Source organism: Antechinus flavipes, chromosome 2 (genome assembly GCF_016432865.1).
Source record: "Antechinus flavipes isolate AdamAnt ecotype Samford, QLD, Australia chromosome 2, AdamAnt_v2, whole genome shotgun sequence".
In the NCBI taxonomy this organism is placed as follows: domain Eukaryota; kingdom Metazoa; phylum Chordata; class Mammalia; order Dasyuromorphia; family Dasyuridae; genus Antechinus; species Antechinus flavipes.
This window is the reverse complement of record NC_067399.1, coordinates 545,064,096-545,352,453: the sequence shown is the minus strand read 5'-3', so window position 1 is coordinate 545,352,453 and position 288,358 is coordinate 545,064,096. Positions and strand designations below refer to the sequence as shown.

The window sequence follows — 288,358 nt, the reverse complement described above, 5'->3', positions numbered from 1 at the left end:
ATCCTGTGATCAATATGACCCCTGCAAAGGAGAGAGATCAAAGACTTTAAAGCTGTAACCCAGGTAGTCCAGCTCCCTCTTTGGCATCAATACAAAATCTCCTATTTGGCATTTAATGCTCTGCAAACCTGGCTCTAATCCACCTTTCTGGTCTTATTACGCATTACTCCCTTTCCAGAGTTCTAGGGTTCAGCCAAATTGGAGCTCTTACTCGCTTGGAACCTCATATTCAACATTTCATCTTTCATCCCCATTTCTTTGCCCAGGCGTAGAATTTATTCTCTTCTGACTGCTGTGTTTTAGAATCTCAAGCTTCTTTCAAAGTTCAGCTCAAATACCATCAGAGCTTTAATTATTCTCCCATTTACTAGGGCCTCTCCACTGAAATTATTGTGCATCTGCTATGTATGTACATATGTGTGTATGTTTGTATATTCAGACTTACTATCTCTACTTAAGTAGCTACATGTTGTTTTCCTTCATAGAATGGGAGTTCCTTGAAAACAGGGAATTTGATTTTGTGTTTTTGTATTCCCAGAGCCCAGTTATAGTGACCAGAACATAATTGGTACTTAATAATGGCTGACATTTATACTTAGATATTTAAGGAGTAGGAAAGGAGAAAGATATTCAAAAGGTGAATCGAAGGTTTTTCTTAGTGGCTCAAGGAAACATTAGACTTTTAAAGAAACTTTTGAACTCAACTTTTTTCCTTCCCCCTTCCTCTTACCCAGGTCTCTCAGCATTCCTTTGATTTATGCCAAGGAGGACCAAGCTATTTTCCAATAACTCTTTTCACTCTTAAAATATCTGACTAGAGAAGCAAGTCAGGTCCATTAATGGCAAAAGAGAGGGGACCTGGCTGCCATTTCCCCATCTTCTTAACTTCCCTAACATCCCCCTAGTGATGACTAGCACCAAGGCTCTGGCAACAAAAGGGTATTATCAGGAAATGAGGCAAGATATATTTCCTACTGCCTCAAGTATTTATGCTAATTTATCTTTTCCCCTCCAAGTGTTTCCACACTTTGGGCAAAAGCACCAAAGCAATTCACTCATGAAACATATTCTTCCCAAGTATTTTTAAAGTGATAGTAGTATATTTTAAACCTTAAAAAAGAGAGAGGGAGAAAGAAAGACAATCTTGTATCCAAGATATTCTAGCCTGAGCAGCAAAGACAGAATTTCATAATTAGGCAAGATGTTGTCATTTTTTGAATATTGCTGCACTTTTGAAACAAGGCATCAAATTTGGGATTGCTTATTTGATACACAACTGATTTGGAATTTCAAGTCAACTGCAGCAAAATAATGAGCCGGTTCATTGTTCAATAGCAAGTAGTGACAATGAGATCCCTATGACAGGATTTAGACTGAACCCCAAGAGTTTATAAAGAGGAGCTAAAGACACCTTGATTGTAAAATATAGAAATAAATCTAGCTGCTTAACTTCTAACTGCAATAGTTTTCCCATTGTGTTTGTTACCAACATTTTTGCTGTAGAAGGGCACTTGTAAACCCACACTCTATTTTGAAGTACATAAGCATTTTAATCCCCAGTAGCCCAATGGAAGCCAATACAGTCAAGGAAATTCGCTACAATTTGCTTCCAATTGATTGATCCAAATATTTGATCCAAAGATGGCCTTATATAAATTGGAGTAGGCAACTAGCAATGCTTTGTGATTTCAGAGGTAGTAGAAAGACTCCTTTATTCCCTTTCTGATTGTTTTCAATTAGAGCTTCATTTCTTGAATGATTGCATCAGAGAACTAAAATGGATTTTACCATACAACCAAATGTCCAAATGCTCTCCCATTTCAGGAATCCCCTTTACCTGCCCCACAAATGGTCTGTGGAAGCATAGAGGTGAATTTGTAAAAACTTCTATACCCAGGTGTTTGTTAGTATCTATTCTTGGGATTCAAAAGTAAAAAATAGTCATTCTGCTCACATTTGAAGTAGGTCGTAAAGGATACATGAGAATTGTACAATCTCATCTTGTTTGAATCTTTCCATTGCTCCAACCTACTGAAGTATTTTTGGATCTTAATTTTGTCAACCCATATTAACTATGCTTCCCAATTTTGTGTCATCTGCAAATTTAATAAACATGTATTCTCTCTCTTTATCCAAGTTGTTGATAAGAATGATAAATAATACCAAGCCTTGTAGTCTTCCATTAGAATCTTCCATCCAAGTTGACATTAATCCATTAATCAATACTTCTGACATATTAATTAATACCTCTTCTGGCTCAAATAACTATGAATCTATATTGCCATGTGATTTTTCTAACTCACATTTCTATTTCTTGTCCATAAGGATACCATGAGACACTTTTTAAATGAATTGCTAAAATCCACAAACACTGTATCTATAGCATTCTCTTCTTCTAATTCTGTTATCTAAAAAGGAAATGAGATTAGTTAAACATGACATGTTCTTAGTGAATCCAGATCACTGCTTTATTGTCAGAGTATATAAACCATTTGCTTAAAAATGTTATAGGTTTTGTTATGTATATATTGCAAGCTCATTAACCCCTTATCCTTAGGACATTAGGGATTTTCTCCTCCTTTTTCAAAATGGAGACATTATTTCTTATTCCATTCTCCATGATTAAGTTTGTGGTTCCTTTTGGTCCTCCCATGATTAATCTAAGACTATCACCATATTTCTATGATAGTATCTGCCAAGTTCTTTTTAGTACTCTCTCATATAATTTGTCAGGGTCTGGAAATTCTAGAAAGAGGCAAAGAGACAGTCATGTCTAATCCTAGGTCCCTTCACCATTCAAAATCAGGATAATTTATACCACATAAAATAAAATAATCATAATAACAAAAATATCTCTAAGTACCCCAACTAGTCCTCATATAGTACAATTTTGAATCCCATTATCATTCTGATTGTTCTCCTCCAGATGTTCTCTCTACCTTAACAGTTTTCAAAGTATGGTCCAAAGAACACATTTGTTGTTATAGGTCAGTCATTTCAGTCATGTCCAACACTTTGTGATCTCCATTTAGGGTTTTCTTGGCAATGATAATGGAATGGTTTGCCATTTCCTTCTCCAGACCATTTACAGAAGGCAAACACAGTGAAGTGACTTGTCCAAGATCACACAGCTGGTAAGTGTCTAAAGCAAGATTTGAGATGTTGTCTTCCTGACTCTAAGCCTTTACTCTATCTACTATACCACCTAGATGTCCCAGGATCTCCAGCGATCAATAAAATCAAAATCATTATCATAAAAATATTAAGTTTTTTTGTCCTATAAAAAATGGTGAACAAGTTAATTATAGAAAGGTCTGGAAAGAGTTACATGAACTGATGCTAAGTAAAACAAGCAAAACCAGGAATACATTGTACACAGTAATAGCAAGAGTGTGTGATGAGCAACTATGAAAACCTTGGTTCTTCTCAGTGGTTCAGTAATCTGAAGCCATCCCAAAATGCTATCTGCATCCAGAAAAAGATCTAAGGAGAGTGAGGGTAAATCAATGCATGCTGTGTTTACTTTTTTTTCTGTTTTTTTTTTTTTTAATCTCTCCCCATGTTTTTTTTTCCCTTTTGCTCTGATTTTTTTTTTCCCAACATGATTCATAAAGCAATGTGTATGAAAAACAAATAAACTTACACAATAAAAAAGATGTTTTATTTTCTTATGTATCGATAAACATAATATCCATAAACAAAAATTCTTGGGAGATATTAAATAATATTAAGAATACAAAAGTATCTAATACATTGTTGCTAGAGTTGTGAACTGGCCCAATCATTTGAGAGAGCAATTTGGTAGTATGTCCAAAGGGCTATAAAACTATGCATACCCAGCAATACTACTATTAAGTGTGTATCCCAAAGAAATAAAAAGGGCATGTGGTGGGGGGAGGACCTATTTGTACAAAAAATATTTATAGCAGCTGTGGTGAAATGATTTGGAAATTGAGGGAATATCCATCAATTGGGGAATGGATAAATATGTTGTGATATATAATAGTAATGGAACGTTATTCTACTATAAGAAATGATGACAGGAAAACATGGAAAGACTTACATGATACAAAGTAAGCAGAACTAGGAGAACATTGTACACAGTAATAGCAATATTGTATGATGAATAACTATGAATGGCTTAGCTATTCTCAGCATGTATTAAAAATACTATCATGCTTCTGAGAAAGAACTGATTTTGTCTGAATATATGGTAAAGCAGGCTGTTTTCTTTCTTTCCGTTTTTCCTTTTTTACTTCTTTCTGTTTCTTTCTTTCCTTCCTTCTTTCCTTTCCTTTCTTTTTTTATTCATAGTGCTACCCTATCAGACTTTTATTTTTTTAAAAGAGATAATAGTTTATTGACATATTTCGTTCACAAATCTAATCACACCGAGTGACATGAAGGCTAGGTTTACTGCATTATTTGTAATTGCAAATTCACCTTTTTATTTTTTTATTTGGGAATTTTCCTTCTCTGCCCTCAAAGCATTGTGAACAAGTTAGTAACCCTCTTCCCTGGAACACTCTCCCTTTTGCTTGTAAGAAGCATTTTCTCCTTGGACATGACCTCAGCATTTTAGTTTTATAAGATGTAGCATAGCAAAACAAATACTATTCTTAGTGTTATTCCCAAAGCCTTTTCTCATGGTCATCTTCCAAAGTCTATGGCTTCAACTGGAATAAAGGATGAAACTACCATTTGAATCTTTTAGTTTCTCATCCAGAACTTAATAATCACTTAAGATGCAGTCCAGATTACTTCTGGAGCCATAATTTATTTCCATACATATTACTAAAAGTAGGTATGAGTCATTGCGTTAAGCAAGTTTTGGAGGACTGTCACATCATTTATATATACTCTGGGAAGTCAACATGCTTTCTAATTAGCCATATGAAATGTATATAGAGAACTACCTTCTTAACTCTCCGTAAGGAGATATCTATCACTACTATATGTCTCCCCTTCCAAAAAATAACAGGAATCCCTCAAACCTGTTAGGATCTGTGATTCCTCCTGGTTATTTCAAGGTACTTAAAAAACCTGTTTTTCATGTCAAAAAAAAAAAAACATTATTATTGATCTAGTTGAATTATATAATATTTTAAAGGCTTCTGAACCTCTCTTTCAAAATTCTATACAAAATGTCTGGGGTAATTGGAAGGAAGGAAACAAGCATTTTTATAGCACCTACTATGTGCCAGTCATATACACAAATATTATCTCATGGCTATTTGCAACAATCCAGGGAAGCACTTTTATTAACCTCATTTTACAGTTGAGGAAACTGAGTCAGACAGGTTAAGTGATTTGCTTGGAGTAACACAGCTAGTAATTATCTAGGGTTCAATTTAAACTTAGATCTTTCTAACTCCAGATCCAAATTTCTATTCACTGCTGCCTAATAAACTGGTGATTCAAGTCAAAAAACACTTTTGAACTCTACTGTTAAATATGTCTAACTGCTTCCTTCTCCTGGCTCTGAAGCTTTATTATTTAACCATGTATTTACTCCTTAAATTCCTATCATACTTCACCCCAAAGACCATTTATAGCAATAGTATAAATATTTCACTCACCTCTGCTGGTACCTATTTATTGGGATTTCTGGTCCTTTAAGATATTTTTAACTTATTGAAAGGCAAAAATCCCTAAAAGGACAGAACACTTTGAGATGTCATCAATCATATGCCCCTTATTGTAAGTGAGTTTTAGAACCTTCTCTGGGAACAAGCTTTGGCAAAAGGGAGGGAAAAGAATGAAATCATAGAATGCTTGAGAGAGGAGGCAACCCCAAGCACAGAAGTAAAGGATCCAAGCAGAAAAGCAGAAATCATCCAATGCCAACTTTGCCTACTTTAGAATTTTGCTTAGAGGTTAATCACATTCACACATTTTGGATTTAGCCTTACAGGCCAGAATACATTCTTGTTTTTATTACTGATTTTTGTCTTACCTTGGGCAGATAATCCTACCCCACTCTCCATCACGTGACTCCTTTTTCAAGAAGAGAATAATTATTAGTCTGTCTTTGCCCAAAGGAGTGAGATGAGTACCAATGTCTTATTCAAAAGGAAATCTATAAGCTACTTTGATCTCTGAGGCAGTAAATGATTTTTTTTGTTCCTAATATTTAAGGTCAGTACTGTGTATTGCAGAAACAAGAGCTTGGCTTCTGTTCAAGTTTTGAGGGCACAAGGCCAGTTCAAATTTATTCTAATTTCACTAGTTATTTATCTTTCTCAATCACCTTGCAGATACTCAAAAAAACATTCAGTGATAACAAATCATCCTCTGTATAAAGAATAACCTCTTGGTGCTGAATTCAGAACCTGTCTTCTCTTCTCTTTCATAAGAGAAAACACTTTCACTCTGAATGTCTTCAATATCCCTAGATTTCAGGGTCATATCCATCCATCCCTGGGGTACAGTGAATCAGGGAGATTGGCTCCTGTACATTTTGTGGGTCAGTGACTCAGGGAGGTAACAAAAAAAGAAGAGACCATGATTCAATCAGTTCCTGCTTAAAAAAAAAGAGAAAAGCCTCTCCACCCTAAGTGAGATCCCTCACCCTTCTTCAATGCACCCCTCAGACTTCCCTTTTGTGATTTTTTTCTTCCTTCCAGGTTGCCAGGTTAACCTGATTTCACTTGTATAAAAAATGTTGGGGAGGGTAAGAGGTGGTGTGGTGGTGGGGGTGGGGGGAGGAGATGTGGGGGTGTGTATTCCAGAGGTCTTCACTTTCCTACAAATGAGTGTATCTGGAGTTTTTTAAATTAAGTAGTATTCTCACCTGTCACTCAAAGACTGACTCTCCATCAAAATAAAAAAGATGAGGGGTATCCGGAAAAAAATAATCCAAGGAAGTAAAAAAAGTTCTGATCAACTGAGTTCAAATGGGAAGAGATTTTTTTCTAGAATAAATCATGGCATGTTAAAGCTGGAAGGGACCTTGGATAGCACCCAGTGCAATATATAAGTTTTACCAGTGAGGAATCTGAGACCCAGAGGAATAATCAAATATACCCAGATTAAAGACAGAGCCAGAATTATATAGAACCAAACCTGGGTTTATTTGTTTTTTACTTATTTTCCCACCATACCATGATTCCTCCACAATACAGAACTTTTTAAATGTAACAGCATCCTTAATTCTTTGGAAAAGTAAAGAACATTCCTAAGTACTAACAAGTGGGAGAAATCTTGTCCCAGTCCCAGAAGGAACAACTCATAGTAGTTGTAGAAATCTCCCTGCTGAAAGTTGTAATTTGTTATTTATAAGAAATAAAGGGATGTTTTGTCTCAAGATAATTCCCTGATTAGTCCTGATACAATCCCTGAAATTCCCAGGTCAATTACTTCTTTGACTTAAGGTATTGAAAGCTGCTATTAAACTTGAGTTCTTAGCAAGAATGCCCAATAATAAACAACCTAAACCAAACAAAATAATTTCTTAATTTCAATAGGTATGGAGGATAAGAAGTAGCTCCAGTTCTAATAGCTAGCAGAGGTTGTACTACATTAGGGTTTCAAGAAGTATTTATGTATGAAAAACAAATTTGTTTCTATTCTAGAGTTGAAAGTGAAGGTGTTAAAAGACTACCTCTCTGTTCTCCAGAATATTAAGGAGAATGAAGTGTTATCCAACAGGATGAAAGAAGAAATTGCATTTAGATCTTAATCTAAGATTTAGATCTTAAATTAAGATAAACTCCAAATCCCAGGAGAGGTTGAATATCTACCAAATCCATGTATAGAATAAAATTCATGGGCAAATATTAAAGTGGATTTTAGAAAACATAATGGATAATTTTTATTTCAAATTTTTTTAAGTTTTTGCACAAACAAATACAATAAAGCAAAGATTGAAAGGAAAATAATTAATTGGGGGGAAATCTTTATATTGATTTCTTTGATAAAATGCTCTCTTCTAAAATATATAAGGGACTGGTTCAAATTTATAAGAACAAAAGTCATTGTTCAATTAATAAATGGTCTAAGGAAAGGAGAAATTATTCTAAAGGGAGGAAACTGATGCTATCTCTACCCTTAGGAAAAAATGCTCCAAATCATTACTAACAAGAGAAATGCAATCAAAGAAAATTTGCAATTCTCTCTCATACTCATCATTTGCAAATAGGGCCCCCCCCACAAAACCCAAACAAACAAAAAATGGCAAATGTTAGAAGGACTGTAAAAAAACAAGCACACAGATATTTTTGTTGATGGATCTGTGAATGGGTGCAACCATTCTGGAAAGCAATTTGGAAAGCAATTCTTAGAAAAATGACTATATAAAACTTTAGCAAGTCCCTATAGACCTAAGTTTCTATCTCTGGAAATGGAGTTGAAATAGATGGTATAAAAGTACATTTCAACTACAGAAACCCAAGAATCTATATGCTAACATTTGTTAAGTGTTTTAAGTATGAACATCGCTCCCTTTAGTATAAAATTGTTAAAAATATGATAGAAGATAGGGAATGAATTTGTGATTTTATTGACAAGGGAAGTCACAGTAATTCTCTCTACCAACACAGGTTGTCATCTTATAATTTATAGTTTTAGAAATTTGCCTAAAATATTGACTAAGAAGTGACTGAAAAGTGTCTCATAAACAGTATGTCAGAAGCAGGACATATCTTGTTAGTGTTATGATTGTGTGTTTTTAAAATCTTATTTCTTTTAATATTAATCATCAATATATTTCATGCATTCAATTAACCAAAATATTTGATTGATTAAGCAATTCTTTGCCATCCAGAATAAAGGAGTTAACAGACATCTCCTGCTTGGTCATTACAACCATATGAATCACTATGGGCTATGGGCAGAAGAAAGGGATGATAATGATGATGCTTACTAAGTATTAGAAACTGTACTAAATGTTTTATAATTCTTCTCTCATTTGAACTTCCCAACAACTTTGGGAGATAGGTGCTATTAATAACCCCATTTTACCGATAAAGAAATGGAGATAGAGGTTAATTGACATGCCCAAAGTCACACAGTTAGTTTCTGAGGGTGTCTTTAAACTTCAGACCCACAGACCAGAATCTTCTAGAACATAAGTCCCTAGCCAGTTAATTGTAATGTCTTAGTAGATCTCTAAGGATACTTTTTCCTTTTCTCCCCATTGCCCTAAGGTTTGGGGGAAATTCAAAGTAACACATTCTCACAAAAAAGTGAAGAACCTTTGCTCTGGGATGCTCTTGAAAATGACTGAAAGCAGTTTCTTCCATGGATTAATTTAAACAATTCCCCTAAAATCCTGTTTTCAATATTCAATCATTTCTTTAGATGACTATATGTGAATTCTGCACCATTGTTTAAAAGGATAAAGAAGCTTAGAAACCCAAAGCTCTAAAGTAATACTATTTTTTAAAAAGCAAATTAGAAACTCAGATATTTGGATCCAGCTAAATATGCCCCACCCCCATTTCTACCCTTTGATTGCCTCTGAGAAAATCTACCAGATAGTCAAGATATGCATTCATGCTTCACATAGTCCTTACTAACCAGAAGAGCCCAGGAGTTTTATTACCCAGTGCATAATCAGTGCATATTTGTTGAAGATCAATTGTTGGCACAATCAGTGGGGCTGTTATACCCATAAGGCCAGGTTTACTTCCCTAAAATATAAAGACAGACAAAAGGGCATGAATGAGTTATTTGAGGAGAAAAAAGAAAGGAGTAGGAGAAAGGAAAGCAGAAAAATCCAGAAAGTCTCAGATCCAATAGGAACAATCCAAAAGGATGAGAAAAACATAATTCTGGCAGAGAGGATGCAAGATATATTACTTGAAGATGCCAAAAGGGCTGCTTCATATTATTTCGAGCTCATGGGCACAGGTCATCTATTAGGCATTTGCTACTTTGTGGTGAGCAGGTCAATGAATGGAATAATCAGGTTTAACTAAGGCCACCATACATTTTTAAAAGGAATATTTCTCTGCTGTTAATTTTTTTATCTTTTTGAGAATCCAAAGAATTCATCTTCCCCCAGTTCCCTGACTGAAATATTAATTGGCATTCAGGGGACAAAAATCCTTTTTCCTCCATTTTTCAATATTTCCCTGTAAATTCTAATATTCCATGTAAATTCTAAGCCTTTTAAAATTTTACCAAACTCTTTATTATTCCCTCTTTTCACTTCAACTATGTTTAACCCATCTATACAAAGAAACAAACAAAAAAAAAAAAAAAAAAAATGACCAAACAGGAATCTTGAGTCATTCTTCCACCCAGTGGCCAAAAACAAAATAACATATTTTTCAGCCCAGACAGAATCTATACCTTCATACAATGGAGTTTTAAGGCATATGCATTTTTAAAATAATCAATATAAATGGTCATTTCTTAGAAACCTAACTATAATTACTAATTAACGAAGAAGTGGCCTATTTTTATACAATTTGTATAAATATTATTTTGAATTAAGGCATAGTTATATTATCTTGGTGCTTTTCTCCAAGCAATCATATCACAGGAAACAAAGGCAGGAAATCATCTTGTCCCTCCTCCCGTTTCAATAAGCACTATTTTCAAAAACAAATGTTAAAATCATCTACATTTGACACTTTTATACATCTCTGCTGGTAATAAGCTGTAAAATATCTTATAAATCAAGTAGCCATATAGATTTTCCTTAATGCTTAATTCAAATTCCTACTATGGCAAATATTACTAAAATACACGTGATCCTTACTGATTTATACTATTTCAATAGAGACAAAAACAGAATTCTCACGTTTCTAATTTCTGATTTTGCTGATGATATGTTCTTGATGATGATCATCATCATCATCATGATGACAATGATTAACAAGATTCTTGGGAATCCACCAAGTAAAGCTCTATTCTTATTTTTTCCTCTGGGCTTCTACTTCTGCTGTTTTTCCATTTTTGAATGCCTCCAAAGCCAACGATCTTTCCATTGTACCACACTGCCTTCGTTCTTACTTTCTCAAATGCATCAAAATCTCCTTGCAGCAGAGACTATGAATGCTGCTTCCTTTGGGAGACTCTCTCCAATACAGCTACAAGTACAAAATATGTGCTTATGTAAACTTGTGGAATTAATTAATGGTAATGATAGCAATATTTTAGGGTGCTGATCTTGGTAATATTGTGAAAATAAGGAACTTAATGTCAAGGTTTTCTTCTAGGATTTAAGAGGGGAGGCTAAGAAAGTGATCAAAGGAAGAATTCTAGGGTCAACACTAATTGTCAGAACTTTGGCAATTCAAATTCAATTAAACATATATTAATTAAGCACCCATTGTATACTAAGCAGTTAGAGGCTCAGTGGATAGAGTGCCTGACCTAGAGTCAGGAAAAGTGAATTCAAATCTGGCCCTGAGATCTTTACAAGCCGGACAAATCATTTAACTCTGCCTGTTTTTATCTGTAGATATGAACTAGAGAAGGAAATAGCAAGCAACTCCAGCATCTTTGCCAAGAAAACTCCAAATAAAGTCACACTGAGTCAGATAAGACGGAAATAACTGAACAATGACAACACTTCACTAAGGTTAAGTGTCTTGCCCAGGGCCACCTGACAAAATGTATCACTGATAGGATTTGAACCCAGGTATTATTGCTTCCAAATTCAGTGTTTTGTCCACTAATCATACCAACCATAAAATTCACATGTGTGTGTGTTTGTGTATGTGTAAGTTAGCTGTGTCTTGAGGTTTGTTATATTTCAAATCACAGTACACATTTGAAACAACAGAAGCAAGGCTCTCCATAATTAAAGAAATGAAGATGGTGGCCTTGTGATTAGAGAGGAGGGGAGAGATACAAGGAATGCTGCTGATGTAGAACCAACTAAATTTGGCAACTAATTAAATATATAGAGGAAAGGAAAATGAGGATTCGAGGAAAATTCCAAAGTTACAAAAGTGAGTGACAAGAAGGATGATAGAGCCCTAAGAAAAAATAGAAATATTTGGATGAATTTGGGCATAAAGAAAATGAATTTGATTTTAGGTATATTAAGTTTGAGAAAGCTATGGGGTATTAAGTTTAAAATGCTCACTAGGCAGTTAGTAATGTAAGATGGGAATTCAGAAGAAAGATGAAGATCGGATATATAGATCTGAGAATCCTTTCCATAGAGATGATAATTAAACCCAGAGGTGCTGATGAAGCTGCAACACTAGAGTACAGAGTAAAGGGAATGCCTAGGACAGAGCCTTGAGGAATACTCACAGACAGGTGAATGGATCCGGCAAGGGGAGTGAAAGAGCTGCAAAGAGATACCAGGATAACAAGTGATCAGTCTCAACACAACCCAGAGAGAACAAAAGAAACATCTGAGAGATAAGGATAGTCAGTTGGGTCAAAGGGGACATGGAAAGTCAAGAAAGATGAGGATTAAGAAAAAGGTGATCAGTGCTAATTAAGAGATAATTGGCAAATGTGAAGAGAACAGTTTAATATGAAGACTTAAGGATAACAAGGAAAATCAGGGAGACTGGGAGGATGGTGGTACCCTTTCTAACTACAGGGAAGTTCAGAAGAGGTCTGGATTCGGAGGGAAATATAATATAATCTCAGCCTCAGCCATGACTACTCATTCTGGGCTACTCTTTCCCATATAAAAATGCAAAGTATGTGGGGAGGCAAGGAAGAGAGGAGATATGCATTCAACACTGTCCAGGAGGAGAAAATCCCTCCTTGGGGGATGCCTAGGAGATAACCAAAAGGTCAGAAAATTGGGAGAGAGCAGGTAATTTCTCCTACAAAGATCTTTCATAGTTTACTTAGCTTATAACTATACCGAGGGACTCACACCAAAAAGCAGCCAGCAGCAGGAAGGGACAGATTAGAAGGATAGTGTAAGAAAAGGCATTGTTGCATCCACGCAAGACCACCATTGACAATGATGTGGGGAAAGGTAGAAAAGAATCATCTTCCCATCGAGCAATTGAACACACACTCCTTGGGATCAAGTTATAACCTTGACAACTTCATTCCTTTCCCCCACAGGTCCCCTAGCCCACACTGGCTAACATCTCACTAAGCCTGTTTCATTGAAACAAATGGTAATTTGAAGGAGTGAAATTTAGTGGAGGCAGAACTAAGCACTGAAAAATGGAGTTTAGTGCAGGGGCTGACCTGAAGGCCATAGTCTGTAACATGCAAGCAAGAATGTTTTTTGTATTTTCCAAAAAAAAAAAAAAAAAGTCAGCGCAGTAGGCCACAGAAAATAAGGCAGCAGCAACGGGACCCTCTTTCGGAGGAATGTTTTTTTAAATAATTGAAGGAAATGCCAAATTTCAGAAGTTAGTGAAAATAAAGATGTATAATTTTCCCCTTCCTAGTTAATAGACCCCCAAATCTATCCGCAGACTCTTTTAGGGAGAGTGGGGAGTTCTCCAGGCTACAAACTACTCTGACCTATGCCCCTTTGATGTTGAGGTGCTCAGGGGAGGCTGGGTCCTTTCGGTCCCACCCTGAAAGTCTCTGGGCTTGAACGGAAGTGGCCTTGGAACTCTCGGGCCAGCCCCAGAATCAAGGTGGGCAGACTTGGGTCCTAGGCCTGAGACCCAGAATCTAAACCTGTTTCTGCTTGGTAGCTGGGAGCCAGGATGTCATGGGAAAAACCAATGGCCTATTTATGTTCTTTAACCACCCAGAGTACCGGGAACAAGCATGGTTGGTAGATGGTTGCCCTCTAGTGGAAAGAAAGGGAAAATGAAGGAACCGAATGTGGACACAGAAATTAGTTTCTAGTTAACAACCCTTTCCACAACAACCTGTAACTAGGACACCGGACTATTGAGATCCAGAGTCTCTTCTAATCCAGGGAATGTCCTCCAATTCATAACAAACCAGTTAAACCTAGACATTTTTTCTGAATTGTTAGCTGAGTGGCTATCTCCATTCCAAAAAATAATGAAGTCTGGGCTCTGAGAAGCATTTCTTCTACTGATTTCTTTGACACACAGTTCTGGCGGTGGAGGGAGACTAAAAATTCTAGGCAATAAAGCTTTGTAACAATCCCTTCAATGGAGAAGTCTAAAAATCAAGATAAGTAGTAATTATTCCAGCTTGAGACAACAGGTGTGTGATTCTGGGCACATCACTTAAGTTCTGTCTTAGTTTCCTCATCTATATAAAATGGGGATAATAATAGCATCCATTTCCCAGAATTGTTCTATCAAAAGAAGTAACAATTGTAAAATACTTGGCACTCCACTTGATATAAGTGTTATATACGTTATCTAGCATTATTATTTTTTTCCTTTTAAACTGTATATTTTCATGTACAAAGGAATTTCCCTTTTTATTAGTTTCTTAACTTAAAAGGGCATAAATGTGAAAATCCTATGAACTAAACTCCAACAGTAATCCAAGAAGTTATATTTATTCATATTTTCTGGACATATGTAATGCCAATGGGGGTTGGCATATTGTGCTTTAACACACACACACAAATATATTTCAAAACTTCTAAGAAAAGTATTATTATTAATTCATTAAAAGATGGTTACTAAAGTGCTCATTTATTCAAAGGGACCCAAGACTTAAAGTTGGAGAATTGTTTAGAAATTATCTACTCTAACCCCTAGTTTAACAAATAAAGGAGGCTAAAAAATCCAGAAAGGATAAAGTGATTTAATGCAAATTAAGCCCCAAAAATGAAGAACAGAAAGTTCACTGTGAAGTTTCTTCAGACTCTAGATGCTGATACATAACAAAAATGATCCTGGTAAGGGTGGGGGGAAGGAAATAAACATTTATAATGCACCTACTCTATGCCATAACTTTACAAATATCTCATTTGATCTTCACAACTCTGAGAGGAAGATGCTTCTATTATTCTCATTTTACAATTGAAAAAAATTGAGTCAGAGGTTAAATGGCTTGCTTACACATAGCTAATAAGTATCTGACATCAGATTTGAATTTAGAACTTCTTTAGGTGTCTTCCAGCTATATTTGAATATCTCACCTATATTTGGGGGCTCCTTAGATATGTATGGGCTCACACAGATATATATATGTGAAACCAAAAAGGTACCAGGATCAGAGGCCCAGAGTAAAATTCTCAGGAAATCTGAATAACAATTTGTATGCATTGTGAATAGGTTTGGCCCAGACAGTATCATATCTCTATATAAGGATTCAATATACATATAGGTATCAGCTATAAGATATATGGGCTCTCACTATAAAACATTGTGGTATGGGACAAGATTTATGTTAGCCACCACAGAAAATAAATAAAATGTAAAGGATTCATGAACAAATAGAAATATACATAAAACACTGAAATAATCTATTAGACTCTCTTTTAGCTAGCAAAGACTTCGTGTGGGACTGCTAAACAAATATTTCCTATTCACTTTGGGCCTGATATCCTCTTAGAAAAGACACAATTATCATGGAGCAATAATCATGATGAGATCTAGTTTCCCCTCTTTCCATGATGTGAATTTAGTCACTGAGTTACAATACAGTTCTTTTCTTTCTCCAAATTGAATGGGGGCAAAGCCAAGATAGCAGAGAGTTGACAGGTCTTTATCTGAGCTCTTCCTGGCTTCCCTCAGAATCAAGACCACATCAAACACTTGAACAGATTTTGGAATGACAAAACCCACAAATATTTGGAGTGTAACAAATTTCCAGCAGAAGACATTTTTAAAGAACTTCAGGAAAGGTCTGTCTCAATTGGGCAGAGGGGGAGGTGGCCAAGCACAAATGCAGCACAGCGAGGTCCATGGTAGAGAATTCTCTGTGCACAGAGGAAATCTACTGAGAGACTGTTAGCCAAAATCAGCAGCATTGGCAACTCTGTTCTGGTTCAGAAACCAGTGGATCAGCAGACGAGCTGTGAGACCTTCAACCCAACTTTAGAAAGCAAATAGTGAGCCCCTGAACCTCAACATAACAAGTGGGATTTGGCCATGCCCACTGGAAACCTACAACACTGGCCCCAGGGCAGTGTGAAGCCACTGTCACTTATAGAGGAAGCTTGGGACAATCTCCCTTTTGTCCTAAGAGCAGATCTCAACATTTAAAAATGAGTAAAAAAATCTCTTACCATAGATAGCTTTTATGGAGAAAGGAAAGAACAGACCTCCAATCCTGAGGATACTAAAGACAAAATGTCTCCAGATGAAACCTCAAAGGATGATATTAGTTTCTCTCCATTTCTCAAGACTCTCCTGGAAGAATTCAAAAAAGATCTTAAAAGAGAATTAGAAAAAAAGTGGGGAAAGAAAATGAAAGCTTTGGAAAAGGAAACACATAAGTTGTCTGAAGAAAATCACTCCTTTAAAAAAAATAGATTGGACAAAATGGAAAAAGAAAACAACTCCTTGAAAAACATAATCGGTGAAATGGAAAAAAAATCCAATGAACAAAACAACTCATTTAAAATTTCAATTGGCCAAAGACAAAAGGAGGTTAAAAAAAAGCTAATTGAAGAAAATAATTCAGTAAAAATTAAAATTGAACAAATGGAAGTAACTGACTCAATGAGACATCAAGGATCAGTCAAACAAAACAAAAAATTGAAAAAATAGAAGAAAATGTAAAATACCTTATTGCAAAAATAACTGACCTGGAAAATAGATCTAGGAGAGACAATCTAAGAATTATTAGACTACCTGAAAACCATGATGAAAAAAAAGAGCCTCGACAATATCTTTCAAGAAATCATCAAGGAACACTGCTCTGATTTCCTAAAACCAGAGGGTAAAAAAGACATTAGAAGAATCCAACAATCACTCCCTAGAAGAGACCCCAAAATGAAAATTCCAAGAAATATTGTAGCTAAATTCCAGAATTTGATAAAAAAGAAATAATTCAAATGTCAAGTAGCCACAATCAGGATTATCCAGGACATAGCAGCTTCCACTTTAAAGGATCAATGGACCTGAAATATGATATTCCAGATGGCAAAGGAACTTGGATTATAGCCAATAATTGACTATCTAGCAAAATTAAGCATTATCTTTCAGGGGAAAATATGGCCATTCAATGAAATAGGGGATTATCAATTATTTTTGATGAAAAAAATGAGAATTAAACAGAAAATTTGATCTCAAGTACAGAACTCAAGAGAAGGTAAAAAGGGAAGAAAAAGATTTTAAAGGTTAAAATGTTTACATCCCTATATGGAAAAATGATATGTTTAATTCTTGAGAACTGTATCTTTGTTAGAGGTATTCTTAGAAGGTATGGGTCTAATTTGATTTTATTGTGATGATATATATAAAAGAAACTAGCAGTGGGAAAGGGATTGCATGGAAGAAGAGGGAAGAAGAGGTAAAATGGGATAAATTACATCACATGAAGTGACAAAAAAGACCTATTACAGTTGAGGGAAAGAAGGGAGAGGGATGAGTATTGTTTGAACCTTAATCTCATTATATTTGTCTCAAAGAAAATATCAGACATATTTAGTTTGATTTAGAAACTTGTCTTACTCTATAGGAATGCGAAAGAGAAAACAGAAAGGAAAGGGGGAGGCTAATAGAAGGGAGAACAGAAGGAGAAGGAGAAAGGCATAAGGGGAAAAGGCTGAAAAAAGGCAGGGCAACTTGAGGGAGGTGGTGGTCAGAAACAAAACAGTAGTGAGGAAGAAAAGGGGGAAAGGAAAGAGAAAAGTATAATTTGGGGAAAATAAAATGGTGGAAAATACAGAATTAGTCATTTTAACTGTGAATTTGAATGGGATGAATTCTCCCATAAAACAGAAGTGAATAGCAGACTGGATTAAAAGCCAGAATCCTAAAATATGTTGTTTACAAGAAATACATTTAAAGCACAGTCATACATAGAATAAAGGTAAAAGGCTAGAGCAGAATCTATTATGATTCAATTGAAGTAAAAAATTTTAAAAATCACAAACAATGATCCTGATCTCAGATCAAGCAAAAGCAAAAATATATTTAATTAAAAGAGATAAGAATACTATAGATAATGAAGTAATATCAATACTAAACATATATGCACCAAGTGGCATAGCATCCAAATTCCTAGAGGAAAAGTTGAGAGAGCTGCAAAAAGAAATAGACAAAAACTATACTAGTGAGATATCTCAATCTTGCTTTCTCAGAACTAGATAAATCAAACAACAAAATAAACAAGAAGTTAAGGAGGTAAATAGATTTTTAGAAAAATTAGGTATGATAGACCTTTGTAGAAAATTGAATGGGGATAGGAAGGAATATACTTTTTTTTTCTCAGTGGTGCATGAAACCTACACAAAAATTGAGTATGTATTAGGACATAAAAAACCTCAAAATCAAATACAGAAATGCAGAAATAATAAATACATCTTTTTCAGATCATAATGCAATAAAAATTACATGTAATAAAGGGCGAGGGAAAAGTAAATCAAAAAATTAATTGGGAAACTAAATAATCTAATCCTAAAGAATGGGTAGGTGAAACAAGAAATCATATACATAATCGATAATTTCATCCAAAAGAATGACAATAATGACACAGCATACCAAAATTTATGGGATGTAGTCAAAGCAGTTCTTTGAGGAAATTTCATATTTCTGGATGTTTACTTGAATAAAATAGTGTAAGAGAAGAACTATGAATTAGGCATGCAACTAAAAAAGCTTTAAAAAAAAAAGAACAAATTAAAAATCCCCAATTAAATACCAAATTTGAAATTCTGAAAATAAAAGGAGAAATTAATAAAATGGAAAGTAATAAAATTATTGAGCTAAGAAACTGAAGATTAACAGATAAAATATCTTACCAGGAATTGATTACCCAACTCAATTTTTGAAATTTTCCTAACTAAAACTTGAGAGTCTCAAACTCAGTATCACCCCTTCCGGTATCTTCAACTCTGGAAAGGCCATTCTTGGGTATGTAGGCTCTGATCCAGACACAAAAAAAGGTAGCAGAAAAATTGGGGGCACAAAAATTCCTCTCAGACTCCTCAAAACAAGCACAGATTATTATGTGCTTCCTTTGCAAATCAATATTTTCTGCTCCTGGAAAGGCAACAGAGGGACAAATCCAGAAGACTACTAATAAATGTTTAACAACTTGCTATTAAGGGGGGAAATACACATACAGTACCCTTTTAAATTTAATCTACATTATTAACATTTCCCCATCACTTTCTTAAGTCTAGACAATCATCTTAACAATAAATCAAGCACTGATATGTAGAGTTAGACAATTTCTGAGATGTGAATGTTCACAATAAAAATTTAGCCAGGGAAAGAAAGTCCAAGGGAAAGGAAATACTGTGGAATTCATCAAACAAAGCTAAGATTCCCCTAGTTCTCCCTTTACAAATATACAAAGGATCTATGATTTTATCAATAGGTATTTCCAGTATGGAAACCCCCTCCATCAATGCAGAGTGTTGTTATTCCTCTGGCTTATCAAATATATCATAGGGAATTTGCTAAATTACTCAGAGGTTAAATAATTTGTCTAGGATCACAAAACCAATATCTATGAGAGTATTATTCTATATTGTCTCTTTAAATTTGAGTATTCCCTAAAAATTATGGGCCAAAAAAAAATCCAACCAGGTAAATCTGAAAAACAAAATATTAATCCTTGGACTTGTGAATTTCATAAATTCTGATAAAAACAAACATATTCTAAAAACAATCTAAGTAAGATGATGCAGTCCAAATGAATAAACTAAAATTTCAGCTCCAAAAGGTCAAACTAAAGGAACTGTTTGAAAGCAAGAGGAAATACTGTAAGCATTCAGTGGAAAGCTTTTGCACCAAGATGTCTTTTTTAAAAAGAACCATTCTTTTTACAAAATGTTTCCAAATCAAGCTCACATGAATATATTTTTGAGCCTTGAAATGTAAAATCAAAATGTATACAAAACAGTAGCAAGCACTCTCTAAAAGAATCAAAATACAAATTTACGCAACTGATGCTTACAAATAAGAGACTATGAAAACATATTGAAAACAACTTTGGGCTTCTTTGGAGAACTTGCTAAACATAATGAATAATTAAAGAAATAATTTCAAATGATTAATTAATCTTCAACTTCACCTTCTCTGAAATGAAATGTCTTCAGTTTTAAAGGCCTAGCTGGTCGATATGGAAGGAATTTAGTTAGCATTTTAAGCTGTCAGTGTAAATATCTTTTCAAGAGACACATATGATCATTTTTAATTCAAGGAGCCAATTCAGCGTTTATAAAAGGTAACAAAATCCATCAACATGCCCATCCATTTCTCTTTTTGCATTAATAAGACTGTGGTTTATAATTTAATTCTAAAATGTACAATTCCAGTGTTTAGATTAATAATAATTATGAATATATTAATACATAAATTTATTTATCACTCTGCTGGAAAATAACAGCAGGAAAACTTTGTCCATCTTCAAAATTTCAAGAGCAATGAAAATTATATAGCAAAATGATATCTTGGTGGCTCTTCCTTGGAGATTTCTTCTGTCTGGCCTGGGACCAGTTAATTCAGTTGGCTCACTGTTAATGAGGCTGAGGTTCCATCCTGGTTCATTTCATGAGGACAAAAGCTTTGTTCCCCACCCTCTAACCCAAATAGTTCTGTTATCATTGTAAGCCATTGTTTAAAAAGAGGCCCCAAGAAGAAAGTATTGTCTGTCAGCACCAATGGGGAAAATAAATAAACGAATGAATGAACAAGAACTCATTGCACACATCCCAGTGTAAAAGAGTCAGTAACAATAACTTCCTAAGAACTATTATGCTTTTTCTTATTTTTAAATCATCACCAGCCCCTCCACAATTGCCAACCAGAGATTTACTTTCTCTCTTTTAGAAAGTCTTGGATAGTTTAAGTTGATGAGATAAGATTGAACATAAACCAACAAATACACAGACAAAACTTTTATTTTGTTATTTGTAATTTGTTCTTGAATCAACTAGTCAGAGGCTTAGAGTTAGAAGGAGTCTTAGAGGAGCTTGAGTCCAATATGCTAATTTAAAGAATCAGAAATTAACTGTGGCCAAAAGATGTTAAATGACTTGCTGAGGATCTTTCAGGTAAATAAGAAAATAGATAAAAATACTCCCTGCTCCCCTTCCCCTGCCCTTTTCATCCTCTCTAGCAACTAGAGCAGAGTATCAGAAAAGATGCTCAAAAGCACAGTTTTAAGAATATCTACAAACATTAATTTAACTGTTATTCTAAATGTGAGATCTCTGCTAAACAACCATTGAGTTGGTCCATTATGGAAGGAACCAAGCCACATCTGTAGAGATACCATGCTGTAAATGAAGCCAAAAGACTTAATAATATCACACACATATGAAGGAGTGACTCACAGCTAATTCTCAGAGAAGCAAATAAAGAACTTGTTGAGTTGGGTTTATTGTATATCCAAGTACAATAGAACATCATTTTGTGGGATACTTGATTATTGGTTATTTCACTGTGCAAATATTTGCTCATGAGGAGCATAGTGAAGGAACTATCACAACAACTGTAATTTATAAGCCAATGTCTGTTGCAAAGATGGAACAGAGTAATTTTTGAAAGTATATAATAAGATGCTTCAAACTAAGTTATTTCAGTACACATTGCCCAAAGCCTAATACACTGAAGATGTCACAGTGCCCTTAAGCAATAAGGATATAAAATTTTAAAATGGCACAGCCCCTTCCCTCAAGTTTACATTTTTCTGGACAAAATGGGGAATGGATAGGATAATTTCAATGAATATTATGAAACCACTTTTATTTATTAAATACTTAATATATATCAAGCACTGTAATGAGAATTAAGAGTGCAAATAAAAATCAATAAACCTTTATTGAATAACTACAATGTACCAGACAATGTTCTACTTTACAATTATTTTTTCTTTTGATTCTTCCAATCTCAGAGGGAAGGAGATGCTATTGTTATCCCTATTTTACAGGTAAGGAAACTAAAACAAACAGAGGTTCTGATTTTTGTTCAGGGTCACACAACGGTCACACAACTGTCCACTGTCATATTTGAAGTCAGGTCCATTCTAACTCCAGGCCCAGTGCTCTGACTACTGTGCCAACTGGCTGAAGCTTCAAACAAAATGTTTGTTCTCAAGAAGTTTAATTGAAACAGGATAAAGAATACACATAATGAAATGTTGGCCAGGGAGGGACACTTTGGTCTTGAAAGTTGCAAGGATGGTTATTGACACATCTTACACAGGAACATTGGTATAATTCAGTGATTATGGTTCATGGTTCCAAAACTGGAAAGGGTTAAGGGGAGGGAACAAAGGATAAGAGGCAGAAAAATGGTTAGCAAGAAATTTTCAGAAGAAGAGACTAAAGAAGGTACTAAGGTGAAGACAGGCTGAAGATTTCAAGAAACAGAGGTCTGTGAGAGGGCAGTTACCAATCCAGAGAGCAGAGTACCAGATCTTTGAAAAATAAACTAATATTTAATTTGATACTAAAATAATATTAATTTAATTTGGTAGACTTCCAGAGGTTAAGATAAAAAATAAGGAAGTCACCCTTCCAAAGCTCTTCCAAATCCCCCTCCAAACAACTAGAAAAACATCTTAGAATTGATATAGGGTTAGTTTATTATAACGAGAAAGGTCTATCTCACTGTATAAAGGAGAGCAAGGTCCAAGAGCATCAGCAGTGACCAGCCTTGCCACAGGGTGACTATTGCAAGATCCTGCATTCCTGCACACCTAGGCCAGTCTATCCAGCTCAGCAAGACACCATCCCACCAACCCAACTTCTTTCATAAGCTATGAGGGAGTCCTTGACCCCAAGGCTGACCAGTAGTGAAGCCCCTCCTTGTGGCTGGCCAAGAGCAAGACCACACCCCAAAAATCTACCATCTGAGAGGTCTTGTTTCTGTAGCAATCCAGCAACCCAGCAACCCCAGCCCTGGAACAGACCAGCAGCTAAACCCTACACTCAGGGGAGGCTAATAGCGAGGTCCCCCTTCCCAGTACAAGCTAGAAGGAAGTCTACCCTCTAGAGAAAAAACCAACTAAGTGCTGAAGCCCAGTGAAACTTAGTAGTAAAATCCAAAACCCTAGCATAAAAAGCTTGAGACAATGTAGCATCAAAGCTCAACTTTCACATAAAAACAAGTCACAAAAAAATGCAGAAAAGTGAGCAAAAAATAGAAAAAAGAACTTGACTATAGAAAGTTGCTATGGTGATAGGGAGGATGAAGGCATAAATTTAGAAGAAGGCAATAGTATCAAAATGTGTCTCAGAAAAAAAAGTAATTTGGTCTCAGACCCAAAAAGAATTTCTGGAAGAACTTTAAAATGATTAAAAAAAACAAATTAGAGAAGTAGAAGAAAACTGGGAAAATAAATGAAAATGAAGCAAGAGAATCATAAAAACAAAAGTCAGTGGCATGGGGAAAAATGTGCAAAAATGTATTGAGGAAACTCCCTAAAAAAAACAATGGATTAAATGGAAAAGGAAATTAAAAAAGCTAACTGAAGAAAGTAATTTCTTAAAAAAAAAAAAAAAAAAAAAAAGAATTGATCAAATGAAAACTAATGACTCTATGAGACCAAGATATGAAAAAATAAAATAAAAATAGAAGAAAATGAGAAATTTCTCACTGGAAAAACAATTACCCTAAAAAAAAATAGATGTAAGAGAGAGAACAGAAGAATTAATGGATTACTTGGAACCTCATGATTAAAAAAATAAAGCCAATACAATATCTTTCAAGAAACTATCAAAGAAAACTAGCTTGACATATTAAAACTAGAAGGCAAAATTGAGATTGAAAGATTCAACTACCTGAAAGAGATCTCAAAATGATAACTCCCAGGAACATCATAGCCAAATTCCAGAGCTCACAGAACTGGAGGGTTTTAAGGAGTTAGGATTTACAAGCAAGAATCATCTACCCAGCAAAATTGAATATAGTCCTTCAGGAGGAAAATTGATATTTAGCAAAATAGAGGGCTTTCAAGCAGTTACAATGAAAAGACCAGAGCTGAATAAAAAATTTGGCCTCTAAATATAAAACTCAAGGGAAACATAAAAAGGTTAAAAAAGGAAATGAGAAAATATAAGAAATTTAATAAGATTAAATTGTTAATATTTCTATATGGAAAATATATGAAACTCTTAACAAGTTCATTACTGTAAGAGCAATTAGAAAGAAGTGTATGTAGTCAAAGGGTATGGATATATATTTCATGGCTTTGATGGGATGATACCCCCCCCCCAAAAAAAAAACAAAATAAAGAAGTGAAAAAGAAAATTCATTGGAAGGAGGGGGAGATTAAATGGAGTAAAGTATCCCCATATGAAAAAGTATTATAATGGGGGGGAAAGAAGGATAAAGGGAGGAAATCTTACTCTCATCAAAATTGGCTCAAAAAAGGAATAACATACACATTCAGTTGGATATAGAAAGCTATCTTACCCTATAAGGAAGTAAAAAACAAAACAAAACAGGGAAATAAAATGTAACGACTGTGCTAGCACCCAGGACAACCCAGAATTAGCCAGAGTCAGGATAACCTAAGATCCTTAATCTTTATTCCTGGTCTTAGACTCAGGATTGAACAGGATGGAAGCAGAATCTCCCCAACCGCCTTCGCCCTTGTCTACTGCGAGAGTGTGTCCCTGGCTATTTTTTCTCCACCTCCTAGTCCCTCCTACAATCCTCTATACACCAATCATTGAGCCAGTCCGGATAGTGGAAAGGACCATTTTTCAAGCATATATCCATAGAGTATCATCCAATCAGAAGGTAACCTCAAGCTCTCAGCAGTCCCGACCTCAGTGCATCAACCCAATAGTTTCAGCCCTCTACATCAGAAAGTGGCTAAATGGGGGCTGATAAAAAGTAAAGTATATTAGAGAAGGCAGTTAAAAGAAGTAAAATACTTCTGAGGAGGGAAAAGGTATGGGTAAAAGAAAGAGGGATAAACAAGCAAAAAATAGCAAGAAAGGAAATAAAGTCACTTAACTATAAATGTTAATGGAATGATTTCTTCCATAAAACAGAAGCAGAGAGCAGATTATATTAAAAATGTAATCCTACAACATGTTGTTTACAAGAAATACATCTGAAATACAAAGATACACACAAAGTAAAGGTAAGGGACTGGAACAGAATTTATTATACTTTAACAGAAGCATAGAAATAAAAGGTAACAATCATGATTTCACACAAAAGCAAATTAAATAAAAGAGATTAAAAAAGGAAACTATATCTTGCTGAAAGATACCATAAACAAAGAAGCCATATCAATACTCAATATATATGCACTAAATATCGTAGCATCAAAAAATATTGTAGCATCCAAATTTTTGAAGGACAAGTTGAATGAATTGCAGGAGAAAATAGATAATAAATCTATACTAGTGGGAGACTTCAACTTTCTCTTTTCAGAACTAGATAAATCTAAACTTTTACATACAAAAAGACAGGAAAAAATTAAGAAGGAGATTAATTAAATTCTGGAAATTTTAGATATGATAGATGTCTGCAGAAATTTGAATAGGAATAGAAAAAAACATACTTTTTTCTCAGCAGTAAATGGCACTTACACAAAAATTGACCATGAATTAGGGTATAAAAACCTTACAACCAAATGCAGAGAAGCAGAAATAATAAATGCATCATATTCAGATAATAATGCAATAAACACATATTCAGAAGTGGGATTAAAATAAGTAAAATAAAAAGAGGGATTAAAAATTAAATAATCTAACCATAAAGAAAAAGTGGGTCAAAGAAGAAATCTTAGATACAATAATTTCATGTAAGAAAATGATAACAATAGGACAACATACTCTTTATACAAATTTATGGGATGCAATCAAAGTGGTACTGAGGGGAAATTTTATATCTCTAATTGTTTGCATCAACAAAATAAAGAAAGAAGAAATTAATAAATTAGCCATGCAAGTAAAAAAAAAAACCTAGAAAAAGAATAAATTAAAAATTCTTAACATAAAATTGGAAATCCTGAAATTCAAAGGAAAGAGTAATAAAATTGAAATTAAGAAAACTATCAAACTAATAAATTATATAATGAATAAAATAGATAAACCTTTGCTTAATTTGATTTTAAAAAGAAAAAAAAAAGAAAGAAAATCAAATCATTAATATCAAAGATAAAAGAAGGGAACTCACCACAATAAGACAACTGTTAAGAACTATTGGCCCAATTACATGCAAATAAATGACAATCTAAATGAAACAGATGAATATCTATATAAATTACCCAGATTAACAGAAGAAACAAAATACCTAAATCACCTAATCTTACAAATAAGAAATTAAACAAGCCATCAGTGAACTTCCTTAGAAAAAAAATCCTCAGAACCAGATGGATTCTCAAGCAAATTCTACTAAATATTTAAACAACAATTAATTTCAATATTATACAAACTATTCAGGCAAAAAAGGAGTTCTCCAAAGTTCCTTTTATGACACAAATAGGTGCTGATACTCAAACCAGAAAGAACCAAAACAGAGAAAAAATTATATCAATTACCTTAATGAATATTGGTGCAAAAAACTTAAATGAAACATTAGCAAATAGATTACATTAATATACCACAAGAATCATATACTATGACCAGGTAGGATTTAAACTAAGAAAAAGATTTGATTCAATATTAGAAAAATTATCATCATAACTGACTATATCAATAACAAAACCAACAGAAATCATGTGATTACCTCAATAGAAACTGAAAAGGCCTTTTTTGAAATATAGCACCCATAAAGGAAAAATTTAGGACTAAAAAAGATATAGAAAACATTACAAAAAGTAAAATAGATAATTTTGATTATATTAAATTCAAAAGTTTTTACACAAACAAAACCAATGCAACCAAAATTATAAGGAAAAGAGAAAACTGGGTGGGGAGAAATTTTTATAGCAGTTATCTCTGATAAAAGCTTTATTTCTCAAATATATAGAGAACTGATCCAAATTTATAAAAACTACAAGTCATTCTCCTATTGATAAATGGTCAAAGGATATGAACAAGCACTTTTCAGACAAAGAAATCAAAGTTATCTATACTCATATGACAAAATTTTATAAATCACTATTAATTAGAGAAATACAAACTAAAATAACAATTTTGAAGTACTACCTCATACTTACTAGAGTGGGCTAATATGGCAAAAAAAGACAATGTTGTATGCTAAAGGGAATGTGGGATCATTAATGGAGTTTGTGAATTGATCTAACCATTCTGGAGAACAATTTGGAACTAAGTCCAAAGGCTTATAACATTGTGTGTTCACTTTGATCCAACAATACCAATGTTAAGCCTATTTTCCAAAGACATTCCCAAAAAGGGGAAAGAACCTATTTTTATTAAAGTTTTTTATTTTAAAACATATGCATTTTTTTTCATTTTTCATTGACCCTTACAAAATCTTGTGTTCCAAATTTTCTCCTCCTTCACCCATCCCCTCCTCAGATGACAAGTAATCCAATATATGTTAAACATGTTAAAATATATGCTAAATTCAATATATCCATACATATTTATACAATGGTCTTGCTGCATGAGAAAAGGAAAAGACCTATTTTTACAAAACATAATTGTGTTGTTTTTTTACAGTAGATAAGAATTGAAAATCAAAAGAATACTTATCAATTGAGGAATAGCTAAACAAGCTGTGGAATATAGTTGTAATCAATATTATTATACTATAAAAATGACAAGCAGGATTATTTCAGAAAAACCTGGAAAGACTTACATGAATTAATCCATAGTGAAGTGAACAAAACCAGGAGAACATTGAATATAGTAATAACAATACTGTTAAATGAAAAATTGAGGAAGACTATGTACTATTATCAGCAATATAATGATCCAAGACAATCTCAAAGTACTAATGATGAAGCACCTTTCAGAGAAAGAACTGATGCTAGTTGAATATAGACTAAAGTATGCTATTTTTTCACTTTCATTTTTCTTTTTTATTTGAGTCTTCTTGTACAAAAATGGCTAACATGGAAATGTTTTACATAATTGTACATGTACAACCTATATCTGATTATTTACTGTCTTGGGAAGAAGAAAAGTAGGAAGGGTTAGAATTTAGAACTTAAAACTAAATAGAAATATTTTAAAATTGGAAAATAAAGTAAAATATTCCAATAAATGTAAAAAAAAAAAAACTGTTGGCTTAACTATCCACATAAGAAGAGGCAAGTGGATAAAAAATATGGTAAATTTTCATATTAAACTGTATAGTTGGTTGGAGAAACTAATAATACTCATTCATCATTTTAGAAATATCTGGTGATTCATTGTATAATGTTGTACCTGGAATAGAAAAGACCTGAATTGAAATCCAATCTTAATCTCTTACTAGTTGTGTAAGACATGAACAAAGGACTGCTCTTGCATTCAGAAAGATGAAGTTCTTTCAAGACTTTTCCCTAATTACCCCCAACACTCTAACCCCAACACTCTAACATAACATTATTTGATCTGATCTGAATCAGAGGGGAGATTTTCTACTCCACAAAGATATAAAGATATAAAATCACAAATCTTCCTTCTTCTCAAACAAAATTGTTAGATTTCCTTATATCAAGCCTAAATATGTCTCTTTGCAACTTTTACCCACAATCCTCATTTTTTTCTAGGAATAGTCATATGAATTTGTTATAATTATTATATTAATTTTTAAATGGGAAAAAAGTCCTGAAGCTTTTTAGTATTCTTCTCATTAATAGACTAACCAACTACATTCAATAAATTAGTCAATAGGCCATTACTGAGTTTGAACTATTTCAAGTATGTTGCTAGATGCTCTAAGGGTAGAAAGTAAGTTATAATACATGGCTCTTATCCTCAAAAAAGTGGTTAGAAAAAACTTACATATATCATAAAAGTCAGAGAATAATTGCGTTAAAATATTTGGTGAAAATTAAAAATGTAAGAGCAGTTTAAAGAAGAATATATTATGAAGAACTGAATGTGGAGTTGGAGTGGGGGAGGGAGTTGGTATTTGATTCTGTTGCCTCATCTGTAAAATAAAATTATTGAACTGTTTGAACTTTTGAACTTATTGAACTATTTGAGGGACATTTCAAATCCTTTAATCCTAAATGTGGGTTGGAGCAGGCAATGAGGGCTTCATGGAAAAGGTGGGATTTATGCTGAGCCATAAGGAAGAATCAGAATTGAAAAAAAGAGATGTCAGTCCCCTTGAATTGGGAGGAGTCCTGTTTGTTGTTAAGGTAAGGAGGCAGTTTCCTTAAACTACTAAATACAGACCTTGACCAGTCCTTGCCTTCAATGTTCGGGGTTTTTGGCAGGCCACCAAGGTAGAAGTAGTACATTAAGAAGCAGGAGAAGGCCACCTCATAGTGGGGAGTACATACTTTTGAAAACAAGGAGAGTTTGGTGAGTTATTATAGGCCCTAGAGGAAGACGTCAGACTAGATAAACCATGGGAAGTGTCAGTGAGAAGATACAGTGTTTTCCCTAAATACTAGAGGAGATCCTGAAGGGTATTCTAAGGTGACAGAACTCCAAGGAGAGAAATTTCACTGGGTCCCCCTGGCTACCAGCGGCAAACCTGGCTCACTTCAGAAGGATTCTGATTTAGTGAGGCACATACAAATAGATCAGATGGGTTATTTTTTTTTTCTTTTACCAGATGTTATGAGAATTAAGAAAATGGTTTCCACATGTGGGACTGCTTCCTAACAGTATTTTCCAGAGGTGGCTTGGAAGTTTGATTGTTCTTTTTCCCCTCCTCTTGCCAACAATAGTATTAAATGACTATTTAATTGCATCCTCAAGTTCTCTTTTGCACAATTGGATTTCCAACAACGTATATGCTCCTTTAAGCTAAAAAATATTCTAGGCAACAAACTCTCAATTTTCCATTTTAAAAAAATGAAAGGCAGAGAGGCAGTGTGGATAGGAAACTGGCCTCAGAGTCAGGAAGACCTTGATTCACCTAGAAGTGATTGATCCAAAAAATAAGCGGAGTTTTGTTGCCAGAACCAAGCAGCAATTTTCTCATTGTCAACCGACCTCTGTCACATACTGGCTAGTTGTCCCTGGGCAAGTCACCTCAGGGACCTCTCTAAGTTTGTAATTGCTCAGCAGATGCCAATCTGCATTGGTAAAGAGTTTACTTCCTAGCAGTTCCCTAGGAACTCATAAAATCACCAGCCCACTGCAGCATCAAGAAGACAAATAATTTCAACCAGGAAGAGTGACTAGCATTTGGACAGGCAGGGGTGGAACAAGAAGGCAAGACATCATCAAGGGAGAGAAAAAGAAAAAAATGAGAGAATGAGAACAAAAGCACAGAAGGAGCAATGGGCTTGACACATTCATGGGATGCTCATGGTGTTTTTAATACAGTGCAAATCTTCTGAAACTCTGGGTAGTGTAATTGCATGTGTGGATCATGAAATTATAATTTATTATCTGTAAATGTTTGATTTGTATGCCTGGGATTGTATAAGAATTTCTCAGGCAAAAAAGGGTCATGAGTGGAAAAAGTTTAAGAAACCTAGTATAGTGGGAAATAGTGAAAAGCACTGTTGAAAAAGAAGGGTAAAATTAGATTAGAGAATCCAAAAAATGGAGACTGTCAGACTTACAAGGGACCTCAGTAGTCTTCTACGAAACCTACATATGAAAGAAATTCCACATATGAATTTCTACATAATAAATAAATTCCCAAAATAATATCCATTGAGGAGGAACACATTGCCTCCTAAGACAGTCTATTCCATTTTGGAATAGGTCTAATTGATAAGAGGTTTTTCTTGGCTTCAAACCTACATTTGTCATTTTACAACTTCCAGCTATTACTCCTGGTTCTGTCCCCTGAAGCAAAACAGAATAAATGTAAGCCTTTGAAGTACTTGAAGACAGTTAGCAAGTAACTCCTGAGTCTTCCTCAGGATAAACATCCCTAGCTCCCTCAACCGTTTCTGATATAGCGTTATCATGCTGGCTTCTTTCCTTTGGATGCTTTTCAGCCTCTCAGTGTCCTTAATCTGTGGCACCCATAAAGGACCATAGTACTCTAAATGAGATCCAGTCCTCCCTGGACCCATCCTACCTTACAATTATTGCCTATCTCTTCCTAGAAGTTATGCTTCTCTTAATGCATGTCACAATTGCATTTGTCCCATCACTCTTGCCGAATCATTTTGAGCTTACAGGCTGCAAATAAATAAATAAATCGATATCTTTTTTCCAGAACAATTGCTGTCTAACCATTCCTTCCCTATCTTGTACTTTTGAAGTTGATTATTTGTTCCCCACTGAATTTTATCTTATTAGATTCAGCCCAATGCTCTAGCCTGTCAAAAATCTTTTTTGGATCCTAACTTTATTATTCAGTGTCTTAGCTCTGTGTCATCTGCAAATTTGATGAGCCTGCCATCTATGCTTTTATCCAAGTCATTGATTAAAATGTTAAACAACATAAGGCCAAGCTCAGCTCCCTGACATGCTCCACTGGAGACCTCCTGCCATATTGATACTGAAGCATTAAAAACTACTTTTTAATATAGCCATCTAACCAGTCTAGAATTTGCCTAATTAAACTATTTATTATCTAGTACACTTTGCTACATCTTTTTCATAAGAATAATATGAGCTATTTTATTAAAGATAGTTAGGTGATACAGTGGATAGAGCACTGGACTTGGAATCTGAAAGATTCATCTTCATGAGTTCAAATCTGGCCTCTGACACTTATTATCTATGTGACACTGGGAAAGTCATTTAACCTGTTAGTCTCAGTTCCTCATCTGTAAAATGAGCTGGAGAAGGAAATGGCAAACCAGTCCAGTGTCATTGCCAAGAATGCCCAAATAAGGTCACAAAGAGTTGGACACAACTAAACAACAACTACATTTTTTTGTTTTGCTAAAAGCTAGATAAATTACATTTATAGTCTTCCTGTCATGTACTAGTTTAGTCATCCTGTGCCAAAAGGAAATGAGATTAGTCTGGCATGACCTATAATTAATGGAACTAATTCTTCAAAATCTTAGGCAGAGTTTTCATTTTATGAATGAGGAAATATATACTGGGCTAAAACAGAATGTATCTGCTATGGAAAATGCCAGTTACAGGGTGAACTTTTCCAACTCTTAGACAAGATTCTATCATAAAAGTTATAGAAAGAATTCCTGTCCAGGTGAGAGTTTGAATTAGATAACTCTAAAGTCCCTTCCAACTCTAAGACTCTAGGATTTGGTGCAATAAGCAGTAAATTTCTCTAACTCTCCTAAATCATAAACCTCCAAACAATCACAAAATAGCATCCCAAAACAAATCCTAGAACAGTAGAATTGGAAAAAAAAAAAAGATAGATGGAGACAATCTTTGAAACATGGAAGATGGCAGGAAAGATCAGTCTCACTTGGCAATGTAGTTCAAAACAAGAAGCATCCCAGCAAACCAGCAGGAGCCCCAGTGAGAAGGCTAATGTCAACACAAGATTGCCCCACATGTCTCTGCATAGTCAGAGGTCCACTCCAGAGACCCACTGTGTGCTTCAGCACAGTCCTGGGCAAACAGACTGTCTCCACACTTCCTCAACACACACCAGCACTAGGACCCTGATTCAGGATCAGATAAACTGCCAATCATTTATGGCATCCAGCAGTGTCAGCCACTCTCTACTCTTTCTTTCTCATCACAGCACTAGATACAAGGGTCTTCTACAATCTTCCGGGCAATATCAGTGCAGCACCAGGTAAACAGCCAGGGCTTGCTGATCCTGGAACAAGAAGCCTGAGACAGTGTCCTTTCCTCCACCCTCTATCCCCCCCCCCCCAAAAAAAAAAAAAACTTAAATTTTAAAGAAAGGAAAAAAAACAAAAATGATGAACAAAAAAACACCAAAAGAATGTAACCATAGAAAGTTATGGTGACAGGGATGGTCAAGACACAAACTCAGAAGAATAAAACAATGTAAAAACATTTATGGGTAAAACTCAAAAAAAAAAATAGAAAGTAGTCTCAAGTTAAAGTACTTGAAGAACTAAAAAGAAAAAGTTTAAAAATCATAAAAGAGAAGAATTAGAAAAAATGGCAAAAGAAATGAGAATGACCCAAGAAAATCATGGAAAAAGAGTCAGCAGCTTCGAAAAAGAAAACAACTGTTTAAAACAACAGCATCGTCATAAGTGTCCAAACCCTGAATTCCATCCTGGATGTCTTCTTCCTTCAGAAGAAGTGGACCCAATCTGTCATGTCCAGCAATATAGCTCTCTTTAAATGAACATGTCTTGTCCAGGTAACCTGCTCATAGTGCCTTGGCGACACAGCTGTCAGTAATTTTATCCCATGACTTCTTCACCCAAGTCACGACTTCTTGCAGACAGGGCTTCACAAAGTTTCCACGCTGATTTCTTTCCATTCTATTTTCAATGTAGTCATTGACTTCCATGCGCAAATAGTCCTTGAATGGCTTGTTTATTGCAATATCAAGGGTCTGGAGATAGGCAGTCATTCCTGCAGGAATCATTACTTGATCTATTCTTCTCTCTGCAAGGAAATTCTTCATTTCTTTAGCGCTGTGAGTGCTGGCTGAGTTCTTCTTTTATCCTCCATCATGCCCCCTCACTCCCACTTACATACCGGGTTTTTATGTTGTCCTGCCTCAGCTCTCCTCCGCGGCACTGCTCTCAGTGGCGCCAGCAAGCAAATCACTGGGGAAGAACAGGATGATGCACTCACTGCTGCAGCTCTGATTGGATGCAGCTCGGAGCACTTTCACCCGGGGGGGGGGGGGGGGGAAGGGAAAGGGGGGAAGGAGAGGGCGAGGGGAACGGTGCATACAGAGGGTACCATAATGTAGCGTGTAGCGCAGGGGATTACCTTCACTACAGTAGCAATCTCAATAGGGCTTATTTTCGGGGGAGGGCTTATTTTAGAGGAATCTTACACAGTAAGGGGAGGGCTTATTTTCAGGATAGGTTATTGGGGAAACACAGTACAACATGATGTTTATAAGAGCAGAGAGCAGAGAGACACAGAAAGTAAAGGTAATAGACTGGAGCAAAATACATGCTTCGGTGAAGTAAAAAAAAAAAAAAAAAAAAAAAAAAACAGGTGTACAAATCTTTCTCTCAGACAAAGTAAAAAACAAAAGTAGACCTAATTTTTTTAAAAAAGGAAGGAAACCACATCTTGCTAAAAAGTACCATAAAGAATGAAGCACTATCAATAAAGATTAAACATATAAGCACCACATTGTTTAGCATCCAAATTCTTAAGAAGTTATATGAGTTATAAGAAGAAATAGGCAGCAAAATTATACTACTGAAGAACCTCAACTTGCCCCTCCCAGAACTCAATAAATTCAACTAAAAATAAGTAAGAAAGTAATGAGGTAAATAAGATATTAGAAAAGTTAGGTATAATAAACTTTTGGAGAAAACTGAATGAGAATACAAAGGAATATGCCTTTTTCTTAACAGCACATGGTATCTACACAAAAACTGACCATGTATTAGGGCATAAAACCCTCAAAATCAAATGTAGAAAGGCAGAAATATCAAATATATCATTTTTGGATCATAATGCAATAAAAATTACATTGAACAAAGGACAAAGGGAAGATAGATTAAAATTAATTGAAAACTAAACAATCTAATCTTAAAGAATGAGTGGGTCAAAGAATAAATCATATGAACTATCAATTTCATTAAAGAGAATGACAAGAATGAGACAACACACCAAAATTTAAAGGTTGCAATCAAAAAGGAAAATTTATTTCTCTTAATTCTTTTATCAACAAAATAGAAAAAGAAAAGATCAATAAATAAGGTATGCAACTAAAAAAAAAAAACTGAAAGAACAAATTTAAGATCCCCAATTGAGCATCAAATGGGAAATCTTTAAAAATCTAAAGTGAGCTTAATAAAACTAAAAGTAAAAAAAAAAAAAAACTACTGAATTAATAAATATAGGAACTGGTATTATGAAAAAACTAATAAGATAGATGAGTCATTGACTAATTTTATTTTTTAAAAAAAGCAAATATCCATATGAAAAATAAAAATGGTGAAAAAGTACTAATGAAAAAGAAATTAAAACAATCCTTAGGAAATATTTTGCCCAATTATATGTCAATAATTCTAACAATCTCAGTCAAATTTATAAATAAAATTAACTTAACAGATCAGGAAATAGGATGCCTAAATAATGCTTTCTTAGAAAAAGAAATTGAACAAGCCATTAATAAATGCCTAAGAAAAAGGTCTCCAGGACCAGGTGGGTTCACAAATAAATTATATTTAATATTCAAACAATTAATTCCAATATTATATAAACTAGTTTGAAAACTAGGCCAAGAGACAGTTTTACTCAACTCTTTACTCAACTCATATTTTTGCCACAAATATGGTACTGATACCCAAAACAAGAAAAGTTAAACAGAGAAAGAAGATAATATACCACTTTCCTTGAAGAATACTTGTTATGAGTTCAAATGTGGAGTTCTTGTTCTTCTCAAAACACAGCCGGTTTAGAGGCTTAGAGCCCTCTGAATATCTCCAAATCCAAAGGTTCTGTCCTTCAGCCTCTGCCTCTGCTTTCTTCAGCCTCCAACCAACACAGAGATGGAATGTCTCTCTTGTATCCTTCTGGGGAGCCCAGGCACCAACTACAGTGGTGTGAGATGAGGATGAATCTGGTTGTCCACTGAACTCTCCACTCGTAGCTTCTTCCTCTATAAACTCTTCGTCTGCCACCAGCCAGCCAAGAGGAAAAAATGTATTCTGGAATGGCTGTCTTGCCTTATATGTGAACCTTCTGAGAGAATGGGATTATGGGTTTTCTCCCATAGTGCTCTCTGGCCCAAAGAGCTTTAAGGTGTGGACTCCCTTGAAGTTAGAAAGTGTACTTTGTGAAGCTAGCATACTTGTGGATTCCAGTGAGTAAAGGTGTGAACACAAGCCTTGTATTAATTAGTTCTACTTAATACCTTGTTTCAGGTTCTGGCCAAAATCTTCTTGTAAGATTAGATCAACTCTAATTAGTTAGCAGTTAGTAAGGATTCCAACATCTCCCCCTTTCTTTTGTTAGATGAAAACACCAAAGGAAATAGGAAATCTAATCAGATTAGTGGGTTTCTGAAGGGGTACTTATAAATCCATCAATATGGGCCAGAACTTTGTAACAGATATACATGGTATACATAAATCCATCAATATGGGAGGCATTATACATAATTTACAAAAGCACATAGCAATATAACACAGGCTAGTAGTAATGTAACAACATGAATCAACCTGAAAATTTACACATGTCCATAATTCCTAGAAATAGTCCATAAGGAATTCATTGTCCATTAGTTCATGTGCCAGGAATCCAATAGTTTCTGTAAGCCCTGAAGTACTGCAAAAGTCTCATCAACAATTTTTCATCTTAAGGAATCCAATGATTCTCGCTGGTTTTTCAAGAACTAAAACAGTTTCATATTGTGTTAGGAAATCCAATGATTCCTGAAGATTTAAAAGTCTTTTTAACAGTCTCCTTGTCAGCTATGCTCTTTCAATGGTGAGCACAATCAGCAACAGAACCACCCGATATTTCTTGGGTCTTCTCCTTTGTTTCAAGGGTCTGCTCCATCTCTCTGCGATGGACAAGGCGAATGCGGCTTGTAGGCACGCATCTGATTCCTTCTCCACCTGCAGAGATACAAGCAAATCCTCTCCCCCAAGCAGTTAGTCTATCTGGTCCCTTCCATTCACCACTTTCTGGGTCTCTCCACATCACCTGGCGATTATCTAAAGATAGTGGAGCTGCTCGCACTGGACACTGCTCTTCTGGTGGGTTATAAAACCTGTCTGCTGGAGCCAGTGCATCTTTATCAAAGATTAAAAAATTAATGGTATAGAGAACTAAATTTAGAAGTTCTCCCATGGCTCCCCCTTTCTTTTGTTTTTGGAGGAGTGTCTTAATGTCCCTGTTTCTTCTTTCTACTATTGCTTGACCTTGAGGATTAAAGGGTAGGCCAGTAGTATGTAAAATCTTATACTGTGCACAAAAGTGTTCAAAATGTTTGGAGGTATATGCCGGTCCATTATCTGTTTTTATTTCTTGTGGCACACCCATAATTGCGAATGCTTGAATGAGGAATTCAGTGACCACTTGGGCTGTCTCTTTTGCTGCTGGTATGGCAAAAGTGAATCCTGAAAAGGTGTCTACCACAACGTGGATAAAAGACAGACGACCAAAAGATTTATAATGGGTCACATCCATTTGCCAGATTTCATTGGGTCTCAAACTGCGAGGATTCTTCCCTGGAGGCAGTGTAGGAGAGTGGAAGGGAAGGCAAGCTGTACAGCTTTTTACTATGCTCCTAGCTTCCTCTTTTGTAATCCCAAATTGTAAATGCAAAGCTCGAGCAGCCTGATGGTACTTAGAATGGGATTCCTGGGCCTCCTGAAATAAAGGTGTACTGGCTAACATAGTTAAAAGGCTATCTGCCTTTGAATTCCCATCAAAAATAGGGCCTGGGAGTCCACTATGTGAGTGGACATGCAGGATATAAATCTTTCCTGGATGCTTTCTCACTTGCTCTTGAAGTTCCTTAAAGAGCTGATATATATTAGAAGCTGCAAATTTTATTTGGGCTGTGGCAATTCTTTGTACCACACCTACTGAATAGGCTGAATCAGATATTATATTTATGTTGCCTGGGTAATAAGTGAGAGCTAGCATGATCACATATAATTCGTTCTGCTGAGTGGACTGAAAAGGAGTTCTGACTACTCTTTTTACGGTTAAATCATGAGAGTATACAGCACAAATATTTTGTTTGGCTGCGTCTGTAAAAATAGTTGGTCCTTCAAGAGGAACCTTAGAAACCTTCTCCTCAAAAATCCATTGCCAATTATGCAGTAGTCTGGTTATCTTTAATGGAGATCCATGTGCAAAATTTGGAGACATGGCCAATAAAATTTGCCACTCTGGGATGGTTTCACAGCATACATTAATTTGTGCATTTGTATAAAAGGTGTATATCTTGTCAGGTCTTGTCCCAGATAATTGTACTGCTCGCTTAATGGCCTTTAAGAGAATCCTAGCCACAAGCACTGGGTAAGGCATAAGGCTTTGTTCTGGTTGTGCTGGGAGGTTCACCCACTCTATCACACTGTCTCCTTGATGAAGGACTGCTGTGGGTGCTTCTTTCGTAGCAAAAACTGATATTTCCAAGAGTTTTTGAGTTACTCTTTCAACTACATTGGATAAAGCCAGTTCAACTTCTCTCAAGGCCTCTTGAGCTTCTTTTGTAAGCCGGCGTGGTGAATTTAAAGCAGTGTCTCCCCTTAAAATGTCATATAGGGGTTGCAATTGATTGGTAGTTAAACCTAATACTGGACGCATCCATTGGATATCTCCTATTAATTTTTGGAAATCATTTAAGGTGTTCAACCTCTCTGTTCTTAAAGACAGTTTTTGTAGTGTAAGTGTCTTAGGATATATTTCATATCCTAAATATTGAAAAGGAGCATGCCTTTGAATTTTTTCTGTAGCGATATGAAGTTTGTAGTATCTTAGTGTTTCTATGGTTTTTTGTAAACATGCTTCTAGCATTTGTTCCTCAGGTGCACATCCCAATATATCATCCATATAATGTAATAGCATAACTTTTGGAAATGCTTTTCTTATTGGAACAAGAGCAGCAGCAACATACATTTGACACATAGTGGGGCTGTTCTTCATTCCCTGTAGCAAAACTGTCCATTCATATCTTTTATAAGGCTCAGCTAAGTTAACACTGGGCACTGAAAAGGCAAATCTCTTCATATCCTCCTTATCCAGAGGAATGGAATAGAAACAATCCTTGACGTCTATAACCCAAAGAGGCCATTCTCTAGGAAGCTGAGTAGGAGATGGAAGTCCAGGCTGAAGAGTTCCCATAGTTTCCATCTGTTCGTTCACTTTTCTTAAATCAGTGAGCATCCTCCATTTTCCCGATTTCTTTTTTACAATGAACACTGGTGAATTCCAAGGACTTAAAGAAGGTTGTAAATGCCCTTGTTCAAGCTGCTCCTGTACTATATCTAATAAGGCCTGAATTTTATCGCTACTTAAGGGCCACTGTTCTATCCACACTGGTGTATCACTTTTCCATTGGATAGGAACAGGTGAAAGTGTTGGCAGGCCTTCAACAGCAGCCCTGCTTAAAAAACCGAAGTACTCATTTTTAACCCCAATTGTTGTAAAACGTCTCTTCCCCACAGATTGATGGGGATTTTTTCAACTATAAAAGGAGTAAAAACTCCTGTTTTGTCTTCAAAAGTCCATCTCATAGGGGCAGCACTAACTTCAGCTGCTATTGATCCTCCTACTCCAGACATATAGGTATCTGCTTTAATCTTTGGCCAGTGACTGGGCCAACTGGCACCTCTAATAACTGTACGATCCGCACCTGTGTCTACCAATCCTTCCAATGGTAGGCCATTTATATAGATAGTGAGCATAGGTCGGTCAGCCGTTACTGCTGCTGTCCAGTATATTCCTGGATTTTGTGGTCTGGAGTCAGAACCTGGGTGACTATCACGAGGCTGCTTATCAGGATTCTGTATGAGTAAACCTGATGCTACAACGTCTCCTGGGTGATAAGTCACACATTGTCTACCTGTATTAGTGACTGGGATATTATCTACACATTCCCCAGTTTCCCACATCAGTGTGTGGATGGACACTGTTTTGTACATACAAGGAGGTGAAATGGTCAAGCCTACTGTGCCTGGAGGTAGGGGGATCCATAGGCTGGAGAGGAACAGATTTCACCTCTCCAGGGGGTATCTCAGTTGTCCCAGCTGCATACAGCTCTATTCTCCCCAATTGTAATTCCCTTCTGCCATCAGGTTGTTTCCTGGCTGGTTGACTGTGTAATCCCCTTCTCCCATCATATGGCTTTCTGGCTGATTGGTCATGTCTGGGTACTGGACTTCTAGGCACTCTCTGGGTGCACCATTGGCTGCCATCATGCCCCAAGTGTTTTTTGCCTTGGGCCCTGGGGCTGGGCCCCTCATCCCGTTTCCCTGAATCTGTCTGCATTCTGAGGCCCAATGGAAGCCTCTGTTGCATTTTGGACATGGGGTTTGGGGTCTTGTTCTCCCACCTTGTTTTCCCATTCTATCTCTATACCAACATTGAGCTTTCAGATGTCCTACTTTTCCACACTGAAAGCATCTGCGAATCTCTCTGGAAGTCCCTTGCCAAGAGGGATTCTGTCTTCTCATGTTTGGATTTTGGGAAGTCTGCATCATAGCCTGGCTATAAAAGGCACCTGTGCCCACTGTGGCACAGCGTCTTATGAGCTCCTCTAAAGGAGCATCCTTGCGCAGTCCTAGTATAATTCTTCTGCAAACCTCATTAGCATTTTCCTTAGCAAGTTGCCTTATCAAGATGTCTGTTATTGCATTTTCTCCATTTGTTCTTGTGATAGCTGTCTGCAAGCGTCCCACAAAGTCAGCGAAGGGTTCATTTGGCCCTTGTGTTATTTTTGTGAAGGCCCCCCCCCCCGTCGTCTTTATTGTGAAGAGAAGCCCACGCTTTGATAGCATTATCAGCAATTTGCTGATATGCTGCTACAGAATAACTAATTTGTGCTGCGACATCTGCATAAGGACCTGTACCTGTTAGTAGGTCACAGGTGATTGCAGCATGAACTCCACTTTGAATATTTTGTTGGGCTTGTATCCTACAGAGCTCACTATATTCAGAAAGCCACAAGTAGTTCTGTCCAGGTTCTAGGCATATTTTTGCTATAGATTTCCAGTCATTAGGGGTCAAGATTTCAAAAGACAAATTTTGTAATAGCATCTTAACATAAGCTGATGTAGCCCCATAAAGAGTGCAAGCTTTTTTCAGGTCTTTGAGGATTTCTATATCAAAAGGTGAGTATCTTCTACTTTCTTGACCTGAAGAATTAAACTGTTGAATTACAGGGAAAATGTGGTGTTGAAATTCTGATACATTTTTCCCTTCTTCTCTGGCCTTAATTAGTCCTTTTTGCAATCTGCTCATAGGAGCAACTGGATGCTGGGGGGGAGGTGCTGGATGCTGGGGGGGAGGTGCTGGATGCTGGGGAGGAGGTGCTGGTGCTGTCACTGCCCCTCCCCCACTACCCCTCCTCCCTCCATCCCGGAGGGTGGAGTTGATGGAGGAGAGTCAATTACCTGCTCCTCAGGTGGGGCTGAAGCTGCCTCAGATTCACCCCACCCTTGAGCCTCACTTAAGTCTCCCTGCCCTGTGGGGATATGGCCATTAATCTGTTCTCTGTCTTCCTCCTTTATCTCAGGCTTCCCCCTTTGGCTATTCCTAGAGTTTTTTCCTTTTCTCCTAGAACTAATACAATATTTTAAGGCCATCTGTATCGTATTGTATAAATAGAATACTTCAATGGAAACTGAACGAGGACCGTTTTCATTGTTATATGCAGAGATCTGTTGACCAACCAATGCCCAGTTTTTTAGAGAGATTTTCTCTTCCTCTAAGAACCAAGGGGAGGTGCGTTTTAATGTAGCCCGAAGTCTAGCTGCCTGTCCCCAAGTTACAAGTAGCCCTTGATCTTCTATCAGCTTAAGCAGGCTTTCTATAGCGCCACTCCTGGGTGGGGCTGGGGGTGGGAGGTTGGGGTGGGGGATGGAGAATCTTTAGCTAGGATCTGTCCCATTTCAGCCAAAAAAGGTTGTACTCACTCAGTTCCTGGTCACTGGAGACTTCTTCAGTGAAAGTAGGGTCCTTGGTTCCCACGCTTGGGCGCCAAATGTTATGAGTTCAAATGTTGGAGTTCTTGTTCTTCTCAAAGCACAGCCGGTTTAGAGGCTTGGAGCCCTTCGGATGTCTCCAAATCCAAAGGTTCTGTCCTTCAGCCTCTGCCTCTGCTTTCTTCAGCCTCCAACCAACACAGAGATGGAATGTCTCTCTTGTATCCTTCTGGGGAGCCCAGGCACCAACTACAGTGGTGTGAGATGAGGATGAATCTGGTTGTCCACTGAACTCTCCACTCGTAGCTTCTTCCTCTGTAAACTCTTCGTCTGCCACCAGCCAGCCAAGAGGAAAAAATGTATTCTGGAATGGCTGTCTCGCCTTATATGTGAACCTTCTGAGAGAATGGGATTATGGGTTTTCTCCCATAGTGCTCTCTGGCCCAAAGAGCTTTAAGGGAGGTGTGGACTCCCTTGAAGTTAGAAAGTGTACTTTGTGAAGCTAGCATACTTGTGGACTCCAATGAGTAAAGGTGTGAACACAAGCCTTGTATTAATTAGTTCTACTTAGTACCTTGTTTCAGGTTCTGGCCAAAATCTTCTTGTAAGATTAGATCAACTCTAATTAGTTAGCAGTTAGTAAGGATTCCAATAAATACTAGTGCAAAAATTTTAACAAAATACTAGCAAGGTGATTACAGCAAATAAATCACAAGAATTATATATTATGACCAGTTGGGATTTATGCCAAGAATGCAGGACTGATTCAATATTAGAAATACTATCAACATAATTGACCATATCAATAACAAAACTAACCAAAATTATATGATTATCTCAATGAATGCAAGAAGAGTTTGTGACAAAACATAATGCCCATTCCTATTTTAAAAATAGAGAGTTTAAGAATAAAGGGGGAGTTCCTTAAAATGATAAGCAGTATCTAAAACCATCAGCAATCATTATCTGTAATGGCAATTAGCTAGAAGCCTTCCCAATAGTTCAGGGGTGACGTTCGGCAAGAATGTCCTTATCACCACCATTAATAGAATAATAAAATATAATAATAAAAATATAATTAATAAATAATTGTGTTTAATAATATAATTTAATATAATGATTAATATAATAATAATTTTAATACTAGGATATTAGCTGTATAAATAAGAAAATAAAAAAATTGCAATAGGCAAGAAAGAAAGAAAATCATCACTCTTTGCAGATGATATGTTGATATATTTAAAGGACCCTAGAGAATCAACTAAAAATTTACTTGAAACAATTGTTAACTTTAGAAAAGTTGCAGGATCTAGGATAAACCCATATAAATGATCAGCATTTATTTATATGACCAACAAAGCCTAGCAGCAAAATATAAAAAGAGAAATCCCATTTTAAATAACTGCAAACAATATCAAATACTTGGGAGTCTACGTGCCAAGACAAACCTAGGAACTATATGAACACAATTACAAAACACTTTACACAAATAAAGTCATCTCTAAACAGCTGGGAAAATGCCAGTTACTCATGGCATATACTCAATATAATAAAAATGATAATCCTGCCTAAACTTATTCAGGTTAATACCAAATTAACAAAAATTATTTGGTAAGGCTAAGAAGAAAAAAAACAAATTTTACTTGGAAGACCAAAAAGTCAAGAAAACTAAGGGAATTAATAGAAAAAAAAAATTCAAAGGAAAATGGTCTAGCAAAACCAGATCTCAAACTATATTATAAAGTAGTAATCATCAAAACTATCTTGTACTAACTAAGAATTAGAGTGGTAGATCAATGGAATAGATTAAGTACATAAGACATGGTAGTAAATGAATATAGTAATCCACTGTTTGATAACCCGAAGGGTCTAGCTTGTGGAATAAGGATTCACTATTTACAAAAACTTCTAGGAAAACTGGAAAACAAAAGGACATAAACTAGGTATAGACGAACATCTCATCCTGTATACAAAGTAAGGTCAAAATGGGTACATGATTTAGACATAAAGGGTAAAACTATAAGCAAATTTGAAGTAGAAGAAATGGTCTACCTGTCAAGTTGATGGGGAAGTGAAGAATTCATGACCAAATAAGAAAGAGAGCATTATGAAATGTAAAATAGATAATTTTGACAAAAACCTTTTATACAAATAAAACCAATGCAACCAAGATTAAAAGGGAAAGAAGAAAGCTGGGAAACAATCTTTACAGCAAGTAAACACAAAAATACAGCAAGTGTTTCAGGTAAGAGCCTCATTTCTCAAAAATATAGAGACTGAGTCAAATTCATATGACTACAAGCCATTATCCAATTGATAAATAGTCAAAGAATATGAACTGGCAATTTCCAGATAAATAAATCCTCAGACACTTAACACTTCCTAGCTGTGTGGGCAAGTCATTTAACACCAATTGCCTCAGAAAAAAAAAAAAAAAAGAAAGAAAGAAAGAAAGAAAGAAAGAAAAGAAAAGAAAAAGAGAAATGCAAATTAAAATAACTCTGAGGTCCCACCTAATACTTAATAGATGCCTAATATGACAAAAAAAGAAGATGATAAATGTTGGAGGGGATGTGAAAAAATTGGCACATTAATGCATTATTGGTACAGTTATGAACTGATCCAGCCATTCTGGAAAGCAAACTATCTTTACATGGAATTGGGGAAAAATAAAATACTATTAAGTGAAAAAAAGCCATCTTTAAGGAAGGTTGGTCTGGCAGTTGGTTGGACTAGACAGAAAGAACTTGGATTTAAGGATTTTGGTTATCAGAACAATCCATACTTCAAAAAATGTAGTCCTGTGAAAGCTTAGTTTTGGAAATAGACAGAAAAAAAGATAGATTTGGTACTATTTTGGTTTTATAATCTCCTTAGTAATGCTCATTTTTATTTCATTTCTTTAAATATATCATTCATCTAGCAGAGGTCATTTCTAGATTTTGTATATTTTATCATCTTCATTGTTCTTAATGTTTTAGCTGATGACTCACTAATTTTGTAGTATTGTTAAACATTGCATTAATGTTACTCATTCTATCTTTGTTCTTATTTTTGACAAAAAGTTTGCTTTAGAATTATTTATACTTGAGTAAATTATTTTTCAATGAACAAAATGTTTATAATCATTCTTTTTGTCAAATTACAAGGAATTTAAAAATTAATTTGTTCTTCCCACCATCCTCACCTCCAAATAGAGCAATTAGGAAAAAACCTCCATATATAGTTCATCAAATCTAATTCCCACAATAGTTATGTCTTTCTATATCTGAAATTAATCACTTTTCTGTTAGAAGATGAGTGGCACGTTTCTTTTTTTTTCTAAATTTAATTACAATTTAGAATATTAGTCAGTACAAAATCTATTTTGTGCATTAAGTTACAAGCCATGGCAAAGAGAAGCATGAATTGTCAGATAGAAAAGATCTTTGGAGGGCATGTCAGTTTTTGTTTATAGTATAGTCCTGCTTTAACTTTACATATATGTCACTACACTATGTAAAATATTGCAATAAAAACACAAGCTTGTGGAGAAAATGCAGTTGGGGCATAACACTCAAAAATGACAGAGTGATACAAAAAATAAGAAATTAATTAAATTGTTAGCAGGGTTGTATGCATATTAAATGATTAAGAAATACATTAATACCACATTAAATAGTGGTGGAAGGGCAGTCTCAGCATACTGGTTAGCCAGCATCCCAATTTCCAAAGAGCAAATTTGAGCAGGCAAAGTGTGTCTCCTAGGGAAAGGGCAGCATTGATGTTCAGAGATGGGGAGGAAGGGTCTCTTCTTCCCCCCCCACCCACCCCCAGCCAAGGTAGAAGTTGGGCATGTGTAATATTCTTCTCTAAAATGTAATCTTCTCTGGGAGCATGTTTCTTGGGGGGCTTCTGGAGGCAGCCTTAGTTTCAATTCAGTGTAATCACCCCAAATGCAGCCAGGAATTAAAGCCCAAATTCTTTCTTGTCTTCTTCAAAATCTTATCTTCTTCACTTGGGGCTCAGCTAGTTTTTCTGGAGGCCTTCTATAGTCTTAGTTCCAAGAGCTTAAGCTGCCTTCTCTGGCTTGTGAATCTCCTCGACTGAATCCTGGCTCGGAATCTCCCCAACGCCAAAGGTTTCTGCTTCAGTCTCCAGCCAGCACAAAGGTGGAAGATGGAATGAATCTGTCTCCTCCTCCTCCGAGACTTTTTAGTGGGCTTCTCTTCTAGTGGGCTTGTCCTCCTTGGCCCTAAGAGCTCCTCCTTATACATGCTCTCTTAAAGGTGTGAATCTTGTGGAATTATAGTAAGTACTAAGTACATGCAAATTAAAGAATCATTATCTCATCAATTCCACTGACTTGGCACCTTGTAGTGCCAAGTAATAGGCATGGAACAGATAGATAGTTCCCCACATAGTGCTTCTAACTACATCAGAAGATATCCAATACACATAGCATTTTACCTTGAAAAAAAACCACAAATTTCCTGTGAAAGTGGCTGTTGGAAGGGTTGCAACCTGTAAACTATGAAATGGTGCTGCTTTATGCATTCTTGCTATTTCTTGCAGGTGAATTCACAAATAAGTAAATGAAAAGTTTTTGTTGTGCTCAAATTTCCCTCTAATACATCAATTATGTTGGAACAAATTCAAGGTTTCGAAAACAAGCAAGAACTGACTTTACATAGAAAAAAAAAAACAGTCATTGTGGGTTCACACCCAGGCAATAATTAAATTTGTGACAATTTCCTATTTCAGAAATATAACAAAATTCAGAAAAATGGAGAAAGGCTTTATCTGTTTTGTGGTTGTCTTTGTACAACTGGAGTAAAGGAAGGCAAAATATTGAAATAAGAAGTGACTATTCATTTAACATTCAAGCAGGAGCTTATTATAAGATGGCATTACTTATGTCAAGAAATAGGCAAAGCAAGTTCTCACACCCCTAAATGTCACATTACCTCTTCCAATGGTTCTCTCTCTCTCTCTCTCTCTCTCTCTCTCTGTTTCTCTCTTTCTCTCTCTCTCTGTCTCTCTCTTTCTCTCTCTCTATCTCTTTCTCTTTCTCGTTCTCTTTCTCTCTTTCTCATATTTCTTTCTTTCCCTCTCTCTCTGTCTCTTTCTCTCTCTGTCTCTCTCTCTTTTTCTCTCGTTCTCTCTCTTTCTCTCTCTTTCTCTGTCTCTCTTCCTTCCCTCTTCTATGTCTGTCTCTGTCTCTATCTCTTTCTCTTCCTTCCCTCTTTTTTCTATGTCTCTGTCTCCTCTGTCTCTCTCTCCCTATATACATATATATGCAACATGTGTGTCTTATGCAGCTAGAAAGTTATGAGTAGATAAGGTGGAAAGTTAGCAAGAATGTTTTGTGGATAGTGAGAAGACAAATGAAAGGCGCCATGGCTTGGAGACTATCGCCTTGCCTAGAATGTGAGGGAGGAAGAACTGAGGCAGTGTGATGTTCCTCAAATGACAACACTGAGAATTGGGGGATGGATACATGTGACCCTGGGCAAGTCACTTAACTCAACTTACTGCAGTTTCCTCATCTGTAAAAACAATCTGGAGAAGGAAATGGCAAACCATCTCAGTATCTTTGCCCAGAAAATTTCAAATGGAGTCACAGAGTCAGACATTATGAAAATGATGAACAAAAGCAACACTATGCACACATATAAATATGTGTTATACATATACATATTTTTTCAGGCAAGGGATTATGATACCCTTCAAATCACACCATGGAGAAAGCTATTAGTTTAGTCATAAGACTGACCTTACTAATTTAAGAATGAATTGACAAAGGACCATCAAATAATGAGAATATACCCTTAAGAAAAGGTAAATAACTTGTTTTCCAAAGCAATAATATGACTTCATCTATAGAATTCTAGTATCTTAGAAGGGATAGAACAGATCATCTCAGTCCAACTCTCTTAATTTGTTACTGAAACACTTCACTCTCCAGATTTTGCCATCATGTTTCAGCTGCCTTGTCCCTCTTCCCTATGGTCTTCATCTCCCATTGGTGATTTCCTCACAAAACTTCCATTTTGCGCCAAAGCCAAAGCCATCCATCCTTCATTTTCTAGACTTTGCCACCATTGCCTCTTTCCTTTTCAGCTCCCTTTTCCTTGTTGTTTTGCCCATTAAAATATAAGTTTCTGTTAAGTCAAAAAACTTAAACTCTATAATGAAAGACTTTTCAGAAAGTCTGAACACAAAAAATGAAATATCAATTGAAAGAATTCATAGAACTGTCACCCAAAGGGAAAAAATCTAAGGTTGCAAACTCTAATATATACATAATGGTTAAATTTAACAATTCAATTCAGAAACAAATTCTGCAAGTGACTAACAAGAAGACCTTCAAATACAAAGGAATGGTATAATACAAGACCATCAAAAATATAGAAGGGGAATGGAAAAATGGTTCTGCTGTTTGTTGCAGCTCAGAGTGATCTACTCTGCAAATCTGGACTTAAGCATAAATGATGAAGGATGAATGTTCATTACTAAAGAGGCATTCAAGACAGTCTTAGAAAGAAAGTCACATTTGAAGAGATCTTCACAAACAGACCAGACCCCAGAAATGCTGGAGAGATGGATGAATGCAGTAGCCAAGGATAGCAAAAGTAACAAAGTGATGGCAGAGACCATTAAAAGCCTTCTTTCTGATTGTATACAAGAAGGGGTGAAGGTTGAAGTTAGGTAGATGTAATAGAGGAGAGGCAAGCTTGAGCCATTGTGGGCAGAACATTGTGGCCCTATCAACAGGTAAATCAATGATGATTTTTCGTGGAATATAATAAGAGGGTACATGCAACAGGGAAGGAGAGCAGATAGACAGAACCATGTATGAACGATACTAGAGTTAGTAATGAGGAGATGACCTTTGTGAATTTTGAGGAAGCAGAGGAATGGGTGAGGAGGAGGAAAAGGATTAAAAAGATCTGCTTTGGTAGTAGCAGAGGCTTCTATTGATGGATGCTTTTATGTGTAAAGATAAATATTCTGTAAAGGGAGATGGGCACCTTGTGCTGGGTGTTGTGTGGGAGCATCAGATGTTCTTAACAAGACCACTTGGAAAGACCAAAGGAGGGGAGACTGGCATCCAGGGAAAACTTGACACCCAGGAAACTGGAAGAGTATGGAGCCAGGGAGGAGATACTGAGGCAGATGGAGAAAGAAGGTAACTGAAGAGGGGGTGAGTAAAGCTCAGTAGTGGGCTTGGATAGAGGATTTACATGGGGAAGTATCCTGTCACCTGAAGTAATTGGCATTTTTCTGGGAGTCACAATGGAAAGGGAGAATCTCTAGGGATCACTCCAAGGCAGTGGTAGAAAATGCCTAGAGGAAAGAGTCTAGAAGGGACATTTTCAAAGTTTTGATTACACAAAGCAGAGAATAGAGAGACTAGATAATTACAGAGGTTATATATATATCAAAGAATAAGTGTCTAGAGTAGACAGGATGGACAATGGAGACAGTGAGTGAAAGAAATTCCCTCCAGAAAAGGGCATAAAGAATGAAATTTTAAATACTAATAAATAGCATTAGCTGAAGGGAAGGAGAGAAAGAGGAAATCTCTTGCTATAAGGGGATGGGGGGAGTGGAGAAGAATTAGTCAGATGGTTAACTAATAGGAGATGGGGCAGGGAAAAATGAGGGAAAAGAGTCAGTGGGAATAGGGCTTCCTTAAAAAAAGATTAAATTAAAATAATTGAAAGAATATAGCACTATATGTAGGGGGGAAGCAAGAAGGGAGAAAATCATAACATTTCCAACAAAATGGAAGTCTTTCTTCTTCCTTATATTTGCATCCCCAGAATATCTGGAAAATAGTAAGTCCTTAATAAATGCTTGCTGACTTGAAACTGAGTGAGGAAAATTTAATGATTTGTCCAAGATCAGACAGGAAAGAAGTATCAAAATCATGATTTGAACCCAAGAATTTGGAGGAAGAATCGGTTTAGGAGAAAATACAACATGCTCCATTTTTAGATATGTCAAATTTGTGGTGCTCTCAAGATTGTGCACTCAAATGGGTGGTGGAAGCAAATAGGTAGTACAAAGACTAGAACATCAGGGTCAGGAAGACCTGAGTTTAAAATCCAGTCTCCACCTTTTACTGGCAAGCCGCTTTTCCATTCTTTTCATTAATATCTTCAATAGTAAAGTAAAAATCATCACAGCATCTTCCTCTCAGGGTTGTTATGAGGAGCAAATGAGAAAATATTTGTAAAAGCACTTAACACAGTCCCAGGCACACAGTTGGTGCTATATAAAACAGAAAGGAATAATTCTGTTTCCTGAGAGGAGTCATAAGCACAGAGGTGCTGGTTGAACCTGTGGGAGCTAATGAGATCACCAAAAGAGAGAGTATCAAGATAGGGGGGAAAAAAAAAAAGCTAAATGCCTAATGGATAAAGATAGAATCAAGTGACAAATCCAGTCACAATTTTGGTGAGAAGAAAAGGCCTAAGTGGAAGTCTCATACTATAATGATTCCAATTCCTACTGCACAATAATTCATAGATGGGAATTCAAGAAGGCAAGGAAGGAAGGAAGGTCCTAAAAAGAGACCTAGAAAACAGAGAGAGAGAAAATGAGGAATAAAACCTCCTAAATGCCAGGTTTTTATAGAAATGAAGGAAATGGCATAAACAAATGAACTATCAAGCTTAACCCTTTTTTAAAATGTATGCGTTTGAGAGCTTTTTCTATCATATCATTTCTTGATGTGTTTTCTTCACCTCCCTTGTAACAAAACAATCAAGCAAAACTACTGGCAAAATGATGTGCTTTGGGACAGTATATGCAACATTTAGCACCCGTAGTCTCCCACTTCTCCACTAATAGGTGGGGATGGATGTTTTATTGTATGTTCTCTGGCATCAAGACTGGATTAAACTTAGATTTTCTTTTGGTGTTTGTGTAACAAGGAATAGATTTGAAAAACAAAAGAAAAGAAAAGAAAACATTGCATTCTCTACAACTACCTGGACTTATGAACTACTTGAGGAACCATTTCAGTCTGTTTATTTATATGTCACCTTATGAAAATTAATTGAAAACATAGAAATTCTGTTTGCTATAGGTCCTGCTGAAATAAAGGATGAAATAAGAAATGATTAATTTTCCCCCAAAGTCATAATGATAACATTAATTAGGATGAATCTATTTGACATTAAATAAGCATTACAAGTGATTCTCCATGAGCTACACTGTAATTCAACATTAATTGACCGGGTCATTAATTTAAGGTAGCACTGGCAATATATTCTTATTCCCTGGTCTGAGTCATGGGTAATCAGTCTTTATGGCCTCTACAAAACACAGTGGATTCCGTGGAGTCCATTCACCATCTGGAATGGAAGAGCAGACATGCTAGAGTTCACTCCCTTACTGTGCAGCTTATTTTTTTTTAAAAGGGCCTCTCCCAGGTCCCTAAACTTGAACCACATGGACAAGGCACGTAAAAAGACGGTTTTTACATGTAAAAGGCCCCATGTGCAATTTGTTCACTCTCAGTAAGTCTAGATACATGTGCCCCAACATAAAGTCCAAGAGTCTACGGTTTAAAAGAAAATTGCTGGTGCTTGCAAGTATTCTAGATCCTACCTTAAATAAACGAGTCAGCTTTCTGCACCTGTGTACACCACGCATGGCAGTATTGAAAAGTAAACACTTAGTCCTTTCATAGTACATCTGGCTTTTTGTAGCCTTGAGATCATAGCATTACAGTGGAAGAAATCTTAAGACACCATTAAATCCCACTTTCTTTTTTCTAAAGATGAGGAAAAGAAGGCTGAAAGACGTTATATGACTTCTCCAGGATCACAGAATTAAAGGATCTGAGGCAAGATTCTAAGCCAGATCTTGGGGACACCAACATCATCATTCTTTTATATACATGACAAGGTGCTGCCTTTTGATAATGGGGAAATTCTGATGAATCTTCACTTGAAAGGTTATGGATTATAATGATTATAAGGTAATAAATTTGGAATCAGTTAGATCTGGGTTCAAGTACTTTCCAGCTGTGTGACTCTAGTCAAGTCACTTAACTGCTGCCTGCCTCAGTTTACTCATCTGTAAAATAGAAATAATAATAGCACTTACCTCACAGAGTTGTGGTGAAGATTAAATAAGGTAATATAAAATGCTTAAAGAGCTATGTAAAAGCTAGCTAATATTAAATAGGAGAATATTGGGAAAATCTGTTAATTACTGCCAGTTTCATAGTTTTTGAAAAAGTACACTCTCATTGTTGAATGATAGGAGGTAGATTGATCTTTGGAACACCAGTCTGGTACAGAATCTCATAAATCATGAGTGTAAACTCTCTTAATCCACTATACATAGCCGATCTCAAACTGTGCTTCACATCTCCATCCCCTGCAGTAGGAAACCAGAGACGACTGTTCTGCCTTCTGTCCTCTTTCCCATTCATTTTTTGCCTATTGCTGTAGAAATAGAAGTCAAATATGCTTCTGCAAAGACTGACAATTGATTTCCACTCACAATTCCTATTCCTCCCCAAATCTCCATTTAAAGAGGGTACCTGGGATATCCATCTGCTCATATTTCAGCTGGCTACTGAATTTCCTTACCACGACTCTCCTCACTTCCCTATAAACCTCTTTCAGGAATTTTCCCTTTCTATTTCCTTTTCCTTTGTTAGTTATCTTTTGTATGTTATCTTCCTCCATTAGATTATAAATGCTTTGAGAACAAGGACTAATTGCCTTTTTTGTAGTTTTATTCCCAGTTTAGCACAGCCAAGTTTGAATTACACTACCCTTTCATGTTCCAGGCTTTTTTTGCCTTAGTTGAGAAAAAAAGCTCCATTAGTTGTCAAATTTTTGCTCCCTGGATCAATTAATTCTCAAGAATGATTTTGCTAGCCTGGAAAGACTTACATGGACTGATGCTGAGTAAAGCAGAACCACGAGAACACTGTACACAGTAAGGGTAAGATTATGTGATGATCAATTATGACAGACTAATCTCTTCTTAGCAATGCAGTAATCCAAAATAATTCCAATAGACTTGAAATGGAAAATGCCAACTGCTTCCAGAAAGAGAACGTTGGAAATTGAATATGGATCGAAGCATAGTATTTTCAATACTATGTTTATTAGTTTCTTTCCTTCTCATGCTTTTTTTGGTCTGATTTTTCTTGAACAACATGATAAACATGAAAATATGTTTAGAAGGATTGTACATATTTAACCTATATCAGATTGTTTGCTGTCTTGGAGATGGGGTTGATCGGGGAAGGAAGGGAAAAAATTTGGAACACACACACACACACACACACACACAAAAACTATCTTTACATGTATTTGGAAAAATAAAACTCTGCTGAGCATAAAAAAAATGGTTTTGTGACTTTGGGGAGAGAAGGGAGGGGGGTCAACAGGCCTGACTTATAAGACAGTTGATATTGTTTCCTCCACAGCTAGAAAGGGAAAAGATGATGCAAAGAGAATAATCAGAAGGCTTTTATGACAAAGTAGGGACAGGATGGTGAAGTAGAGGGAGTATTCTAGCCAAACTCTCTCAACATTTCCCTCCTAACAACTTTAAAATAAAGTGTTGATTTGAATTCTAGAGTAACAAAGCCAACAAAAGGCAAGGAAGAGAAGTTCTTCCAACCTAAGACAACCTACAAAATCAGAAATAAAGGTTTGTGACTCTGGGGTGTGAGCCAGACAGGAGTGCAATGCAGAGTGGAGGTTGAAAGGGAGCAGATGCCCTGGTTCCAGTATGTTTCAGGTGGAAGAGAGGCATTAGGAGTCCCAAGGAAGCAGAGGCCATAGTTCCTGGCTGCAGTTTCAGGGTACATGGGACTCATGATCCCAAGAGCAGGGACCACACTTCTTTGGAAGCACCAGAAATTTGCAGATCCAAAGAACTTGCTGAGGGCAAAAAGTTTTAGCTTGGAACAGTGAGCACAACCCATCCAGGGAAACAGAAGCCAAATATAATATAATGTTCAGAGTCAAGAATTAGGTTGGGAAAATGATCAGAACACAACAAAAAGAACCTGACCTTAAAGATAGTTCCTTAAAAAAATTAGTGCCCAAGAACAATAAGAGTAAGGAACACTTGGGCAGAAAGAGATACTGGGGACCCCCATACTAGCAGTAGGACCAGGGACAGGTCATCTGGCAGCTGTTACTCCAGTATCTAGTTCTGGATCATAGTCAATTGGGGAACAGCTGAACAAGTTGTGAAATGTGATTGTGATAGAATACCATTGTCTTCTAAGAAATGACAAAGGAGGTAATTTCAGAAAAATCTGGGAAAACTTATATGAATTGATATAAGGGAAGGAAAATAAATGACATGGGAATGGTAATATTGTGAATATAGAAAGATTTAGCAACTGATAACTTACAATAATACACCACAGTTCCAAAAGATTCATGATGAAAAATGTTATCCACCTCCTCCAAATGGAGAATTGACATGTTTTGTCTTTTTTTTTTTAACTTTTTGTTACCCCACCTATTTCAGAATAGGACTAATTTGTGGGGGGGGGGGGTTTGCTATGATTTCATATTTATAATGGGCCTTTCAAAATGCCTTGTCTTCTCAATGGGTGGAAGGGGTAGGTGAGAATCTAGAACTAAAAACAAAAGACTGGATAAAAAAAGACACTAAAAAAAAAGATGGTAAAAGTGTATAGACAATAACACCTAATAAAACTTGAAAGAGAACTGGAAGGAAAAAACAGTTCAAAGAAAACTTGGTGAGAAACTTAATAATCAACTAGAGAACACTTAAGCATGAAACTGGAAGATAATAAATAGATGAAAGATAGAAAAAACTCTGTAAGGATATTTCTAACAAACTCATTTTAGTATCAAGAAGAGAAGAACAATAGCATTTGGATTTTCTTTTTGATGATTTTTAAAATCCAATATTTTATTCAGAAGAGCAAAATGCTGCCTTAAAGACCCTGCACCATCAAAAGTATCTTGCCTAAGTGACAAAATCATATGAGAACTCATGAAAGATAGAACAAAAGAAGTAACTTTGTTTGAAACTCTTTAAATAAGTAATGTCAAATGAACTTCCTAATAAGACAGAGAGATGTTCCCTAAAGATGTTTATTGTGGTCATGGAGGAGACACAGCACAGAGTCAAAATTGAAGAGAGATCCAATAAATTGGGAGAACTTTCAGATACTCCCATTCATAAATGCTATTGAGTTTACTGTACCAAATCATAACAAACAGCATTACTAAACATCCATATTCTCTCAAAAGTTTGGTTTAACAATCTATACAAGAAATTAAGTAAATGAGAAATTACTATTTTCCAATCAAGGGACTGTCAAAGTAATTGACATATTACTGTGACATTACATATTATAGTATATAGCTGTATAAACTCTAGAACTCATCCATTAGGATTTCTTATCTTAGAAATACACAACAAAAGATGAGTGGGGAATAGAATTTTAAAGGAAACTGGGCTAAATAATGAGAATTCTGTGTTAAGTTTTATTCAGACTTGTAGTTTTAAAAAACATTGTTTTTTAATTCTGTGGGTTTAAATCCAAAAAACTACATGCACATACACAGCAGAACAAAGCGAAGGTTGTATATGAATATGTGAATTTGTTAAAACGTACATAATAAATGCAATAGGGTACTTTCAAACCTGCCCTGCTTGTCTGTAATTCCATCCAAACTTATGGATTTTTTTCTATATATGCTATATTAAAAATGTTTCAAAGGCTCTTTCCCCCTTCTATCATTAAGACTAACTCTATCCAAACTCCTTTTCCATTTAAAAAAATGAAAGAAAAAAGTCCTATGCAACAAGTATAGTCAGACAAAATGAATCCACACAATGGCCATATTCTAATTACACTCCAACTAAAGGTCAATTTTAAGCCATCCACCAACAGATCAATTTGCTTAGCCATTTCACAGAAGCTAAAAATCATCATAAGGTTTCTAAAACTGTTTTCTTCCCAGAGTTGTCATAAATTTTGATTATGTATAACGATGTGGCAACATTCCAGTTGACTACATGTAGACATCAATTACTTTGAACATTTTATCAAAACAACTATCTGCTGGCATAACTGTAAAATAAACATTGGCAAAGATGGAAGAGTGGGGAGAAAAAATGCACCGTTCTTGAAGTTATTCTCCTGTAATGGATGTAGGATTGGTAACTTTTCTAGGATTTGGAAAGCATTTATCAAATTGAGGATATTTAGAGCATTTTAAAGTAAAAAACAATCAGGTTCTTTGCTGAGGAATGGAGTCTTATACTAATTAAGGGGATTTAACTAAATTTTGTAAACAACGACTACTTGAGGTGATGTATATTAAAAATGTTAAGGCTCAAAATCTAGGTATGAGAGCAAATAAAAGGATTTTGGGGGGTAGAGAAGGGGATAATTCCCTATTCTACTCTCCTGCCAGGTTGTTTTCTACAATTTAGAAGCAGTGTTAACTCTGTTGTTAAAGGTACTATTATTATTACCACTACTATTTATAATGATTACACCGTGCTTTATGATTCAGTAAGTACTTATCTAAGAATCACTATGAAAGTTCAAGTATTAGAGTCCTTTTAAAGAAAAGAATAGCAGGATTTGGAGGTAAAAGGTACTTTAGAGGTCATTTAGTCCAATTCCCTCATTTTACAATGGAGGATAATTTAGAGACTAAATGACTTAATCAAGTTCACAAAGACAGAAGTGACAGATGAAGGATTTGAACTATACATCTGGCTTTTATAGAAAGCTTTCTGAAGCTCTGAGAGGATGTCACTAGCCAATAAATGACAGACAGAGATAGGATATTAAAATTATCTATCAGACCCAGGATTATTGCTCTTCAATAGGTGAAAGAAAAGAGAAGTTATTGTTTTTTTTCTCTTTTAATTTGGTTTCTAGAGCTGTTGGAATAAAGGAAGGGAGAAGCTATAACAGTCTGGTGGGGACATATCGCAGTTTCCTCAATATCAAAAGCTACTAGGTAGCATCTTTGAGGACCTCTATTTTTCCTAACCATTTGATTTCTTATTGTTAAGAGTTGGAAGAGATATGGTTAAAGGAGGCAAAACCAAGATGCAGAAGAAAAGGAAGTAATGTAATTTGAGTTTGCCCATATGACTCTTCTTAATATACCTAGAAAACGCACCAGATTAAATCCTAGTAATACAGTAAATACAGAAAAAGCTATTAATATTAGGGTCTTTGCCAAAGCCAGGTTGGCAGAAGAAGACAGGAGATGCTGACACCCAGGCCAGGCCAGAAGCATGCTGCACACAGAGTACTGTCAAGTCTGCCCTGAGTTACTGCGATGGAGACAGGGGCCAACTGACAAGTTTTGTCCCCCACTACCAAATTCCTAGTGGGAGCCCCCAGGCAGATGGAGGACACCTCCCATGTGCAGGGACATTCCCAGCAGGGAGAACACACTGGGCAGGGCACTGAGAGAGAAGGCGGTTCAGAAGCCAGCAGCAACAGTGGCCCCGCAGAAAGGCTCAGGCTGCAGAGGGGCTCAGGCTGCAGAGGGGCTCAGGTCACAGAGTGCCTTAAGCTGCAGGGTCTCACTTCCATCAGCGAGCCTGTAGAGAGCAAGGGCTACAGTTTCATCACTTTAAGTAACAAAAGTTTTCAGTTGGTTAACAGGGGCAGAGTCCCATAGACATCTACTCTTGCTCAGATGCAAACGCAGGTCAGACTTGAAGAGCTCAGATTAAAGAGTGAGCAATTAGTCTCAGCCTTGGATTATCCACTTTGGAAGTACTGAAAGCTCACAGGTCCCCAGCCTGTCCCTAAGATCCCAAAACAACACTCAAGAAAGCAGAAATGGGATCAGTCCAGACCTTCCCTCCAGAAGTGCCACAAAGTCAGAAAGTAGGCTCAAAAAAGTGGACAACAAAAAACCAAAAAACCCCAACCCATTATAATGAGGTACTATGGTAGCAATCAAAATACAAAGAAGGAAGAAATAACTATGAAACTCAGAGGAAAAATACAGCGTGCCCACAAACTCAACTAGAGTTCCTGTAGGTAAGAGTTAAAATGCGTTTTATAAATGGAATGAGTATTTGAGGGGAAAAAATTAGAAAATGAGATGTAAGGTAAGAAAGAATTGGAAAAGACATTAAAAACTTGACACGAGAGGTACAAAGCCTCATCTAAGCAATAAATTACTAAATATCATAATGGACCAAAGAGAAACCAATGACTCCATAACTCAACAAAAAAAATATAAAGGCTGAAAAAAAGGGAAGAAAATGTAAAGTACTTCACAGAAAAAAATAACAACACTGACCTGGAGAACAGATTGGGGTGATCATGACCAAAACAAAAACATACTGTTTCAAAAAAATCTGAAAACAAATCATATCCTTTAGACCTCAAGGGCAAAAGTGGAAATTTGGTGGAATCTACCAAGTATTTCATGAAAAAAACCCAAGAACAAAGAAACCCAGGGGACATCACTGTCCAAAGCTTCCAGATCAAAGAAAAAATACTGTAAGCACCCACAAAGAATGAATTCAAGTACTGAGGAATCAGTCAGTGACTTAGAAATCACCATTATGAAGGGGAAGAAAATTTGGAATGACATTCCAGAAGTCAAAAGATATAGGCTCACAGCCAAAAGTAACTTACACAGCAAAACTAAATATGGGAGGGAAAGTGGGGGTGAAAATAAAATTGAAGACTTCTGAGCTGTGGATAAACATTAACGTATAAGAAGTGAAGAGAGATATAAAACAATTCTTTGGTGGTTTGATTGGTATGACTGAATAAGCCAATTACTTTAGATAGAATTATCATTTTTATTATATTAACTCACCTTTCCCATGAGCAAGCAATTTTTTCAATTGTTTAGATCTGTATGAGAAAAATATTTTTAATTTTGTAAATATTTTGTAATATTTTGTGTTCATACAGTACCCAGGTGTATCCCAGTACAGATTCCAAAGTACTTTATATTGTCTGCAGTTATTTTAAATAGAATTTCTCTATTTCTTTTTGCTGGATTTTGTTAGTAATAGAAACCCTGTTTTTGTTTTTGTTTTTATGTAGTTTTATCGCTTTAACTAGTTTCTTTTATTCTCTAAGATTCTTTAAAATGCCATCATACCATCTATAGAGAATGAATTTTCTTTCCTCATTGCCTACATTTATTCTTTCAATTTCTTTTTTTCTTGTCAGTGTTAGAGCTAGCATTTCTAGTGTAACACTGAATAATAGTATAGTGATAATGAACAACCTTTCACCTATTATCTTTCAGAAACAAACAAAAAAAAAGATTACATTAAAAAACAGGGATATGATACATGTGCACCCTCTGACCCTGATCATTATTAAGGTTTGGAGTGAATCTAATTAGATAAGGCCAGGGAGTGGTTCTATTATACCTTGAGAATAGTGGTTCTATTATATCTGAAAGAGGGAAAGAGCAATAGACTGGGAGGGAAGAGGGGGTTCAGGAAAGATAGATTAGTGAAAATTATTTCATGTAATTAGGATTTTTAGTAGATATCTATATAAACAAGGAGGATGGGGGGAGGGGAATGGTTGACACCAGAACCTCATTCTCATATGAACTGGATACACACATACAAATACAGCTGAGCACAGATATATTTCACTCAGCAGTGAAATAGGAGAGAAAAGAAAAAAAGGGAAATCAGAGGGAAGACAAATTAAGACAAGTGTAAGCAAAACAAATTAAGTAGTACAAAAAAATTGATATTTTTGAGGTAGCAAAGGATAAAAATCTGAGGGGTTCCATAAATTAAGCAATGAATAAACAAACTATAGTATGTAAATGTGGTGGAATACTACTGGGCTAAATTCTTGTCAATGTAACAACCAACAGTATTCCAAGGGACAAATGATGGAATATGCTATCCCCACCTCCTAATGGACTAAGAAGAATGTGAGAATATTTTTTTTAGGAAATGGCAAATGCAGAAATTTATTCTGAATAATGTGTGTGTGTAAAATAAGTTTTGGTTTTCTTATGTCCTAAATGAGGGTTTGGGAAGAGTTGGGAAGGCAGGGGTTATTTATTATTTTGTCTTTGTATTTTTAGCATCTAGATTATGGCCTTGGATATTATAGGAATTAATAAGATACTTTTATATCAGATTGAATCATGTCTGTAAATAATATCACGACAAACACATCGAGTATTTTATTTCTTTGAAAAGTTTACATACAGTTACTGGCAGTCAATGTAATATAAAAAGTGCAGAGCAAAACATTCATCAATGATGAAAAAAGGATCAATTCAAAGCAGTTTTACAATAAAACTTAAAAAAAAATTTAAGGCAAGAGTACTGGTGAATTGATGAATAGAAACCTGATTTTTGCATAGTTTAACATTACACCCATGTCATTTTAGAATAAATCATTAGTTCAATAACTCAAAAATGAGCTATTCCTAAGATAAATACAGATAGATATCCTATAGATAAAATAATATGGTATCTTAAAGTCATAATTAAGAATTTTTTAAAGAAGAAGACGGATTGTATACTTTTTTGCAATGTTTCTTTATGCCTTTAGAAAAAGTATCTTTATTCATTAGTACAGAAAATTTGTTCAAAGATGCACATTAAGTGATAATTTTCTTCATAGGAAAGAAATGACAGAAAGACATATAATAACATAAAAATTGGTATTGCTTATTTTCTATTTCAGAAACAAATAGTGGTTAAACTCAATTTTTGAGGACTCATAAATAGTACTATTGGAGTGATCCATGTAAAACCTACTTGATGACAGGACAATGTAAACTTTTAAATTTCCATTACTTATGAACAAAAACAAAATATTATCAAATTCTGTACATTAGTTCCATTTTATTTCATTATTTTATGAGGCAGGTGACTGATAATAAATCCTTTAAATGGAATGGTTGTATTCCAATTAAATTAAGAAAGCTCAATTATCTTTTTTTTTTTTTTTTTTTTTGGAAGACTTAATAAACAGTGTACTCCAGTCAGTTAGCCAGATCAGGCTGAAATAAAAGAATGTTGTATTGACATGATCACTTCTTCAAAGAATACTATTCTTTCTGATACATATGTATGGATTTAATAGCTCCTCTTAATGAGCATTTCAAAAATACTTCTGATCATGTGATTCTTATCGTTCATACTGCCTTAAAATCCTTTATAATTTGTTAAATAATCATCTTTGGGATATTGATAGACATTCAATGTGTTTTATAAAAACATTTCATATCTCTAAGCCATAAAACAAGTTAAAGTGCAATATTTTCATATACTAATACTTTTTCTGGGACAGGCATATATACGGTTTTCCTTAATGTATGAATTATATTCAACATGGAAAAGAAAATATAGACCACTCTAGAAGTTAATGCTGCAATTTATCCCATACTCATTATATTACAAAGAGAAAAAATACATATCAAAAGAAAAACACAGGTAATAAAATGTGATTTTCTTAAGAAATAGGAAAAAATTCTTGTCAATTTTCATTTCACAGATGATTTTTGTTCACCATAACATAATGTACTTGAAATTTATTTCACTCAATTATTTAGAATGACCAAACAAAATTATCAATATCAAACATTTATCTGTTGTTTAAAACCATTAAAGAAAGCAACAATCATTTATAAAGTTCTTTTCTCAAGTCTCAAACAGGATTACAATTTACAACCAGACCTGTTGTTCTTTGTCAATTTGAATTTATTCCTCCCATTCCAAAAATGGAAAAATCTTAAAATAACAGACACATCTCAAGGCTTTTAATGTACTACTCAATATTCAATAAAGAAGTATCTGTATATGTGCATGTGTGTATGTATAGTATCTGCATTTATATATAGATATATATAAAATGTGGGTATGTATATGTAAATACACATACCTGAATATATACATATATATATAATGCCACTGCTTAAAAATTAATTTAGTCCTTGAGAAAAAAATAATCTGCCAAGTTCAATCAAAAGGTTTCTTACATGAAAGATTATCTTGCTTACATTCTTCCAGAGCATGATAAAAATTCTGACTTCTCTACAAGACAGTCATGACATCCAATTCATTTCCAACAAGATCAAGATGATAATGGAAGAAGAACATCAACCCAGTATCTGGGAGAATAATTAAGGTAGCATTTACTGCTTAACTAATTTCAACGATGATTGCTTCACTAGTTTTTGCTGGTGTCTTGTTGACTGGGCATTATCAATGGCATTACATGCTCTCTGTAAAAAAGAATATTATAAATTAGAAAAATAATCATAAATTGTAGAAATAAAGACTAAGGGAAGTGAAAGAGAAGAGAATTAACAGAAGAAATTGGCCATATTATATTTGACAAGGTTTTAATACTAATTTTCCTACCAAAAAGACATCTATACTTCAAAGGGCAATGACTAGTGAGTATGGTAGGATCTAATCAAAGTTTTTTAAAAATGGGAGAAACCGGGACTTCTCTTTAGAAATGAAAGAATCTTGGTAGAGAGCAATTTTAGAGGAGACAGATTAAGGTTACATGTAGACAAGGAATCTTTGCTAAGGCAACAGCCACCTCTTCATCACAGATTGGAGTGATGAACATAATAAGTGTATCAAGAGACATGTGAAATGAGAAGAAAGGAAAAAGAGGCAGTTTATGGTATGGTATACAGCCTCAGTTTTTCAATAAAGTATGAAGTGAAATCCTCAGCTGAAAGATGGAAAGAAAAGCCTGTGGGATTTGAGCAAAGAAAAAAAGATCTAGGTATCTTGGTACTTGGTGCAATGGTATATAGGGTAAAGAATTGATTAGAGAGGAACAGAAGGATTACTTTATGACAATGGGAGCCCAAGTGAGATTATGTAATTGTAGTGGATCAAGGAAGCACTGTCTTCTTACTTCCTATGGTACCAATTTGGTTGTGGACGAAAATCCCATACCTTTACTTAAGAGATAATGTTGGCAACCAAACCATATCATTTCTGCATTCAGCAGTGGAGAAGGATTTGTTCTCACCTATCAGAATTATCAGTTTATATTGCTTTTTATCACATATGTTTCTCATTCTTGTCAAAATTTGTTACAGCAGAAATATAATACACTCTTTTCTTAAAAGAGAAAAGTCTCAATTCCATTCAAAAAATATTAATTTCTGGAGGAAAAAAAATTCGACTCAAAATAAAATCTTCCAATCTTTAAATAAATTTTAAATATGTGGAGATCAAAATGTAATTTACATACAATTTTAAGATATACTCCTATCAAGATACAGTATCGATCTTTTAACAAATAACCTTGTTGTTCAAATCTGTCAACATTACCATGACAATCATAAAATCTGAACTCATGGTCAAACTGAGATAATGAAGACACAGATAAGGAGATATATAGAATCCTCAGACTCTAGCATTTTCCTCATTCTATGTGTTTCAGCTGTCCTCTCAAGACCAAATTATAAGTCATTTAAAGGCCAGAAACCCTGTCTTAAATAACTTTCTGTTCCTATATTATATAATACTCAGAACATGGTCATACATTGATACAACAAATATTTAATTGTCTGCTATATGTATGACATTAACATCAAACAAATAATGAGCATTATATGGGCTGAAGCAAATCTAGGATGACTTGTCCCCAAGTAATACTGCTGGAAGTCAAAATCTGAACAGATAGGCAAGCTAGAAAGTGGAAAAATTGGAAAGAGTGTTTCAATTGCACACTTGAAATCATTCCTAGACTTCTTATTCCTCGTGAGTTCCAAATCTAGTTGGCAAAAAGTCATGCAAGGATAATTCTGAATTTACCTACCAAAATTCTAACAGAAAGCATTATTGTTCCTTCAAGTTAAAGAATAAAAATTCACTAACTGAACAGCACTAATACATTTCTTCTCTTTACTTTTCACGTATAAAATCTTTAAATGATTTACCATTGCTATTGTTGGATTTTGAAGATAAACTTTTCGTAGACAAACTTGATTGACGTTGTCCTTTTTGTGGAACAAGCCATGATCCTGTTTCAAAAGAAATGAAAGAAGAGGAACAATTTTGGCTAGGCACAATAAAAGAGAAAACAACCCACAACTTTTAAATGGATGTTTAAATGACAACTCTACTTTCTACTATGCTTTCAGTTCTCCAGAATATTAATAATTTGGAAATCTCACTATTCTGCAAAACAATCTTCTTGGTCCTCACATATCATTTGCACCTTCTGCTGTTCTGGTTGGATCTTATGACTGGAGGCCATTAATTATAGGGTCCTACTTACAAAAGGAAGCCGAGTTTTTTCCATCAGTTACTCTGTGTTTGGACTTTTATATCTTGTCTCCCACACCAGGTACCTTTGCTCCTTTCTTCCTGCTTTTCAGTTTTGTTTTATATGGTGTCTCTTCTCTCATTAGCTTATTTACTTACCTTAACTGAGATTTTTAGGAGATTTTTATCAACACTTGGAGGTAATACAAAATCTTCAAAAGGGTGCTGCCATTCTACAGACATGTGACCTAAGATCTCCACTTCCTTCACAAAGAGTACTCGCCTATTCATAAAGTTAAGTAGAAAAAAGTGATTAACAAAATTAATCTTTCTCCTCATACAAGCTATGTTGAAAAATAGTATAGTCAACCGGTCACTCACCAGTAAAATATATATTGCAGTAGAGATTAAAGAAAACTGATATTAAAGAAAACTAAGATAAAAATAACCTAACACTTTCGAACTTTACTCCTTGCCATTTTTGCAGTAATTGGAAAGGTGCAATGTTTTATGGAGCTACACAAAAACTAACAAGTATAATATTTTAGACAAAAGGAGTTTCCAGTTTCAACTGCCTTATTCTGAAAAAATATGTACATATGTCATTACTGGCAGCACTATGGCTAGAAAAATCAGATGGGCAGAAGCCTTTTTTTACCTGGAAAACTTTTTATTTTTTTTGGTTCTTTGATTTTGGGAGGTTTTGTTTTGTTTTTGGTGAGACAATTGAAGTTAACTTGCCCAGAGTCACAAAGTTAATAAGTGTCAAGTAATCTAAGGCCGCATTTAAAATCATGTTCTCTTGATGTATTCTATCCATAGAGTTACTTAGTTACCCCCCAAATTGTGTCTTAATAGCATTCATATAAGAAAGAGTATGCTTTCTAGTCAAGAAAGAACATGTAAAATGTCAAATATTAAATATGATTAGATTTTGATGTCTTAACATTTACTACAAGAAAACAAAAATCCATCAAGTTCAAGAAAAATACTGTATAGGAAATGGCCTTTAATGTAAACTTTCCATGGTACAAATATGGAAGAATGCAAGAATCCCTAAAAGACCAGGGAACAAAATGAACCTAAGAATAAGCTAATGAGTTTAGACATCCTCACCAAATTTTCATCAAAAGTGGTATCTGGAATCTAATGCAACTTTTGTCTTCTATACCTATAAAATATTATCTAGAAAATTTTAAAGACATAAAGAAAATTCTCCCAAGTTAGATAAGGGAATTAATCTTAGGGAGAAAAAACAATGATTCTCTGTCCATTTATTTCAGAAAAATGAAACTCTCACAAAAATTCTAGGACACAAATAAAAAGAAACAGAACTAATTCTAAACATAATCTTACATTTAAATGTGATGCTATAACTACTCATTTTATAAATGTTGAAAGTTAGGAGACCTAGGTTTCAGAATCAGTTCTGCCACTGATTAGTTATCTTAGATAAATTATTCAACTTGTCCAAGTTGTAATTTCTTTTTCAGTGAAATTATGGGATTGGGTTATATAATATCTAAAGGTGAATTCTGGTTCTAGAGTCTATGAAATTTTATTTAAATTTGATATTAATCAAATCTATCAATCATTAATTTACATTATTGTTCAATGTGTGATTTATTCATTAAATCATTTATTGTATTTATTTATTTATATTTTAATTCCATTTAAATTTTAAAATTCATTAAGCCAACTATTTATTCTTCCAAAATTTCCTTTCATGTACATAGTTACATTTGAAGAATGTCTTTTTACCTATTTGTAACCACAAGATTCGCCTTTTTGCATGTAGGAATGGCGCAGTGGTACCGGTAAGTTTCACCATCCAGCTTTTTTATGTGATTCTGAAAAGAAAAAAAAAATTCAAACACTAGACACCCATGTTTGCAGTCATCTCCATTTACTGAAAAGCAGATATTCTTATTACATTGCAAGTTCTAGATTAGAAACAGCAATTCCTACAAATGGAATATGAACTAATATTAGCATAGGAAGCTAGAGAAAAAAAAAATCCTTCCATGCCCCTTGCAAATTTTCCTTATTTGCTATACAAATAAATATTTACAAAAGGTTTACTAGCACCATTTCTACTAAAATGCATTTTCTTAAGTTTTAACAAATGACCAAATTGATTTTAAAGGATTAATTAAGCTCTGATTACAGAATACCAAAATTATGAAAAGGAAGCACAATAGTATTATATTAACAACCAACAGGAAAATGGGTATGTCTTGGAATTTCCTCATCCATAATGCAAAAGATAACATATTTCATTACTTTAATGTAACTATAAAATAAAAGATACATTTGTAGATTATATATAGACAGGATTATATTTACCTGTTTTTTTTTTTTATTTCAGATAAAAAGTACAATGACAATATTAATGACAATGACATAGAATTTCTAATACTTTAAAAGTTACCATAATTTTTTTGCTAAAAACAAATATAAACACAAGACAATCCAAATAGAAACAATAAATACAGAAGAAACATTCTTCTGGACTCTTTCAAAGTCACTATTACATGTAATATATGCACAGTCACATTAAAAACTGAGAAACTGGTCATTTCAATAATCAAATTATCACTTAGGGTTATTAATTGGTATTTAGATGTATATTATGAAAATAATGTGAGGTAACTAATTTCAAAATACATAGAATTTGCAATTAATAAGCAAATAACAGTTTAACAATTTGTAAACAAATAACACAAGTCAAATATCATAGAAACACACTATATAAACAGGCAGCAAGATTATTCTACTCATGTCATTTTCTAGTATCAATTCTTCAGATGCCTGGTCCAAGTTCATCCTTAGGCAATCCAAAACTCCAGGATGGAAGGAAGGAGATCCATTTTCAGAGAGAAGGTGAAGTCTTATTTCTCAGAATGGGTCTCAAATTAGGGTATAATTGTCATACCAAAAGTCTGTATTAGGAATTCACTTGAATATCAATTCTTGGATAAAATCATTTTATATTTGTGCTAATTTTTCTAACTAGAAAAGTTATTGTAATTTTCTAGATTTGAATTTCATTTTTGAAATATGAATTTAATATGTATGATACATTCAAATTAAAATGTATATTAAATTCTAACCATTTTCTATCTTGTACATATAAATATTAGCTTACTACTCTAATTTTTATGTTGGTAGTTGAGCTTAGCAAAAAAAACTTTTAAGTATAATTTTAAAGTATATGACATTATATTCAAAACAAAAACCAGTTTCTTTTTTGCTTTAATAAATTCCACTGGCCAATCTGAGAATTTAGGGCTTAACTATACATGTTTATTTCAAGGGTTTTTTGCTTTCCTTTTTTCTTTTCCAGTAAAGGGAAGGAGAGAGGAAATATTAGAAAGAGAAATAAATTAAATGGCTGTTAAATAGAAAAAGAAAATGCAACTAAAAAAATCCCACACAACTGTAGCATTTAGATATTTCAAATGAAGTTATTTAGACATGTTGTCCATGAATAGCTGGTAAGTTAGATTCTAGATCAACTGCTAAGTTACTAATATCCAAAATTTTTCTTACTTCCATTCCAGAAGAATAAGGAGTAGTTTGGAAGATTTTTTTCTTTTCAAAATGGATTAAAATATGTAACAAGATTTGATATCCATCAGTGTGAGAAAATCATTAATTATTCTCATTAAGCAAAAATAATATAATGAGAAAAAAAAAGATGTGAAAGTCATGAGAAATATCTAATAAATAGCTAGTAAACAACCTAATGAACTTGTGGTTAGTATCATACTGTTAAGAACTTAATTGTACTTTAGTTGCTTCATTAATGTTATTTTTACTTTATATAAAGACATATACATATATATGTGTGTGCATGTGTATATAATATACCATAAATTCCCTGAGGGCAGAGACCAGAGGGCAGTATTTCTTTTGTATCCCCTTCAGTATAAGATATATAGGTAGACACTCAATACTTGGTTACCTGATTGATTATTATAGAGTGAACAAAGGAGAAAATTCTAGTTTTCCTAGAGGACAAGCTTGAACAACTGTATTACAAAATTATCAAGTCCTCTCCCTATTTATATAATATAAGGGACTCTAGAGTATTCTGGATTTTATGATATTAGCAATATTACTTCTGAGTAAAAAACATATTACTAATGAGTAAAATTAACAAGTCCACTGATAAATCAAATAGGAATACATATTTATTTGCTTAGAACTTTTAAAAAAAGAAATGCCTCTTAATTATGTACTTTTTATAACTCACATAAAGAAGGGAAACACAAGATAATATGTATTAATATAAAAATTATTTAAAGTATTAAATAAATAATAAGGTAAAACACATGTAAGTAAAGGGATTTCTAAAGTTAAGTTCCATCAAAAGCTCAGTATACCCTAGGAAAAGAAAGTACCAGTTTTACCTTAAAATAGACAATTAATGGATGATTTAAGACTATAACTCAAATTTATATCCATCATTTTCATAGAAAATTATATGAATATACATATACACAGCTGTTTCCCAAGCTCTAAAGCATCTAAGAGAGTCTTTTATTTCCTCCCTGGGTAACAATTAAAAAAAAAAAAAAATACCCCGAACCAAGATTTGAGATCCTAATACTCATTCTACACAGGTACTACCTATCATATCAATGTTCATTTAAAATTTCAGTCTAACTTTTTTAATTTAGGAAAGCATTATAGACACTGGAGGTGACAATGCATCATTTTATAGACAGAGACAATGGGTACAGAAAATTGCAGTGTATTATGGTAAAGTCAGGTGGCTCAAAGACAACAGATTCTCTTCTAATAAAAATCATATATTAGATGAGATCATTTCAGATGAATATTAGGAAAAATACCATCACATTTCCCTGATCATGCTAATTTTCATAAGAGTTATATTATTCATGAATTGTTAACAACTGTATATGAGGCAAGAGAATAATTTCTCTAAAATCAAACTGGTCTTAAAAGTCCATAGCTGGTTTGTAAAGCACAGAAATTTGTGTATATAAAGATGCTTCTTAAATAATTCTCTTATGAGGAGTAATATATGGAGTTACAATCATCAAGACTAAATATTCTGTGCCTAGTTGAGACTATTTTGAAAAAGTTTGAGTGCAAAATAAAAAAAGTGGCCATATATAGAAAGTTCTAGAATGAGATTGGTGTTTACTTTGTCTCTTAGCTAATTGTCTTAAATCTTCAGTTCAATTTGATTTGCAATTCATCAGCTGTTAATAATTAAAACAGATGCCCAAGATGATACACCTATAACGCAACAAAAGCTAGGGCATTCTGAGAAATAAAAACTGTGTAACAAAAGTGTTAGGACCTCAGAGTTAACAGAAACAAAACAATGATTCTAGTTTTGTATTTTCTATATTGACGTTTCATAGTGTTCACATGAAGAGTATTAGAAAAGATGAAAATTCTAAACTTGAAAAGCAAAAGCCCATCATTTTGGAAGCTCAATAAGGCTTTTCCCCTACCTAACTAAAGAATATAATTTTTTTTTAACTACATCTTTCTGTGCTTCAAATCAGTTGTACTAATACTTTTATTTGGTGTGTCAAATGCCTATAGACTAATACTTAAAAGTTCAACTGAAATTAAGGGTCTAGAGAACATTTCATTGAAATTGACCCTCAATCTAAGTACTCCACAAGCAGTAAATTAATACCACAATATTTTTTTTAAGGATGAGACCAAGTAGTAGTATGGGAAATATTTACTCCTCTATTTCCAGTTCTTGCTGTGTAGGCAGAAAAAAAAGAAAGATAGAAAATAAAGTTAGAAGCATGCAAAAAAATAAAAGCACAGTAACTTACAATTAAAAAAAAAAAAAACTAAAGGCTAATAACATTACAGATTTCACTTTCTTTTGAGGACAAAGTTGGTAGCATTTGCAAGACAGTCATACTTAACACATAACAAAGATAAAGCTTGAAAGTCAGAAAAATAATTTAAAATATGTTTTAAGAATCAAAAATACTCTATGCTATATGAGCTTTCATCTATGTCATTCTACCAGAATTAATTAGTATTTATATAAAAGTCTCAATAAAGCAATTAAAGAGAAAGAAAAGCTGTGGAATACAGAAAGAAAAGCTGTGGAATTCAAAATGCCCAAGTGAAATATAAGAATGTGATACCTAAAAAGCATGAAACACAAATGAACACTCATTAACTGAAGAGTTTGCCCGCTCTAAAAGTGTTTCATATTCCATGGCTTTTTAAAAACATTCTTATTTTTCTCTGTCCAAGCTAAGTTTTTCCAAGTAGACAATTGCCTATAGCTCCCATTCATAGTGCTGAGTTAAATCAATACCCCCCAAAAAATCCAATAATCAGTAGTCAACTATAAGGACAGCCCAAAGAATATAGTATAACAAACTTCTTTGAAATCTAAAAATATAAACATAATTTTACATGACCAAAAAACATAACAATTACCTCAAATAAATCATGACCTTCAGATTCACTTCTGTCATATGGTCTTATGATCCCATCTTCATGAATCAAGCGAGGAGGGCGAAGACTAGATACATCTTCAGTTGATTCTGCTGCCCTATATGAACAGAGAAGTAAGAATAAAACAAACTTGATGTGATGAATTTAAAGTCTGGAGGACTAACAGGTACATCCCACTCTGGGATGTGTGACCTGGGTAAGTCACAGTGCCTGGTGCATAATAAGCACTTAGTAAATGCTTACTGACTGACTCTAATTCAGCTGCTTCACAGGAGCAATGGACTCAAGAATCTCTAAGGTTTCTTTCAGCTCTAAACCTATGATCTATGATTAACATCCTCTTCTAAACACCAATAGTCTTTAGAAATGAAATGAAAACATAACAGCAGTTTTAAAGGGAATGGATAAAGAACTGCAGAAAAGATGATCAAGGATAGAATGATGAATACATATAGATTCCAGCATATTAAAAAAAAAAATTCTGAAAGACATGTACTTTCAACAGACCAATAAAAATGTCAGAACTAATCCAGAAGGAAAAAAAAAAACAAAACATCAATTAGGTATTGAGCTTTGTATGTGTTCTCTTCCAAAAGATTATTTTTATTGAATTTTAATCTAGTTTGTATTGCTACTGGCTACAACACACTTAGAAGTTCCCCTTTAATTATCACAGTAAAACTGGATCAGAAGTACCTAAAGTACCTCACTCTCACCTCAAAACAATATACTCTACAAAGATATAGAATAGATAAACTAGTAAAATACTATACAATCTTCGTGCACCACCATGGTAAGCAACTTGACAGGGTGAACAAAGAACTGGTCTTTTAACCTGAAAGACTTGAATTCAAACTATGCCTTTCAAACCAACTACCTTTATGACCATGGCTACCTCATCCAACATTGAGTGTTTAGAGTAACTCTTAGACTTAAGTTGCAGAATCAACTAGGCCTGCATTGGTAAAAAGATTTTCCTCATGAAGGAGCTCCACATACTAATAAAATCAGAAGCCCAGCCAGGTCTACCATGAAAATTACAATAATAGTTTTAATCTGCATTTTTTCACATATATTAAAATGTTCAAGCATCAGGATAAAATCGTGCTTGTTAATATATTTAAATACTTGTTATAAAAGCAAAAATTTTTATGCATTAGATATTTGTAAACTCGGGACTTTATTTAACTGTACTCCTATTGGCTAATAACTACAAATCTGAAAAAAAAAAAGTGGTTCATGACTTTAGTCTTCTTTGCTTCATTTTTAAACACATGAGCCAATAAAAAATAAAAAAAAATTTTTGCTCTATATGACCTATGTCTACACAACTACATACAATCAATCATTTTTAAAGCCTTATTAAGAGATCACACTCTCCTTTAAAACTTTTTTTTTTTACCTCTGAATTCCTTGGAAGGTACTACTGGCCATATCAATGATGCCACCAGTTGGACGAGCAACAGCACCCACGAGCCCTTTTCCAATTCCTTTAAAGAATCCAGCTGCTCCTTCCTTTTTGGCCCCTTCAGATCACAAGAAAACATTAAGATCCATTTTACTTACTCAATTCTAAACTAGTTCAAAAATACAATATAAGTCTGTATCCAGAAAATGCAGAATAATGAATTCATTAATTAAGCAAACTTTTAGAAATGAACTTTCTGAGATATACATTTAGTCCCATTAGGCGATAAAGTCTAAGAATCCAGCTCAGAGTGAAATATTTAAGAAGACATAGGAAATCTGCCTCTTTAGGCCTCAAAGTAGAAGAATGGGCAACCCGTTCTAACTTTCCCTCCTTTTTAAAAGAAATGGAAATAAATGATTCAGAGAAGAATTATCAAAGTTCTGGACATTACCATACTTATTTTAGTAGCTAACGCAGCAACAATATAGATAATCAGAATTAATTACTACTGTATGCTCACAGAATTTCTAGCTCATGGCATGAGAATAATATTCAAAATTTTCTGTGTGGAACTAGCTTCAGTCAATAATTCAAACACATGAAAATGAAATTTGTTTTGTTCATAGGATGCAAAGGTGTTTCTAATATGGTTTGTGAAAAAAATATTTTCATCCTACCTTCCATAGGCTTGGTAATTATTCCAGTCACACCCCCTACAACTCCCTGAAAGAAAAAACAGTAATATAGTCAATTAGAGATGTCTTAACTTCAAATGACCACTAGAGGTCTCTGTTGACATATTAAATTCGTTTTTAAGTATTTATTTTATTAACAAGTTTTATTTGGCTATAACTCCTAATATTTAAGTAAAGTTACTTGGTGTTACAGAGCATATCTCCAATAAAAATGAAACCTTTGATATTTGATGTTTAACATCAAACTGTAAGATTTTGTAATAAAGTATAACAATTGAATATTTCTTAAAAAATTAACAAATCTATTTTTATTCCATAGTATTTCTCACTTTACTGGAAAAAATGAAAAATAAATTTCTTATAATAAATATTCATAATCAAACAAAACAAATACCTCAATGTACTGTGATTATTATAAATTATATATAACATATAGACTAAAATGTTCATTTATCAGTTTGAGACTTAAATTTATCATTTACTATAACGCTCCTATTTTCTCACAGTTCCTCCCCATCTTTTTTTTTTTTTTTTTTTTTTTGGTATTCTTTGCTATTCTGAGACAGAATCTCAAAATTGTTTAATTTGTCTCTAATTATTAGTGGTGTGGAGTATTTTCTCATTTAGCTGTATAGTCTGGGTTTCTTTCCTTGAGAACTGTGTATATTCTTAGACTATTTGTCGAGTGGGGAATGGCTTTTATCTTATGAATTTGAACGAATTCCACATATCTTTTGGAAATGAGACTTTTATCAAAAGCATTTGCTGCAAAGATTTTCCCCATATATTTCTTTTTTCACCTTAACTTTATTATATTTGCTTATGTAAAAAACTTTGTTTTTTTAATTTTATGTACTTAAAATTATCCATTTTATCTTCTGTGAGTCTCTCTAAAACTTTTTTTGATGATGGCCTTTTTCTCTAATTTGTTCTATCTAAAATACATACCCATTTGGTGCTTGTCTATATGAGTTTTATATTTTACAAATACATTAAGATTCTTATTCACTTGATCACGGCTTCTTTTCTGTTTGTTATCTGGTACCATCATAGCATCAAATCACTGCCACCACTATCATCAAAATCTTATCTGCCACAGTACTGTCATATAAATGTAACTTAATTTAATGAAAAGAGCTAAAATAAATCATTAATTTCTGAGACAACCTTTTCTATCTATGAGCAAATGTAAAAATTAAGCCGCCATGTGCCTCCCAAGGGTTTGCTTCTAATAATTTCTTAACAGTAGCTTTAGTTCTATACTTTGGAGTCTTGCCTGATAAGCCTGATGCCTCACTTTTTTTGCTAGGCCATCACAGGCTGAGATCTGTGCAAAGTGCTTCAAGTGATTGCTTCTCATAAGAAACCTATGAATACTAAAACATCCCCATTTTACAGAGGAAACAGTGAGGAGTAGAAGGAGCGTGACCAGCCTGAGCTGTTATATAAGCCCAGGCATCACCTGCTCCTACAACAAGCCCTTGCCCATCAATAATTTCACGTAGTAACTCAAAATAAACTTGATTTTCATTAAGTCCTTCCACTCTATAAAAACCGTAAGTAAAATTGTTGACCACTGTAACAAACCACACACTTAGTCTGAACCTAAGCAAATTAAAAGGACACATTAACTTAAAGTAAAAGGTATACTGGTTATGGATATGCACTTAAACTTAACTCTAAAATTTAATTATTTTAGCAAAGCCCATTTCAAGAACATAAACACTCAGAACTCACCGTGAGAAGTGACTAACAAGTTAGTAGACACAATACAAGTTCTTTAGCAAGTTCAGCCTTATTTCCTAACACAAACTCTAGATTAATTTATTAAATTCATTTACAAAATGAGGATTTCTATTGCTATCTTCATATTATTAAATAAATAGCAGGAAGCAAATTCAATAGTGATCCAAAATAAACATAATACCCTCAGGAAGCCCTTTCCTCCTTTGGCCAGACTGTCCCCAAAATCTTTAGGCTGACGGCCCATCTCTTCTCGTCGTTTTTGCTGATATTCCTTGTCCATTGTAATTGCAGCCAAACCTTTCCCAACAGAACCTGTTATTCGGGACACAACCCCTGCTGCTCCTCCTAGTATAAACAAAATGAAGTTTGGTTATTTTAAAAAATTATACACATAAAAAAGTCATAGTCCTTAAATGATAATATATAACCTAATTTGAAAATGGTCTTCCCATCTCATGTTTAGCAATATGCAAAATTAATTATTTGGAAAACAGATTCATTAGGAAGAAAAATAATCTAAAACATTATCAGAGATAATCATTATTTTTAAATTTTCCGTTTTATGGCATATAACTATGCAAAATAGTTTCTGATAATTTTTTGTTTCTGCTCTGTTGTGATTTCATTTTGTTATTCTTTATTTTGGTAATTTGGGGTTTTTGTCTTGTTCTTTTTTCCAATCATTTTACCTATAAACTTAATCTTGTTAATTAAAAAATAGCTTTTAGTTTTGATTATCCTATAGTTTATTTTACATTTTATTTTCTACTTTAATTTTCAAGATTTCTATTACCCTCATTTTAGATTTATTTTTTTACTTTCTACTTTTACAGTTTCACATTTAATTTTTAAAATATATACTCAAGTATTTATTTTATTTTAAATATATGAAAATTATTTTTTATTTTTATTTTAGCTACATTTTAGAAATTTTAGTAGGCTATCCATCTTTATTATTCTTACATAAAGCTATTAGTTTTTGCTTTGTCCTTTGACCTATTATTCAGCATGTTACCACTGTCCCCATTTATGTCTGTCTTTTGATCATATACCCTATTAGTCACCAATTTTTGTCATTGTTTGTATGTGATTAGATATACAAAGAACATGTTTAAGATTTCTGCTTTTCAACTTTCACTTAAAATTTCTCTGGCCTAGAAATATATATTTTTTAAATTAAAGTACTATATGACACTAACAACAAGCATTATTTTTGTTATTGTTTCCATTCAGAAGATGCCATAGGTTTTTCAGCTCAAAATTCTCCAGTAGTTTCATTTAGTTCATATTTTAATTTAACCTTCTGAGAATTACCTAGCACTCCACAAAATACTTAAGTCTACTACATGCTACACTCTCTCTTTTCGACTGACAATTTTCATTCATGAATTTAAGTGATATTCTCTATATTTATTGCTTTTGGTACAATCTATGTTCTCTGAGCAGCATAATGAAACAACTTTGATTTTCTTTTGACTTTATCAATTTTTTGTCAACTTGTTTCATAGACTGATTTTAACTTTTTTTTTTTGGACTAAATTGATACAGAGTAAATTCTATGACTGCCCTTCTCCCTCCTTTTCTCCCTCTTTCCCTCCCTCCCTCCCTCCCTCCCTCTCTCTCTCTCTCAACATTATTTACAATGTGTAACAGACTGTTTGATATTATCCATTCTGCCATTTTCTTTGGTTTTATTAAACTATATATTCAATTCATACTTAAAAGTATGATTAAACACATGTATCCTTTCTAAAACCAGCTTCATCATTTTTTATAGAATAATAATATTCATTATATTCATATACAACAGCTTATTCAGCCATTTCCCAATTGCTGGACATCCACTCCCTTTTCCGATTCTTTGCTACCATACAAAGAGCTGCTTCAAACATTTTTGCACATGTGGGTCCTTTTCCCTCCTTTATGAGTTCTTGAGGTACAGATCCAGTAATGGCACTACTGGTATGCATAGTTTTGTAGTCCTTTGGGCATAGTTCCAGATTGTTCTCCATAATGGTTGGATCATTTCACAACTCCAACAACATTGTATTAATGTCCCAGTTTTCCCACATCTCAATATTTATCATTATCTTTTCTTGTCATCCTAGCCAACCTGAGAAGTGTGAGGTGGTAACTCAGAGTTTAATTTGCATTTCTCTAATCAATAGTGATTTCTGGGACAGGGTAGAGTAGTGGAAAGGAGAAAGGATATAGAAGATCAGACTCATGAGCCCCTTTAATCCAGATGATGGTATCTTCCCTGCTAGTCTGTGAATATGAGAATCAAATATGGCTCTTCTTCTGTGGTTGAATCCTCCTTTTTTTCCTCACTTTTCTACCAAATGGTTGGGGAAAACTAGTGTCTGTTTTTTTCTTGCATGACTGCTGCCATGAAGGATTCATACAGCTGCATTTTCAATACTAGACTAAGCTTATTTGGGGTCACTGAGATAGGTGCTTGGAGTTGGTTGGAGGTAGAAACACTAAATGAAAGTGTCTAAGTATTTATTAATGAGCATTTAACCTTGCATAAGCTATTATGCCTAATTGTCTTGCTGATTCAGCTGAAACTACTTTATACTTGGGTTGACAATAATCATAATAGTAAAATTACTATTAAAAGCTAGCATATCTTATATATGTTAACTTAGATGATTAATGTAATTCAATTATTTTGAGGTTTTGATTTAGAAAAGTTTGTATTAAGTAACTATTTGGCTATCTTGCTGGTCATATAAAATCTCTCTAAAAGGGATCACACAGGAATAGTGATAAGAACCACAGGCTGCTGTCTTAAAACTATCATTCATTTAAAGGCAAGAGAATAACTATTTTTTACCCAGAGGTACTAGAAGAAAAGAGATCCTCATTTGAGTAAATATGAAAATTTTATCATAAGATAGAATTTAGTGACTTTTAAGAATAAATGAAATAACACATACCTACAGTGTGTCCAAAGAGACTTCTTACTCCAATTACTAACCCTTCAGCAAATTCTTCAGGCCCTTGAACAGCTCCCTGATTTAAAAAATTAAAATTTTAATTTCTTACACTTTGATTTAACAGCGTCTATTAATACTTTTAGGACTAATAAAAATATACATATTTTTCCAGCGATAACCTTCAAAAAAATCTTGAAATTCCATTCAACACCATACTTTAACATTCTTTTCATTTTCCCTCTCAAGAAAAAAAATTTATTGAGTATACGTTATGATCATAGCATCCTAATCGCTAAGAGAATTTTGTCAAACTCTGTGAAAGAACTAAAAATATAAAACAGCAGAGTCAAACGTTTTAACGTCATATACTTTAAGCATACTCCAAAGAAGAAAGCATAAGAGATACAATTCTTGCCTGAAAAAGCCATTTAAAGTTAGATTTTTAAAGAGAGAGACATGGGAAAGTTGAAGCAACATAGTACTTATATGAAGACTCAGAATGTAAACTCAAATCTGATATAGCAAAAATTCATTTTCTCCAACTATCTTCTCTAACCCTATGCTTTCTTACAATCTTTAGAATGGGATTCTTAGCGTACAGCCCACGAACTTGGTGCTTTAATATTCTAAGAACTGCATTTCAAAACAACTGAATTCCTTTGTAATCCTACATATTTTATTTTATACATTTAAAAGCATTATTTTTAGAGGAGATACATAGACTTTACCACATTGACAAAGAGGAGCATAATACAAAAAGGGTTTAAGAATAGTACTTCTTAATTAAAAGAATAGTACTTAAGTAAAAAGAGATAAGTACTAATAACTCCTTTAAAGAACCCGGGGATTGGTGAAAGCAAATTTAAATCTCTTTAACCCTTTGAATGCTTCAATAATTCGTTAAACTTAAATGTTCAATTTGAGAAAAAGATAAAGTAGAAATTCAATTCCCTATTTTGGGAGTCAAAACAAATAGAATGAAATACCTGAAAAGGTTCATAGAAGAGTGCTTCAACACCTTCAGATAGACCTCTAATTAATCCAAATGGATTTCCAAGTACATCTAAGCCCAATACTAGGACATACATCTGCTTCAAAAACTAAAAAAAAAGAGTTAATAAAGGCTCTATGGTTATTTATTTGTTCAACATTAAGATAACAGTAACACTTTTAAAACAACAGTATTAGTTAAGTCAAATATTATAGTTGAAGGGAAAAGTAAGATGTGCAATATTTGCAAATCAGAACAAAAAGGAAATGGAATGGCAATACTACAAATAAATGATATCTTAATATTACCTTCAGTATTGAAATAGTACCTAAGAGGCCCTAAATAGTTACTATGTGCTCTTGAGCACAGACTTAAAACTAGAATAACCTAAGTATGCCTCAGTCTTCTATTTTATTTTTGGTACTGATTTAGAAGGATTCCTCTCTTATAACATATCTAGGTACTATTTCTATACTGATTATAATATATAGACTCTCTTCAGGTTCATACTATTGCCAAGAGGCTTCCCTTTTTGATTCTCTAGAACCTTAAGAGTCTGAGGTAACCAGCTTCTACCTACTACAAAAAAAATATATTTTATTGAAAAGAAAGAAGAAAAAGTTAAGTAAGGAAATGCATTTTCATTATTTAAGCTAAGTACTTGGTACTTAGTAATAAGTAAATAAGGGTACTAAGTAAATAATTAAGTGATCACCTAGCCTACTAAGCAAGAAAAATGGGGAAGTTTGTTCTTCTCTTGAGTCAAAAATTACCTGTTCACTATAGTGCCTGACAACACTCCACATGAGTTGATCTCTCTTGTAGAACTGATACTGAATTTCATAATATGCCAGTCTGAAAAGTAGAAGTACATGAGAACTGTCATCCTTAGTAACTGATACTTAATTTAAATACAACTGAAATCTTGAACATTTAGAAATTATAATTAGTTTTGCATCCTGGCCATACAAATTTGACAGTTTCCTACAGTATACATTTATGCATTTCTATAAATTACCATATTAGTATCTCATTCTTATAAAAATTTTAGGAGACAAAGCAGCCAATAACTTTAATAATCTAGTATTTGATAAACCTAAAAACCCCTATTTTTGGGATAAGAACCCATTATTTGACAAAAATTGCTGGGAAAATTGGAAATTAATATGGCAGAAACTAGGCATTGACCCACACTTAACACCGTACACCAAGATAAGGTCAAAATGGGTTCATGACCTAGGCATAAAGAATGAGATTATAAATAAATTGGAAGGGCATAGGATAGTTTACCTCTCAGACCTGTGGAAGAGGAAGGAATTTATGACCAAAGAAGAATCAGAGATCACTACTGACCACAAAATAGAAAATTTTGATTATATCAAATTGAAAAGTTTTGTACAAACAAAACTAATGCAGACAAGATTAAAAGGGAAACAATAAACTGGGAAAACATTTTCACAGTCAAAAATTCTGATAAAGGCCTCATTTCCAAAATATATAGAGAATTGACTCTAATTTATAAGAAATCAAGCCATTCTCCAACTGATAAATGGTCAAAGGATATTAACAGACAATTCTCAGATGAAGAAATTGAAACTATTTATAGCCATATGAAAATACACTCCAAGTCATTAATAATCAGAGAAATGCAAATTAAGACAACTCTGAGATACCACTACACACCTGTCAGATTGGCTAGAATGACAGGGAAAGATAATGGGGAATGTTGGAGGGGATGTGGGAAAACGGGGCTACTGATACATTGTTGGTGGAGTTATGAGCACATCTAAATAATGTGTTCTGGAGAGCAATTTGGAACTATGCTCAAAAAGTTATCAAACTGTGCATACCCTTTGATCCAGCAGCGTTACTACTGGGCATATATCCCAAAGAGATACTAAAGGGAAAGGGACCTATATGTGCCAAAATGTTTGTGGCAGCCCTGTTTGTAGTGGCTAGAAGCTGGAAAATGAATGAATGCCCATCAATTGGAGAATGGTTGAGTAAATCATGGTATATGAACGCTATGGAATATTATTGTTCTGTAAGAAATGACCAGCAGGATGAACACAGAGAGGACTGGCGAGACTTACATGAACTGATGCTAAGTGAAATGAGCAGAACCAGGAGATCATTATACCTCAACAAAGATACTGTATGAGGATGTATTCTGATGGAAGTGGATTTCTTTGACAAAGAGAAGATCTAACTCAGTTTCAATCGATCAAGGATGGACAGAAGCAGCTACACTCAAAGAAAGAACACTGGGAAATGAATGTGAACTGTTTGCATTTTTGTTTTTCTTCCCAGGTTATTTCTACCTTCTGAATCCAATTCTCCCTGTGCAACAAGAGAACTATTCGGTTCTGCACACATATATTGTATCTAGGATATACTGTAACCTATTTAATATGTAAAGGACTGCTTGCCATCTGGGGGAGGGGGTGGAGGGAGGAAGGAGAAAAATCAGAACAGAAGGGAGTGCAAGGGATAATGATGTAAAAAATTACCTTGGCATGGATTCTGTCAGTAAAAAGTTATTTAAAAAACAAAACAAAAAAAATTTTTAGGAGAGAGATAAAATCTGATCTAGAGCCTAAGAAGCACTATAGCTAGAGAATATTTATCTTCACTAATAAACACATTCTGGACTAACTTTTTAGGGAAATTTCATCTTTACTATATTAATCTAGCATTTAAGATAATTTAAGCAGAAACTAAGTTAATCTTTGTTGAATGACCTTCTTCATAGAAAGACCTTATGATCTTAAGAAAATATTATTTACAAGCACTCAAATCATTTAAGAAATGCTTACTTAAATGAAAACTATGGATCTGCTAAATACAAATATTCTTATCTTCCAAAAATGACTTTTAGGAAATTTTCCCTCTCATCTGGCTCTAAAATAACTTTTTCTAGGCTTTATTTACACTATTTAGTTTCATGTATTTTATGCCCTAGCCAAACTACTGCATTCATTGTTGCAAAATTCCCACCTATTCTCTGTTGTTACATATTTGTCTACTTCATCCTCCATGTCTGAAAAACTTTTCTCATATGTTTGCTTTCTGAAAATCCTTCTTACCTTCAAGACCAGACCATGGAAGATGCCTATATCCTCCCACAGCCAAATGAGAAGTTATTAATTTCTCTAGGAAATTATAACAACAATGCCAATATTTAAGTTTTAAATGCTTCATAAGTACTTCAACAACCCCCAGCCATTTTATCCAATTACCATAACTCTGAAGCAGAAAACAATCATGGAAGTCTCAACCCTTTTATGACTGCTCTAAGGAATAATTGCTTAATAGTGTTTCAATAACCCACTATATCTAGGACCAGCTCTACCTAGATTGCATTTCATTTCTGGGTTCCTGACAACTGGACTCCTCATTCCCTATCCAACTATATCCTACTGCACTTTGAGTTCCAGAACCATAATCAAATCAACTTTGTAACTGTTTTTGAAAAGGGTGAATCACTCCATTTCCCTATGGCACCACTGACCAGTCCTTTAACTTTAGAGTAAAATCATCTTAAATAAGAGTATGATGACAAAGGGAATGAAATATCTATACATGATAACAACAGTTAATATTCCTGTGTTCCCAGTTTATTTGAGAATAATGCTTACTTGAATATGAGGTCATCCACATCAGTCAGTGTAGCACCTATGCTTTTCAATAGGAGGTTGACAGAATGAAGTGCAATCATTTCCTGTTTTTCTTTGTCTGATTCTTCACCACCAGAACCCAAGGAAAGACTTAAATGTAACTAAAAGTATTTTTTAAGAAAGACAGATAAAAAAGCTATTAGAAACAGCTTATACAAATAACCAATTTTTTCTTTCTAAAAAAATTTGCTTTACAATACACCAATAAAAATTATCAACCCACAAATTGCTTAGTAATTCATTTAAAATATAAAACTTTAAACTTATCCATCTAATAAGTTTGGATTGTTGAGAGTCTTAACATTTTACCACTACATCTAGTCTTTCATTAAAAGATTACAAAGAATGCAAGCAAAATAGATATAAAATTATCTGAAATAATATGGTGAATTAGCTACAAGTCATCCATGTTTAATGCCTAATGTGTTACTTTCACCCACTTAACTAGAAATTTATTTGTTGTAATATGAACTATTGAATGCACTGGCAATCTCCTTTTTAGAAAAATCAGGTATATGGTCAACTCTAATATTTTGATGTCTCTCCTATTCTCTGTGACTTCTCAAAAATTATTGATAATTACCTTACATTGTTATCAAAAACTGTGAATTACTAATGCAAAAAGTCACAGTGAATAGAATGTTTGACCCAAGTTTAAATATGGCCTCAGATATTTACTAGCTGTGTGACTCTGGATAAATCATTTTTACCTGTCTGCCTAAATTTCCTGCCCACTAAAATGGAGATATAGTACCTATTTCACAGGATTCTGGTGAGAATAAAATGAGATAACCTATGTAAATAGCTTTACTAATTTTAAAGCACCTTATAAATCACAGCTATTATTATTGGCATTATTAATAATAATTGACACTTTGATAAATATGTCATGAATAATCCATATCACTGATTTCTTTCTTTCTGATGATCCTGGAAAACCTAGAAAATGATTATCAGTTCTCAGTTTAACATAGTAAAAGAACCCCAAATTCTACATGGTTCCTATATCTCCACATATGTATTATAAGAAAATTAAAATCAAATTTTTGTTCAAAACCCAAATATCCATTCATTCTTTTATCACATTGAGCAATTACTACAGACTATAAGATAGACACTACTATTATGGAAAAATAAGATACAAAAAGTAAATAAATACAAAATATGTTAAGAGAAAATACAGATTAATGTCCTCAAGGTTGAAGAGAGATACATATCAACTAGGGAGCAAAAGGGGAGAATCAGGAAAGGTTTCAAATAAGCCATAATATCTAAAGAATCTATGAGACAGGAGTAAAAGGAAAAACATTTGAAGGACAGGGGACAGCTTAGGCAAAGTCATAAAGGTAGGAGATGGAAACAATTTATTAAGATGAAGCACTATGTATATATTTGGGATATAATTTCAAATTTTCCTTAATGACATAAAAATGGAAAAGGAAGAAGTGCTCAAAAGGTTTCCATTCTCTGCTTTATAATTCAAAGTATTTAAAATCTGCTTAGTTTGTTAACATAAATATTTTTGATCATATTATGGAATATTATAAAAGGGTATGGTAGTAAAAATTGTAAAAGAAACCCAAATCAAGAGATGTTCAGATCAATTTCTTGTCAATAATCTTCATTCAACTTTATACATAATTTTTAGGCCATCTTCAAAAATTTCCTTAAATTCTGTGATAATATACTAGTAAAACATTATAATTATTGAGATATAATAACTACTTGAATAATTCTGTATTATTGAAAGTGAATGCTGAGTTGGAACAACTTCAGAACAAACACACATACACCAATACACACACACACACACACACACACACACATACACACACACGCTCGCATGCACACGTATGACCATAAATAGATAAAATGGACCCTTACACAAATCGAAGGGCTTCTGCACAAATAGAAACAATGCAGTTACAATCAGATGGGAATCAAAAAGTATCTTTCTAAGAAATATTTCTGATAAAGTTTTGATATCTAAGATATATAGGTGTATATATACACACATATAAATATCACATATTATATTTATATGAATAAAAACCTAGCAGATCAAAATGTACAAACAAGCAGTTTTCAAAAAAAAAAAAAGTAAGCTATCAATGTCTATGATACCCATAAGAATATTCCATCAGAGTAGTAAAGATAATTCTCTCCAAAATTAAAACTAACAATTGTTGAAAGTACAATGATTGCACAGATATACATGTACTATTTGTGGAGCTGTGAATTGCTCTAACCATTTTAGAAAATAAATTGGCACTAAATGCTTCAAAGTTATTAAACTGCTTTCGGACCCATTGACTACTACTACACATATACTGCAAAGACGTCCAAGATAGATGGGAAAGACCCATGTATACAAAAACATTCACAGGAAAAGCCTTTTAAAAAAGTCAAGAAATGAAAATATAGCAGATCCCAATTAATTGGGGAATTGTTCAACAAATTATGGTATATAAATTTGCATACAGATTACTAATAGAAAATCAGTCATGTAAATAAATGACAGAAAGAAAGGTTGTAGAGAAACTTTTAAGATTTGCATTCATCAATGCAGTCAAATGAGAAGAACCAGAAGTGACTACTATAATGTAAAGGAAAATAAGTTATAAAGACTTAAGAATTCTAATCAATGCAATGAGCAGTCATGATTCAGAAAAATAATGATGAAGCATGCCGCCTCCCATTTCTTGACTAACAGAATTAAAGGTTTGGATAAGATTTACATTTTCAGGCACAGCCAATGTGTAAAATTTGCTTTGTTTGATTATACTTACTTATAACAAGGGAAGGTTTTTGTTTTGTTTGGGGTGAGGAGAAGATAAAGAAGGAGTAAATGACTATTAATACAATGAGAAGAAAAAAATATATACAGACAAAAGTAGAAAGAAGTTTAGAAAGAGATACAGATAGGCAGGGCAATGTCATTACTGTCTTTTTAACATGCTTTTTAAAATGTGGCATGTAACAAAAATTTATAGTATTATATTATATAAAAATCCTTTGATACTGAAATGTTCATGTTTCGTACCATTTGTTAAGTTGATTAAAAAGGAAAAAAGTGAATGCTGAAATGTTTTATGTGTCTTTATTATCAAATATTAGCTAGTATGCATGTTTATCTTAGACCCAATTCATCATGCTATTTCAGATAGTTGATTAGAACTTCTTGTATTATTAGCTATCTTTTAATGATGCAGAAAAATATAAAAATTTTTTTAAAAAAATGCATACTGTTCTATAGCTGTGAAATGCTTATTGAAATATACAAGGTTTTTAGATTTTTTAAATATCTTAAATGCTTAGTTCTTCTGTGTATAATCTTCCATTTTAATTTTATAAAAAGACAGGCACAAAAAATTTTCCAACATAAGAGTAAATATATAAATGCAATAAACAAGTTTTCCTTTATCATTTGGTCATTTTCTATAATGTTGTTCTCTAAAGTAAATGTTCTCTGTGAGCAGATTTCTTGGGGAGCTTCTGAAAGCAGCCTTAGTTTCAGTTCAGTTCAATAATCACCTCAAATGCAGCCAGGAATTAAAAGTCTAAATCCTTTACCGTCTCTTTCCAAATCTTATCTCCTTCACTTCAGGCTCAACTAGTTTTCTAGAGGCCTTCTGGATCTTGGTTTCAGTATTCTCCACAGGACAGCCTGCCACCACTTCTCTGTCTTCCTTCGTTCTGCCTGACTTGTGAATCTCCTCGACTGAATCCTGGCTCTGAATCTCCCAAAGTGCACTCCTAGTTTATATATGCTCTCTTAAAGGTGTGAATCTTGCAGAACTCTACTAATTACATAATCATTGTCTCTATCAATTCCAGTGACTTAGCACCTTGTAAGAATTCTAACAATTTTCTAAATATTTTAAAGAAGAGTTGAGGGAAGACTACTTGGGAAAGGATGCTAGAAAGGCAAAAGGATGATACTTTTTTGTTCATTTTTAACATATGCATTTATCTACCTCCAATATGGCTGTGAGATATCACATTCACAATATTGTCTGAGTATTTTATAGTTAATGTGCAAGAAATGGCTTTAGTAATGTGGTTCAAAGATAAATACATAGCACCTATAATTTTTATATCTCCTTCAGGATAGAGCCCTTCTGAAATAAAGGGGGAGAATTATGACTCATCCTTTTTACATTCACAATTCCCAATGTGCTTTAAAATAAGTAAATTTCTACCATATCTTATAATGTCCAGGCTAGCTCGCTGGAGGGCCTCAGGATCAGTCAGAGTCAGGATAAATCAAAGTTCTTGGTCTTTAGAGGGAGAAGTGAAGGAGGCAGGGAAGCTGCCATGTAGTTTGCCAAAGATGTATCCTGGATTTTGGAATCTGGGTTCTCCAGCCTCTCTTCTCCTCTTCCTGCCACCAAGTGACTCTGACTTCTCTCCCCTAGTCCTCTAATCCTTGCCTATGATTACCTCACTATCACCCATTCAGCAGGAACCAATCATAAGGAAAACCATCACATTACCATATCACCTAAGTATATGCTTATAGAGCCATTATTTCACATCCAATAGATAAATATCCTTAAGTGCTCTGCTGTCTGATTCAAGTACACCTTTTCGGAGTTGCAGCCCTCTACAATATCTAACAAAATATCTGATTTTCTTCCTTAGAAAATCTACTCTACTTAGGTCCTTGAAATAAAATCTTCACCTGATACAATATTTTTTCCAAATTTCAAAATAAATACTTGATTTGTTTCCCACATTCCCAAAATAGTTACAGCATACCTTAATGGGAGAAATATGGAAATGTTCAAAGAAACTGAGGCTTGATATGTCTGTCATGGATGTTTCCAGTAATTCAGTGTTTAGAGTATCAATATCTTGCTGTATTAATTTAGTCTAGAAGAAATGAAATCATTAAAAGAAATTTTTAATCATGTTTTCTTTTTTAAAAAACCCATTCAATAAAAACATCAAATTTTAATTACTTCACACTCATGTTTTTCTAAGAGACAGAAGTGAAACTCTATGAGACACACAATGAAAAAGTATGATTACCCTTTTCCTTTCAGCTTCAGGGTCAGTAGCTGGTGTGAAGAGTGCAAGAACTGCACCTAAGAATCCTTGGTCAATTTTCAAAGCCATTTCTTGGATAAGAACCATAAAATACCTAGAAAAAAATAACACATAGTAACAGTAAATAATGCTTTTTCTATATATACAATAATTTCATTACCATATTTTCAGCAATATTTAAAGAGAACTAGAATTATAAATCAACATTAATAGAGCATAGCATGCTTTATTTCATTCCCTTATTTGATTTTCACAATAATCCTGTAACTCAGGTACTGGATATATCTCTAGATGTAGATATAATCTATGTGAGAAACTGAAGCCCAGAAAAGGAAAGTGATTTAAAAAGTCCTAAATCAGTGATTTCCTATTTTTGGCCAAAGGCCACAGCAGAAGATTTCTACTTCATCTGCTAAGAGCTCTTTCATCAGGAAAATAATGAGATCTATCCATAGGTGGAATGATCTATTATGAAAACCACCTCTAAATACTTAAGCCATTACTCAATTAATTATAAAAATCAGCTCTAGATGGCTGACAAATGCCATATACTCATTTCCTACCAGGAATAAAAATACAAACAAAAACAAGCTTCTCTCCTCAAGAAATTTACATTCTAAGGAAAGAAAACAATTTATAAAAAGAAAAGTAAGTAGAGAGAAGGTACCTACATGAAAGCAAAGAGCAGGGAATGATCAAGCAAAAATGGTCTAGGCCCTTGCTCAAAAGGAAGAGAAAATAAGAGATGACCAGCCTTTAGGTGTCCTGGATTAAAGGCCAGGCTCTGACACAGATTAGTTCTATGAATATGGAACTTTTTTCAGTGCTCTAAAGCACTCTAAAGTTGCTCTAAAGCAACTCTCTAAAATTAAAAATTATAGACAATGTATCAATTTGTTTCAGCAGACAATTTCCATGCTACAGGTTTCCCATATCAATGAAAGCAAAGGTTCAAAACTAAAAATAGTAATCATCATTATAAAATAGATTACCACACTCAAACAAGAGGAAATAAAAAAAAATTATATTACAAATTAGTATTTCAAAAGTTTACCCTGACTTTATCAGAATGCTAGTGGCAAATATCAGTGTAACTTCCTGTTAAAACTTTCTTAGTTTACTTACTTGAATTGCAGCACTTTACTATACTCATTAAATCTTGTGATGATGCTAATATCAATAAATGGCCTGGGCTCTGAAAGGTAAAAAAGAGAAAATAATTGATCTCTACAGAAAAAAATGTTAATATTTATTACCTTTAATAAACAGGTATGTTCCAAATTAACTTTTACTTTTTCTTTACCTGAATCCAAAGCAATGGACTTTGGAGGGGCTACAGGATGAAATGCAACTGGGAACATTGAACCTGGTAACTGGTTATCAACCTAGAAGAAAAGACAAAAAGGATGCATATATTTTTAATTTTTTTAAATTTTATACATATGTATGCACATATGCACATACATATACACACATACACATACTCCCCAATTATCTCTGTGCTCTTTAAGGTTTCTTCTACTTTTATTTTATCTTATAATTTTTTTTTTATTCTTATCTTCTATCTTTATAACTACTTATTTTTCTTTTCCCCTCCAATTTTTATTTTCCAATATAATCTTTTTTTCTCTCTCCCAACTAGAGAAAGATCCCACATTCCACAAAGGAAGTGGAGGCAAAAAATATGAGGTTCTGGAAAACATAATTAGAGCAAAAAGATATAGGAAATTGTATGCAATTACACAAGCAATGTGAAGAATTTATACACTAAGTCATTAATGCAAATCTTTGTAGCTATATACCAGATAGGCCATGCTAAAAGTAATTAATATATGGTCTTATAAATAATAGCTTATGGTAGAAACTGGTGTAATATTAAACAGGAAATATTAAGGAAAAAATTGACTTATTTTCAGAGACAATGACGAAAATTTCTCATTATAAGTTAAAAAACAAATGGGAAATCGAAACTCAACTTGTTCAGTATAGTAATAAGCCATAAAATGCATACACATGTAACTGAAGATTTCCCTGATCAAATGAGAGTAAGTCATGTAAACACTGCCTCTCTATCTGGGAGTAATTTCATGTGCCAAAGAACTGCCATTGCTTTTAAAACACAGTGCTAAATAAAAAGTCCTTAAATACTATGTTTTCAAAAAGTCTGATTTCTACTATAAACGATTAAGAAAATATTAAAATGTCTTATTCCAAAATAATTTATGAGAGATTTCAAACTCAACAGATTTTATATTATCATATAAAACATGTTCTTTTTGAATTGCATATATTTAACCTAAATCAGATTACTTGCGGGCTTGAAGGAGGAGGTAGGTAAGAGAAGGAGGGAGAAAAATTTGGAACATAAAGTCTTACAAAAATGAATGCTGAAAACTATCTTTATGTGTATTTGGAAAAACAAAATACTATTGAAAATTTAAAAGGAAAAAAACACTTTTTTTTTTTGACAAGCTGGATATTCTTACCAAAAGGAAGACTTCTACTTCTGCATTAAGATGTATAAGTCAAGAAGTATATAGATAAAATACATTATTAAACTGACTGGAAAACGTTCTCTAACAATACTGAAGAACTGAAAAAAATGTAGACACACAATGATAAATCCTAGTTAAAATTTATAATCCCATTCTTAAAAATTTACTAATGACTTTTTTGAAAATGAAGATAAAGGAAGTTATTTAGAAGATGCAGTGGATAGAATACCAGCCCTGGAATTAGGAGGACCCGAATTTAAATCCAGCTTCAGATACTTAACACTTCCAAGCTGTGGGATCCTGGGCAAGTCATTTAATTCCAACTGCAAAGGAAGAAAGAGAGGGAGGGAAGAAGAAAGAGAGAAAGGGAAAGAGGAAGAAAGGGAGGGAGGGGTTAAGGGAGGAAAGGAAAGAAGGAGGAAGGAAGAAAGGGAGAGAGGGAGAAAGGGAAGGAGAGAGAAAGAAAAGGAAAAAGAGAGGAAAGGAGGGGAGGAAGGAGGGAGGGAAAAAGGAAGGAAAGAAGGAAGAGAGGGAGGGAGGGACGGAAAATGAAGATAAAGGAATATTACCTGAATCCAGTACAATTGGGCCCGTAAACTTCTTTGGTGAGGAGACTGCTTAAACTCAACATGGATACCTGGTAAGAAGTCTCTCTTAATATGACACCGAAATGGGACTCGCATTTCCATAGGGGATCGACTAAAATTTACCTAAAATAGAAAAAGGTTATCTATATCTAAGTAGTATTTTTCAGTTCCAAGTAAAAGTTATATAAAATATTCTATAATAAGGGCAAAAGGAATCATTTAAGGAATACATAGTACCACAGTAACATTAGATATTTAGTATTTTTGTTGAATCAATGGGAAATATCTCTTATATGTATGCACACACACACACACACACACACACACACACACACACATATCTCAAAATTGGTAATATTAAATTTTTTGTAATTTTTTGTTGTTGTCCTCTATCTATGCTGACCTTAAGGCCAACAATTTCATTTTTTTTTAAGTATAGCATTTTTCCATTAAACACAAGAGAAAGACAATTGGCAGGCTTAAGGAAAGCATTTATATTTGGTTATACATATATGCATATATCAATGAGAACTAAATCTTCTAGTGTTCAACATGTATATATATATATTACATATATATGTATATATATTTCAATTTAACTGTGTCTACTGAAATAACAGTATAGTTTGCAATAACTTGCAAAAAAAATCAATTCAAAAAACACTAAGCACTTGGGGTAGATAAGTGGTACAGTGGATAGAATTCCAGGCTTGAAATCAGGAAGACTCATTCTCCTATGAAATTCTGTCTTAGATCTACTAGCTAGGTAACCCTGGGCAAGTAATTTAATCCTGTCTACCTCAGTTTCCTAATCTGTAAAATAAGCTGGAAAAGGAAATAGCAAACCACTCTAATATCTTTGTCCAGAAAACTCCATACAAAGTTGAAATGTTAGATACAACTGAAAGGAATAAACAACAATTACATTCCTACTGTAGGTAAATCAGTTTCAGGCTAGAAATAAAAACATCTATTATCTCTCCTCAAGGAGCTCATAATGACTCTCATGAGAGAGGAGTGATGACATATACAATTAACGATGATGAAAAGCATAATGCCATAAATTAAAGAGTCAATGTTTTAGAAAAAACATGAGAACAGAGAAATAGATGTGAGAATCATCTGAAAAAAAAAAAAAAAAAAGAAAGAGAGAACTAAAAGCCTGGATATAGGTAAGCATGCCAAAGGAGAGAGCAGAGAAATCAGAAGAAGCATTTTGACTCAGCTTTGGGAAAAAGGAACTATATCTAATAAGGGCAAAAATTTGGTAGAAATAAACTATATAGAGAGAGCAATCAGTTCTGCTTGCCCGACCTAAATTCTCACTTTTGGCTATAAATAAAACAGCAGAAACTGAAATTTCTTATTCAATCAAAGAATAAGTCAAAAATTGTGTTCATGTAATTGAGCATTTCCCTGATCAAATGGCAGTAGGTTATATGAACACTACATCTCTGTCTCAAAATATTTTGTATGTACCAAAGAATCTTGCTGATTATAGACACCATGCTCTAGCTACTGAGCAACCCAGCTGCCTCTGGATAAAGGAACTAGATGGCTCAGTGGACAGAGTCCCAGACTTGCAGTCAGGAAGACATCTTCCTGAGCTCAAATTTAGTCTCAGATACTAGCTACATGACCCCAAGCAAGGCACTTAAATGTGTTTGCCTCAGTTTACTCATTTGAAAAAAATAGAGAAGGAAATGGTAAATCATTCCAGTACCTTTGCAAAGAAAACCTCAAAAGGAGTCACAAACAGCTGAAGACAACTGAAAAAGGCCTAAACAACAACGTTAATTAATGCTAGAAGACTAAGGGGTAGTTGTCTATGTAAGATGTATTTATGTAATAAAGCCATATCTGATCGATGCATTAGAAACCAATATATCTAAGAGATGGAGTGTGTATTCCAGAATACAATACAAACCTTCCAAAAGTACGGAATCAAGAAATGGAAAGAAAAGAATTATAGGAATTATAGGAAAATTCCTATAGGAAGAAAGTCAGTTTGGCTAGAATGAAATGCACAAAGTGGAAAGATGCTAGAATTAGGTCCATTTGGCTAGAATGTAATGCACATAGTGGAAAGATGCTAGAATTAAGTCATGAAGAGTTTTAGATGACAAAGAAAGGAGTTTGTAGTTGATAGTAGAAGAATCAGGAGCCACTAAAGCTCAATTAATAGGGAAATAACCTGATCAGACTTGTGATTTAGGAATATCTTTATAGCAACTGTCATAGATTGAAGAGAGATGAGATGTGAGGCACGGAGACCAAGTAGGAGTTTATTACAGTAGACCGGGCAGAGGTGGCTCCAAGAAGGACTCACCCTGGCAAACCTCTCAGCAGACAGGATAAACAAGGTTAAGAGTAACTGACATCAGTGAGTTAGATGATATCTACAAGCGGGAAGATTTTCCCTAGACAAACAGGTGGATGAGAACAGTTTATTCATTGGAACAAAGCTGTGAAACTGCCTGAAATGGGAGCTGTGGAGTCTTAGAGCTTGGTAAGGCACTGAAGACACAGGGTCATCTATGGTATCCTGGGCCATTGTCAATCATCTCAATTTTTGTCCTGTCACTGGATTTTGATGACTTAGGAAGACAAAAAGGCTGATGACTTTGTGAAATTCTCCCTCAGTTAAATTTAATTCATATACATGTAAAGACATCACTCCGTAATGTTATCAGTCCTCTTCAAAAATAAAGGATGAACAATAATCTAGATGAATTACTGCTTTCAAAAACAAAGTGCCAAAAATAAAATATTTTGAAAGAAAAGTTTATTAGATTATTAAAAAGTAAAGTTATACAGACACGATTAGTCAAAGAAATGGGGGAACTAGGGAAGAATACTCTATTCTACATGAATTTACAGATTTTATCATTTTAAAGAATAATTAGTATATATGCTGCAAAAAAACACTCAAAAATTTAGAAAACCATCTCCTTAACTTTTAATGAGACAAATATAATTCTAATATCTAAACAAGAAAAGGATAAAGCAAAAAAAGAAAAATGTAGGTTAATATTTATGAATATTAATTTGAAACTGTAATTTTTAAATTAAAATTAAGCAAAAAAAGACCATAACAAAAGACCTTTTTTAAAACTATGACCAAATCAGAGTAAAAACAATTCAATACTAGGAAAATAATTAGCATGATTAATCATACAAAAAAACAAACAAACAAACAAACCTACTCCTAAATCACATGGTTTTATTAATAGATGAGGAAAAAAATCTTTGGCAAATTAAAAGACCAACATATGCTTTAAAAAACCTATGAAGCACCAGCTCAGTAATGTTTTATTTTAATACAAAAAAGTAAATATGTGAAATACACATTTTATACTTGACATTTATAGCACGTATATGTAAGAAACAGTATAGATACCATGAGTAATTTCAATTTCTAAAATTATATGCTTTTCAATTTAGAAAGGATTTTAAGTCTTTTTGAACAGGTTCCTCATTTTACAGTTGAAGAACCTAAGTAGCAGCAGTCAAGTGACTTGCCCAAAGTAGTTATATGGCAGAGTCAATGTTTGAACTCAGGTTCTTTAACTTCAGATTTAGTGCTCTCTCTTATTACTTCACCAAAATCTTAAAAATTTTTGAAAATACCCATGAAAACACAACATAAAAGAACATTGTTACAGCTAAAATATTTCATTAAAATAAAAGAAAAAATGTAAAAATTTGTTAATTTTTTAATGAAATTGTTTCATACATACATATATATCAAACATTGTAATTCTTGCTTAGCGATATCTTGATTCTTATAAAGCCTACTGGAAAAGTACATGCCATTTGATATTAATATCACAAAATAAAATTAATAATACCTCAAAATTGCTGTCTAGTTTAATCCATTCATGCTCATTTGACTGAAGATACTTCTGATAGGCTTGTTCCAAAATAATTATGTTCTTTTGACTAAAAGGTTTCCATTTCCGTTTTGGTTTCATCTCCCAAACAACATCAGAACTAGAATAATTCAATAATAAAATTTACTTCAATAATCTACATATTTTTAAATGATACAAAATTTTTATTCATCTCTAGATTCACATTTATATTAAATATGTAAATTTTAATGATTTCACAAAATATTAAAGATTGTTTCTAACACAATTAACTACTTTTCAAAGAATACAAAAAAAGCCCCCCCAAATTGCTCTAAAACAGGGTATTTAAGACTTATTAAGAGCAATCTTATGAAGCCTATAGAATTTTTTCACTGATATTTTCAAATGTGCAAAATAAAATGCATATGGTATTTTGATAACTATATTAAGATATAGTTATCAAAATAGTGAAACAAATCACTGATTGAAGCTTAAGAACTTTTGCACTAAAACATTTGCCAACTATTTAATACAGGAAGGATGCTGATTACATGTATAAAGGCACATAAGAAAAAAAATTAGATTTTACTTGTATAACTGATAGGCATTTAATTACTCAAAGAGCTTAACAAGGTTCTAAACTAGGAATATTTAGGGAACAATTCAATGAAGAGAGAATTTATTTTTCTTTAGTATAAAAACAATAAGAAAAATTACCTCTATAGACTATATCACAATCAATTTTTAAATATTGCCTTTCCATCCTGCATATTTTCTTATGAAAGACCAAAAAGTAATTTTTTGCATAGACTGCACATTGGCAGTCATTTCAGATTGAGCTTCTGCTAAAGTACTAAGTGGGTTGGGGGAAATTGGCTTTAAAAGCAAAAGGTCTTTACAAGCCAAAATCTTTATTAAATGTATGGCATGAACAGAACTTTGATTTTTGTAATGTCTAAATTCTTGCAATTATATAAAATATCTTACTATATCCAGTAAAAGAATCAATATGGTTGATTACATTTTATGTTTTTTTCAATAGCAACTCACTCCTAAAATAGTTTACTAAATTAAAGCAGGTTTAAAAAAATAATAAAACTATTTGGGGGGGGGGGAGAGATGAGAGGGAATCTCACACAATGTAAAGTGGGGCTTAAAATTTGGAGGCGTTGGGTTGAATTCACACCTCTGACACAAATTAACTGTGTAAATAACCCTGCTCATAGAATTGCGTCTTTCATGTTTTTAGCAACTTTGAACTGTAGAAAAAATGCTGTTTTGCCTTGGTACCAGTAGTCTTTTCATCTAGAAGTTCTCTATGATATGAAATCTTAAATTTAGTCTCTTTGTTCCAACCTTTTCTTTGTGCAGCTACTGACTTAAGAGATCTAAAAGAAGTAACCACTATTATAAATTTCTCAAGAATTACAAGAAAGGAATTTAAAATTCAGGAAAAAAGTGTCTCAAAATGTAACTGAAATATTTCCTACTCAATAACTTTTAATAATGTGTTCTCCTTCTTCCATACCTAGTTATCCCAATATATGATATTTCCTGTTTATTTTCATTGTTAACCAGTGAAAGTCCAAGACTATGAAGTGACACATTTATCTCTTGATCAGCCTGTTCCATTTCTTCTGCTTGTCGTGCTTTGGAAACCAATGCCACATCATCAGTAAAAAGCAGTACTCTTTGGCGTCCATCCAGGAATGATACCCAGTGTATTTGAATATTTGCATCATATGGAAATTGTCCACATTCATCCTAAGAGAAAAGAAAAAAATAAGCAAAGGAGGAACGGCAATAATAACTGATATCAGTATAGTGCTTTAAGCTTTGTCAAACAACTTTAGATGCATTACTATTTTAGATCATCAAAAATAATCCAATGCAGTAAATATTATTAAACACGTATTGCAGATTAGCAAACATTAGCTCAGTAGTAGTCCCTTAATTTTCACTTAACTAATTAATTTAAGAAGCAAGATTTGAACTTAGGTCTTTCCTGACCTCAAGTACTGCACTTTTTCCCATGTATCACATTTCTACCCATTTTAAAAGGAGAAAGTATGATTATGAGAAACTTCCATTCTAATGGAAGAAATTAAGCTAATGACATCAGATTTTCTATAAAATGCCACTTTATAGAAATATAGTGTTTTACTAATCAAAACACTTTGATATTCATTTTTTTAAGCACCATAAAAACCAAGTAAAACAGAGGAAAAAAAGCAATATTATCTCCCTTTTATGGAGAAGAAAATTTAAACAAAATTATCTAGTCACTTAGTGATAAAAACATAAAATGAGGAGCACAAACTGATGTGAACTCCAATAGGACACAAGACAAAAGATTTTGTACCCTGTTTTTATTCTAATATTTACATTCCTAAGGTAATGGTCACATACTGGGATATTAATGTAATAAACCATTTCAAAAATAACTTCATTCTAATCTATTATGGTTCATATTTCTTTTAAGCATTCTGCTATAATTTTAGATGATAAACTTAACCTAACTAACTAAACTTAAAACCATTCTAATGCTATGCACAAAAATTTTGTTTTAATTTCTGTGTAAGTTTCAAAATAAAGTTTAAAAGGTAGTACTTTAATACTATAAAAAAGAAATTAAATCACATCAGACCACATTTCAAATACTGTATTCAATTCTAGACCCATTTTAAGAAATACTTTAACAAACTAGAGTAAATGGCAGAAGAGGGAAATCAGGATGATAAGGGATCTCAATCATAAGAAGGTAGAAATGTTGAAGGAACTGGGATATTTAATATGAGGCAAAAGAAATAAGCATTTATTAAATACCCACTACACATCAAGTATTGTACTTAGTGTTTTACAAATATAATTTCATTTGATCCTTACATAACAATTCTGGGAAATAAGTACTATCATTATTCCTATTTTACACTTAAGAAAACTGATGTAGAAGTTAAATGACTTGCCTAGTCTCCTAAAATTAGGCTAGATTTCAATTCAGATTTTCCTGACCCAGGCCTAGGTTTCTATCTGCTGTATTACCTATCTGTTTCTTAGTTACTAGAAAAGAAGAAACATTAGGAAAAAAGACATAAGAAGTGTCTTCAACTATCTGAAGGGCTGTTGGGTGTGAGAGGAATTAACTATTGCTCTATAGAGAAAAAATATTTCAACAACAAGTTCAGCAAAGAAATGGGCTGCCTAGAAGTAGGAACACTTACTCCCATTACTACAAACATTTAAGCATAAATTGGATGACCAATTTTGAGGGATTTTGTAGATGGGATTCTTATATTAGTTGAAGGATTGAACAATGACTTAATTGTTAAGGTTCTTATCAACCTGAGAAATATATGAAAAACTTTGGCTTTTTTTAAATGAATGTTTCAAATGCAAGTTATTAGAAACATATATAATACTTATGATGAAAGAATTCTAAAAATAAAACAACACCAACAAAAAACAATGTGGCAATGTGATGCAGTTTCAACTGTGTTGGATTTGAAGGCAGGAGACTTGGATTCAAATACTGAGGTACTCAAGACCTATGTAAATTCAGAAAAGTCACTTAATCTTCGTAGGGAGAGAGGGGAGGGAAGAGAGAAGGGGGAAAAGGGGAAAGAAAGGAAAAGGAAAAGGAAAAGGAAGAAGAAAAGGAAAAGGAAAGGAAAAAAGCACTGGTCAAAGTGACTTTTAAGCTACCGAACTTAGGCTGTTTTGATCATGTGAACCTTAAACACACACTGATTGTGTATGGGCTAAAGTTTTGACTCAGCTCAGCAACTCTGGTATATAGATCTGAAACCAGAAATGAAACAAGGCACCTGCTTAATAATTAACATAAGGAGATTTACTAAGCCATTGAAAGGGAAAGGCATTCAGAAAGAATATGCATCCAGGATATAGTCTTTTTTTTTTTTTTTTTAAATAATTATAACTTTTTATTGACAGAACCCATGCCTCGGTAATTTTTTATAACATTATCCCTTGCACTCATTTCTGTTCTGATTTTTTCCCCTCCCTCCCTCCACTCCTTCCCCCAAATGGCAAGCAGTTCTATACATGTTAAATATGTCACAGTATATCCTAGATACAATGTATGTGTGCAGAACTGAACAGTTCTCTTGTTGCACAGGGAGAATTGGATTCAGAAGGTAAAAATAACCTGGGAAGAAAAACAAAAATGCAAGCAGTTTATATTCATTTCCCAGTGTTCTTTCTGAGTGTAGCTGCTTCTGTCCATCATTGATCAATTGAAACTGAGTTAGATCTTCTCTTTGTCAAAGAAATACACTTCCATCAGAACACATCCTCAAACAGTATCGTTGTTGAAGTATATAATGATCTCCTGGTTCTGCTCATTTCTCTTAGCATAAGTTCATGTAGGTCTCTCCAAGCCTCTCTGTATTCATGCTGCTGGTCATTTCTTACAGAACAATAATATTCTATAACATTCATGTACCACAATTTACTCAGCCATTCTCCAATTGATGGGCATCCATTCATTTTCCAGCTTCTAGCCACTACAAACAGGGCTGCCACAAACATTTTGGCACATACAGGTCCCTTTCCCTTCTTTAGTATCTCTTTGTGGTATAAGGCCAGTAGTAGCACTGCTGGATCAAAGGGTATGCACAGTTTGATAACGTTTTGGGTATAATTCCAGATTGCTCTCCAGAATGGTTGGATTCATTCACAACTCTACCAACAATGTATCCATGTCCCAGTTTTCCCACATCCCCTCCAACATTCATCATTATTTTTTCCTGTCATCTTAGCCAATCTGACAGGTGTGTAGTAGTATCTCAGAGTTGTCTTAATTTGCATTTCTCTGATTAATAATGACTTGGAGCATATTTTCATATGGCTAGAAATAAGTTTCAATTTCTTCATCTGAAAATTGTCTGTTCATATCTTTTGACCAATTATCAATGGAGAATGGCTTGATTTCTTATAAATTAAGAGTCAATTGTCTATATATTTTGGAAATGAGGCCTTTATCAGAACCTTTAACAGTGAAAATGTTTTCCCAGTTTGTTGCTTCCCTTCTAATTTTGTTTGCATTACTTTTGTTTGTACAAAGGCTTTTTAATTTGATATAATCAAAATTTTCTATTTTGTGATCAATAATGAATGATCTCTAGTTCATCTTTGGTCACAAATTCCTTCCTCCTCCACAAGTCTGAGAGGTAAATTATCCTATGTTCCTCTAATTTATTTATAATCTCGTTCTTTATGCCTAAATCATGGACCTATTTTGATCTTATCTTGGTACAGTGTTAAGTGTGGGTCCATACCTAATTTCTGCCATACTAATTTCCAGTTTTCCCAGCAATTTTTGAAATATTTCCCAGCAGTTCCCAAATAATGAATTCTTATCCTAAAAGTTGGGATTCTTTGAGTTTGTCAAACACTAGATTGCTATAGTTATTGATTATTTTGTCTTGTGAACCTAACCTTTCCACTGATCCACTAATCTATTTCTTAGTTTATACCAAATGGTACTGGTGACTACTGCTTTATAATATTGTTTTAGATCAGGTACAGCTAGGCCACCTTCATTTGATTTTTTTTTTCATTAATTCCCTTGAGATTCTCGACCTTTAGTTCTTCCATATGAATTTTGTTGTTATTTTTTCCAGGTCATTAAAATAGTTTCTTGGAAGTCTGATTGGTGTAGCATTAAATAAATAGATTAGTTTAGGAAGTATTGTCATCTTTATTATATTCACTCGGCCTATCCAAGAGCACTTAATATTTTTCCAATTATTTAAATCTGACTTTATTTTGTGGAAAGTGTTTTATAATTTTGCTCATATAATTCCTGACTTTCCTTTGGTAGATAGATTCCCAAATATTTTATGCTATTGACGGTTATTTTGAATGGAATTTCTCTTTGTATCTCTTGCTGTTGGATTTTGTTGGTGACGTATAAAATTGCTGAGGATTTATGTGGATTTATTTTATATCCTGAAACTTTGCTAAAGTTATGAATTATTTCTAATAGCTTTTTAGTAGAATCTCTGGGGTTCTCTAAGTATACCATGATATCATCTGCAAAGAGTGATAGTTTGGTTTCCTCATTACCTACTCTAATTCCTTTAATCTCTTTTTCCACTCATTGCTGAGGCTAGCATTTCTATACAATATTGAATAATAATGGTGATAACGGGCAACCTTGTCTTACTCCTGTTCTTACTGGGAAAGGTTCCAGTTTTTCCCCATTGCATATGATGCTTACTGACGGTTTTAAATATATGCTCCTAACTATTTTAAGGAAAAGTCTATTTATTCCTATGCTCTCAAGTGTTTTTATTAGGAATGGATGTTGGATTTTATCAAATGCTTTTTCTGCATCTATTGAGATGATCATATAGTTTTTATTAATTTGATTATTGATATCAATTATGCTAATAGTTTTCCTAATATTGAACCAGCCCTGCATTCCTGGTATAAAATCTACTTGGTGATAGTGTATTATCCTGGGGATGATTTTCTGTAATCTTTTTTCTAATATTTTATTTAAGATTTTAGCATCAATATTCATTAGGGAGATTGGGCTATAATTTTCTTTCTCTGTTTTCAATCTACCTGGTTTAGGTACTAGTACCATGTCTGTGTCATAAAAGGAATTTGGTAGGACTTCTTCAATCCCTATTTTTTCAAATAGTTTATATAGCATTGGAGTTAATTGTTCTTTAAATGTTTGGTAGAATTCACATGTAAATCCATCTGGTCCTAGGGATTTTTTCTTAGGGAGTTGGTTAATAGCTTGTTCTATTTCTTTTTCTAAAATGGGACTATTTAGTCTATTTATTTCTACCTCTGTTAATCTGGGCAAGCTATATTTTTGAAGGTATTATTCCATTTCATTTAAATTATCCAATTTATGGGCATAAAGCTGGGCAAAGTAACTCCTTAATTATTGCTCTAATTTCCTCTTCATTAGTGGCGAATTTTCCCTTTTCATTTTAAGGACTAACAATTTGATTTTTCTCTTACCTTTTTTTAATCAGATTTACTAAGGGTTTGTCTATTTTGTTAGTTTTTTCATAGAACCAACTCTTAGTTTTATTAATTAACTCAATAGTTTTTTTTTTTACTTTCGATTTTATTGATCTCTCCTTTTATTTTTAGAATTTCAAGTTTAGTGTTTGACTGGGGGCTTTTAATTTGTTCCTTTTCTAGCATTTTTAGTTGCAAGTCCAATTCACTGACGTTCTCTTTCTCTATTTTATGCAAATAGGCCTCTAGAGATATGAAATTTCCCCTTATTACCGCTTTGGCTGTATCCCACACATTTTGGTATGACACCTCATTATTGTCATTTTCTTGGGTGAAGTTATTAATTATGTCTATGATTTGCTGTTTCATCCAATCATTTTTTTAGTATGAGATTATTTAGTTTTCAATTATTTTTTGGTTTATTTTCCCCTGGCTTTTTATTGAATGTAATTTTCATTGTATCGTGATCTGAAAAGGATGCATTTACTATTTCTGCCTTACTCCATTTGAGTTTGAGGTTTTTAATGTCCTAATATATGGTCAGTTTTTGTATAGGTTCCATGAACTGCTAAGAAAGTGTACTCCTTTCTGTCTCCATTTAGTTTTCTTCAGAGAGCTATCATATCTAACTTTTCTAGTATTCTATTTACCTCTTTGACTTCTTTCTTATTTTGTGGTTTGATTTATCTAATTCTGAGAGTGCAAGGTTGAGATCTCCCACTATTATAGTTTTGCTGTCTATTTCTTCTTGCAGCTCTCTTAATTTCTCTTCTAAGAATTTAAATACTACACCACTTGGTGCATATATGTTTAATATTGATATTGCTTCATTATCTATGCTACCCTTTAGCAAGTGCCCTTCCTTATCTCTTTTAATTAGAGCAATTTTTGCTTTTCCTTGATCTGAGATCAGGATGGCTACCCCTGCTTTTTTGACTTCACCTGAAGCATAGTAAATTCTGTTCTAATCTTTTACCTTTACTCTGTTTTTCTCCCTGCTTCAGGTGTGTTTCCTGTAAACAACATATTGTAGGATTCTGGCTTTTAGTCCATTCTGCTAACTGCTTCTTCTTTATGGGGGAGTTTACCCTATTCACATTTATGGTTAAAATTGCCAATTCTATATTACTTGCCATCTTGTTAACCCCTGTTTATGCTTTTCTCCCTTCCTTCTCCCTTACCCTCCTCCCCAGTATTAAACTTGTAAGCACCACTTGCTTCTCACAGACCTCCCTTTTTAGTATCCCTCCCCCCACCTTAGAGTTTTTAGCCTTATTTTTCTCCTTTTCCTCACAATTTCTGTATTTCCTTTTGCTTAGCTTATTCCTTCCCTTTTCACTTTTCCCCTCCCACTTTTCAATGAGGTAGGAGAAGTTTCACCATAAATCAAATATGTCTAATATTTTTCTCTTTAAGCCAATTCTGATGGCAATAAGATACACACTATGTTCATCTCTCTCCATTCTTTCTCACAGATATAATAGGTTTCCTTTGCCTCTTTGTGAGATGTAGTATCCCTACTTTTCCCTTTTCGGGGTACAATTTCCTTTCCACCTTTAGTTTCTAGAACAAAGTATACATGTATTCTTCATATATCTTTATAGCACAAATATAGTTCCCAAGATTTCTTTTTATCTTTTTAGGTTTCTCTTGAGTTCTATATTTGTAGATCAAACTTTTTGTTTGGTTCTGGTTTTTTCATCAAAAATAGGTGAAATTCACTTATTTCAATGAATGTCCATCTTCTCCCCTGGAAAAAGATGCTCATTTTGGCTGGGTAAGTTATTTTGGCTGCATACCAAGTTCCTTAGCCTTTCGGAATATCATATTCCAGGCCCTTCGATCCTTTAATGTGGACACTGTTAGATCCTGGGTAATCCTTATTGTGGCTCCTCTATATTTGAATTGATTTTTTCTAGCAGCTTGCAGTATTTTTTCCTTCGTCTGATAGTTCTGGACTTTGGCCACTATATTTCTTGGTGTTTTGATTTTAGAGTTCCTTCAGTAGGTGATCGATAAATCCTTTCAATTTCTATTTTACCCTCTGTTTCTATAACTTCTGGGCAATTCTCTTTAATAATTTCCTGGAAAATAGTGTCCAGGCTCTTTTTTTTATCATTTTTTCAGGGATTCCAATAATTCTCAGAAATTATTGTCTCTCCTAGATCTATTTTCCAGGTCTATTGTTTTCCCAAGAAGGCATTTGACATTTTTTCCCATTGTTTCATTTTTTTAGTTTTGCTTGACTGAGTCTTGGTGTCTCCTTGAGTCATTTAATTCCATTTGTTCGATTCTGATTTTCAGTGAAGTATTTTCTTTACTTGCTTTTTTTTGTATCTTTTTCTAATTGTTCAATTGAGTTTTTAAGTGAGTTACTTTGTTCTATGGAATTTTTTTCCATTTCACTAATTTTATTTTTTAGAGAGCTATTTTCTTTTTCCAGTTCACTAATTCTGTTTTTCAAGAATTTGATTTCTTTATCCACTCTATCTTTAAGTGAGTGGGATGACTTATCCAGACTTTCTTGCCAATCTTCCTTTTCCTTTTCCCACTTTTCTTCTAGCTCTCTTGTAAAAGTCTTTTTAATTTCTTTTATGAGAGTCTTCTGTGTTGAGGACCAGATCATATCCTCCTTGGGGATTCATCTGGAGACAGTCTGTTTTTAGTTTCCTCAGGGTTTAAAGTCTGCTCTCTATCCATGTAGAAGCTATCAATGGTTAGGGTCTGTTTAAATTTTTTTGGTCATTTTGTCAGAGAAGAATCAAAGAAAACAAACTTGCAAAAAAAATAAATGCAGTCTGCTTTTTTTTGGGGGGTGGGGTGGGGAGGGGAGGTGGTGGATAGTATTATGGAGCTTCCTCTACAGACTTGGGGGGGAGGGAGAAAAGGGAAGGGCAGCAGCGAGGCACTAGCAGGACAGCAATGGCTGTGCTGCATCTGTGCTCTGAAACTCTGAGACTCCGAGAGCGTGCTGAGACACTCTGGGTGGGTGTGGCCAAGTCCCAAGACACCCTAGCTTTTCGGGATTATAGTCTTCATCCCCTGTGCTTTTAGCTTCTCTGCTTGTCTACTGGCTTGCTACAAGGGCAAAGTATCCAATACTGTAGGAAAGCTCTCCCTGCAGAGATGGCTGAGATCACACCCCAGCCCCTTCAGGTCTGCTCAGCTGATGCTGCCTGCCTCTAGCCTGTGCCTGATCTAAAACCCTCCCTGCCCTCGAGTAAAAACCTTTTCTGGTGAATTTTAAGGACGTCTTCTCTTGGTAATTATTTGTGGGTTTTTGCTTTTGTTTTTGTTTTCAGTAAAGCATTAATTCCGAGGCTTGTCATGAAATAAATTCTGAGGGGAAACCGTGGCGCTTAAGTAGATGTGTGCCTCCTCTCTGACATCTTGGCTGGAAGTCTTGGATATAGTCTTGAGTAAACTAAAGTTTTCCTTTGTTGTTGGTCACTGTCAACTGCCTAAGCCTTAGACTCTTAAACTAATTCAATTTTGAAGGCAGTTTCAAGACGTTTTAAGAATTCATGCAAAGGAAATGGAAGAGCCTTTGGAATATACTTATATCACACATCTTTATATTTCACCAAATTTTCTTTTCACTTAGTCTTAAAAGTATCTCTAATCTACCACTCCACCTCAAATTTCTCTTAATCTTAATCTGTAGACATAAAACTAAAAGGCTAAACTATCATTTTTTCCCTTCTATTTCCAATACACTGTTAACCTTAGTATACAATGAAATGCTTGTGAATAGACTAAACTTTTAGTCCAAATGGAAATCTCCTTCATATAAACTAGTCATTCACATAGTATCAAATGGCAAGTATAGTATTTTTTTGTATAGTCATCCTATTCAATGTCCTCACATCCAAAAATGGTTACATTTAATAGAATACATATCTTTTAAAGTCATACCTTTAACAGGTCATGTTCTCCCACATTTTCTGCATATCTCCATGTTAGTTTTTTGGTGCCAGTAGGATCTGCCCAAGCAAAGAGTCGTACTTGTCTGGGTAGTAAAACCATTTCTTCCTGTGATCCACTAAAGTACAAATGACAGAGCAAAAAGGAAAAATGATAAAATGAAAATGGAGAAACATATAAAATGTATACTATTAATTCAAATAATTCCCCATTTTAAGGCTTTTTGATAATTCCTATTATATCATTTATTTAGTATTATCATTCCACCTGATATCAGATATTACAAGAATATAAATTCTCACTATGTTTGCTCAACAGATAATGAAAGAAAAGGAAGAGAAATGTTTAAATGAATAGACTAAATTTGTAAAAGGAAATATATATATATATATAGCTATAAGAAATGTGTACTTCCCATTAATTCTTTACATACTTTTGTTTATATTGAAGAATGTCCCACGGTGTTTGGTTAATGATTAGGGCAGGTGCAGATCCTTCATGATAATCAGAAAAGGTTATCACAGTTGAATGCTCAGCAATGTTTACATCTACCAAGATACCTCCATTCTATTATTGGGATGGAAAGAATGAGAAATGATTAAAATTAATCCAAAAATTAAATTTAAAAATTCAAAAAAAGTTTTCAAGGAAAAACTGTTTACCATTTGCTCTGAAATAAAAATTTCCTTTTCCCAAACACTTGTCAGATTCTAATTTATCCACCATTATTCCATGAGATTTTCATAAAATGAATACAAGTAAATTTTTTAAAGTAGCACACTAGATTATCTTTAAAGAAATTTTTAAAATGATGACAGTCTGACAATAACTCAAAACTTACCAGTTCTTCTAAGCTCAATAAAGTGCCATTATCTTGTTGATTATAAAAGAATGGTTTGGAGGATCCTTCACAGCCCACCACACGCACACAAAGTTTGCCTGACAAATTTTCAGGCCAAAATGGAAGACACTGAAAATATAAAAGATGCCTATTAGCCTGTACACCTGACATTTTAGTCTTTAAAAAGCTGTTAGTTTTCTAAAACTTTGTATATCTCTAAAATCACAAGTGAACCAAAATAAAACTAGATGTCTTGAGGGATTTTACTTTATTATATATCTTTAAACAAAGGATTCCTAATTCAAGGTCCACAAATATCTTGATAAATGAATTTTGATATATTTCCTTTACACTTTTATGTACTTCTATCTATGTATTTATTTTATTCATTTAGAAACCTGATTCTGAGAAATAATCCATAATTTTGGTCCATGACATAAAAAAGTAAAGATCTGCTGTAAAGAAAAGGTATACTACACACCTCGATTGGCTAAGATGACAGGAAAAGATAATGACAAATGTTGAAGGGGATGCAGGAAAACTGGGATACTGATACATTGTTGGTGGAACTGTGAACTGATCCAACTATATTAGAGAGCAGTTTGGAACTATACTAAAAAACTTGTAAACTGTGCATACCCTTTCACCTAGCAGTGTTTCTATTGGACTTATATCCCAAAGAGACCTTAAAGGAATGAAAGGGACTTATATGTGCAAAAATGTTTGTGGCAGCGCTCTCTTTGTAGTGGCAAGAAACTGGAAACTGAGTAAATGCCCATCAATTGGAGAATGAATAAATAAATTGTGGTATATGAATGTTATGGAATATTATTGCCCTGTAAGAAATGAACAGCAGGATGAATACAGAGAGTCTTGGAGAGACTTACATAAAGTGATGCTGAGTGAAATGAGCACAACCAGGAGATCAATGCACAGAGCAACAACAAGATTATATGACAATCAATTCTGATGGATGTGGCTCTCTTCAACAATGAGATGATTCAAACCAGTTCCACTTGTTCAGTGATGAAGAGAGCCATCTATACCCAGAGAGTGGACCGTGGGAACAGAGTGTGGAACACAACATAACATTCTCTCTTTCTGTTGTTGTTTGCTTGCATTTTATTTTGCTTCTCTTTTTTCTCTTGTGCAACATGATAATTGTATAAATATGTATGCATATATTGGAATTAACCTATATTGGACTACTTGCTATCTAGGAGAAGGCGTGGGGGAAAGGGGGGAATTGGAACATAGGGTTTTACAAGGGCTAATGTGATGAATTGTCCATGTATATGTTTTGAAAAATAAAAAATTTTAATTAAAAAAAAAGAAAAAAAAAGAAAAGATATGATAATTTTTGGATAATAATTTAGAGAGGAATTCTTGCATCACTAGATAGTCCCTGAAATTCTAAGGCTAATTTATCTTATTTCCTTGCCAAAGCCAAGCTTTCTGTACATATCTTGATTTCCATCTTCAGCAGATCATGCTACTATTATCACTACTGTCTGTTTTATCTTAAATCTCCATCAACTAGCTCCTAACCCACTACATACAAATACACCCATATGTCTACATATCCTTAAAAAAATCCTCATTTGATCAAAACAACCACCACTCTACTAGCTGTCACTTGAGATCTCTCCACCCAATCTTAAAACACCTAAAGAAAGCAATCTACATTTGATGCCTCTGTTTCTTCTCTTACTTTCTTCTAAACCCTCTAAAAGCTCATGATTTAAAAAGAAAATTATTTTTCCAAAGTTATCAATCATATATTATTTGAACATGCAATGTCCTTATTTTAATTCTAATCTATTTTGAACTCCATGAAGCATCTGACACTTTTAATATGTTCCCCTCCCCCCCGGACTTTCTCTTTTAATAGACTTTTTTTGTGACACTCCTACTTCTCCTCCCTATCAAGATCTTTTGCTAAATCTTTATCTGTGTCATGTCCACTAAATCTGAATGTCTTCAAGGTACTGTCATTGATCCTCTTTTATTTTCTGTCTATTTATTCTATGTCACTTAATGATCTTATCAACTCACTGCAGATGATTCTTAGATATCTCTCTCCAAATTCCAGCTAACTAGAGATCACCATGTCATCAAAACACCTATTGGACATCTCAAATGGTATGTCCCAGAGACATCTCAAATTCAACATGTCCCAAATAGAGTTCATTATCTTTTCCAAAAAATATAATATTTTTGTTCATTTTATTTTTAAGTTATGGAATAAAATAAGCATTTCTATAACACGGCATAATAAAAAAAAAAGATGATTACACATGAAATTGCAAATCTATTATTAATGAGCTGCTATCCCTTTTAGTAACAAGGTTATCACATAAAACTTTTTTTCTTCTTTCTCCTCCCTATGTAAATGTTTCTTAATGTTGACTTATTTTTCCTGAAAAACCAAGGCCGACACTAATTCTTAGCTTTGTTTTCCCTAATATTCAAACAACACAAACTATTACTTTTATCTCCAAATCCTCCTCTCCTCCTTCCAGGTTCAGGTCAAGGTCTCCCTTTTTCCAGCCATTGCAACCCATAGTGATTTTTTTCCTCCTTTGAATTCCACTGAACTTTATTATTCTTGATGAGTTTCTTTATTTCTCTGAGTTTCAGAGTTTCTGCAAAATAAGAGGGCCTAGAATGCTCTGACCATTTTATACTTCATATCTTAATAGTTTTTATAGCATTATTGTACTGCTAAGATGTTTCATGTGTGGAAGTCTTACCACCTTAATGGGAATGCAGACATGAATTCTTCTACTGCAACTATAGAGTGCAGAAAGTGTTCAATATTTGTTCCTTCAATAGCTGGTTAAGTTGTGTTGTGAGATAATATTATCAATATGTCTTATGTATGAATAATATACATTTTTATAATATAAAGAGAAAAAAAAACCTTTTCAAAGCTGTTGGACTTTATATAGAAATCTGTAAAGACAATGCCACTGTGGTTCTCAGAAGGACAAAGAGAAAGGTATTTCCTAAGTACAAATGCATTTCCTACATACATACCATCATTTATTAGAAAAATCATTTATAATAATATTAATGAAATATTTTACCTCAGAAGAGGCTATATAGTTCCATTTATTTGTTGGTAATGAGCCATCAGGTGCAATTTCTCCAACTTCCAATTCCATTGAAGACTTATTGGCAATAGTAAAGAAAGGAGTCAGTGTAACTATCCTTGTTAGATTAAAACTGCTCATTTTGATGCTAACTCCAACCTAGGAAAGGAAAACAGGTTAGTACTATGCTTCATCCACCTATTTTAGTTAAATACCAACAAAAAAAAGACACCTAAGAATTCAAATTAAAATTATTTAAAATTTTTCATGGCTATTATCATTTTAATGCTGCAAATATTTTTAAATTAAGTATTAAATTAAGCATTTAAATTGAACATCCAAAATATTGTCCTTTGTCTCTGACATCACTGGCAGTCAATGCAAAAAGTATAATTTCCCTAATTCATCAATAGCAAACGAGTGCATAAGTATAGATATAAATAATTCCTGAATTATTATTCCTTAATTTTAAATATAAAAATTCAAACATAATTTAAATATAAATAAAAATATATTATTTTAAATATAAATTAAAATAATTTTAAAATATATTAAATATAATTTAAATATTTTAAATATATTTAAATTATATATTTAAAATAAACATATATAATTTTTGAATATTTATAAAAACCATGACACATGACAATATATTACCATTTTTAATTATGAAATTTCAATATAATATCAAAATAGTTGCTAATTTTGATACATTTTGTCTATACAGCCAACTCTGTGAATAAATTTAGTAAAAATTAAAGATAGTATTTGCCTTTTCTAACACCATATCACTATAGCAAAAAAATTGAAGGAATTTCAAACATTAAATAAAAATCAGTTTAAATGAGCATAAGAACAGTTCAATCACAATATTCTAAAAATTGACCAGTGTAGCCAATGATTTGGAGACAAAGACATGTCCAGAGAATAACGTAATCCACATAAAATACTGATTATCCAGATATCAAGTTTGAAAAATACTATCGAGTACAGTGGATTACTACCATTTTTTTGTAAATGTGAAGAGAAGATAAAACTAATAAAAACATGTAGCATCTTACCAGATATTCCATATTATTGGCAGGACACTTTACACAACCATAACTTCCTACTGTGTCCAATGAAAAACTACTGGACCAGATGCTAGTTGAAATTCTTAATTGTACCTGCACCAGAGAATATATATTATATTATTTTAAAATTGGTTGATATTGCATCAGTTTTAGTTGGTGAAATATTATTAAGCATTTTCCTTCTTACCCCAGAATTCTGTGAAGTTATGGAACTGGGACATATAGAAAAATAGACAAAAGAATCAAATAACCTTTGGCAGTGGGAAATTCTCTAACTCAGAAAAATAATAGAAAACTTCCAAACTTCAATTTCCTCATCTATAAATGATGTAAATGATGATATAAAAAATGATATAAATTTAACTGATAACTAGAATCTACTTATAAGGCTGGCATGATGATAAAAGTCAAAACATGTTAAATGTTCTGAAAACCTCGTGCCACTTAACTACACCCAAAGTCAGTTGGCATAAAGACCAAGGTTGGTGAACCATGAGTTGTCCACCATGGGAGGAATCTGAGATGCAGATCCTTAGGAAAGCACAATCAGAGGGGAAGGAGTCAGGAAGCAAATGATGAGGAAAAGAAGAAATTGGTGAAAATGGGGGGAGTGACTGAAATTACCAAAAATTTCAGGGAAAAGTAATCTCAAGGCCTTAAAAGTAGATAAGTTCTCTGGAAAAATAGTGACAACAGAAGGAAATATAACTTCCAGATGTAGTAAACAAATTCAGGCCTTTATGAAAAGTGTAAAATGAAGGAAAAGAAGTAAACATTTGATGAGACAAGAGAACTCTGGAATTTGTGGAGAATGTGGAACAATACTACACATTATTTTAAGCAGTTTGAAAGAGAAATGAAAATTATGAGAGCAGAATTTATGTCCTGTACAGCAAAAATAATGAACAGAATAGAAAAACATGTTTTAAAAAAGGAGAAAAAGAAAGAAGGCCTCATTTGAGAGTTAAGACAGGGTTCAACTAATGAATACTATGAATGAAGGGAAATGAGGATCTTAAAAATGAATAAGACAGGAGATTTGGATAGCTAAAAAATCTGAAAAACTGAAAAAATATTTCTTGAGAAAGGAGGAGTTGGAACCGCTGGGGAGCAACTGGTACCTCAAGGAGGCGAACACAAACACAGTAAGATTCCCAAGCAAAGGTAAGGGGGAAATCAATTAGGGAGAGCGTAGATCAATGTCTGGGAGAGAGAAGAACTCTACCATGGAGCCATATCTCCTCTGACACTTGGAATAACTGACACTTCTGACAGTGAGGCACAATGGAAAAGTGGAATTCATAAGGGAAATCCAACAAAGCAGTGGCATGTAAGAAGGACAGAGCCTAGAATGAATATCTTGGACACTTTGATTATATAAAGAATAAAGAATACAGAGAAAAGAAAAGAGGCCAGATGATTGTAAGAATCATGAATCTAACAATGGAGTGAGGGTACAAAGTAAACAGAAAGAAAAAATGAACAATGAAGAATGTGAAAGAGATACTTCTAAGGAAGGGGTGAAAAAAATAAAAAATTCTAAAAAGCTAATGAATAGTACTATCTGAAACAAATGAAAGGAAGGGGTACTCTACCTGACTGAGAAGATAAGAGAGAGGGAAAATCTATAACCAAAAAACAGCAGAAAAAGGAACAAATAAACAAAGCCCTGAAAAAAAAAATGATAACAAAAAGAGGGGATCAGAGTAGAAAAAGAAAACCAGTGCGAACAGGGTTACCTTTTAAAAAATTAAAGAAGAAACGTACTATTGTGTTTACAATGGAAGAAAAAAAACTTAGGGAAAAAATAATTTTAGAGACAGATGGGGAAAAACACACCAAATTTATGACTTTCAATGAAAAATGTATTTAAAAATCCAATAAAATTAAAGAGTGACAGATTAGATAATAAAATCTCTACAAGAAACATTAAAAAAAAAAAACAAACACAAAATTAGTCAAGAAAAAACAAAAAGGTCATTAATACAAACATATTATAAGCATTAATATTATTATAATTATAAGGGACTAAAGGATAAACTACCAACATTCAAATATGGGGAAATGTTACATAAGTCCATTCTGAACATTATTATTGGGATCAAAGAGAAAGTCTAATTAGATGAAGTATGGGAGTGGTTCTATTATGTCTTTATGATCTTAGAAGAAGAATGGAAAAATAGGGAAAGAGGAAGACCTTGGGACATAGGCCAGGGAGTAGGAAGAAGAGGGAGTGATTTTAGGGAAAATAATATAACACAGATGATGTAAACAAGGGTGAGACAGGAAGGGCGGTATTAGCATTAGCCTAATTCTCATCTGAAATGGCCAAAGGAAATGCACATGTACACATGTGAGCCGGAATATGCATGTGTGTGCACACTTGCACCCGTGTGCGCATACATACAACATGCACAGAGCCAGATACAAAGAGAATAGGAGGAAAGAGACAATTGAAGAAAGGTCAGATTAATGTAGGACTTAATCCTAATTTAAAAAAAAATCCTCTAAACATGGCAAAAATATCCACTTTTTAGAAGTGACAAAGAAAATGAATTTGAGATTTTGTTACAAAATGAGTAATAATTTAACAAGTTCAGCATCTAAGTCATACTATGAAAAAAAACTGTAAAAGAATGTTTTCAATGAGATGTGAAAAAACTTGTATGAAATGAGGCAAAGTGAAGGGAAAAGAACCAGGAGAACAATTTATAGTGACACAACATGGTAAAGACAAACAACTTTCAAAGAATTAAAGATTATGATCAGCCTATATCCAAACATAGTTTGCAGGACTAATGAGTAAATATGATATCTGACAGACACAACAAACTTGGAGTGAAAAATAAAAGATTTTTTTTTGGACATGGTCACTGCTTGACTACACATATTTGCAACAGGGACGGGGGAAGGAAGCTTGGAATGAAAGGGAAGAATGGCAGAATTTTGCCAAAAGAAAAAAAATAATAATAATTGTAAATAAAAAGAAAAAAGTAGACCCTCAAACTATCCTCAGAATTTATAAGACTAATGATCATACCATCAAGACCAAGTTTTCAGATTTGTACATGTCAAATTTGGGGGCAGGAGAACAGTTCCTGGAGGGAGGGTGTAAAGGGCTTAAACTCTGAGTTGATTGCATTGAGGTCAGATAACCGAGCACTTAAGGTTAACTACCAATTGGACAATACTCTATGGGTATATGCTTGGGAAATGGCCTTTCCCACTATTCTGTGCTGGTTCGATCTTTTGATGTATACAAAGAATTGTAGAAGGGATTAAGGGGTGGAATAAGACAAGCCAGAGTCACTTTGGCGGTAGAGGAGAAGAAGGAAGGTCGTGGAGATCCCGTGTCTATTCCCTTCACTTCTACCCCTAAAGACCAAGAATGAAGACCAAGAACTTTTGCTTATCCTGACTCTGACTGATTGTAAGGTATCCAGAGTGCTAACTCAGTTTTCACAGGAGGGTCCTACACTCAACTTTAGATGGTTTGACCAAGGTCTTTCCAAGGTATCAGACTTGTTCTGGTGGACAAGATGGAAAGATGTGGATTATAGTAATGAAATGGATTTGGAATTGGTTGAATGGCTGGATCACAAAGAATATTTATTAATAATCTGGTGCCTACTTTGAAGAAAGTTACAAAGGGAGTACACAAAGATCTATAATTGGCTATCTGCTATTTAAAATTTCAAATAATGACCCACATTTAACACCATACACCAAGATAAGGTCAAAATGAGTCCATCATCTGGGCATAAAGAATGAGATTATAAATAAATTAGAAGAACATAGGACAATTTAACTCTCAGACCTGTGAAGGAGGAAGGAATTTGTGACCAAAGAAGAACTAGAGATCATTATTGATCACAAAATAGAAATTTTTGATTATATCAAGTTAAAAAGTTTTTGTATAAACAAAACTAATGCAGACGAGATTAGAAGGGAAACAATAAACTGGGAAAACATTTTTACAGTCAAAGGTTCTGATAAAGACCTCATTTCCAAAATCTAGAGAATTGACTCTAATGTATAAGAAATCAAGCCATTCTCCAATTGATAAATGGTCAAAGGATACGAACAGACAATTCTCAGACAAAGAAATTGAAACTATTTCTAGCCATATGAAAAGATGCTCCAAGTCATTATTAATCAGAAAAATGCAAATTAAGACAACTCTGAGATACTACTACACACCTGTCAGACTGGCTAGAATGACAGGGAAAGATAATGCGGAATGTTGGAGGGGATGTGGGAAACACTGATACATTGTTGGTGGAGTTGTGAACAAATTCAATCATTCTGGAGAACAATTTGGAACTATGTTCAAAAAGTTAGCAAACTGTGCAAACCCTTTGATCCTGCAGTGTTACTACTGGGCTTATACCCCAAAGAGATACTAAAGAAGGGAAAGGGACCTGTATGTGCCAAAATGTTTGTGGCAGCCCTGTTTGTAGTAGCTAGAAACTGGAAATTGAATGGATGCCCATCAATTGGAGAATGGCTGAATAAACTATGTATATGAATGTTATGGAATATTATTGTTCTGTAAGAAATGACCAGCAGGATGATTTCAGAAAGGCCTAGAGAGACTTACATAAACTGATGCTGAGTGAAATGAGCAGGACCAGATCATTATATACTTCAACAACAATATTATATGATGATCAGTTCTGATGGAAGTCGCTCTTTTCAACAATGAGATGATTCAAATCAGTTCCAATGTTTCAGTAATGAAGAGAACCAGCTACACCCAGAGAGAGAACTATGGGAAATGAGTGTAGACCACAACATAGTATTTCCACTCTATCTGTTATTGTTTGCTTGCATTTTTATTTTCCTTTATAGGTTATTTTTACCTTCTTTCTAAATCCAATTTTTCTTGTGCAGCAAGATAACTGTATAAATATGTGTGTGTATATATATATATACACACACATATATATATTAATTAACATATACTTTAACATATTTAACATATATTGGACTGCCTGCTAATCTGGGGGTTGGAAGGAGAGGAAAAGTTAGAACAGAAAGTTTCACATGGGTCAATGATGAAAAATTACCCATGCATATGTTTTGTAAATAAAAAGCTATAATAAAAATAAATAAGTGAGCAAGCAAATTAATTAATTAATTAATAATGTTTTGGATAAAAGAATAGAAAGTATACTTTTGCAGATGACACAAATCTCAAAAACATAGTTAATGCATTGGAGAAGAGGATCCAAAAAGACATTGATTGACTATATCATTGTGCCAATTCAAATTCACTAATACAATATGGGACAATATAACTAGATGGAAAATTCAAAAAAAAAAAAATCAGGGTTTTAGTAGGCTACAATCTCAATATCAATTGATATTATGATATGAGAGTCAAAAAAGTTAATGACATTTTATATTGCATTATAAGAGAAGTACAGACCAGAAAGGCTAAATTCTGCCCTGGCAAATTCATATCTGGAACATTACATTTGGTTACTAATATATTTTGAGAACCTGATAACTCTAAGAGTGCCTACCTAGAAAAGGATCTTGACATCTTTTACATGGATTAAATGAAGGGACTAGAAAAGAGAAGACCTGTGGAAAATACCAAAGATATGTCCTATTAAAAAGGGAAAAGATTTGCTTTGCTTGGTCTTAGGCAGTCCAATCAATGATATTATTAGCAGACACTATACAAACAGCATCCAGGCAATCTTTCTGAAATCCTCATCTTTCCCATAAACATTCCTTTCTATTTTTAATTTCTTGATCTAGGAATGATAATCCACTTAGCACTCTCATAATCATCCTATGGTTCTAGTCATCAAACCTGTGACTTTTTTTTATTCAATCATTTATTTATTGTATAATTTTTTATTATTATTATAGCCTTTTATTTGCAAGATATATGCACGGGTAATTTTTCAGCACTGACAACTGCAAAACCTTCTATTCTAATTTTTCCCCTTCTTCTCCCCACCCTCTCCCCCAGATAGCAGGTAGACCAATATCTGTTAAATATATTAAAGTATATGTTAAATACAATATATGTATACATGTCCATACAGTTATTTTGCTCCACTAGGAGAACTGGACTTTGAAATAATGTACACTTAACCTGTGAAGGAAATCAAAAATGCAGGTGGACAAAAATAGAGGGATTGGAAATGCTATGTAGTGGATCACACTCATTTCTCAGAGTTCTTTCGCTGGGTGTAACTGGTTTTATTCATTATTGAACAAATGGAACTGATTTGGTTCATATCTTTGTTGAAGAGAGCCACGTCCATCAGAATTGATCACCATATAGTATTGTTGCTGAAGTACATAATGATCTCCTAGCCCTGCTCATTTCACTCAGCTTAAGTTCATGTAAGTCTCTCCAGGCCTTTCTGAAATCATCCTGCTGGTCATTTCTTACAGAACAATAATATTCCATAACATTCATATACCACAATTTATTCAGCCATTCTCCAATTGATGGGCACCCATTCATTTTCCAGTTTCTAGCCACTATAAACAGGGCTGCCACAAACATTTTGACACATACAGGTCCTTTTCCCTCCTTTAAGATCTCTTTGGGATATAAGCCCAGTAGAAACACTGCTGGATCAAAGGATATGCACAGTTTGATAACTTTTTGAGCATAGTTCCAAACTGCTCTCCAGAATGGCTGGATGTGTTCACAATTCCACCGACAATTTATCACATCCCCTCCAGCATTCTGCATTATCTTGCCCTGTCATTCTAGCCAATCTGACAGGTGTGTAGTGATATCTGTGAGGTATCTTAATTTGCATTTCTCTGATTAATAATGACTTGGAGCATCTTTTCATATGGCTAGAAATAGTTTCAATTTCTTCAACTGAAATTTGTTCATATCCTTTGACCATTTATCAATTGGAGAATGGCTTGATTTCTTATTAGAGTCAATTCTTTATATATTTTGGAAATGAGGCCTTTATCAGAACCTTTGACTGTAAAAATGTTTTCCCAGTTTATTGTTTCCCTTCTAATCTTGTCTGCATTAGTTTTGTTTGTATAAAAGCTTTTCAATTTGATATAATCAAAAATTTCTATTTTGTGATCAATAATGATCTCTAGTTCATCTTTGGTCACAAATTCCTTCCTCCTCCACAGGTCTGAGAGGTAAACTATCCTATGTTCTTCTAATTTAGTTATAACCTCATTCTTTATATCTAGGTCAAGAACTCATTTTGACCTTATCTTGGTGTATGGTGTTAAGTGTGGGTCAATGCCTAGTTTCTGCCATACTAATTTCCAATTTTCCTAGTAGTTTTTGTCAAACAATGAATTCTTATCCCAAAAGCTGGGGTCTTTGGGTTTGTCAAACACTAGATTATTAAAATTATTGACTATTTTGTCCTTTGAACCTAACCTATTCCACTGATCAACCAGTCTATTTCTTAGCCAGTACCAAATGGTTTTGGTAACTGCTGCTTTATAATATAGTTTTAGATCTGGTACAGCTAATCTCTGTGACTTCTTAAACCAAAATACTTTAACCTTGGAAGCTCTGTGGGATATTGAATTAAAAAAAAAAAAAAAAGCTTCCCTGACAGTCTATGTTAGCTCTTAATGGTATGATTCCCAGTTTACTATGGGGTACAGACCCACTGGTAAGCATAAGATTGAGAGGCTAAGTAATTCTCTAAATCTCTATGTTATAACTGAGTATGTAACTATTATAATCTCTAACATCAATGAAAACATACCTTATTTTTACTAAAAATGTTCTTCTTCTTGAAAGAAAATAAAATAATGTCCCTATAGTCAGCTGGATGCTTCACATGTATATCCTCTGCACGATACTGAAGAACACGAGAAGTTTTATTGATGAGCCAGTAGGGACTAAAAACAGACAGTATCATACGGCTGCCAATTCTCCTAACATGTATTGATAAGTCTACTGTCATCACTTCTGTGGAATCCGATGTAAAACACACAAGAAAGAATTCAGGCAGTGTATCTTGTATACGAAAATGTCCATTCCAGTTTTTGCCCTGGTACTTCATCAAAACTAATTCCATAATTTCTCCATTTATTCTTGAATAAAGAACATCGGCAGTACTACCTTCTGATAGTTCATGAGTATCTGCAGTTCCCTAAAAAGAAAACAGTTTTGGCTAATTATATACTAAGCAGTGCATGCCAAGTATTGTTGACCCTTAGCTATTTTGCTAAAGGAAGAATAATAAGCAGACAGAAAGAATAAAGAACTGATAATAAGGTAGTTAAGTTGTAATTCTCTTTCCCTAACTACAATAAATGTATAACTTAAGATATATCATTTTATCTAACACCACCTTAGTTTTCTATTTTACCAAAGAGTTATTATAATAATAACTCTATTAACTTTATTATATCTAGGATAAAATGAGATAATAAATAAGTTGGTCCTCTAAAACTTAAAATGCAATTAAAAAAACCTAAGGCCACAGTATAGTGAACTGTACAGGTTTTGTATATAAAACACGTATAAACATTTATATACACACATAAAAATAATAACAATAATAATAGCTGCTAAAATTTCTATAGTGCCTACTATGTGCCAGACACTGGGCTGAGAATTTTACACACATTATCTCATTTGATCCTCACAACAACCTTGGGGAATGGGAAGGGGCAGAAGGGTTTAATGCGATTATTATCCCCATTTCATAGCTGAGAAAATTGAGGGAAAAACAAGAGGTTAAATGACTTACCTAAGTCACACAACTAGTAAATACCTGATGATGGATTTTAAAGTTTTCCTAAATCCAAACCTAGCATTTTATCAGCTGTACTACCTAGCTGCCGAGTGTGTGTGTGTGTGTGTGTGTGTGTGTGTGTGTGTGTGTATACATATATGTGTGTACATATATGTGTTTACACATACACACTTTCACATACATATACACAAATATTATGGAAAGATCATTCTCTTCTCTTCTACCTTCCAATGAGCTAAGAAAAACATCAAGAAAAGAGGGCCATAAGTAACTGAAGAAGTATGGATTTAGAGGAGTATCAACTGAACTTAGTAGCAGTTAAATCCTAAAAAGTCTTCAAAAAATAAAAACATTGCATTGTTATTTTCTATGTATTGTATGCATATAGATAAGTAGGTAAATAGATAGGAATAGATCAGTAGAGTGATAGATTGCTAGATGATTATATTATGTTAATAACTTATGGCAATGTATGCTTACATACTTATATACTACTGCTATTTAAAATTGATTTCATCTACACGTAACAATATTAGCCAAACAATATATCATACCTCAAGTAAATATCTTAGAGAATATGGAAGCAGATTCCTTAAAATTAGGGATGGATAAAGATGAATAATGTATGCTGGATTCCAATCTTCCCCATGAGTAGAAATATAACTTAATTCATCAGGAACAGCAACTGTGTTTACTATCAATGGTAGGAAGTTGCTTTCAGTTGATGGGCACTGCAGAATGCACCTGACTTCATTGCTTCTATGAAGTTCTTCCTTCCAAGAAATATAGGTTGTTGACTCTTTAAACTGACCCTTCAAAATTCCAGTTGGCTGAATAAATAGTTGACATCTGTGGAAAAGTTAATAGGGAAAAAACTTTAAAGAAATCAGAAACAAAAGATGTATCTTCTTAAATGTTAACAGTATTAAAATGAGATGCAAACAAATGCATAATCAATAAAAATAAGTCTTAAAGTCAAATTTTAAAACTGCATTCCCAGTTGGAAGAAATTAACTTTAAAAAATCATGAAATTCAAAACATAAATTTTAAATTTCTATATATTAAGTTGAAATCTACCTATATGAATCTAAAGGAACATGGAATTCCTCTTCAGGTTTGGCTGTTCCAATGGGTTCCAGTAACTTAGCAGTCTTAACAAATTTATAGACAGTAAATGGAATAGAGAAATGGTTCTTGATCTATGAAACAAAAAGACATATGCATTATTAAATGAAATATCACCCTCAAAATTTAATGTGTCTACTGTTGCTTTCAAAATTTCTACTGGGGATAAAACACTTTTTTTGAAATTGAAAGCATTAATATAAAGGAAATAAAATTAAACTACTCAAAACATCTCTGAAACCAGTGTTTGAGGACAGACTGTGTTACCTTTCAAGTATTTATCCATTTTAAGTAATCATTAATATTCAAGAAAAATGATTTCTTGTTTCAAATATCTTTACAGGCTTCACCCTCCCCACCCCTTTTCTATTGGTTAAGAAGTTACTAAAACTACCTGGAAAGAGTTATTGAGAGTCATGATTAAAGTGGCTGCAATGGGAGTGGAAAGAAAGGGTATGAATCTGAGTGCAAAAACAAAATTAATAATACTTAGCAAGTGACTGAATGGCAGTAGGGGTAATGAAGAAGGGAAAAGAGAAATATGAACACTGCCTGGGTTACCAGGATGATGATGCTTTTCATGAAAAGAAATAATGGATGGGAAGATGAAACAGTTTTCAAGGAAGATTTTGCATATGCCCAATTTAAAGTACAAGAAATAAAGATGTATAGACAATTACAGATCAATAAATCAACATTTAGTTAAGTGCCTATAATAGAGGAGGAGGAGAGAAGGGGGGAGAGAGAGAGAGAGAGAGAAGGAGGGAGAGACACTGATTTGACAGACACAGACTATTAAAGGGTACGGAAGGATGATGAACAGTAGAGAATGAGGAGAGGAAGAAGAGACAAAACTGCCTGGATTTCTAAAACACAAAGTGGTATAACTTTATATTTAAATTTTATTACCTTTATATACTAAGAGGCCACATTAGGATCATTATTTTACATCTTTTCAAAAGAAAATGCTTACTTATAATAATGCATAATGAATACCATGAATAATTTAGGAAATGAAACAATAAACATTACTATAAATTGCACTGAATAACACGAATTTGTTAGAGATTCATAAATTTTAAATGTGAAAGACTACCAAAGAAAACATTAACACTAAGATTTTGGTTTTACTACTAGAAGGTGAAAAGACATTGGTATTACCTCAAGTGTCATGTCAGCAGTAGCAGCCATTAGAGAAGACCAATTTTTAAAAGTTCCTGAAAATGTAGACTCTATCAATAATAATGGTATAGTTCGATGTCCCAAGCCACATTCAAAAGTGACTTGAACAGATTTTACAACCATAACAAAATTCTCCTTTATTGATAGATGTTCAAAATCTTTGAAGGTTTCTGTTATTTCTGTTGCCATATCAACTCCAAGAAACCAAGCATTACAGTCATCAATAGACTTGATGGCCCAGAGGTTTTCAGTACTACTTGATGTACTTTTTGAATCATCCTCTTTTTTCTTTCGTGACATAGCAGCCATGATTGTCATTACAGTATTGAGAATTATTGGTGAAACCTTTAAAAAAAAGCACAAGAAATAAATTAAAAGCTGTCCCGTATGACAATAGCATAGTAAGGAAAAAAAAAAATTATCTTAGCCAAAAACATAACATTCTCAAATTTATATGTGAAATTAAAAACAAAAGCAACAAAGTTATATTTCATACAAAAAAGACCCAGTCCCTTCTTTTCCATCCCTATTCTAATTCATATTCTAACTGTCTCACATCTGTACTGTGCAAAACTTTACCATCTTTTCAAAATAATTTTAAACACTACCACAAGATTAATACTTTTCAAACAGCACTATAATCACGGGATATTTCCTTTCCCAATTAAAATATCTTCATTTCTTCTACTTTAGTGTCAAAAATCTAGTCTTAAAACTATTACCCTTTAGAAATCTTTCATTCCAGGGAAAGTAGTGGATATTCTTATATGCCAAACATGATCTGAGCCTGCCAATTTCTACACCTTTGACTGCGAAGTTCCTTACTCTATTATACCTAAACAAATCTTATCTGACTTTTAAAGTTCAGTTCAAATCCTCCTTCCTATCCCAGCATCTAGTAGGTGAAATCCCCATTTTCCATTCAATCATTTGCCAACTCCTCCATAATATCTCATCTTTTTCACTGAACTCTAAGGATTCATTGTCTTATTCCTAAGGTCTACTTCCAAACTAGTGACTTTTTTCTTCTCTCAGATTCTCTACTTTCCTGAATGCTGTCAAATTAGAGCTATACTGTAAGAAGATTAATCACATTATTCCTCCTCTCAAAAGCTTATATATGTATGTATATCTTGTATATATCTTAAATATATATCTCATATATATCTTAAATATATATATCTTATATATCTCATATATATCTTAAATATATATATCTTATATATCTTAAATATCTATTTATATGATATATATACATCTAAATCTATGTGTAAATCTAAACATATCAGGGTTGGGGTTCTTTTGTTCTTGGTTTGTTTTTTTTTTTTGGGTGGGGGGGAATTTTGTTCCCTCTCTGTTTCTCTTCCCAAACTGGGATACATGCTCTCACAATCTGTCCATTGAAATCCTACTGCATGTTCCAGACCAAGTTCAAATAAAGTATCCTCTCAGTTTTGGGAGTTTTTTCCCAATGATACAGGACAGGACAGTCCCCTCATTTCTGACATATACTAAAGTGCTTTGGACTTCTTAAAATAGTCATATTCTACTTTATTTTGCCCTGAAGGAGATAAAAAAATAAATAAGACAAAATTCCTGCCCTCAGTGAGCTGATAATCACTTCATTAATATACTTCTGTGGACGCTGGAGCTCAATTATCCATCAGCTCATTCAGAATCATAATGAAAACTATTTTAGGATAGGAACAGTCTCATTCTCACACAATATATAAATATATTTCATCCAATAAGTATTCAATTTACTATATCTTAATAAAGGCAGATAACCACAAATGAATGTATAATCCTGCTCCAAACGACTACCACATACAAAAATCTTAAATGTACCAATTTTCTGAAGAAACTATATCACAATCTTTAAAGGGAAAAAGAATCAAGTATTTTATAATTTGGAAAAATAATTTAATTCAATTGAACAAATATTTATCAGGTGTCTATGTGCTAGATTTTGCGTCAGATAAAAAACAAAACATGTGGTTCTTAATTTTTAAGGATCTACAATCTCTATGTAGAAAAACTTAATTTTCACCAATAATAACCTTAATTATAAATTCTTCAACTAAGAGTTCTATATTTTGTTCTCCGGAAACATGCTCACGTTTTTCCATAAGTAAAGAGCAAGGCTGTAAAACCTAAAGCAAAAGAAACAGAATTCATATTTTAAAAATTATTTGAGTACTGCACAGTGCTTTTCAGAATTCAAAATGTTAAATAACTAAATCATATCAAATAAAAATAGTTTCTTTCATAGTAGCTAAAATCTTTTAAAACACCCTTGTTCTTATTCAGAGAACACATTTTAAACCTTTAAAATTTATATCAGTATAAATTTAAAACTCTTCTACTATATTAATTTATACCAAATGCTTGGTCCATGACAGATGTGTCAACCAACCTCCTCTCTCACAGACCCCAAAATGTACATTCCTTCAAGTTATAATTTTAACACACTTCAAAAGTTTTATGAGTAGTTAAACATAAAATTTACAGCTATTAAACATTAATTTAACAAAAAACTGTTCAAAATATGTTTACAATTTTTCAAAATCGACAAATAATATACTAAAGACATTAATTAAATTTGATTATAATATACTACAGGGAAAGTTTATAAGCTAATAATGTAGTCAAATTAGGAAAAACAACATAAACTTGATCAATTTTTACTTATGCTATCAATTCAGTGGTTAAAAAGCAATCATTTGCTGTCTCAATAAGAAAAAAATTATTCTTTCTAGACTATTATGTTATCTAAAATTCAGAGTTGCTAAATTGAGGACTAGATTCCTTTTTCACACATCAATCTACACATCAAAAAATTATTAGTTTTAACATCACAATTTTAGAATTCTCCTTTCAAATAGTTCTATATTAAGCATGTCAAATAAATAGAGCAATAAATATGACAACTTTTTTTATGTATTCATACTTTTTCAAATAATTTGCATTTTAAACAGATAGGTATACCTTTGATAAGTTGTTGAAAACTGTGAGGCAGCATTTAGATATTGTTATGTTCATTGTATCTTTTGAAGAAATGTGAATTGCTGTTTGTGGTTCAGGAAGAAAAATAAAATCATCTCCTGGCATCAAGCTTTTATCCTGGACTGGATTATTCTTTAACTGAAAGGGAAAATATAAATAATAATAATCAATTTCATAAAATCTAGGAATTTTCACTTTATTTGATATGAATACAAATATTTTATTTTTGCATTGGTACAAATTGGTCTTCTTTAATCATTGTTAATAAAAAGGAAAATCTTTCATAGTGTGTCATAGAAGCACCAAGATTATTTTTTCAAAATCAGATAAACAACTTCTCTTTAAACACTCTGGAGTACAGCTATTTCCTTAGTGTTACCTGATTAATTGGTAATAATGTCTTAATGAGCAATCCAATGGGCAAGGTTAATTCAAAGGACCAAAATGATTTTTTTAAGAATGTGCTAATATGGATTATATTTCTACTTTTCCCACATTTTTATCAGTTATACCTATAAATAAATGAAACAATAATTTTTTTCCCTTAGTCTTCATTTTCCAACAGTTTGGTATCAAAAAAATTTTAAATGCTCATAAAGTACTTCACAATTACTCATAGCTCTTCAGTAACCAAGAGAGACAGGTATAATATTCATTTCTTTTTAGTGAAAGTTAAATTTCATCTCTGAAAGCCAATTTCAATATATAATTTTTGAAGATGTGCTGCCTCACAAAAACATATTATGAAAATAAATTTTGCAATAGTTTACAATTACAGCAATAAAAAAGGATCTGTCATTAGTTTTAAAATTTTCCTAAGTGCTTTTAAGTGATAATAGAATATAGTTCCCACAGTAGAATATGTTGAACAACAAATACTCAGACTTTTTAAAGATTAGAACAAAAAATACATTATGATTTCTTACTTCAAGCTTTAAATTCCATTGTCTGTTTCCTTCTACTCTCTCAATCAAAGGTTCCCAGACAGCATGTATTTCATTATAATAGTGAATCTGCAGGGGAAAAAAAGGGATTTAATTTCAAACAAGAAAAGTATTTCAGTATCAACTACTGAACGTGGCTTCTGTAGCAAGGATAAAAAAAATCCTGCAGGTCATTAGAACATATCAAGTCCATTTAAAGTTATTTACACCATTGTACAAATGTACCCAATTTGGATACATTGATCCCCTCTTTTCTTCTACTTTGTTCTTGTACTAAATAGCTCATTTCTAAAAACAATCTGTTTTAGAAAATGAAACAATAAACATTACTATAAATTGCACTGAATAACACGAATTTGTTAGAGATTCATAAATTTAAATGTGAAAGACTACCAAAGAAAACATTAACACTAAGATTTTGGTTTTACTACTAGAAGGTGAAAAGACATTGGTATTACCTCAAGTGTCATGTCAGCAGTAGCAGCCATTAGAGAAGACCAATTTTTAAAAGTTCCTGAAAATGTAGACTCTATCAATAATAATGGTATAGTTCGATGTCCCAAGCCACATTCAAAAGTGACTTGAACAGATTTTACAACCATAACAAAATTCTCCTTTATTGATAGATGTTCAAAATCTTTGAAGGTTTCTGTTATTTCTGTTGCCATATCAACTCCAAGAAACCAAGCATTACAGTCATCAATAGACTTGATGGCCCAGAGGTTTTCAGTACTACTTGATGTACTTTTTGAATCATCCTCTTTTTTCTTTCGTGACATAGCAGCCATGATTGTCATTACAGTATTGAGAATTATTGGTGAAACCTTTAAAAAAAAGCACAAGAAATAAATTAAAAGCTGTCCCGTATGACAATAGCATAGTAAGGAAAAAAAAACAGGAAGAAACAATGCCTAAGACATAAAAACACTAAAAGAATCCCATTAACAATAATGTTGTTAAGCAGATAAGAATATCACAAAGTTACCAATTATTTAGAAAAGATTAAATACACCAAAAAACCTTCCTTTCAAGTTCTTCACATAATTATTGGCCTGTTCAAGCATTTGGGAATAAAAGAACAAGGCACACAAAGAAAATTTTTCATTGATATTATTAGTTGGTAGTTGTTTAATTTTACTTTTCCAAGTAATTTTAATTTGGTGAAATTCAGCAAATATTTTATTTAATGTTTGTTATGGACAACTGGACTAGTGGGTAGACAATTAACATTTAATTAGAACAGAAGACATGTCATCAATAAAAGAAGAGATCATTAGGTAAGGCTCATGGCAAATATACTTTCAGACAAAAAATGCTAAAATCTACTTTTTATTTTCTTTAAAAATTATTTCTCATAAACAATTCAGTTCAGTCACTTTTCTATGTCTGATTGTTCTGTACACAAAATTTGCAGGAAAAATATATAAATTACAGATGACAGTGTGTTTTTGTGGCTATTTAAAGAAATATTTAAGCTTGGAGAAACAGTTTATCTGGAAAAATTAATTACCTGGTGAGTGATTTTAAAAGTTTATTATTTTCTTGAGATATAATAAAACTCTAAAACCACAGCTGTAGATATCCAGAACAAAGGCTTTGGAAATAGCATAACCTGATTCTTTTATTTTAAACAGGAAACTAAGGCCTACTAAGGCTTAAGACTTGTCCCACAAATCTTAAATCTCACCCCTTTCCAATATACAACTCTATTAAGGAATTTCTAATTAGTAAATTTTTTTTGAAATGATATGCTCACATTTTAAAGTCTAATCTGTTTGTCCATAATTTTCCTTTTCTTTTTTTTTTTTTTCTTCTGATAAAAGAAGTCATACCAACCTCTCTCTGGTTTGGTTTTTGCTGAAGTAGTTTGTCTTAATGAAATCTGTGTGGTTTTTTCAGTTGAAGGTGTTGAACTTTGGGGAATAGCTTTGATAAAAAAAATCTGCCACAGTCATTAGAAATTCCACACTGGCACATATAAAGAGCTTGTCAAGAACAGCATCTATTTGACTTCCATTTTTGTCTTGCTTGTAATTTATATTAATCATTGAATTTTTATCTTGACCATTCTTCTTGTCAATCATTCTGAAAAATATTAAAATTAAATATTTTAGTATATTTCTAAATGATTAATTTTTCACCTCTTCTTCAACTTGTCAAAATTAGGTTCAGATCAGCATGAACTGAAAGGCGGTTAAATAACTAAACAACATATAGACTGCAATAACTGTAGTGTGAGGTATGTTAAGCAACTATAGAATTGTATGAAATTGTACATGTATGAAAATAAGTTAACAAATCAGTATCTGTGGGAGAAACTCAGTCATTTTAAAGAATACATTAATCTAGTTCTATTAACTTTAAGAGACTGAAATTCCTTTATCTTACTTTAAAGAACAAAACTTTCCTTAAAGGCTTATATTTTGTCACCTTCCTTTACAACCTGAAGGACTAAGCAATTTATTTTGATTCAATTCAACAAATATTTACTAAATGTTTGTTATGGACAACTGGACTAGTGACAGTCATTTAATATTTTGATTAGAACAAAAAACATGTCACCAATAAAAGAAGAGAGCATTAAGTAAGGCTTATGACAAATGTAAATGGCATAAAACTTTCAGACTAAGGATGATGCTAAAATCTACTTTTTATTTTCTTTAAAAATTATTTATCATAAACATTCAGTTCAGTCATTTTTCTATATCTGATTCTTTATGACCTTATTTTGGGTTTTCTTGGCAAAGATACTGAAGTGCTTTGCCATTTTCTTCTCCAATTCATGTTACAGATGAGGAAACTGAGATGAATACGGTAAAATGACTTGCCAAGGTTCACACAGCTAGAAAGTGTCTGAGCCAGGATTTGAATTCAGAACAATGAGTCTTCCTGACTCCAAGCCTGGCATTCTATCTAGTTTACCACCTAGATGCCCATTACAAACAATAATAAACATCAATATAACTAATCAAATTTACTTTTTAAAAAACAGGTTTTTATTTAAAAAATAAAATCTTTTGTTTTTGTATTGTCAACATTTCTCATTGCACCCTTTCCTGTCCCCTTTCAAAGAGAGCCATCTTTTTATAATAAAGAGAAAAGGAGAAAAACAGATCAACAAAACTAAATAACATGTCAAAAAAAAAGTCTAATACTGCATTCAGCAAAAATCTCCTACGCAGGAAAGAAGTGATGAAAGGTTAAAAGTTACTTCTAAAAAATTAGTTAAATCCTAAGTTTTTCATTAAATATAAAGACAAGATATATGTACAGGATGTGTTCAATAAATTTCAAAATTAAACAGGTTATTATTTATTTTTCCCCTTTAGGTACTTCTTATAACTTATAACTTTCCAGTTATAAATTGAGGGAAAGCTTAAGAATGTTATTAAAATAAAGGCTCTTTTAAAGTTTGCTTGAAATTCTCATTATTATTAGACATTAATGAAAGTAGTGCCTATAAAAGATGTTTGCCCCCCCAAAAAAAATTAAGCAAAGGAAATACAACCTCTAAAATTTTAAGGAAAATAGACTGTTTTTGATATAAATAATTTAGCAAAAGTTTATCAAAAGAAGCATTCAGCATTAAAGCCAAGAAAACCCAAGTTCAGTTTTGATCTCTGACACACACTGGCTACTGTAGTCCCATCAAGTCACTTCACCTCTCAATGACTGAGGAAATTCTCTGAGAACATAGAATAGAGAAAGTGCCAACTTACATTAGTAGAAAAAGTTTCCTCACCCAGGAGCTTCTCAGACTAGTGAAAAAATTGTTCTAATCTTTAATCCTGTCCCTAGTTTATCAAAAGGATCTTCTTCCACCCCAATAATTATTTCAATATTATTTTTATTTCCATCCTAAGTCTTAATGTCTTTTTTTTATCATTGCAATTTCCTTAAAAAGAAAATGATCCATTTTGCTGGTTTACTTTTAAAGTCCCTTATATCAGGAGTACTGTTTCCTAGTTGTGATGAAAAATATGATTATGTAAGGCTCAGCCAAATAATAAGTCTCAAATGAGAAAACACTGAAAATTTTAATTATTGAAAATTTAAGTACATTTTTAAATCTCAAATATGTAATTCATCCAAAACATAGCATTAACAAACCTTGATGTAGCTTTTTCAACACCTTCTCTAAGATCATCAAGTGTACATGTTTGCAGTTTAAGGTAGATATTTAATGAACCATCATTGAACATCTGTCCCTCTGAAGTCATAAGATGGAGCCTGAATTCACCAAGACGTAAATGGTCACTGTGAAATGAAAGTGTAGAACCCTATGGCACATTTTTGAAGAGAAAGATAATAAAACCAATTGGTAATTAAATAATATCACAGAATCACAGAATTAAACATTTAATTGGCTTAACAACTCGATACAATATCAAACAACTGTTCACTAAAACCTGTTCATATCCCTTGATCATTTATCAATTAGGGAATGTAAAATTTATTTGAGAATGAAGCCTTTATCAAAGAAAGTATTTTTTTTTTTTAGTATTCACAATGCTATCCATTCATTAATTCATTTATTCAAGAAATATCTAAGTGCTTTTTATATATGAGGCACAATTATTCCAAAAGTATGTTAGAAATCACCTTAATTTCACAAAGTTAGAATCCTTTTTTACAAATAAACGTATATTCTACTTTGTTCAACTGCATTTCCTACTGTAGAAATATTACATTACCTGATTTATATCATTGTTGTAGAGGACAAGTGAGAGAGACTCAAAGTGGAAATCAAATTGAAGACTAACATTTTGAATGTCAGAAGGCTTCAGAGTTTTCATGTCTTGTTCAGGAGTATCAAAATCTGAACCTGAAAAAAAATTTTTAGCAATTTTTTATTTATAAATACAGGAAAATCTAATGACAACTCCCATTACTAGAATATTTTTCAAAGTTCTACATGTTAAAAGATTTGATGGAAAAGAGGATCTTTTCTAAATTAACCTAACAGCAAAGTGGCACTGACAAAATTTGTCACTCCTATAAAGAGCAAATACAACTTCTGTTGATCTTGACCAAGTCTTTTAATATCTCTGTAAAAAGCAGTATTTTTATGTCTTTGTAAAATGGGGATTATAAACTACTTTGTAGATTTTATTTGAAAGTAGAAGGTACTATCATTACAAAAGGACTGTTAGGATGCATTTTGTACTACATTTTCACATATATACATGGAACTTAAAGACTTCAAGAGATCATCTAGTTTATTCTCTAACTTTTAGGTGGAACCACAACTAAATCTATCTTTTTATACATACACGCATGTATTTATAGTTACCAAGAAGTCTTCATCCAACTCAAAAACATTTTTTTCATTTACTTTCCCTACCACTTCTATCAGTATCCCTCCATTAGTAATAATGGCAATCTGCCTAGATGATGCAATAGCATCTTATCTTTTTATTCTTCTAGCCAAACATCCCTGTGTCTGTCAAAAGCACTACCATTCTTTCTGGCTACCAAGCTTGTAATTCCGGCACTTTCTTTAATTCCCACCTCTCCTTCACACTGTATGTACATACATAGGTATAACGAGTTGCCAAATCTTGTAGTTCCTACTTCTTCAATATCTCTTACACCTGACTCTTTCTCTCTGCTCAAATATCCACCAAAACGTTTTAGGCCCTCATCATTTCTGAGTTGGATTACTACAATGGCCTGAACAATCTATTTCAAGTCTCTCCCCAAGCCAATCCATCTTCCACACTACAGCCAAAGTGATTTTCTGCAAGGACAAATAGGATCATGGTACTCCCTTACTTCCTAAATTCTAGTATTACTTCTATAATACACTATTAACTTCTTTTCTGGAATTTAGAGCTCTTCACCATGTGGTCTCAACCTGCCTTTCCAGTTTCTTTCTCTATTACATTATTTCCCCTACTAAATGCTGTAATCCAGCTAACTTGCCTTCTCTTTACTTGGCAATATCTAGGCAGACCAAAAGAAGGTAATAATTTCCAGTGCTGAGATATTAAATATAAAGAAAACTGAATTGTTATACAGCAGAAATTATCAAACAAAATCATGGAACTACTTTCCCTGGAGAGCTTTCAATTATATTAAGTATTTACTATATTACAGGAATGATGTTAGGAGTTAAAGAAAGAAATACAAAAAATGAAACCCTATTCAAGGAACTTACATTCTAATTGTGTAAACAGAAAAAATACAAGTAAATAAACAGAAAAAATACACAAAACAATTTAGCATAGAGAACGCTAACAACCGAGGAGTGAAGGAAGAGCCGAAAAGATGTAATGTAAAAAGTAGTACTTGAGCTGTACCCTGGAGAAAGAGAGGAATTGAGACATTGGTGAGGAGAGAGTGCATCTGAGGCATGTGGGAAGGTCACTGAAAAGGTACAGAGACAGGAACAGAGTGCACGAACATGAATGAAAAGATAGTAAGTTTTATTCAAGAGTTATTGAACTTGAGATATCTGCAGGATTTCTAATTTGAAAAATCCAGACAATTAATGATATGAAGCAGAAGCTCAGGAGAGAGAAGAGGGCTGGACAAACAAATGTGTGAGGCACCTGCCTGATAAATGTAGCGACTGTGGAGAGAGAAGAGCCTTGGAGACACCCACACTTAGAAAGTGGGATATGGAAGGAAGGCAGAAGCAAGAAAACATGTTAAGAGCATCCACAGTATCACAAATTCAGAGTTGGAGGGAGCCTAAGAGTCCATTTAGTGGATAATAATAAAGAGAACAAGAATCCCAAAAGTTAAGTGACAAAGTTATTAGATATAAAAGGAAAGATCTGAATTCATATCTTGCTGAATTCAAGGTCAGCATCTATCTATAATCATCTTGCCAGGAATTCTTGAAACATAAAAAGAGTTCAACTATACTCTGTACAACCAATATAATATAATTTAGAAAGATGTCCATAAAAACGTTGCATTATTTTATAACAAGAAGCATTACTTATCTGAGAAAATAGCTTATTTTCCCCAGATACCAGATAAACGAAGTGTTATTTTCTTCCACATTTCGTGGTTATTTTTAGTTCATTATCTAAGTATATGTGACTAAGATTTTTCTTTCTTCCTGTATTTGTACAATTTTTTTCTATTCTAGGTAACTAAATATATTGCACCTAAAATCAATTGGAACAATTAATTAAAACCAATGCTGCCAAATTATTTTTAAATATAATTTAAAAAATTTCCCCCATTTAGATTAGCAAAAATCTTTAATTTTTACCTCTCACATGATCGGCATCATCCTGAGATTTTCCTTTTTTCACTCTTGAATCCTCTGGAGAAACTGGTTGTATAGAAGTCGGCTGTAAAGCTCCCTCTCCAAGATTTTCCATTAAGATTTTCATTAGAATGGTTAAATCTTCTTCACTAAGGGCAATCTTAAAACACCAACAAGTTACATGTAAAAAATATTAGAATCACAAAATTATAAAATAAAAAATCTTTCATTCACAAAGTTATTAAATCATCAGTTATTTACATATTTATATATTAACATATGAAAAAGGAATATAGTTCAGCAATAAACAAAGGGCATTACAAATGATATTTTCAAGATAATCTAGTAGTATTCAAAGAAGACTTCCTTGTTCTTTTAATTATAACCTACTTAAATCTGTTGCAAGGGGGGAAAATAGAGAAGTGTTATCAAATATGGCACCATTTACAATTAATTTATTGTCTTTTTTTAGATATCACCACTTTGAATATATGTTACTATGAGATATGTCATAATGATAAATGTATTATGCTGATTTCTATAGTATTTTTCTCCATACTCACCTGCATTGGTTTCAGATTCCCTTTTATTTTCATCCCTGGAATTTCTGTATACCACTCTGCTGCTAAGTTTCTTTGGATGGACCAACACATATTCACTGGCTGTAAAATTTCAATGTCAGGTATTGAAGATCCAACCTGCAAAATAATTCTGATAAGAGAACAAAATTTTTAGAAATATAAAAAAGCTACCTGAAATTGATTACAGTGGAAAAGTTTCACTATTATTTGTTCATGAACAGAAATTAATATTTGTATTCTTATAGACAACTTTCACAAGGAAAGAGTTTTCTTTAAGTTTTTTGACTCTACAAGTTGATTACCCTTATTTTTCAACAGACAATCATATTAACACTAATTTAGATTCCCCAGTGTTCTATCATCCTTGTATAAATATATTACTTGAAAAAGCTAATAGTAAAAAGATACAATAGCACAGAAAAGATTCTATCACTGTAGAAAAACACTGCTGAAGCTGAAGGACAAAAAATGTTAATCCACAGTCTATTCCAAATATCATCAAACTGGAAGGAAATATATATCAAATCTTAAAGACTTGTCATGCAGAGTGAGTAATGTTATATTATCTGTCTTACAGCCATTGGCTATGGTACAGCAGTAATGAGTGATACCACATTTTTATTTTAACTGAGCCTCCTCCTTACTTTGTCTATCTCTCCAAACAAAAATGTTTATTGCATTCCACAGAATTTAAAAAAAAAAGTTTTCAGCAATATTTGAACCATTTCCATAATATATTCTCAATTTAAAAGTATTGGAAACAAAAATTAAAACTATTACCATTGGTAAATATATTATCATCAAAAGCTATATAAAAACAGCAAAATTAACCAAGATCAGATTTCTTTAAATTGTACTAAGATTGTTGAGATCAATTTTGTGGAGTGTTCAGTTGCTTGAAGAGCTAAAATAAGCAAATATGTCCAGAGAAGAAAATTCATTAATTTGCATCTGTCACTGTGGAAGAAGTATATTTGGGATTAAAAGAAAAACATTCACATTCTGGCTCTTGTTTGCCCACGAAACAAGTCACTACATCTCTGTAGGCCTCAATTTTTTCATCTATCCAATGAGAAAGTTTAACTAAATGACCATTACAAACAATAATAAACATCAATATAACTAATCAAATTTACTTTTTAAAAAACAGGTTTTTATTTAAAAAATAAAATCTTTTGTTTTTGTATTGTCAACATTTCTCATTGCACCCTTTCCTGTCCCCTTTCAAAGAGAGCCATCTTTTTATAATAAAGAGAAAAGGAGAAAAACAGATCAACAAAACTAAATAACATGTCAAAAAAAAAGTCTAATACTGCATTCAGCAAAAATCTCCTACGCAGGAAAGAAGTGATGAAAGGTTAAAAGTTACTTCTAAAAAATTAGTTAAATCCTAAGTTTTTCATTAAATATAAAGACAAGATATATGTACAGGATGTGTTCAATAAATTTCAAAATTAAACAGGTTATTATTTATTTTTCCCCTTTAGGTACTTCTTATAACTTATAACTTTCCAGTTATAAATTGAGGGAAAGCTTAAGAATGTTATTAAAATAAAGGCTCTTTTAAAGTTTGCTTGAAATTCTCATTATTATTAGACATTAATGAAAGTAGTGCCTATAAAAGATGTTTGCCCCCCCAAAAAAAATTAAGCAAAGGAAATACAACCTCTAAAATTTTAAGGAAAATAGACTGTTTTTGATATAAATAATTTAGCAAAAGTTTATCAAAAGAAGCATTCAGCATTAAAGCCAAGAAAACCCAAGTTCAGTTTTGATCTCTGACACACACTGGCTACTGTAGTCCCATCAAGTCACTTCACCTCTCAATGACTGAGGAAATTCTCTGAGAACATAGAATAGAGAAAGTGCCAACTTACATTAGTAGAAAAAGTTTCCTCACCCAGGAGCTTCTCAGACTAGTGAAAAAATTGTTCTAATCTTTAATCCTGTCCCTAGTTTATCAAAAGGATCTTCTTCCACCCCAATAATTATTTCAATATTATTTTTATTTCCATCCTAAGTCTTAATGTCTTTTTTTTATCATTGCAATTTCCTTAAAAAGAAAATGATCCATTTTGCTGGTTTACTTTTAAAGTCCCTTATATCAGGAGTACTGTTTCCTAGTTGTGATGAAAAATATGATTATGTAAGGCTCAGCCAAATAATAAGTCTCAAATGAGAAAACACTGAAAATTTTAATTATTGAAAATTTAAGTACATTTTTAAATCTCAAATATGTAATTCATCCAAAACATAGCATTAACAAACCTTGATGTAGCTTTTTCAACACCTTCTCTAAGATCATCAAGTGTACATGTTTGCAGTTTAAGGTAGATATTTAATGAACCATCATTGAACATCTGTCCCTCTGAAGTCATAAGATGGAGCCTGAATTCACCAAGACGTAAATGGTCACTGTGAAATGAAAGTGTAGAACCCTATGGCACATTTTTGAAGAGAAAGATAATAAAACCAATTGGTAATTAAATAATATCACAGAATCACAGAATTAAACATTTAATTGGCTTAACAACTCGATACAATATCAAACAACTGTTCACTAAAACCTGTTCATATCCCTTGATCATTTATCAATTAGGGAATGTAAAATTTATTTGAGAATGAAGCCTTTATCAAAGAAAGTATTTTTTTTTTTTTTAGTATTCACAATGCTATCCATTCATTAATTCATTTATTCAAGAAATATCTAAGTGCTTTTTATATATGAGGCACAATTATTCCAAAAGTATGTTAGAAATCACCTTAATTTCACAAAGTTAGAATCCTTTTTTACAAATAAACGTATATTCTACTTTGTTCAACTGCATTTCCTACTGTAGAAATATTACATTACCTGATTTATATCATTGTTGTAGAGGACAAGTGAGAGAGACTCAAAGTGGAAATCAAATTGAAGACTAACATTTTGAATGTCAGAAGGCTTCAGAGTTTTCATGTCTTGTTCAGGAGTATCAAAATCTGAACCTGAAAAAAAATTTTTAGCAATTTTTTATTTATAAATACAGGAAAATCTAATGACAACTCCCATTACTAGAATATTTTTCAAAGTTCTACATGTTAAAAGATTTGATGGAAAAGAGGATCTTTTCTAAATTAACCTAACAGCAAAGTGGCACTGACAAAATTTGTCACTCCTATAAAGAGCAAATACAACTTCTGTTGATCTTGACCAAGTCTTTTAATATCTCTGTAAAAAGCAGTATTTTTATGTCTTTGTAAAATGGGGATTATAAACTACTTTGTAGATTTTATTTGAAAGTAGAAGGTACTATCATTACAAAAGGACTGTTAGGATGCATTTTGTACTACATTTTCACATATATACATGGAACTTAAAGACTTCAAGAGATCATCTAGTTTATTCTCTAACTTTTAGGTGGAACCACAACTAAATCTATCTTTTTATACATACACGCATGTATTTATAGTTACCAAGAAGTCTTCATCCAACTCAAAAACATTTTTTTCATTTACTTTCCCTACCACTTCTATCAGTATCCCTCCATTAGTAATAATGGCAATCTGCCTAGATGATGCAATAGCATCTTATCTTTTTATTCTTCTAGCCAAACATCCCTGTGTCTGTCAAAAGCACTACCATTCTTTCTGGCTACCAAGCTTGTAATTCCGGCACTTTCTTTAATTCCCACCTCTCCTTCACACTGTATGTACATACATAGGTATAACGAGTTGCCAAATCTTGTAGTTCCTACTTCTTCAATATCTCTTACACCTGACTCTTTCTCTCTGCTCAAATATCCACCAAAACGTTTTAGGCCCTCATCATTTCTGAGTTGGATTACTACAATGGCCTGAACAATCTATTTCAAGTCTCTCCCCAAGCCAATCCATCTTCCACACTACAGCCAAAGTGATTTTCTGCAAGGACAAATAGGATCATGGTACTCCCTTACTTCCTAAATTCTAGTATTACTTCTATAATACACTATTAACTTCTTTTCTGGAATTTAGAGCTCTTCACCATGTGGTCTCAACCTGCCTTTCCAGTTTCTTTCTCTATTACATTATTTCCCCTACTAAATGCTGTAATCCAGCTAACTTGCCTTCTCTTTACTTGGCAATATCTAGGCAGACCAAAAGAAGGTAATAATTTCCAGTGCTGAGATATTAAATATAAAGAAAACTGAATTGTTATACAGCAGAAATTATCAAACAAAATCATGGAACTACTTTCCCTGGAGAGCTTTCAATTATATTAAGTATTTACTATATTACAGGAATGATGTTAGGAGTTAAAGAAAGAAATACAAAAAATGAAATCCTATTCAAGGAACTTACATTCTAATTGTGTAAACAGAAAAAATACAAGTAAATAAACAGAAAAATACACAAAACAATTTAGCATAGAGAACGCTAACAACCGAGGAGTGAAGGAAGAGCCGAAAAGATGTAATGTAAAAAGTAGTACTTGAGCTGTACCCTGGAGAAAGAGAGGAATTGAGACATTGGTGAGGAGAGAGTGCATCTGAGGCATGTGGGAAGGTCACTGAAAAGGTACAGAGACAGGAACAGAGTGCACGAACATGAATGAAAAGATAGTAAGTTTTATTCAAGAGTTATTGAACTTGAGATATCTGCAGGATTTCTAATTTGAAAAATCCAGACAATTAATGATATGAAGCAGAAGCTCAGGAGAGAGAAGAGGGCTGGACAAACAAATGTGTGAGGCACCTGCCTGATAAATGTAGCGACTGTGGAGAGAGAAGAGCCTTGGAGACACCCACACTTAGAAAGTGGGATATGGAAGGAAGGCAGAAGCAAGAAAACATGTTAAGAGCATCCACAGTATCACAAATTCAGAGTTGGAGGGAGCCTAAGAGTCCATTTAGTGGATAATAATAAAGAGAACAAGAATCCCAAAAGTTAAGTGACAAAGTTATTAGATATAAAAGGAAAGATCTGAATTCATATCTTGCTGAATTCAAGGTCAGCATCTATCTATAATCATCTTGCCAGGAATTCTTGAAACATAAAAAGAGTTCAACTATACTCTGTACAACCAATATAATATAATTTAGAAAGATGTCCATAAAAACGTTGCATTATTTTATAACAAGAAGCATTACTTATCTGAGAAAATAGCTTATTTTCCCCAGATACCAGATAAACGAAGTGTTATTTTCTTCCACATTTCGTGGTTATTTTTAGTTCATTATCTAAGTATATGTGACTAAGATTTTTCTTTCTTCCTGTATTTGTACAATTTTTTTCTATTCTAGGTAACTAAATATATTGCACCTAAAATCAATTGGAACAATTAATTAAAACCAATGCTGCCAAATTATTTTTAAATATAATTTAAAAAATTTCCCCCATTTAGATTAGCAAAAATCTTTAATTTTTACCTCTCACATGATCGGCATCATCCTGAGATTTTCCTTTTTTCACTCTTGAATCCTCTGGAGAAACTGGTTGTATAGAAGTCGGCTGTAAAGCTCCCTCTCCAAGATTTTCCATTAAGATTTTCATTAGAATGGTTAAATCTTCTTCACTAAGGGCAATCTTAAAACACCAACAAGTTACATGTAAAAAATATTAGAATCACAAAATTATAAAATAAAAAATCTTTCATTCACAAAGTTATTAAATCATCAGTTATTTACATATTTATATATTAACATATGAAAAAGGAATATAGTTCAGCAATAAACAAAGGGCATTACAAATGATATTTTCAAGATAATCTAGTAGTATTCAAAGAAGACTTCCTTGTTCTTTTAATTATAACCTACTTAAATCTGTTGCAAGGGGGGAAAATAGAGAAGTGTTATCAAATATGGCACCATTTACAATTAATTTATTGTCTTTTTTTAGATATCACCACTTTGAATATATGTTACTATGAGATATGTCATAATGATAAATGTATTATGCTGATTTCTATAGTATTTTTCTCCATACTCACCTGCATTGGTTTCAGATTCCCTTTTATTTTCATCCCTGGAATTTCTGTATACCACTCTGCTGCTAAGTTTCTTTGGATGGACCAACACATATTCACTGGCTGTAAAATTTCAATGTCAGGTATTGAAGATCCAACCTGCAAAATAATTCTGATAAGAGAACAAAATTTTTAGAAATATAAAAAAGCTACCTGAAATTGATTACAATGGAAAAGTTTCACTATTATTTGTTCATGAACAGAAATTAATATTTGTATTCTTATAGACAACTTTCACAAGGAAAGAGTTTTCTTTAAGTTTTTTGACTCTACAAGTTGATTACCCTTATTTTTCAACAGACAATCATATTAACACTAATTTAGATTCCCCAGTGTTCTATCATCCTTGTATAAATATATTACTTGAAAAAGCTAATAGTAAAAAGATACAATAGCACAGAAAAGATTCTATCACTGTAGAAAAACACTGCTGAAGCTGAAGGACAAAAAATGTTAATCCACAGTCTATTCCAAATATCATCAAACTGGAAGGAAATATATATCAAATCTTAAAGACTTGTCATGCAGAGTGAGTAATGTTATATTATCTGTCTTACAGCCATTGGCTATGGTACAGCAGTAATGAGTGATACCACATTTTTATTTTAACTGAGCCTCCTCCTTACTTTGTCTATCTCTCCAAACAAAAATGTTTATTGCATTCCACAGAATTTAAAAAAAAAAGTTTTCAGCAATATTTGAACCATTTCCATAATATATTCTCAATTTAAAAGTATTGGAAACAAAAATTAAAACTATTACCATTGGTAAATATATTATCATCAAAAGCTATATAAAAACAGCAAAATTAACCAAGATCAGATTTCTTTAAATTGTACTAAGATTGTTGAGATCAATTTTGTGGAGTGTTCAGTTGCTTGAAGAGCTAAAATAAGCAAATATGTCCAGAGAAGAAAATTCATTAATTTGCATCTGTCACTGTGGAAGAAGTATATTTGGGATTAAAAGAAAAACATTCACATTCTGGCTCTTGTTTGCCCACGAAACAAGTCACTACATCTCTGTAGGCCTCAATTTTTTCATCTATCCAATGAGAAAGTTTAACTAAATGACCAGTAGGGTATTTTCAAGTTCTAAAACTACGACTCTATAATTAAATAACCTTGTAGGCACAATCACTGAAATCGTTTCTCCTTAACATTTGTATAATTTTGTGGACTGATGTTCATTGAAAGTTGTCTTCTGAGTGGTAATGTATGTGACCCAATATAATGACAAAACTTTTTTTTTAATCACTTTTACTGGTTTTTAATAAAATTATTACTTTAACAGGCAAACTTCATACACAGGAAAAACCTAAATGCAAATGCTAGAAACTCTTTTGAAATATATATATTTTTATATATATATAATTTTTTTCACCTTTTATGTTCATGTTCTGTCACAATCTATTTTGTCCTATATTTATTTGTGATTATGAACTATTGCTTGCTATAGTGTGGAACAGAGGTGACCCCTAGGTTATTGAAGGATATGCCAGGAGAGTCTACACAAAAGTACAAAATGACTAAGCATTCTTTGATGGACTGTATGCCAGGACTATAATATAAATGTTTAACCAGAGCAACTCTTGAAGGTGAAGTCATAGAAACTTTAATCTCTATCAGAGAAAAGAGTACCCAGTCAATGAAATCAGAGACCTGATTGTCAAGTTCTTTCTACCAGACTATAAATTCTATAAGGGAAGAATTGTATCTTCTATGTCTTTATATCTCCCACAGCACCAATCAGTATAGTATATAATAAATGTTTGAGGAATATAATTAATTTGACAAAAAATAATGACAAGAAAATTACTGAAGCACACCAAATGCTTCTGTGGTTAAGACAAAAAAAAGGATAAATATCTTATCCAAATCAAATTCAAAATGACATTTCACCAAATAACATATAATTCAAATACATGCAGGAAAAGTTTATTTATACCTTGATAACTTCAGCTGAGTGAGTTGTATATTCATTTTGTCAACAACTGGAGGAAGATTACACGGCTCCACAGGGACCAAGTTAAATTTATTTTCAACTCTGATTAAACCTAGATCTGCCAAAACAGCATTGGAAGATACTGAAGACTGTGGGATAATAATAACTGGTGCTTTCAGGTTGATGTCCACAGAAAGACGGAAACTCTTTTGAGCAAAATCTTTCATACTGGAAGCAGCCTTTTCTGCAGCCTGGGCTGTGGCAGTGCTCACAGCCTCTTTAGCTTTCTGGAAATTGTTGAGAAAATTCTGTTGGAAGAAAGTGGAATCTTAGAAATGATATGTGTATTATACAAAGAGTGAGGAAATAAGCCATATGCATAATATAAAGAACAAAAAAAAAAAAAAAAAAAAAAGGACAAAAAAAAAGCCAAAAACATCAGGAGTCACCTGATGGATTTAATGATTTTTTTTTTTTAATCAAAACCAAAAAAGGTATAGAGAATAGTAAAGGAAATAAAGCCTCCTCAGGAAAAGTGGCTCTAGCAGCTCATAATTAAAGATTTTTTTAACAGCTACATGAGGCTAATATATTTTAATATTTTAAGTTGCTGGTGAGGCAGGTGATGATATATAATGGTCAAAGGAGTTCATCAGAAGTTCCTTATATCTATAAAATCATGAGTCTGGACGACAGCTATCTATCCTGAATCAATGAAATGGGATTCTAGAAAATGGGAATTGCTGGCACTGAACACTTTTCATTTTTAATAAGCAACTAAACAAACAATTGGAACAATTCCTAGAATGGATTTTCCTTCTCCCCCTCCCAATCTATTTGTTTTTTACCCCATCCCTAAAGGCTCAACTCCGGGGCCATCTCCTCCATAAAGCCATTCTTGGCTCTCTCTTAATATAAAAAGTGTCCTCTTCCTCCTTAAATATCTCATGACACTTTGCCTGGACCTCTCTTTAAACTTATTTTAGTCTCCTTCTTAACAACCATTTCATGATAATTTTAGCATACACATGATATTATAAAAGTTCCTTGAAAGCAGGCTTTAAATCATATCTAATATATCACCAATGCCTGTTAAAATGCCTCACCCAAAATTGGCAGCTAATCAACATTCAATGAATTTGAAACTGGGACAGGATTTAAAATAGGATTTAAGAAAATTTCATGTGTTCAAGTTACTTAAATTTCAATGAAAAATAAGGCAGATATCTTTAAGGATATAAGAGGCTATTCTTAGAAACTAAATAGAATACCCCCAAAAGTAATATATATGAAAAATTTTTAAAGTTTTTACAGAAATTCATGAACCAAAATTAGAATAACAATATACTAATTCTAATATGTATCATCTGCTAATAAATGCTATATGGCAAGGAAAGACTTTTAGACATCTGTCTCTTTCTTTAGACCAGAACTGAGGTTTCATGATTATAAGAAGCTCCAAATGAGGAAACTCCCTCTACCAATGTAAAATGGAACAAATTCAACAACTTATTTTCTTACAGAGGTGCTTGAGGCATTGATAGCTTATATGCTTCATTAAGTGGAGCTTAGCACTGTTAAATATGGGACATTTTTGACTACCCACATTCAAACACATTCATAAAAATTACATGGCTATCCTCCCCCCCCAAAAAAAGTGAATTGAAAAGAAACTTACCAGAAGTGACATGAAGAATTTATGAAGATAAACAATTTGAATGCAGCCCACTTTAAGACTTAATTTACCATCTACTTTAGACATATCAGTATAGGCTTTTCCCTCTGTGGCATCTGGATAAAGAGTCATTTGGAACCTGAAGACTTCATCTCCTACTATAGAGACAGCCTGAAAGTATTATATTTTGTTATTATACCAGTTTAGTCGCGTGAGCTTTATTTTTCTAATAGGAGTAAGAATTTCTTATAATGGCAAAAGAAATGAGATATAACTAACATTTTATTTTTAATCATGTTATTAATAAAAACAGAGAAAAGAGAAAAAAGTGTCATGTGGGAGATACACACACACACACACACACACACACACACACACACACACACACACTTTGCTCCATGTTACATTTGTCTGAAAACTGAACATAAGCCAATCTACTGTTAAGAATTTATTTTATTGCATGAGGGAAGGCAGTGGCAGTACTGTGGGAGAAAGTGCTAACTCTTAACATACAAGGGCCTCAGTTCATTTAACTGCCCTAAGCCTTGGTTTTTTCATCTGGAATGCTGAAGATAGACAGATTGATACATACATACTTAACATTTTGTTGTTGCCTGTCATTTTTCAGTCATGTCTGATTCTTCATGATCCTAAGTGGGGTTTCCTTGATTAAAAATGCCAGAGTGGTTTTCCATTTCCCCCTCTCTAGGTCATTTTACAGGTTACATTTTAAGAAATTGAGGCAAACAATGTTAAGCGGTTTGCCCAGGGTCATGCAGCTAGTAATCTGAACTCAGCAGGATTATTCTCCCTAACTTTATTCACTGTTCTAACCCAGATATCCATATATATGACTATATCTCCCAAAAGACTTTTTAAAAATAAAATTGTTAAATAATTCTTTCTACCTGTGATTTACCTGGTTATAAGTTGTTTTCATAAATTGTTTCTTATCAAGTTGTTTCCCTAATCCAAATTACAATAAACAAATAAATTTTAATTTTGAAATTTATATATATATTTTTAAAAATCACCTTTTTGTGAATGGATACCGGATCAGCATTTGTAACTATGATATCTCTGAGCCTGGCAAAAACTTCTGTCTTCTTTGACTGCACCGAAATAGATGCATCCATTCCTGTTAAAAACAATTAGTTCTCTCACTTACTTTCAAATTCAACATAAAATAAATCTAACAATAGTTAAGTGAAATAGTATGTTGTTAAGATAAAGATCAATAAAAATAATTCCCTGTGTTGGGAGAATGATTTTTTTTTAATGAACCAACTTTAATAATAATTACAAATATTATTACCAGTAAGATGAAAAAGTACCTTCAAATTAAAAAACAAACATCTTAAATAGATATGTGAAATGTGTTAGTAAATATTACTAGAATGTTGGAAAAAATCAGCTCAATAATGTGGTACAGGTTTGTTCCATTAAATTATAAGTTCTTAGAGGACAGGGACTTCTTTGTCTTTTTTTGTATTTCCAGCGCTAACAACAGTGATAGCACATAATAGGGACTTAATGTTTACTGATTAATTGATCTATTACACATAATCAAGTATCAATGTTTAACACTAGCTAAGGAGGTGGCTAAAATTTAATAAAAACTAAACATAACTCTAGCGAAAACTTGCTAAATGGTTTTTATGACTGACTTCATAATTTTAAATTACTTTCAACTGAAAACAAAAATTTCTTTTTAAGTTCCATAAGATCAATACTGAACATCAGCCAGTCCTATATTGAAATTCTATTTTATTATATGAAGGAACATAGTGGAAACATTGTGAGGGAAATATGAAGGAGCATAGTGATAACACTGTGAGGGAAAATGACAATTCTTAAGATCAAGGCATTAAAATCCTGCCTCTGTAATTCTGCATCACTGTGGTCAAATCACTTAACTATCCTGTGCCTTGGGAGCTTTATCTGTAAAATGAAGAAGACCAAATGAGAGAGACTTCCTTTACTGAGCATAAACTCTGATCTATGATCCTATAAAAAATCTTTATATAGCCATTAACATTTTCTGCCATCATACTCTTAAAAAATTAAAAGTCCTTATCTAAAACCAGAAAATTTCATAATATATAAAGGCAAGTGTACTATCTGAATTAAAAACAACTCAAAAGCCTTTACACAGTGGTAAATTAAAGATTAACTTAAAGTAAGAGCCACCAAATGACAAAAGACAACCATGCTCTTAAGTCTTAATTTAAATATCGAAAAAGATCCAAAGTATGTGATTGCTTCAGAAAATTGTTATATTTGACAGACATTCGAATATTTATTAGACTACATACAAGTTATAGACTCCCAGATATTTTAATCAAGAAATGTTTCCTTTAGCTTATTTTCTCTGATTCTGCACTGAAGTCTATCCCATGGATAGCATCAGACATGTCTCTGAAAAAGAATTTTTATTAAGATGCCCTACAATTTACTGGACAGAGTAAGAAAAAACATATATATGAAAAATATAACCATCTTCACAAACTATCAACCTACTAATAGGTTTCACATTAATGAAGCAGTACATCAGTCCTCCCAATATTTAATAAGCTACCTACCTCTTAAACCGCTCACCACAAATAATAAATGTGAATGGTTATATTTGAGAGTATATAGATATAATAATATGATGATTTCTATTGGAGCCATTAGTAAGTCTTTAGAAATCCTTTCAGATTCTTGGCACACATTAACAAAATAAAAAGCATACAACTTCAAAAGGTGTGTTTTGTACTCAATATATTTCTGCTTCAATTCAAGATGTCTCAAAAAGGAAAGGAAGATGATTTCATGACCACACCCTGACAATTTTTAAGTTATAAAATTAGCTTTAAGTTATAAAGTTGTTTTAAATTGTATTTGTCTGCTATATTATTGATTACAAAAATACAAATTAAAACAACTCTGAAATTCACCATTTCACACCTCTCAGATTGGCTAAGATGACCAGAAAAGATAATGGTAAAAGTTGGAGGGGATGTGGGGAAACTGGGACACTAATACATTGTTAGTGGAGTTGTGAATTGATCCAACCATTCCGGAGAGCAATATCAAACTATACCCAAAGGGCTATCAAAATAAGCATACCCTTTGATCTTGCACTGTTACTACAACTTACATGAACTGATGCTAAATGCAGTGAGTAGAACAAAGAGAATATTGTACACAGTAACAAGATTATGTGATGATCAACTGTGATGGACTTGGTTCTTCTCAACAATGCAGTGATTTAAAGCAATTGCAATAGACATGGGATGGAAAATGTCATCCACATCCAGGGAGAGAACTATGGAATCAAGGATGGAAGAATAGTACTTTCACTTTTATTTGTTTCTTCCTTCCTTTCTTTCTCATGTTTTTTTTTTCCCTTTTGGTCTGATTTTTCTTGCACAACATGACAAATATGGAAATATGTTTTTTAAAATTGCATATATTTAACCTATATCAAATTGCATGCTATTTTGGGGAGAAGAGAGGCAAGAGAAGGAGGAAGAAAATTTGGAATACAAAGTGTTACAAATATGAATGTTGAAATCTACCTTTACATGTATTTGGAAAAATAAAATACCATTGAATTTTTTTTTTGAAAATCATATTTGTCAATCTTAAAACAGTAACTAGAATACGTAAGAATAATTTCACTGTTTTATGTCAAATCTATTTTAAAAACTAAGAAAAAGTTCTCATATTACTTGTCACTAAACAAAATTTATCTAAAAATACAAGGTATAATATTTGTATTTTTTAATTTTAATTTTTTTTATTTTTTAATTCATTAATTGCTCATAACACATCCACCATACTGTTAACTTAGAAGCAAAATAAAAGGCAACCGATTTCAAAATAAAAGTTGCTACATACATTTTTAAAACTAGAAGACTATGACAGATCAAAGTAAGATGAATGTGTAATTACTTGCCTTGTACTTTAATATCTGCAATGTTACACTTCTGATCACAGACAAAGACATTAAATGCATTCAGTTTTGCAGTGATTTTCAGATCAAAAACATCTTGATGGGAAATGTCAGATACTGAAAAGTTACCAAAGTTATGATTAGCAAAGTATAATTATGAAATGACAAAGAAACGCAATCTCAAACTAAATAGAATTAAGAAGTACTTTTAGAACACAAATAATCAAAACAGCAAAATGAAAATAAGGTCCTCAAGATCAGGACCAGTTTTATTTTTGTCTATCTCCAGTTCTTTGAATGTAACAAAAGCAAAAGCAATTCCTAATTAAGCATTTAATTAATGTTAATTAAGATGAAATTAATTTCCAAATACTGGTCAGCTTAGAATAAGAAGGCAAACTGAATTAAGAGGAAACTCAATCCTAAATAACTGTAGTTAGCATTTACATAGCATTTTAAGATCTGCAAACTGCTTCCTTACAAAAACCCTATGTTGGTATGTCGTATTATCATTATTATCATTCCCATTTAATCAAGCTTCAGAAAGGTTAGGTGGCTTCATAGCAATTCAACAAATTTTTATTAAATGTTTACAATGTACAGCTCTTAAAGACAAAAAAAAATTTCCTTTAAGATTACATTTTCCTAAGTCTTTCCCAAAATCACACAGCTACTGAGTTATCCAGGCTAAGACCTGACCTCTGATTCCAAAATCCAATGCTCTTTTACTACACTGATGCTACTCTATGATGCTCTCTCTATACCTTAGAAGTACAATTATTTTATTGCCTATTTTAGTAGAATTATGTCATATAAAGAAACATGTCTATAATGGAATTCAACCAACTTATTATACCTATTTATGATATAGAAATGTAATCAGCATTTACCAATAATTTTATGCAGTCTATATTCTTTCTACTAAGTTGTAGATTGCTTCACAAAGATAATATTCAAATCACAAGAAACTCTTTATCTTTGTATATAAGAACTTAGCACAGTGCTAGGCACATGGTAAGTGTTTAGTAAATGCTTGTTGACTGATAGGAAAGAAAGAAAGGAAACAAACACAGCACAGATTCTCTTTCACAAGAGAGCTCAAAGAAGTCTTATTAAATATTAAGAAAACAGTAGAATTAGCTTTCCCTAACTATATTAACTGAAAATGATCTCTCATGTAATAGCATAACATTTAAAATTTTTCTTATGTTTTTATATTCTAATTTTTATTTTGGATTCTTCTGACCAGATAATTCACCTATTTAGGACTGTTACATTCTTCTTCATGTATCTTCTAGCACCTACAACAGCTGAACATAGGAGGCACATAACATAGATGATCACTGATTATTGCATGAAGGAAATAATGAATTTTGTGAACTAAAATCATTTGTGAAATATCTCCTCCTTCTATTCCTCTATCCAGCTGGTCACCTAACATTTATATATGCCAGGCACTGTGCTAAGTGCTAGAGATAAAAAAAAAAAAAAAAAAAAAAGAAAGAAAGAAAGGTAAAAGACAGTATATATTCTCAAAGATCCACCCTATAAAGGAGACAACATACAAACAATCGTATACAAAATTATACATATGCAAAAAATTTCAGATAATCTCAGGAAAAAAAGTCACTAAAATTAATCAGGACTTGGAAAAGATTCTTACAAAAATGGATTTTGAAGGAAAAGACTTGCAGGATGCCACAGAAGCTAGGAAGAAAAAATGAGGAGATAGCTTCAAGACATAGGAGACAACAAATGAAAATGCTTGGGTCACAAAATGGACTACTTTACACAAGGAAGAGCAAGGGAGGCCAGGATCAATGGATTACAGAATATGTAAATGAGTATAATGTACAAGAAGATTAAAAAAAAAAAAAAAAAAAGGGAAGGGATCAGATTATAAAGGACTTGAAAAGCCTGAGGATTTTTTTTTATTTCATCCGGAAGGTAAGAAAATCATGAAGTCAAATCTGTGCTTTATGAAAATCAATATGACAGCTAAGTGAAAGATGGACTAGAGGTGGGGAGAGACTTGAAATAGGGAGGCTTTTCAGAAGGATATTTTAATAATTCATGCATGAGGTGATGAAGATTTGAACTAGCATAGTGATAGAAAAGGACAAGAAAGAAAAGGGCATACATAAAAGATGTTAAGAATGTAGAAATAGCAGGATTAATCACTAATCAAATATGGAGGTGAGAGAAAAGGATTAAAAGATGAAAACTTTATGATGACTGAAAACCACTCCCTAAACTATCTTATTATCACAGTAAGGATCACATTTTTGTTTCTTTTATATATATCCCCAGGCTGCCTTTGTAGATGGAACTTATTGAATTCTTTTCTTTTGCACATTATAACAAAGTTTTTTTATATAATTATTCTAGTTTTGATTAAAAGAATAATAGTTATTGATAAAATAATACCAGCTTTGACTGTGGTGCTTTTAAGGTCCTCTATTGGCAGTTTCATCTCATATCCCTTCTGATTAGTGGGAAGGCCCTGGGATGGAATAGCTGAAGACATAAAGTCCATGATAGATAGCAAAGATTCCAAATGGAGGACTAAATCTAATGATGAAAATGATACCTAAGCCAAGAAACAATAGAAAATAATTTTAGAAATCATAAAAAACAAGAATAAAAAACTTTTTGCACAAGTTAATCAACAGAATATCTCAAAATACCAGAGAGGACTAGAGAGAGCTGCCTCCATATTTATTCTTACTAAGCACAAAAGTAACTTTTTTTTTTTAATCTCTAACTGGTTTTATAAAGCTTCACAAATCTATTAGTTTACTCAAAGATTCAGGCACTTTGATGAGATTTCAGGCCATATTTCAGACAAAAACTGCACTGAATGCTGAAATATGTTGTAGGCAATAAATGTATCCAATTATAAGAGGTTAAAAATCTTTACACATTAAAATTTACTTTTAATCTAAAGTCTTCAGAAATTCTCATCTAGATGTGGCTCTTTTCATCAATGACATAATTCAAGCCGTTCCAATGGTCTTGTGATGAAGAGAGCCATCTCTACCTAGAGAGAGAACTGTGGAAATGAATGTAAATCACAACACAGCATTTTCACTTTGTTGTTGTTTGCTTGTATTTTATTTTCTTTCTCATTTTTTCTTTTTTAATCTGATTTTTCCTTGTGCAACAAGAAAATTGTATAATTATATACGCACATAGTAGATTTAACATGTATTCTTATCATATTTAACATATATTGGATTACTTTCCATCAGGGAGAAGGGAGTGGGGGGTGGGAATTAGAACAAAAGGTTTTGCAAGGGTCAATGTTGAAAAATATCTATACATATGTTTTGAAAATAAAAAGCTTTAAAATAAAGACAATGTCATCTATTTTAAAATATATTCCTGTAGAATATTCCTATATTAATGCTAGCTAAAAATTTTAGCCAATAAAACACTGAGTCAAACAATAGTCACCTAACCTTTTTAAAAGCCACTTCCAAGAGAACAACACATACTGAATTGATTCACAACTGAACTCAGTGAAGAAAATTATTTTTCCTAGGAAATTAAGCTTTTTTCCTATGAGACCTTTATTTTTATATAGCTATCAGAGAAACTAATACTATTGTTGTGTTATGCTTATATTGATGGTGAAATCCTACAAAATCTGAGGCAATTTGTTGGAACTAGATTAACTGATTAATCCTACAATTAATGCCTGAGAATGAAGCATAAAATAATTACCTTTACTGTTTGTTTGGTACTATTATGAACAGTTTTAAATTCTGGTCCATCACTGTTTGCCTGTAAAATAAAGATTAGATCACTTGAATACAGACACTAAAAACATACACACTGAATTTATTTTATTGATTTATTTATATGATTTCTTAACTCTTTCTTTTCTAACTCTTTCCAAACTCTTCACTTTTTAAATAAGGCTCAGTAAATTTATATCCACAGTATAAAAAATGTTTCTACTTAATATAATACTTTGAATATATGGTAAAATCTAAGAAATCATATTCTAAATGTCTAAAAAGTCAAAATGACTGGACTATATACTCAGCTTTCATTTCTTCTGCTATATTATTAAAAAAATATAAAAGGGAAAAAGTACTCAGTATATAATTACTGTTTCTGCTTTAAAAAGTAAATGTTGCTAGAAGAAAAAAATTTCTTATAATTTATCTTTGTCACTGCTAGAGAAGATAGACGGTTACAATTAAAAGAATTCACTAGCCTGAGCAGAAATAGACTTGGAGGTCATCTAAATTAATTGTCCCATTTTACGAATAATGAAACTGAGGCTCAAAATGACGACTAAGATCACATGATAGTGTTATAGCTAAAATTTATGTGCAATGCCTGCCTACTAGTCAGGATTGTCTTTTAACTCTAATGTAACAATTTTTCCTTTCTCATCCCTTAGTCTTTTATTCCTATTTCCCTTTTAATTCCCTTAATTTAAAGCAATGAAGTCATATAGACTCCCAGTTTATTAAACAGCTATCTTCTGGCCCTATGGAAACAAAGATAAAAAATCAATGTCCTCAAAAACTATCATTTTAAACCAGGAAAATGGAAGAGGCTTTGAGAAGTACAAGATTACCTCAAAGGTTCCTCCCTGTTCAAAATCTATGATCCTATGTAAATCATGACACAATGTAAAATAAAAGGTCAAAAGAAAAACCTGAATATAATACTACAAGGAAATATAAGGAAGGACAGGGGAGGGCAGAAACTGCTGATCATGGAAAACTTCATGGATAAGGCAGAATCTGAACTAAGTCTTATAAGAATTTCAGGGAGCTGAAATGTTAAAGTCTGAACGTCGGCTTGTTAAGTCCAGGCTAGCTCCTTGGAGACCTCAGGATCAGCCAGAATCAGGATAAGTAAAAGCCCTTGGTCTTTAGGGGGAGAAGCAGGCAAACTGTCAGGAGTTTTACCAAAGAGCTCTTCTCGATTCTGGAGTCCAGAATCTCCACCTTTCTCCTCCTTGTCCTGCCACCAAGTGACTCTGGCCTCTCTCACCTCACCTTCTAATCCTTGCTTACAATTATCTTAACACAAACATTGAGCCAGCATCAACTGTGAGAAGAGCCATTTATCCAAACATATGCTAAGAGAGTCATTCATTGTCTCACATAGGTAATTAGCCTTAAGTGCTCGGCTGTCTGATTAAAGTACACCTTTTCATAGTTTCAGACCTTTACATCTACTCATGGCAATTTCCAGGAAATACACAACGGCAGTACAGAACTGGGGAACAGCAAGAGTTCATTTCCCTCTGGCTTGAATACTGTCAAAGGGAATAGTATAAAACAAGAATGGTAATACAGGTTGAAGCCTTGCTTCTTCTTCTTCTTCTTCTTCTTTTTTTTTTTTCTTTTGAACAGGAAGAAGAGTTCATTAATTTATCTTTAGTTAGGAGAACAAAAAAAGTATTGGGTTTAGAATCAACAGACTTGGTTATAAGTCTAGTCCCTGCTACTAATTTGATATATATATGCAGGTGACTAAACTTAGCTGTAAGTTTCATATTCTGTGAAATCTTATAAATAAGAATGCTGATCTAAAAATGAAAATGAAAATAGAATCTCTAAAGTTTTTTTTTACATCTAATAATTTGATTATATGAAATTTTAACAGCATATTAATACAGTTGGACTGTGCTTTAGGAAGACTAATTTTAATAGCTATGTAAAGGCTACATTTAGCAGAAGAAAGATTGGGAACAAAGAGATCAGTTAGGAGGTTACAGTACCTAGAGAAGAGATAAGAGAGACCTTCACTTGTAGGGTAACATTACAAACAGAGAGAAAGGGAAAGATGATTCAGAGTTTGTCAAAGTCAATCTAGTACTGACTAGATTTATGGTGCCAGACAAGGACAGATATGACTAAGCAACCAGGCAAATATCAATCAAAAAATAATAAAGATGCACAATTATAGGGAGCTAGGTGGGTAAGCAATGGGCTTAGTGTCATGAAAACACAGGTGTAAATCTCACCTCAGAAACTTACTATGTGACCCTGGACAAGCCTTAATTGCTTTATGATTCAATTTCCTTATGCAGGGAAGAGGTGTTACAGGCCTCTTAAACATCCTTTTCAGCTCTAATTCATATAATACTTTGTGCTAATAGCATCTTTTCCCAAACCAAAGGCATTAAAATTCCCAAACTGAAATAAAATCCTAAATGTAAATATTAGCTATCCAGTTACTTGGAGTTAAATTTCTTCTTACATTGTCTTTGTCTAAGTCTCTCACAAATATATGCAGTTTCATTTTAACAGTAATTTTTAGGAAAAACAAAATGATTGAGTGAGGCAATGCAAAGAAATATAGCTTACATTAAATGGATCTAAACTTCTATTTAACTTTGAGTTGACAATTTTTTTAGTAACTGGAATTGAAAGTCTTTAAAGATGAATGGAAATTTCCAAGGGTAAGAGCAGACAAGATGGCAGAAGTTTAAATATAAGCTTACCACTATAGAATGTTTTTAAATCAAATAAAAAAGAATAGGAAGAGAAATGCCAAACAAATTATTACAGCTACACAATAGTAAAGAGTTCTAGAAAATAAACAATACCTTTATGAATTCCATTTTTAGAAGTGGTTCATCAGTTACATTACAAGAGTTAATGATGCAAAGAGGTTCTCCTTCAGAATCTATAAGACAGAAAATCTGCCTGAGAAATCAACCCACTTGAAAGTCACATTTTTAAAGTAATCAATGACAACTGTTTTAAAACTTCATTGTCAACACATAATTAAGGTTTTAAAAAAAGTAACAAAGTTTTCTGTCAAACAATGAGGAGTCCTAATAGAAAACAAAATTTTATTTACTAAAATTTGTTACATAAAGTGTTTTAGAATACCACTCTATAGACCCTTAACATGATAATGAGAAAAAACAAACACCTCTTTCTGCTATTAACACTTTCATCAAGCCTACTATGTTACACTTACCTTTGAAATCATGAGATTTCATATTAATTTTCTTCAGATACATTTTAGCAGTCATAACATGAGTTTTAACCTTGGTTTCCACTCCAAGCTGCAACACATTTAGTTCATGTAAAGGCTTGACTTTTTTTTCTGATTTTTTCATCAGCGTCACCAGAACCTAAGAAATGAACACAAAACATTTAATTGATTTGATTATTCTTATATAAGAGAACATTTTAAAAACTCATAAAGACAGAATAACAAAAAATTGATACATGTTATAGGAAATTAGGTTATACCTAAATTACTATCTGAGCATAAGGCACACTAGAAGGTACATAAAAATCAGAGATCTTTGGAATACTATAGCCATACAACTATAATTTTTAACAGTGAGTGAAGAAAAAAATGTGAAATATAAAAAGTGAGTTTCTAGATTAAGTAAAGTTATTTCCTTTCCTATTTTTCCTATATAAAATCTTAGTGAAGCTGCTATCGGACCAAGAACTAAACCGTTAAGGATTATTTTGTCCAATTCTCTCATTTTCACAGATGAGGAAATCATGGCATATCATAAATTATTTGTCCAAGATCCAAGATGGAACAAATAATGCCTCAAATGACAAATGAAAATCACTTTCAGAGATTTTTTTTTAATGTATGGAGTGTTAAAATTTCATAGGTTGAAAGAAATCTTTGTGAGCTAGTCATGTAGCAAAACCAAAAAAATAAACAGCTAAATAATCTTAATGGACTTAGAGAAAGGTCTTTAGGGGATTGGGCAGAAGTGAACTGAGGCAGAGTAAAATAGCCCCCCCCCCCCCAAAAAAAAGCCATACATAATGACTACAAAAATAAAAATGGAACAATGACAAAAATGAACACTGAATAATTACAATAATCAAGAGAGATGGGGAACACAATATAGTGTCACACTTAGTTGATGTACTGATTGATTTAGATTAACTTTTTTTTAAAATAGCCTTTTATTTTCAAAATATATGCAAAGATAGTTTTCAATATTCACCCTTGCAAAACCCTGTGTTCCAAAGTTTTTCTCCCTCCCTTCTCTCTACCTCCTCCCCAGACATATGTTAAATATATATGTAATTCTTCTATAAATATTTCCACAATTATCATGCTACACAAGAAAAATCAGATCAAAAAGAAAAAAAATATGAAAAAAAAAATGCAAGCAAACAACAAAAAAGATGAAAGTACTACACTGTGATTCACACTCAAGTTTCCACAGTCTTCTCTCTGAGTACAGATGGCTCTCTTCATCACAAGATCCTTAGAACTGGCCTGCGTCATCTCACTATTGAAAAGAGCCACACCCATCAGAACTGATCATCACATAATCTTGCCATGTACAATGATCTCCTGGTTCTGCTCACTTAGCTTCAGCTCATTTAACTCTCCAAGCATCTCTGAAATTGTTTCTTATAGAATAATATTCTATATAATATAGAATCTTATAATAATAATATAATAGAATAATAAATATTCTATTTATTCTATTCTATTCTAAAAAAATAATAAAAATAATAGAATAATAATAATAATACATACACACACACACATATATATATAGACAAAAATTAGACAGGCACTTTTTATAATTTCTTTTTGTCTATTCAGCATCCAAGTCACAATGCCTAGCACACAGGAGGCACTTAATAAATGCCGGTTGACTGATGGTTCCTCAGGTCATGCTTTATATTTTGCTGCTTTCAAGAACCTACATGCATGCCATATGAAATATCTTTTCATTTACAAATGGGTAGGTTTCTACATGTAAGTTTAAAACATATTTTGCTGAAGGGGAAAAAAAAACTGACAGGTAATCAAAGAAAAAATTTCAAAAGAATTCACCAAAAAAAAAAAGGAAATGTCTGATTTAAGTTACTTAAATGCACAGGTATTACCAAGGAGATCATAAATGGAATAAAAAGCTGTGGTAATCAAAAGTCAAGGTCTTTTTCCTTCTAAATTACCATCTTAATGTGTTTGTATCTAGTATCATATCTCCTCCTTTTTAGCAAGTAATCTGAAAATTGCCTAGAATGAAAATAAGGATATATATGAAACATATACAATTATACAATTAGTAAATAGGATTATTTCTATACTAGTAAATCATTTCATTATCCAATTGTTTTGGGGTTAAAATTCCCTTAACCAAGTAATCATGTTTCCAGTAATCCAAAAAAAAAAAAAAAAGACACAAATAAAAATAATGTTACAAATTTTCCAATTAAGAACTCTGTTACTAAGGTTTCATGAAGCACACCAAAGAAATTAAATAATAATCAGAATTAACGACTAAACATAAAGAAAACTACTTTTGGAAATCAAAGGCACATGTGACCATAAAAAATAGAAAACAATGAAAATATTTTTTAAATATAAATGGCCACATTCTCATGAAATAATAAAGTATTATCAATTCCAATATTGTTCAGTTTTTAAGGCTTCACAGTGGATTAAAGCAGAGTATCTCAAACTATAGGATAACAAAGAAAAATAAGAGGATAGAGGGAAATCCATTAATATTGCTCTAAGAATTTTTAGAGACATCTATATTTTTAGATGATATTCTCCTTTCTACTCTTAAAAAAGATTCTCCCAAAAAAACCAAAATCCTTTAACTTACTTTTTATTACCTGGATCTCTTCCATGACTTATTCCTCTTTAAAAATACTTCCTGATTATGCCCAAAGGGCTACCAAGTTGTGCATGTCCTTTGACCAAACAGTATTTCTACTGGAATGTTAACATTCCTTAACACTCATATACCATAACTTATTCAGCCATTCTTCCATTTACCATAACTTATTCATTGTTCTATAGGAAAGGATCAATAGAATGATTTCAGAGAAGCCTGGAGAGACTTACATGAACTGATGCTAAGTGAAATAAGTAGAATCAGGGGAAAACTGTACACAGCAACAACAATATTATGTGATGATCAACTCCAATGGATGTGGCTCTTTTTAATAATGAGGTAATTCAGACCAGTTCCAATAATCTTGTGATGAAGAGAACCATCTACAACCAGAGAGAGGACTGTGGGAACTGAGTGTGGATCACAACATAGGATTTTCCCCTTTTTTGTTGTTATTTCCTTGCTTTTTTTTTTTTCCTCATTTTTTCCCCTTTTCCATCTGATTTTTTTTGTGCAGCATGATAATTGTGGAAATATGTATGGAAGAATTGTACATATTTAACATATTGGATAACTTACTGTCTAGGGGAGTAGGAGAAAGAAAGGAGAAAAATTTGGAATATAAGGTTTTGCAAAACAAAACAAAAATAAATAAATACATTTGGCCAAAAAAAAAAAAAAATTTACTGAAGTCTGGGCTAAGGCATATCCCAAGTCTTACTTTCCTTTTACAAATTAAGTTGTAGTTCATGCTAAAATTTTCCCTCTGAAATATATTATCTAAATAGGACTAAAACCTGATAAGCATTCCCAACATAAACATTTAAAAACAGCACTGACACAAAGACAATTGACTGTACACAAATCTCAAAAGAAGCCATATAAGATTTACCATAGCTACAGCATAATAGCAGCAAAGAACTACCCAAGAAAAAAAAGAAAAAAGATAATGTCCTCAGACAGCTGTCTATATACACAAAAAAGGAGAGCCATCCTCACTGGGAGTAAGAGTTGACCAATGGATAAAGGACCTGCAATAACAGCATCTCCACAATATCAAATAATTTTAAAAGAGGGGACTTCTCCCCAAGAAGATTTATGGGAGGATATAAGCAAGAACCCCACAGGATAAGTAATGAAAGGATTGAAGAGAGTATATAACTCCATTGAAGCACAGAAGTTTCAAAAAACTAGATTAGTAATGGGGATATTTTTACTTCCAAAGCATTGAATAATTACAAATTTCTAAAAGCAATTCCAACCTTTCAACTATCCTCAGTCAAAAAGTGGCTATAAATACCAACACACATACACACCTCTTTAATTTCAAATTTCAGCAGCACATTAGTGACATCTTCTGGCACAATTTCTTCAACTCTCGTAGGCAGAATTTCTTGTGACATACGTAAACCTTGTTGTGATGTGAACCTTCCACCAGGTTTTTTAGTTGTGCCTAAATAAATTCATAAACAAGGAAGAAAATTATGTAATTCTGTCCTAAAACAACCACTAAATTAAAAAAAAAATTTAATTCTACAATTACAAGTTAAACAATAATGCGTAGGGATATTTGTTATATCACATTCCAGAGATCCTAAGAAAATTCCCATTTAAAAAAAAGTAGTGGTAGTTATCTTTCTTCTCATATTACAATTTCTTAAAATATTAAATTATCTAGGTAGACACTGTAAAAATTTCATTCCACATTTATATCAGACTTCAACTTTTACTTAATGAAGAACTTTAATTTATCTGAAATCATGTACCAAATGAGCTTAATTAAAAATAATTAGTATAAGTGAAACATTTTATATAAATTTTTGTTGATATCTTTTCTTTTAACATCACCTACATTTCCTCATTGTTTATGCACTTGTTCTTTCTAAAAGAATTAATATTTTTACCCAAGATAAAGAGAGGGAAAAAAAAAAGTTCAGTAAAACCATCAATTCACCAAAAAAAGTCTAGAATTATATAGTGTTCCAAACCCTTGAATTCCACCTTGTCAAGATTGGGAGAGAGAAAAGAGGGGAAAAGTACAAGCATGGCTATTATAATTTCACAACTTTCCTTTTAAATTGTTTCATTGTTGTTCTATTTACTTTGTTGTCATCAATGTGTATATAGTATTACATTTTTACTTTACATCAGTTCACATAAATCTTTTGAAGTTTTCTTATGTTCTTCATATTTATTATATGCAATAACATATTTATATTCAATCATACACTACAATTTGTTTAGCCATTTCCCAAAAGATGGATACCCATTTTGTTTCCAGTTCTTTGAATAGTGTATAAGTAACCGTTTTATTTTTCTGCATTGATCACAGGGGTCCTCAAACTTTTTAAGTAGGGGGCCAGTTCACTGTCCCTTAGACTGTTGGAGGGCCAGATTATAGTAAAAACAAAAACTATGTTTTGTGGGCCTTTAAATAAAGAAACTTCATAGCCCTGGGTGAGGGGGATAAACGACCTCAGCTGCTGCATCTGGCCTGCGGGCTGTAGTTTGAGGACCCCTGAAATTTATAAATGGAATTTCTGGGCTAAAGGTTATGGATATTTTGGTTACTGTTGTTTGTACAATTCCAAATTGCTTTCCAAAGTAGTTATAGCAATTCAGATGTTCCACTATGATGCCATGACTTTGTGGATTTGCCTTTCCACAACTCCTCCAACAATATTTCCATATTTTGTCATCTTTGCCAGTCTGCTTTAAATATCTGCCTAATATGGAGAGGCTTTTGGTCTTAAATGTTTTGCATATAATCCTCCTCTTTTGTTCTATAGTATAAATAGAAACGCTCATTTTATCTTGCATTTGTCAAATTTTAAAGGTAATAAAATGACAAAAGATTTATGGTAAAATCTTTAATACAAGGTCAAATATTCATTTGAATTTATCACAGAATATGGTACAATCTGTTAGTCTAATTCTACTTTTGGCCAGTATACTTTCCTATTATCCAAATGGTTCTTATTAAATAAAGAATTCTTTCCTTAGTAATTTATGTTTTCAAGTTTATCAAATACTGGATTAGTGAATTAATTATTTCTGATTTTAGTTTGTATTATCTTTTTCACTGATTGACTTTTCTATCTTTTAACAAGTGTCAAATGATTTTGATGACTATTTTTTTATAATAAGAGTTTAAGATCTGGAACAAATAAAAAATAATTTATTAAGCACTAACTCTTTTCAAGTGATTATGCTAAGCATTAGAAATACAAATAGGAAAGCCAAACAGTACCCCTTCTCGAGGAGCTCATATTCTAATAGGAGAAGGACATATAAAGGCAATTTCAGCTACAAGAAGGACCTCATGATCTTTGGGACAGAAGACTATCAGACCAAAATGTATAATCTCAACATTATTTCCACAAATAAAACCATATTTTTTGTTGGTGAATCATTTGAAAATGCCGAGCACTTAGTATCCAGAACTTACTTTCCCATTTCTTTAGTAGTTATTGCCCTGAGGATAGAAGGATGTAGCAACTGCACAGATAATTGCCAGGTCCATCTCCACAAAGATTGATCTCTTTCATAACATGTGTGGGGGACAAAATGGAAATAGGTATTCTTGGGAGTAGAGGGGTGATGTTATTGCTCAGACTTCAGAGACTGGAGCCTTACAAGGTCTCCACCAGGGTTTGAAAGGTGAAAGTCTGTTAGAGTTCAAATGTTGGAGTTCTTGTTCTTCTCAGGGCACAGCCGGTTTAGAGGCTTAGAGCCCTTCGGATGTCTCCAAATCCAAAGGTTCTGTCCTTCAGCCTCTGCCTCTGCTTTCTTCAGCCTCCAACCAACACAGAGATGGAATGAATCTCTTGACTCCTTCTGGGGAGCCCAGCCACCAACTACAGTGGTGTGAGATGAAGATGAATCTGGTTGTCCACTGAACTCTCCACTCGTAGCTTTATCCTCTGAAAACCCTTCGTCTGCCACCAGAGTCGCTCCTCTCGAGTCCAGCTGAACTTTCTTCTGCGACCAGCCAGCCAAGAGGAAATAATGTATTCTGCCATAGAGTCCTCTTCGCTGGCCTTTTATCTGACTCTTCTGAGAGAATGGGATTATGGGTTTTCTCCCATAGTGCTCTCTGGCCCAACGAGCTTCATGGGAGGTGTGAACTCATTGAACTCCAATGAGTAAAGGTGTGACCACAAGCCTTGTATTAATTAGTTCTACTTAGTACCTTGTTTCAGGTTCTGCCCAAAACATCTTCTTGTAAGATTAGATCAACTCTAATTAGTTAGCAGTTAGTAAGGATTCCAACAAAAGTCAAAGACTCGGAGGTGATTTGATCCACCTGGGACATGTTATCTTCTGTCTTTCTCTCCCTCTTGAGATGACTTATTGCTTCAACTAGAAAGGTTAGATGGCATCTGTTATGAGTGTTTGGTGAATTAAAAACAGGAATGATGGTATTTGGGGGAAGGACTGCTACTCTAGTGGTTTGGGGAATTTGGGTCATAGTTAGTCAATAATGCATTAATTTGTTTCACCTGACACATGCCACTTCCTATCTATTCTTTGAAATAGCTGACTACTATTGTAAGGCTGGTTTACATGGCAACCGATTGATAGATGGTGGTGGGGGTAGTGGGACCCTTCTCCACAGTTCTGCTATTCATTACTATGATTTTTCATCATTTACCCATAATATTCTAGATCTTTCCTTCCTCAAAACAAATGTTATTACTTGGTCTCATTATGTAAATTATTCCTATGATCAATCTATAACAACAATCAACAAATTTTTGCAATATTGTCAAGCTGCAATATCAATACTAACTTTTCCTTAAAAGTTTAATAGAATTCTTCTGTGAATCCATCAGGGCCAAAAGGTATTTATTTCCTATGGAAGATCTTTTATAATTCTACTTCCCTGAGACTGGAATAAAATCTCTATAAATTATGTTAGCTTGGGCATTTTATGTTTTTTTAAGTAATTCCAATTTTGACCATATGACTGCATATTAGGTTCTTTTAAATTAAGTAGGATAATTTTTAATCAATTTTTAGTCTTTAAAACTACCTTTTAATTGTTTATCAATTCCATCTTTTTTAAATTTTCAAGTTATCTATTTCTCCTCTAAAATTTCAACATTTTCTCTTTTGCACATATTTTCGGTTTATTTGTTGGTTTTCTAAATTTTTAAAATACATATTCAGTTAATATCTGTTCTATTTTATTAACATATGTTTCTAGGGATATATATAATTTTCTTCTGAGGATTGCTTTAGTTTTTTTCAGTATGGTGTCTCATCATTACTACTGACTGTGAAATACTTATTTCTATTTGTTCCTTAAAAATTTTTTTATTTAGGATTTCATTATTAAATATTCTGTTAGGTCTGTATTTTGTTTGTGAATCCTGAATAAAATATTACTTTCACTGTACTGTGGGCTGCAAAGGATATTTAGTAGTCTGCTTTTTCTATACTTATTTGCAATTTAACTGGGATCTAATACATGGTATATTTTTGTAAAAGTGCCACATGCTACTGGAAAAAAAAAAAAGGAACATTCTTTCAGAAGATTCAATGTTTACCTATAAATTCTACAACTCTTTGTTTTATATTTTTTACGTTTCTTGAATTTTTCATTACATTTATTTAATGCTAATAGAGAAACATTAAAGTCAGCTATAATTGTGTTGTTATACTTTTCTGTAATTCAAAAAATTTGTCATAAATTTAAATGTCTTCTGAAACATAAATTTCAATTAATATTGATATTGACTCATTGTATATGGTTTAAGTATAATATAATTCCTCTGCTTATCACTATACTGTAAATTTTTATTTCTACTTTGTGTGATAGCATGATTGCAACTCCCGCTTTTTTGGATTTACTTAGTACCCAAAAAATTGTATTCTAGTTTCTCATTTTGATTTGATTCTCTTTATCTTTGCTTTCCAGATTTTTTTCCATCACTTTTTTGGGGAGTCGAATTGTTCAATTCATTCATTTCAAAGATATTAGAGTGCGTTTTATGTTTTCCTCCATTTCTGTGCCCAATAATGATTTTAAAAAGAATAATTTTTTTTCTGTTCTCTTTTCTCTTTTAAATTACAACTTGGCTCTTACAATTACTTTACTTACAATTTACTTAAACTTCTTATATATCACCATATTCCCACAAGATCTCTCTTCTCACCAATTCCTTTCCCATGTATTTGTGAATTTATTGCCTAGTTTCAAGGATTTTTTTTCTTTTATCTAGTTATCTAATTCTTTTTTTCTCTCCTCAGTCAAATAAGTTCAAATTATCTCCTCTCCTCCAATTTGTTAATTTTTAAAAAAATCTTCTGCATCTTTTTCTCATAATTTCTTTATGTTGTTTTCTATATAACTTCTCATTAGTCCATCTATTTTAAATGTTTACTCTTTGACTAATGTTCTATATTCACAGATATTTAAGTCTGTATTCTTTGAGGAGTTCAAGATTCTGAAGTATCAAGTCTGAACTCTCTCTTCCAACCAATTTTTATTAGATCTTGCTTTACCTTCCCTGAATTTTTTTTAAGGTCTTTTTCTCCATCCTTCATTTCGATATCTTTAAATTCGAGTTTCATCTTTATCTTATGTACTTAAAAAAAAAAATTACTTGATAATTCCTCCTGAAGTTTTGTTGTTGTTGTTGTTTTTTCTGTTACTGTTATTGTTTTATTTCCTATATCAGTCTTTAAAAAAAAAAAACTTGAGATGAAACAAGGTATTTCATTATTTTTTGTCTCTTGGTTATACTTTTGTACCTTTTGTTTACAATTTGAATATTCTGCTTGTTGTTTTTATGTCTTTCACTTTTTTCCTTTTTTGCATTTCATTTATTACAATTCCATCTTTTCTACAGACTTAGGCTCAATTTTACAGGTATGTCATTCTAAATTGCCACTTGAGCTCCTCTGCTCTTTTTTTGGAATATATTATCCTATTCCCTTTGGCGATTTCTAATGATTGAAGAATAGATTTGTGTTACTGAGATTTTCTTTCAACTTTATTTGAAGGTCTTCTTGCTGGTCGCAGAATTTGTTGTTTGTCAATGCAACTATTAAATAGAACCACTGTGTGTCTAAAAAGTTGGAAGTAAAGCGGGCTTGTTTTGTTGTTGTTCCCTGAAGAGAATCTATGTTTTCTTTAAATGGGTACTCTATTTTTTCCCTTCAGAGGAATTCTGGGCAGTTTTCTGTATTACTTATTATTATTACGGTATTCAAGTTGTGAGGATCAAATGAGGTTAACACTATGCAGCATTAAATTATTGTATAATGCTACCTAGTGTTAATATATTATTGTTATTTGGTGAGTTCTTCTGGTAGACTTTAGACACTTGTTTCTGTAATTCCTTTCCCAAAGTTATTTATGCAAAAACTGTGAGTTCTTTAAAGTTATTGCCTTTTGTTTAATTTCTTCTAGACTTTCAGTATTAGTATATTCTAAATCTAATATTTCTATTCTTTGGAAAATTTGCCACAATAGTTTCAAGTTTTTCTAATCTGGATATTATTTCTGCTATGAATTCTAAAAGTTCTGACATTTATTCCTTTCTAAAATTGTTAAGACTTTTCATTTCTCTTTCAAACTGTTCTGAAATATCTTGTTATGAGTTAATGTTTTTCATCAGGCATTGGTTTGATTTTGTAAAGTTTATAAAGAAAACCTTGTAATCTCTTTGAGGATTTAGTGTTCTTTTTAGTATCTTCCCTGTTGGTTTTGCTTGTGTGATAGATTTTTAATTAGATTTTTTCCCTCTTGAAATATTTTAATTGAACCTTTTTTCCATTTGTATTTTCTCCAGGAGAGGACATTCCTGCATATACTGCAAAGTTTTATCAGCTTCTTTCCACTTTGGGGAATTATTTTTACTGGATCTTACCCTTGGCCCTAATAAGCTTCTAGAGAAATAGGACTGATCCATATGGATTTCAATCTTTTTCCTCACAGACTGAATGAAGCCATTAACACTGGTCCTTAAACCAAAGTATTTTTCATGGTTCTCATTCTTTACTTCTCTTGTTGGGCTAAATCAAATTCTACCACTTTTTCAGGGTTAGAAAAAGACAAACTGGATTTTGGTTATGCCAGTGTAAATGGCAGCATGATTATATATACTCACATATGCACACAGCTGGGCAGAATAAAAGGCTATTTATTGTTCATTGCAACAAGGTAGTAGACAGCTTAAAGTCAAAAATGGAGATAGAGGTGACAGAATCTCTGAATAAGATGGAAAATCCCTAACTGGGCATTAGGCATGAATCTTTGGGCAAAATTGTATATCTCTGGCAGAGCATGGGAGGAAGGGATTATTTAGACAGTAGGACATTAAAGTGCTTATATATTATATTATTATAGTATGTTCAGATTTAACATTCTTTAGCTTTAATCATCATAAGGCTTTTTCCTTGTCATATCTCTCATTTTCTTAAAAATGTAGAATCAGCTACAATTCATCCACCTCTGGTGCATATGGCCTCTTGACACAGGATTAATTAGTAACATTAACAGCTTCCATTTAAAAATTAAATTTTAAACAATATCATACACACACAACACACACACAGAATACAACCAATATTCATATTTAATTTCACAATCCACAAAACTCTTCTTTACATATATTACAATTGAAGCTCTCAAAATTCAGTGAGATAGCCTAGAAGAAAATTATTTTCCTCACTGCACAGAAGTAAAAACAGTAAGTAAGGTGCCTCACTGACTGAATCAAGGTTTCTGTCTGAGTACTGTATCTGTTAATTTTTTTAAGAGGTAAATTTGGTATAATCAGTAGAGTGTGAGGTTTATCTTTAGGATAATTTAGGTTAGCATTCTATCTCAGACACTTAAATGCAAGGCATTTTATCTGAATCTTAGTTTCTTCATGGGTAAAAATGGGGATAATTATATGCCTATTTAACAGGGTTGTGAAAACCAAGTAAGATAATATACATAAAACACTTAGAAAATATTTTGATTCTATGTAAATTCCAGTTATTATCAGTATTATACAAAACTTCCTTTCAATTAATAAACATAAATATAGTTATAATCACAATTATGGATTTAGGAGTAGAGGTAGGGAAGGGGAATATTATTTTTATATTGATTGCTCCCTTACTTTTCTCTTGTATTCTTGGCTCTATTTTATCCAGCCCTTCAGCAGCCTCTCCAAGATTTTCTTCTAATATTCTAAGCAGAAGACTCAAATCATCCTGATTTAGGCCAATCTGTAAAATAATAACACTGTAAAGTATACACACACATACACACATGCACATGTACACGCACATGCACACACACACACATACACACAGAGTAAAAGTCTGCATTAAAGCATGCATTAGATTTGTATCAATCTAGATCATAAAATAAGGTTATCACAACACTAAGAAAATCATATTAACCCAATTCAACACTTGTAAGCACTTTAAGAAAAAAACAACCCTAGTAAAATATATTAACTAAATTATTTTATTCCCACTAAAAGAGTAATCATGCAAGCATTAGGCTAACTTTAAAACAAACAGGACAAATTTCTTTGAAAGGATAAAATTCCAATGTGTAAATCACTATTCTAGTGTAGTATATAAATGGCTATCCAACAGTGCTAAAAAAAAACAAACCTTTGTTTTCTTTTTACTATTCAGATTGCCTTAAATGTATTTGTGTGTGTGTGTGTTGTGTGTGTGCTCATGTATGTGCAAAATATATCTGATAAAGTATACTTCTACAAAGGAATAAGAAAGAATTAATACTTAAAAATTTAGACACACTCAAAATCTGAAGAATTCGATTTCAAACAACCTACCAAATATTTTTTCTATTTTTCAAACCAATGAATAAATATTATTTTCATAAATATAAGACAATTCTTCATCTTTGAGAAATTTCAAAAATATATATAATGTGTGTACACACACACACACACACACACACACACACACACACACACAAATGCATATGTATACTTACATTCATTGCATCAAGATGCCCTGTAATTTCCATTATAGGAATTTTGTGATACCAAGCTGAAGCTAAATTCCGATTCACCAAAATATTCAAATTAATAGGATGTAGTAGCTGAATATCAGGATGAAAAACACCTGGCTGAATCACTGTTCTAATGAAATATCAAAGAAGGAAAACCTGAAACTGATGTTGACCAGTTATAACATTTCATTAATAATGATTCATATTTATATAAAGTTGTTTTGTTTTCAAAGAACTCCACATTAAAAAAAAAAAAGGCAGAAATAAGTAGCATATAAGAATTATTAGACTGATTTTGCAGACAAGAAAATCAAAAATCAGTAGTTTAATGACTTTCTCATACATATCTTCAAATATGAAGGAGTCAAGTCTAGAACACTAGACTTTTCACTCCATGTCCAGTAGCAACTTTCACAAAAGAAAATCAAAATAGCTGTTCTGAAAAATTACTAATATTTCAATTTGAAATAACTTGAACAGCTTGCCAGCAATGCATTTTTAAGATTTTCAAAACTCAATCTTTTAAGAAATTATTAAGAGTTCATTACAGGAAAAAATTGATTAGAATTATAGAATTTACAAAAATCATTATAGAGACAGGAACATGATGACAATCCACAAAATCCTACCCGATATAAATCAGAACATATGTCTTCATATCCCATCTAGTCATCTATCCTAGCTGCCTTCTTGCCAAACATCTACACTTTCCCATCTCAACAGCCCTTAATCTACTTCCCATACCTTTTGTTCTGGGAATCATCATAAAAATAATATTGCCATTACTTGTAGAAAGGACATGGAAAGCTACTCTAGAAGGCTCCATTCATTATGCCTGTGACTTTCCAGATTTAACTTCTTTGTATTCCCTTCTTTGTACTGTCTCCTCTTAGAAGAAAAAAATCTTTGATGAAAAGGATTTTCTTACTTTTGTATTTATATACTCGGAATTTAGAACAGTTCCTTATGTATCATTAATTGTTTACTAAAAAATTTTCATAAATTCATCAAATGATACTGAACACATCTATTAATGAATTTTATACAAGTTTATGATGAATATACACTCTATATTTTATATATTATATAGAGAGCTTTCAAGTTCAAATTGAGTCTCAAAAAGCTTCTTCAGGATTAATCCAGTGAAATTTTACAAAGACCATCTTCAAGGTATTTCAGTAATTCTTTCTCCTGGATAGGATTTTTAGCCCCTATGTGTGACACATATGACTTAAATTAAAACAAGTTCCAATGTAGTAAATTGGTATCATGAAATTTTGTGAAAAGGTATTAGTAAAAGACATAAATTAATATTAAAAGATCATACCTAGAAAGTTTAAGCTTTGTTAGCTGCACAACCATTTTGTCAATTACCGGAGGGAGTAAGCAGTCTTCACCAGACACCTGACTAAACTTATTCTGTATTCTGATCAATCCAAGATCAACCACCACTGCATTAGAGGAAATGGAAGACTGTGGAATAATGATAACTGGTGCCTTCAAGTCAATACTGATAGCAGCACGAAAACTCCTCTGGGCAAGATCTTTCACACTTGTGGCAGCTTTTTCTGCAGCTTGGGCAGTGGCAGCACTCAGTGCTTCTTTGGCCATATGAAAATTGTTCAAGAAATTCTATTCAAATAAAGAAGATAAACAAGAATGTCAGATGTAAGATGGCCTTCAGATGACACTATATAACAGGTACTTAAAACTGTTTTTAGTTTATAAAATAATCAAAAAACATTTTTTCTGCACTTGTGTTTTCACTGAATGTTGGTACCTATCCATGAGATTCCTGACAGGGTCAGAAGTCTGTGGTCATGGAACAGATCAAAAACAAGCAGCTTTAACAGTGTCTGAATCAATAACTTTCATTTCACTTGGTTTTGGCTGGAGTTTACCAATCACAGACCAAATGAGCAAATGACTCAAAGAACTTGGCTACCTTAATGTAGAATAGCAACATATTAAAACATTAATACTTTCAGTAGATAAACCATATCTACTACAAAACCGCCAAGAATCTAGAAGAATTCTCAGGGTTTGAGTATGCAAACACTTCTAACTTGAAAATGAAAGATACAAATGGTAATATTACCAAGAGTGACATGAGGAATTTATGAAGATAGACTATCTGAATACATCCCACATTCAGTGACACTACACCATCCACTTTAGACATGTCAGCATAAGCATCTCCTTCAGTAGCATCAGGATATAAATCCAAATTAAAACGGAAAACTTCATTGCCCATTATTGAAACAACCTAAAAAAAAAAAAAATTAGTGTATATACTATTATTCTTATTGTACCCAAAAGTAGTGTAGGGTTTGGACTTGCTCTTGATGAGTATGAGAGGCAGCATCTGACCCCATTTTTCCTGACTCCAAAATCAATGTTCTAATATAGGGGTAGGGAATCTTTTTCTGTCACTGGTCATTTGGATATTCATAACATCACTTGCAGGTTATACAAAATTATCAGCTCATGGAATTCAAGCAATGGAAACTACTGTACCTAGCTTTTAGCTCATCATCACCTATGATTCCTTAGGAAATGATTTCACAAGCCAGATATTCTCCACCCCAATCTAATAACTTGGTGCATCCCTGATATTATTTATGGCCTATTGCCACAGAATGTCAATACAGTAAAAAAAAAACACAGCCAAAGGACGAGGAACACAGGACCCAAGTGTGTCATTTATAATGCCCTGTAGGTTTTCCTGGAAGGCATTTCACTGAGGAGAAGGGCATTTCTATCTATGACTTACATTAGCAGGCAAGGCTACAGATATTTTATAAACTGCAAAAAGCCTAAGGGTAAGAAACAGACTAATAATGGAGTCAAGTGAAATAAGCAGAGATGGATTTACTACACAGACCTGGCAGATGAGGCTTTGGGCAGTGTCCATCATTTGTGGCATTTAAGACCTTTCTATACTGTCCTTCCTTTAGGAATAGCATTCAGGTAGTTGTGGTATGTGTCTGATTCATACAGTGGTTCTTGACCAGCAGTCAGTACATTTGTACATAGGATAGAGGTTATGATTACAAGACAGGGCCTAAGTCAGAGGTCAAACTCCAATGAGTAGGGATTGATTCATTCTTTGTATTCTCCTAATTCAGTGCCTGGAATATAGTAGATGGTCAATGAATTCTTGATTTACCAATTCTTCAACTGAAATGTCCATGCTAGATTCAGAGCCAGAGATTCTCAATTCTGATCTCCACTTTAGAACTATGTCACTTCATATATCAGGGCCTCAATTTCTCATCTATGAAATAAGGGATTTGGACTAGAAAATCTCTACAATCCTTCTCTTCTAGCTGTGATCCTATTCTAGTTAACAAGTCATAAACTAAATGCCCAAATTTTGATAAGACTTTTTATTCTTGCTATCCTCTTAGATTTATGGTTTTTAAAGGACTTTCTTCAAAACCTTATAAGGTGGACAGTAAAATTATTACCTGCATCCCCCAAGATTCCCCTTGGAAAGTTGTTGGAATCTTTACAAACTGCTAACTCATTAGAGTTGATCTGATTTTACAAGAAGATGTTTTGGGCCAGAACCTGAAACAAGGTACTAAGTAGAACTAATTAGTACAATGCTTGTGTTTACACCTTTACTCATCGGAGTTCACAAGTTTGCCAGATTCACAAAGTAAACTTTGTAACTTTGTGAATTCACATCTCCCATAGTGCTCTCTGGCCCTAAGAGCTTTAAGGGAGGTGTGAATTCTTTGTAACAAAGTTTACAAAGTTTTAACAAAGATCAGATCAACTCTAATAAGTTAGCAGTCTGTAAAGATTCCAACAAAAAGTGAGGTTTAGAGAAGTTGTCCTGTCACAGAGGTAAAGAACCCTGAACTCAACACATAAATACACCTACTCAATCACAAAAAATATTATTTAAGTTGATATACCTGTTTATGAATTGTATTAGTGTCAACATCTGTGACAATTATATTCTCTAGTCGTGCAAAAAGTGACTGTTTTTTTGATTGAAGAGAAAGGGAAGAATCAAGGCCTGAAAAAAAAAAAAATCATTCTTTTATACTGCCACTGAAAAAGAACTTACCTTTCACAAATACTGAATTCAGTTGATATTTTTACCTTGAATCTTTATTTCAGCAATATTGTGTTTTTCATCACAAACAGTGACACAGAAAGCATTCAACTTTGCAAACAGCTTGAAATTAAAAATGTCATTATCTTTGGAGGATACAGTCGCTGAAAATAAAAAAAAAACTCTGAATAATCCAAAATGTTTGGATTTTTAAGTTAAAAAAGATATTTATTTAAAGTGATTTTTTTCTTCAAGTTAATAAACTTGGATTAATAAAAACAATTATAATAATGTAACTGACTTTTCATTCTTTAAAATTCAATTAATCTTCATAATCTAATGTTCTTTTGAAAATGTAGTCTTTTTTTTACTCTAAGATATATATTTACATCTGAAGCAGACAACATTTTAAATTCAATCCCTAAAATTCTTCTCTGCAATGCTAAACCACAATTTTGTTAAAAATATCAAACTATTTCAAGATCTATAAGAATGAACTCTAACACAAACATTAGAAAAGCCTATTACATTTTCTTGTGCAGCATGATATTTATGGAAATATGTATAGAAGAATTACACATGTTTAACATATATTGGATTACTTGCCATCTGGGGGAGGGAATGGGGAGAAGGGAGGGAAAAAAATTTGGAACAGAAGATTTTGCAAGAGTGAATGTTGAAAACTACCTACCTATGTATATGTTTTGAAAATAAAAAGCTTTAATTAAAAAAAAAAGAAAGAAAAGCCTATAAGAGATCTAGAAGGAATATCAAATTTAGGAAATAACATTTTAATTATCTTACTTAGAGATTGTCAGTATTTGTCATACCTTTCTTCAGAGTAATATTTTTTAGCTGCTTTTCACTGTGAAGCTGTGACTCTGTCTCAGCAATAGTTTGGTCCTCTGATGGTATAACTGTAGTTAGGTAATTAATAGAAGAGAGAAGGGCTTGTGTTTGCAGTAAGAGATTTAAAGATGAAAAGGCCACCTTTTTTAATGGGGGGGGGGGGGGAGGAGGAGAAAAAGAAAGAAAATTAACCCTTCATTGAGAAAAGGAAAGTACACCATTCATTCCTACAAAATAGTGGTGTATAAAATTATGTAAGTACCTTAAAAGCTTCCTTACCCAATAGTTTTTTTTTTATTTCTTTGTGTTGGTAATCCTAATCTTCACAATATAAACTATTTCTTGGTTAGATCATTTTCTACTATTGTTAAAAGTTAAAAATTAAAGTCTATAATAGTCTGAGTACTAGAAATGACTGAATGAGTGAATAACAACAACAATCAGTAAAATAATACATATACACAAATAATTCATATGAATGATGACAAAAAACATATATAAGAGTTCTCAGTTGCTAAGTGGCCTGACCAAAAAAAAAAATTGAATAACTACACAAATATTAAAATATAAAAAATAAAACTCCTTCCAAGGTATCGTTTAAACAGCTTGAACAAATGGAAGAGATTAAATTGAACAAAACCAAGAAAGAAGTGGAAAGAATATTGATTTTTTTTAAGGTGCTAAGACAAAGAATATGTTGCTTAAATTTTATATAATTGTTCTGATAAATTTATACATTTAACGGGCAATGAAAATAGTTGTTTCCAGACATAATACAACAAATTCATCCATCAGGCAACCAACCTAAAATACACAGCTTCCTGTGCCTTTTGGCAGGTAGTCTTTCATACTGGAAACATTCTCTCTTCTTACCTCCACTTTTCACAATATTTCATATCTTTTAAAGCACAGTTAAAGCACTAGCTTCACAATGATGTTTTTCCTAATAGCCCAGCTTCTAGTGGCTACTTCCAATTACTCTGTTTTTTTTTTTGGTATCTCACATACATATATGTTGTCTACCCCAGTAAAATGGTGAACAAAATTTGATCAAAATGAATTTGGCTTAGATGTGAGGTCACAAAGTAAACAAATTATAGAAACAAGGAAAATATTACCTTTTTGTAACAGAAAAGGGAAAAGTTTATAGTCAAACAAGGGATAAAGAAGATCTTAGTGTAATCATAATATATGCAGATAATCACATGTATTCATTTAATACATGAAGTTAAAATTTTCTGCAGAAGCAAAATCAATGAAGCTAAAATTCAAAAAGACATTGGGTTTTGCAACAAATTTCTCTGATAAAGGTTTCATTTCCAAGATCTCTAAGTAACAGAAGTTTATAATAAAAATTTTGCCACAAGTGACATAAATGAACAAAGTCTATGAACAGTTTACAAAAGAAAGCATCCAAGCTCTCCAAAAGACGTGGGAAAAAATGCTCCAAATTTCTAATAAATAGATTAAAGGTTTATTATTTATTTTAAATATAAAATTAAAGTAATTCTATTTCAGATTTTAAGTATTTCTCAATTTAGCAAGATGAGCAAAGAAACAGCAAATGTTGGTATAAGAAAAAAAAGACACAAAATGCACACTGTTAATTGGTCCAGTCATTTTGAAAGGCAATTTAGAAACATGCTCAAAAATTCACAACACTATCTAAAGGTTATCTTTGACTGAGGGATATCACCAGAAAGCATATATCACCACAAAGATCAAAGGAAGAGGAAAACTACTTAAATTCATAAAAACATTTATATTAGTTGTTTTTTTATCTGAAAATTAAGAGAAAACTACTCAAGAATTGTGAAATAACTGAATATGATATATAATATAGTGGAATTTTGATATAAGCGATGAAAGGACAGATTTCAAAAGAAACCTGGAGATCTGCATGAATTGATTTAAAGTAAAGATAACTAGGACAATAACATACAATAATAAAACTCTAGACAAAAACTTTGAAACACTTAAGAATTCTGATCAATGTTGTGACTAATCACAATTCTATAGCACCAATACTATGGATGCTACTTACTTCTTGACAGAGGATAGACAATGAATGGAATATAGTTTTTTGGTCACAGCAAATATGGAAATTTATTTTACTAACTATGCCTATTCATATAAGAATTTTGTTTTTCTTTCTTTTTTTTTTCCATTGAGGGAAAAGGACAATGGGAGGAAGAGAAGAAAAGATAAGAAGGAATAGAGTAAGGGATAGAAAAAAAAAGTGCTTATTAATTGAAAAGAAAAATTAAAAAAAAAACAAAACAAATAAGCTTGGCTCTTTCTGATTATCCCAACAGTAAGTGATTTCTCTACCCAAATTAACTTGAATGCATATGTATCTGATTTCTCCCCAAAAAGAATGTTCTACTCCATGAATACAGATATATGTTCATTTTGTCCTTGAATCTTCAATGCTTAGCACGTTGCCTGGCACATAGTAGGCATTTAATAAATGATTGTCAATTAATATGATGACATTTAGTTCTACCTGTTCAGTATCTAGACTATGTCTGGTTTTCTTGAGATTAAATTTTTTTCACAATATAAATTCCTTCTATCTTTGAGAAAAAAATTCTTTCAGTTTTCTAGGATATAATTTAGAATACTGACCTAGTAGATTAAATAAATAATATCTTAAATAATATAAGAAAAAAACAAATTTTAAATTATCATTTAGATTAAGTTGATTATTTTTTAAAATTACTTTAACAATATTCTTTAACTGGAACAAAAAAAGACTTTAAGTAATAACCTGAGTTATTGGGTAAGATATTTTAATTTAATATAACTTTCATTTACCTTAAATGTTTGCTCAGTGTTTTCAAAATTAGTTTGAAAACTAGGTCCGTTCTTATCAGCCTAAAAGAGAAATTAAAATTTCTAATAAAACAAGTACAGTCAAATCTAAACAATCTTCTTAATTAAATTTTATAGCTAATATTAGTCATTTCTAAGTTGTATACAAAATATAACTGGTAACCCAAAGGTAAGGAAAATTAATGTAAGCTGAATATAATACATTAACAAAATGACTTTTATACTACAAATGGCAGGAAGGACGGAAGGACATCACTAAGAAAAAGTGTGATCCCAGAAAGAGGTGAGTCAGTCCTGAAAACAGAATGAGGGAAAACAGCTGGATAATCCACAGACTACAACGGTAATCTCAAAATGTAAAAAGAGGAAGGCATTCAGTACCTTTAGAGGATCCTCCATGGAGAATTTATATAAAGATATGGAAAAAGTGTATACTACAATCAGAAGGAATACTCCCCCCCCAAAAAAAAAAATCATAGATTTAAGTATAGAAATAAGTTGTTTATTATTATTATTATTATTAATATATGTCATATTATTATGTTTATTTAACAATAATATGTGAGTAGCTCTAAACTCAGGAGAACATGCCTTTCAGGATCTTAAAAAGTATAGCCAGAGAAGCAACCACCTGAAGCCACTTTTTCAGGTGCATAATTATAGTCATCTCTAACTGGGGTGTGTGTGTGTGTGTGTGTGTCTATATATTATCTATGTATATAGATTATGTATAGATACACACGTAAATTATATATATACACATATACATATACACACATACAAACTATATATATATATACATACATATATACATATATATGTGTGTGTGTGTGTGTGTATATATATATGTATGTATGTCTTTGGTTTATACCCATGTGAAGTGAATAGAATAAAGAGAGTTGGGGAGAGATTAGTGTCAATTATGAAAATTAGTGAAGTCTTTTTCAAAGTATTCTGCTAACCTATTCTCTCTTTCTTCATCCCAGAGATATACATGAACTATGATATAAATATCTTAAAGACTCATACCTTGATATATTCCACTTTTAAAAGATCTAACCCAGATTTGTCAGAAGAACTAATCAGATGAAGGGGTTTCTTTCTGGTCCCTGGAAGAAGAAATATAAACAGCTTAACAACTGAAAATTTAGGATAAGCTTTTCCTTTTTAAAAAGATATTTTGAAGGATTAAATTTGAAATCCTTATCTATCTCTGACAGCTTAAGAAAAACTTGACTAGGGTCTATTACAAATTTGTTATATAATTTGAACTGGGTCCTCACTGTGGTAAGGCAATTCTTTTCTAGCTCCTCAATTTATCCACTATTCTCTTCCCAAAAAGAGCTTTTCCAAACTTTTTCATCCCTCCTCAAATCTTCCCCAGGTCCTTGTCTCCGTACCCTTTCAGGTGAGAACCATTTCTCACATTTCGAAAAAATTGAAGCCATTCAGAGAGAAATCCTTCTTCTCTGTTGTCCCTCATCTCACATGCTGACGCTATCTCTTATCTTCTGACGCTATTTCTTTTTCTGATGCTACCTTTTTCACAGGAAGAGGTAGACCTTCTTGCCAACGATAAATGAATTCCTCTTTATGCTCAAATGATTATATTTCATTATGCCTTGTCTGCAATTATCCCCTCTATTCTCCTAACTCTGTTACTAATCATTCTTAGACACTTGATTGCTTCCTTCATGTCTCCTCCATCCTCAAAAAAAAAAAAAAAAAAAAAAAAAAAAAAAAAAAGAATTGGCCTTTGATCCATCTTACTTCACTAGCTACTACCTCCTCTCTCCTATTTTTGCCAAATTATAATTGATAGGGTTACTTCTTGCATTAAAAGGTCACTATGCTACTTAGTTTCACCTCAGACAAAAGCAAAAAAATAATGGTGTGAAAACCAGCATTTATTTATATTTAATCTAGCAAAAATTTAGATTAACTAATTTTCCAAGGCTTAAGATAAAATGAGATCTAATTAAGCAACATAGAACAATCCCCAATTTTGGTTTTTATAAATGTTACCTTGAATTTCATGATAATCCAAGCTTATTTTCTTCAAATAAGATATTATAGCTATATCAAATGGTCTAACAGTAGCTTCTGTCCCCAACTGCATGACATTAAAAACAAGAATTGTATCTTCTTTTTCCTGTTGCTTGGTAAGTTCCAAAATCACCTAAGGAAGTAGATATGGCAGTAAATAAAAAGTTGACATAAGTTAAACCTGCATTTTAAAATTTTCATAATATGGACAGAAGGGGTAAAATATATGTGATCTTGCATTCCTTTCCTGTAGAAAAAAGAAGCCTAATATCAGACAGCTTATAAAGTTAATAACTTATATGTAAATGTTCCTAAGATAAGAAATTAGGATGTACCTCTTTAATTTCAAATTTGAGCTGAAGATCAATAAGCTCTTCATTTGGGGGTTCTGTAACTTTACTCATCTCAGATGCTTTAATACTTCTGCTAGTCGGTTGTACTCCATCCTCAGCATCAAAATATTCATCATCAGACTCTAAAGGAAAGACTTATTTATTTAATCTGAAATACTATAGTTGAAAATTACATACAAATATTCAAAATCTAAATCAACCACAATTAAAATGTCATTTAACCTAAAAAAAAAATCTTAATATCAGAATCACATTAATCTTAATATTTAAGTCCCCAAAAAATGACTTGACTTATTGTTGTTAGATGGGGGAGGGGAAAGGAGAGGAGTCAAAAGATACATTGTTTTTGGTACTGAAATCAAAAACACTGACCAGAGTTAAAACCCTGGTCCAGACATTTACTATGTGACCCTGGGCAAGTCACTTAACCTTTGTTTCCCTCCATTTCCTCATCTGTAAAATGGGATAAAACCAGCACCTGTTTGTTGTGAGGGTTCACAGTCAAATAAGAGAAAATTTCCAGAGTGTTTTAGAACCTAAAAGAGCTACAGAAATGCTAATTATTGTTATTGATCTCTTTGTATACTTGCAAACATAAAAAACAGCATAATTCTACAAATAGCTTTCCAGGAAGTGTATTACCATTTCCATTCAACATTTAAGACAGTATCACTATTTCCTTATTGTTTTTTAAATTTCATTCATGGTTACAAATACAGGACAATTTAAGTAATTTTTAACATTGCTATTATTTAGAATCACTGAATTTAAGGTTCTAGAACATCACCTAATGTAACCCCTTAACTTACAAATAAAGAAACTGAGACTATCTCAGATAAGATACTCATTTCCCTGCCTAGTTCACACAGCTGCCTATGATTTAGCTTTGGCTTAAAGTGAACATCCTGATGGCCAATATAGCCACTGTATCATGATGTCAGTAAACTACTACAGAATTTATTATATTTGTCTATCTTAATTTTTATAGCATTAGTTCATAGAAATTTTTAAAAGGACATTCAGCAATTTATATTTCCTTACCTGATTCTACTTCTTCTAGTAACATCGAAGTGTTAAGCAGTCTTTTTGTCTCATGAGAAATAATGGGCATAGTTGCTACCTAGAAAAAATGGATAAGTAAAAACAAAAGGTAAGCTCTTTGAAAACAAGAACTACTTATCACTGTAGATTCAGAGTCTCGCATAACAAAAGGGTCATTTTATATAGATACATATCTTTTCATAAAGCATGTCAGATATATAATTAACTAGTTTTTTAAATCTAGTTAGAATTTTGCAATATTAGGCTCCCATAAACAATTAAAAATGCTAAATATATGTGTATATACTTATTTCTGTACATATTAGACATACATACAAGTATTTATAGTCAAATGTACCACATGTGTGATCACAAAGATAATAAAAAAATAACAATTATTACCAGTGCAAAACTGTTTTACTTCTCTAAAAATGTCACTATAAAGAAAACTAATATTCTTAGAATGTCACTCTATCATGACAATTCAATTCTTACTTTGTGATCTAGAGACAGGTTCAAAGTAAAGTGGTCAAGAACTTTTAATCTTTCCATATTATGAGATATATGATAAACAAGCTGCAACAATACACAGAAAATTGTATGCCTGACTGTAGTGATACAGTACCATAATATCTGAGGAAATTAGTCTTTTCTTGGATACTATATTCCCTCACATAACTGGATTACTATAAAAGCACCATCCCATTAATAAACAGAAGCAATTCTGGAAATGAGATCCAAATTTTAGTTATTCAATGTTGCAATGTTATCAAGTACTGGCAAAATAAGCATCAAACCACCTAAAACTCCAAAAATCTCTACATGAGGTAAAAGTGTTAAAGAAAAATTCAAAAGTCAAAATAAGTTTAAAAAAAAAAAAAAAACTACAAACAATAGTGATTTTAAAATGTTTTCCAAGTGCTTTCACCTTTCTTTCTGGAGAAGGCACATCTGATCTTGTCGGCAGGGGTATGCTATGAATCAAATCCAGTACATTTTTCATCTTTTGATCAGAGAGTCTCACATGCATCAAAGGAAGTCCACCTGAAACTTTAAATCTGAAAACGAAATTTAAAGAATGTCTTTGTAATTATGTCCCATTCTACAATCATATGCATCAACTTAGGAGAGCATTAATCTAATGATAAAAATCTAGCAACAAGCATAATATGGTAAGATTATTTACCTCAACTCAAAATAAAATTTCACTTTTTAAATTCCCTGAGATAAAAAACTATTAATTTTATAATATTACATATTACTCAAATTTTACATTTTACTTTATTAATGATGGTCTGTAGTTTACAAAAATTTTTAAAGATGAAAAATTCTTTTACAGCCTTAAAGTAAGAGCTTCTTCCATAAAATATTTTCACATTAAATAAGAGATAACAAATCACTGAGATCTCACTTAAGGAAACTTGCATTTGTTTATCAAAGTCAATTAAATGAAGCAGTTAAATCTCTCTAACAAAAGAAATTCATATAACAGTATTACCTGGCCATTCTAATGTCTTTGTCCACCATTGCCTTAGCCAACTCAACATGGATATCCATTGGCTGTAATATATGCAAAGATGATGGGTGCTGAAATCGAGCTTTTTTCCAATCTTCCCCTTTACAAAAAAATTACCAAAAAAAAAAAAAAAAAAGAAAGAAAGAAAGAAAGAAAGAAATTACCTAACACTTTTTTCCCCCTTATTACAGATAGTAAATCAGTAAAAATCCAGATATTGCTTGAAAAGAATTAAGGGATATTAATAGAGCATGGTAAAGGTAAAGATATATTGTATACAATTGTACCAATTCACATAGATCTATATTTATTTGGATAGTGGCAGTATGAGCAACACACTTTCAAAGCAAATTAAAATTTTGAGACCCAGCAAGACCCATTTTAATCCCCAAATTTTGTTAACAATTTATAGGAGCAGAAAGAAAGAGAATATATATCAAAATATTTACAGAATTATTTTTTGTAGTAGCAGAAAACTAGAAATAAAGTAATGTCCTATCAATTAGAGAATAGTTGTACAAGAAACAGAATTATGAGGATTTATATGAAACCTGAGGTTTCACTTACTTGATATTGACATTCACTTAACTGAAATGATACATCAAAAAAAAAAAAAAATGCCCAAGATGTATTGAAAATAACAATAAAACAGATAACCTCGGATTAAATACAAATGACAATCTTGCTCCTGAAAGATGACAAAATAATCTACATATCCCTCTTCCCTCATTAACAGAGGTGGGGAACTATGGGTATAGTATATTGCATCCACTTGATTTATAAATAGTCAAGTTTGTTTCTGTTAACTTTTCCCATTTCAAATAATTATTCTATAAGGAAGGGCTACATCCTGAAATAACAGGCATGAAAAAGCAAATGCATTAATAAAGCTTTAAAAAGAAAAAAAAAAAAAAAACAAGGTAATTTAGAGAGAACATAGATCACAGTCCAAAATACTAGATCTGGGAATCCGGAAAGTTGGGTTTATTTCCATTTAATAATCTTTTACTGTTACTCATATAGAAAAGAAAGATCTGTATAATTGAAGAGCATTAAATATTAGCTAAATGTCAACAACATTTTGGTATATTCAAGAATGCTCAAAAAAAGCTTGTTAACCTTGTTACTTGTTAACAAACCATTTTAATTTTGATAAGAAAAAGCACCTATAAATTTGTAAAACTGGAAAATTAATGTTAGGAGAATTTTAGACTGTTTCTAGTGGTGACAAACAAGAGTTTTTAGAGTAGAGATTGTTTCATTCTTCGGACCTGTATCCCCAGCTATTTCCATGATTCATGCCAATCAAACATGCAAATCAAACAGATTTAAATATTTGTTTAGTGAGTGACGTAAGAGAACTTGTGTTAAAGTAATACACTAAAAGTATTACTAGTTAGTGCTTTTATTAAAGTAATGCAGCAATGTTTTGTTCCATCAATGTTATAGGCCAGAACTCTACTTGAAAAAGGATTCTTACAAGGTGCTAAGTCAGTGGAATTGATAAGACAATGGTTTCCTAGTTTAGCATGGTGATTAATAGTTCTCTAGTTCAGTATGATTGATTTAATCTTAAAACAAATAACGGTTCCCTAGTGATATAATGATTGATTTATACTCAGTATATTGTAAATGATCTAATTGTAATAGAGAATATAAACTGAGACAAGTTCAGCCAGGATGGGACTCAGAGACAGGTTTATTCCATCGTCCACCTTTGTGGTGGCTGGAGGCTAAAGCACAAGCCCTCAGACTCAAGGGACAGATTCATTCCATCTCACACCACCATGGTCGCTGGTCTGTCCTCCTGCTTCCCCCAATGAGACCCAGGATGGTCTGAAAGGCCTCCAGAAAGCTAGCCGAGCCCCAGGAAAGGAGACAATAAAGAATTTGGACTTTAACACCTGGCTATTCTTGTGATGATTAATCTGCCGAAACAAAAGCTACTCCAAGACCCACAGAAAACCAACCAGAACACTACACATTAAGACAAAAATTTTAATTTTCCTTTTGCATCATCAAACATTATGATTGCAAAAGACTAAACTTTATTTTTGAACTAAGACTCAGTATTAGTAAAGATACATTGAGAATTGTATTTCTTGTAGTAGTAACAACTTTCACTGAATTGTTCAAATATTCCTTTGCCTAAAACTCCTTAAGACTAGTTACAGGCCAACACCTAAATATTCTTGTGCCCATCTATTTGACAAAGCAATCAGTGTTAGAATTCTTGAATTTCAAAATCCAGAAAAAAATTTTTACCTGATCTTCCAAAAAGACATTGGACACTTTTAATTTCAACATCAAACTTGTCATATGCCTTGTCCATTATTTCTTCTAGAGATGAAGTAGTAGTTTTTCTTTCACCTTGACCTATACTGTTTAGCTACAATTAAAAAAAAATTAATTAACTCTTCCACATATACATTAACACATTTTAATTAGATCAAGTAGCAAAGAACTGAGTAGTTAATTGTCTCCAAACCAGAAGGATGATTCCTGGTAGTCTTTCACCAACACCTTGCCACACAATTCTTTCATTTGTTTTCAGTTTTCTCCTGGGAGGAAGGAAGGTTTGAGCATAATGTCAAGAGGTTTCAGTCAGTCACTAGCAAAACCCCTTTCTATTTAATGCTAGTGACTTAACAAATAAAAATTCATGAACTTACCTTAACTTCAACTAAAAAAAAATACAATGTATGATGCTAAATATTGAAACCACAAAAACAATCAATAACCTTTCTCAGGACATACTAAAAAAATAATATGAAGAAGAATAAAATCATTTTAAAACCGTTTCCAAATATACAAATTAAGACAACATAAGATAATTTAAGGAAAGGATTAAAAAATGGAATTGAGTTTTCGAGGAAAAAAAAACACTAGAAATGGAAAACTATACATAATATACACACAAAAACATACCTGAAAAGTACCAAAATCCAAAACTAGAATATCTGACTTTTCATGATGGAATCCTGTTCTTGGTACTATGAGGTAGGAAGGCTTCAAATTAATTCTTAAATCAAGAACTTTCCGTGTTTCAATAATGTGGGTAAGTCCTAAAGATGATAAATTGACAATAAAATATTAAATAAACCAATTTAAAAATACAAATTATTAACAAACAAGAAAAATTCAAAATGAAATAGGAACATAATATAAAGATAAAACAGTCATTTTGGCTTTTTAAACAATCCATGACTTTCTAAGCAACCATTCAAAGTACTTCAAAGAACTAAGTAATATACTCCAGGAAAGATATTATTATGACTTTCAGAATTAAAAGGCATATGATCACTAACATACAAACATGATATAGAAGACATGTCATATTTTTAGGTATACACTGGGCCCAGGCCATACAATGTAATAGGTGCTCCAAAATACAATTTTTTTAAACATTGGCCTTATTGTTGAAAAATCATGTTAGGTTACATATGCATTCTTTTGTGTTTCCATTTGCAATTTCAATGTCTACCAACTTTGAAATCCAGTTTGCCATTATGAATAATAAAATTCTCAAAATATTTACCTGTAGCAGTTTTTTCTTTAATTTCTTCCAGCTTCATCAATGTTGTTGTTGTTATCTGCTCAAGGTCTAAACTCTTACTTGCTTGAAAGAATTCTACCATCGCATTTATTGTTTTCTGTAAAATGATAATGAATCATTTCATTTAACAAATATTATTTTATCTATTTCATTATGTCAAAACTCAGCTCAGATCTAGAGAATAACTATAACGAGTTTAGATAAATTTCTACCTGATTTACAATTACACTTTATTTCGTTCTCTCTGAATTTTAGGATCAAAAATTGGAAATGATTCTTTATTAAATGTGTTGTTCATCATATCTAACATATATAGAACTGCTTGCCATCTAGGGGAGGGGGTGGAGGGAGGGGAAAAATCGGAATAGAAGCGAGTGCAAGGGATAATGTTGTAAAAAAATTACCCTGACATGGATTCGGTCAATATAAAATTATTATAAAATAAAATATTAAAAAAAAAATGTGTTGTTCATGAGCCTCCCAAAGAATAAAGTCAGAAGCTTGTAGAAATTATAAGATATAAGGCAAGGAGATTTGGTAGAGTCAAGTTTCATAGGAGTTAAATGGAGAAGAAAAAATAGTAGCAATTTAGAAGACAGAAACTATAGACCTTCACATCCCAAAGTGATCTAAATCAGAGGTATCTAATACACAACCTGAGCCACATGATCCCAGCAAAATTCCCTGATGCCAGACCAAGCCAGATTACAATGAAATTAAGAAATGTTTAATGTCTTTCATAATTGTACTTACTGCATCATAAATGATCTCTACAGGTTGAGACTGAACTACTAGAGTTTGATCAGCAGTGCTATCCTCTGGATTGGTCTCAAATTCAATATTAAGCAGTGATGAGCTAGTGTCCCCAATAGAAGCCACAAGAGATGGAACAATATTTTGCTGCATTAGACCAGTTATATACCAATGTTCCAATTTTGCTTCGACCCTACAAACAGATTGTTAAAAAGACTAAATGTACATTTATTTTAATATAATGGATGGAAAAAAATTAAATATATAAAATTCAGAAAAGAACTATATTTTCAAGTCAAAGAACTAAGTCCAAATTAGCAGTTAAGTTCTACAAAATCTCATACCACAATATCCTTTCAAATTTATCTTCTATTACATTAAACCCTCCTTCCAGGACAAACTGGTCTACTCTCTGACCATCCAAACACAGTTTAGATTTTCTCACCTTCTTGATGCTGCCCTGAACTATGAATGTCCATAGGAGTTGAATGGAGAAAGATCCATTTTTCCATGAAGTTTTCAATTTTTTCTCATTCCTTCTTTTAATCCAAATAACATTTGTTTTTTTTTGTATCAATCCCTCAGCCATTAATCACAGACTATATTGTACAGTACTGTTTTTTAACATTTCTTAATTTGTATTACTCATTAACTCTTTTGTATGCTTAGATGAATTCAATGCTACCTAATCCAATTATTCCACTGCCTTTCATTATTGGCCCTTATTTTGCTACATTATCTCAAGAATAATTGACTATAGCTTTTTATTTCTGATTTACTTTTAGTCCTGAAAAGTCAAGAAGGTGGGCATAGCTTTCAGCATCCACTTTCGCAAGATTAGATATCCCGTTATCTCCCACAGTTTCTTTTTTTAAAGGAGTGGAAATGGACAGAGAGAAAAGAGAATCTGCCTGGCTTAAAGAAAAAAAAAAAATGCAAGCACAATAATGGAATATGATACATATTGAGTGAACTCTAGGGACTAGAGAATGTCTTATTTAGAAAAAAAATCATTGTACATGCCTCAGATTAGAAAATGCTCACCATAAATTTGCATATAATTTGATCTTCTTTGACCTTCAAATAAAGTATCCATATGTTGTGTTTGTTTGGGCTTTTTTTAACATGAGGATATAGACTTTGAGTGCAAACACTATGTATGTACTACTTAGAAGACTTTGTAGCTAATACAACACAAAAATTAAAAATCTCAATTTTTAAAAATTTACCTAAGTGCCTGTGCTCCTGGCCGCTGAGATGCTCGAGTGCTTAAGCCAATAATTTGTACTTTAAGTATCTCCGGAACATTTTTGTATTCTCTGATTGTAATAGATGTACTGAGAAGTTTTAGTGTCATTACATGGGCAATATACTAAAAGAAAAAAAATATTTTTAAAACAAAGTTTAAGTTGTTTCTATTTTCTTGCAAATTTCATACCATATTCAATACATACTATATGCAAAGACTAAAGTAGTCAAATTTAATTAATATTAATAATTATAACTAATTATAATATAATTAATATAGGAAGTAGTAATTAAGTTTTGCAAAGTATTTTACAGACATTATCTCATGTGGTCTTCACAATAATGTAAAACAGGTACCATGGGTGAGCAAACCAAAGCTCAGAAAAGCTGATTACTCCCCAAATTGATACAGCTAATCAGGACTTCAAGGCCAATGCTTTTTCCATAGTAACAGTTAACATTTGGTGCTAAGGTTTACAAAGCATTTCAATACACTACCTCATTTGATTCCAAAATAACCTGGTAATATATAAAACTGTTCATGGCTCAATACAACAACAATGGTATAAAAATCATATTCTCTCAGATTACAAATTAAAAACAAACTTATGGAGGGTTATGAAAGAAACAATAACATGACAGCAATAAAATTCCAACTCCACAATAATTTATTTCAGGTAATTCTAAAATTTGTAACAAAGCTACATCTAAGCAGGAGAAAGAATTTTAATAAGCAAAGTACTATAGCCATTTAACAGTTAACACTAATAAGCAAACTGCTGGCATATAGAACTTAAGTGAATTATCCAGAGCCACTTAGGAGCTGTTAAGAGACAGAATTGGAATCCAGGTTTTCCTGACTCCAAGCTTAAGATTCCAACTATTTTTAGCCACTTTACCTCCAGGATCTGAGTATCACATTGCTAAATTTAAACTCTAACATGTTTTAACCACTTTTCCAAGATTGATTCTTTTTCTAACTCTTTCAAGCTTAGAACAAAATAAAGAAGTAAAAAAAATTATTTTATCAACATACTTACCTGCTTAGGTAAAATTAAATTGTGGGTACTTTCACTATATCCAATGGCAGTGAAAAGTTTTGCCTTTTCCTCTGGAGTCATAAGGTCATCAATGGCTACAATAAAAATTGTAGATCTTTTAGGGAACTATTGCAGAAAGATAACTTCAATATAATAGATAAAAAAAAACTATTAAGAGGTCTGATTAAAGTACTCTATGAGAACCAGCCAAATTGGTAAAGTAGTTTAAACACATCTATATTTCTTTGAATACATATTAAAACAGATATTATTGAAAATCCAGGCCACACTATATTAAATATTTCTTTTGTAAATTTTTTTTGTTCAGCATGTAAAAGCTTTATACTTATAGGTTAGCTACTATGTAGTATATTATTGTCATTATGTACTCTGCTTATTTAACAAAATCCTTTCAAATCCCTTCTATGAAATTTTTGTCTATTTCCATATACACCCTCCATTAAGGTTTAAAATAAAAATCTATTCACTTTATCTTACTCAGACACCACACAAATATATTTTCTTATATTTTTATTTCATATTATTTTAGGAAACTGTGTTAAATTAGGTAAGAATGAATATGTGTTACATTTCTTTATTAATGAAGTACAGATTAATATGAATTGAAACTTACTTTCAGGAACCAAGGATTCTTCATCATCTTTTTTCTTGGTTTCTTTCTTACCCCAGAACCCACTAAACCAGCCTCCACTACGCTTCTCTCCTGTATCAGCTGATTTTTTTCTCAATTTTTGCCCAGATCGAATCACCTAAAAAGTAAAAAATATTTATGAATATATTTAAATTTTATTAAATTCAAATCTTCTTTTAAAAAGAGCACTCTAAAAAGACAATAATATTATATTCAGTAAAGAGATACTCTGTAAAAAGGTGCAGTGAACTGGGGAGCTGTCCATCATGGTAGTCAGAAGGAACTGGATTCAAAACTCACTAATAACACCTTATAGTCTTGGTTGTGTGAGCTTGGGAAAGTCACTTAAATTTTTCAGGGAGTCACTTAACACTTACAATTGTAGAAAAGTTATTGATCTACATTGGTAAAGGGATTTCCTACACCAATTAAATTTGAAATATGGATCAAAAAAAAAAAAAACATATACACATACACACATACACACACACACACAAAACACATTTTGAAAGATATGGCAGCTTACATTTTTACCAAATTGCCCTTTTTTTTCTAAATGATGGGCCCAGAGAATTTAAATGACTTGCTCGAGACCCCAGGGCTAACAAGTGGCAGTTCTGTTTATCAAACAAAAACCCTCTAATTCCATAGCCAGTGTTCTTTCTATTGTCCCCAATGTTATATAAGAAAACACTAACATCTTTCTGGAGAACTTAGAATTTATATTCGGGTATCTCTCAATTATTTATATTTACTATGCAGAGACATGGAAAAAAAGGGATGAAATATCTAATTTCTCAATAAAATTTAATTGACTTTCAACTCAATCACTTTTGAGGATCATATTCATCTAATTGCTTAGTCTAGTTAGAGAACACTGAAATAAATCAGTATATCACTGTTAGTTAGTAAGACACAGGTTTGCTTCAGGTTCTTCATCAAATATTACAACTAGATTTCTGGAAGTTAGGCTTAAGTAACTAATGATAAAAACAAAGTACTTAGAAATATAAAATAAGTTGGATAAAGTTACCTACTTCAGCTTGTGCTTGTTGTCTTGCTAAAACAATGTTGAAAACATCAAGATTCTTCTCCAGCTCCTATAAAACAAAAAAATAGATGTTTAAGTAAATGAATGATTTTTTTTTAAAAAATCTGAGATTTTTTTAACCAAATAATTTATGTTCATCCACATAATTTCTTGTCCTTTTGCAAAAATGCCGTGAAAATAAAAATCTATTTTTGCCATAAAGATGCTTTAAAATGAGAGAAAATAAATTTTTATAAGGTGAAAACTTCATTAAAAACAATTCAAAAGTAAAATTTCTGGGGATGGCATTATAGTAAGCTTTAAGGACAAAATAGGAAATACAAATGTTCAAAAAGAAGTCTTATTTATTTAAATATCAACTGCTCATACTTCTAGTTGCAAGTTCTCTGTCCTTCAAAAACCATTCTTATATCTGATGAACTACTCCTTTACTCTACCTCAGCCATACACTAGATCTTCCCTAATTAAAAACTCAGATCTTCCTCTATCGGGCTATAACCTATCATATGATTCCACTTTTCTCTATGCTGTACTCCTCCCAAACTCAGAGGGGCCTCCAATTGCTCCACCTCTCAGTTCTTTCTCAGGCCATTACCTTGGCTCAATCTTCACTTCCATCTCTTTCCCATTTTGATTCTACAGTAAGCCTACTCTAAAACCGACTTCTACTTTCAAATGCTTTGTCATATCACCATTCATTCCTTTCATATCACCATTCATTCCTTACCAAACCTCAGCCCAGAGACTATTCTCACCATTCGCCTCCTCCACTCTACTCATGTTGATGAACTGAACTAGAAGATGTTATATAATCATGCTAACTGGACACATTATAAATTCATATTTTCCAACTTTACTCAAGGTTCACTGCTCTAAAGCAATTCTTTATTCTTCTGTTTCCCACTACCTCCTCAATGCTCTCATCTTCGACATCCCTTTAGTGCCTGGTACCTTCCGTAATATCCAAATTTCTTTCATTTTCAGAAAACTTTCATTTTAGAGTTATCATTCTCTTAAGTTATGTCTCTCCTCCCTTTCTCAGCCAAATTCCTTGAAAAAACTGTTTCTACTCACTGCTTTCATTTCCTCTCTTTTTACTTATTCTTCAGCCCTTTGCAAACTGGGTAATGATCTCATCATAAGACTAAATTTGCTCTCTCCAAAGTTACCAATGATGTCTTTTCTTCCTTCAAGAAACATCTCAACCAGCACTTTCTATATGAAGCCTTTCCTGAACCACTCAGCTTTTAAGATCATCCCTCTCAAATTACTCTATATTTTATTTATAAATACTTATTGTCATTACCTTTTTTTCTGTAAATACTTTTTTATGCCCTTGTTGACTCCTCTGTTAAAAGAGAAGCATTGTTTCATTCATTATCTCATTATCCCTAGAACCACGTCCAATGCCAAGAACATAGCTTATGTTTGATTGATCGTTAAATTCCATTCCTTTCACAAACTTTAATGTCTATGACTTCATTAGAACATGGACATGAACAATAAACATAAATTTGGGAAATCAAAAAATAACAAGAGAAGTGAATATTCTCTCTATTCCCCTTTCAAAAGTCTAAATTGACTGGGGATTCAATTCTCAATTCACATGATGAATCAATGACAGAATATAAGAATGAATTGGCAGAACTGGAGCCCAGATTCTGTAACTCTGAGCAAAACACTATGTGATTTAGTTTTTTCTCTTTTAACTGCTAAACTATATAAATAATTATCTGTCATATCAAAATGCTAATGGACTATATTTTAAAAATTGAAAAAAATTTGAATGTCCTGGAAGAAATATACAATACCAAATGTAATTATTATTATATTACTGCTTTAATTAGTCAGTAACAGAAAAAAAAATTTTAATCTGTATGTGAAAATTAGATTTTTTTCCCTGTAAAATGAAATATAATTGAAAATTTCACTTTCATCAAAATTTTGTTTCACATCAAGGTCCCTATCTAAAAGAAATCAGAACTACTGATTTAGAAGTCAAATAGAAGTAAATCCATATTTTCCTTTAATCATTAAAGACATTCCAAAACAAAAGCAATTACAAATAATACTAAGTAAAAAATACCTGAATTTCATTTTGTACTTCTTCTGTGACTTTATTCTGGGTTAGCTTATTTTTGTATACATTTTTATAACACTTGAGAGACTGCCTGTGTTTTTTTATATTATTCCATGACCACATCCGGGTAGATCGTCTTATGTGAACTTCAAGAATAGCATCAATTGCATATTTCCACCTACAAATAGAAGTTTTTTGATAGAAAATTTGAAAATTTACAAAGAAAAAACATGAAAAATTAGAGGAAACTTATCTCAGCAATAACATTACAAAAACCTTCCAATTTTACTCATTTTAAAGAAAATCCAGGAAAAGCACTACATATAACTTTAATGGACTTCTCACTTCTATGACAAATCCTTTCTTTCAATTTTTACTATCTTTATATTTCATCTTCCAAAACCATTTTGAAATCTCCACCCTCTGGTTTCAGAAAAATCTATAAAGACTTGTATGAATTGATATAGAATTGAGAAAAGGAATAGTTATGCTTTATCTTCTGTTTTGAACTAACAGGCATTTAAGGCTTGATGAACTGAAGACACAAAAAGAAAATGACACAAAAGGGATGAAAAATAATTTGGATGGAAAAAAGCTTTTAAGAGGAAACTACAAAGACTAGTCAGTGTCAGTTAAGAGTTTTTGATCTTATAAAAGATAATAATAGTTCAAAAGATAGATCCGGAAAGGGCTTGTTTAGAACAACACCAATTAGAGAGTACTTACTCAGTATCTATTATATAGAAAGTACTTTCTCAAAGTCAGAGATATAAAATATAGTTCCTGTTTTCAAAAATCCTTACAGTGAGGGGCAGCTAGGTGGCGCAGTAGATAGAGCACCAGCCCTGAAGTCAGGAGGACCTGAGTTCAAATCTAGCCTCAGTCACTTAATTCCTAGCTATGTGACCCTGTGCAAGTACTTAACAAGAAGAAGAAAGAAGAAGAAAGAAGAAGAAAGAAGAAGAAAGAAGAAGAAAGAAGAAAAAGAAGAAGGAAGAAGAAAGAAGAAGAAGGAAGGAGAAGGAGAAGGAGAAGAAGAAGAAGAATCTTTACAATGTAGAATAAGGGGTAGAAGGGAAAAAGATAACTTTTATAAATAGTTAAAGTATTTATGTAACAAGGGAAACAGAGATTTTAGCTGTGGTGATTAAGGAAAAAAAATACAAAAGATTTGAGCAAAGTCATAAAGGACAAGTAAGACATCAACAGACAGAGAGAGGTAGATAACATTTCAAGTAAGAACTGACACAAAGATACAGGATTAGTAAAGTATAAGAAATAAAAAATCTGAACTTTTCTCATGTGGAAAAAAAAAAAGGCAGTTAGAAATCTGACCTAACAAATGTTAATGGGTACTATTGTAGAAGACCTATGGAAGAACATGTTAGGAGGCATACAGGATGAAAAAGATGTATATAAGTTGAAATCTATAGGTTAAAAAATGCCTATCTACTACTGGAGAAAGAACCATAACAGATGGATAATATATTTTAAAATGTCTATAACTTACTGATAACTATAGTAACTTTCTTTTTCTAGAATGAATTAAAGATGAGCTTCCAACTTACCATTGCTGACTATTAGTATGTAATGGCAAACAAGGTCTATATTTCCTGTATGGAGCATTCCTAACCATATAATCCAATGATTCCAGAAGATCAATCATACTGAGGTACTATCAAAACAAAAACAAAACAATAATTATTTGTTCATATAATGACTAAATTTTATTCTGCAGATACCAAGCCAATTTCCCCAATAAGAATATCACCTTCCACTAAGGTCTTATCTTCTCTATTTTAATGCCAAGTAAGTAAACAAAGTTCTGAAAGACGTGCTAGGAGAAGGCAAGCTGTGGTATGTTCCACCAAACTAAAAAGGCTGCAGGAAGAGACCCTGCATTGTGTTGTGTACTTAATGTCCAAAGACCCACTAGACTTAAATTTATAAAAATTCACTACTAAGAGGATGGCTAAGTGGTTAATTTTCTGAATACTTATTTACAAAGAGGTTTTTAATCTACACGAAGAGAAAACCCCTACTAGTAAAACCATGCAGCTTCTCAAGTGCAGCTGGCACTGAAACCTAGAATTGAAACAGAACTATAACTCCTCGTTAGGTCCCTTAGCCTTCCTCTTCAGTTTCTCAAAATCTAATATATCCCCACCCAGAACAAATAGTTGATATAGGTAAGGAGAACTTTTCTTTTTTAATTCTACCTGCATGGCTTCTCCCTCTCATCAAAGGTCCAACATTCAGTATTTTCCAAGTGTTCCTATTTCCAAAATGTCCAAAATATGAAAAAAAATCCCTAGACACTTTCATTAAGGAAAAGATAAGTATGCAGTTTGCTATAATCTACCAAAATCTTCTTTTTAAGCAAAGAAAAATTACAATAAATAATAGCTTAGTGAATTTCATTTTTTAATATAAGAAAATACATAAAATTATTTGATATGTTCAAAATATTCAAAGCTACATTCAAGATGAAGACATAAGAAGCAAGGATTCTACAATGATTTAAGATCATAGAAATGCCCAAGCATCTCTTACCTGGGGCTTGGTCAATTCAATAGCAATATTCTGTACTTCTATATTGCAATCAAGTTTGGGTGTTTTGAGTTCAGTTTCTGCATGAGGATTCATGTAAAGTTTTGCAGAGGCAGATATTGGCCTGAAAACTTACACAACACAGTCATAAGATATATTTACAATATTGTAAGTAACCTATATGAAATAAAATAGTAAATTAAATGCTACTAAGAATATCAAGATTAAAATTATTAAAAAGCCCCTAAATGTATTTATACACCTATTATATTTCCCTGATCCTGAAATTAAGCATAATATAACAAACCAAAAATTTTGTGATAGATTACAGGAAAAGAACTACTGACATCTAGAAATTAACTGTGTCACAATTCATAATTTTAAATATCCTATTGACAATTTGTTTCCATCAGATATATTGCCAAAGCTACTGAAGCAGAACAAAAAGTTAAATTGACAATCGGCATATAGAATTTATAAAAGGACAATTTCAATAATTCAAAAAACAAAATCTATTTTTTAAAAAAACGGTTCCTAGTTATTTTTCCCTCAGAAAACTCATAATATAATTCACCATAATTAAATTTTTATAAAGTTCAGAATTTTATAATCTGGGAACTCTTTTAAGACCAATCTCCCTGGTTTCCTCTTTAAAGGCAAATCTGACACTGAGGCCAATTTTTTAAAAATGCAAAATTATTCAATACAAAATGGTGCTAAAAAGAGATGATATTAAAGACTAAGAATCTGATAGGGTCTACTTTTAGTCCTACGCTTTTAGTTTTGAAGATTGGAAAATTTCAATAATGTTGTCAGTAATCATCATCATTTTAATTCATCATTAAATAACTCATTGCTGAACAAGATTCCTCTCTGCGATGAAACAGACATCTGGCCTTTGCTTCAAGCCTTCCAGAGGGTTTGGAGAAAGGAGAGGAAGGAAGGTGTCAGTTGTAGGCCTAACCTCTAGCCCTCCCTTAAGACCAAAAGAGTCTTGTCAACCTTCACAAGGACTATAAGTCAAATCTACAACTCCTGATCCTGGGCATTTGAACATGAGTGACTAGATACTTTCTTGCTCAACTTTCCTACATTTGGAAAAACTGGATTCCTGAATTCCCTCTAAACATCCCCCTCCATCACCCCCCCCAAAAAAAAAAAACTGGGAATGGATCAGGTAATAGCAATTGATTTATCTACCTTGAAGCAGAACCTTTCTCCTGCCCCATACCCTCTATGACAAAAGGAGAAAAAAGATAGGTATACCTAACAGTATGAGGCAGGGGGTTGGCTTTGGAGAGACAGGTCATAGCAGTGGTCAAGTAAAGCTATCATCACCCTCTCCATCACTTTCTTCCCTGAAATGTAATTATTGTTGTTTAATCAAGATTCTCCATTCCAGATATCCTTGATCCTCTGCCCCATATCCTGCTTCTCTTTGATCACATTCTCCTGTTCCTTTTCTCCAAGTATATCTCTATTCCCAACCTCGCCAAAGTCCACCCTTAAAGAGGAGAGACTTACAAAGAGTCAGAAGTGTTAGAATCCTAGTGTTAACTCAACTTGAAACAAGGTGATAACTCAAAGGAGATGTTAGAATCCTAGTGTTAACTCAATGAAATTGATACAATGCTTACTGGTTCACACCTTAGAGCTAATCCTTACAAGGTGATAAGTCACTAATATTGATAGAAACAATGCTTGTGTTCACACATTTAGAGAGCTCATATAAGCAAGAAGCTCTTAGGGCCAGAGAGCACTCTGGGGGGAAACCCATAATCCCACTCTTGGATCCCACAATCCCACTCTTGGAGAAGGAGCATAAATAGAGCTTCAGTGAGCCAGTCAAGTCAGTTCAGAGAGAAGCCCTCTCTCGGAGGCAAGACAGATTCATTCCATCTTCCACCTCTGTGCTGGCTGGAGGCTGAAGGGAGCAGAGGCAAAGGACTAGCAGCAAGAACTCTTGGAACCAAGATGAAAGATAGGCCTCTAAGAAAAACTAACCGGGTTATTTTGGAAGGAGAAAATAAATGTTTGCATTTTATCAGCGGGCTGCATTTGGGGTGATTATTACTTTTAACTGATACTAGGGCTACCTCCCCAAGAAACCTGCTCCCAGAGAGAACCATTATTATATTATAATAAAGAAGAAAAACACCACACAGAAGGACTTTGCTGGAAGCCCTCATGTATCAGATGTATTTTTGAGAGTAGCCTCTTCTCTAGCAGTGAACTCTCTTCTCCTTTTCAGTGACAGAGATTTGGGATTCTGGCCCAACTCTGTTACCATCTGACTAGTCCCTCTTTTCACCTAATAGTGAAGCCCTCACTGTCCAACTTTTCTCTGGTCCTCCCCTCTATTCCATGGAATCCCTAAGGTACGGAAGAGTAAGTGCTTGGTCAATCCTGGGTCTAAAGTAGAGCTCAAGGTTGCTCATTTCAAGAGGAAGACCTCGCAACTCCTAGGTGATCCTTAGTTATAGTCTAACTCAAATGAAAGATATAGTTCTCCACTGTAAGTTATGTGGGGTAAGAGTGTGGAGCAGGTAAGGAAATAAGGGAAGTGAGGGCAGAGGAGCAGATGAATCCTCAAGGTCTCTCCTACTGATAAGAAGCAATTATTTTAGGGTATGGATTCAGGTTAACTCAATTAACTTTTTATTAAGCACCAAGAAAAATAATTGTTGTATTGAAGAACCTGTGTCATTTATTATCTAGAGAAAAATAAAATATTACATAAACAGATTGATTAGACAGTCAATACAGAAAATAAGAATTTAAGATTTAACGTCAAAGAATTGATAGTGAAATATATCTCCCTCCTTTTGCTAGAAGGTGGTAGATTATCACTGTGGTCAAAAACTTACATTTCACAGTGTCATTCATGGTCAATAGAATGGTTTGTTTTGTTTACATGGGAAGATCTAATTGAAGTGATCACTGGAAAGTAAAATCTACTTTCTTTACAAAAGATCAGCGTTAAAAAAAAAATCATTAAAGAAAAAACAAGAAGCACAATGTGTTTTCTTTAGTAGGTACCTAGAAATAATTTAATTTAAAAATTAATGACTTATTCCTTAATAATTAGTTCTAATCCAAAAAATCAAAACTTTAATGTCCTAAAGTTGACCGTTTAAAGCTAAAATATGAAATAATAAAAACCTTAACTTTCCACTCTATTTCAACTACTGTCCATAAGTATATTTAGAAGACATGGGAAAAATTAAAAAGTCACAAATGCTTGCAAAAATACAAAATTAATTTAAGTATTACTTACTATATTGATAGTTTGGAGATCCACTGCTACTGCTACTAATACTGGAAGGGATTCCACTTTTCAAATGATCCTAAATAACAAAAAAAAAAAAAAAAAAGAAAAAAGAAATGACTATGTGAATATGTAAGTACAAATATGTATCTTATATCCCATATCATATATACACAATATATTATGAAAACAAGAAAGGATAAAAAAAATATTTTTTCTAAATTTAAAGACTGAATAATGTAACTATTTTCTTATTTGGTCCTTTTATTTAGAATAACATTCCTTTTTGTAATCCAATGAGATAAATGCAAAAAAAATTTGCAAACTCATATTTTGTTTCAAGAAATAAAAAGGTATTAAAAATAATTTTAAAAGACAGGATTTTTTTAAGATACTAATTCTAAGATTTTTAAGATACTAAGAGAATAGAATTTTCCTTTGAATTTAAAGAGCTACATTTTTAAAACATTAATGGGTAGTATGTGTTAAAGTTTTCAAAAAGAATACTTCAGAGCCATTAAAATTAAAATACATTAGAACTGAAAAGGTAACTTTGGAGCATAAATGTATGAAAATTGAGACTATATAAATGTAATCCTTACTTATAAAATTTAAACTATTTCATGAACAGTAATATTCATTATTTCTGCATAATTTGTGTTTACAATAATTGTTTTCAGATTTGGAGGTAGAAATTATAATTTTTTAAAACCCCAATGCTGTTTCTTTATTTTTAATTCACATTTCTAAGCAAAAATTATTCTATAAATGCTTTTCAAAGTGAATGTTTTATTAATTTCTTTTGAAATCTGCCTAAATATTTCAAAGTTATATAAAATACTTAAAGAGTTTAAACAGTCTCTCTGACCAATGTAGATTATGGCCTTTTAAATAGTATATCTGTAAGAGACACTAACGCCAAGAAATTTATCATTCTAAAATGTGTTTACCTGGGTTGGTTGTCATACAAAGAAACTTAGACATACAAGAAGCATTGATGGCTTAAAATCCACACTGCTTCAATAAGCTCTGAGAGCTACTGATACATTTAAGTTTTCAAACAGATACCTGGACAATAAATGCATAAAATGAATTACCAATATCTGTTCCTTGGATCCACGATAACATGTATTGCAGTTTACATTCCAATAGGCACTAAGACTATCAAGACATACAAGCTATAAAAGAAAAAATATTAATGTCATCAATCAATTAGAACATTGTCTTTCCTTGATAACTGTCTTAAATTTGAAAATGCATAAATGAAAATTAAAACATTCTACTGAATTTGTACTTAGAAAACTCTCATAGAAAACATTATATGAAGGAAATATAAGACCATAGAACTTTGCGGTTATTAAGAGAATACATTTTACAACTAAATATTGAGAAATTACAACCCCGAGAAGTAATTTTCTCACTCATATAGAAAATGAAAAAGTCAAGACTAGAACCTAGATTTCTTGCTTTCAATTCGGTGCACAGTTTACTAACTCAAGATATTGATTGTCAAGAAACAAAATAAATGTTCCTATATTAGGAAGACACAATTGATTTCTAATGCATTACCTTGTATATGATCTTTGCAGCTTCATTTAATATACAGGGAGTCCAATTTTCATTAGCAGTCTAAAGAATGGAAAGAAAATCAAAATTTTAAAAATTAAAAAGATATTCTGAATGTCAAAATGTACAAAAAGAATATATTTTGCTCAAAATGAAAGACCCTAAAAAAAAAAAAAAGACACTGATTTTTTTTCTGAAGAATATATAACTTTATGGAAAAAAAAAACAAGAGTGAAAATGAGATAGCTGAATTATTTTAAACAGTTCATAATTCAAATATTTTAAAATACTTATTAGAGAAAAAAATTAAATTTACTTAATTTAATTTTGCCTGCAAAACCAATACTGATTTAATAACCCTTGAGTATATGAAAACATACATAATGTGTCCTTAAAAATTGTTAGCCATAACAAACTAAAAATCAATAAGCTATTATTCTACCAATGATGACAAAAGTGAGAAATTCCACTATATACTTTATAGAGAAATTTATTGCTTTCTTATTTCCCACTAAAAAATGAGTGAGTCTTTTTCAAGAATATCTATATTTCTAAATTTTGGGGACAAATTAAAACATTTTATATAACATTATGGCAATTTTTTCTAATCTAGGAAATACATAGTAACTCACGAGGGAGGGCATGAATGGGTCATTAACTACATAATTGGAAACAATATTTATTTGACTATTTGGCCGAGTATCTATTAAAAACAAATGGCTAAATTTCAAATTTCAAAATTTTTAATTTCAAAAATTTGAGATCCAAATACCATATAAAAAGGGTTTTTCATTTCAAAAAAAGAGGACAGAGACTAGTTTTTTTTAAATTTGCTTAAAAAATCATGGCTTTATTGATTTTCTATATATAGATATAGATCTAAAAGGATAAGAAAAAGGAACTGAAAGAAAAGGGAAAAAAGAATGGAAGATTAACCTCGATAAAAACGAGGGAAAGACAGTCTTATACATGTTAAATATGTTATAATATATCCTAGATACAATATATGTGTGCAGCACTGAACAGTTCTCTTGTTGCACAGGAAGAATTGGATTCAGAAGATAAAAATAACCTGCTATCTAGGGGAGAGGGTGGAGGGAGGGAAGGGAAAAACTGGAACAGAAGTGAGTGCAAGAGATAATACTGTAAAAAAATTACCCATGCATATATGTGATGGCAGCCAATGGTGCACCCAGAGAGTGCCTAGAAGTCCAGTACCCAGACATGACCAATCAGCCAGAAAGCCATATGATGGGAGAAGGGGATTGCACAGTCAACCAGCCAGGAAGCAACCTGATGGCAGAAGGGAATTACAATTGGGGAGAATAGAGCTGTATGCAGCTGGAACAACTGAGATACCCCCTGGAGAGGTGAAATCTGTTCCTCTCCAGCCTATGGATCCCCTACCTCCAGGCACAGTAGGCTTGACCATTTCACCTCCTTGTATGTACAAAACAGTGTCTATCCACACACTGATGTGGGAAACTGGGGAATGTGTAGATAATATCCCAGTCACTAATACAGGTAGACAATGTGTGACTTATCACCCAGGAGACGTAGTAGCATCAGGTTTACTCATACAGAATCCTAATAAGCAGCCTCGTGATAGTCACCCAGGTTCTGACTCCAGACCACAAAAACCAGAAATATATTGGACAGCAGCAGTAACAGCTGACCGACCTATGCTCACTATCTATATAAATGGCCTACCATTGGAAGGATTGGTAGACACAGGTGCGGATCGTACAGTTATTAGAGGTGCCAGTTGGCCCAGTCACTGGCCAAAGATTAAAGCAGATACCTATATGTCTGGAGTAGGAGGATCAATAGCAGATGAAGTTAGTGCTGCCCCTATGAGATGGACTTTTGAAGGCAAAACAGGAGTTTTTACTCCTTTTATAGTTGAAAAAATCCCCATCAATCTGTGGGGAAGAGACGTTTTACAACAATTGGGGTTAAAAATGAGTACTTCGGTTTTTTAAGCAGGGCTGCTGTTGAAGGCCTGCCAACACTTTCACCTATTCCTATCCAATGGAAAACTGATACACCAGTGTGGATAGAACAGTGGCCCTTAAGTAGCGATAAAATTCAGGCCTTATTAGATATAGTACAGGAGCAGCTTGAACAAGGGCATTTACAACCTTCTCTAAGTCCTTGGAATTCACCAGTGTTCGTTGTAAAAAAGAAATCGGGAAAATGGAGGATGCTCACTGATTTAAGAAAAGTGAACGAACAGATGGAAACTATGGGAACTCTTCAGCCTGGACTTCCATCTCCTACTCAGCTTCCTAGAGAATGGCCTCTTTGGGTTATAGACATCAAGGATTGTTTCTATTCCATTCCTCTGGATAAGGAGGATATGAAGAGATTTGCCTTTTCGGTGCCCAGTGTCAATTTAGCTGAGCCTTATAAAAGATATGAATGGACGGTTTTGCCACAGGGTATGAAGAACAGCCCCACTATGTGTCAAATGTATGTTGCTGCTGCTCTTGCTCCAATAAGAAAAGCATTTCCAAAAGTTATGCTATTACATTATATGGATGATATATTGGGTTGTGCACCTGAGGAACAAATTCTAGAAGCATGTCTACAAAAAACCATAGAAACACTAAGATACTACAAACTTCATATCGCTACAGAAAAAATTCAAAGGCATGCTCCTTTTCAATATTTAGGATATGAAATATATCCTAAGGCACTTACACTACAAAAACTGTCTTTAAGAACAGAGAGGTTGAACACCTTAAATGATTTCCAAAAATTAATAGGAGATATCCAATGGATGCGTCCAGTATTAGGTTTAACTACCAATCAATTGCAACCCCTATATGACATTTTAAGGGGAGACACTGCTTTAAATTCACCACGCCGGCTTACAAAAGAAGCTCAAGAGACCTTGAGAGAAGTTGAACTGGCTTTATCCAATGTAGTTGAGAGAGTAACTCAAAAACCCTTGGAAATATCAGTTTTTGCTACGAAAGAAGCACCCACAGCAGTCCTTCATCAAGGAGACAGTGTGATAGAGTGGGTGAACCTCCCAGCACAACCAGAACAAAGCCTTACGCCTTACCCAGTGCTTGTGGCTAGAATTCTATTAAAGGCCATTAAGCGAGCAGTACAATTATCTGGGACAAGACCTGACAAGATATATACCTTCTATACAAATGCACAAATTAATGTATGCTGTGAAACCATCCCAGAGTGGCAGATTTTATTGGCCATGGCTCCAAATTTTGCACATGGATCTCCATTAAAGATAACCAGACTACTGCATAATTGGCAATGGATTTTTGAGGAGAAGGTTTCTAAGGTTCCTCTTGAAGGACCAACCATTTTTACAGACGCAGCCAAACAAAATATTTGTGCTGTATACTCTCATGATCTAACCGTAAAAAGAGTAGTCAGAACTCCTTTTCAGTCCACTCAGCAGAACGAATTATATGCGATCATGCTAGCTCTCACTTATTACCCAGGCGACATAAATATAATATCTGATTCAGCCTATTCAGTAGGTGTGGTACAAAGAATTGCCACAGCCCAAATAAAATTTGCAGCTTCTAATATATATCAGCTCTTTAAGGAACTTCAAGAGCAAGTGAGAAAGCATCCAGGAAAGATTTATATCCTGCATGTCTATTCACATAGTGGACTTCCAGGTCCTATTTTTGATGGAAATTCAAAGGCAGATAGCCTTTTAACTATGTTGGCCAGTACGCCTTTATTTCAGGAGGCCCAGGAATCCCATTCTAAATACCATCAGGCTGCTCGAGCTTTGCGTTTACAGTTTGGGATTACAAAAGAAGAAGCTAGGAGCATAGTGAAAAGCTGTACAGCTTGCCTTCCCTTCCAAGCTCCTACACTGCCTCCAGGGAAGAATCCTCGTGGTTTGAGACCCAATGAAATCTGGCAAATGGATGTGACTCATTATAAATCTTTTGGTCGTCTATCTTTTATCCACGTTGTGGTAGACACCTTTTCAGGATTCACTTTTGCCATACCAGCAGCAAAAGAGACAGCCCGAGTGGTCACTGAATTCCTCATTCAAGCATTCGCAATTATGGGTGTGCCACAAGAAATAAAAACAGATAATGGACCGGCATATACCTCCAAACATTTTGAACACTTTTGTGCACAGTATAAGATTCTACACACTACTGGCATACCCTTCAATCCTCAAGGTCAAGCAATAGTAGAAAGAAGAAACAGAGACATTAAGACACTCCTCCAAAAACAAAAGAAAGGAGGAGCCACGGGTAACCCTAGAGAACTTCTAAATTTAGTTCTCTATACCATTAATTTTTTAATCTTTGATAAAGATGCACTGGCTCCAGCAGACAGGTTTTATAACCCACCAGAAGAGCAGTGTCCAGTGCGAGCAGCTCCACTATCCTTAGATAATCGCCAGGTGATGTGGAGAGACCCAGAAAGTGGTGAATGGAAGGGACCAGATAGGCTAACTGCTTGGGGGAGAGGATTTGCTTGCATCTCTACAGGTGGAGAAGGAATCAGATGGGTGCCTACGAGCCGCATTCGCCTTGTCCATCGCAGAAAGATGGAGCAGACCCTTGAAACAAAGGAGAAGACCCAAGAAATATCGGGTGGTTCTGTTGCTGATTGTGCTCACAAGAATTATTAGATTCCTGGCACATGAACTAATGGACAATGGAATCCTATTGGACTGTTTCTAGGACTTATGGACATGTGTAAATTTTCAGATTGATTCTTGTTATTTGTTACATTACTACTAGCCTGTGTTATATTGCTATGTGCTCATGTAAATTATGTATAATGCCTCCCATATTGATGGATTTATGTATACCATGTATATCTGTTACAAAGTTCTGGCCCATATTGATGGATTTATGTGTACCCCCTCAGAAACCCCCTATGTTTTAAAACAAAAGAAAGGGGGAGATGTTGGAATCCTTACTAACTGCTAAGTAATTAGAGTTGATCTAATCTTACAAGAAGTTGTTTTGGCCAGAACCTGAAACAAGGTACTAAGTAGAACTAATCAAGACAAGGCTTGTGTTCCCACCTTTACTCATTGGACTCCACAAGTATGCTAGCTTCACAAAGTACACTTTCTAACTTCAAGAGAGTTCACACCTCCCTTAAAGTCATTGGGCCAGAGAGCACTATGGGAGAAAACCCATAATCCCATTCTCTCAGAAGAGGCAGATAAAAAGCCAGCGATGAAGGATCTATGGCAGAATACATTTTTTCCTCTTGGCTGGCTGATCGCGCTAGACTCGAGAGAAACGACTCTGCTGCAGAGAACACTTTTGACGGACTTCAGTGGAGCTACGCCAGAAGCCCTCTCTCCGCGGCAAATTGGTGCCTGGGCCCCCCAGAAGGAGATAAGAGAGATCTTCCATCTCTGTTGGAGGCAGAAGAAGGCAGAGGCAGAGGCTGAAGGACAGAACCTTTGGATTTGGAGACATCCGAAGGGCTCTAAGCCTCTAAACCGGCTGTCCTCTGAGAACAAACTCCAACATTTGAACTCCTAACATATATGTACTGTCAATAAAGTTATAAAGAAAAAAAAAAAAAAAGGAAAGGGCTAGAAGGGTACTTGTTTCTAAAAGTTACTTATGTAACTTTTAGAAATGTGTCTAGCAAATTCAATCACATAAAATAACACAAATATCACAAGACAGTTGGGATTTTTTTCCAAAAGTAGAAAAAAATGTTTAAAATATATTAAACATGGATCAGCTAAGTGATGCAATGGATAGAACATTGGTCCTGGAGGTAGGACAATTTGAGTTCAGACTGGACATTAGACAATTTACAGTTACTACTATGTAACCCTGGGCAGGTCATTTAACTCCAACTGTCTCACCCCTTACCCCACCAAAAAAAGTTAAACATGTATCTCTCAGGGTTTCCACACTTTTAGATTTATGATTCTCCTTCCTAACTGCTTCTATGTCTTTTATTTCTCTCATTTTCTTCTTCAACCCACCTGTCTCTTTCTCCTATCTCCAAATATTCTTTCCTTTTCCATTTTCTGCTTCTTACATTGACATAACACAGATCTGAAATATATTCTATGAATACAACTAAAATGATAATTTTTTCTTTCTTAATTAAAAAACTAATAAAATTAGTCTAAGGAAAAAAATTAAACTTGCTTTTGAATTATGTGATTTTTTTAAAAATCAGTGACCCAAGAAAAAAATGTTTTTGACTACTAAAACTCCCTAAGTAGAAATACTCTATTTTTCTCACTCTATCTTTGCTGTCATAATTCATGGAATCAAAATTTATATGTATATACTTATACCCAAAAAATTTATGATTAAGCTTATAAACATTAAGGATTTGTACAAACCCCATGACTATTTCACAATCAAATAATGTCAGAGCTGCAAAGAGGGATATTAGAGATCATTGCTTTTTCAAACTCAAATAGAATCAGAGGCCATTAAACCATATATAATGGCTCTTGCAGGGTACCTATCAACTTAGAAAATCACATAATAATATTATTTATGTTTCATAATATTTTTATTTGTTTTGATAAATATGTCACAATTACATCTCATTCTGGCTCATGCTACACTTCATTCCTCATTTTTCAGAAAAGGAAATTACAGATCACAGAGATACAAGGGGAGCCAATGGAAGAGCTAGAACTAGAAACCAGGCATCCTTACTTACCCAAAGAGAGATGACATAGGAAAAACATCAGGGCAATTCAGAGCCATAGGAGCCAATGAAAAAATTTTGAAGAAAAGATATAACAGTATAAAATGCTACTGAGAAAGGCATGGACAATGACATGATTGAGAAAAAGGTTTGTCTATAGAGATCACTAATGATCATGAATAAAGCAACTTGGGCAACATTATAGGGTTAAAATCCGATAATAAGCACTTAAGAAATGAATTAGTAGTGAAGAAATGGTTATAGCCCATACTTTCAATAAACTTGGAAACAAAGAAAAAGAAATCAAGAGACTGTAGTAGCCCAAAAAGTGATTATTTTTAAACATACAGACTCTTTAAGAGTCCACAATACAATTTCCACAAAATTGGAGAGGGAATAATGATGTAAGAAAAAGGGTATGATATAGGAAGAGACAAGAATCAAGAGGAGAGGTTGAGGAGTCAGCCTTAGAAAGAACATATTCCTCTGAGTAAGGGAAAAAAAATGAGAAGAAAGGGAAAGGGCTGAGAAATGATGTTGTGAAGCGAAAGCAAGAGGCAAAGTCACCTGCTAAAAAATGAAAGGGACGAAAATATTGCTTTGGCAGATTTAGAAAGGGAAAAAGATTTCAGACAGACATTACATGATGAAATTCAGGGAAGAAATTAGCAAGGAGCTTCTGCCCAACTGAAAGAATCCAATTAATGTTTGATAGCATGAATTTACAGTTAAAAGAGAAAACACATTTAAAGCCTAATTTTGATATTTACAATTCTAGTACCAAAAAAAAGTATATTCAAGACTTACATATAACCACATAACTGTTTTTAAAAAGATATTTTACAAATAGGTAGAAACAAAATATTGTGTAAATAAATTACTTTCATAATACTTAGATGAATCAGAAAAATCTAGAATCTATGCAGCTATAGCCTAATAGCATAATTTTTCTTTTGAGACAGTACCTCAAAGACAGATAAGAACCTTTAAATAAATACAAATGTAGTTAACCACAACATGTTCCTTTCACAGTACTCCTCCATGCTTCTTGATACTGCTCACAATTACAGACTAGGGAAAACTATACTGCAAAGAAGCTAATCTATATACCCTTGTAGAATACGGGAGAGTGAATAGAAAAGTAACTAAAAAAGAAGAGAACATAAGTAAACATTATATTTACTAAATACACTTAATAAAATTCTTGAATTATTCATTGAATATTAAAATTCACTGCTCTTCAATCTGGAATTATGCCCAAAAAGTTATCAAACTGTGCATACCCTTTGATCCAGCAGTGTTACTACTGGGCTTATACCCCAAAGAGATACTAAAGAAGGGAAAGGGACCTGTATGTGCCAAAATGTTTGTGGCAGCCCTGTTTGTAGTGGCTAGAAGCTGGAAAATGAATGGATGCCCATCAACTGGAGAATGGCTGGGTAAATTGTGGTATATGAATGTTATGGAATATTATTGTTCTGTAAGAAATGACCAGCAGGATGAATACAGAGAGGTTTGGAGAGACTTACATGAACTGATGCTAAGTGAAATGAGCAGAACCAGATCACTTTACACTTCAACAATATTGTATGAGGATGTATTCTGATGGAAGTGGATTTCTTTGACAAAGAGACCTAACTCTGTTTCAATTGATAAATGATGGACAGAAGCAGCTACACCCAAAGAAAGAAACTGGAAAACGAATGTGAACTATTTGCATTTTTGTTTTTCTTCCTGGGTTATTTTTACCTTCTGAATCCAATTCTCCCTGTGCAACAAGAGAACTGTTCGGTTCTGCAAACATATACTGTATCTAGGATACACTGCAACATATCTAATATATATAGGACTGCTTGCCATCTAGGGGTGGGGGTGGAGGGAGGGAGGGGAAAAATCAGAACAGAAATGAGTGCAAGGGATAATGTTGTAAAAAAAAAATCACCCTGGCATGGATTCTGTCAATATAAAGTTATTATTAAATAAAATAAAACAAAATATTAAAAAAAAATTCACTGTTCTTTCTGAATCATAAGTTATCTATTTATGAATCTTAATAACACAAGTATATTTAACAATTTTTAAATATCTATACAAAAGTGCCAAAATTTTAAAAATATCTGTAGAATTTATGAAATAGTTTCTGTACTTTCAAAAATCTAGTGATATTACAGGCATTTGTGTGATGAGACAGTTCTTTCTTCCTTTCAGATAAAGTTGTCAACTTCTCTATTATAGATATGGTAATAGCTTCAGACTTCTAGCATGTTAATTAAAACTGAGAATCAGCTTCTTTTTTTTAACAAATCAACCAGTTTAACACAAACTTCCTAAAAATAATTCAACTAGTATTGGTTGTGGGGGTCCTTTATTTATGCTTTCCAATCTATCTTCAGCCCAAAGCATATAATTTGATTTTATCAGTAACTTAGGCTACAAAAACTCAAAGGGGAAATTCTAAATGTGCTACAAATCCAAATCATTCACAAAGATATAAATTTCATTGCTATAAAATTTACTTTAGATGCTCATAATTGACAAATGGCTGAATAAGATATAATATATGAATGTAAATGGAATATTATCATTCTGTAAGAAAGGATGAGCAGGCTGATTTCAGAAAAGGCTTAACTTAACCTGAACTGATGCTGAGTGAAGTGAGCAGAACCAGAAGAACAAAGTATCACTATCACAGATATAGCTCTTCTCAGCAATGCAGTGACCCAAGATAATTCTGATATATTTGGGATGGAAAATACCATCTGTATCCAGAGAGAGAACTATGGAGATTGAACATAGATTAATGCATAGTATTTTCACTTTTTTTTTTTTGTCTATTGGTTTGTTGCTTTTTCTTTCTTGTGTTTTTTTCTACTTTTTGTCTGATTTTTCTTCCATACATGACAAATATGAAAATGTATTTAAATGTATTATACAAATATAACCTATATCAGATGGCTTGCTGCCTTGGGGAAGAGGGAGGCCAGGGATAGAGGGAGAAAAAAATTTGAAACAAAAAGTCTTACAAAAATGAATGTTGAAAACTGTCTTTACATGTATTTGGAAAAATAAAATACTACTGAGAAAAAAAAGTTTATTTTAAGAATTAGCTTTTGATTATAAAATGTAAGGAATATAAGGGGCTATTTAATTTATTTTTGTATCCCCAGAGCTTAGGACAGTGACCAATACAAAGTAGGTATATAATAAATTGATTCAGAATGATAACAGATAGTTTTGTTAGTATTCTTTTTTATTAAATGCACTATTTATAAAAGCCAACTCAGTTTTCAGAAAATATAGAATTAACATGATAGAACTTTTCATTTAATACTCTAGACTGTAAAAGGGCAGTGGTCATAAATATAAACCATTCACAATAATTTGAAGATACCATAAATAATTAAACTTCTATGTTTATAATAATACTTGACATATTCCATAAAAACTATTGAAATAAAATCAACATTACCAAAAGACTAAGTTCTCCCAATGTCACTCCCAATGAAAGAGGTCGCTTTGGATCAGTTACCTATCAGGATAAAAAAATGAAATATGCAATGAAATATACAACACTCCAAAATAGAACAAATATAAGTCCATATAGATATATAGATGTTATTTTAATGTGTCTTCATATTCATATTTATGATAATTATCTGTTTACCCTTCTCTAATCTGATTCAAGCTTAAATCGTCAAAGAAATTATTAAAAGAACAATCTTTCGTAGATTTATAGATTGTAATCTATAAATGGGAGAAATCCATACTTTAAGTCTTTAAAGTGCAGAGTGGCATATCATGAATAACAGTGAAGAAAAAATACAATTCTCAAGGTTTGTGAGTCCAATGTTGGGTCCAATTAAGGGGAGTGAAATGTACTTAATGTACTTATCTGCATTTTTGTCTCAGTAACCCTAAACATCTCTCTCAATATTTACTTATGTAAGCAACTAAAACTTCACTTTTCTTCATACTTTCTAATGCTTGAATACTTTAAATTTTTTCTTACTTTTTAAAAACAATCCAATTGTGTGGTGACCTAAATAATGAATGATGCCAACTTGTTCCAAATGTAAATTTCAGGAAAACTGAATTTTTAAAAGAGGAACTCAAGACAAAATTATGAGTTTTCTTTATAACTACACTGAACAGATTATAAGTATTTGCAATTACTGCAACCTATGTTCAAATGAAAGTTATTTTCTCTTCTGGAAGATAAGGTAAAAGGACTTGAGGAAGTCCTCTCCGCTCTCCAGATTAGTAGGGAAAAGAAGTAGTTAATCCTTTAAAATGAAAAAAAAGAAATTAAAGGTAATACTAAGTTGAAAAGAAAAAAGTATGTGAAGAGGCAGAAGGAATTCTTGTGCTTCCTTGGGAGGTTGGATGGAGAAAGAATGACAAAAAGAAAGAAAAGAAAGCTATTGAACATTTGGAGCTAAATAATAAATAAAAGTTTCTTCCCATCAAATTCTTCATTATGTGGATACACAGGATAAAAGGATGAAAAGAATAAAACTTGTGACTGGTGACTCTGGGAAGAGGCAGAAGCTTGTCAATCTAACATTAAGAGTGAAAAGATATGCTTTTTTATTGTTGAAGGGAAAGAGAGAATTTAATCAGGAACAGAAAGAAAACCATCCAACATTTATAAATTCTGATGATTACTATCCATTCCTAGTGATTCATACTGACATAAATTATATTGCAAAAGTAAATCTAGAAAACACTATAAAATCTTGGCAAAAGCATAAAAACTCTTAAGAGCATTATTATTATTTCTATCACTGCTGCCAAGTGAAGTCAAAGAAAGAAATAGATTTGTGAAGTCAACAGAGGTTTTTAAAGACTATTTGAAAACATAAATTAATTTCTGGACCTAGGTTTAAAACATGACAATGATGGGAATGAAGTATACCTAAGAAGACACAAAGGAAAGAATGTAAAAAATGGCAGACATAACTGCTAAGTCACTTAAGTAAGCATGGAGAACATGCTTTTTTTTTTTAATGATAATTTTTTAAAATGATAATAGCATTAGAGTAAAAAATGCATTTGCCTGAAGCATTGTAAATATAATTTTTAAAGAGCTTTAAACTTAAAAGGGAGGAGTCAAGAAATAAAATCCTACACATATATTCACCAAACTCAATCCAAAAAAGAAAGTCTACAAAAAGTAGAGATTAAAATACAAAAATCCAAGACAAGAGCTAGAAACGAAATTTAGGGCTAAAGATGCCTATACATAAATGAACTATGGCTAATAAGCAAGGGGGACATGCATCTTAAGGAGTCAAATGTGACATTATAGATATTACCGAAATTTGTTTTGATGGGACTTATAAATAGGATATAGCTATTTTATAGCTATAGCTATGGCTATAGCTAAATTTTGGAAAACTTAAACCTTATTCAAAAAGAACAGGGCAATTAAAAATTGGGCAGAGTGTGAGAAAGTAAAAAAAATTAAAGCAACCATGTCAGACAGGAGAGTTAATACTGTCATCCAAGTTTACTATCGACCATCTGAACATAAAAAGAAACACAGAACAGTGATCAAGAAACAAATAATAAATCTGGTACAGAAACATGATAAAAGAATTGACAAGCTTCTTTTAACTGTTCAAAGCATTTTTTTCGGTCAAAAGCAGAGCTGCTAACAATTTCTTGAGTTGTCTTAATGATACCTTCATCCTTCACAAAACAGATGAACAAAGAAAAACTGCTTTTCTAGATCTGACTCTCATCAAAAAGGAGCATGATATATACCTTAGATTTTAGAGGAGCAGATTTCAAAGGATTAAAAGATATATAGGATTGTGGACAAAAATCCTATAGAAGTCATCTTAGAACTGAAAAGCTCTCCAAGAATAAAATTATGAAGACACATAGAAAAGAAAAGGAGAAAGTGGGATTGATGAGGATACACAGTGAACTAATCAACAAATTTAGATTTTTTTAAAGATACATATAGAAAATAGAAACAAAGGCAAATAGGTGATGAAAGATGAACAAAAAAAGCACCACATTGCCCTGCAAAAAAGTGTCAATACTGCTAAAGCTCAGATTATAGTAAAGATGAGATGAAAGTAAAGAACAAAAAAAAAGGCAGGGGAGCAGGAGCTATTATTAATGAGAAAGAGGACCAAAGGGGGAAAAAAAGAATAAGACTGCTAGACAGTAAAACTACTCAATCTATATTTTGGTTTGGCTTTTTTTTTGTCAAGAAAAATTATTTTTACATTAAGAAAAAAGCATTAAAAAAGCTGAAACCTGAGATAAGTGGGAAGACAGTACCAGAGATATAGAATTGTTTTTGATGAGATTAAGTCACCAGGGCAGAAGGAAAAAAAAAGGCAAAGGCAACAAAGAGTTTGACTTCAATCTTTGACAAAATTCTAAAATATACCTTTAAAGAGGAAATTAAAATGAAACAATCAGAAAAAGAAGTGATCACAGAATCAGATGATTTCACATGACATATATAGTCTGATTAGGAGAATGGGAATGTTTAGCAGTAAAACAAACAAATGGATTTCCCCATCCTACCCTAGGGTAAGTTATGAACTTGATCCCACTATTGATAGGCATATGACTTTGACCTATTCTGTTTCTATCCTGGACCAGTTTTCATCTCTTTAGGCAACTCTGCAGCCTCTGCTTTCAGGGGTTCACCATACTGAGGTCTAATATAGTGCAGACAGCCATTCTACACAACCCTCTGCATTCAGAACTCCCAAACTCAAGAGATCCACAAGCCTCAGACTCCTGACAGCTAAGATTACAAGTATACATAGTGTAAAATATCATGTTTAGCTTGTAAAAGACTTGACTTGAGGTGAAAGGGAAAGGAAATTATACTATATCTATCATCAAGTATTTGAAAGATGTCATGTAAAAAAGGGCTTCACTTTCATTGCTTAGTATCAAAGGGCAGAGCAATGTAATAGAAACTGCAAAGAGGAAGATTTTAGGATAGAAACCTTCCCCACAATTAAAGATATCCAAGACAATGGCCTGCCTTGGGAGATACAAAGTTCCCTTTAATTAGAAGTCTTACAGAACAGATTGGAATTGGCCATTTAGAAGCATTCTGTTCAAAGGATTCTTTTTTTTTTGACTATCATGTGGACTAAAGTAATATTTTAGGTTTACAATAATATATTTGGGCTTTTCCCTTAGTTTTATAATTTTTGTAGGGAATTTAATTTTAATTAAATTGGTTTGATTAATTTTAGCCCCTAACATCAAAGTAAATTAATGTTTGCAATTATTTCCAAAAACAATTTTTTAATAAAAAAAAATTTGATATTTAAAAAACTCATCATCTGGTTTGTTAGCCATCAAAGAGCTCCAACACATCACAAGAGTGTTGTTTTCTTTTGGGAAGGGAGTTAAAAGGAGATTTGTCCCAGAATAAGAATCACTTTGGTATCACTAAACTTCCAATGAGAAAAGCCTTTCCAAATAGAATAAATATGTTCTACAACTTAAAGTTTTAGAGAGTTGCTTAAGATAGTAATAGATTAAGTAATTTGGCCCAACTCACACAGTATACATTAAAGGCAAAATAAGTGTTACTGATTCCTAGGCTGGCTGTCATGCTGCCTGTCAGCAAGATATTAGACAACATTGTGTTGGCTTTTGTCACTACCCATACACACACACTTATCTATTCTCTCTATTATGTAAATATGTCTGTTATTAACCATATATTATCACTACTATTATTAAATATCTACAATATCTAATAATTATAATTGCTATGTACAGGGAAAAATAAAAAGTTAAAGAATAAATAAAATATGCTTCCTTGAACTTAAAAGAGTTTAATAGGAGCAGTTACACCACTGAAGCTAAATGGAATTCTGTTATCAAACAACTTTTTTTAAAGTAATTAGGGAACGCATGTCACACTCTGATTCCCAGGATACATTTCAGAATACTGGCTGAATTTTATCCATGATTTATTTATTGCAAGCAGAAAACTGCCATTTAGTTTGATCTGGAGTTGTAACTGGATTTTTGTATAACAGAGTAAATGAAATTCAAATACATCTTAATGTGCTATCAAGGACCATATTATTCAACTCCCTGTATCTTATCATCACTAGGACCATAAGAAAATGGTTACATTAAAACTATTTGTGAAATAAATTATTTACCACTCAATGTTTCTTCTAAACCATTTTCTTCTTTAAACAGTTTTCTTTAACTCGTTCTCATTTTAACACAAACTACAGTCAACATATTTGCAATTCTATTATGTTTGCATTTCTATTATTTCATTAACTATTGAGAGCTTTTGTTTTTCCTTCTTATATTCCATGATATTTTTTTTATTATACTAGTGAATCAAATTTTAGGAATCTGAAATCAAAAGAGACTAAAATCAAATGGGGTCTTTACACTTTTACACTTATTTCCTGAATGAAGGTATAAAGAAGCCCTAAGAGTCACAACTGATGTTTTCCAACCGATGTCTTAACAAGCATTTTCCTATTCAGTTTTTATCCTAGTGTAATAAAATATCTCTTTTTACTTAGAAAGTGAATGGTTATGTGTTTAAATTCAATCTCAGGTTCTAACCTTCATCCATGACATTTCACTTACATATACAAAGTGCAGCAATGTGGCTTAGTGGAATGCTAGGTCTGAAGTAAGGAAGACCTTAGCTCAAATCTGCTCTCAAAAACTACCTAGGAGATTCTGGCAAAGTTACTTAACTCTTGTTCTTTTCAGTTCCCTCCACTTGGGATAATCCTAACAGCATCTACTCTGTAAAGTGTTATGAAGATTAAATGAGATAATATTAGAAAATGATTAATATAGTGCTTCACAAATAGTAGCTCTTTAGTTAATATTTCCTTCTTTCTTCCTGAGAAGAACTTAGAAAATGTTAAATTGTGATTTCTAATGAGTCATTTGTATTTAAAATTCATTTCAAAGACAATTTGGACAAATATTTTACATATATATGTATATATAGTGGATTTTAAAATATATTAAACATTTGGTAAAGTTTTAATTGTTTTCAATGAAACATACATCCATATTTCACAAACTTTGAAAAATTAAGAAAAATTTAATCATGTTGCGTATCAGAACTAGAGAAAGAATATACAACAAAATAACAGTCACTGAATTCACTAAAACCAATAAAATATCTAAATTAATTGGCATAACACCAATAAGTCCATTACAAATTTTAGTTTCTGAAGGTACTTTAATGTGATTGGTTGAGCTAACTATGATATATGAACACAAGTATATTTATATTTATAGATGTTACAAGATCTAGGTTCTCTTTATGTCTCTGCAAATAACTGATTGTAAGACTTCCCTGAGCCATCTTTTAAATTATAGTTTCTTTCAGGTATTAAATTGTAAGTACAGCTTTTGATATTCTTTGTAAATAAAAGACATCAGTACCAACAAGAGCAGAATAAAAGAATAATTTTGTATGTTTAACCTTAAGATGTAGCATATAGTATTTTGTAAAAATGTGCCCCTATAATTGTACTTTTGCTTAGTTACATTAATGAAAAAAATGCATTTTTTAAAATATTCACCAAATGACAAAGGAATAGAACATATATAAATTGCAAGGTATCAGAAGAAAGCTCATTTTGGATTAAAATATGGCCAAAAATACTCCAATAAAAATTTGCCACATGTAACATACATATAAAGAAATTAAGAGCTGAGTATGTAAAGAAAACTAATTATTGTTTTAAATGTTCAAATACTGATAATCCTTCTTTTGAAAATATACAAGGTCAAAGATTTTGTTGATTTTAAAACTATCCTCAAAATAACAAAATGAACTTACATCATCTTCATATTTAATATGAATATCTGTAATTTTCACTTGTACATTTTTTATGACCTGAGTTGCCAGCTTTTCCAAAAATGTATCCTTTTTTTCTTTCTTTGGCTTATCTATGAAAAAAACAGAAAAACAGTAAATTAAGTTAAATAGTTGATATTTAGATCTGATACACCAGATATACATTGATCATAAAAATCAATACAGCATTATCAATCGCAAATTTGACATTTTTAAACTAACATAACATTTAGTGAATTCCTTCAAAGAAATAAACCATATAGTAATGTACTTAAGACAAACACATAGAAAGCTACATGTACCTACCTTTTGAGCGATCAAGACCTTTAAAAGGTTTCTTAAAATACTTTTTGTGCTTTTTACGTTTACGTCCTTCTCAATGAAAGCATTTTTGTGAGAAAAGGATAGAATTCAAGTTAGACTATTGGACAGAAGAGGAAAAAGCAGATTTCTTCCTGATAACAAACCTCTCTTTCCTCACCTCTTTCAACAAAGGACTCTACAATTTCATGTATAAATAAAAGTTCTGACACTCAGCCAGTACTAAATAATTTCTTATAATCTAGGCACATTTTTTGAAATAGGGCAATATATTCAAACATGTAAATATCTTTCAAATATTCTCCCAGCTTTTTACAACTCCATTTTTAACTTGAACATGTTAACAATGCTTTGTAAATTTAACACATTAATGATTCAATGAAGAACCTATGGGAAAAGACTATGTTTGGTGCACAGGTGACAGGGGCATAATAAGAAAATCAAATTTCTCATTTCCTAAGAAAATAATATCAACAATATTATTTATTATTGATTCCAGTGTTTTTCAGCATCAACTGCTTACTAACTTCAGAAGAGAAGGAAGCATCTATAGAGCAGATAAATAACACAAAATTGAATCCTTAAAAGAGTTAAACTATAAATTAAAATTTATTTTATGATAATAAATTGGTCCTAAATTTCTTTAACATACTTTAGATTCATATTTTAGCAATGTAGGGATAAAACTAACATTACTTTAAGGTTAAAAATAATTTCCTTAATTTTGCCTTGTTGCATGTTAACAGTTTTTCTTACATTTTAAAACCAAGACAAAATCATTAAAACACAATTACTGAATTAAACATTTTAAATGTTCAGTAATACAGATAGACTTCTTTTACCCATTGTGGCAGTTTCTGCCTGCTTCCCTCAGGTTCTTGATGAATAAGAAAGCTACTGAATAAGAAAAAGAATAGGCATGGTATATGTGAAGGAAATATATAAATCTAAAATCACTGGCATGATTCATCCATTATGATTCATCCACTGCTTTGATGGTACCATAAAACTAGCATTCAATATGAATTTTTTAATGAATTATTTCTTAAACCTAGCCAAATACTCAAGTATATCACCTTCAGCAAAATTATCCTATTATTTCACAATCAATAGTAATAAAATTTTAATATGACAAAGCATATTTTTAAAAAAAGACCAAAAAAAAAAATCTCAATTAATGAGGTTTAGGTTTGCAATAGTCCATTCAAATCACAGTATATTAACAAAACATCAAATGCTACTTATTAGTATTAGTAAGTATTAAATGTTACCATGGAATTAACTAGAGCAAAATATCAGTTTATATCCTAACAAAATCTGGCAAAAATATCTATCACTAGTGAAGGCTAAGACATGCTTATAACTTGTTAAATGTTATAGGTAAACATTAAATGAATGTAGATTCTCAGGATATAGAGTCAATATTAAAAATAGTAGCTACATAATCTAAACCAACTCTTGAGGATCTATCATACTTGAACCTCCAAAAAGAAACCAATAAGAAGAAACAGTATAGTTCTAATCTTGTAGTATAGAGCATCTTTCTACAATACTCTGACTAGTGTTGTGCAAATTGTTTTATCTATCACAATGAAACCAAATATTAACCAGTTTCAGCTATCTTTTTTTTTTTTTTTTTTTTTTTTTTTTGGTGAGGCAATTGGGATACTTGTCTAGGGTCACGAACTAATAAGTACAAAGTATTTGAGGCTACATTTGAACTCATTTCCTCCTGACTCTAGAGGCAATGTTCTATCCACTGCCCCCTAAGCTACAATATTTTAATTTTATAAAGATAAACTTTTTCTTGTTATTCAATAAAGCTTAAAAGATATTCCTTACTGTTCATACTTTTTTCTGAAAAGTTCTACATAAACTAGGTGTTAATATGGGTATCTATAATTTACACTACACTCAGAAAGTTTATTATATAAAGGAATACTACTGTGAATCCTTTAGCAAAGCAAATCATCATATTTCAATATGCTTTTTGTGGAAAACCTAATTTTCATGTGTGGCATTAAAACAGCTTAAAAATATACCTCTGTCGAGGACAACAAAAAGCATCAACCATAATTTTTTTTAATATTTTATTTTATTTTATAATAACTTTATATTGACAGAATCCATGCCAGGGTAACTTTTTTTTACAACATTATCCCTTGCACTCGTCTCTGTTCCAATTTTTCCCCTCCCTCCCTCCACCCCCTCCCCTAGATGGCAAGCAGTCCTATATATGTTAGATATCATCAACCATAATTTCAAAACTCCAAAAGTTAAATTTTATTCCTATACTATCCAAAAGTATAACTCCACAATAACTGGGCTTTAACCCAAAAACACAAACATAAAAAAGTACTTATTTTTCTAATCAGAGAAAGTAATATAATTAATCATGCATACCCACCCGGCTTGATGTCCTTGTAAACAAAGTTCTCCAAGCCATATATGAACTCCCCTGAGTGTACTCCTGAATCCCCATGATAGCAATAATCAAAATGCAAGGTATTTTTATGAGATTGTTGAAGAAATTTACCTTTCAATCGATATACAACATATATTTAAATATAATTCATTGAATGAGATAAGATATATATACTGAACTAATGTATTTCTAAATAGATGAATTAGTTTAGTATAATCTCAATTCAGAATGTTTCATAAAAAAAAATATTCCTGTGGTTCTATTTTCATCAATTAAATAGAAGACTGAATAAATTTTATTTCAACAATTTAGGAATAAAGATATTCTGTATAACAGGCAAAATCCAAAGAGTAGCAAATTTACTGTGGCTAATGTTTTGCTGACTTTACTGACTGACAAACATACCTAAACAAAACTTTTTATACTTTATTTCTCATGGTGAAAAATGAAAAACTGGTAAGAAATAAATCTAGTTTTGATTCTACAACACAGGAATTTAGGTAAATTTAATTATCCAAAAAGAACAACAATTTCTTGAAAGGGAAAAGATTGACTCACTTGGGACATGAAAGAATTGAAAAAAACAAGAAAAATAATTAAGCTACAAGGATTTTTCAATAACATCATACAGATTTATACTGACCAAATTTGGTCCAGGAAAAGAGATGAGAAAATTTAATTATTAGCCCTCTCTTCTGAGGTGGGAGATTATGGATATGAGATAGCACAGTTGATTTTACTGAATTTTTTTTTCTTTCTTTTTAAAAATTTTTGTTATAAGGAATGTTCAGTTCTCTGCATCGAAAAGGAAGAAGGAAATAATTTCTGGAATGAAGGTGATGTAAAAATATATCAACAAAAAATAAGATTTAAAAGAAAAAAAAGAATTGCGTAATTTTTCCCTTCTCTCTAATTCTACCCACCACCATTTTCAGCCATCTCTCTATGTAGTGAAGACTTCAAACCACACTTTACTAAGATGCCAATCACCATGAAATCCCTCTTCTCCCCTCTATTCTACATTTCAAAGATCCTTAACATCACTCATTCTCTACTCTTTCACTTGAATTTCTGAGGAAAATGCGGCCTTTCTCTTCTTAGTGTCCATAAAAACTATTTCAAATGGTTTTTAAAATAAGCATTAAAAAAAATAGTTGGTAGAAGAAAAAATGACAACAAAGGGCCACCAGAGTCCATCAATAAAAGATCATCTTGATTCTTTTTCTGACAGAATTACTAAATCATATGGGTATAGTGTGCCTAGATTTTAGCTAAGCTTTGGTAAAATATGTAACAAAATTAATGTAGAAACAATAATACATTATGGTGAACTCTAAACTGGCTAGAGATGGGTGGACTCACAGAATTTCATCATCAACATGGCAAGGGGTCATTTACCCATGCATATGCTTTGTAAATAAAAAGCTTCAATTAAAAAAAAAAAAAAAAGGATGGTAAGGGGTCAGAAGTAAATTATTTCAGTTTAGCCCTATGTTATTTAACATTTTTAGTCAATGGCTTAGATTAAAGGCAAAGATAGCATGGTAATCTAATTTGCAGAAGACAGAAACCAGGAGGAAGAAAAAGGTAACATAGCAGACCACAAAATCAGCTGAGTGATATGGGTGACAAAAAACAATTCATACACTCGGGCTAAATAAAGAGGGACATACATTCCAGGAACAGGAAGGCACTGGCTCCATGGTGTTCTGCCCCCATCATGCCTTACAAGCACTAGGGCAGTTTATCGAACACGGACAAGGGAGAGAGTACTCAGAGGTCACAGAGGGGCAGGTATAGTCAAAGCTTGCCCTCAAGGTCTTATTCTCTCTCTCCCCTGTATCCCACCTACCATGAGGTCCCGTCACTCTCTATCATACATGGCTCTTCCTCCTGGCGGACACTGTCGCAGGCCCTCAACACTTCATGCCAAGTGCAATGACTTTCTAGGGGGCCTCTCTGCCTCCAGTCTCTCCATCAAATCCAGCCTCCACTCAACTCTCAAAGTGACCTTATAAAAGCTTAGGTCTAACCAAGTTACATACAGTCCCAATTCAGTGGGGCCCTGCTACCTCCATGTGTGGGAAAAAGATGAAGAACTTAACAGTTTAAGCATATATTGATCAGGGACTATTAACTAAAGCCTTAAAGGCCTCAGTTTAGGAAGCATATGGTTTTAGATAAGACCTGGACTATATTCTATTGTTCAAAGGACGACGCTGGTGAGAAAGCTATACATCTACTGTATTCCACTAACCAAATAGGGGAATAGACTAATGTGACCAATCAAACCATATAGAGGATGGGATTTTGGAGATTCTTTGTCTGAAATATATAAATATTGTGAATATTTTCAAGGATCTGGCCCTATTCTGCTGTGAAATTTTGCTTGCAGACCAGGGTGGGGTCCACTTTTTGAGATTCTAATAAATAATTCTGCTTTCCATGAGTAATCTCTGTAGTAGTCAATTTGGGTAGGTCTTTTCGTCCCAAACAGTTGGGGGCTCGTCCAGGATGGAGTCTTTGGGGGAGATGGTTGTGCATCCCAGACAGGGACAGGCGCTCACGGAGCAGTTTTCTTCATGCTCTTTAGCTCTGGGTGAGCAGCCTCCCTCCCTCTTAGATAACAACCAGAGGCAGAGATACTCAGTGGAAAGCAGAATTGAAGATTGAAGGAAGTAGAGTCCTGACTGGCCAGTGCAGTTTTAGAATCCACATGTGTTGGCTCAGTAAGCTCTCAGAACAATTTGGGGGTCTTATTAGCGGGATCTTAGGGAACCCAAGGAAATAGCCCTTGCTAAATTTTGTTGAATGCTGGACTGTGATAGGCCCCAGTGTTAAAGAACTGCCAAGGGAAGCTTCTGGGAAACTGCTGAACTTAATTTGGGAACTAAGTATGGGAAAGACACAGTCCAAAAATGAATGCCAGGACATTAGCTAGGGAATTCAAGATAAAAGGGAAAAATAGAGCTCTGCGTGTGTCTGTGTGTGTGTTTGTTTGCTGCACATTTTGTGTTCAGTGTTAAAAGTCAGCAAGCTCTTAAGAGATAAGAATTAAGCTTCTATGTTGCAGGTTTAGAAAAATATCAGGCTGAATTGCTCAAAGTGGAATTCATTCAGAGTAGTAATTCTTTCAGAGTGGCTCAAATCTTTTTCCCTCTGACTGCAGCAGCCTTTTGGGGAAAAGGGAAAAAAGAGGAAATAAAGACACAGATTGAAAGGAATCTGAAAGTTTGGAAAGTTGAAAAAAACATAGAAGAGCAGTGTGCTAACATTTAAAGAAAAGAAGTTTTAATAGAATATCTAGGCATTCTCTGTGAAGGCAGAGAAATGCACTAAATGGGCTTGGAAGTTTAGAGAAGCTTCATTTGGATTCTGAAAGGGAAGAATGTTCAAGGTGAAACAAATTTCTCTCAAGGGGTGGGGGTCCTAGAAAAAGCCCCTAGTCTGTTTTGCTGACTTAAAAGCTCTGTTAAGTTTTAAGAACAATGATTAAGAAATTTGGGGATTGGTTATTTTAAAGGTACTTAGTATAAAATTTGCTTGTGATATTAAACTTTTTAACCTGTTGTACTAATTTGTAAGTAAACAAAACTTGGCCATGTTAAACTGACAGGAAAGTTTTTCCCTTAAAGCAGTTTTCAGAGCCTGCTAGAGTAAAGGGCAATAAAACCTTATCTGATCCAAACTCAGGCAGGATAAAAACATTTGATTAGGAACTTCGGGATGATTCTGAAAATTGTGGGATATATTTTTTGTATAGCCTTTGCATGCTAGATTTGTTTATTATGAGTATAAGATCTTGGATTTGTTTGAATATTGATACCTTTATTACTAAAGAGGAAAGAAAGATATTTGTCTATTTTAAGAATGGGAAAAAACAGCCTGCTCTACTTAGAGGAAAGAGGAAAGAACAATACAATTCAAGCTTAGCCTGGCCTGGGCAATAAAAAACTCTGAAGATAAGATGCTAATTGCTGTGAAAAGATGGCAGAAAAGAAAAAAAAAAACTTTTTAAAACAGCTGTATTTAGTTTGATTCAGTATGTTACCTTCTGAGACATATAGGTTAACTTGTTAATATTGTAAGTTATGCTTTAAGGAGTTTTTTTTTAGCTATTCACTGTATTGTGAATCTTAAAAGTTCTAAAGGGAACTGAAAAGAATGCGAGTGATTTATGAAGGATTGTGAAGGATGATTTGTAGGAGTAAGTGGAAACTTGAATAATATCAAGAAGGAATCAGTTGGAAAAAAAAAGGAAATAAACTGATTACTTAAATCTTGAGATTCCTGTGTAGGAAACCGAGTGTGGGGAAGGGCAGCAGTGCAAAGGGCCTTTGTTCGTGCTGCAACTGAACTGCTGAAGAAGCAAGCTAACCTTTTAAAGGGACAGGCTGCTCTCATAGGGTGTTAATTGAGTGAATATTTGTGTCTTTGAAACATAATGGTCCTCTTGTTTAAGGAATATGATCATAAATGCTATCTATAATTTGAAATGGTTATTTCAAAAAGTTTAATTGATGTTTCTAAGAACTTTAAATAGGAAGTTTTAATTACCTATATTGATGCCAATTATTTAAAGGGGCTCTAAGGATAATAGTTTTTGCCTTCGTCCTTTTGAAAATGTTTTAGTTTGGGATTTTTCTGTGTATTAGATATTTTAAAAGCAAAATGATGGGCATAATATTCAATTTATGGAACATCTACTTGGGTATGTAAGAATTGTGTAAACATTCTGGGATAAATTTCTTACTGTTGAAAGTTTTACAATATGTAGATGATCTTCTTTTGGCAGAGAGAAAAAAGAGTGACCTTGTCCAAGTCACTATCAGTTTGTATTTAGGAGCACAGGGACTGAGAATTTCTCAAGACAAATTGCAATTTGTGAAACATAAAATATTTAGGTCATTGTATAAGTGAAGGGAAAAAGAAATTAGATCCTATAAATTACTTGAGAGAAAGAATACAAACAGTAAAGGTAAGGGACTGGCATACAGGGCATTGGTCACTAAAATTTTGACTAATCTTATGTTACCTAAGAACATGCAGTAATTCATGTGCAGGGGCACCAAAGAGGAGATTCATTTGAGACAAGGGGAAACTACTTTGTGGATGAGAAGGCGAAACGGGCTGGAGAAGGATGGACATGGAGGAAATGATGGTGCTAATTCTGGCATTTCTGCCTCAAATGCCTCCACCTTCCTTTACTCCAGAAGAAAAGCAGGAAATCCAAAGCCTTGGTGCTCAGGAAGATAAAGAGAGGCACTAGCTCCTCCCTGAGGACAGAGAGGTACTGACCACAGCAGGTATGAGATACGTACTCCAACATTTACATAAGAGCAGTCATTGGGATGTTCAAGACCTGTGTGATGTGGTGCTGACTACGTTGGTGTCACTGGCTTGTACACAGTAGCAGGCAACTTGTCAGCAGGTGTCCTGTTTGTCAGAAGATGAATAGGATGGTCCAATGACAAGTCCAACAAGGAGGAAGGTCCCCTTGTAGCAGGGCTTTCCAAAGCATACAAGTGGACTTTACCGAGCTGCCATCAGCGGGGAGTCTCAAATACCTGTTGATTGTAGTAGACCATCTGATCTCATGGGTGGAGGCCTCCCCCCTTGCCTGGGCAACTGCCTCAGCAGTCATAAAAGTACTCCTTGAGCATATCATTCCAGGATATGGGTTGGTGGAGCAGGTAGATTCGGACCAAGGCACCCAATTCACAGCTTAGATCTCCCAATCTGTGGTTCAAGCTCTAGAAATATCATGGAACTTACACATCCCATGGCATCCACCCTCAGATAAGGAAATTAAACAGCAACTGGCTAAATTTGCATTAGAGGACACAATTGCCCTAGACCAAGTGCCTTCCCCTTGCCTTATTAAGAATTAGACCAAATCCCTGAAGAGATGTGGGATTACCACTTTATGAATTATTGTATGGTCACCCTTATCCAAAAGGGATTTAAAATTCTCCCTTGGATCTGATATTTGAGACCAAGGATTTGTTTTTAAGGAAATATGTCATGTCTTTACTGCATGCAACATTTGAAAACTTTACAACTAAAAAGGCTTGTTGCTCAGACTCTTCCCATAGGATTCACAATGCATAAGTTCTAGCTAACAGATCAATTCAACTGCAAGCAGTCTTAGAGGTAACAACTAACCAAATTGCTCAGGTCCTTGATCTATTAGCTGATCAAGTCACTCAGACAAGAGAAGTGGTTTTATAACACAAATTAGTTTTAGATTATCTATTAGCAGAGGAAAGAAGGGTCTGTGGGAAACAAAATCTATCCACTTGTTGTATGCAAATTGATGACAAAGGACAAGTAGTAAAAGAAATTACCAATGTCAAATCCTCTTGACATCAGATACAGCAGTGCTACACAGAAAAGACGATGGAACAAGCATACTAGAATTAAAGGACCAGTGGACACTCCAAGGGTGTGGACTTCCAAACTGAATCCTGAGAATGAGCTGAGACAAACATTGAAAAGGAACTGATGTACATGTGAAATCTTGATAGTGGTATTGATCTGGGGTACCTTATTGGGGCATTGTCTAAATCAAACAGGTACAGGGCCATGGATGGGAGAGAGTAAGTGTGAATGGACTTTTACTCATTGGCTAGAGAGGGTAGATATTATAGATTGTAGTGAGTATAGAAACAGATGGAGCAAGTCAATACTGTTTGTAATGATGGGTCAGTGCTTAAGTGTGTCTACCAGCATTCATTAGGGGGTAATGAGGGATGTTTGAAGGAATTTAGTTGAAGCCTATTTGTCAAACACCCCGTAATCTATTCAAACTGGTGATGCTAATGGGTGGGGAGATGCCTGGCCTCCAGCACAGATTATCAAGGAATATGGACCAGTGACATGGGCCCAAGATGGTAGTAGGGGATATTGGACACTTATATATATTATAAACAGATTAATTCAACTGCAAGCAGTCTTAGAGATAACAACTAACCAAATTGCTCAGGCCCTTGATCTATTAGCTGATCAAGTCACCCAGACAAGAGAAGTGGTTTTATAACACAAATTAGTTTTAGATTATCTATTAGCAGAGGAAAGAAGGGTCTGTGGGAAACAAAATCTATCCACTTTTTGTATGCAAATTGATGACAAAGGACAAGTAGTAAAAGAAATTACCAATGTCAAATCCTCTTGACATCAGATACAGCAGTGCTACACAGAAAAGATGATGGACCAAGCATACTAGAATTAAAGGACCAGTGGACACTCCAAGGGTGTGGACTTCCAAACTGAATCCTGAGAATGAGCTGAGACAAACATTGAAAAGGAACTGATGTACATGTGAAATCTTGATAGTGGTACTGATCTGGGGTACCTTATTGGGGCATTGTCTAAATCAAACAGGTACAGGGCCATGGATGGGAGAGAGTAAGTGTGAATGGACTTTTACTCATTGGCCAGAGAGGGTAGATATTATAGATTGTAGTGAGTATAGAAACAGATGGAGCAAGTCAATACTGTTTGTAATGATGGGTCAGTGCTTAAGTGTGTCTACCAGCATTCATTAGGGGGTAATGAGGGATGTTTGAAGGAATTTAGTTGAAGCCTATTTGTCAAACACCCCGTAATCTATTCAAACTGGTGATGCTAATGGGTGGGGAGATGCTTGGCCTCCAGCACAGATTATCAAGGAATATGGACCAGTGACATGGGCCCAAGATGGTAGTAGGGGATATTGGACACTTATATATATTATAAACAGATTAATTCAACTGCAAGCAGTCTTAGAGGTAACAACTAACCAAATTGCTCAGGCCCTTGATCTATTAGCTGATCAAGTCACCCAGACAAGAGAAGTGGTTTTATAACACAAATTAGTTTTAGATTATCTATTGGCAGAGGAAGGAAGGGTCTGTGGGAAACAAAACCTATCCACTTGTATGCAAATTGATGACAAAGGACTAGTAGTAAAAGAAATTACCAAGGGCATTCGCAGGATAATTCATGTGCCTGTACAAGTTTGAAAATCCTTCACAAATGGCTGGTAGTCTTACTTTGATGGTGGCTGGTGGAAACAGCTCTTATTATATAGACTTATTGCAATCAGTAGTATTATTCTGTTGCCACTATGTTTACCCTGTATAATTACATTGGTAACAAGAATAGTTCAAAGATCACTGTCAAGAATCTTACATATAGAGGATGCCATTAAAGTGATGATTTTACAGAAAGAGGAATGGGAGGCAGTATCAGGGATGATCCAGATGAGGAGATTAACAAGCGATGTGTAGAGATGTGAAGTGAATTTAACCACAATGTTAGTTCTTTATGAGGAAATATATATATATACACATATACATATATATTTATGAATAACAGGGGGGAATTGTGTGGGGAAAAGGTGAAGAACTTACAGATTAAGCACATATTGATCAGGGACAGTTATCTAAAGTGTTAAAGGCCTCAGTTTAAGAAGTATGTGATTTTAGATAAGGCCTGGACTACATTCCACTGTCCAAAAGAGGATCCATGGTGAGGAAGCATGTAATTTTAGATAAGGTCTGGACTATATTCTATTGTTCAAAGAAGGACACTGGTGAGAAAGCTATACATCTACTGCATTCCACTAACCAAATAGGGGAATAGACTTATGTGACCAACCACACCATATCTCTAGAGGGTGGGATTTTGGAGGTTCTTTGTCTAAAATGTATAAATATTGTGAACATTTTCAAGGGAGTGGCTCTGCCCTGCTGTGAATTTGGCTCACAGACCAGGATGGGGTCAACTTCTCAAGATTCTAATAAATAATTCTGCTTTCCATGAGTGATTTCTAGAGTAGTCAATTTGGGTAGGTCTTTTTGTCCCAAACATCTGGCTTTAGTCAAACAAAATTTCCTCTTTGGCTTTTGAAGCCCTTCATAACCTGGCCCCTTCCTTTCTTTCCAGTCAACCCTCTATCTCCTAACCAAGCATTTTCACTCACAATTCCCACATAACTATCTGGTTTCCTTGGCTTCCTTCAAGTTTCAATTAAAATCTCACCTTCTCTAAGAAGCCTTTTCCAATACCCCTCGAGACCAGTGCCTTGCCTCTGAAATCACCTCCCATTCATCCTTTATATATCTGGCTTTTACATAGTGATTTGCATTTTGTCTTTCCCATTATACTATACATTATATATTTCTTGGGGGAAAGGGGCTATTTTTGTCTTTCTTTTTAACCCCAGTATTTAGCACAATACCTGGAACAAGTTTTTGATAAATGTCTGCTGACCTGATTTGAAATGACAGCTATGCTCAATTATTTCAAAAAGTATCATTTAAAAGAAGGTTTTGAATTGTACCATTCAGTCCCAGATGGTAAAACTAGGAACAGAGATAGAAAATAAAAGGAGGCAAATTTGGTCCAGAACAGCTCTCTAACAATCAAAATTATACAAAAATAGAATGAGCCATCCTGTGGTTGTGGGTTCTCTTCTTTGGTGTTAATGCAGAAACCACATGACTACTTGTCAGCTATGCTGTACAGATTTCTTTCATATAGGGGATAGACAAGGAAGGTGCTTTTAACTTTTAACTCTCAAATTCTGTGATATTAAGTATAATATCATATATAATAGAAGTGGGTAAAATTATTATAAATTAGAAATGTTCCTTGTCTTCAAAAGGCTTTAGTGTAGTTCTTTTCAAAACGCTATAATTTCTAAATCAAAATTTTAGACCTGGTGAATGGAAAAGATTAAAATTTCAAATGCCTTTGCTCATGTTTTTGTAATCACCTGAATAAAAGTATTTTGATTTTCAATTTATTGGTGAAATAATTTTCTTAAAATGCCAACAGAATGTTTACAGATTAACTGTTGATATCATATGATATTAATGAGCAGAAATAAGAATATACATTTCAACAGTAATTCTGTGCCTTAGGCAAAGGTTTGACATTTCTCTCTTCCCTTTCCCCAAAATATGAACATTTTTCACATCTTAAACTTTTGTTTATTTCAAGTTAGAAACATGGCAGTAGGAGTGCAATTAGTTTTATACATATAGAAATTTCTGGCACCAAAAGTATGCTCATTTGTGCTTTAAAAAGTAATAGTAAAAAGTATATCTCCATTAACTGAACAACCACAATTTCAAAGGATTCATGATAAAATATACTATCCACACCTCCAGATAGAGATATGATAAACTCAAGAGTGGAGACAAGCACATGAGTGAGGGGTGGGGCTGGAAGCCACAAGGGAACAGAGCAAAGAAATGGTTAAGATAAAAATTGGTTTTACTTACACACACAGACACAGACACAGACACAGACACACACACACACACACACACACACACACACACACACGTTTTTCTTGCTTCCTTAATGGGGATGGGGGGTAGAAAAGAGAGAGAGAATTCAGAAATGAAAATAAGATAAAATAGAATTAAAAAAAAAAAAAAAGAAAGAAAATTTGCCAATTAAGTAGGGACCACAAATCCATGCACCTATCTCCTTTTTATAAAGGACTTTTTCCATTTATATATCTCAAAGAGTAACATTAAAGCAAATTTTACTTTCTAAATTTAGTTAATATTATTCCAGCAACCAAAATCCCCATTGGTTTTATAATACTGCTATACTTATTCAAATTATACAAAAATTTTATTATCCATACTAAATGGTTAAGTCAGTCATTTTTCATGTTCCCTCTCACAAACTTAAAAGCATTAGAAGTCTTAATTGTAGAAGCTGTAGCATTTAGAAACCTTAATTTAAAAAAGTCCTTAAGCCTATATAAAATATAGGATAGATAAGTGCTTTAAGAATGACAACTAAAACATGAATTCCCAGGATAAGAGAATGTACCATGCATATCTTTACAACACAGTAGAAGTGTTTAATATTTTTCTTTAAAAATCTCAAAAATTATAACCTCCATCCACCTATCACTTGCTAGGTATGAAATATAATTCTGAAGATGAGAAAGAAATAAAAAGAACTTTCAGACATAACAGGAAAAAAATTTGATTTGTTCACTTTCATATAAAAAAAATGGAATTTCAAAGTTTTCCAAATTATTCTTCCTTCCACTGATTCAGAAAATGTTAGAATTGGAACACATCTCAAAGCAAAGGTTTTTAACATTTTATATCATGAAGCATTCTGGCAGTCTATGGACCTCATCTATGAGTACTATATTTAAATGCAGAAAATAAAATACGCAGCATTGCAAAGGAAACCAACTGAAATATATTTATCAATTTTTTAAAGTGCAAAAAAACAGGTTAAGAATTCCTTTTTTTAAAAATGTGAAAATCATGGTTACACAAATAGTAAACAGGAGAGTCAGGACAAAAAAACCCTTCCTGAAAATAATGCCAGTGCTCTTTCTACCAGACCAAGTCACAGCAAGTGTAGAAAATGTACTATCTGGATAGAAGTTAATTCTAATGAAGCAAAAATAGGTCATTAAGGAAGAATGTGAATAGGAATAGGCATATTCACTTGTAGAGAAAAAAAATAAGGACTTCAATTATTATACTTGGAAAATAAGTGAGAAAGGTAGAGCGAATGGCATCCCAAAAATAGGGATTTCAGACGAATGTAGAAGGTATCTCAAAATAATTTACTAATTTGGAATATCTCAAAGGGTTATAAAATTGTGCATAATCTCTGATCTAGCACTGCCACTACTAGAGCTATATCTCAAAGGGATAATGGAATAGGAAATAATAAAATAATTTTTAAAAAGGGGAAAAATCCATAAGAGCAAAAATGTTTGAAACAGCTTTTTTTTTTTTTTTTAAATGGACAAGGAAATGGAAATTGGATGCCATTCAGGTGGAAAATTATTGAAAAATAGTATATGAAAGTAATGGAATATTACTGTTTCATTAGAAATGATGAGCAGGCTGATTTCAGAAGAGCTTGGGAAAGACCTTCATGAAATGATATTAAGTGAAGTGAGCAGAACCAGGAGACCATCATATATGGTAACAACAATATGCAGTGGACTTGGCTCTTCTCAAGTGGACTTGAATGCGATGATTCAAGACAATTCCAATAGACTTGGAATGGAAAATATTTTCAATATTTAGGATATGAAATATATCCTAAGGCACTTACACTACAAAAACTGTCTTTAAGAACAGAGAGGAGGGAAGAGGACAAAAATTGGGAATACAAAGTTTTACAAAACTATATGTAAATCATTTTTTACATGTATTTGGAAAAATAAAATATTTTAAAAATTTATAGCTCAGACCCACCTCCAAGTCAAGGGGCAAAGTTTATTATAACTATAATTAATGCCAATTAAAGCAAGCTAAATTCTAAAAGAGGGAGATAGCAAAGAGCAAGAAGCAAGCAGGTAATTTATAGAGAAAAGTCAGAGAAATCAAGTATTTCACATCATTAATATGTTAATTTTATGGCTTAGCAATAAAGTTGAAGAATGATCAGATTCTTACTTTGTGGGGCAAGTGCCCTAATTCATCATAGTTCCCTGGGTAGAACTCAAGGTCAGGGAAAGGGCAAGAACCTTTCAGAGATGTTTTTTTAGATTTGATATGTTACTAGATCAAGTGGCAAGTATCCAATTTTGTACTGACCCTGTACACTTTAGACACCTCATCATTGATGCTTATTAGCTTCAAGCATCCTGTTATCACTGGCCAATAAGCTATTATATGACACCGGCAATCTTTTGGACTCAGCATCCTGACGGTACAAGGTAAACTAAGGCAGAGTAACTCTAAGGAAAGAAATACATCATTCCTAAGTCAAGTTAGCTTAGGGTATGTATTATATCATTCCCATGGCCAACTAGCCTGGGGATTATCACTACATCATTCTTAAAGGCTGTACCACATCAAGAATAATATATAAAAACTAAATTATCTTTATAGACATAAAAAAAAAAAATCTAAGTTGCTAAATATTGGAGCAAAAGTGGCAAATACCTTTCTCAGCAGCTTTTTGTAAGGCTTCTTCAATTCTTGATAGATCTCTCTGTTTAATTTCCTGTAGGTATTTTTCTTCTTTTCCAGCATCATATTTGATACCTAAAGATACAACATTTATTTTAATAACATAGTTATAGTACAATTAAATGATAGCACTTCTAGGAAAGAAACAAAGTCAATATGCATGCAAAAAAATTTTTTTTTCAAAATAGGCCATACAATTGTCAGTTTATTGGTAATTATCACTGATTCCATAAGAATTGAATGCACTGCACAAGCAACTTCTATAAGCATATGGCACAAGTAGGGTTACTTGACATTGTGAAAAAAATAGTACCCCCTGAATTATTGCATAGAACCATCCCTATTAAAGATCCTTCCTATGTGATGTGCATGCAAATTTTTAAAGACTAATTTCAAAAACAGAAAATTGAAAAGAAACTTAAATAAGAAAAAAGATTACCTTTAATCAGAAATTTATATAGAAGCACTAGGAAAAAAAAATTTTTGTCTTTTTTCCACAAAAATTAAGATAAACCTATCTATTTTATTTTAATAGAAAAGTTTAATAACATGCATTTATTAATAAAAAATAATTATAATAAATAATTGAAACAATTTTGCCTGGTAAAATGTAAAAATACTTCATATTTGTAATTAGTTCCTTTTTAGAATCGTCTATTTTTAGAAATATCAATCTATGGAACTAACAATGTTTCTAATTCACCATGATGTAAATCAATAGTTAAATAATAAAATAACTTACTAGCTCCAGGGACAACAAGTAGATACAATCCTTCTAAAGTTGCAACAACTGCTTCCCCATACAAATTTTTCCAAGGAATCTTCAAAATAAGTTTATCTAAAGAAAAATAATTTTAACCTTAAAATTTTTAACTATTGAAATGACACACATTTCTAAACCTTCATTGAAGAGAAAATAAATCCTCTATTTTTTTTTTCTGACAAAGCTACCATCAATATAATGAACATCTCCAAAACTCATAGAATTTACTCCAAGAAATAAGATAAATATTCATCTCACTAAGTGACAAAGTACAAAAAAGACAAGAATTCACACTCGAGGGGAGGAAGTGGGGGAAGGGGAAGGAAGAAAGATAGATCTTTGACCAGAAACAGAGTGGCTATCAAAGTCAGACAACTTCCTGGAAAAAAGGCTGTTAAGATCATTAGTAAAGGCATACTGACACAAGGAAACTATCAACAATTTATTTTATGCATTTTTACATTATTCTGGGAAATGATATAAAAGCCTAATGCGAAAAGACACCCCCCCTCACAAATGTACGCGCGCGCACACACACACACACACGCACGCGCGCAACACGACAAAAATCCCTGTTTTTGGAAGAATAAAAAGTAGAGCAATTAGGACTCTTTGAAGGATTCTGCGCTAAGAAATCAACCTATACTTAAAGGTAAGAGAAGTGGCGGTATCTAATAGTTGATATGAAAAAGATTGGAGGATCTTCGTAGACTTGAAATGTATCACAAGTCCACAGGGCAAGATAGCAGTGAAAGAAAATGAGATGTTGGGCTACATTGAGAGGCACAGTGTTGAGATAAAGGGAGGTGGCAGTACAACCAGGCTGAGACCATAGATGGACGGTTACATTGGTTCTACATCCCAAATTTTAGGAAAGGCAAGCTGTAAAGCATTCAAAAGAAAGTTCACCATATTGGTGAAGCTCCTAAGTATCATATCATATGAGGCCTAGTTGAAGGAACTGAGGGTTTATTACCTAAAGGATAAAACTTTTAAGTAGGGACATGATAAGGGTCTTCAAGTATATGAAGTACGAAAGGCTTTTTTCCTGCTTGGCTCCAGGGAGTCAAGAAAAGAAAAGAAAAACTCCCTGCCTTCAAGGAATATATTCCATTGGATACAGAAGAGAAGATTCTTCTTCAGGGTAAAGTTGAACTTTCGCCTTTAAGGTCTCTTCCAAGTCTTTAAGAATCAATCTTAAGTTAACATACCATTGGGAGATTCCTCCAATATAAATTTCAATTTATTTGTGGATTATCAAAAGACAACAGCTTTACAAAAAGAATGCCAACTTACCAAAATTCTTCTTCTATATCAAACTATATTATAAAAACAGAGGTGAGAAAAGCTGAACAAAGCATTAAAAATAAAAAATGAAATAAATTAGAAAATAAGAGGGAAAGCCTATATGTTAAATTCCAGAGGCTTATATGATAGATTTAAATTCTATTGTTTTTTCACTATGAAAAGTGGGGGAAAAAATCCTCCTGAAAATGTAGGATCAATTTTTTTTTTAAATGAAATTATAAGAAGTTACTGTAACATATTATTTTCTCTCACTCTGTAGGATATTTTTTCAGACTCTATTCCACCAATACATTTCCAAAAAAGAATAAAATATGCTGTTTTCTCAAATAATAATTAGAATCTGCCTAGGACCCTTCAGAATTATGTTCAAATTTTTAAAAAGAATGGAGTACAGAACTACAAAACAGTTTTTATCTAAGGTCTGAAAATAGTTCAAGTGAATTTTGAAAATCTTACCTATTTGGCCAGCTTTTACTTTAAAGGGAACATCCAATTCACTCTTTAAAAGGAAAAAAATGAGATCAATCTTTATAAAACAAAATTTCAAAAGTTTAATTAAATAAACCAACAACAAAAACAATAGCATATTTGGAAAAAAATTAAAACCAAAATATTTAGGTTTTGTCCATAAGAGATATCTTTATAGAAAGTGTAAACATACATTATTAGAGAAAAAAATCAAGGACTAAGATAGAGACTGGACCTGTGACATCATTGATAAAAGGAATTTCCAGGTGAGAAAACTCCTTCCACTAATGTAGGGAATTAAATCAGTTGCCCAGGGTCACAGAGCCATATACATAAGAGGCATGGCAAACATGATCTTTCAAACACATTATTAAAATCAGAGAAAATTTTGGAATTAGAAGCATTGTTTCATATTTTATTTCTAGTCCCTCTAAAATACTAATTAGAGAAAAGTAAAATAATTGTTTTTAAAGGATCAAGTTCTAAAGGACTTTACAACATTAAAAATGGATTGGTAATCTGTCCATTCGATTTATTAACTAAAATGAAAAACTATTACAAGTCCATTACTCTTGGAAAACTATACTAATTATGAAAAGAAGATCCATTTAATTTTAATAGAACAGATGGCCAGTGCTTCCTTGCAATGTATTCTGACAGGAAGAAATATCTTTGTATAAATAGGCTGAAAATAATGGCTCAATAAATCTGGAAAGAAATAGATTCCAAATACTGTTTATAAACTAGGTCTTAATTTAGATAACAGTGACTAATGCTGGCCAAAAATAATCTTGAATTTTATCTATATCCAAAATACAAGAAATTCAAATAACCAGAATATTTCAACATATTCTCATATATACATATGTATATATGTACATATGTATACATTTATATTGTGTATTTTGTGTACATATTTGTGTACACTTATCTAAGAAAAACTTCCACACAAATTAAAGGACTTTCATGTCATACAAGGCAGAAAGCACATGGCCAAAGAAACAAATCTTCCTCCCTCAAAATTCAAAGAGGCATAACATTTGCTAATTGCAAAAAGCTGGCCTTTCTATAACACTGTAAGGAAGGAGCTATTATTTATTATCCTCTATTTTAGATATTAGGAAACTAAAAGTAAGAGAGTGGTTTTATACTTGTCCAAAGTTACATAGAGCCACAATTCCAATATAGGTCCTCTGATTCTAGATGCTGTGTTCTTCTCATTATATATTGTTTAATTTGTTCATTAAATTATTTTAAATATTGAAACAAAATTAATTTTCAGTCCAACACTTAACCAAATACTCATTAATTTTTAATCAGAATGAGTGTAAATTTCCTTGAAATTTACAATAAAAAAAAAATTGGCTTTGGGGAACCAAGTTCTACTACTAGAATTGTCAGTATACATGAATGATCTACTAGAATTGTCAGTATCCATAAATGATTTCTCCTTAACAAAATATACCATAAAATTCAATTCACGATAATAATCCTTATACAAAGTAGGCCAAAAATTAATTACATAGGCATCCAAGCAGTAAGAAATATTTCTCAGATGTTCTCAATTTTTTCAGTGATATAGAAAAGAAGCTTAGTAATTACAGAGAATTTTTTTCTTCACATGACTTAATCTATAAATTCTATATTTAAACTATAAGCTCAATAGTCAATGGTAAAAAAAAAAAAAAAAAAAAAAGAGGAATCATCATTCTGATATTTTTAGTCATTCTCTAATTTAATAGTAAATAAATTCTCATTTTGTCATTTACTTAAATCTGGATTGTTTCCTAATTTCCAAAAACCAAACTCATGAAACACAACATGATATACAATCATTTAAACTAAAGGCTAAGAAATAAATATGAAGAATATAAAAAAAATAAGAAAATGAAGTTTCATTAGCACTACACTAAACGTTTCCTATTTGTTTTATCTTTTCACTGTAACCAAAGCGGAATAGAAAGAAGTACTCTTTACCTCTGACATATGAGGAAATCATATATCAATCCTAAAATTTTCCTACAACTCAGTTAAATATCTGGCATTTATTTAGTACTTTAAGGTTTGCAAAAAGATTTACATATATTTTTTCACCTATTTGGTTCTCACAAAAACTCTGTGAGGTAGACACTATAATAGAATAATCCCCTTTGTATAAATAAGGAAAAATTAAACTCAGAGGTTAAACGGGTTGCCCTTAGTCACTAAACTAATAAGAATTGGGGGCAGCATTTGAACCCAGGTCTTCCTGATTCCAAGTTCAGCATATTACCCCCTATCCCAGCTGCATCAAACTCTATTAGAAATGGGGGTCACTATTCTATTTAATTTGCATCTGTTTTGTTTGGTTAGGCATCTGGCAAACAAGTTATTTGTAAGAAACAGCAAGTTATTTTAAGGAACTATGAAAATAGGCTTATTTAAAAATACTTACCAGAGCATTTTCTTTTATTTGCAGATTATCTAAGGCCACATTACCTAAAAACCAAATTAGAAGAGGAAAAATAGCATAAAGTTAACATAAGTACTAATTTTAATCTCTATCATTAATATTAAGAGATGATATTACTGTCAAAGTATGAAATGTACAGAACTCACAACAGAAAAACTTCTTAACTACTTAGGTTGTTTGCGATTAAGAGAGAATTTGGGATCTTCTTCATTGGAGAACTAGAATTCAAGACTTTTAAATAGTTTAGGCACAAACATAAGATAAGAACAAAAGAAAATAGAAAAGAAAAAAGAAAAGGAAAAGCTAATACAGACCGATAAGAATAAATAGTATAGGGATTCTCAAATTGGGGGTTTGTGGATTTGGGTAAATTTTAATAATTTGATAACTGTATTGTGATATCATTGCATACTTTTGTAATCTTATATATTTTATGTATTTAAAAGCATTATTCTGAAAAGGTATTCATAAACTTCTACAACAGTCTGTGACTTTAAAAAATTTAAGAACCTTTGATATAGTCCAAGGCCTTCCTCAAAGGCTACCTCTGGAATTTATTTATAATTTCAGTTTATACAATAAAACACTGTTTTTTCCCTCTAAAATTACATCCTTTAACTCAAGCGCATCTACATATTAATTTTAGTATTCAAAAATATTCTAACCTATCCTGACCTTAATCACACCAAATTATATTCAGTTTTGTTCAGATGTCATTAAAATATGGTAATATTCAGACACTTTCCCCTGATTTACAAAATTTTTAAACCTTTTTATAAAGTTACAATTGCCACCAATTTTTGTTTCCATATAGAGCCATCACAAATGTCTTTAAATTATATTCTGTTATCAGCTTAGACAAATGTTAAGTCTTTCATACCCCACTGAATCCAATCATACATAACTCCCTCTGATAAAGTTGAGTCTATTACCTTAAGATAGTAAAGGAAATCAGAAATTTGTTATCCTAAATCTGAGGTTATCTAAATGAATTACAAATGTTGAAAATCATGTTTCAAATTATTCAATCTGGTTTAACAGGTAGGTAGGAGTATCTTATGAAATGTATATTCTTATAGCAAATTAATCTAGCTCTTCAGCCAATAGTCACTTAACTTAAACCAAAAATGATCAAAGTGTTATGTTTTCCTTTCAATCTCAGCTTCCATATAAAAGAAAATTTAAAGGTAATCGATTTTAAATGACAACTATAATGTCAATGTGACCATATTTTTTTCCCTTTGGCAAAATGTAGAATCAAAATATAAAATTATCTAACTATTTACTGATCTAAAAACAAAAGGAACAAAGGAAATGTCTTTGACCTACCCATAATCTAGGCAAACAAATGTTTATTTCCTCTATAACAAATATAAATGTTATCTAACTAAACAGTAAGTGTAGCATTCATGCTATAGGTTATTTTATTTGCAATGTAGGAGGAGACACTAGTTCTTACACAAGTTAAAAAGGAAGGCACAACCATAGATTAGATTAGCACCTGGAAGTGAACTTCATTATAAAATAAAAGTTAAGTTAAACTTAACATGTCTAGTCTTAATAGAGTACAATTTAATAACTTCTAAATAACAATGTAAAAATGCAAATAATTCATGAAATTCTTAAAATGAAACCAGACATTTTAAAAGTAATCAAATATCTAAAAATATTAAGAAAATGTTTTCAATACCGGTTTTCTATTTTAGACTAAATCAAGTAAAAGCCTCTTTAAAAACTGCATATAAAAGTTGGTATTTAGATCATTAAATCTCTATCTCCCAACATCCTTGATCTTAATTCAAAATTATATAGAAAGAAGCTGCTTGTCCTGATTCAATCTATCAAAAAAATGTCCATTAAATTACCTACTTATGTCCCAGGTACCATTATAGTTCAACTGGGATACAAATATAGTAAATCAAATAACCCCACTTCAAAAGAAAGTCTGCAAATAAGTACAACTTGAGAATTGAGAATATGCAGAAAAGCACAAGAAGAGGGGCTAGATCTGATATCCAATTCCAACTCTGGATATTAACAACCTGTATCACATATGGTAAATCAATTTGCCTTCTCTAAGCCTCAGTCTTCTCATATGTAAAATTATGGAATTAGATTACATAGTTAAATCTATGTGTTCCCCAAGTAAAATGTATTTGATGCATTTCTAAATACTTTATAGCTTTTGTATTTATTTGAATGGATTTTTTTTCTTTTTAGTTCTTCCTGCTGAATTTTGTTATATATATAGGCTTTTATTTTAAATCAGGCAACTTTGATTAAGTTATCAGCATTTCAAATGATTATATTTGATTCTTTAAAGTTCTGTAAACATCACATCATATCTTAGTGTTGTGGTGCAGCTCTTGAAAATAATGTACTAGAAACCCCCAATCTAAATTTTTTTTTTTTAAGAAATCCACAGGCCACTTGGCCTTGGAAATGATATAGTTACCTTAGAAATATAGCTATTGGGAGTAATGTAGAATAACCTTAGAGCATGTGTGTGAAAGAAAGGGAGTTGGGCCTGATATCTTTATGCAATTATGCTATCCTTCAAGATGTCTAATTTGTCATTCAGAAGTCTAGACTGCTATCTTGCCCCTAAATCCAAATAATGAGCACTTTTTAGTTTCTAGGACATTGAAGTTGAGGGACTTTCCCTCCTCCCGAGCAGGTGCACTAGAGTAATGGTGTTCACTCTTCCCTAACACTGTTCCTTACTCTCTAGACCCTACCCTTCTTCCTTCTTCCTCCCTGACGCTGACTTTTAAGTAGCTTTTCTTCATTCTCAACCCCTGCTAAACCTCCTTTTAATTAGCCCTTGTGCCTTTTACAAAATAAAGTGCTCCATTTGGCTAGACCTTTATGAGTTTTCTGAACTCTCTTCTTCTGAACAACTCTCCCAACTTAGTGCTTCATCATTTTCAAGGACTGTTCCACATCAACAATGTCATCTGCAAAAAGTGATTATTTTATTTTCACTCTGGCTACACTTATTCCCTCAGTTTCTTTTTTTTTGGCTTATCACCCTATAAATAGTATTTTTAGCATTGTGTTAAATAGTAGTGGTGACAAGGAGCATCTTTGCTTTATGTTAGTTGTTTCTAAATCCTAGAAGAATAATTCCATTCAAAATAACTAAAAAAGCTATAAAATATTTGGACATAAGGACTGGATTCTAACTATAAAATTCTACTTGCTTGAATAAAGACAAATAATTTAAAAATCATTAATTGCTCAGGGAAGATTCTGCAAACAAAAGGATTATCGAAATTATTTTATTTATTCAGTGCTATCCTAATCTCTAAATCCCAAAAGAATATTTGATAGATCTAGAAAAAAAATTCATATAGAGAAATAAAAGATCAAGAATAGGAAAGATAATAATGATTTTTTTAAATGGCAAAAAAAAAAAAAGTTGATCAGTGCCAGATCTCAAACTAAATTACGAAGTCATAACCATTACAACAAACCGGTAATGATTTTTAAAGGGATTAAAAAAAGGGATGAGAAGGTTGATTGGTAGGACAAATTAGTGTGTAATGTGGAAGCAAATAAACATAGTAGCATAGCAATTGATAAAATTTAAAAGATCTTGGGGTAACAAGGAAGCGCAGTGGGTAGAGTACCAACCCTGAAGTCAGAGAACCTGAGTTCAAATCTAGCCTCAGACACTTAATACTTCTTAATTGTGTGACCCTGGGCAAGTCACTTAACCCCACTTGCCTCAGCAAAACAAAACAAAACAAAAATTTTAAGATCTCAATAACTGGTAAAAGTACTAACCATTTGATAAAAACTGAATGTCAATAATTAGAAAAATGTAAAAAATTCCATTCCACTCCTATGTCAGATTAGCAAAGATGAAAAAAGAAGATAATGACAAATTTCAGAGAAGCTGGGGGGTGGGGGGGGGGGGAAACAAGCAAGCATATTGTTGTGGATGTTGTTGTTGGAACAATGAATTGGTCCAGGCTTTATGGAAAGCGATTTGTATATATACCCAAAAAGTTAATAAAACTGTTAATATCCTTTGACAAGGCTATATCAGCATTAGAGAAGTTACAGAAATCAAAAAAAGAGGAAAAAGATGAGTATATACAAAAACACTTAAAGCAGCTTTCTTCCTGAGGACTAGAAACTTGAAATGAAAGCACTATCTTTCTACTGAGTTCCAACTTTGTCATTCAACCAAAGCTGTTCTCTCCAAAGTTAACAAAGATCTCCTAACTGCAAAATCTATTGTCTTTCTTTAAATCCTTGCCCTTGACATCTCTGTCATCTTCTTGATCTCCTTGACCTTTTCTACCTTTAATCCATCTCTTTTCCTTGATATTCTTCTCTCCAGGTTTTTGAGACATTACTTTCTCATGGGTTCTTCTACCTATCTGACTGCTCCTTCCAACTCTCCTTTTCTGGATCTTCATCCCAGACACAAGATTCTTCTCTATCTATACTATTTCATTTAATAATCTCAACAATTCCCATCCAATTAATAAATAAATCTATTTATCTAGCCCTAAGCCCTCTGCTACACTCTCATCATATCTGCAACTGCCAACTGGACATCTCAATATGGATGTTCTATTGACATTTTAAACTCAACATGTCCAAAATTGAACCCATTACGTTTCCCTCAAAATCCTCCTCCTTTCTAAACTTCCCTATTTCTAAGCAGGGAACCAACCAACTTCCCAATCTCCCAGTCTCCTAGTCTATGTCATTCACATTCCCCATATCCAATCTGCTGCCAAAGCCTGTTGCTTTAAGATCCCTTAGACACATTCCCTGTTCTCCTCTCACACTGTCACCACTGCAGTACAGCCTTCATGGAGTCCTGCAAGAGCCTGCTAGTTGGCTGATCAACCTGGAACAAGTCTCTCCCCACACCAATTTCATCCTCCACTCAAGTGTCATGATTTTCCTAAAACACTAGCCTAAACTAACTCTCCTAACTTGAATTGAAAATTTTAATAAATTTCCGTGGCTCCTTATTACCTAAAAAGTCAAAAGGCTAACCATTCTGCAAAGCTCTGCCTCACTTAAATCCAATTCACCAGCAAGATATCACTCTTGTAATGCCATTGGTCCTCTTCAAGAACAAAAGATAAACAACAATTACCAATCTTCTTAATAAATAATAATAAAAGCTAACATTTATATAGTGTCTATAACATACCAGGTATAGTGCTAAGCACTTTAGAATTTTATGATCCTAACAAAAACCCTGGGATATTTATTTTGGTTTGATTTGTTTTACAGATAAGGAAATCGAGGCAGGTGTTAAGTGACTTGCTCAGAATCACTTAGCTAGTAAGCTGACTCTGGGCTTGACACCCTATATACTGTACTTCAGCACTGCCCCAATAGTCAGATAATCTTCAACCCAATGACACAGTCCATGAGCAAGACATTCTTATTTCTTTGTTTCAGGTATTTTCAATGGCTGACTTCCCATGACTACAACACTGTCCATCCTCATCTCCACCTTCTGATGTTTCCTGGATTCCTTTTCAAGTCCCAGCTATAATCACTTCTACAGGAAATCTTTCTTAATCTCTTTTAAATTCTGGTTTCTTACCTCTGTGATCATCTCCAGTCTAGGCTATGCCTTTTACAATGCTTTATATGCAATTGTTGTTAAGTTATCTCTGACTCTGTGACCTCCTTTGGGGTTTTGTTAGCAAGATACTGAAGTATTTCCTTCTCCAGCTCACTTTACAGATAGGAACTAAGGCAAACAGGGTCACAGATAGTGTCTGAAGCTGGATCTGAACTCATAAAGATAAATCTTCCTGATCTTAAGCCCACTGCTCAATATATTGCACCACCTAGCTGCCCTTTATACACAATAATCACAACAATGATTGGTGAATTGAAAGAAACTGGTTTTTGGCCTACATATATCTTGTTTGAAGAATGATTTAGTTCAACAATACTGAGTTAAAAGTTGGTGGAGCAAGCAGAACGAGATTAGAGTCGATAAGCTTTCCAAAATGACTGTACTTCTTGAATCATATAGATCGTAACATAATTACTATACATAATGCAAAAATTCAAAAGAAAATGTCAGCTAAATGGAAGGATGGTTCAAACTAATCTTGGAGAGACAAAGAAATTAATGGAATTGACTTTCCTGTCTAAAAGCAGTAAAAAATACTATTTCTTTTTACTATTAATGATCTGGAGAATTCTTTCATATGGTTTTAACATTATGCAGTTCTTCAAATAAAAAATGCTTTTGACTACTTACTTTCAACACGAAATGTCTTAAAAAAAATAGAAGGTTAACAAAGACCTAAACTATACATCCAAGACAATACAACTGAATCCAAGTTACAACATTGTAGTTTTCTGACATACCCTTTGAGCTATGGATTACTCTTGAAAACAACTATATCCTGGACACACCTCAAATTGCTAAAGGCGGTACAATTTCTCTCCTGGCACTTGCTGAACAAAACCTGATAAACCTTCAAACTTGTGTGGGCAGCTACATGTTCACCACCAGCAACTGTTCTAAATCCTTTAAAATGATATCGAGCAAGCTGTCAGGAGATCTGACAGTGTCACTGTAATTTTTAAAAAATAGTTCTATAAATGCCATCTTAGTTTTACAGTGTTAACCTTACAAAAAATTTTCCAACTGTGAAATTAGTGAAAACATCAAAAAAAAAGGTTAAGTTGAAATATGAAAGCTAGATTATTCTAATTAAAATATCAGCAATGGAAAAAATTAAGATGGAGAAAAATAAAAACTAAAATTCATAAAACAGTTTTAACTTTTACATAGATGGAATTTTATTTAAAACATTCTGAATTCAGTCAGGATACATAAATTTAGTGTGAAAATTTCTACAATTATTAGTGTTCCTCTTCTTAAAAATTACTTCTGTCATAAAATAATAAGTACCTTCTGACTTCATTTATTCTATAATTAATCCCTCATTTTTTTCATCTTACCAATTATTGGCATTCCTGTATATTTCCAAAGTTATATAAGACCATCACTTGACACTTACATAGCACTTCATTTTACTATATGATTTTATATATGTCCATTTCCCTTGATTCATTTAATTAACAAGCATTTATAAATAAGTTCTTTTCTATTATGGGCATTGTTAAGTACTAGAAATACCAAAAACTGAAGGAACTAACATCATAGAGAGGAGATAGAATCCACACACATTAGAAAGCACACACATAAATATGTGCAAAGTAAAGGCAAAATAATAAAGTAATGGGATAAGGGAGGCACTGGTAACTGCATTATCAGAAAAGGTTTTCTACAGGGAGTGATAGCTGAGATAATCTTTAAAGGAAAATAGGGATTCCAAGAGACAACAATGAAAGGGAGTATGTTCTACACATGTGAACATGCGGGACAGGGTGAATATTAAAGATGGAGTGTTGTGTATAAGGAACAGCAAAAATGTCAATTTGGCTAAATCAAAAATTTGTGAAGGGTAATATTTTAGTATAATGGTGGAAAGGTAGGTTGGTGTTAGGTTACGAATGATTTTAAATTCCAAACGGGAAGAACTTATAGTGGATTTCAGAATGGTAATTAAAGGAAGCCACTAGTTTATTGAATGGTGTTGACCCTCAGAACTGTGATTATTACTTTGGCAGTTGTGTGGAAGATAATTTGGAGAAGAAAGAGACTTGAGGAAAAATTAATTAGAAGGTTGTTGCAATAAGAGTCCAGCTGATGGGGAGGAGGCTGGTGATGTGAATAAGGCAAAGAATAAGGCAGATATGAGAAATGGGAGATAAAGATATGGCAACTGCTTCAGAGGGTTCTACAGCCCCTACTTTCTCAGCAATCAAAGCTATTGAAGACTCCTAAAAAGAAATTTCTAGATACTACAGTCCTTGGCATATCAAATCTTTTGCTATCAGAACTGGAAATGGTTTTAAGAAGATAAAAAAATACTAAAGATATATTACCATCTACTTTCCCACTGCACCCTAGGGACCATGGGACCTTTCCATCTAATTTGCAATTAAACTCATATGTGTGTCAGACAGACAGAGATTGAGTGCGCATTTATTAGTACTTACTGTATACCTAGCCATTGACCTAAGCATTAGGGATACAAATACAAGCAATTAATAAAGTCCCTACCTTCAAGGAACTTACATTCTAAGAGAGGAAAACAATATACAAAAGGGAGGGAGTGGCTTGGGGTGGAGAGAAGGGAAGGATTCAGGACCACTCTGCTAGTGAGAAGGAAGAAACGTTGGGAAAGGTATTCAAGAATGAAATGAGTATGTATGGGGTACCAAGAAACACTGACCCACGGTTAGGTTTCACTGAGCAGGGAATCAGCCCCAAGAAAGAGCTCTCTCTCCAAAGCAGTTAGATTGGTAGAGAAGTCTGTGAATTCCTTGGAAGCAGAAACTGCCTTTTCTCACTTGTAACCCAGCAATTACTATGTTTTAGTTCATTCACCTGAACTGAAATATAAATTAAGTCAGATATTACTATTTCAGTCCTGTAGGTAATGAAACTGAAGCTCAGGGTGCTTTTATACAAAACACCCATTTCCTCATCTATAAAACAAGGACTTGGGTAAAATCTTTTCCAACTTTCCAACTCTGATTTTCTAATTTGTCCAAAGACATAAAACTAGATTAAGGCAAATATATTTCTCATTCCTATTATTTGTGCTTTTCTTGTCTTCCATGATGGCTTTAATGTCATTGAGAGCTAAAAGTAACTTTTCTAATATCTTTTCAACTTCACTCTTCACTAAATACTGGACATAATAGACATTCTATATTCTATAGTTAGCTTCTAGCTAACTATAAATTCCTATTAAGTCACTAAAATACTACAAATTCATGAGTTTGTTGGAATCTTTGAAAGAAAATGTCAACTTAGTCACATAAAGTTTTGAACATTCTGAGATTGAGATACTTATTCATCTAATTCAAAATGTCAAAGAGAGAGTCATTGAAAATAAACTCATTATATCAGATATTTAAGCTAATAAAAGAATTATTTTAAAATAAATATAGGTACACATACATATAGTACATTAAATGGTCAGTTTTCTCTTTCTAAAAGATATTTTTACTTTATTTGATAAAATAGCTAACTTGGAGCAGCTAGGTGGCGCAGTGGATAGAGGACCAGCCCTGAAGTCAGGAAGACCCTAGTTCAACTGTGACCTCAGACACCTAACACTTTCTGTGTGACCCTGAGCAAATCACTTAACCTCAAATGCTTCAGTTTAAAAAAAAAAAATTAATAATTAAATGGCTAACTTAAGAGTGAGAAATTTCTTTCTCCCTCTCCTCAAACTGCTGATGCCCCCCAAAAAAGCACCACACATTTCTCTTTTAAGCTTTTTTGTTTGTTTTTTGTTTTTTTTAATTTGTTATAATAATCAAATGAGCAAAGCTATAATGCCCAGTTCCAAACAAAAAACTTATTCCTCTAATTTCTTACTGCAAAAATAAAAGCAAAAAACAGGATCTGTTTTGATTTCCCTATTGAACAGTTTCATCTAGTAACCTATAACACTGCTTTATTATTCCAGAACTAAAATTTTAAAAATCCCTAACATGTGATTTCATTAATATGTCATGGAACAAATTGCTCAATTTCTTCAAACATATTAAAAACTTAGATTAGGGCTCTGCAACAAAACTTTATTCAGAATAAGAAAGAGGAAATGATCCTGTGTTATAGGAATTTTAAAAGAAAAGGAGAGAAAGTTAATATGAAACATCCCCTAGGATTCAATCATTAAGAGGCAGTTAACTATAGTAGAAAGAACACTGAATCAGGAGAGAACTAAATCCACTTCTAACACTTAGAGGCTCTTCCATCATAAATTGCTTCTTTTGGACTATATTTCTTCATCTAAAAGGAGCCAACCATATGTACCTCACAGAGTTCTTGTGAAGATCAAATATAAAGAATTTTGTAGACCTTTAAGGGTTATATAAAAAGTCTCTTAAAAATGTATCCTATACAAAGAAGCTAAAAATTTTGACATTTCAGTTGCAGGCAGAAACTAAATCATAAAGCAATCAATACTTCCTGATTTCACAGTAAAACATATTTTTGTTTCAAAACATCCAGCTTTCAAATAGCTCTTACAAGAAAAAGGAATTGGAGGGGAGGAGAGGGTGGCACTTAGTGGGAAAAGAGTAATAACAATTGGTAAACACAGTGTCACTTGACAAAAAGAATCAAACATCCCTGAACCACACCACTATTTTAATAGGTACTTTAAGGCTGCTTAATTCTGCAAATACCTATCCACTCAATACATCTCCAAACTAAGGGCAATTAAATCCCTCCCATTTACACCTGCCCCTCAATCAGTCCCCATTTCTCCTAAACTCTATTATATAAAATCATCACCTTTTTTCCTCTGGCAACTTTTAAAAGCCATGACCATCCCTACCCAACTCAGTCCTAAATACCCTTCTAATAACATGCTCTTCTTTGTGTTCCTTCTGTGCCCTCTGGAACATTACCATTCTATTAACGACAAACTTGCATACATCCTCTAATTTTTGCTTTTAAATTACTTTTACCTCTTAGCTTTTCTTTAAAAATACAATCATCCTTTATCATCCCTTCTTTCATGTCCCCAAACTCCAAACACCTCAATGAAATCTGTAGACTTAACAGATGTAGACTCTTGTGACCATCAACTCAACAACATCTTTATCTCAGAAATTTATGCCATCTGATTATATCAACTTCAAGACCCTTATCACCTTCAGGGCCTTTGTCCATCATCTTCCTCAATAACTTTTAAAACTGGTTGTTTTCTCCTCACTTCCACTTTCTACCATCAACTCCAGCAACTTCCAGAGCCACACTAATGAGTTTCTAACATGATAGACTGTTTCTTACCTCCTCGATTCCTAAGATCTGTATTTCCAACAATTTTATTTGCAGTGCTTGTGAATTACCAAGAGCTTTCCCCAAAAAAGCTCTATTCTTAAATAAACTTTTTCCACTTTTTGGTTCAAGAAATTTTTATATGACCTCAGGTATATATGTATATAAAAGAGGCATACAAATCAAACATTTACTAACAACAAATTATAATTGCATAACCCCCACATTCAGTTACATGACTCCATATGGGGTCATAACTCATAATTTAAGAAGCTTTGTAATAGTAGATTCCGAGTCAGATAATTTGGATTCAAAGCCCAACTCTGTAATTCATTACCAATGTGAGCTCTTAAGAAGTTATATAACCTCTCTAGTCCACAATGCCCTCATCTATAAAATGAGGGAGTTACACAAGATGGCTTCTAAGGTTGGTCCAGCTCTAAATGTATGATCCTATGATACTCATTTTACAAATAAGGAAACTGAATCTCAGAAAGGTTTAATGATTTGCCAACGTCACCCTACTAATACTGGATCTCTCCTAAATCCAAGCATTTCTTTCAAATCTGCTCCACCTTCAAGACTCTTACTTCAAATTCCCTTATGACAAAACTGTGCTTTTAACGCTATCAAAATTTCATTTTTGCTGTACCTACTCTTCATCCTCACCAAGTCCAATGAACAAATCTCTTTACTCCCCATTCATCAGTGATATTCTTGCTTTATTTTCAGCCTTTTTTTAAATTTCTCCTTCCATTCATGTCTGATCTTGTTCTGCCTCAGTTCTACATTATATCTGCGTACAAGTGGTCATGTAGCCTTTATTTAAGACTTCTTTCTATCCAGGGAGAACCCAATCTATCCTTCACAGTACTTACTTCTATTTCATACTACTTATACCAATCTTGTTTAAAAAAACTAAAAAACTTCCTGTTTCCTATTTAAAAAAAAAAAGCTCATGGTGACATTTGAGGGTCTCTATAACCTGCCTTGAACTCCCCAATAGACCATTTTATTTCCATACAACTTCCTTCTATACTCAGATCTCTGAGTTTCTCTCCATTTCTCAGCTCTGAAAAACTTTTCTTATTTTCAGGCCCTCCACTGCATTTTTCCAGGGATACTCCCTTGCTCTATCTTGATCCCCTTTGTTTAACCTCTCCTTCTAGATTTCTTTGAAGGAAGAAACTATGTAAGACTACCTCAGCCTAATAGCCTTTCTTCCTAAATCCTCACACCAAAATGTACTTGTCCCTGTCATAATTTTCCTACAAATACAAGCCTGGATGTTTAGGTATTCTATCTAAATGTTAATCTAAATCACCACCAACTGACTAGGATGAGTGTGACTTGGAAGATTACAGAAACAGCCTGAGGACTACTGATGGCAGGTCAAAGATAAAGCTTCCCAATTAGTCGTGGAGCTCCTACTCTGAAGGCTGAATGCCTAGCCACATGCAACTGATTTCTAAAAATTTTAGCGCAGTTTTTGGTTTAAGCTTTTAAAACATTTAAATAAACTACTACTTCTGGGATACCCTTTCTACTGGACGTCTAGTTTAAAAGCCATCTAGCGGAAAATTAAAGATATTATGTTTACTTTAGTGCAATAACCCAGCTAACTGCTCATGGTTAGCTACTGGTTGCTACCCCTCCATCCAGTAATCATTTCCTCCCTCGGAAACAGAAAAAGAAATACAGACACTAAAATATTGTTCAGAAGCTTAAGTCTCTTCAAGTGTTTAAGAGGTGCATGGTGTGGACACACTTCTTAAAAATTCTTCATTTTCTCACTCTGAATGTCTCTATCTTGTTAATTTCTTGAGTGTCTCAATATAGAAAAGGGGGAGATGGAGAGTGGGGATGATATGTGCCGATGCTTAAACCTCTGTTATGGAATGACGACTTCAAAAAAAAAAAAAAAAAAAGTATTTTGGCTTGAGGATTATCTGTTTGCTGTACTTTTACTTTACATTTATTGTCCCTCCTCCAATCAGCTGTGCTTTGCGCAATCCCCTTTTCTCCGATACCGTTTTCCACAAGCACTGGGTCAAGCACGCAGGAAAAATATTGACTTTTTCAAAAGCAAAAAGTTAAAGACTGGGACACTGCCCTCACCCACGCCCGCCTCCAGGGCAGGAACTCCCTCAGTAGCCGGAGGCTTCCTCTCCAAGCAGCCATTCCGAGCCCCCAGGCTCCTCAGTCAAGGCCCCCGCTCTGCATGCCCAGGAGTGAGAGAAAGCAGAGGGCCAGGGCAGGCCTCCACTGCCCACCAGTCCAGGAAGAGGGCAGCGGGAAGGGGAGCTTCACGCCAGCCCCGGGAGGCGGAGCTTCTCAGCGGCGAAAGTAAAAATGGGGAAGGGGGAGGGGAGAGGTTGAGGAAGGGCCGCCCCCCGCAGAAGGACGGCACCCTCCGGGGGTCACTTACCGCCCCATATGCCCAGCTTCAGTTGGGACTTGTCCAGGTTTTCCACGTAGTCCCCTAAGAAGCGATTGAAAAGGTCCGCGACCACCGACTCCAGCACCATGGCTTGATTGGGGGGGAAGGGAGGAGAAGAAGACCACAGGGAAAGGAAAGGAAAAGTGGAGGGAGGAGAGGAGTGGGTCAGAGACCCGAACCCGAGCGTTGGTCTCCAGAGGCAGTTGCAGCTGCGCAGCGCTGAGGGGAGGATGAAAGAGGAAGGCGGTGTCTTCCACTGGGAGGTGAGAATCGTCCCCCGCCCCCACTCTCCCCACCCTCGGAGCTCGCGCGCGCGCGTGACCGAAACGTGCGCGCACGCGCGCGGCTTCCCCGCCGCGCTCGTGTTCGCTGCTCCAGACGCTAGATTGCACAGTCTGGGCTGCTTCCCCTGCAAGTGTCTGCCAGCAGTTCCTCTGGAGAGGCAAGGAAGCTCTTCTTTAAACTGAGTGAAGGATGAGAGGGTCTGTGGACGATGCCTTCTTTTCCCAAACGATGTTTAAAAAAAAAAAAAAAAACCTTAAAATCTGTTAATCCTTCTCTCGTCGCTTCCATTTCAAAAGAGACCCCAAACCCAAGTGGTCTTGCTGAAGCTCCCCCATAAGAGTGAGTTAGCAGAAACCTAACTAGCAGAAATATTCACAAAATAAAGAATCCCTTAACCCACGCATGGGCCAGCTTTTAGTCCACTTAAATCCACCCTTTAAGCTGCGGGTCAGGTGACAGTCACTTCATCTGGATACAAACAGAGCCTGCGGGTTCACTGTGTTTTGAGCCTATTTCAGTCTTTAAATATAAATAAATCCATTTTGAAACATTAAAATTACGATATAAAATGAAAGTAGAGTAGGATTTGAAAACGAATTCTGATGAAAAATTATTTCATGTTGCTTCCTGGCTCTGCTCCTGACCAGCCCTGGGTTTAATGAAGTCCACTTCTTCATTGTTTCAAAAAAGGATGTAGAAATGGAGGAGATGAGACTAGGGCGTACTGCTCTTCACCCTTCTTAAATCTGTTATGGGGTAATTATATCATTTTCCAAACAATATCTTCAATTTCAAGGTGCCTTTAACCATAATTTGGGTTAAAATGAGAATAGGACGGGGAGGAGGGATTGGAATATTGACCATTCCTAAACTGGATATTAGATTTGGAAATTGAAGGGAGCTTAGAAACTCTCTAGTTTAAGTGCCTCATTTTACATTTGAGAAGTTATGTGATTTCTACACTTCCAAAACGTCAAGAAATGTACCTTTTAAATTGAAGAATGGAAGAAAAAAAACACTCTCCGTGAGTCTCTCTTTGAAGAGAATTACTTAGCCAATACTTTAACTGTAGTGAAAGAAAGTGTTAACAGTTTGTGCACCCCTGGTAGAGCAGCCTGTCTGAAAGATAACAATAGCCAATCAGCAAATATTTATGCAGAACGCTACATTAGCTGAATCTAGGACATAATTATATATGATACACAGTTCCTACCTTTAAAGAGCTTATTATGAAATAATTGAGCAGGTAAAATTTAGAAAAGTTAAATAAGCAAGGAAATGAAATAAGATTATGTAAGAAAGGCAATAGAGTATGAAATATATTGCCAAATAAGTGATATTAATAAATAATGAGAACAGTCATGGGAGTGTTAACCAGAAAGTCATCTGGATAAGTTAGATCTAAAACATGGGAAAAGATATTGCAGACTATAATGTCTTGTATTTTTAAATATTTATGTATTTCTGGAGTGCCCTCTTCCTACCTTTTCTGTCTTTCTACACCTCCTCTCCAAGTATGTTGTGATAGGGTGACACCAGCCTTCTTGTTTCTCACAGAGTACTTCATTTCACATCTTGACTCCTGCATTTTTTCTAGCTGTCCCCCAAATATTCAGTTCTTGTCCTCCTGGTCTCTGTCTCCTGACTTCCCTGGTTTCCTTCAGTTCAAAGCTAAAATCCCATTTTCTACCTGAAGCCTTTCCTAATGCCCTTTAATACTAATAAGATTATCTTTAGTCTACTTTATGTCATTATATAGTTATTGGCATGTTGTCTTTCTCATAAGATGGTGAGCTTCTTGAGAGTAAGAACAGGTTTTTTGCCTTTCTTTGTATCCCCAATACTTAGAACATTTCATGGCACATAATAAGTGTACCTTAACTCTGCCTTGATTGCTTACAGACATATTAGCAAATTTAATTATTTCTTTGATGTTTTAACATGACGAGATTCTTGAAAGGTAATCAATCAATTAATCAATAAGCATTTATTAAGTACCTCCTATGTGCCAGGTACTGTTCTGAGTCCTGTGGATACCCCCTTAAAAAAAAAATTAAGGCAATGGATAGTTTCTGCTCTCAATGAGTTCTCCTAAGGGAGGGCAATAAATAGATATTTACAATCAAGCTACATACAAGATAAATAGGGAACAGGAAAGGCATTAAGGAAAAATTAAGAGGGATTGAGAAAATTTTTCTGTAACAGGTAGGATTTAGGACTTAAAGGAAGCCAGGGAGGTCATCATTTGGAGCAGAGAAATGAGAACATTCCAGGAATCTGGGACAGACAAAGAAAATGGCCATTGAAGAGAGATGAAGTCTTGTTTGTCAAATACCCTGGAGGGGCAAGGTTATAAAGGGCTTTGAATACCAAATAAAGCATTTTATATGACAATAAGAAGCAACTGGAGTTTATTGACTCCAGGGGAATGATGTTGGAGAAACTGAGTTCTAATATAAACATACTTGATTTTCTGAATGGAGAATAGATTGGAGAAGGGAGACATTTGAGTCAGGCAGTCCCACCAACAGTCTATTGCAGTAATGCAGACATGAGATGATAAGGACTTGTACTGAAGTTGAGGCAGTATCAGAGAATATAAGGGAATGTTTTCAAAAGGATTGCAAAGAAATATCTAGGCCCTGGCAACAGATTGGACTTGGTGGATAAGATAGTGTAGAGTCCAGAAAGACTCTTGGGTTGAGTGTCTGAGGATGAAATTCTTAATAGTAACAGAAAAGGTGGGGAGGGAAAGACAGGTTTAGGGAAAGATAGACTGCGTTTATTAAATTACTGAATATCTGTTTGGAGATGTCCAAAAGCCATTTGGAAATAAGATGAGAAGTCCACAGAGAGTTTGGGACAGGATAGATAGATTTGAGAATCATCTGCATAGAGATAGTAATTAAATCCATGGGAATAGATGAGATCCCTAATTGAATACAGACAAGAAAGGGAAGACAGACTTGGACAGAACCATGAGGGACATCTACAGTTACAGGATGTGATCTGGAAGAGGTTCCAGCAAAGCAGAGGAGTGGTCAGATAGGTAGGAGGAGAGCCAGGAGTGAGTGGTGACCCGAAAACCTAGGGGGAAGAGAGTATCTAGCAGATCTCCTAGTCAACATCCATGGAAAGAATTCCTGCAGAAAAAGGGCCAGCCAACTTCACTGGCTCCAAGCCCACTGACACACAAGAAGCCAACTTAGCTAAAGAAGCAAAGTACCTGGAAAGAGATGCAGGAGGCGGCACACTCCAGGCAAGTCTAACCCCTACCATCTTCACTACCATCTCCTCTCAAATCCTGATGGAGACAACCCAAGACCCTACGAATAGCAGTGTATTCAGCCCAGTTCCTTCAAATGTCATCTTAGGAAGCAAATCTTGTGGCAAGTTCCCCTTGCTTGGGAAGCAAGCAATCTGGCAGTTGTTCCTGCTGGTGCTACAGCCATAGCTATCAAAAATACAGAAAAGAAAGCTCTTGTTGCTAAAGTCATTAGCACAATCTTGAGAAATTTATGAGAATTCAACATGAGAAATTTGTCATTTTATCAAAAGAAAGAGGCATTAATATCTCCATTGTTCATGCATCCTAAAGACCATGAGATATTTTCATCTGACTCATAGCCAAAACCTTCCATATATTATATTCCTCCATTTAGAACATGAGCTCCTCAAGAGCAGGGACTGTCTTTTATTTCTTTTATTTTATATTTTTTAATTTGGAATGGCACCCTTAGTGTGATAATCTTTGCCTCCTGTTTAGGATGAAATTCTTTAGTATGACAAATGTATTAGGGACCTTTTATGTTTCTTTCTATAAATATGTGTCTCTAAAATCACTTGATACTGACTCCCCTGTTCTGGTGGGGTTCAGTTGCTAAGTAGCAATAAATTTTCATTATTTTGGCTATCCTGTATTTTCTCTCACCTGGGCACTTCAATACCAACTTCAGTTATTATTGTTAATAGCAAAGCTAGGACTTAAATAAACCCAGATCTCCTGACCTTCATTTGGTGTTCTATGTACCCATTTGCCTCCATTAACACTTTTAGTCAGGTCCCTGACTAAACCAACTTTGAAAAACTACAGTTGGATTTGCTCTGGGATCTACAGTTCTACCCGCCACACACAAATATACTAATTCCCATACATAGAACTTTATTTCAAAAGGCTAGTATTGAGATGGAAAATCCAAATTTACATAATTGCACTTTAATAAAATTATTTCTGTGGTCAGTGATCTTATAGGATAAAAACCATTGCATAGTAGTCCTTTGCATATTCCAGACTCTTGAACCACAATCTTTCTGTCATAATCCATGAGTCACATCAGTGTCTTCTCCAAGAAACCTTTCCCATTTCTCCTGAATCTTTGTGCCTTCCCTCTGAGACCACCCCCAATTTCTCCTGTTTATATCTCCTTCCCCATTAGACTGTGAGTTTCTGGAGAGCAGAAACTTTTTGAGATTTTATGCCTTTCTTTGTATCTTCAGCATTTAACACAGTGCTTGACCAACATAATAGTAGGTACTGGTTAAATACTAGTTGAGTGACTGACAACTAGAATTATCTCTAAGACTACTTCAAGCTCTAAAGTCCATGTCCCTGTCATTCTTATGATCTTAAACAGCAACTAACAACACCATTATCCCAAGCATTAACTGAGTCCCCTTTGCTGTCAGTACATTATACAAATTGGAACCTGGTTAACACATTTAAATCAAAGAAAAACAGTTAATTGATTAGCTAAAGAAAAGATAATGCTTATCCTGAAAAAGTTGTGAGACAGAAAATGTGTAATATATGAGTAACAGGATTAAACAAAAAAATAAACATTCTTATTGATATCAAAATGTTTGTCAAAATCTAAAGATAGATAACCAGTAGATTTTTTAAAATAACATTTTATTTGAAAAAGAAAAAGTTTTTCAACCTCTTCTTTATCCCTCCCTTTACTTCCCTTTTGTAAAGTGGAAAAAATGTAATAAGTTACAAAGCAGAGAAAAAAGTAATGTTAAGAAATTTTTAATTTATTTAAAATTTAATTTAAAATAGAAAAAAAATCCATGTGCATTTATTGAACGTCTAATTTTTTGTTGTTGTTCAGAATTGTGCTTAATTTAGCTGGGTATGATATTTTTGCCTTCCAACCCTTTAGTTTGCTCTTTGATATATAATGTTTCAAGACCTATCGTCTTTTAATGTAACCACTTCTAGATCTTGTGGCTCCACTATATATGAATTGTCTTTTTCTTTTTGCCCGTAATATTTTTCTTTTGAGTGGGGTATTCAAAATTTGGCTATTATATTCTTGTAGATTTTCCTTGTAGAATCTCTTTCATTGCTGAAAAGAACCACATGCATTCAATGATCTGGTTCTACTCACTTCACTTAGTATCAGTTCATGTAAAGCCTCTCCAACCCTTTCTGAAACCAGCCTGCTCATCATTTCTTATAGAACAATAATATTCCATAACATTCATATACCATAATTTATTCAGCCATTTTCCAAGTAATGGACAGCCATTCAGTTTCCAGTTTCTTGCCACTACAAAAAGGGCTACCACAAACATTATTGCACATATAGGTCCTTTTCCCTTTTTTATGAAGATTCTTTTTTGAGCATAGCTTTCATAGTCTAATTATTATTGTGTTTTCACTTCTTGATTTCATCTCCAGATCAGTTGTTTTTCTCATGAGATGAGTCACATTCTCTTCTATTATTTCATTCTTTATATTTTGTTTTATTATTTCTTGGTCTCTTATAATTTCACTGGTTTCCCCTGGCACAATTCTAGTTTTCAAGGAGTCATTTTCTTTCTTAAGATTCTGGATCTCCTTTTCCAGTTGGCTGAGTTTATTTTAATAATATTTTTGTTTTTCTTGGATTATTCTTTTGTTGTTGTTGTTAATGTTTTCTCAATCTTTGCCATTTGATTTTTAAAGTCTTTTTTGAGTTCTATGAATCCTTTTTGGTGAGGTGACCATTTAATGTTATTCTTTGGGATAGGAAATGTGTTTTTCATTTCACTCTCCTCTGAAGATGAACTCTAGTCTTCCTTATTTCCATAATAATTTTCTGTGGTTGGGTTCTTTCTCATTTGTCTGCTCATTTTTTTTTATTTGTAGCAGATGATTAGTGAAGTATAGGGAATAGGATTTCTGACCTCAGGGCCTCCTTCAATTCTTCTTTCCAGCCTGGAACCAGAAATCAAGAACTCTGCTTTTCTGTAAGTATCTACAGCCAGTAGCATCCCTGCTGCACTACTTTTGCACTCACCAGGCTTGTGCTGGTTTCTTCTCATGCAGGATTCTATTTCAGCAGCCCTCCCTGTTGGGCCTGATGTTCCTTATCGGCAGAGATTCTAATCTTCCTCACCTCAGATTCTTGATTCCCCACACTGTTTGGGAGGTGAAAATTCCTGTGGCTGGGCTGGGGCCCAGGTTAATGCTATCCCAGCTAGCTTACAGGGCTTGTTCCTTGCCTGCTCAGCAGAACTAGCCTGGAGGTATTTACATTTCACACAGGCTAAATCTCATTCCTGGTATCTTTTCCTGGTATTTTTGGATCTTCTCTGATTGTCCAAGAATGACCATTGTTCTGCCCCATCTTCTATTTGCTTTTACTACTTTGTGTTTGCTCTGAGGTTCAATTTTGTCTTGTTTGTGGGAGATATTTGGAGCGTTTGGAATTTTCTAACCTATTTTGCCATCTTCCCAGAATTCTCTCTAGAAATAATGTTAAAACATGAATTAGAAAAGTAGGATAGATATAAAGAAGAGAGGTAGAAAGTAGAACTAAAGCCAACATATGGAAAGAATAAGAAAAAAAAAGCATATATGGTAACATTTTTGTAGCCAACATCTCTTATCTTTCTATTATTTATTCATTCAACAGTTATTTATTATATTCAGACTACTAGACTAATGCCTAACCTATGTTATTCATCTTTCAAACATTTACTTCAAAATCACCAGCAGCCTAATGGTCTGTGGTCTATTTTTGCTTTTTTTCATGGAACTGTTTTCCAGCACCATAACTGAATGTTCCCATAGTTACATTTGTAAGCTATCTAGAAGTGACAGCAAGAAAGATTTAAAATCTTTCTTGGAACACATGGCTCCTGCTTGTGCACGTGGTCTAGCCCAGGCTCCCCAGCCTCATGACCAGTTGGCTTTTCATGGCTGAGAAGTGAGAAGAGCATGAGGTTATGAAGAGTCACAGGATAATGAAATACACCATGAAACACCTAGCTATATTTGCTGCCATCTGCAGATCTTGTGTGTAGACACTGTTATATTACTTTAGAAGATTAATTGTTAGCAGAAACAAATGACTTTGCTTAGTCAGAGGCAAAAACATTTTCATGATTTTGTGCATGAAAGCAACTAATCCCTGAAACACTAAATCTAAAAGTGACTTTAATCATTAACCAATATTTTCTTTACTTTTTAATACTTTCAGAATCTTGAGTGTTGTTTTCTTCATCCACAATTGCCTCTCATTCTCTGTTCTTTCCAGAACTCCTCCTAACCTCTCTATGTCTTTCTTTCTCTTTGCTTGTATTTCCCTGGCTTTCTCTGTCTCCCTCTGTCTCTGTCTATATAGTACCAATTTCTTATCCAAAAAATTATCATACAGATCACAAATCCTTGGCACAGACTTGGTCAGTACAAGTCTAGTTGGATCAAAGAATTTGTTGTGAGAAATGAAAAGGTACTTTCAACCGAGATAAGGGGAAGGAGTAAACATTTTATATAATGCTTAATATCTAAAAGCTTTGTAAAAAATACTTCCTTTGATCCTTAATACAATCCTATAAAATAGGTGCTGTTATTATCTCCATTTTGCAGTTGAGGAAACTGAGGCAAAAAAAGGTGACTTGCCTATAATTATATAATTAAGTAAATGTCCAAAGTGAAATGTCCAGACCCTGCACTTTCTCCATTACATCTCCTAGGTTACTGTAATAGAAATGATATGAAAACAAAGAAAAATATGTTGGGACATAGAGGAAAATCCTATACTAAAACGCTTGATGTCCTCCACATGAGAACCTCCTTATTCCAGTCTCTCCCTGGTACAAGTATAGCAAAAAGAAAATATACTTTGCAATGGAGAGACCTGGATTTGAATACTAGCTGAGCCCCTTATAATTGTTTGCTCTTCAGCAAGTTACTTTGCCTATATGACCTTCAATTTCTTCATCAATAAAATAAAGGATTTGGACTATATAGTCTAATGTCTCCTGACGCTTGAAGACCTACTGTTCTATAAAGTTGTCTGTCTATAAAATTTAGTTCCATTGCTGGTTTCCTTATGTGATTACACATTACAAGTTATTTAGACAGTTTCTATCTTCATTCAATCTGGTCTCTTAAAGATATAGATATTTTAAAATGCCTTGATGAGGCAAAGTGGACAATAGACAAATAGTATTATAAGATAATTTACACATTTAAATTGATATACAAATGTTAGCTATCACTATTAATTTTATGTGACAGCTTAATATAGGAGGAAGGATATAAACATTTATTAAGCACCTACTATGTGTCAAGTATTGTGCTAAGCATTTTACAAATATCTCATTTGGTGGATATTATTATTATTATCCCTGTTTTATAGCTAAAGAGGCAGACAGAAGTGGCTTGCCCAGTGACTCTTGCCCAGAGTCACACATCTTATAAATGTGTGCAGCCAAATTTGAACTCAGATCTTCTTAGTTACAAAGTATTCACTTTATCCACTGTGTCACACACATCTTATAAATGTGTGCAGCCAAATTTGAACTCAGATCTTCTTAGTTACAAAGTATTCACTTTATCCACTGTGTCACACACATCTTATAAATGTGTGCAGCCAAATTTGAACTCAGATCTTCTTAGTTACAAAGTATTCACTTTATCCACTGTGTCACTTAGCTATCTCAAAGAAATATGGTAGTAAGACTACTCTAGTGAGAGCCAGGAGATATGATTTCTGATATTGGCTGTAATTAGTTGTGAGCTTAAGCAAAGCTCTTTATGTCTCTGAATCTCAGATTCTTCATCTATAAAACAAGATCTAGATCTCTATCCTTTCTTCTTTCTTTTGTTTTGTCCTTCCTTCCTCCTTTTTTTTCTTCCTTCTGGTTCTAAAAGTATGTATGTTTCTACTGCTTGAACAGAAAATGTAGCTTAGTAGCATTTTTAACATAAATTTTTTTGAGCAAAATAATCTGTAATATTTATATCTTTAGATATTATAAATTATTAATTGTTCCTTGAGTAATAGTAAAATATTTCTTGAGCATCTCATATATAACATTTATAACACATAGCAAGGCACATAGTGAACATTCAATTAATACTTGTTGACTAACTGGATTCTATGATCCTATGACTGAGAGAAAAAAGTTGCTCACCATCATTACCATTCCAGGCTTAGTTTTTTATTTTCTTATTTTTTAAATATAATGCCATAATTTTGTCTAGCCCAAATTACACTAGCCCACATAAGGACACATTTATCTTGATCCAATTTTTCTATTGTTATTTTAAAGGCTAATGAGGGATGTAAAGTATATCTCTGCTTAGTCACTAAAATAAAATAGATTATTTTATATACACATATATAAAATATAAGATTTGATTATCCATCTTATATGCTATGCTACTTCAATCCAAGTGCTACATTGGTATTCCCACATCCCCATGATATGTGATATCACTAACATGAATATTCCTTTCAGTGACACAGATCTCACCCCATCCTACCTTCCCATCCTCTGAAATTCCCAACTACTTCCCACTGAAAACGTTAGAGATGTCCATGGGCTCTTTTCCCTTATTCCCTTGACTTGGCACAAAGACTAACGAAGCCTGTGGGCTATCCAACAATTAGATCAGTCCATCTTTTTTTCCTCCTAATTCGACATTTCTCAGACATTATCCTTTATACCACTTCTATTTAATTCCTAATTTACAATGGTTACTATGTGCTTATGCCCAAAGTGCACTTCTTTATTACCCTTTGGGGGATCCATAGTTTCTTCTCTTCAGAGATTTCAGAGTACTCCAGAACATTCAGCCAGACAACATTGTCAGAAAAATACATCATAATTTTGCATAGGAACAGCCATAGGTTTGTGTTTAAGGGATAGAGGAAAAGATAAAGAAATGAGCCCAGGACTTATGTAGTTTTCTACCAATGCCATGGAAATGGTATAGTTTTCTCAAGTTCCTCCACGGCTTCGGCCATGTGGCCTGATTAAATTGGGGGGGGGGGGGGGGAGGGGCATGGTGTGGGGCGGTATCGGTTTACACAACCTGCGAATTATACTCACAGCGCCGAGGGGGCGGGGCTTACCTTAGGATCTCAGTGCCTTCGGATTGGCTGGATGTTTGCCCGCAGCCCCTATAAAGGAACTGCCAGCAATTATTCTTGTGCTGCTGCTGATAATTTCTAACAGCATTTGAACAGATCTGTGTCACCTCAGACACCACTGCAGGCAGCCATAATCTGCAAACGTGGAGACTCAGAAAAGAATAATCAGTGAATTCTAGGTAGGTAACAAGGGGTCATGTCTGCTTGATAATTAGGTCTTGGAATGACGACCTGTTATCTGGCTAGGATCTGTGAGCTATCTGTCCCCTCCCTTTTTCAGGGAAAATATGTAGTAATATGGGAATTCACCAAATGATTGCCGAACTGCTTCTGAGAAGCAGCAAGGAAGAAACTAGGGCCAGATTCATTCTAGGAGTATGAGTGTTAGGAAAGTAAAAGGAAGAAGTAGGAGTAAGTGGGGACAAAGCTAAGAGAATAAGGAAGCAATCCTTATGAGGCAAGTTGAAACATCAGAGAAAGCATTTGTGGTGGGGGGCGGGGCTGGGGAGTCGTAACCTGGGAGGCGCAGGAGTAGAAGGGAGAAATAACATTTCCAAGCAAAAGAAGCCAAAATTGCTGTCTATAGTCTTCTTGTGTGTTTTAGATAGATTAGCTTGATCCAAGAAACCCCCTCACACGCGAGTACTACTACTCTAATGTGGTGCCTGGAGCGGCTCCTACGAGTGCGGACACGCCCAGCGGCCACCTCTGCCTTTGCTCCTTCCACCTTTACCAATGTTCTCACCCCAGACAGCATCCCAGAGTTCTGCATCCCGCCCAGGCTCTTGCCCAGTCCTTTCCTACGCCCTACCCGAGATCAGCGGCAGGAGAAAGAGCTGCGGCCAGATCTTGTGGGAGCCAGGGAGGACCCGGACCTCACCGACTGGGACCCGCGCTCGCAGGCTGCCCTCTCGCTGCAGCACCTGCCTCGCAGGTCAACTTCGTACGGCTTCTGCGCGCTTCTGGAGAGTCCGAATACCCGCCGTAAGGAGTCCCTTTTTTTCGGGGGCTCTGCAGCTGCTGCCGCCCTTCTTCTCCAGCCCCCGTCCCGGCAGTTGCTGCGACCTCGGGCTCATACCTACTGCAGTAGCGGTGGCACCTGCAACCCACGAGGGCCGAGTGTTTCATCCGACACTACCGACATCGCCTCTTCCTCCCTCTGCTCTGCCAGCTCGTCTCCCTGCGATGCCCCGCGTTCCCGGAGCCTCCAGCTTTACCGCCGCCTCCTCCGCGCCCCGGACGGGCTGCTGGGCCGGGCGCTGCGAGCCAGTGGGAGCCGCGTTCTGGCCCGGACCCGCTCGGTCTCCAGCGCAGAAGACGATGACGAGGACTTCGATGCCGTGCCGGACGCAGACCGCGTCTCCACCTCGGCGGGGCCCAGGGCTCCATCCCTCCCGCCGACCCCCTCCGCTCTGGGCCCGCCGCGGGAGCGCCTGGAGGTCGAGAGCACCGTGACCCTGGGCCACCACGGCGGCGCCCTGCACTTGGCTACCGAGTACTGTCCGGCGTCCCGGCGGCTGCGCATCCGCCTGCTCCGAGCCGAGGGTCTGTACAGCGGCACGGCCGAGCCGGGGGCCATCGGCTGCAGAGTCAGCGTCACCTTGGTGCCTCCGGGGAAGACGCGCAAGCAGCGCAGCGCCGTGATCCGACAGAGCCGCAACCCAGTGTTCAACGAGGACTTTTTCTTCGACGGACTGTCCGAGGATGACCTACGCCGCACGGCGGTGAGGGTCAAGGCCGAGAACAAGGGCCGGGGCCTGGAGCGGGACCGTTTGCTAGGCCGGGGAGAGCTGGAGCTCAGCTCCATACTTCTCTGACCGTGGCCCAGCTTCACCCCTCCCTTCCTGGTGCTTTCTGGGGAGGCCCGGACCCTGGCAGCTATTTTGTAAAAAGAAATAAAGTTTTAATTTTCTTTAAAGTATTACTCAGGTTCTCATTCTATCGAGTTAGAACCCAAAATATATCTTGACAAATTAAGGGGGAACTTCTCATTTCTAGAAGGTGACAGAGCTTAGTACTACATTTGGGGCAGGAAGAACTGGGCTGCAATCAAGCCTCAATAGTGACCTGGGACGCATCACTTAATCTCTCTGAGGTTTAGTATCATCTGAGAATAGGTTAATATTATTACCTACTTCATCTAGTCAGCATAAGGGTCAAGTGAGATATTGTGCATTACAGCACTCAGAAAACCTTAAATGAGTACATAAACTTTATGCCTGCACTAAAAAAACTTCATCTTATACGCGGGCCTCCTTGGGCCTTCAGCAATTGAGAACTCAGATGAGCTGAAAAGGATATCTCATGTCATAGGATCATGACATCATAAATGTAGAATAAAAAGGGACCTTAGAGATATCTTCCTCATCTAGCAATGAATACACTATTAGACCTAAAGTCAAAAACACCTGAATTCAAATTTGATCTCAAATTTGACTTGCTATATGACTCAAGCAAATCATTTAACATCTCTCTGCCTCATTCTCCTCCTCTATAGAATGAGGATAATAATTGTATCTACCTCCCTGAGTTGTCATAAGGATAAAATTAGTATTTGTAAGACCCAGTGTTCTTTCATTTGAAAAAAAAAAATTAGACATGCCAGTTTTTTGTTTGATCAATATGTTCCCTTAGGTGTAAGGAACTCACAGTTAACAACGTCCTCTATCAAAGCAGATCATCATTTGATAGGCCACTTAATGTCTTAGAAAAGTGCCTGTGATCCCATAGGTTAAGTGATACATACAAGCAATATGTATTAGAGACTGGACTTTCAGACTGGCCAACTCTCTGTTCACTAGGCCAATGGTATCAAACTCAAATAGAAATGAGCCCGCTAAACTATGCATAATTTTAGAAAACTACATGTTAACATTGTTTTATACTTTTATTTATTTTGTTAAACATTTACTGATTGCTTAATTGTTAAATATTTCCTAATCTGGTTCAGTCCCCACTCAGGAGAATGGTTTTCAGGCGTTGGGTTTTGAAATGGGTTATGCTGCTGCTTCTCCATCTTTTATTAAGAAAGTTTTAAGGAACTAACCATCTCTCTAAGGCCAGAGGCCTTGGTCTGTCTTAGAACCATTTTTTAATCAACTGAGGTAACTGACATAGTTTAGACTGAAGATTAGTCAGGCATATTTCTTCAATACTTTTCCCTCTCTTTCTTTGTCTTTCAGTCTTTGTCTCAATTTTGCAAACTGTAAGGTATTATAGAAATGAAAACTTCTATTATCATTATTTTATTGTTATTGTTTATCAATCTTTTTACAAAAAATACAACAGAACATGATTGGAAATGACATTCATTTTTCCTAAATAATGGTTAGTCCTACTTTGTGAATAGTGGATAAATATAGCAAGATTTTTCCATCTAAATTTGCTTTAATTGTATCAATTGTTAGTAATATGTTCCACTGTCACTATTCATCCACAAAGTAGATCTTGCTCAATAAATCCTATTTTAGTCTGAGTAAAATCAGTCTTAACACCAGAAAGACCGTAGTAACGCAAGTCAGCAAGCATTTAGGTGCCTATAGTGTACAAGGGATTCAAAGGAAGAATGAATAGAGGAACAGATTTGGCCTTTCTACATCTATGAAGAGAATTTTCTTCCTGGATGCTCCCCTCAGAAATGAAATTACAGTTCTGGCTCTCTTTCTCCCAAATACAAGGTATTACACTCGACATGCAACAATACATCAATATATGCACAGCTTATTTCATGAAACTATCTAGCATGGTAGAGTGGGTAGGGGCTCTGGAATCAGAAAGATCTGAGCCACTTCAGAAAATTACTAGTCATGTTACCCTGAGCAAGTCACTTAATCTATTTTGGCCTCAATTTCCTCATATGTAAAATGAGGGAGTTAGATTTAATGGTCTCAAGGCTCCTTTCCAACTCTAAATCTATTATCTTATGTCATCCATAAATCAACCAGTGGGAATCCATGCAATATACTGAGGTCTTCTTCTAGGTTTCTTGACATATAACAATTCATTATTTTTTAAGTGAAACTGATAATATTCATTATACTACTTCTCTTGCACAATTCTTCATTAATAAAAGGTGCACCCTGCTCAAGTCCACCATTTGCCTTTCTGTTGCCCTTTGAGTGATCCTCACTTTTAATTCTTTGGAGATTATGATTTTCCATGACTCATGGCCATACCATATTTCTAAGAGGATTGTTATTAAATAGATAGGTCTGTGTTTAAGGGATAAGTTTGGAGTCATTAAAAGCACTTTGCAAGGATAAGAAATTTGAAATAACAATCCTTCTAATCAAAGAAGTAACATATAAATATAGATATAATCTCATGTGATTCTCATGACAGTACTGAGGTAGGTACTACAGATATTATCATCCTTATTTTGCAGATTAAAAAAAAAAAAAAAAACAACTGAGGCTTAAGGGGATTAAATGATTTACCAGTGGTAAATCAGCTAATAAACGTCAGAGTGAGATTTGATCCTGGGTGTTTGCTGACTCATAGGCCAGAGTCCTTTCTATCTTTCATTGTAGCCTCTCAAGTGTGATACCAAGTAGAATGTGAAAAAAAAGTAAAGGAAAGATCCAGAAAAAGGGCTGTGAGAAAATTTGAAAAGGGGAGTATCTTTTAAAACTATGGGCATCAAGGTTTTCTTAAACAGCTAGAACATGAGTTGAGCCTTGAGAGAAGAAATAGATATATAGAGAGAGGCAGAGGTAATTCAATTTAAGCATCTATATTTCAGTATAACTAGTTATTTTTGTAATCTAATATATTTTATGCATTTAAAAAACTTTATTCCAAGAAGCATTCCATAAGATTTCACCAGACTGCCAAAGGGGTCTACGATAAACAACATCAACAAAAAAATTGGATGAAAAACACTGTCCACATCCAGAGAGAGAATAGTGAAGACTGAATGTAGATCAACACATACTATTTTCATCTTTTTTTCTTCTTCTGTTGTTGTTTTCTTATGGTTTTCCCCTATAAAAATAAAAACTATTAAAAAAATTGGAAGCCCTAATCTAGGATGATCTGTGCAAATGCAAGAAAACAAAAAAGAGAATGATGTGGGAGGATAGCTAGTAGTAGAATGTGGTTGTGATAAAATAGAATCTGTGAAGGGAAAAAAAATTAAGGAGTTAAAAACATAGTTTGAGCTAGATTGTGATAGCCCTCAATTCCAGAGTAAAAAAATCTGAATTTTGTCCTTTAGGCTAAAGGAAGTCTACATATCCCAGTAGAACATGATGTCTAGTTTCCACTTTATTTTGGAGTCCAGAGACATATAATTTCATTTCTGTATAAAAATTCCCTCCATCAGAGAAGATCCACAACTCTTCCGTTATTATATTCTTAGAGACATACCTGGGACATTATGAAATCAAGTCATCCTCCAGTGATTTATTAGCTAGAGTGTTCTGGAAGTAGAATTAAAATACAAATGTTTCTGATATCAAATCTATTCTTCTGTTTCTTCTATGACCAGCTACCTCTTTTTCTATATAGCAAAGGAAAAAGATATATTATGAAAACCTGTCAATTAAGTACAGTAACATCCTATAAAATACAATAAGGTAAAAATAACTTAATTGTTGCAATAATTAATAGGTCACACTTATATCGCATCTAGCCCCTTTTCTGTTCATATAGTGATTACCCTGGGTCATTCCTCAATACTTCTAAGCTCATTTATTAATATAGTCTTCTAATCTGTCTCTCCAACTCATCTCTTCCATCACCAATGTAATGCCACACAGGACCGACTATTGTTTCCAGGCTCAAGAAATTTCAGTAACCACCAACTGCCTGTAGGATAAAATACAAACTGAAGTATATGATCACCTAATGGTTTCTGAGTTCTAAAATTCTCTCAAAGGAGGGAGACTAGACCTAGGTTTTCAAATTGGGATGTGAAATAGAGAGAAGTTTGGAGATCATGAACATCATCTTGCTCATTTTACAGTAACTGGAGACCAGGAGGGTTGAATGGCAATATTTAACATTCAGCCATTTATGTGATCTAAGGATACAAATAGACAGTACTCAAGAGAAGAAGCCCAGGTTTATCTATAGTTGCATGGAAAAAAAAAATGTTCCAAATCACTCATTTTTAGAGAAATATAAACTAAAGCAATTCTTAGATTTCACCTCACGTTCATCAGAGTTGCAAGGAAGGAAAAAAGGGAAAATGAGAAATATTGGAAGGGTTGTAGAAAAACAGGTATACTGATGCTGTAGATGGTACAACCATTCTGGAAAGCAACTTTAAATTATACACAAATGTGTTAAAAAACAAAAAACAAAAAATGCATTCCCTCTAACTCAGATATACAACTGCCAGGCCTAGACCCAAAAGAGACTGAGCAGTTGTATGATCAGATACAGAGTGAAATATGCAGAGGCAAAAATTCAAATTATACTACAAAATCAATATTATAAAAATAAACAATTTTGAAGGGTTTTTTTGTAAATTGATGAAGAATAAAATGAGCAGATTTAAGAGAATGCTTAGGCAATTACTATTGTAAACAAATTTTTGTGAAAGCTGTAAGAACTAAGATCAATACAATGATCATTCATGATTTCAGAGGATTACTGATGAAGAATGTTATCAGTGAAGGAAAGGTGATGGATTTAGGGTACAAAATGAGACATAGATATAGTTTTGTACACAGTCATTAAGGGAATTTGTTACAAGATTAAGTGGAGCGTGGGGGTAAGGAAAATAGACTTCTATTCATTAAAAATATATAGAAGAAGAGAGATGCTACAGATGTGAAATGTTGTATCACTTTAAATAAAATGAAGACACTGAATTATTAGTTTTACTTAGTTGTTTTATGTTATTACAAGAGATCTCTCACAAAGTAAGAATACTCTATAAGTGGTTACATTAACTTAAACTTTAATAAACATTAACTTTAATAAAACTTAAAAAAAAAAAAAAGAAAAACAGAAATAAACCAGAATTCAGACTTCTTGACTCCAATCTAACATTAAGAATTCTTTTTTTCCCCATTTTATTTTACCTTACTTCCCACCCTTTCCCAGTCCTTCCATTTCAAAGAAAATAAAAGTAAAACTTTTGTGATGCAGTTATTGAATAGTCAAGCAAAACAAATTCTCACATTGATTGTCCCCAGACTGATTCTTTAGTTCCCTTCATCATTTCCCAGAAATGTCGCATTCTACATCATGCATTCAATCTCTCTCTGTCAGGAAGTAAATGATAAAATATGTCTTCTGTCCTCTGCAATTATGGGTGGCCTTTGCACTGATAGGAGACATCAAATTTCTTGGAAGCTAGTGACTTTTTGTGAACTTTATCTTTAAGAAATAAGAAACATATGCATATAAGGTTTCTTATGTCACTAAATAATTTTGAATGCATTTTGACATTAAAAAACAATTATGAATATATATTTCCGTATCAGTTACATAAGATTTTTTCCAAGGGAAATTTTTAGTTTGTGCTATGTTTTGGTGCCATCTAGTGGAAAATTTTAAATTATATGTATTGCTTACTTTTTCCTATTCACTACAGATGCGTATTGATCTGCATAGGTTCCCATCTACTAATACCAATAACAATAATAGGATGCTCCTTGTTTCTGCTGCTGCCACAAAAATAGATCTATTAGCTCATCCCTTGAGTATTCCTCTTGATCAGTAATCCTAGTCCCATAAAATTTAATTTGCATTTCCTGCAACACATCTACACTGTCAACCATGTACCATGACTTGACCAATTTCCCTTCTTAATATAAGTTAATGGCAGAACACAGGTCCTATTTAACCTTTTGCAGAACTCTGTTTTTTATAGGCTTTCACTGTAAGAGCTTTCATTTTTAAATAATCTGTAATTTTTAATTTTCTTTCATGAAGAATAGACTATTATGGACAGAACTGCCAAGTTCTCTATTTCTATCATGGGTACCTCATCAGTGATGGATGATATGCAGAAAAGAATGAAATAGATAAAAGCCCAATGTAGATTCAGATATTTTTGCACTGTGATCTATTCTAGCTTCAGCCAAGCTTTCTCTGCTAATACTTGCACCATATAAATATGATAAATAGAACCTTGAGGATGAAACTAAAGAACCATTTGAAGGCAAGGACAAATCTTGAAAGTACAAAAACCGATTTTTGATAAAATATGACAACAAAGCATAACTATTAAAAATAGTTCTATTTATGCAGAAAGCACAAAAAGTGAGATTTTTGTTTGCTTTTTAAAATCTTTATGGAATTTTAGCAATGATGAAGCTTGTTAGTGGCTTATTCAGTTACATGCTGAATTTCATAAAAGATTTTCATAATTTTTGAGTTTGGATACTAAATACTATGCATAAAGATTTATAAACTAGAAGAAGTATGGTTCTTTTTTTACACTAGGTCACCCTCACCTAGATTAAGAGTACAATCAGCACTCAAGGGTCCAATCATATTACTGATTGTTAGACTGCTTTTTGACCTTCTCCATTACTGACCTAGATAAGTTCATCCTTTCTTAGGCATCAGTCATCTCAGTGGTGCTGTACTTAGGACAGCTACCCCATTGGCTTTACTCTACTGAAGCTAAGAACTCCTGAGGTCAAATAATCCATCAATCTTAATCTTCCTATTAGCAGGGATTGCAGGTATGTACCACCACACAAAGCTCAAAATTTAAAATAAGTTATAAAGATCCAAAGAAAACAAAATTAGAAATAGGTTTTTAAATCTAAAAAGAGATAACATTTCAAATCCAATTTCTTAAAGTCATCAGAATAATTTACCAGTGTATGCATCATCTAAATTCTACAGGCTAAACTTAAGTTAATTCTGATTTTTGAAGTTGTCAATAATTCCATTGGATAGTATATAAATAAATGAGTTTTTGCACCAATGTTTCAGAGGGAGTTCCCCCAAATCTACCCCAAGAAACTTTTGGCATGGCTCTAAATATCTAAGCAAAAGAAAAGGCCTGTGGAAGGTCCGCTGGTTGGGACCCTGACAGATGTGATTTTGTCAGGTTAGTATAGTATAGTCCAGTGGCATCTTTCTGCCTTTGCCAATGTCCAAGATCATGGCTTGGAGAGCTATTACTTTAAAGTTTTGTCTGAGTTTAACTAAGGAAAGATTAACAAGGCAGAACTCTATCACATGTAATTATTCCATGCCATCTGGAAAATATCATAGCTAAAATGGCCAACCAAAGAGCAAAGTGTTTTGATTAAATATCCAGTTGTATTTATCACTGCTTGCTTTGAAAGCAACATATGGCAGCATGGGGTAGTGGCAGGCCAACTGGACATGAAAGGAAGCATCATGAAGCCATAAGACAAAAAAGTAACTATGGCAAATTCCTTACCAGAGATGGAGATGATTACACAAGACAAAGGCTTCCAAAGTAAGACCTTGTGAAGATTTTAAGATAGGCTAACTATACATTTGTTAAGAGATAATCCAGCAGATTAGCACATATGGATTAATAGGAATATAGTTTTCGATTTAACATTCCAAGGCAGTCCATGACAATATCAGGGGATCTTACTCCTAACCCTCTATGGAAGATCCTATTGCCCAAACTGTTTGGTTACCTCAATTAGGCACTGAAACCATGTATCCTATACTTATGTTTCCTTAGGAGAGAAAGTTTTAGGAAATTCATTTGTAATGTCCAAAGGCTTCTCTTCTTTTCTATTTACACTGTCCCCTTGGAAATCTCATCTACTCCTCTTTGTGACTTTAACTACCAATGCCCCCAGATCTGTGATTTTGACCAATCTCCTAAGTTCTACATTTCCAAATGTCGTTAGGATCTCTTGTAGAGGATGTGAAATAAACCCGATCTGTCCAAAATTAAACTTGATGTTTTTTTTTTTACTCTTTTTACTGAATTTACTATTTCTGCCTGTAGAAACTTTACCTAGTATCCCACCTTGGCAAACTTGTGGCTATCTAAGCATTATTTTTTCTGATTACCACTTGCCATATATAATCAGTAACCAATTCCATCTTTGCAACATTTCTTACATCTTTTTCCTCCTCTCTGTTTGCTCTGTCACCTTCCTCATTAGCTGTACTATACTGTGCTAGCTATACTATAGCTTCCTAACAGGTCTCTCAGCATCTTCTCCTTTAATCTGTCTACATGGAAAACTAGAGTAGTCTTTCCTACTCAGAGATCTTATTACTTCTCCTATGCTCAGAAATCTCATGCCTCTTTCCACATAAAGTTCAAATTCCATTGTCTGGTATTCTAGGTTGCCTAAAATCTGATGCCTCCCAGATTTTTTGTCCTTTTCTCTTGATAGTTCCATTAAAATCCTCCAGGCAAACAGGTCAATTGTCAGACTCCTAATATACTAGTAATTCTATCATCTTGTACAACAGTGCATGAATAAGAAGATCCTCTATTCAATCAATCAATATCTGTGAAACATCCATCTATTTATTAAACACCTATTGTGTTCCAGGCACTGTACTGAACATTTTTCTTCTTTATTGTACTTGAAAATTATAGTTATCTATGGTTCTGTCTTAGACTTTCAGCCTCTTAGATAGATCCTTAAGGCCAGTACAATGTTTTATCTAAACTTTGTATTTCTCTTATATGAAGCACAGTTCTTTGCACACATTATATACATCATAAGTGTTTTTCAAATGAATAAGAGCTGTTTGGAACTACTGGATTGAGGGAAGAGAGAGAAGTCTTGAGACTACTTGTTTCAAGAGACAACAGTGACAAAATAGCTTTCTTTTCAGACTTTACTTCCTTACCTTGTACCTAAAGGACCATACTACTGAGCTTCCTTACCCTAATAGTTTCTTTGATATGATGAAGAACTGATTCATAGAGACAGAATTTAAATAAAGAGTTCTATGGTTTTTTTTTTTAATTAGGAAGCATTTATTTTCTCTCCTTCCCATTCTTTCCACAATTTAAAAGAAAAAGAGAAAACAAAAATATTTGTAACAAATATATAAGGTCAAGAAAAATAAAATCCTACAATATTTATGTTAAAAATGTATATTTAATTCTTTATCTTGAATCTATAATCTCCTTGTCAGGAGACACATAGATGATCAATTATCAGAATCATGGTTGATCATTGCATTGATTAGAGATCTTAACTCATTCAAAGGTATCTTTATAATGAAGTTACTGTACAAATTATTCTTCTTATACTTCTGTCTTTATATCAGTTCACATAATTCCTCTCAGATTTTTCTGAGCCCATCTCTTTCATCATTTCATATGGTGCAATAATGTTATATTACATTCATATACTACAATTTGTTCATCTATTCCCAATGTCTGGCCAGTCACTTAGCTTCTCATTTTCTCTGTCTCTCTTTCTCTCTGTCTGTCTGTCTGTCTGTCTCTGTTTCACATACACATATACATACACACATGTACGTCTATTTAAGACACTGTGTTTTGTTTATGTATGCATGTATATGTATTTATACATCTGAATTCTCTTCATTTTTCTTTGATCTCTTTAAGGTATACTAGGGATATCTTCTGTATCAACAAGTATGCAAAATTTAATGAGTTTTCTGGGCATAGTCTCAGATTGCTTTTCAAGTTGGTTGGGCTCTTTTGCAAATACAAAAACAATCCATTAATGTGCCTATTTTCCCTCAGTTCCTCCAACATCTGTCATTTTCTTTTTTGTAATCTTTGCTAACCTGATGTATATGAAGTCAAACTTCAGAGTTGCTTTAATTTTATCTAATCATTAGTCATTTGGATATTTTTTAAAAAACATAGCTGTTTATAGCCTGAATGTCTTTCTTGACATCTTGACATCTATCTGTTCACATCATTTGACCATTTATTCTTTAGGTAGTGACTCTTATGCCTTTGAATTTGAATCAGTTTCTTGAATATTTTAGAAATAAAACCTTTACCAGAGATACATCCTGTGAAGATTTTTTTCCCCTTAACTGTTTCCCTTATAATTTTAGCTACATCACATTTGTTCATGCAAAACAGTCTATAATTAAGCAATTCTGTTCTTACAGTACACTTATATAGTTGAACATAGCACAAGTTCTTCAGTTATGTTAAGTATTTTATTCTGCCATGGGATCATTGAAGAGACTGTACACCCAATTCAATATCAGAATACTGATGGGATATTAGTAAAAAAAAGTTTTTTTTAAAGAAAACTATTTTTTAAATAACTATATAAATTTGTTGTCTCTATATCATCCTAGCCTCTATCACCTCTGCTCCATGAAGAATTTGACCTACAGATTTACTCTGGAAGAATTTTACAGCAGAATCAATTAGAAAGCTGAATTTTGAGCAATTGGATTTCATTTTTTATAAAGTTTTATTGTTGCTTTTTTTTCAGGTTTTCCCCAAATTATGTTTTATTAAACTTTTACTAATATGTATAATGATTAACTAAGATTAGATTATCAATAAATCATAAAGATAAACAAAAATATGAATTTATTATGAACTAGATAATATATTCTTTTTTTTAAATTTTTATTGATTCCTTGTTTTTACACATTATTTTCAGTACTTGCCCATTTCTCCAATCCTTGAAAAAAATAAAGCAAAACCAATCAACATATTTATGTAATTATAATATATACAATATACTTGCCCATTTCTCCAATCCTTGAAAATAAACAAAGCAAAACCAATCAACATATTTATGTAGTTATAATATATGCAATATACTACATTCATAGTCCTCCATTTCTCTTAGGAAAGTATCCATTCTCTCAACTCTTACCTGTTACCAGTTAGATAATACAACTATGTAACAACTGGCTTCATCTCAGTGGCCTTTTAATTCATATTATATTCATTGTGCACATCATTTCTCTAGTTTTCTTTTCTTTCTTATATCAAAGTCATTTTCTGATAGACCTCACCCCTAATGAAGCCCTCTTGGTAATAAAAAATAGATATTAAATAAAATCAAGAAATAAATTATCTTCACTGAGAGTACATGCTGCATTCCATCCCATAGTACTCTGTACTTTTCTACTAAAGTAAAAAAGCAGTGTTTTATCATCTATGCCTCAGGAGAAAAGATTGATCATTGCAGTTGATCTGGTTTTAGCTGCCTTCTAGTCTTATTTTCATTTATTGCGTTTATTTTATATATCCTTTTTCTGGTTCTGCTTTCTTTTTTCTGTATCATTTTATACGAATTTTACTTTGTTTTTCTAAGTTTCTTTTTTTATTGTTTCTTACAAAATTATAATATTTAATTACATTCATTGACCATCTAGCCATTAATATTTACCCCAATGGAATTCCACTCATTTTCAATTTTTTGGTCTTGTTTTCCTATAATAGAATTTCAACATGCTCCTATGAATTCATTGATTGTGGTCTTTATTACCTTCGTGTGTAATTTCCAGCAAATTATTAAAATAAACATTTTGGAGAAACCAGTTTTTTATTTATAATACATTGGTTTTTACCAGATTTCTTTCTAAAACCTCTCACTTTAGTTTTTGTAGTGATAATTTATTTGTATTCCTCTTTACAATATTCATAAAATTTAAACAGTAGTCCTTTGGAGACCAATTCAATTTAATGACTCATTTAGAATAGCATGCTCTTTTAAATGTAAGTAGGATTTCAATAAAAATATATATAAAGAAAAGAAATCTGAGTAGGAATAAAGGCATCCTGACCTGTTTCAGAGATTTTGTGGACTTTTTTATTTGTTTGTTTTTGGTGGGTGGAAGAATGTGACAAAGGACTAAGTAATAGCTATGAGGCTCTTTATGAAGAAGAGCTGGACTCTCTAAGAAGGAAGCAGCAAGTTATTCAACAAATAATAGTAACATGGATCTACAAATATTGTGAGGTGAGAGAAATATCCTGTAAGATTCAGAAGAAAAATAATGATTGGTAGATCCCTGCTAAAGAGCAATGAAGTAGCACTTACTGACCTCACAAGAAATGATGCCAGCTTTTGAGACACACATTATCTGTCTCATATGACAAGTCATTTCTTAAGGCTTGTCGAAATAGATGACTGCTACCCGATTCTGGCAATTCACATTTGTTTAAGGGGAAAAAAGATTCTGCTAGAAGATACAAAGCACTGGCAAAGATGAACAGGCAGGTAGGTAGCACAGTGCATTCTGGAGTCAGAAGGACCTGAGTTCAAATATGGCTTCAGATACTTACTAACTGTCTGACCCTATGCAAGTCACTTAATCCTGTTTGCCTCAGTTTCCTCATCTGGAAAATGATCTGGAGAGGAAATGGTAAACCATTTCAATATCTTTATCAAGAAAATGGCCCAATTAGGGTCATAGAGAATCAGACATGATTGAAACAATTGAACAATAACCACAAAGATAGTAAATTTGGGGGGATAAACTAAAGACATCAGGGGTACAGATACAAGTTTCATTACTGACATGTATGTGGATAAACAAAGAACTCTTCATCCAACTGAGATTTTTAAAAGATAAATATAGAAGATAGAAAGAGGCAGGATAAATACAAAAGCCTGATATGCTCCTGTAAGAATAGTTCAAGGATTCCTAAAAGTTAGAATAGGAAATGCTGCTGAGGAAAGCCAAGAAAAACAAAAATAAAGGAGAGGGGACATTAACTTGTATTAAGGGGAAAAGGAGATTGAAAAATGGAATAGGATGACTTCTCAGAGTGGATAGAATGGTAATGATGGATAGCAGAGAACAGCTAAGTTGAAATATTGATTTGCATTTGTTTGCTGCCAAAAAGAATGACCTTGAATTTAAAAAGAAAAAAGAAAAATGGCTAATATATAGTTGATACCAAACATAATTACATAAGGAGCCTTTTGCTGTCCTTGATGAGTTCAAGTCAACTAACCCAGTTAAGTTGCATCCTTTGGTATTAAAATAAGTAAGAGATGGGAAGGTTGAGCCTTCACAATAATCTCTAAAAGATTATGAAGATCAAAAAGTTATGACAGGACTGGAGAAGAGCAAATATTGTCCTGATGTTCAAAAAGGAGAAGAAAATGAAAATTGTAAAATATAGGCCAGTGATTTTGACTTCTATTCCTGGGAAAATTCTAAAATTTTTATTATTGCTGGTCAGCAAATACTAGAAAAACCAAGAGCTATCATGATTTCACCAAGAACAGGTCAAGCCATATTAACTTGCCTTTTCAATAGGGTTAGTAGATTAATTGATACAGAAAAAAAACATAGTTATATAATGTACCCTGATTTTTAGAAAATTGCTTAGCAAAGTCTCTTCTCTTATTCTTCTGGAAAATATGGAGAGACTACGGTAGAATAGATGGATTCACAATTGTTTGTTTAGTTGGACCTAATCACTCAGTGGTTCAATGCCAGCTGGAAAGACAGATACCAATTTAGTAACCCAGTGATTTGGACTTGGCCCAATTCCACTTAATATTTGTATTAATGACTTATTAAAGGCATAGATTCCATATTTACAAAACTTGCAGGTGAGTCAAAATCAGAAAGGAATGGAATGTTGATATAAAAAGATTTTGGCTAGAACATTGATCTTAATTAAAATTAAAATTAGTAGTAAAAAATCTAAAGTCCTGAACTTAGGTTTTAAAACAATCAACTATCTAAGCACAAACTAAGGTAAGTGAAGCCAGATAACAGTTATTCAAAAAAATAGATGTTTAAATGGATTGTAAATTCAATATAATTCAACTGTGTTCTACAACAACCAAATGGCTCATGAAATACTAAAGTATTAAGAGGAGCTCATTGTATAAGACAAGGGAGATAATAGTTTCACTGGATTCTACCTAATCAGACCACAGCTGGAAAGGAACCAGATGTGGGCAACCAGGAGAAGATCTTAGAGTAATGTTATATGAAAATTAATTCAAGGTATTGAGGACAATTGTCCAGGGAAAATAGAAGACATAGGGATGAAACCACTAGTTTTCAAACATTCAAGGATCTTGAGAGACAGAATTGATTTGTTCTGACTGGCCTTAGATGGAAGAACTAAGGAGCATTGGATAGAAATTCCAAAGAGGCCAATTTCAAGTTGATTTCAGAAAAAAAATCACTAAACAATTATAGCTCTCCACAAGTAAAATCTCTGCCTTGAGAAACAGTGGATACCCCTCAATGAAAGTCATCAATGACAATATATTTTAGATATGATATGATAAGATATTCAAGGATTAGCCGGATGGTATATCTTAAGTCTCCTTCAAATCTGAGAGACTGAAGGCCCACTGCTCTGTGTTCCAAGTGAGCACCAAGATAAGGAAGACATACTTCCTGCCCATATGGAACCCATAAACTAGAAAAAAGAAATAGTACCTGTTTATAAATAAATGTAGTACAAATTAGATTATTATAATTGTCATAAGAGAGCTACAAAAATATATTTGCTTAAGAAGCATAGAGAGCAGAGAAGAGCCCATGAAGTTAGGAAACGAGTTCAAATTCTGATTTAGTATCTGTGTGAGGCCAGATAAGTCATTTACCCAATCTTTCACTCTTAGTTTCCTCATCTACAAGACAGCATTATTGACAGCACCTACCTCATAGTAATAATGTAGGAGGATTAAATGTTCAAGTTGTATAAAATACTTTGCAAACCATAAATCTCTGCATAAAGGTAGCTAATATTATAGTCACATTATTAATATGCAGAGAAATTAAAATATTATGATAATTAAGAAAAGAAAACAATTCTTGGTGTGATGATTTTATTTATGTATAATTTGATATAAGTTGTCGTTAAAGTAAGATGAAATAGAAGTAAAGTTGAGAAATTCCCTTTAGTTCATAGGAATCATCTCTTTTAAGAAACTGGAAATCTTTAATTTTATTCTAGCAGTTGTGTCAGTATGAAGCTGTTAAAATACAAGACTGTTGTTGATATTACTTCAATATTTGAATGGATCCATCATATCATCAATGTGGGATTTCCTTTCATTTCTGCAGATTATAACTCAGCTATGCCTTCTCATTCAATACAATTCTTGTACATGTTCTCCAAAAATCGTCCACTGTAGACAGTGGTGTGCTGGTGAATGTTTAACAACTGGCTCCCTGGAAAAATATATATGCATACTTTTTTATATTAAAATTTTTTAATATAGCTTTTTATTTACAAAATATATGCATGGGTAATTTTCCAACATTGATCCTTGCAAAACTTTCTGTTCCAACTTTTCCCCTCCTTCCCCTCACCCCTCCCTTAGAAGGCAGGCGAGTCCAATACATCATACTTTTTAATTTAATATGCAATATTAAGTTGTTCTGTCATGATGTTCTTATGTCTAGAGAATCAACAAAACAATAAATTAAGTCCCATTTTATAATGTTTGCCATTTTCTAAGGCATAACAATCAGCTTTTATGAAACCATATGAGCTGGTTTTATCACACTCCTGATTATACATTTCATTGTACAATCTTCTGAATGGAGATCTACCCTATTTACTGGTAACTTTCCTCCTGATCTTTTAACATGCTGAATACTTGTTAGCACTCAGGAAGTCCGCTTATTATCTCTAAATCTCAGTTCTGTGATTGGTTCATCTCCTTTTCAAATCATGCATTTTCTGGATGATATCTTTTATCCCACTTATTGCTCTTGTATGAAGATCATTATTGTATATATTAAAGCAACTTCAATTATCATTTTGATAAATCACTATTGTGACAACTTTAGAGATAGTATTGTCCCATAATTTCCACAACTAAAAAAATACCCAGAAAAATATTGATGTTTAAAAAGTGCAGTTTTTCTGATAACCTTTGGATGCTTCTCTATTGGCAAATGATAGCACTTAGCACAAGACCTGGCAAGTACTAGATGCTTAATAAATTATTATTGACTTGACTTGATATTTTTGGGGATTACAGTAAATCCTATAATATTCTAGGGCCTCCTCAATGAGATCTCAATGAGGATTTTGTTAGGCATTATTATAAGCTTTTCTTCTTCTGAAATGCAAACTAGCCTGCTCTTATTCTACTCCTATTCAATGTCTGACTGTTGTGCCTACCCAATATAAATATTCAACTAAGCATATATGCCCAGACAATAAGAATTTTTCAAGTTTAAATTTTCCTATAAGGATTTTACTATGAAGCTGATCTCTTTTATGTGGTTTTGGAATTCATTGAAGAGGATCCTAGTATTCTGGGGCTTGATGCAATCATCATAATGCCATCTTCAAAAGATCATCAAGAGAATATACCCATTCAAAGGGAATCCCTCTTTCATTTGAATTATATACTGGGCAGTCTACATGATATTAGCAAACAACCTTGAGCATATATGTCTCCATGTTCTGACCATTATTGGATGCTGATAATTAGAAACTCATTGAATAATATTATTTCAGTCAATGCATACATCTTTTATGATTTTATCATACACATGGAAACATTTTCTTGGAAGAGAGTTTAAGTCTAGAGAGTTTAAGTCTAGGTATATGTGTTTATGTATATGTGTACATCTTTATACATACATGGATATACACACTCATAAATGTGTATATATACAAAACTAACAATATCATATATAAACAAAATCATTGATGGAAGAAGATATATGTATATATATGTATATATATACATATATATATGTGTGTGTGTGTGTGTGTGTGTGTGTGTGTATGTATATATAATCACTGAAGATGACAGACATATCAGTACACGGCTGGTGAGGCTCTGAGTTCAAGGGGAAAATACACAGATTATTAAATGTCCTTTGCTGCAAGAGTGCATCTATAAATTCTAACTGCATTTAAATAAAGGGAAAACAGTGTTGGTGATTGGAAGGTTATGAGATTATAGTCTTAAATAGTAAGTGACCACTGCTTCTGATTCCATTATTCCCCAGGACTCATCCAAAATTGCAAGCTTGTCCTCTTTCAATACATTGGTAGTAAAGGTCTCTATATCTTCATAGAGTTTTTCTTTGACCTCATCAGGGTTCATCATGGTAGGAGCATATGCACTGATGATGGTAACATGGTGCTTTCCTACAAGTGACCGTTGCATTGTCATGAGCCCATCATGCACTCCTTTTGGGAAGTATACAAGCTTATTGACTAGATTAGATTTAATTGTCTAGACTAGATTGACATAGATGTCAGCTTCATGGTGCTCCCCATTACTGTGGCCACTTCAGGAAAAAAAAAAAAAACATGTATCCAGTTCTGACTTTAGCAGGCTAGCTTTTATTTTCTAGCCTTGTTTCATTCAGGGATGCCCACTTGATTGTAGTATCGGCTATGTTCTCTGATAAGGGCTATATTTGGTCTAAGGACTTTTAGATCTACTGCATTTTGTGTTGTCCATAAAGATGTGCACACTCTAAGTATCAGTGGAGAGTGGAATCATCTTTGGAAAAGTTTTTGTACATTTTTTGTGAGTGTGTTTTGACTACAGAGCAAGATCCCTATCCACCTTGGTTAGCAAACCAGGATTAGATTACATAAACCAGACAACTTTTAGGATATCTTTTCTAGTCCCCTTCTTCATGCCAGGAAATGAGAAGTGTTTTTTTTTTTTAAAAAGGTTGTTCAGTTACGCAGGGGGCTGTCAAATCTCACTACTGTTTCAGTTCCATAAGAAGATGACCCTATGGTGTGGGTCAGCTGAGGGCAGAATTATGACTACAGCTTTCAATTTATCCACACCAACTGCTTCATCTCTTGCCCATCTTTACAGGATTTTGAGTTAGGTAAAAATGGTTAAATGATATGAGTGATGTCTTCCGAATTGTGCATAAATTGATTTTAAGTGAGGCAGAGTTGTGCAAAATTGTTGGACGTACTCTTATCTAGAGTCATTGGAATTCAGTGGCAAGACAAAAGTCAGGGTGACTGAGAATGGCTTGGGATGCAGTGAATGACCCTAGGGTCATCTTTGTTGTCCAACCAAGCTCTAAGTGCTCCACAGCACCTACTGTGACTGCTTTCATGGCCAGCTGAAACAAATGGTTCCCTTTTGTGCATTCCACCAGGGTAAATCTTTTCATCCTTGGGATAGACACCCTTTTAATTCACCAGTGGTTTTGAAGCCTGTTGCTTACCCTCAACTGATTTAGCTTATCTGCCATGGTTTACTGGTATGTGGTTACTGCACAGGTTCTAGTTTCTTGGAGCTACAAGTAAAATTTGGTTGAATCAAATGGCTACTAAAGATAAATAAAAAAGGCCATAAAAAAGGCTCAGTAGCCCTCAAACTGGCAGAACTAGTCTTCCCTTAACACCTTGTAATCCTATTATAACTCTACTAGATCAAATGTATCTAAGGGTGGGTGTAGGTTAAGGCAATCAGTCATCTCATTTAAAGGGTCAAGATGCAATGCCCTGATATGTTAGCCAAGTGAAAATCCTTCACAATTCTTTCAATCATTGGACTAAGTATGGGAAACTCCCTGATCAATTTATGTGTCATTGAAAGTCACTGAATAAACTGAACTGGCATTGTATAGGATGTATGTTTTGATTGGTTGGGAAATTCAGCCACTGCCTGTGGGTCATAGAATATCAGATCATTTTGAAATCCAAGGCAGTTAGATATTTACAATTTAGTCATTAATTCCTATAGCCAAGCCTCTGCGGGGAGAGGGGGCGGAGTAGATATAGGGGAAGGGCGTAGGCAAGTAGATATTGTTTTATCTTCAAAGTTATTCTCCTCTCCCTCTCTCTCCATTTTGGCCAGAGGAAGTCCTGATGAACTCAAAATACTAAAGAATTTTGACTTTTTTATTGGCATTCTAGGATAAAAGACACATGGAGGAAAGTCAAAATTATGACTTTACAAGAAACCCAATAGAAAAAATACACCACACTTAGGGGAACATCTTGAGGACTCCAACAAAAAAAAAAAAAATTCTAGGATCTGTGAGTTACTTCTTGGCCACATGTAGTCTCCAAGCTTAAACCTAGTATCCCCTGGATTCTGTATGTACTTATGGAAGAATGTGTCAAGAACTTTGAACAATGTTTTGCATCAACTTTTCCTTCTTTCTCTATCTTTTTAATAAATATCTCTTGTTAAAAGCTAATTACAGCTGCTGACTAATTTATATCAATCTATAATTATAAGGTAGCGAGAGGGAGAGATTGCCAATGGGGGTTTGGTGGGACGAGTAAATAATAGCTTGTGAATAAAATACACTTTCTCAAACTCTCTGGACTGATCCTAGGGTCTAGCTAGGTAGGTGAACTCTGGAGATGTATTTGCTAGTACAAGTCAGGGTTGGTTGGGAAAATAGTTCCAAAACCCTTGAACAAAAATATTTATAGTAGCTCTTTTTGTTATTGTAAAGAAGTAGAAATCAAGGGGAGATTTGGAAAGATAATATAAGGATAATTTTGAAATATTCATAAGAACTCTCATAATACAATGACCAGCCATTATTTTAGAGGCCTAATAATTAAATATGCTTCTATCTTTTGACACAGATGCAATAGTATCAAAATAAAGAGTGAAACATCCATTTTCAGTTACAGCCAGAGTGGAAATTTGTTTTCTTGACCATGCTTATTTATAACAAAGGTTGTATTTGTCCTTTCTTTTTTATTTTAGTATTTGGATGTAGGGCAGGAGAACCTAGAAGACAAAAAAAGTGCTGGTGATGAAGTTAACAAAAGCAGAAAGAAAAACAATAAAAGAAAAAAAGGGGGGATTGTTCATTATTATTTTCTCAATGCACAAAACAGAAAAAAGGCAAGGAGGAATCACAGACAAGCAGCACAGCTTAACAGTTACATACTAAATAAACTATATACTTAAATTAAAAAGTGAGCTCTACATAACAAAGATTCATAGTTTCATATACAATCCTTTCCCCCATCCTATTGTATAAATAGAGGTGCTCATTTTAGTTGATATTTAAAATCCAAATTTAAAAATCTATAAATAATAAATGTTCAGAAAAAAGGAATGAGAAGAATATTATCTCCATGAAAAAATAGTATTTTCAAAGACTTAGAATTTGGAATAAAAACAATGTTCTTAGGTACTCAATTTTCAGTCTTGTAGCCTATTAAAGATTGCCCTGGTTATATATGGCCTATCTGCTAAACTTCCAAGTTGCTAAATTTCTTAATACATAAAACTGAAAGACAACATTGTGAATTTGATAGCTGCAACAAATATACATCTGCTTGGCATGCAACCATTGTTATTGATAGAGTGAAGCAACAGATCAATTATTATTAATGGGCAAACCTGCTTCTACTTATGTGTATATATATTATTTTATCTCTCCTTTGAATAACAATGTTTCTACTTCCTTCAAAGAAATATTGCTCTATGACTAGTCTTACAATTACTAACAGCTTGAATAAATGAGCTTTTCTGAAAAGAGGCAAAACTTTGATATGCTCAGGAAAGAATGACTGAGGGTGAATTAGGGACAGATCTACTGTAATAGCTTTTACACAGTTTCAATCCCTTTGAGTGATTTCTATATATGCCAAAAAGGGTTGGGGTTTAAAGAAAAGAGATTCCTGAGTTAAAAAAATTCACTATTTTAAAACTTCAAATGTCATTTTTGGGGAGGGAAAGAAAAATATATCTAGCAAAAGATTTACATTTAGATCTGGAAATGAAATTAATATCTAGCCCGTTTTACAGGTGAGAAAATTGAGGTCTAGAAAGATTAACTAGCTTGCTCAAAGTAGTTTATATAAGCATTGCAAGTGGGATTAAGGTCTCCTAAATCCCAGGCTAATTGGCTATTGCCACTTCGATATGTGGTATGCTAATCTTGAATGATTATTATTTTTAAAAAATTTTTAAGGTTAGAGGCAGCTAGGTGGTGCAGTGATAGAGCACCAGCCCTGAAGTCAGGAGAATCTGAGTTCAAATGTGACCTCAGACACTTAACACTTTCTAGCTGTGTGACCCTGGGCAAGTCACACAATTGCCTCAGCCAAAAAAAAAAAATAATAATAATAAGGTTATATTCATTTTTTATATATTCCCATGAATCATGTTAGTGGACAAGAATCAGAACAAAAGGGAAAAACCATGAGGGGAAAAAAAGGTGAAAATAGCATGTGTTGATCCACATTCAGTTTCTATACTTCTCTTTCTACATGCAGATGGCATTTTCCATCCAAAGTTTATTGGAATTGCCAAGAGGAGCTGAGTCTATCATAGTTAACCATCACAAATATTTTTGTTGCTGTGTAAAGTATTTTTCTGGTTCTGCTTGCTTCACTTAGCACATGATTGTTTTTTTAAGGTAAAAGGATAGGGAGGAAAAAGTGAAAGTTTTAATTTAAATGTAATGCATACTGCAAAGAACTAATTTTTTTTCTTCCTTTTTTTTGGAAGGGGAGAAGCAATTAGGGTTAAATGATTTGCCCAGGATCACACAGCTAAGTAATTGGCTGGATTTGAACTTAATTGATTCCAGGACTGGTCCATCTAGCTTCCCCAAAATTAAGCATTTTTGAAAAAAGCATAGCATGCACTATAGTATGTTTCCAGGGTTAATATCATTCATGGAATGAAACTAGGATGCCCACGGTTTCTATGGCAAAGAACTAATTATGTTATTTTATTCATTCATTCATCTATTTGTTTATTTATTTATTTCCTGAGGCAATTGGGGTTAAGTGATTTGCTCAGGGTCACAAAGCTAGGAAGTGTCAAGTGTCTGAGGCCATATTTGAACTCAGGTTCTCCTGACTTCAGGGCGGGTACTCTATCCATTGTGTCACCTAGCTGCCTCTATACTATTATATTTCAAGCAAAATATTATATATTATTAACAGAAGCACCTTTGTGAAAAATCTGTTAACTTGGACTTCTGCTAAGTCAAAATCCAGGTTGATATTTAACTGCTGTAGTTACCTCCAAATATCAAAAACATTTTGTAATCTTCATATATCAAAAATATATTCGTAACGAGAAAGGAAAAAGTAGCTTTCATCATTGTTTTTATAACTATTCAGTTGTAGTGCTTGAAAGCGCCCTAAGAGAATAATTTTCTTGGACTACAAAGATTCACATTGGAAATAGGAGCATGAATATTAACTCACATGTCCTAGCACAGTGAGATAGATACATAAATGCATAATCATAACTACAATGTATCAAGTACATGTAGAATGCATAGTAAAGACTTACCAAAAATAAAAAATATCAAGGACATGTGATTTCATTAATGTAGGAATTCTCTTTCCCAAGGTAGAGCGCAAGCCATCAAAGAGAAGTTCTTGGGGCTCAGAGAGGTTAATGTTTTATGGTCTTATGCCTGTGGTCATAAAGTTGGTAAGTCACAAGGGCAGGGTTTGAAACAAGCTTTTGCTAACTCCGACTCCGGCACGCTATCTGTCCTTACACTACACTGCCCTACCTCTCCCCCAACAAAATCACACACACACACATGCACACACACTCAAAGACAAGCACTGGTTTAGAATAAAAATTCATATATATTTAGACACATGTACACATGGATGTATACTATGTGTATGTACGTCTATCTGTATATGGAGACACATTCAAGTACATGTGTGTTATATGTCTATTTAACTACCAGCAGTTCAAGAAGTTGCAGCGGTACTCCAATAAGCAATCTTGGTAGATGGGCTAAACTCACTGGGGCTTCAAACTCATTGATGTGTTAGGGGGACGTCTACCCCACGCATGGGAAAACTGCCCCCAGCGGAATGGACGAATAAGAACAATTTGTTCTATTGGTCACGAAGATGACTAAAGCAGGTGCTATGGAGCACTTAGAACTTAATCAGGTACTAAACATGCCAAGGTTATTCAATGCATCCCCAGCCATTGCTCGTCACGTTCACTTTTGTCCTGACACTGGACTTTGAAGACTCAGGAAAATAATGAGACTGATTATTTTGTGCAACTCTGCCTTATGTAAATCCTATTAATGCACAAGTCATTGCCTGTGATATCATAGGTCCTCTTCAAGAACAAAGGACAAGCAACAATAAAATTTACCTGTCTACTATCAAAGGTATTTTTATTCACAGCATATAACTTATTACTTCATATATTGTAGTATTCTCTTCTTTCCTAAAATATAATCATTCTCTGGGAGGAGGTTTCTTGGGGAGCTTCTGGAGGCAGCCTTAGTTTCAGTTCAAAGTAATAATCACCTCAAATGCAGCCAGCTGTTAAAAGTTCAATTCCTTTATTGTCTTTTCCAAAATAGCCCAGTTAGCTTTAGTTCTCGAGAGCTCTTGCTGCTAGTCTTTTGCCTCTGCCTCTGCCAGCTTCAGCCTCTTCTCTTCCGAATCCCCAGTTCTGCCCGACTGCAGTCTCTAGCTTCTCAATCTCCTCAACTGACTCTTCACTGAAGCACTAAGAGCTTCTTATATATGATCTCTTAAAGGTGTGAACCCAAAGACTGACTCCTCCTCTGACAGAGTGGGATTGTGGGAGGTATAAACTTGTGAATCTCCCAAACTTGTGAACTAATTTGTGAGCTAATGTGTGAACTCTCAAAGGTGTAAACATAAGCATTGTTTCTATCAATTCCATTGAGTTAACACTTTGTAAGGATTATAACAATGTATGACCATTATATAGAATAATATATGCATATAAATATATATTTTAAAAGACATACTTTTCAAAAGTTTGAATATATTTTGTACCTTATAAATTTATTTTTCAATTATATGGAACAAAGACAAAGTTTTTTATGCAATTTCCAGCAATTCTTATATTTAGACCAATAGTGTAGACTTTGGAAGAAAAATGAAGGAAGCTATGTCTCCTGAAATGTCTGGTGCCATTTAATGAGATATATTTATAAAAGCAAAAAAGAAAAGCCAATTATTTTATTGGCCTAAAGCTGAGTACCTTGTGATACCCTATACCACCAACATCCAAAACATTTATTCTTAAATATCTAGGCTTTGATACAAGAATTAGTAACATCTCTGCAGGACATTCTATTGTTTTTTTTTTCTTTAGTTCTCAAATGGGGTGAAGTCCACAGAATATAATCAATATCAAGGCTTCTTAAATTTTTTCCTCTTGCAACTCTATTTTGCCCAGGAAATTTTTAGGCAACCCCAAGCATATAGAAATATAAAAGAGGATACAAATCAAACATTTGCTGATAATAAATTGTAATTTAGCAACCCCCACATTCAGTTACATGACCCCATATAGTGTCACGACCCACAGTTTAAGAAGCTTTGATCTATATGACCATAGATAGATACTCAGTCAACTGTTCTTAACTAGAAAAATAAAAGAAAAACAGAACAAAAATCCAGAGCAGATACCAATATTTGCAGCTTCATTCAACTTTGTGAGAGTGAAAAGTACTTATACAATTTCTAGAATATAATATCACAAGACCTCCTCCCTCCAAAAAAAAAAAAAAAGATTAAACATAATTAACTGCATCAATAATCCTAATACACGTATGTTGGTGGGAATAGGAAGTTATTCATACACTACAAATCTGTCACATGCTATTTGAATTTTGGCCAAAAGATAATTAGGTGGGTTTTCATCAACACATTGCTTGTTTTCATAAACAAAGCTGCTTTGTTGGAGCTTAATCTAGGTCACATCCACTATAAAAAAATGTTCCATAGGGTTCTGTTCTGGACCCTCTTTTATTCTCCCTCTGTACCATTTCAGTTGGTGAACTCATAAGGTTCTATGGATTTAATAATCATCTCTATGCTCATGATTTTCTTTTTTTCTTTTTTAAATAGTATTTTGTTTTCCCAAATGCATGTAAAGATAGTTTTCAACATTCATTTTTGTAAAGACTTTGTGTTACAAATTTTTCTCTCTCCCTCCTTCTTCTCCCTCCCTAAGATAGCAAGCAATCTGGTTAAATTTTTAAATAAATATCCACATTTGTCATGTTGTGCAAGAAAAATTAGACCAAAAGGGGAAAAAAAACAAGAAAGAAACAAACAACAACAAAAAAATGAAGTACTATGCTTCGCTCCACATTGTCTCCATAGTTCTCTCTCTGGATGCAGATGACATTTTTCATCCAAAATCTATTGGAATTGCCATGAATCATCACATTATTGAGAAGAGCTAAGTCCATCAAAATTGATTATCACATAATCTTCTTGTTACTGTGTACAATGTTCTCTTGGTTCTGCTCATTTCACTCAGTATCCGTTCTTGTAAGTCTTCCAGGCTTTTATGAAATCAGCCCACTTGTCATTTCTTATAGAACAAAATAATTATATTATATTCATATATACAATAACTTATTTAGCTATTTCCCAACTGATGGGCATCCACTTCAATTCCAATTCCTTGCTACTTCAAAAAGGGCTGCTACAAACATTTTGAACATGTGGGTACTTTTCCTTCTTTTATGATCTCTTTGGGATATAGGTCCAGTAGTGATACTGCTGGATTAAAGGGTAAACACAGTTTTATAGCCCCTTGGGCATAGTTTCAAATATTTCTCCAGAATAGTTGGATCATTTCACAATTCCACCAATAATTATGTTCATGATTTTAAAATCTACTCATCCAGTCTTCAGGTCTTTCTTGACCTCCATTTAGTCTTGCTTCTCTAACTACCTACTGGACCTCCCCTAGTAGATATCCTGTAGAGTTCTAAAAACTAAACTTATTCTAATTTTCCTCAAATCTTTGCCCCTTTCAAGTATCTATATTGTTCTCTAGAACACTACCATCTTTCTAATTACCCAGTTTCACAACCAAAATGTTATCCTTTTCTCTTCACTGTCTCTCATTCTATCTTTGCAACATTTCTTGCATATGCCCCCTTTTCTCCTCTGTCACTCTTGGTGCAAGCTTTCATCACCTCACACTTGACCTACTTAAGTGCCTACTGGTTCATGTCTTTGCCCCAAGTCTTTCCTTATCCCACCATTCTCCACCCAACTGTTAAACTTTCCTAAAATTCAAATCTGATGGTGTCACCACTTTGCTCAATAAATTCCAATAATATCTGTGATCAATTCTGTTTGGTATTCAAAGCCCTTTATAACCTGTCTCTTCAAATACCATTCCAGATTTCTTACATGTTATCTCACCTCAAATATTTGTTCTACAGTGATACCAGCTCTCTTTGTGTTACTTAAACAAGATACTGATCTCCTGACTGTCAGACATGTTCACTTGCTATTTCCCCTACTCCCAGAATGCTCTCCCTTCTCATTTCTACCTTCTACCTTCCTTGGATTCCTTCAAATTCCAGATAAAATCCCTTTTCCAGAGAAAGCATTTCCATTCATCCCTAATTACAATGGCTTCTTTCTCTTGTTTTTTTTCCAATTTGCCCTATAATTGGCTTGTTGACATGTTGTCTCCCCATTCGACTGTAAATTTTGCCTCCCCCCCATTTTTTTGTCTGTAACCTAGTAGGTATTTAATAAATATTTATTGACTGACTCTCTTCTTTCCCTCAGTGGAATTCCTTGACCTTTAAAAAAAAAACCTCTCTTTTCAAAAATGTTAGACTATTTGTAAAATTTACTTTCTTTAAACACAACCTGTTAAATATAAGATGAGAGGGAACAAAAAAGTATTTAATTATTTATTCTGAGCCTATATGTATAAAACAGATAAGGAAGACAGTAATAAGTAATATAAAGAGAATTAGAGCCAAATGATACAGATTCTAGTCCCAACTCTGAAATTAATTGTGTTAGTGGCTAAATTTTTTTCATCTTTTTGAAATTCAAGATCCTCAGCTGTAAAAAGAGTGGAAAAGATTGTTTTTTCTCAATTAAAATATCTAACTGCTGGTCAATAAGAAAGAACTTTATTGCAAGAAATTTTCACATCCCACTCAGACCCTAACTCCTCAGCTCCTATGAAATTAAATGGCAACCACATTTGCCTAGGAAGCAGACAATGATTTCTGGGGCTTTGAAAAGAAGTTTCAGACTTATGAATGCAGTTTGTAGTAACTGTCAAGCCAGGAAGTGAGGTATGCTACTATTTTTCATGGTCTGCAGATTCCATCCCTGTTCCCAAAATGGGAAACAAAATAGGACTATCATTAAGGTTAGCCATGAAAATGGAGACATCTGCACAAATGGTTGTTTTCTCTCTCTAAATCATTGGATCTGCGGAAATATATTCATGTTAAAATAGATAATAGGGAAGAAAGTTGAAAATCTTAAGATATGGATGTGTGGAATGGTGGGACATGTCTAACAACATAAGTGGTTACATATGTTTTGATTGCAATAATGAAAAAAGTCTAAATGATTTCACCCTTTCCAAGCTACTGTGACCATAAAATCTCCAAGATTAAAGTCATTCTTTTGAATTTGGTGTTGCCTACATAACAAATTGGAACACTCAGTTCATAATGTAAATTCATTCATTCATTCAACAAACATTTATTAAGTGCCTGCTGTTTTCAGTAGACTTAAGTTATTAAAATTTATTTTCAGCGAGCAGCTAGGTGGCACAGTGGAGAAGAACATTAGTCCTGAAATCAAGAAGACTAATCTTCTGAGTTCAAATGTGACTTCAGATACTTATTAGCTGTGTGAGCCTGAGCAAATCACTTAACCCTGTTTGCCTTGGTTTTCTCATCTGTAAAATAAATGGAGAAGGAAATGGTAAAAACTTCTCCAGTTATCTTTGCCAAAAAAAAAAAAAAATCGCAAATGGGACACATCTGAAACAATTTAACAACAGCTATTCATAGACCAATGGACTCAGGGAGCAATAAAAAGTTTATGTAAGACATATCCCCTGCCTTCTTGGAGCATGCAGTTTACTAAGGGGATAAGTTGCAAAAAACAAACACACAAAAAAAACATACAACTGCATTATACAACATTACATGCTAAAAGCATTTAAAGGTTTTAATGCAAAGACTTATGTGAAGTTTGGCTGTTAGGCAAGGGAATTGAGGAGGCATTAGCAAATGGGGAAGGCAGTGACATTTGAGAAGGCTTAAAAGGGAATTATTGACTTAGTTTTGGATACATTGAGTTTGAGGTAGAACATTTGAGTGGTATTGCTTCATGAAACATGATTGAAATAGAGAAAAAAGAAAACAAATACCACATATAAAGAAAACTCAACAAAAAACACAGATTGTTTACTTTTGTGTTTTATATTTTTGTATCTTCTTTTGGTACATGTTGTAGTCCCAACTTAGAATACAAATTTCTTGGAGATAAGAATTGTTTTATCTTTGTCTTTGTATCCCCAATATGTCGCATCTATATACCTTGCATACAATAAGCTATCTATAGGATAAATTGTAAATAAATAACAGAGATAATTAATAAATGGTTACTGACTTGAATGGTTAAAATTTATGCCCAATCTCCTAAATAATTGAGTTATTAATAAATTTAAATGTGCTTCCAGCCATTTTTTCCTTCATCCTTTGAGTGGTCAACAATTTTAATTCTTTAAAGATCATGTTATATAAGATTCTTAACATTACAGAAAATATATTAATGTTAAAAGATGGATTTTTGGCTTAGGAAAAAACTTGGATTATTCAAATTACTCACTCCAATTCAGGGCCAAGTTCAGTTGCTTGATTATAAAGATGGACTAAGCTATATATTTGTTGCAAAAGTTTGTACATTTCCTTCTCACATTTTCATCAAAAATTCTAAATTCATGTGTAAATTATTCTCATAAAATTTTTTTTAAGATAAACTAGGTGGTACAGTGGATAGAGCACTAGCCCTGAGGTCAGGGGGACCTGAGTTCAAATCTGGCCTTAGACATTTAACACTTCCTAGCTATGTGACTCTGGGCAAGTCACTTAATCCCAATTATCTCAGCAAAAAAAAATAAGAAAAGTGGAACTATTGATAACTATTAATATTATTATAATCAAATTTTAGTAGCTAAATTTTTTGTGACTTTTCTCAATTATCTGGTATCTGCTCTTTCAGATATTTTGAGAATTGATCCCTCAATGTTCTCAAAATTGTGATGATTCCAAGAAAACTAGTCTTGGACAGTTACTCATTCTATCTTTTTGTTGGATGGTTGCTTGGTTTTTATTGTGATTTCTACTTCTTCATGAGACATCTGCTCCTTTGCAGAGGTAAGGCTACATAGCTGTGA

General features: G+C 33.4%; 2 protein-coding genes across 3 annotated transcripts; one reads left to right on the top strand and one right to left on the bottom strand.

Moving 5' to 3' along the window:
* Window positions 1–59,814: 59,814 nt before the first annotated feature.
* On the bottom strand, window positions 59,815–246,783 carry VPS13C (vacuolar protein sorting 13 homolog C). Its single transcript, XM_051973796.1, is given in 84 exon segments — window positions 59,815–61,889; window positions 63,576–63,659; window positions 64,063–64,186; window positions 65,665–65,753; window positions 70,360–70,474; window positions 71,780–71,903; window positions 72,466–72,511; window positions 74,411–74,574; window positions 77,172–77,247; window positions 78,158–78,271; window positions 78,936–79,017; window positions 81,801–81,940; window positions 86,601–86,714; window positions 86,874–86,985; window positions 88,017–88,086; window positions 88,195–88,276; window positions 89,956–90,096; window positions 93,825–93,966; window positions 95,356–95,591; window positions 104,748–104,874; window positions 105,190–105,323; window positions 105,598–105,726; window positions 108,687–108,851; window positions 109,754–109,858; window positions 117,496–117,885; window positions 119,049–119,343; window positions 119,573–119,694; window positions 120,782–121,147; window positions 122,863–122,955; window positions 123,791–123,946; window positions 124,735–124,821; window positions 125,211–125,576; window positions 126,515–126,691; window positions 126,693–126,837; window positions 134,827–134,996; window positions 135,413–135,543; window positions 137,946–138,102; window positions 138,506–138,653; window positions 140,489–140,793; window positions 142,164–142,331; window positions 143,195–143,298; window positions 146,104–146,217; window positions 148,528–148,690; window positions 149,827–149,886; window positions 152,681–152,760; window positions 153,061–153,217; window positions 157,024–157,160; window positions 164,734–164,938; window positions 165,684–165,831; window positions 167,029–167,333; window positions 167,800–167,967; window positions 169,628–169,731; window positions 169,818–169,934; window positions 170,601–170,760; window positions 173,437–173,496; window positions 174,484–174,563; window positions 175,480–175,633; window positions 175,836–175,975; window positions 176,895–176,973; window positions 177,823–177,952; window positions 178,393–178,510; window positions 180,676–180,799; window positions 181,339–181,475; window positions 181,949–182,063; window positions 182,720–182,912; window positions 183,949–184,091; window positions 185,008–185,102; window positions 185,642–185,777; window positions 186,697–186,759; window positions 188,797–188,968; window positions 190,359–190,465; window positions 191,344–191,471; window positions 194,618–194,687; window positions 195,706–195,786; window positions 196,178–196,237; window positions 206,298–206,357; window positions 212,658–212,767; window positions 212,982–213,047; window positions 215,404–215,466; window positions 228,354–228,455; window positions 229,123–229,218; window positions 230,908–230,950; window positions 233,354–233,397; window positions 246,676–246,783. Coding segments are annotated over 84 exon segments (11,172 nt in total). The 5' UTR covers window positions 246,776–246,783; the 3' UTR covers window positions 59,815–61,799.
* An 87-nt stretch (window positions 246,784–246,870) lies between these two features.
* LOC127551300 (C2 calcium-dependent domain-containing protein 4A-like) lies at window positions 246,871–259,266 on the top strand. 2 transcript variants are annotated; one of them, XM_051980929.1, is made up of 2 exons: window positions 246,871–246,950; window positions 257,950–259,266. In XM_051980929.1, exon 2 carries the CDS (start codon window positions 258,002–258,004, stop codon window positions 259,160–259,162), a length of 1,161 nt encoding a protein of 386 aa, XP_051836889.1. In that variant the 5' UTR covers window positions 246,871–246,950; window positions 257,950–258,001; the 3' UTR covers window positions 259,163–259,266. The 2 variants fall into 2 exon arrangements, with proteins under 2 accessions (XP_051836889.1, XP_051836888.1); XM_051980928.1 differs by lacking the exon at window positions 246,871–246,950 and adding an exon at window positions 257,411–257,524.
* The last annotated feature ends 29,092 nt before the right edge of the window (window positions 259,267–288,358 follow it).

What these genes read in the sequence shown, in the direction of transcription:
- LOC127551300 (XM_051980929.1), top strand. Translation starts at nt 258,002, where the DNA reads ATGTGGTGCCTGGAGCGGCTCCTACGAGTGCGGACACGCCCAGCGGCC.